This window comes from Battus philenor, unplaced genomic scaffold, assembly GCF_028537555.1.
Source record: "Battus philenor isolate CCGP_79_NKW_IND1 unplaced genomic scaffold, ilBatPhil1.0.hap1 SCAF_23, whole genome shotgun sequence".
Lineage (NCBI taxonomy): Eukaryota > Metazoa > Arthropoda > Insecta > Lepidoptera > Papilionidae > Battus > Battus philenor.
This window is the reverse complement of record NW_027181686.1, coordinates 4,900,055-5,158,809: the sequence shown is the minus strand read 5'-3', so window position 1 is coordinate 5,158,809 and position 258,755 is coordinate 4,900,055. Positions and strand designations below refer to the sequence as shown.

At 32.2% G+C, this 258,755-nt stretch overlaps 11 protein-coding genes and 1 pseudogene across 17 annotated transcripts; 7 read left to right on the top strand and 5 right to left on the bottom strand.

Annotated features, from left to right (window-relative positions):
* Positions 1–1,390: 1,390 nt before the first annotated feature.
* LOC137924364 (lysosomal acid glucosylceramidase-like) lies at positions 1,391–17,771 on the bottom strand. The gene is made up of 13 exons (XM_068767758.1): positions 17,638–17,771; positions 14,453–14,601; positions 13,374–13,428; positions 12,891–13,029; positions 10,148–10,304; positions 9,124–9,284; positions 8,028–8,151; positions 6,403–6,516; positions 4,961–5,108; positions 3,562–3,641; positions 3,222–3,472; positions 2,612–2,713; positions 1,391–1,511 (listed from the first exon to the last, which is right to left on the bottom strand). The coding sequence occupies exons 1-13, from the start codon at positions 17,696–17,698 to the stop codon at positions 1,391–1,393; spliced, it is 1,662 nt and encodes a 553-aa protein (XP_068623859.1). The 5' UTR covers positions 17,699–17,771.
* A 23,111-nt stretch (positions 17,772–40,882) lies between these two features.
* On the top strand, positions 40,883–50,573 carry Cdk1 (Cyclin-dependent kinase 1). Its single transcript, XM_068767387.1, has 7 exons — positions 40,883–41,234; positions 41,370–41,514; positions 42,532–42,666; positions 43,088–43,197; positions 44,416–44,529; positions 45,173–45,275; positions 46,987–50,573. Exons 1-7 carry the CDS (start codon positions 41,086–41,088, stop codon positions 47,191–47,193), a joined length of 963 nt encoding a protein of 320 aa, XP_068623488.1. The 5' UTR covers positions 40,883–41,085; the 3' UTR covers positions 47,194–50,573.
* Positions 50,574–50,648: 75 nt separating this feature from the next.
* Positions 50,649–72,611, bottom strand: LOC137924060 (zinc finger protein 16-like). Its single transcript, XM_068767375.1, has 14 exons — positions 72,295–72,611; positions 67,034–67,186; positions 65,910–66,080; positions 64,251–64,499; positions 62,928–63,203; positions 60,441–60,630; positions 59,295–59,472; positions 58,843–59,036; positions 57,644–57,951; positions 56,769–57,050; positions 55,749–55,826; positions 54,735–54,803; positions 54,143–54,226; positions 50,649–53,528 (listed from the first exon to the last, which is right to left on the bottom strand). Exons 1-14 carry the CDS (start codon positions 72,421–72,423, stop codon positions 53,409–53,411), a joined length of 2,481 nt encoding a protein of 826 aa, XP_068623476.1. The 5' UTR covers positions 72,424–72,611; the 3' UTR covers positions 50,649–53,408.
* On the top strand, positions 61,217–62,224 carry LOC137924328 (dnaJ homolog subfamily B member 13 pseudogene; annotated as a pseudogene).
* Positions 72,612–73,366: 755 nt separating the features above from the next.
* LOC137924212 (solute carrier family 35 member G1) lies at positions 73,367–75,546 on the top strand. Of its 2 annotated transcripts, none has more exons than XM_068767582.1 (2): positions 73,367–73,409; positions 73,624–75,546. In XM_068767582.1, the coding sequence occupies exon 2, from the start codon at positions 73,640–73,642 to the stop codon at positions 74,675–74,677; it is 1,038 nt and encodes a 345-aa protein (XP_068623683.1). In that variant the 5' UTR covers positions 73,367–73,409; positions 73,624–73,639; the 3' UTR covers positions 74,678–75,546. The 2 variants fall into 2 exon arrangements, with proteins under 2 accessions (XP_068623683.1, XP_068623682.1); XM_068767581.1 differs by having other exon boundaries at positions 73,394–73,461.
* A 1,154-nt stretch (positions 75,547–76,700) lies between these two features.
* Positions 76,701–78,825, top strand: MED21 (mediator complex subunit 21). The gene is made up of 3 exons (XM_068767629.1): positions 76,701–76,812; positions 76,889–77,167; positions 78,046–78,825. Exons 1-3 carry the CDS (start codon positions 76,771–76,773, stop codon positions 78,169–78,171), a joined length of 447 nt encoding a protein of 148 aa, XP_068623730.1. The 5' UTR covers positions 76,701–76,770; the 3' UTR covers positions 78,172–78,825.
* Positions 78,826–86,479: 7,654 nt separating this feature from the next.
* On the top strand, positions 86,480–187,765 carry LOC137924107 (uncharacterized). Of its 2 annotated transcripts, XM_068767432.1 has the most exons (4): positions 86,480–86,782; positions 144,545–144,610; positions 169,863–170,836; positions 186,009–187,765. In XM_068767432.1, exons 3-4 carry the CDS (start codon positions 169,870–169,872, stop codon positions 186,602–186,604), a joined length of 1,563 nt encoding a protein of 520 aa, XP_068623533.1. In that variant the 5' UTR covers positions 86,480–86,782; positions 144,545–144,610; positions 169,863–169,869; the 3' UTR covers positions 186,605–187,765. The 2 variants fall into 2 exon arrangements, with proteins under 2 accessions (XP_068623533.1, XP_068623532.1); XM_068767431.1 differs by lacking the exon at positions 144,545–144,610.
* Positions 187,766–189,727: 1,962 nt separating this feature from the next.
* On the top strand, positions 189,728–195,580 carry LOC137924434 (protein D2-like). The gene is made up of 5 exons (XM_068767839.1): positions 189,728–189,737; positions 190,239–190,320; positions 193,804–193,927; positions 194,317–194,530; positions 195,242–195,580. Exons 2-5 carry the CDS (start codon positions 190,243–190,245, stop codon positions 195,378–195,380), a joined length of 555 nt encoding a protein of 184 aa, XP_068623940.1. The 5' UTR covers positions 189,728–189,737; positions 190,239–190,242; the 3' UTR covers positions 195,381–195,580.
* A 1,437-nt stretch (positions 195,581–197,017) lies between these two features.
* Positions 197,018–209,538, bottom strand: LOC137923925 (protein D3-like). Of its 4 annotated transcripts, none has more exons than XM_068767167.1 (5): positions 209,429–209,538; positions 206,220–206,338; positions 199,555–199,678; positions 198,863–199,076; positions 197,025–197,428 (listed from the first exon to the last, which is right to left on the bottom strand). In XM_068767167.1, the coding sequence occupies exons 2-5, from the start codon at positions 206,328–206,330 to the stop codon at positions 197,290–197,292; spliced, it is 588 nt and encodes a 195-aa protein (XP_068623268.1). In that variant the 5' UTR covers positions 206,331–206,338; positions 209,429–209,538; the 3' UTR covers positions 197,025–197,289. The 4 variants fall into 4 exon arrangements, with proteins under 4 accessions (XP_068623267.1, XP_068623268.1, XP_068623269.1 ...); XM_068767168.1 differs by having other exon boundaries at positions 206,220–206,341; positions 209,429–209,535; XM_068767169.1 differs by having other exon boundaries at positions 197,026–197,428; positions 206,220–206,316; positions 209,429–209,535.
* A 1,578-nt stretch (positions 209,539–211,116) lies between these two features.
* On the top strand, positions 211,117–218,162 carry HDAC3 (histone deacetylase 3). 2 transcript variants are annotated; one of them, XR_011107585.1, is made up of 8 exons: positions 211,117–211,565; positions 211,736–211,924; positions 212,649–212,923; positions 213,440–213,627; positions 213,747–213,887; positions 214,213–214,331; positions 215,603–215,819; positions 217,619–218,162. XR_011107585.1 is itself a non-coding variant. In XM_068767407.1 (7 exons), the coding sequence occupies exons 1-7, from the start codon at positions 211,325–211,327 to the stop codon at positions 215,761–215,763; spliced, it is 1,314 nt and encodes a 437-aa protein (XP_068623508.1). In that variant the 5' UTR covers positions 211,117–211,324; the 3' UTR covers positions 215,764–216,497. The 2 variants fall into 2 exon arrangements, 1 of the variants encoding a protein (XP_068623508.1); XM_068767407.1 differs by lacking the exon at positions 217,619–218,162 and having other exon boundaries at positions 215,603–216,497.
* Positions 218,163–218,330: 168 nt separating this feature from the next.
* On the bottom strand, positions 218,331–220,598 carry LOC137924232 (uncharacterized). The gene is made up of 2 exons (XM_068767605.1): positions 220,301–220,598; positions 218,331–219,600 (listed from the first exon to the last, which is right to left on the bottom strand). The coding sequence occupies exons 1-2, from the start codon at positions 220,474–220,476 to the stop codon at positions 218,331–218,333; spliced, it is 1,446 nt and encodes a 481-aa protein (XP_068623706.1). The 5' UTR covers positions 220,477–220,598.
* A 1,242-nt stretch (positions 220,599–221,840) lies between these two features.
* Positions 221,841–222,656, bottom strand: LOC137924262 (3-oxoacyl-[acyl-carrier-protein] reductase FabG-like). The gene has a single exon (XM_068767644.1). It carries the CDS (start codon positions 222,620–222,622, stop codon positions 221,867–221,869), a length of 756 nt encoding a protein of 251 aa, XP_068623745.1. The 5' UTR covers positions 222,623–222,656; the 3' UTR covers positions 221,841–221,866.
* Between the last annotated feature and the right edge of the window lie 36,099 nt (positions 222,657–258,755).

Here is a 258,755-nt window from a genome sequence, read left to right as displayed (position 1 = left end):
TAAGAAGAAAGACTGATGTGTGAAATAAACTGTGTGGCGGTTCCATATCTTTCATTCTAACTAGACGGTTATTCGAAGGGAGCCGACTTCGCTCAACGCGTGCCGTTGGTCTGCGTGTCAACAGTTGTGCGATTAGTGTGTAGCGTCTAGTGCAGCACCATATTACTATATATAAAATGATTTCTTTGTATTATAAAATTTTACTAATAAAAGTCATAAAAATTTTGCTATTTTATGACTTTTATCAGTAACTAATACAATTAAATAATCTTTAGTTTTGAAAATACCTTTTATTCAATGTATTTTATTTTTAGAGAAGACTTCATTAAATATTCGCCCTAAACTCTAGGGAATAATGAAAAGTAATTAATGTAATATAATAAAGGAATTTTTCAAAATTTCAAATGTTTAATGAACCACAACTATTTAGTATTTAGAAATTATGCCGAAAAGGTATTAAAATATTTTAACAAACATTAGGGAAATGCCATTCAGAATAAAACACATTTTACTACCCTTGATAATTATACAAAATTTGGTGAATAATTATTTCTACTTATTACTTAAAACTATTTGAAATGCATGTGGAACGATAATATATTTTTTAAGTAAAATACAAAAAGGAAATGGAATCTCGGGTACAGCCACAAATAATTCTTTAAATAGCCGCGTGTGGCTATTGAGCCGCAAAGTAGCTTCTCCGTCACAGACAACATTAGGAATGCATCCGCGCACTTAATTTCGTTTTTCACCCCAATTTTCATACAGGTTCTTTTTTCCATTTTTTTGAATAGGTAAAAATCGAAGACGAACCAAAACACGTGCAAGCAAAGCAGCTGTCAACAAATAACTGAACTTTCAAAATGGCCGAACTTGTCAGCATTACTGAGAGACATATGTACCAACATTAAGCCACAAAAAATCGAAATTCGAATATACGTAACCCGCAAAAAATAAAAAATCCGCGATAGTTTTTGAAAACACCTCGTATACGATTTATACTACATATAGGCAGTGTTCGCGGCATGCTTTATATTGTATATAACTGGGATCGTTAATTAAACACGTACTCCACACATAACATACATACTTCTTATACGCTGCTAGTGTAATACACTATCTACTACACTATATTTGTGACGTTTTTCTTATTCTTTTAAGTCTCTTTTCCTAATTTTTAATTTGAATTGACAATGACTTGTACTTTACAAGTGGCGTAGTTAATCTATAAAGGATTGTGGAAGAAATAAATTAAATAATCCATAAAGCTCTTGTCGATCTAGAAAAATATTAAATAGACTAAAGAATAAAACAACGTTCGGAAAGTCAAGAAAAATTTAATCATCGATAAGTAAAAGTTGGATACAATCGATTTTTTTTTTTAAAATTCTCATTTGCACTCAAAAAAATTTTCGTCGTTCAAAAACTCCACTGTCGTAATTGAAGACGCTTCCAGTTGAACGACCGCTTCCTTGTCACCCATCTTGACAACGACTGTTTTTTCAGAACCTCTGTAAACAAAATGTATAGTATTTTCAAAAATTTCTTAATCAAACCGTCCTTATGTACAATGAAACATGGTCTCATAGACAACCTCATAGTCGCTCAATGAGCTATGTAGAGAACTATGCTTGGGATTTCTCTAACCGATCCAATTAGAAACATAGATACTTTGCAGTTATCTAAGTGTAGGTAACGGCTCTAGATGTTATTGTCGCCATTAATACTGGCATAAAAAAATTATAAATTTTAAATCACTTTTTTTCACACCCAAGTTGAAGTAGAGTGGTCATGCCAGAACAGATGGCGGTTGGGGCTTTAAGGTTCAGGAGTGGAATGCAGGACCGTTAAACGCAGAGTAAGATGTCCGATAACAATATTGAGTATATGATAGCGAATAGTAATCTTATACCTCAACGCCATTCTATCACAGAATCAGAAAAATTAAGGTTATTTTTCAAAAATCTGATAATCTGTATTATTATTAAATAATCGTCTTACCATCTGTGTGATTTGTATTAATCACGTTTAGTGCTTGTGTTTGTTTAATTTTTATTTTGCTTAATATTGTTTCGTCTAATGTTAAATATAGGAAAAATAACGGCAATACTGCACCAAAGGTGTAGCTTGACAAATTGCTTGGAAATGTTGCGTTCATATTGATTAGTTGAAGTGATTTCAACATCATCATTTCAGCCACAGGACGTCCCCTGCTGGACATAATCATCCCAATAGATTATGGGATCGGTCTGCATCCCATGTTTTCCTACGACCTTAATTATTGAAGCGGCCACACTTCACATTAAAGTAACAACATTGTAGATGGACCTCTTACTGCTCCCGCAGGTCCATCGTCTCCAAAACCTTAAGGCCCCAGCACCATCTGTTCTGCATGCTATGTAACTTGCCCATTGTCATGAACATACCAATCCGATGAGCAGTGTCGATAACATTCGTTCATCTACGGACCCCTCATTTCTGATTCGAAGTGATTAACTGACTTTAAAAATTAAGAATAAGTAAAGCAGGCCTAGTCTAACATTGAGCCCATGTGGAAAATAAGTGATGATCTAATTTCAACAGCTCTAGATTGTTCGTAGTCGATACTTACTGGTTATGAATAACAATAACAATTGTGTTATCAGGCGTAACGAAGGCAGCACTGTCGTAAGCCGGCGGATTCGTGTCTGTGTTGCTTTCATAGATATTCTCACTAAAAAACAAAGTAAGACAGAATACAAAGATTTAGGAATATAAATGCTGCTTAAACTTAGAACATCATGTATCGATAAATTTACATTAGAAACACGTGATTAGTTATAGGTGTAAAAGTTTTAAGGAGATGAACGTATATCTCAGTTGTCGGTAAAAAACTTGAATTAATTATGTAGTAATCTGAATTAAGAAAGGTTTTTTCTTAATATAATATGATTATGTTATTTATATACATTGTTACATAAAGTTGATAAACCTACAAGCTGTCAGCATATACATTAGCTAAAAGTCAATCAATCTAAGTCAATCTAGGAATTTCGTGTAGAAAATTATTCATGTATAACTTTATTTATGGGAATACCGCTTTAAGGACTCTTCATCTAGAGGCATTATCATCATAATTTCTGCCTTTGGACAAGCACTGCTGGACATAGGCATTCCAATGTCAATAGGATCTGAAGACTCTAGCTCTGTACAAGCAGAGATGTAATTTTAAATTCACTTACGAGCTCTCATAATCGCCATTTTCAGGAACAGGACAAACAGTTACGTTGGTCATTTCGATCCTGTACGAGTCCCGTTTCACGAATTTTGAGACGTGGCCCATTGCGAAGAACATCGGCTGCTTATAGAATTCCTTCTTCTTTGCGTCGACTATAATGGGTGAGTCTACAAAGTTCTTGGCCCAGTTCGGTCCGCCTTGCATATCTAAACACATATTCCAGTCTATCCAACCTGCTACGTCATTAAGTAAATCCTGAAAGTTCATTTTTAGTTAAATATTTAAATATTATACACGTCGGTGTGATTCCATGTGTCTAAAAATCCTTATTTACTTTAACTTACTTCAAGAATGTCAACTATGTATCTTTGAGCTCTTTTCCATGATCCCAAAATTACTTTTTCCCCTTTCGGGCTCGATGATCCTGTAAATTATTAAAATAAGTTTTTAATTTTAGTATATGAACAAGTAAACAAGTGATTACACTGGCTGTGAAATAATATTCTTTCAAAGTGCCAAACTTTTAACAGAGTCTATATTGTGATAATAGATAAAAGCGTTACTGGAGTTTCATCCACCACGTCTCAGCGCTTTCCGAAGTGATATTAATGCCAGATAGGCAGTGACAACCTTAGAATTATTAAGATTGATGTTAATAGAAGTATGCTCAGACGGTTATAATCTGTTTTGAAACTAACAGGACACAATACTAAATACTGATTGTGTGCATTTGAAAACTAATCGCCTTGTCGAAATCAAAGTTGGCTCGTGTATCAAAGAAGTCTCAATTCTTCGGTAACGGCCCGGGGGTTCGCGACCCCTAGAACGAAGCATTGTTGAAGTTTCTTCTGTAACTTTTTTTTTTGAATTAGGCAGCAGCAATCGAGGTTCGGTCGTTACGCGCGTCCTTCAGTTGGAATACTAAACGGGCATTCAAGGCTACAGAAGCTTTGTGACAGGTCACTCCATGGAATTCTCGCCTAAAAGATTTAAGAGCTCATCAACCTCCCATTCCATTAATACAGAAGAATGTAACGACTCGTACATATATGTTTTCCATTTCATACCTATTGAATTTGTAACTCTACGACGTTTATTTTAGACTCAAGAGCATAAACATTTCCCGAGATAAATTGGATTACACTATCATCTTAATTTTCTGTTATAGGACATCTACTTCTGGACCTATGTCCATATCTTTCCAACAAGACAGACAACTTTAACTATACAGTCTATTCATTATGTAAGTGAACGTACGACGTTGTGCCTGCGATCTGTGGTGGCCACTCTAAAATCTGAAGACCTCAAAGACTCTATAACCTGCATGCTACGTGACTTACCCACTGTTACTTGTAAATTCTCTGGATTATGTCAGTTATTTTCAAAGTTTAACGAATCTCTTTATTCCTAATTAGAACTCTTGAACATAACCCACTTCATGGTTCGTTAAGCGACTATGGCTCGAAGAAAGAGACTACGTTACAGTGCCGAAAGTCACCACTGACAGCACACATTGTCGTAGTACTGTGCGATATTGGAAGTGGAGTATAGTAATTTAATTTATTAAGATTATTTATTTACCGTGTTATGTTTCAAGGTAACGAAGCATTCTGCGTTACATAGGATTTTGTTGTTCAAAACCTTGGATGTCAATGCACTTTCAACTTACAATCTTGTCGATTGAGGGTTTTGCTTATTTGACATTTGATAAAAGAGTAACATGTAATAAAAAAATTAACGAACCTTCACAAGCTTCCGTAGAAATAATGAACTTATCAGGGTGATCTTTAATTGCTTCTTTCAGAAGCATAGGTGGTGTTATTTGGTCGAAATAGAAATGCACCCCAATTCCGTCTATGTACTTTTCTGCTTCAGGGACTTGTTCTATCAACTGCGAAAGAGAGTAATTTCCTTTTTTACATTCTAATATCATCATCATGTCAGCCGATAGACACCCATTGCAAGGCTTTTTGCATTCTCCAAATGTCGCCATAATAAACGATTTTGTGCTACTTGTATCCAGCGACATCTTTGACTACCTTGACTGTCTTTAGTCCACTTACTGGGAAGTTTACCCACGCCGCTTCTACCGTATCATGGTCACCACTCAATAGCCATTCAGTCCCAATGGCCGTGAGATTTAAAATTTAAATTCTGTTATAATTACCCATAATTATACATTTCTCAAGTAAGATCGACTGTGATAAGTACAGATAGTTCAATTGATCCTGGCACGAGCCATTTTATGTGCCTTAAGCTTGTACGGATTAAGTACCTGTGTGTGCATAACAGAATATCTTAAATTCATAAATTATATATTATATCAAGCACAAAAATGGAAAACTTTGTTTAGTAAATTTTTATAAACGTGATCAATGAAAATAGCCGATAGATGTCTAGTATAGGATATATGGTTAATAATGGTATAGGATGATTAGTATAGTTGTTTCGATGACTATATTTAACTTCAAATTATGTCTTAAAATACAATTATACGCAAATATAATTAATGACGACACCATCTGTGTTTGACAATTAACAATATTCGATGTAATTTTAAATGAATTTAAAAATGAAGTAAATATGAATGCCAAATATAAAAATAAGAGAACGCATTTGTACTTCAAATGACATGTGGACTGACAGTTTTTCCCCTTTGTAATGTTGATTGACATTTGCCTCTTTGTTTGTATCTAGTATAATTCCTCTATAGTTTGTACCATGATCACAATTTGTGTGATTTTAATTTTGACCCTGTCTGGCGAGTACAATATCATGCTACGCTTTCGATAAAATTTGCCAATTTATCTTTTAAGGTAACAGATGAAGTATTACATTAGATTTTGTATTAGAATTTGTTTTCTATGGCGAATGTATTTTTAATGGATAATAGGGCTAATTATTCCGATGTGCCGAAGCAAATGCTAGATACCATATACTGTAATGGGTTGGTTTGTATCATTAACAGTAATTTTCGTACCTAGTTCCTCACTTTACAAATTAAAAATATAAAATAACTTAAAAATATATTGTAAAGCAGTAACTTTAGAGCGCGGTAGATGGCGCTAGCGGTAGACTGACGCGCTATTGTTTGACGAGGGCGCAGGTAATCGAACATTGTTCGATTAAGCATAAATTAATTAATAAACATGATTCAACCAAGACCCGACATGTATAAGACTTACGATGTTAAACCACATGGGTACGGAGAAACGTTGATCATCCACGGCCAGTATCATTGTGTCATTAAATTTCGAATTACGTATTGTTGGACCCAAATTGTTTTTTATCCATTCGCCCTGTAACAAACACATATTGACTTAATCCTTGTGCACAAAAAAGTAAAGATTGTGTTCTTAATATAAATATTAAGTAACGAGTTATTTCTGTTGCAAGTTATTATTTTATTTTTGTTATAAAAACTTTATTTATTTGTAATGTTATGGGAGGTTTTTACATCATTATTTTCTATTTCAGAATCCATTTCTGAGATGACATTACAACAGATGTAAATAATACATAAAGATTGGGTAATCTATTTATGAAAAATTATTTTAAATTAGATCAAATAAGAACGGTAAATATAATTTTAAATTTACTCATATTTTTATTTCAGAATTGTTATAAAATAAAAATTAACCTCTTTTTTTCCTTGTAAACCAAAAAAATACGAATTAGCATGTGATCAAAACCATGTAAAACTACATTAGGATGAATATATTTATATTTAAAATAGATAAAATTATAAAATGTGATTATTTTAAATCAAAATCTAATTTTTGCAGTGTACGAATTCTATAAAAGTTATTTTTACTCGTTATCCTAACATTAAATAAACGATTGAAAGTATGTCCGGGATGCTTCTTTCGAATGAAAATTTCTTACTGCAGTAGACCAATAAACGTTGTCTGTGGACATTCAATATTTATCTTTACTGTTAATATTTTAGCGTTCCGACAAAAGAGATAATTCATTACGTAGCTTTATGGCTTAAGATAACAAACCGTTAAAAAACTACCGATCACAAACCTTCCAAGAATTGTACAAATAATCCATAAACTATAAAACATTAAAATTTAACTCGACCATTTGTTATCTATAACAGCATTTTAACACTGATTTTTCACACTTTTTCTGTAAATTATGCAGTGACAATCTGTAATGTTTTAATTTATTGTATGGTCACGGATATTCCACCAATTCCTTATATAAGTTCGAATAATATAGTTAATAGGTATAAAACATTGTGTGTATTATCTGTATTGATTTATTTCTGACAAAACATGACTTAAATCTCCTTCGTGATTTATGTATTAAGTCGAGGAAAAAGTGTTTCGCAAATAGTATATTATATATATATACTATTTGCGAAACTACTTGGAATAAATTATCTTTTGTCGTATTATTTATATCTGGTTGGTTTTGATATACATTAAAATGGTTAAGGTTACATAAAAAAAATTCTTTTTAATAAAATTAATGAATCTAATAAAGAAATTTGACAAATTATAAACTTTAACTCTAAAAAGAAAAAAATACATCAGAAGCCGCGAAAAATTAATGACGTTTATTGACCTTATGCAGTAAATTTTTATAGTTATTCATGACACGTAAGGCAGAAAAAAAATTATGAACACATAAAATAACGTAAAGAAAGGTTTTTAGCAATGTTTTTGCGCCTACTGATAGTAGAGAATGACTCTAAGCTTCAATTCTGTCAATTTGTAATTCGTATAACTAGAAAAAAGGTATTTAAACAAACAAACTATTTAACACATAACAACAACAAAAATTAAATATTTTCCAATACCATTGACTTAGTTGACCATCCAAGGTGCTGGAACTTGCCCAGCGGTAGCACGCCATCTAGCGGTTCATTAGTGGTAGTTATGCCCCACAATTTAATACCGTTCTCCATATATTGCTCTAAAAATCTGCAAAGCATTGTTTTTATAATTTTTATATTTAAAAATTTACGAAAATTTTTTGCAAAATTTATCAAAGTATTGAATTGCATTTAAAGCTGTTTAAACATTGTATTTTTTTTTAATTTATCGTCAAGCTAATTAAAGCTACTTATGTCATTTCAAAATTTTGATCTCAAAAAACATAGTAAAAAACCCGAAATATGCTAATAATATTAAAACAAATTTCAATTTCCTTACTAATTTTTTGGTTGAAAAAGAAATTTTAGTTCGTTTGTACTTAAAAGTATTTCAGATTATGCAGTTTGAAAATAGTGATTACCACGTTTATATGTTACAATAGGGCACTTTGAATATACACACCTACATTTAGGTCAGTTAAAATGAAAATTGTTGTGAACGAGTTATGAATTAAATTAAAGTTTAAATAAAATTTACATCATATCGCAAAAATATACAAAAATTGTAGATTTCCTGTTTAACTAAGAATATTTATCTAAGTTTATTGTAATAGAAAAAAAAAAGATTGTTACGCAGAATAAAATTAAATCATCAACATCATGAAAATTTCAGACATAGAACGTTCACAGCTGGTCATAGGCTGCCCATAGGTTTTTTTTGTCAAAAGGACCGGTTGGATAGGAGAAGGACGCTTGTCCACCTTGTAAATAGACATCCTACACTGCGCGTGCCAGTCCTTGGTCTCCGCTCCAGAACTTTAAGACCATAACGACTATTTGTTCTTGGTGCTATGTGGCCTGCTCACTTTACTGAGTCAATCCGCTATGCTATTTCAGCTACTTTAGCTCTTCGACGGATATCGTTATTTCTGATTCGATCTTGTAGAGAAATCCCGAGCATAGCTCTCTCTATAGTTCTCTCTTCAGGCCCAGAGTAATAAACAACGTTTCGCTGCCCGTCATCACTTGTTGTCACACGCATAGATTAAGATAGAATAGTAAGTTAAAATAATTAAATTACCTAAGAAAATATAAGGCGTATGTCTGCATATATTTTGGATTCAAACGGTTTAGTCCCCCTGCCTTGAAGTGGTCAATCATCCATACAGGCGGAGACCACACACTTCCAAGAACATACACCGGCGCTGTCGCCGCTTTCTCGCAAGCTTTTATCACCGGTATCTGTAAAATGTTAAATTATTACAAGTAATAATAATAATCATCATAATCATGTCAAACGGTAGATGCCAACTGCAAGGCGTAGACCTCCCTAGAAACTTTCAGTCCAGAGATCATCGGTTTTACGAGCATTGTGCTCCGCTCACTGCCATTTCAGAAGTGCAATTATTCGGGCTACGTCGGGAACCTTCGTTCTTCTTCGGATTTCCTCGTTTCTGATTCGCAAATCGAAGCGAACTGGGTGTCTACAGTTACACGTCACTCAATCTTGATCAGTGTTCATTTTGAATTGCTTTAATTTTGAATTGAACAAAAATGCATTTTTAGACCGGTATTATTCTACATGTCAGTCACAATTAAAAAGTCTTCGGGAACTAATTACTTATATAACATTACATTGATGGGAGAAATTCGATGAAATAAATAATTTTTTGAAATTTTTGGTGGGCCGCATTATATATTTAACGGGCAGCGCGTTAGTCAGGGGCGGCTTAACCTATAGTGCAGGGTATGCAATGCACACAGGCGCCGCCGTCTCCCTGAAACAACTAAGAGCATTGTCTTTGAATCTATCGCGGTTCGCCGCTTAGTTTACAACAGAGATGTACTACAGGCATAAAAACAATGAGTGTTATTCTGCCGTCATAAGAAGAAAGGCCATAACTAATACCATACTGTAAGCTATACCTACTGATAAAATACCTTGTTGGAATATAAAAAAAAACTTTCTTGTTACGACGGCTTAGTTATTAGCTATAGCCGCGGGGGGGGGGGGTAGGCCAAGGGGGCGCCAGGGATTCACTGCACACGGGCGCTACACAAGCTAGAGCCGCCCCTGGTGATTCATACAGAAGCTTATAGTTCACCTTATACTGGTAGTCCTCGCGCGTCAATGTGTAGTTAGTTAGCTCCGTGTCGTCGATTGGCAATTCATTGTAATAATATCGATGAGTAGAGAAATCACTACCTCCAATGGGCACACGCATCATGTTATATTCGATGCCACGTGAACTGAAGTATGAACTGAAACAACAGACATATATAATGGTGACAGTATGAACAAGGCGTTCACTTTTGGATGGAGACAGTCACTTAGAAGTTTGTTATACAATTTTGTAATGTTTATCTTCGCTCGAGGTAATACGTTTTCTTTGCCTTGTATATTGCTTGCGGTTATCTCAAAATCAGAACACTGAAATCCTGATTCAATTTGTAGATACACAAGGTGATAGGTTTTAGTTGTAAAAGTTTTGAACCGGTACATATTTAGCTTATTTGTTGTCAATGAATATAGGGTACATATTATCCAAAATCAATGGGTTTCAGAAATTATAAATATCATAATTATAATTTCAAAAAAAAAGTGTCTTCAAAGTTCAGATTACTACATAGTAAAATCAATTTCTGTTTACAGTCTGTACCTGCTTACTATGTAGTGCCAGAAAATATTTAACTGTCATATTATAAAATAAAAAAACAATGAGAAATATTTCAGTGTGATCACTATACAGAATGATTGAAAATAGGTGTAAAAGTTTTATGCTGACAAATGAGCTATTTATTCATGCCTTTAAAGATTTTATACGTCTTCTACTTTTCAGGCCTCCCCAAAAGATTCGCACAGTGACTGGTCTTGTACTGCCCGTGCCGCGACCTTAACTATGTCATCAATCCACCTAGTGTAGAGCCTGTTGACGCCGTATCTTGGTTTGTGATCGCCACACGAAAATCTTTCTGTCCCAATAGCCATTGGTTTAACGAGCAATGCGCCCCGCCCACTGGCACTTTAGATGAGCAATGCTCAGACCTACGTGACCTTGGTTCTCCTGCGGATCTCTTTCTGATTCGATCTCATAACATAGCACTTCGAACATAGCTCTCTACATTGCTCCCTGCATGACCTTGTGACATCTATATATTTATAATATAAATATATAAACAACCTAATATAAATATACGAGTATAAACTATAGTCTTGAATCTCTGTTTAGTAATGTTTTTATTTTTATTTGTTTTTTCATTGTTTGACTATAAATCATTATATGTTCTCAGTGAGATAGTTATAAGGTAACAACTGTAACTAATTTTATATTTCTAAGCTTCTAAGTTTGTACTTTCTTACTGCCTTTTGTTACTGTCTATCTCCAATAAAGTAAATAAAATAATAAGGCCTACCGTAAGCGACTACGTTTAGGATCCGTAAGTTATCACCGGCAACACACACTGGTCCAACACCTACATCGAGCTTCCCGAACGCTGCTCATCCGAGTTGGATTTAAATACAACTTTCACTTATATATAATTATACTGTATGTGCACACAAAATACTTAAATATTTTTGTGTGAACATATCAAATAATATGTGACGGGAGTTAATTTCTTCGTTTTTTGTCACTGACAAACTATGTATTTGCTATACGATTACAGATAACCGCGCTTAAGATGGCAGAACGCCGAGTTATTTACTCTAGATCTCTTCGCAGTACTAAAGCTCGAAATCTCCTTTAGAATCTTCAGCATGGATCGTTACATCGGCTGCTTTGTTTGGTTAGTCCGCCCTATAGATGTAAAAAAGCCGATTTAAAACGTTTAAAACCAAAAGTGGCGGTTTAAAACCCCAAATAAATCTTTTTAAACGGTTTAAAACTCGCCTACTAAAATATAAGAACAGTGTTTTTACACATCATTATCGACAATACTTGGTCTTGTGTTAGTTACCTATGCAGTTTATACCTATGTAGGTAAGTATATTACATATAAAGTACTATAATTATAAAGAAACAATATTACATACAATAAATTAAAATATGTACCTAAATCATAAAGAAATTGTATGATCATCATGTTATCGAGTGGACTGTGTAAGATTAGCCAGTTTTTTTTATTACTTTCAAGAAAAAGTCGGGTACCTAATAATCTAATTTTATAACAGCTCATTACAATTTAGTTATTTAGTAATGTTTGGCATATTTGGTACGAGTACCTTTATATTGAATCCAAATTTGTACATTTTTAACAATACTGGCAACACTGATATGTCCGCACGCAACACGCTATGTATGTGTGTGTGTGGTGTGGAGTAGGCGAGCTGACAACGTCGCATCTTGACGTCACTCCGCGTGAGAAGTGCAAGTGTGTGAGTTTGGTTTTAAACCGAATGAAACTGATTGATAAATCTTTTCAAAATAACCAATATAGTTAACTAGGTAATAGTTTTTCAACTTAGCTAGGTAATGTCTACGCTTGGAATAGATAATGTGTTTATATTTAAGAAAAACATAGTCGTCAACACTAAACGTTTAAAATCGAAAAAAATGGGTTTTTTCGGTTTTAAACGGTTTTTTTTTCGTTTTAAACCGATTGGTTTAATTCGTTTTAAACCGGCCTTACATCTATAGTCCGCCCCCACCTCGTCGCGTTTTCTTAAGACGCGGTACGTCTGTTTTGACTGTTCAGTAAAATATAACTTTTATCTTTCTTTCAAATTTTCTTTTTCAGTAATAGAATTATCCACAACGTTTATGGTTTACTAGTGGAGTTTTTGGATCTTTTGTTCCCTTACCTGGTATGATACAATAACAATATCAAAAAAGTATAATATATATTTACTCGATCATATACTGTTGCATCTTCGCTGGTAAACTTTTCAAATTGATCCCTGTTGCATCGGTAATGGCACCTCCGAAACCTTTTATCTTTTGATGTTTCTTTTTGGGATTTACATATAATGTTTCCACGCAGCTGTCATCTAAAATAACAATTGCAGAAACGTAAATAAGGGAAACGAAAATTACAAATTGCCATTTGGTTTACATTTAGTTCGGGCTTATATTTTAGATCATCATGAAATGTATCGAAATGATAAAATTAAAAGACAGTTAAAATAAATGTAGTAATGTCTTTTTATATAACATTAAACAACTGGTTCAAAATCGACCCTCGTGTCTTCGGTAAAAGTAGAAACTGAACTAAGATTGTTTAAGTTCTTCATTTTAATTTTTTCAATTTAGATATAAAATTCAAAACGTCTTACCTTCCATTTTAAATAGTTAATATCAAGTACCATTATATATTGTACAAATTTGTACTTACCTGGATAAGTAGGTGAATTGAATCTTCCGTGGCTTTTTTTAAATCGCGACCCCGCCTGAACAACGAATTTATCTTTTAGTGCATATTTTATTAAATTTAGAATTGTTATTCCATTTAATAACAGTTATTAAAATAAGTCGATAGACCATGCTTTGCTATTGATTGACTATAAAACACTAGTTTTTATGCCTACATTAAGGTCATTTAAATGTATGTAACATTGGAGAAATTTAAAAGACGAATCATCGCCACTGCTGATAAAACAGTTGACGACGGCAATCTCTCGATCTGAATTAAGGAAAAGGCTAGTACTTGTGCTAGAAACCGTGGCTGTCAGTGTAAAAAACATTTAAATTAATTATTATTTGATTTTAGATTTATTTTATTATTTTATTTTATTTAACTACCGGTTTTTTTGAATGCTATATAAAAGAAAAAGCAACGTCCGTCGTTGAAGACGATGGAAGAAGGTTTCCTGGGAACTAGAAATAATTTATGTAAATAATTTCAATACAGATAAGTAATTCTAGATTTTAAAGACTTTTTATAACATTTTAGAAATATACCAAAACGTGGAATTAATTTAACACTTTTTTAATTAAATTTTATTTTTATTATTATGTAAGCAATTGTGAAAACGCTTTTTTTTATGTAATTCTTATTTATATTTAAGCCACGCAATTAGTATTTATATCAATATTTCTTTACTTTTAAGGTCTTCAGGAATTTATCAAGATTCGGCCGTTATTTAAACCCTTTATTTTTCAGCTATTTTTTGCAGCGTTATTTTTCGATAACAACCGTTATTCTTCTCGTAAAAAAAGGTTCTTTTTAAAAAAACCTAACCTAAAAACTAAACCGAATAGCTTTGATATCTCTGAAACCATTGATTGTTGTATATGTTGTACCATATATTAATTGACAGAGAATAAACATAAATTCGCTTTTTAAAGATTTTATTACCTATTTCAAATCACCTGTATATTACTTTTAAAATAATTATGTACTTTTTAATCTGTATATTGCAGACAGATATCAAGTACATATAATATATTTAGACAAGAAATTATTACAAATACCTTTGAAGAGGTGTAAGCAACATAATGTTTTTTTCTTGGGAATTCCCGCATCACTTCATCGCAATATGTTGTGTTACAAACACACACTACAGACTGGCCCGGTATCGATTTCGCAGCACATGGCTTTTGCGATGAGATGCGTTTGCTTTCTGAAATTTAAAAGCATTAATTCAGAATAAATAGGAAAGTTTTGACAATGTACATGGCAGTAAACACAAAAATTATCAAAATAAATTGGCAGAGTGAAATTGAAAGTGATGGAAGAATTCATAATAACACTGTATAATTTATATCATTTTAATTCAGCGAACGGTTCACTTGGGCAAATAGCTGAGAGTATGTTATCTATGCAATGAATAGCTTAACTTACAATTGTGTAAACAAATTGTAAATTAACAATAAACTGTACATAAATCTAACGAAGGATGGGGTGTTTGGTTTTAGATCATCGTCGTACTTTTCCATTGAGTCAATATGTTATACCATAACATAATAATCTCGGATACCCACGAACGCGGATCTTATACAGTACGGACAATTTAAGTTGTCCATTTTAATAAGCCGGTAGGGCTCAAGACTCGAGCTCTACCTTAGCAAAATTGTATTTAGGTCTAATGTAATAAACATTGGCACTCTACAATCTCAAACCCGAGAAAGTCCAAATATCAAAAAACTTCTGTAACAAAAAATAAACCATGCCCACGTCAAATTAACGACACATAATCCATATATTTTTTAAATCAATTTCGTGATATCTGTTCAGGATTTATTGGCCAAAATTATCTACATTAAGCCGCTGTGCTACGAGGCTATCTTCATTAAAACTATGGTAGACTAAGCAATTCTAGTTTTGACAAAAGAACGAATAATATAATAATATTTATTCAGCAGTGGTAACCCAGCGGTAAAGAACTGAGACTTATGATCGTAGGTTACGGGTTCCCGTGATACAATCTTATATAATTCACACTTTGTGCATTAATTATAGGGATTACCACTGCTCACAAACAAGCTTACAGAGAATACGCAGCAGCGATTCGTACCAGCGCCGAAGTTAGCCGGCTTCCACTGCACACCCCGTGTATACCAGCGCTGCATTTAGATGGCATCCATTTGCCGTTACTTATATTTCAGTGTTATTGAATTGATTTCTCTATGGGTACAATCATGTTATTGAATACGCCTTTACTCAAAAACAATTCTTCAAAAGTAAATTATGTATTTGAAAACCAAAATTTTAAATATAAAAAGTATCACCGCAATAATACTACTACGGTTGACTGAAGACATTTTACTTTCAATTTATAAATTAGTGGGAATAAATCGAAGTAGATGGTGCGCTGTTTGCAATCCAAATGGTAAAGACGGGAATCTAAATATGAACGTAAAAATTGTAATGTGGGCTTATGTGTAGATTTCTATTTTAAGGTTTATCACAGCCAAATAAATTACTAAGAATTATCCAAACTCCCATTTTTAGTTAATATACCAGTAAATTTTTTAAGTATGTAAGTAACACTCAAATGAGAATATTTAAACATTAGTCTACCGCCATGCAATGTGCATACTTCGCGACGCGCTGCCCGGTTCAGTAGCGTCACTTCGGTGGATCGTACTGCGGTAAAGAAAGGGTTAAAACAAGACGAACTAATGTAATTGTTCAACCACTAAACTACAAGTACTACTACTACTACTAAGTGTGTACAAATATGATTTTTACTAAGGTAAATAAAGCAAGGAAAGCAATTAAGCTTAGAATAAATACATACACTACTTAAAAAAGGAAGAATTGAAGTAAACATTACTTGATTATTTCTAATGGAATAGAGTCCAGGGTGTATCTTGTTGTTTTATACGTCAAAAGAAAGAGGAGACAAACAGCTTTTCTAAATAATCTAAATCGTTTTTCAATAGCGTTTTTTTGTAAAGACGCGCTGAAAAACGATTGATTTTGTTATAAGAAAAGTGAAATCACTTTGATTCTACTGTGGGTTATGTGCTTAATTTAAAAATAATAAAAGAAGAATATATTGTAATCTTATGTTATGTTTTTTATGTAACAAATGCTCCAATAAAGATCAATTTTACAGAAAATCCTTTTTTTCACTGTAACTAAAAAACTAAAACATATCAGACCGCGTTGCCTATACTAAAAAAAAATTTTTATAGACTAACACTATCCACCTGCAAAATACACTCTTCTACATAATACTCTGTATGGTAGTTATATTTACGTATGTATAATTTATGTATATGTCGGGACTTTTAACTTGAGCGCCCACCTATGGAATCTAAAAGCTTCACCACCAACCAATCCTGTAATACAGTAGTATGTAGCGGCTTGAGCCAAAGCTCACGAGGTTGCCTTCGCGTTTCGCTACCATTATGAGATGTTGATGCTAAGTGCTATCAGCGCTAAGCACTCTTAGATCCGTGAATACTGCAAATGCGATTGAAGAATCAGTGTAGACAAGATCAGAATAAAAGTCATTGTTAACAAATAAGAATCAACGTAATCCCGACATATAAGTGACTTAAAGTATCCAGCTATTTAAGTACGTTTTTTTAGAAATTCGATAATAGATATAGCATTTATAGTTCATATATTATATTAAACGTTTTCTTAATAAACGGCGTAAGAATCAATTAGATACACCATCTTATGTACCAGCTTGAGCTGATACAAGAAGTATTATTTTATTTCAAAGGCTTAGGTGCACGCCATGCGTAATTATATTACTTAGTCACAGGTGTTAATGATTAATTTTTCCTATCTTTTCTAGAAAAAAATATCTTTAAAATTTTATTCCATGAAAACGATAGCGATATTTTTTCTTAATTAGGATCACCAGCGACAGCTACAAACAAAAACAAAATAAAACAAGAAACCGCGGAATGTAAGCACTTTCATCTTTGTACACGATGTACTTACGACATCCGATTTTAATTCGCGAATAAAATAAAGTTACAAAGCAAATATAATTTATAATAATAACTACACAATGTAATAAAATAAATATTAAGTAAAGGAATTCAATTAATAATTATTACCGTATATTTCAACATAAAAAAATGTAAAACAAAATTACAGGAATAAATAAATCAATCAATTGAAAAATTACTAATGTTATGAATTGAAATATTGTTTAAACCTCTTAGTCTAATTAAAAAAAAAGGGTACTCACCTATAGACTTACTAATAAACAGAACAGCAATAATAATCAATATAGTTCTGTACTTGTACATGTTCAATTTTTGTATACGTTATCATAAATTAGTATAATAACATTTATTCAAATTAAGCTTCAAGTACTAAATAACACCAATTATACTTTGCCTTTTCAATTGAAAAATGTTATAGAGGCCAGCCATTATATAGTAATTTTGTGTATTACTCATTAAAAGATAAAGCAAAATGTCTGGACGTATGTAAAAATTAACAAACTATTATTTCCTGCTTCTTGTTCCAATATTGTTTTATTGAGGAATCAAGAAAATTAAATGTAGATTACACATAGGTAAAGAAAACTATTATTTTTATTTATTTAAAAAGACCAGTGTAACTAAACAAATATCGTTTTATGGCTCTGGCAACAATATATTATTTTGATAACATCACTTTGTTTTTTTTTTCTGTTTTTTTTTGACATTTAATATATACATCAAAAGAAATATATGAAGAATATGTCGCGTCCGTAACCATATTTAAAGATATGCGAATGCCGCCTGGTCTTGCTACTAGTTTTAAAACTGTTTCTTATGTAAGATGTAAACAATAGCTCGCTAATATTTAGTTAAGTGTTATCAGCAAAACCATGACAAATTGACTGAAATAAATTTAGATTTTTGCGCGGATAATAGGTATCGTATCATCCAAGAAATACCATAGACTATTCTAGAAAAAAAATGTTTTTTTTTACCACACCATGTTCTTATTAAAGAAATACCAGCCCCGTCATAGCTTTACAACTGAATTAAAAAAAGAAAAAAAGATTTCAGTCAGAGGAGTCACGCTGTATAAGTAGAATATAGAAAAGTGAATTAGGTAATAATAATTAAATAAAACAATCCTATTAAAAGTATTTAAATATTTATTTATTATTATATTATATTTTAATATTACCAAGTCCTAAATTTCGATAACAATAATTTTATACAATTAAGGCGAACGTTTTACAAAAACTTTATTAAGAAAAATAAAAAAGAATGCCTTTGCTTAAGTGAAAATTATATATTCAAGACATTTATTTTCACGTCATTTATTCCTATGTTCCCAAGATGGGGCAGAGGGCGTCCACAGTACGTCGCCATCGCGAACTCCGGTTATGTACTGTTTCAGTTTCTTTAATCATTAAGTTTCGGGTAAGCGAGTGATTAGTCCACTATACCCTGCTGGTGGGGCTGCCACCTTGAAGCCTGGGGGCATGCAGGTAGTTGACACATGCATTCTGTTATTTTAAAACAGTTCAAAAATATAGTCCACCATTCCTTACACTGCTACTTGCTTAAAATATTATCAGAAGAATATTCAGGTTGTCCCATAGATGAACGAGCCAAGAAAATTAAATAAAAAATATGTCATATATTTTTAAAAGTAGGATATAAAAACAATTTTTAAAACATATGATCAGAAAAAAAGTACTATTTTTACTCAAAATGCTATTCGTGCATCTGTCATTTGGGTTACTAGTGGTTAAAATAAATGTTTTTTTTAATGGCAATAATTTTTCTTGACACAATAATTGTTTAATTAAATTTCTGGGGTAAAATCTCTTCTTGGCTTTTCACTCGATTTAAGCTTTACGTTGACTTTACCAAAACATGGTCAGGGTACACTATACAAAACATGCGTTTTTATTCACACGTCACTTTACTTGTATCGTGATCCGAGTAGCTTTCGTTTTCAGTATTACAGGATTGGAATTTGCATACACGGTGAGCGCCGTGTTCGAATTACTGAAAACATAATATTTCTATTAGTAATGTTTAGGCAAATAATTGTTAAATAATATAAGTTTTTATTTATATACTATATATATATAGTATATAAATAAAAACTTATATTAATGTAAATCAATAAAGCATGTTATTATATTAAATATTATTAGGGGGACCGGTATGTAATGTAGCTTTCTTAAGTTAAATTCACACGACTACATTTTTAACAAGTTTTTATCTCTAATCAATAATATATTCACCGTCGTTATCAAAAACCTTTAGCCATCATCGGTAAAAATCAATCGGTTTTTCTGTAAATTATGTCAACAGAAACGATATTACTTTCAGGTCCCCCTAATATTTAGACGGCGAACATTAATCAACAAAGGTATTATCTGGTGGGTTCTGCGGACAACTAGGTCCTAATATATAAACCGTGTTGAGTACTATATGGACATTCAGATTTGGGAAATCGACAGCTTAAAGCAATGTTGCAAAAGATACAAAATGTCATCCTTAAGAACATTGCCAGCACTCCATGGTTTACAAGAAACAACAAGACACATGGGTACCTAAATATATCAGTGGCCAAAGATACCAAGCGTTATAAGCAAAAACATATCAAATGGCAATCATAACCTCAATTAGCTCGCTTTTGGATTGCTTTACAACTTCATATATAGTTAAGGGACTGAAGAGAAACCACGTGCCATAATTAGAAAACAATTCAATGGTCTTCTGCTCTATTAAAACCCATGTGCATATTTAACATATCTGCTTAGTTTTGCGACGAATTGCAGATAAATCAAATAAAATCCATCATTATTTTTATAAAGCTGCCTAAAGAAGCGAAAGCTATAAAATGTACAAACATCGTCAAACAGTGGAATCATGGCAGACAATAAAAAAAAATTAAATTTCGAACCACAAACCATTTGCAATCTTCGTTATTGAATTCGACAGTTGTAATCGATTTGCCCTCCAGTTTCAAAGTGACCTCGTGCGCGTACAATTTAACACTTATTTTAGTCGCGTTCTCATTACTGCAATAAAGGATTAAGGATGAAATAATTAAGATTGAATTAAAAAAAAAACTAGTCAAAAAGCAATTAGTAGTTTTACATGCAAATGCAATTATTACAATTACGCGTGCAACGCAAAATATTGAAAATCTACATACATTCTGTCTAACGTAATTATATATGATACGACTGACATTCGGTCTTGTTCTTATTTTTAATTCGATTTTATAATTACCTTATTGTTATTTGTTTCTCTTTACATTTTACGTGCCTATATTAATTAAATTCTGTGCCACTCAAATGATTAAATAGCAGAGAACGTGTTCTCATTTTAAATTGGTGTACACAATCAATATTTTAAATGTAAATGAAACATATAAACTTTTTTTATGTTTTGCGCTTTTATAATATTAATTTAAATTTAGAGTATGGAAATGCTTCAATGATCACCATTGTAATATAGAAAATAGATTTATAGACACTTGACGCGTGACATAATTTTTATGTATGGATTGCCTTGAAAATCGATAAAAGAACCCGTCTAGTGGCCTCTTAACGTAAGTTACATAAGTAAGTCCTTTTGACTGCTTTCATTAAAAAAATAATTACTTATAACTTAATGACCAGCTACTTTACCCATCTGATTTTAAGTATAGAATCAGGAGAAAACAATACTAATTACCTAATGAGCAGATATCACTTACAATCAGACTACACCACTTATTACTCAATGAGCAGATATTACTTACAATCAGAACACTCTACTTATTACTTAATGAGCAGATATCAGTTACGACATTACAATCAAACGGAACACTTTACTTATTACTTCTCTAATGAGTCGATACCACATACAATCAGGTGACACACCAATCTTTTATTACCGTTGTCTCAATTTGATTGTTATATTAAAAGAAATAAAAATAATAATTACTCGTTATAAACCACAAATACTATCGTATTCCGCGGCGTCGAAAACGCTACATGGTCGATACATTTTGGTGAACACGAGCTTTTCACCGCGATCCTTCTAGAACCGCGTGGAATGAATTTCGAGAAATGTCCCATCGCGTAGAACATTGGCTGCTTTACGAACTCCCTCCGCCCTGCGTTCACGATTATTGGAGAGTCGACAAAATTGTTAACCCAATTCGGACCGCCGTTTTCATCTAGACAAAAATTCCAGTCTATCCATCCGATAACATTGTTATTTAGGTTCTAAAACAAATACGTATATAATAAATAAGCAGTACACGCAAGTTAGTGTCATAAAGCACATCAACATATGAGATAGGTAAACGATGTAAAGCTTGCAGCGATATACTACTACAGAAGACTAGAGAGGGAAAAAAATGAATAGATGTTTTTGGACGATTCCTATATCTTCCCCACCCCCTCCATCGAAGTCATCTCTCAAGAATTTACTCCATGAAACATCCACCTAAGAAAGATAAGAGCTTGGCGACCTCATATTTCGGTGAAATAATTACGTAATGTCCAAAGGCTTCTATGTTTTAGACTAAGCATCGGTTACATCAAATCACGTGAAAATGAAAATTAGAAAAAATTCTTTTTAAAAATGTTATGTTTGTTTATTGTTGTATTTATAATTATATATACGTGTTTATTATAAGTATATATAAATAAATGTAAGTACATATATATTTTTGTAAGTACACGTCGACAACCTTCTTTTACCTGTCCTTTCTTATTGCCTGGAAGAAATTGCTCCTTGTAATAAGACCTGCCGTTGCACTTTTTCTTTACTATTTATGCAACTATGTATATATTTTCTAACGTATATGATAAAAAGTAATAAAGACACTATATAACTTAAATTCCTTTGACTACTCGTACTACAGTACGGACGTACTTAAACATATCTTGGATCGCTATTATGTTACAAAGACTCCTGAGACCGTCGTATGGTAAATTCATGATATTCTGAAAAATTACGTCTCCGTTCAGCAACAATAAATAATTAAAGTTAAGGATATAGGTATTTACATACCTGAATAATATCTCTAATATAACTTTTAGCTCTTCCCCACGAACCTAGATCCACTTTGTTCTTTTCATAACTCTGAAAACCTGAAAATATTTTTTGAATTAATCTTTGAATTTTTTAAATATAATTTTTTATGTAACAAAGTAAAGAAGCGTCCAGAGCCCCAGGAATTATAATTAGGACCTGCACCGATTTCAGTTCTCTAAAACCACTAAAAATCCTGTATGGCTTTATCGTCAGGAGTCTCTCGGGATTCGTTTCGCAAGTTTAAAATCCGTACCATGGCTAATACCATGGCCAATACCAGGGCTATTATTCCCGCATCGAGTTTTCGCGCAAAATCTAACCACGCCGCATATTTAATTAATAAATATTTAAAATAGCTTTATCATGCCTAACACAATTATTTTGTTTATATATACTCGTATTTGTATTTTAATTATTATTTAGATATGTCTGTCTATAAATTATGTATGGTCTATAAACTCAAAATAATCATTTCCAATATTAGTTCTAAAGCACTTAATTACGTTCAAAGTCGATGAAACCTAATGCCAGGTATTATATTATCTTTTATTATTGTGATAAAAGTAGTATACCTTCGCAAGCCTCCGTTGAAATTACAAAGAGATTCGGATAGGACGTCTGAAACTGTTGTAGCACTTGTTCTGGAACGCTCGAGTCAAAATAGAAGTGTACAGCTATGCCGTCAATGTAGTCTAAAACTTTAGGATGATCTTTTACAATCTGGTGATAAAAAAAAAAATATTTTGTAAACTGGCACCAATAGCTAAATCTTATTAGTTAAAAACACACATTACTTAAAATTAAAGTCACGTTCACACTGACCAATTGAAAGATACTTTTGTACGCAATGGTAGATCTATGTATATATTTTATGTATGAAATAATTAAGACACCTTGCGGTAACACAGTGCACAAGACTAGCAAGGAAGGTCTATAATTGCTGACTGAGCAATGATGGAGTAGCACACCGGTAGAGGATTGTACCAAACCGAGGACTGGACTAATACCACACTGCGATCGCCAACCCACTTGCCAAGCGTGGCGATTATGATAGATCCCCCTATAGATAACTTTGTAGGAAGCCTACTTCTTGCAGGCATTGCTACAGCTTATTTAATCCCGAGAAGAATAAAATCATCACACATTCCTGCCCCCATAATCATAAAAATCATCGAACAAAATGGCAAACTATAGATAAATAAACATTCATACAAAATACAAAGGAATTACGTCCCCAATCAATTAAGTTAAAAAATACATACGTCGTAAAAATCGCAGGCAATGCTAAACCTCTGGTCGTCTAGCGCCAGGATCTTTGTGTCTTTGAATTTCGAACAGCGAATTGTCGGACCTAAGTTCTCCGCTATCCATTTACCCTGAAATTAAAAATAAAACTATATGAATTTCACTATCTAACGCATAATGTACAGAAGACAGACCCGCGTTCCTAAAATGTTTAGAGCAATATTCGGGAGACGTAATTAATAAGAATAAAAAGTAAAAATAGTACAGGTCCGGTAAGAAATTAAAGGAATAGCAGAAAAAGTAAAACACTAATGTGAAATAAATAGCAAAAATAAATAATTTAGAAAGTTATATAAATAAGCAAAAATTGTTTGTGATAAAATTTGTATATTAAAAATGGCATGTCAATTAATTAAGGATATTATATATTATAAATAATATTGTAATGCCCTGTCCCATATAAGACGAGAGGGAAGATCGAGTAAAAAATACCGCAGATAGTAAGTACTGCATATATCATATATAAATAAAGGTTAGAAAAAATTCATTAACACAAAAAAATTCGTTATATTTATGGTCAATTAAGAGTATGCAGTGAAATGTTCCGTATGGAAATCTATCGGTATATGTGTTAAACGTGTAGGTATTTTACAAGCGGTTGTTAGAAATGAAGGGTAATCTTAAAAAAAGGAGTGTACACCGCTTATTAAAACGAGTATTTGTGATGGAAGAACACTGTTCAAATACGTTGTGAAGCGTATATAGTTAAAATTATTTAAAAAAATGTATATCAAGTTTGATTTAGTAACTAGATGTTAAATTATTTACTTATTTATTTACTTTCTCTCGCCACCATTATGTCTTACCATCTGATGCGTAGTCCATCCAAGACAGCATGTAATCGGTAGATTGAGGGATCCGATGGAGGGCTCATTAGTTGTGGTCACCGCCCACATCGGAATTCCATGTGATTCATACTGTTCGAGGAATCTAGAAATATTGAAAAGTCGTGTTCATATTGTCCAACTCAAAAAGGCTCCAACAAATTCTTATTACGCATACTAAAAGTTTCCAACATAGCTTAACGAATTGCATGCTGAAGTGGTAATGGGCGATGGGTCGAAAGGTTCTCAAGGGGCAACAATAGGCAGACAAACAACATAATCAAGGTCGTGGTAAGGTCCTGGATGCAGGTAGCGCAAGGCGGGCTATCACGGCAATCTTCTGGGGAGGCCTATGCCTTGCAGTGGGCATCTATCGACTGACATGGATGAATGAATGCATATGTCGATGCCTCCTTTCTAGGACCATTATGCTTAGTAATTAAGTAGAACGTCAATGATCCAAAAGCTCGATAGCCACCTACTTCGAGAAAACTGTACGTTAAGCCAGGTTCTTCCGTCAGGAAAAAACAGTGTTAGCGGTTTTGGCAGCGATATACCAGGTCGTTGGTAGCAATATATGAGGTGAGCTATAAAAGAGTGAATTTATAGCTCATTTTTCAGCAAAAAAAATCGAGTTTTTAAACTTATTTCCAATCAACCTATATAAGGTTAACACATTGTAATACTCGTATATTACATGTATTTATTTTTTCTGCTGTAATGCGACAGACTTATTATTTTAATATTTATTGATTATTTACAAAACCATTCATTTTTGGATACTTTGTACCGTACGTAATTTGATAGCAAATAAGATATGCATTTACCCCCTTTATAGCTCATATACCTATAACCTATCATTCTGTACAAGATTTTTAAATTTAAACCTATAAAAAAATAATGCCATATGACAGAACTGCCTTAGTTTCACAGAATTACAATTAATAATATCAAAATAAAATTTCTTACTTCAAATGATAATCCGCATAAGTCTGAAAATATTCAGGTTTAAGGAAACCACACGTTGGGTTACGATCACTGTAGTATTTCATCCATTTTGGTGGTGACCAGGTCGAAGCAACAATGTGTATTGGTGTCTTGGAAACATTCATAATTTTCTTTATAGTCGGTATCTACAAAATATAATAGTTACGTTAAATCACAAACAAAAAGTTTTCAATGTATATTACATATTATATTTCGTTAGCATCCGGACCTCGATGAAGTTCCTGATTCACTAGTCTATATAGCAAGCTAATTATTAATCAACATAATTTTATTATTTTAATTACTCATCTATTACTTTTAAGTATTTTAAATGTTTTTTTATAGATTCCGGTTTATTCAAATGTATGTGTATATATTTATTACTTTTGTAAATACGATATTTACATCTGAAAATGTAATCAAAAAGCTACAAATCATAATTTAGATCTTCTATGTGAGAAGACTAAAACTGTCTAAAAACGCCTGTGGAGCCTTAGTCAAAGGCAAATATTTTACATAACTCAACAAAGCGGAAGTTCTTTTTAAAAAGTACAGTTGTTCAATCATTAAAATCTTTTGTTCTCCTATTTCTAGGCACATCGCAATTTCGTTTTTCATCAGAAAATTTAACTTCATTTCAAGTTTTTGTATGCTATTTACAGTTAAGTATGGATCAAAACAATGTTTCACGCTGTGATGAAGTATAACCATAGAAGAATCATCATTCTACTGCTTCTTAAGCCACACATAATTCTACTTTAACTACTTCTACTAATAATTAATTATCTTTAAAATTTGGTACATAAAAATTGTTGACAGTAATTTACAATTCGAAATGAAAAGCTAATTCGTTTACATTTATGAAGAGCCACAGATAATACTTTAAAGAACACCAAGCGGCTCGCAAGCTGCAGGTTGGCCACCCTTGATATATACGTATATGTCTCAAAGGCAGTCAATCTACTGATTTGATTAAAATTTATTTTTATATTATTACCGTCACATAAGTTATAAAACATTATCAATAAAAAATCCGTAAGATGTCACAGCTGGACAAAAACCTTCCCCATAGATTTTAAATAGGAACCGTTGGAACATCCTGCATGCGTTTCCCCGCTAACATAGGTCATTAGATATATAAATGTTTAATAAAAGCAGTCGAAATTATTTTGCTTTAAATTAATTATAGTACTCCGGAACTGCTTTACCACGCCTTAGGTATACACGTGCCGAGACGAAGTGAAGTATCAGCCACGCTCATGCTTCTTTTTCTTTCCCCACCTCGCTTCCCTAAGGCGCGGTACAACGGTTCCGGTAACACTATAACGAAAGACTTAACTATTGTCATCCTAAACTAGTTTTTATGGTAAATTAGTACAGTTTAGTATTAAATTTGCTTACATGTGTATTCTGTTAAAAATTAACTAAAGATTGAACAACAAATAAATATTCTCCCTCTATGTACATGTCTTTCTCGTTGCTCTCTTAAAAAATATCATATAAGAATTGAATAAGATCTTTTGTAAGGTAGAAACAACCAGATTTTTAGAAGATAATAGGTTTAGTCATAAACACCTTATAGTCCAAGTCTTCACAGGAGAGTGTGTAGTTTGTCAAATACATATCATCAACTGGCAACTCATTGTACGCATGCTCATGCATGGAGAAATCAGATCCTCCGATGGGTACACGCAGCATATTGTACTCAAGGCCTTCCTCACTGAAGTAGGACCTGAAATCATTTCTGATTTTAAACATAATCATCATAACCAAAAATGTAAGTATTTTGCATGGAATTGTGTTTGGTATTGTAAAACACTCATGTGTAATGTCGTTGAATTATCTTGTAACATATCCAAAAGTTTTTTAATAAACAAAACCTTGTTAAAAAATCCTATTATAGTCTGGAAGAGTTTTAAAGTAATAAACAAGACTTTGCAATGAATATCCACTACTGTATTAAGTATATTACAATGGTCCTTACAAAAAACAGTGTTTGTTGGGGCTCTTCTCAAATCAGAGCGCGTCCGCAGCCCGGGAGCTAAATTTTATGCAAGACTATCAAAATTGAATACTTCTGGCTTTCTTTATGATATATACAAGTAGTTGCTATAAATGATCCTATGCGTGTAATAATGCAATTAATAAATATTTGCCACATAATTAGCTGACTTTGAAATATAAAGTGTACAACTTGCAATAAAATAATACACTTAATTTTGTCACTCTCTTAACAAAAATGTATATATTAATAGATACATACAAATTTACTACTCAATCAAGCAGTGCTCGACTACCCCGCGTCAAACGACAGCGTGAAGCAATCTACTACTAGCGCCATCTATTAAAGCCGTTATTATTTCGTCACCGTCACAATATTGTACATGATATAACAAATTTCTATAATAAAGTAACTGTTCGATAATAAAATTGCCACACAAAATAATGCAAGAAATATTTACATTATCATAAACCCTTCTACATACCAGCTATAAACCACACCATACACCACAGCCTCACCAGCCAAGTACCAATCGGGTTTACTCCTACTGATGATGAAAGCATTTACTGCTATTTCACACATTTGCTATAATGCACACTTTGTTATCGTTGTACCGAAATTAAAATTCTGTCATGAAATAAAATGCTTAACATGTCAGGTTTGTAATTTGAATCTTGTTTATGTTTAGCTAAGTATCTAAAGCCTTAATTAACCTTAAAAAGACTAAGTATATTGTTATGCTATCTATTTAATTTTGTTACAGAACAATTATGTTATGATTTGAATATTTTAATGTTAAAACATTAAAATATTCAATATAGTTTTGTGTCTTGTGTCATTTAAGTTTTGGAATATTTATTTTATTTAAAACACAATAAATTCAATCCATTATAATATTGTTTACTTCAAAACCTACCTTTGTTTAGTAAATTCTTCATCCATATTTAGTTAAACATGCATACATTCAAAATTTATTAAAATTCTTTCGAGTTTAATACTTTTTAATTTTAGAGAAATAGTATATTAATGAAAAGCGTCATGTGTTAAATCAAAAAAAAAATGTAATTAACATCATAGAAAATTCTAGTTTTACTAAAGGACATAGTAATTGTGTGACTATCTGAAATAGCTGATGGATAACCAACCTTCTAAAACAGTTAACTAAAGCTACTAGCAAATTATGCCAAACACCTCAACAGACATTGCACCTCGAAAATGCATAAATGGATAAGGCTTTGTGTGAAAAATGTGTGATTTCTCTGAAAGTGACCACTATTTTGACACACGCCACACAAATCATCTGCCTTTTGTCAATAGACTGATTGTGTTTTTGTATAGAAGGAGCAAAAGTAATACAAGGATGCCATGTTTTCGCTGGATAGTTTATCATAGTCTACTTATGTAAGAAGTGCATGAATACTTTCTCAAGAGTATACTTGAATGGTTATGGGTTGTGACTAATCTTAGTAACAAAAAGATAAAAAAGGAGTTTTTCAAGTGATGGTATTAACATTTATATGTTTAAGAGCTACATTTTGACGCACAACACCACAATTTTTGTAACTCATGAGATAATTTTTATTAATAACAATAAGAAAGTGCAGTTATCACCTCATTTCCGAAATTTATATATATATATATATATATGCGTATGTATTTATGTATATATAGTCAAAATGTCTTATAAGAAGCGTTCAATATTGCTGGCCTTATTTAATTACCTGATTAAATTATCCTGTGCAGCTGGAGGTAGACTATGCAGATTGTATGCTGCAGATCCTGTGGCAGCTGCCCCAAATCCTTCTATAGTCTGATACTTGATACTGGGGTCCAAAGTATAGTGATACCTGGATTTTTTTTCTGAAATAAATATTAATCTACATTTAATTTATTTATAAGTTATAAGAAAACATTTTTATTATATTATAATACCTTCAATATTATTTTTTATATGAAAAAAGAATATTTGTTGTCAATGCAAGTGATATTAAATCGGTTTTTTTTAATTTTCAAAATTAAAAAACCAGGAAACAAAAATAGAAATTCTAATATTATCTTTTGTTTCATGATTTTTGTAATACATTGTGTAAAAATTTATTATTGCATGTCTAAAAATTGTAGTGGTATTCTATTTTATTTTTTCATGGTATAACACATATTAGATAAATCCAATATAACATTTTTTCGTGTATTTTACTCTTTTGCCTATGTGTTCATATTTTACAGGACTAATAAAATCATTTTTCTTGTTGCTTAATGTTGTCTGTAGTTTCCTACTTAGTAATAAAATAAAAACATAAACAGTAGATATGAAAACTTTACACAACTGGAGTAACTTTAATTTGTATGCCGTCTCAAAACGTCAAAAAAAAACAGAAAGTTTATATGTGTGTGAGTGAGTCAGATAAGACATTTTCAAAGTTTTTCAAGTTGGTGAGGTCTATTGGTCATATCACAGGTACTTTTGAAATACTGTTAAGTTCTCGTTTTTTTATATAAAAAATGCTACTTATTTGTGTTGAAATACCTACATAAGTGTATATTAATCAAAGTATTGCCCATTGCTGGCTACAACTATTTTTCATCTTTCCTGTAGAACTCATAAACCATTATGATTTGTCTTTTTCCTATGATTACAGCAAATCAAGCCATTTTTAGAGGTCTTCACATGATCGAAATCGTTAATCAGCCAAACCATATCGTATCGAATGGAACAAGTTATAATTGGACGGCGGAATGTGCCAAGTTAGGTAGGACATTCCATTTAAGCATTCCTATGTAAGTTTAGACCGGATTTAGAACATGGGGTCAAGCGTTTTAAGAAGTAGAATCACTTAATCGTGCCTTTTTTATTTTTTTTCCACCCTCTTGTATTTTCTCATCCCATGCTATCGCTTAGATATGGCTTGACGAGTAACTCCTAATACCGAAGCAAGCTGATCTTGCGTTTAACGTTGATTCTGATTGAGCAATTTTTTCAATTAAGCGTCTTCAAATATTTTTGGTTTTCCTTCACGCGGACGATCATCAACATCGAAATGACCGGCTTTGAAGCAACGGAACAAATCGCGGCAAATAGTTTCACTTAAGCACCATGTCCGTAAGTTTTTATCTCGCGATACGCCTCAGCCGCTGTTTTATTTGAATTAAATAAGATAAACAGCACTTGCCGCAAATGACAATTACTTGGCAGAAATTCAGACATTTTCACTCGGAGTATGAATAGATTCCACAATATAATATTATGACATTTTGAGTATATCAAAATCGACCAACAGTTACTGCCATCCAACAGCGAAAACTTAGTTGCACACTTTACATAAATTGTCTTATAAAAATGGCTAATATTAATTAGCTAATAGGGAATTCAATGGGAAAAATGAAAATTTAACGCTATTTTCGCCTCAATCTAGATTATTAGTTCATTATGGAATATCGATCTCTATTCAATTAGTTAAGGATTCCGAAGGGCAGCTTAATACACCGCACTCTGGCTTAAAATAAGCCTATTTAAAAGGACATTAGCACAAATATTTAAGTCCTTACAAGTCGTTGTAAAGCTTTATTATAACTGTTGGAGCACTATACAGTAAAGATAACGTTCTATAAAATTGAAGTCAGTCGGTCTTTGTCGTAAGTCTTACTCTTCTCTTCTGATGTGCCAAATCAACTGCCGGTATCTACACTCGGTAACACAACGCGCGATTCTCTTCCAAAAACGCTCCTATGCAGCTAAAAATTCTGAACATTTTTTACGTACGGTATTTGCAACAGGATGTTGACTGCACAACGCTCCTAAGGTTTTTACGGTATTTGCTACGGCTCGAGGGCTTTGACAGGGACCTCATTCTGAACCACTATTTCATTCAGATTACCGAAATGGGAGCTGGTTGTTCTATTAGGTCGGATAGACAGATGTTTCATAAAACTTCTTCTTGCTCTCTTTCTAACAGACGTTATCAGCAGGACGTAATTAATATATATATATATAACAACAACTATAACTTTTTTACTTCAATTGTGAAGCATTGCGTAAAAAATAATTTATATATTAATGATTTAACCTTATACAATAGACTTATGGAAAATTAATATTCTTCCTATAACATGTTGAATATAGTTACTGATTAAATTTATCACTTATTTATTTAAAAAAAAAAAACATATGTAGTTCTATTTTGGCTTTAGCCTGTTGTGTGTACTTTAATCAGCACGTGTGGAGTCTTTCTCCATCGTGGAGAATAGCTACAATGTCGCTATTCCTGGCATGTCGTAAAGGCGACTAATAGAACAATATAATAAACCATTCCAGTCCATCCGAATGGAAAAGTATGATAGATGCTTTAAAACTTAACCCGGTTGTAAAACAATCAACGCTGATCAAAGGGCTGCGGTCAGGAAATCCGACAATTCCGTCTCTATTCACATAGTGGCTACAGGCTAAATGGCCCTGAAAGCCTTAGAGTGGAAGGACGCGCGAACCCACCACTTAACAATTTAACAAAAAAGAACACTCTCAAAATACTCAGCTATAAAAATTACGAGGAGGAGGTAACCTATGAAGAGATAAATAAAAAAAACTTGAGTCGGCCTAAGACCTTAATATAGACCTCAATGTCATGCAATAAGCATTTAGCAAAGCGATACTAGAGAGCCCAAGAAAACTAACCCTAAGCTCAATGGGTATACGCCTATTACGCCCGTGCCGATTTTTTATGTGCAAGAAATAAACTAAACAGATTGAACTTAAAAATTTTTAAATCATTAAGCATTGTTAAATTTTTATTTTAAAATTTTAAAGTAATATCATTTTTAAAAAATAAAAATAATCAATGCCGAACCATACATTTTAAAAGGCAATGAAAAAAACTAACTGTCTCAAAATCTTTAGTTCCTTCTCAATTTAAACCTAGTTACATCACATCACATCTATCACGACATTTTACTCGCAATTAATATCTCTTAAATGTATAATATACTTTGTAATTATATATTAAACTTTGTAATATTACCGATATTAGTAAATAGATATTAAAAATTTCGAAAAGAAAATTTTTATTACTTTTCACTTACTTGATTTTTTGTTATGTAATTTCCCTTTTTTCTTTTTGAATCTCAAACCACCCTGTAATAAAATGTACCTTAATTTATTTTCGTTATAATTTCGCATATAATATCGCGCGCTATGTATCGCTCTGTTAATTGTAACTGATTAATAAAAATTAAAACACTCAACCTCAGAGGACGTGTAGGAGATGTAGCTATGTTTAGGCGGCTCATCTCGGGTGATAGTATCACAATATGTTTCATTGCAGACACAAACTACTGACTTGCCGCTGATTAATCTCTCTGCACAATATCTGTCTTTAGTAAGTGAACAAGCATACTCTGCAAGAAAACAACTGCTTTTATTTTATGCTATATTCAGATGCTATTTATTACAGCACAAAGCTGTCAGAATCTTGCTTAACAAACGGCCATATAACATGATTAAATATCACATTAACAAATTAATTATTTTAGCTAAAAGTACCAAAATTGTTTATGCAACATCATCAATTGAACATTTTGCGACAGAGAAAAAAATACTATTACTAAAAGTAACTTTTGACAATTGTAAAATAGATATTTTCATAATGACAAAATTAAATGAGATATATTTTTTATTACTTCAAAGCAAATTATGTAATAAACTTACCCAAACACAATATTTGCAAGACATACAGTAACAAGAAAACGTTTAAACTTTTCATATTCACATTAAAATCTATTTTTAATATAAGAAGTAATAGAAGAGAGAGATAACGAAGAAAAAATTTTAATACACTAGAAGGTACCAAAACCAATTTCGAATCAAAATAAAACACACAACACATTAATAAATGGATGTATGTGTCTTTGTATAACGAAACAATTGTTGTTAATGTAACTAATGTTAGTACCAATGTTTTTATACATTAGAAATTATTATTCCAACTCACACTGTAAGAATTTCGTGGAAAATATCACAATATTAGAAATAATAGAACTGTTTTGAAACCTGAATGCTTTATATCTTCTCTATACATGTCGTAACAATATGAATAGATGAAACAAAAACACATTTCTATTTGAAAATTATTTATTTTTATGATGAGTATAAAAAGTATATAATACTATTTTGTTAACTATTTACAAACTTACAATATATTTTGACTCTAATATAAGAATACTATTATGGATCTTTAACACAAATCATACTGCATTTGTACGATGTATTTTCTTTTAATACGTTGTCGACTGGTGTTTTACTATTTGCTAGTGGAGATACTATAGTATTTGAGGCACTTTGAAATAAGTCGTTTCTTTGATTAGTTTTAATTTTTGATGCGTTAGTGATATTTTGTAACCTTGCTCTTAATGCGTCTTTCATATTTGATATTACTGAGCTTTCATTATTTGATAAATTCGAATCTTGTGAAGATTCTAGAATTTGAGTCGCTAATGGGTTATTGTATAAATCTGATGGCTTTTGGTTTAGCGAAAATTGCTTTTTATTTATGCCTAACTGAACGTTATTTCTGTTCAAATCGTTATAAATATTTACATCAGCTCCATTAACTGCTTCTAGATTAGGTATTTTCGTATGTATTAATTCACTTGGCGCGTGATCTGTATCTAAGGTAGTTCCAAATCTAGGTTTTGATGTGTCTTTCAAATTGGGTCTAAGATCTAAATATTTATATTTTTCCTTTGTCCCCAGTGGAATTTTTGTAGGTTTATATAATACCGGTTTTTTAAACAAATTCGTTTTCACGACTGGTCTAACTGTTGTGGTAGAAAATGAGATTTTGATATTACTATTCTTAGGCGTTAACCCACTCTGTTTGCCGATTTTACGCACACCATCATTCGTATTCTCAAAAGGTAGCGAAATTTTCAACGGAGACATTTTATTATTCGTCGATGCTCGTTCCTGTAAATAAGAAAAATGTTTACTTTTGAATTAACATTCAGAGTTGTAAAATATCTTTTGTTATAAAAATAAACAATTAAGAAGTACAAACCTGGTTAACAGGAATATTGACCGATCGTAAATTAGCTTGATCTTGGAATCTTTGATGGATTGATGCAAGTCTATTATTGAGATCTAAATGCAATGCTTGTACTTTTTCATTTAAATCTTCGCGTCTTCTATTCATGCTTTCTAAAAGGTTTTTAGATTCTGGTCTTGCCTGCCTTAATAAAAGACTATCTTGTTTTGCTTTATTTAAATCTTGTACTTTTTTTAAATCTGGTTTAACCGCTTTATTCGATTGATATCTAATGTCATCTGCAATTGAGGTTATTATTTGCGGGCTAAATATTGCAATTTTGTCTATATTTGTTTTTGGAATATCTAATGTTTGTTTCATATTGTTCTGATTTTGAAAGAAATCTCGTAAATTAGCTAAATAAGGAGTTTCATTTAAAGATAACGGCTGTAATTTCGGCATTGCCACAGGTGTTGTTTTACTTGGTCCCAAAAATAACGGATCACTGCGGAGTTTTCCCAAATTATTTCGTAATGATCCTGGTTTATTAGGTTTTAAAGAAGTAGTCTTTGCTACCGCTGATTTAGGTCCAAACGCATTGGTATCCTGTTTTCTTACATAATTCATTTGTCGATTTTGTAACGGTCTTATGTTTGGCCTAAAGTTCATATTGGTAGAAACCACAGCATTATGATTTGTGCTGTCGATTAATGGATCAGAATTAGCTAACCGCAATTCTTTTTCATCTTGTTGACCGGCATCTATTATATTTGATATACCTTGTCTGATTTCTTCTAAACTAGGTATTTGTAAAGTTTTTAACAATGGACTGGCTATTTCTGTCGGTTCTAAAGAATGATTTAGAGGTTCCCGCTCTAAAGGAGCTTTTAAGCTATTGTCTATTATTGTTGGGCGTATAGCATTATACTTAAAGTTACTTGCTTGAGATGACATTTCACTTATAGGTGAAGCTTCTTTTGAAAAGTCATTCTCCATATTGGTATCAAAAGTATCTACATTGTCACACGTGTACCTAGAGTTTTCTAAATAAGACTTTTCTTGGTGATTCTTAGGATTGGACTTCACGCTATCATCACTATGTACGAAAGAAGTAGGATTATCACTTAACTGTGTTTCAGTTGAATCTAGGTTCAAATTGTCATTAGAGTCATTTCGAAACATTTCATTGTCTTCATTACTGTTAATAAAATCATTCTTATCTGTATTGCATTCACTGTCTAATAGATCTACAGCTTTTGACTTTGATGAATTTTCTTGTTCTAAAAGAGCATCTGAATATTCCTGTAAATCTTTGAATGTAATATCCTTTACATTTGGCCATTGAGATTCTGTAGAAATTTCCAAATTTTGATTACCCTCGGATTTCGATTTTGAACGTTCTCTTAAATCAGAGTCTGTATCTTTTAACTTTGACTTTATTGTATTTTTCAGATTCTCTAACCTATTTAAGACATCGTCCCTAAACGATATAAGCCCGTCATTATTACGTTGCAATAATGAGCCGTGACTATAATTTTCGTTCGCAGTATTTTTTATTAAACTATTGGGTACAGCATTGGCTCTCATAAGTTTTTCGTGGCTACAAACATCTTCATTATTATCACTAATGTCTGCATCGCTTTTAATAGTTTCTGTGACTTCCTGAGAAGACTTTTGCAATATATTACTACTCATTTCAGATATCGTGTCTTCCATATCGTCATCTTCTTCGCTAATATTTTCAGGTTCATTATTTTCTAAATCTGTATTTATGTTATCACGTGACGATGATTCCACGCTGTCTAATGTTGGACAATCATTTTGAAGTTTACTATTTTCAGTACTTGAATCACCATCGGAATATTTAGATTGAATTATTTTTTGAGTAAATTCGTCGACGTTGGAATCAGTATCACTCCTTTCTTCTTCATTTGATAGAATGTCATTTACTAATACGTCATCCGTATTAATTACGTTGTCAGTACTACCTTCCGATGATCTGAGAATTTGGCCATTATTTTCTGAGCCCGCAATTTTTAAGTCGGAAAATATATTGTTTTCCCTTAACAGACCTTTTTGATTGAACATCGTTTGAGGAGGTAGGAGTTCAACGTCTTTTAAATTTAGAATATTTTTAAAGAACGGGCTTTGTTTATCAAAAAATGTATCTAACGGAGAATTTAAATTGTTCTCCCGAGATATTAAATCTGAAAAACTGTCACTTTTGTAATTAAAATTACGTAAATAATTTGGGATTATTGCTGTGTTTAGGTTATTCTTTAAAAGATTTGTCCTTCGTATTTCGCTTAGATCGCGCAATTTATCCTTCAATGCTGCTAGTTTAAGTGTTGGGCTATGAACGGTTTGATCTTTGCGGTCTAAGTCATTGCAATTTTCCGGAGAAATCGTTTTAAGTTGGTACCCGAAATCATCCCTAGGATAAGAGTTATTAAACAATTGTTCATCAATCGTATTCGGTAAAGTATTCAAGAACAATGGGTTTATTTTTAACTTATTTCCTAAATTATTGTTCGTGTGAAACCTTTCTTGTATATTACTTGCGCTTTTATCCATGTCAAATGGTATTTGGTATGAAATGCCATTTGGTTTTCGTTTCACTAGTAGATATTCATTTGATAAACGTGGATCTGCAATACGTGCTCTACCTAAGAGGTTAGTCTTTCTTAATGGACTATGAACACATCTCGTTTCTTGTACATGCGATGCTTCTGGTATAGTATCATCGCTATCATATAAGTCATCACTTGGATTAAGTACGATGGTAACAGTTCTCCCAGAATTTCCTACTTCGCTGTCAAAGTCGGATTCAAGTTTGTGTGCACTTCTTGCAGCATCTCTTGCCAACGCATCTTGATATTCTTCATCGGTTACTTTCTGTAATGTTTCTAGAACAGAAGATGCAAGACCTACTTCAGGTTCAAGAAGTGGTTTAATATCTTGTTTTGGGCCCTGTTGTCTGCAAAAAAATAATGCTATATAATTAGAAGTAATCGTTAAACATAAAAAATTACAAATTATTGTATATTTCGTGTAACAAATTCAATTATGGAATATCAAAGATCATTTCTTATTTTGCTGTTTACGAGGAATTTATTTATATCGTTACAAACATATTTATTTCTTTTACGACAAATTAAAACTCTTTAGAATTAGCGCTGATTATATTAGCACAGAGTATTTAACTAAAATTAAGTATTTGGTGTAGAAAAAAACATAATTATTTAAAAAATATCTGTAACTTTTATAACTAAATTCCTTCATATGAATAATCCATTTTTATTCATGATTTACTACTTTTCAACTTGATGTTAATAACTTAGTTAAATAAATGTTTTCTTTACTTAATTCTTGTTAACGCTATTTACTTATCTTTATTATCATTTAAATTGAATGTATAAAATATACATATCGATTTTTAGCTTTGTTAATGTTCTATAAGTTCCACAAATACATGACATTGTATCTTAGGATAAAGCACGCAACTTTTTGTTAGATAATATTAATATTGTTTAGTAGTATGCCACTTTCTAGAATCAACAAAGGTGAATTGCTTACCTTTCTGAAGGATGGTCAGCTCGTAAGAAAAATGGACGAAATAGTGAAGAAGATCCCTGCGAATCGAGTCCTGGGAGCCTACACGAACAATCATCACTTGGTATTACAGATGATGAAGCCGTTTTAAAAGTTGATAAATCTGTATGATCGCTAGGATGAACACCGTTATTTAAAGGTTCCGGACACGGGCAACATTCTTGAAAATTACTCTGTCTAGTATCACGAACATTTTCATTTTCTTTAACTGGTTGAGATATAATCTGTAATGAACACAGAGTATGAACACGGTTAAAAACACTTTTTAATAACTACTGCAATTAAAACTTGATATATCAAAATTATCACGTTATAACTTTTACAACTTATCCTTTAAGCTTAATTTTATTACAATAGATAAAGTGGCACATCGTTGACACATGTTTTTTTTTAATAAAAATAAACAAACTAGGTCATGGTTATTCGTTGGTTCTTCTAACTTATTTTAATTATATACACAATTTATAGTAGTGCTGCTGCCATCGACACGCTAATATTACATAACGTAATTTTAAATAAATAAAAAAATAAAATTAATGATGAATTATTAAAATCCTAACTCATTTGTTTATCATAAAAAAAAATATAATGTTTTGACAGATATTTTCGCATGTTTTGGCTAAGGTCCAAGTAAATTGACTAACATAAAAAAACCTTTGTAAAAAATAGTTTCGCAATGGTTTCATTAAAAAAAATTAACTTACAGAATTCCGAAGCACAACGCAATAAGCTATAAAGATAACTTTTATTGACATCTTTCCCGTTAGCTTACATTGAGACACTATAAACAGCTCTGTGGTTTGTGATCCAGTCCCTATAGGCAATTCAAACACCGTTTATATCAACGTGATAAAATAGATAACAATTAATAAGAGAGCACGCACTTACTGACCGCTTGACACAGTACGTGACTTAATACATAGATTTAACCATTCGGATAAACCACGTCCATCTGCGATATAATATCTTTCCGATCATATGGTTGATAGAGATTTGATAGCAGCATCGCCTTATCATCATCATCGTAGCCGACAGATGGCTACTGCAAAGCATTGCCACGATCGGTGACTTCCCGCGACATTGACTATGTCGTGGCCTACGGGAGGCCTACCTCGGCTCGTGTTCACCTAGAACCTTTCGTATAATGTTCTAATAATTATAATAATAGTGTTTACATCACCTAATAATTTAACTATAAACTTAAAACCGAAAATTGCAATCGTTTAGCCGTGGTTCGGTATTATTGTGAACCCTTGAATCGTTTGATTCTTTAGGTATATAATTTGTGTAGAGGTTGTTACGGAAATGAAACACTATTGTGTAAAATAAGCCGCATGGCTAATCCACACGGAGTGCTTGTATTGACAAAATTACATAGCTATTTATATACACGTGGAAATAATATCATAAAGGGTTTTCGGAGTCATGCAGCCTATGAGTGGCTTATGGCGACGTTTATTGCGGCTGTGTTACTCGAAGTACGTCGTCTGTCAACAAGACGTTGTTGTCTCTTTGCTTAAAGTCTTTCGTCGCTCGGGACTCGCGGGTTAATTTTCAAACAGTTGTGGTGTAGCATCCAAGTGAGGCAAACGGCTTGGCGACTTTAGGTCGAATTTTTAATGAAACCATTTATTTAGGTTTTTTTAAATTACTAACTATTTTATGGTCAAGTATATACAATACACACCTATTTAAAGAATAATCATGCAATAAACTTAAACAGTTTATTAACTGAAAAACCTCTACAAATATCGGCCTGTGAATGAATTGCTCTTACTTGGATATTAAACATATATATGAAAGTAATGACAAAAAATAAACTGAGTTAATTGTAGAGCTTTTCTCAAACCAGGAAACGTTTCTACCCTCATAGCCATATATGATAACGTTGAAGGATGCTATTATAGGTATAAAGAAGTTAAGGAATAGGCAGAGATTAGACATTCTTTTCATAAACAAGCGATCAAAATAGATTAGAATATGAATAAACAACTAAAAGATCCGTGACACGAGAGCTCCCGTGTTTAAGTTAAAGTCCTTTAACGCTCTGTGCCCACAAATCGTGTAAAGGTGTATATACTAATAAGACAGGCACAAAATTTATGCTACTTAACTATTTGTCATTTTTTCATACTTAAAGAAGATTATTTTTAAAACAGTGAGTTGTAAAATCCATTTAATGTTAAAGTTTAATGTAATAAGTATATTTTTAGACATTAATTAATTTATACTTCAGTCATTTAAAAAATCATTGATAGCACGTATTTGTTGCATATTTAATCTTTTTATTTTATTTTTTATCAGAAAATGCAGCTAAATGTTTTTAATAGTTTTTAAACAATAAAAATTATCTAAGCAAAAAAATGTGTTTTGTAACAAAGTTGCAAGCCCTTAGTAGTACCCCTTAGTTATTCTTAGTGAGAAAATAAATAAAAAAACTTAAATTCGAAGACACCGAATGTAACAAAAATATATAAAAAATACTAAAGCGGTACAAGCGTTTTGCGCGTGTTAACTAGAGGGTTAACTTTTACTAAAAATAAATCTCAAGTGATATCCTCAGTAAAGAAGTGTATTTAATAATTTAAATATTAAAGTATTTGACAGTAGCTGATAAATTTGTTTATTAAATGGTAACATTGATATTATGTATCGTTCGAAAAATTTAAAAACTTTTCGTTTGAAAGTCGTTATAAGCTGTGATAGTGGCGTAAACGTTTTTTGCAATAAATGTTTACATTATTTGAAGAAAATCACAAAGAAATATCGTTAATTCATAAAAAAAATACAGTGCCTTAGTCTTTCTTAACGCAACACACATAGTTTCGGTAACTAGCCAAACGGGCTGTTTTACTCGTAAGTTATCTGAAATCAAGCAAAATTGCGTTATACAAGATGGAAGATTTTTTAAAGATTGAAAAAATAGGTGAAGGTACTTATGGTGTTGTGTATAAAGGAAAAAATAAAATAACGGGTCAGTTTGTGGCGATGAAAAAAATTCGACTGGAGTCAGAGGAAGAAGGTATACCGTCCACAGCTATCAGGTACCAAATCAAAATTAACACGTTTATTGGTTTCGTTATCCTTATTCTTATTTAACAAGACCAATCTTAGCTTTAATATAAGACTCACACTACCATAACCTAAAATTTAACATTATTCGTTTGTTTACATTTTAGAGAAATTTCTTTACTCAAGGAACTGAATCATCCGAATATAGTAAAATTAGAAGATGTTTTGATGGAAGAATCTCGCCTATATCTTATATTCGAGTTCCTATCAATGGATCTGAAAAAATATATGGATTCACTTGGTTCAGGGAAGGTAGGATGTTTAAAAATTTCATTTAATTTTATTATAAGGATAGTTATGTAAGTAGTTTTTGTATAAAGTAATTATAATAGAAAATTATTAATAATACTATATAAACATATAATACATATATTGAAGTACTATTGTAATTTCTACATTGCATAAACATGATTTGATTTTCTTTTTTAGGCATTTATTTCATCAATTACACAACTACACTTGTCTTATACATCGTAGTAGGACTTAAATTGCTTATTTGAGTCAAGTTGTGTAAATAACTCTTAGAAAAACAATATATAACATATGTCAAGTCCTTTGTATCATATTGCGAATAGACAGTTCTTACTGTTACTGCTAACAAGGCTTTTTGTAATGATACATATTTTATTGATACTGTTCACAAACAAGTTTCTAGATGATGGGCAGACAGCTCTGCATACCATAATAAAATAACAACATACTATGATTGCCACCTTTCTTGCCAAGTGTGGCAATTATTGTATATCCCTCCATAGATATCTATGGTGAAGATATATACCATATATACATATCTTTTTAAAGCCTCTTTTTGAGTGTTGTGTATTTATTTAATTATTTATAATTTTTGTCAAAATCTACCCATAGGTTAAATAACAATAAGACAAATGATCCATGTAAATAAGAAGGGTATTTAGTAGTTATCACAGATATTAAAAGGTACAGCATTAAGATATCTATACCATTTATATACAATTCTGTTGTTTTTTTATTATTTTTTAAAATGTGTATAAATGCTGACTTTCCAATTATTGTAAAAAGTAAAAATAAACAAGACAATGTTAAAAGTAGAAATAAATAAATGTATAAGGACTTAAATTTTCCATAAGTTTTTCTTGAAATCTATTTTTTCATGTCATTGTTACATCAATAAATAATCATTTTGGGAACAAAGATTGTCTTGATGAACAGTCTTGCACAGCTCACATCCAAAAGACAAAAGTAATAAATTGTATTTTCATTAAACTTTTAAGTTTATCTTTATTTTTACAGTTTATGGATCCGGCAGTAGTCAAGAGTTACCTATTCCAAATAAACAATGCCATTCTGTACTGCCACCAGCGTCGCATTCTTCACAGGGATCTCAAACCACAGAACTTACTCATTGATAAGACTGGTATTATAAAGGTAAGATTAATTATAATAATTATTAATAATAATTCTCCTTCCACTAAAGAATTTGCTAAAAGTTGGCTTTTATTAAGGGTATTAATAACAGTTACAAAAGAAATAAAAGTGAAGTACTTTCTGTCTTTTATTGAAACCTAACATTGCATTAGTATAATCATATATCTTAATTATATCATAGTTTAGTTAATCTACATGCAGGTTAAAATGGGCTAAAACTATTTTGAGTTGTGTAACTAGCAAAATTTAAAGGGCAGAAAGTAAACCTCCTGCCCCTTCTTTACTTTTCAATTTTATTAACACAACTAATTTTTATGGTGATAGGCATAGTAAAACTAACGTTTAATTCTTCTATGATGTTTAATGTACAAATGTAAGTTGAAATGTGGTATTATTCTTAGTAAATATTGTTAATTTTTAGGTAGCAGATTTTGGACTGGGGCGAGCATTTGGTGTGCCAGTTAGAGTGTACACACATGAAGTTGTCACTCTTTGGTACAGAGCACCCGAAGTACTACTAGGTAGTCAGAGGTCTGTATGAAATCTTTTGTTTATTCTGAATGTAATACATTTGATTAATATACTTTTCGACATAGTCCAGTGGATGGGCAAGTTGAAGACAGCAGGCAGGCCATGTAAAGTGCAGTAGGAATGACCACTTGGGCCCTTAACACTTTGTAGTCGGAAAACGAGTAAACTCGTCATACCCTCTTACAATAAAACGCGGGAGACGAGTTTACTCGTTTCGTTGCGCGAAGTGGTAAGACGCGGCAAACTTATAACCAAAAGGCTTTGAACGGATTTATTGCATTATCTATTGTCGTTATCACTTACTGCTATACTAGAGAGTGTATCACATTAAAAATGTTTTTGTAGACTAACCGTAGAACGCGGGGCACTTGTAAAAATGTGAACTTGTATGAACCAGCTGTTATAGGTCTACAGAACTATGACGGATATTCATTCATTCATTCGTGTCATAGACCTTCTCAAATATTGCCACGATGATCGGTCGCGTCCAGCGACTTACTTCAACCTTTGACTATGTGGTCAGTACACCTACTGGGGGGGGGGGGGGGCTAGCCACGCCTCGTCTACCGGCCCGTGGTTGACATCGAGGATCACTCGGCTCCAACGATCGTCGGTTGCACGAGTGACCCCCCCTTGAACACTTCAAACTATGTTGTTGTTAACTTTGGTTCTGCTGCAGATTAGTTATCGCCTACCCTTAATATTGAATTTCGTGAATAATGCCCGCTCTAGGTTTAGAGCCCTGGCACGAAGCCTCCGCATACGATGTGGTTAGTTTTTATGATGTCTAATAGCTGAAGCAATGATGTATGTTTTTGGTATATAAATCTAAAATAACCAAATTATTTGTAATGATGAATATACACAAAGATGCTGTTCTGGAAAAACGACGGACGACGGTGTTGACGGTGACAAGCTATGTAGTTGGTATAACCATTGCTTATGCTCGCATTTAGTAAAAAAAAAGCTTATAAAGGATCTGGCATACTTTACTGAAGTAAGTTGCTTTATGTTAGAGGAAATATTACTTTGCACATAAAAGAATTTCAGATCCAAAATTTATAAATTTTACACAAATATATATAATTTTTACATCCAAAAGCAATGTTTACTTGTAAAAAGGTACAGAAATTGATTCAAAAATGAGTAAATTTTACTAGCACCTTTATTACATAAAAAATATTATGTTTTTAAATTTTGTAATATTTATACTTTTAGATATTCATGTCCAATTGACATATGGTCTGTGGGGTGCATCTTCTCCGAGATGTCTTCCAAGAAGCCACTGTTCCAAGGTGACTCGGAAATAGATCAGCTGTTTCGCATTTTCAGGTAACACTTATGATTATGGACAGTAACTAGTTTTTAATGTATATCTTATTTGTACAAGTTTTATCTATCATTTATATTCTTTGCAAATTTATGTCATTCAATTTATTTATATTAAAGATTTGAGCACTATATTTGGCACCATGGCTCGACCTTGTTACTGCAAATACTATACATTAAATGAGACTGCAGAGGTCTTTAGTTGCATAGGCAGGGACAGTCCATAGAGTGACAAGGTTAAAAGGTTCCTGAGAAGGAACCTCAGCCTAGGTAGCCACCAGAATCACATTTAACATTCAAGCAAAGTAAAAAACGTAAAACCAAACATATACCAAAAAAATATAGCAAAAGGAAGTGCAAATGTTGTTCCATTTGTAGTTAACACTAATGACATTTGATGCTATTATGTTGAAAATGCAACTATTTGACTACCTCACACAAGATGGTATCGACCAGTGTTATAATAAATCAATGGATGACGCTTACAGCTTGATAACTTCCTACAGCCGAAATGATTTACATGTCAGTTTTCTAGTAGTGATATTACATTGATAAAAATTTTAAAATTATCTGGTGCGAGATTTGTTCCTCGCAATGTTCCTTTCAGATGACAATGTACAAATAAATAGAACTTGCTTCTGCTTAGAATGCTGCGTACGCCTACAGAGGAGATATGGCCAGGAGTCTCAACACTGCCAGACTACAAACCTACATTCCCAAACTGGAACACATTTAATCTCCATAACCATGTAAGTTCAATTTAAACTTTAATAATGTTCAAAAGATTCAATGCAAGATTCTTAAAGTGGTCCAGGTGGACTAAGAGTCCACTGTAGACTTAATGGGTGTCTACGAAAATAAACCTGCTTTCAATAGAAAATACCTAAAATTTTGGCTTGATTTTTTGAATATACATTGGTAGATAATATTTTAAAAAGCTACAGAAACTACTCTGTTATGGAGCAGTTTCCTGGTTCCAATATTGGTCTTGGTTGGGCATGGCATGGCTTATTTATGTTAATTTATTAACATTAACTTATTTCATGATGCTTCTAATACAGAATCTTTACGTTATAAAATTTTTGGTTCCCAAACTGTTGCTACTGAAGGGGCTACAGTTTAGCGGGAATTCCAGGCTCAAGCTTAACTAAGCCCTACAGAATCCCTTCATCCCCGCGTACGACGCTCAATTGCATAAGCCCAAAACGTAGGTGACGACAACAGTTAGGTTTAGCAAATAATCTTGCAACAATTGATCAGAGTGTGCAATGTAGTATTGTTACCTTTAATTGAATTAGACTCTAATTTGCTCACATTATTTAGTCCTAATGGAGATAAGTAGTTGCCCAGTGTACATCAGGAGGATGAGTAGTGCATTGGCTGAAGCAAAGCTGTCATATATTGATTCTTGGTTGGAGCTCTACCACAATGCAAATTTCCATAGATTAAATTTCTCATTTATTGTAGAGTTTAGAGGATATAATCGTTTTTTGAGAATGCTGTTGTAGGAGGTCTATCAAAACCAGCTAAATTTTAAAGTGATCTGTTGGAAAAAAGGATCAGAATTTGTTAATTTATGAATTACTTTTTTCTAGAAATCTTTGATATTACGAAATTTAAGAGCAAGCAGTAGGTAACCAATGAAATTAAACAATGTCACAATTTTTGTAATAATTGCCATACAAGAAGTAAACAGAAAATAATAAAAATAACTTTCATGTTATCATGAGTAAAGTTAATAATGACTTAAATCATCCATGAAAATATTAAAAAAAGTACAAAATCTCTCAAGCCATCCTCGAGCTTTTCACAAAAAATGTATTGGGCAATTCACTTTTATTTATATAGTAGATCGATTATGTAATTACATAATAATGATAAATACCCCAATGTATTTAAGAGGTAATTTAGGTGAAAACATATGTTTTACTTTTCTATCTTTTGTTTACCAATATTGTAACTATGGTAGAGCCTCAACTAGTCCACAATTATGAACTTTTATAACTGCAATTGCAGTGTTCACCTTACAAATTACTTTGTTAAATTCACCTTATACATAACTTTGTATTATTACATACATACATATTTGTATTATTACATGTGGATGATGTATGTGAAAACTGTACCATACTCTGCTTAGAAATTCGTACTTTTACCCACATTAGTAATATCTTATGTCTTGTATTCCAAACAGTTAGGGAAATGGGAGTGGCAGAATGCAGACCACATAGCATATAGAACAGACACTCACAGGGGCCTTAAGGTTCTAGAGTTACATGGACAGGCCAAAGCAGTATATGTCACCTATGGCCCTGCCTTTGGGCCGGTACACTGGCCACATATGTATGGCTGGCTGGACTGTGACAGCTAGGAACTTTGGGGCCAGTACAATTAATTTATGTAGGAGTAGGTTAAAATGGGTCTTAATCTAGTAAGTTTTATTTGTAATTTTTATTTTAGGTACAAAACCTGGACGAGGTGGGCATGGACCTCTTGCAAAAAATGTTGGTGTACGACCCCGTGAGGCGTATCTCTGCCAAGAATGCGCGCCGACACCGCTACTTCCGCGACGTGAAGGTGCCCGCTGGCCTCACCATGCACAACGCCTACATCCGCTACTCCCCCGAGAGTTCCAATGACACAGACAGCAGCGCGCAGAGCGTATAGCGAACGACGCATTCGAAGACCCTAAATCTCTATATCAGCATGCTACATATACTACTAGCTGTCCTCCGCCCGCTTTATGTGGCCTGCTTTGCCTTTTGTGGGTCATCATCATGTTAGTCGATAAACGACCACTGCATATGGTAAGGGCTTTCCTAAACATCGCCACAATGACCGGTCCTACACTACCCGTATTTAGCGACTTCCTGCCACCCAAAGGGATTCGACGGTACACCTAGTAGGGTGCCTACCCACGCCTCTTCTACCGGCATTTGGGTCTTACCTTTTATAGGTGTTATTTCATTAAATATATTTTTGGTAATTTTGTGGCGTCTCAAGAATATTATTCTTACTCAAACTCTTAAAACCAAACGAAAGCTATAGTTTAACATTTTTTAAATTATCATCCTCTTAACTCTCCTTACATGTGGAAACTTGTAATATCCGTTCTTAGATGAATGCAACTTTGCGAATGTCATATTCCTATCAAAATTTTAAATCTATGAACCTGAGGTAACGCTTTGCGTGGCCTGCACTTATTTTTCGTAATTTTCACCATGCCAATAATAATATACAGGGCAAGATAAAAAGCCTGTAATACTTATAGCTTGGAAAAAGCAATTTTTCATTAGCACCCCCTTAACTTGCATGTTTCTGTAGTTTACGGTTCCTCTTTGCAGGGCCCAATTTTATTCTTGGTATTTTCTAAAGTGCCAAATATTGTATTCTCATCCAAGATAAAACCTTAAAGAGCTTTAGTCTAAAAATAAGCATTTTATTTATAACAACTATCTTTGCATGTGTTGTTTTTTTATATTCATTTTTAATTGACCAGTTCTCGGCCAAACGAATATTTCCACCAAATTTCATGTCTTTCAAACCTAATGGTTCTGGAGATATTGTGATGAGTTAGGAAGGAAGAAATCTTTTAACACCTCGATGCTGTCATCATCCATCAGTCAATTTATAAATAGCCCAACAGGTGCTACAAATGTGTATAAGTTAGTCCGGATATAAAAAACTTTGTAGTATATTTATCGAACTTAATGTTTTTATTAACTCAACCTTATGTAGATAAACACTTAGAAAAGTTTTGCATAGTTTTTTATACAATAACTAATCACGTCATTGGACATGCCGTTGCGTTCAATAAATAGTATGCCTTGAATTCACTGTAAACACTAATTATGATATACTGAAGCAACGTACGTACTAGTGATTTCTTATTTTATCTTTTTGTCAGATATGGATACACTTAAACGGCTAATTTATTTAATAAAATTTTGCGTATTTAAATTTTAAATTGGAACTATTGACAAAACATATTAAGTAGGATCTTATTAATATGGCTGCCGAGATTTGTACATTAGCCTCTAATAAAAACATTAGTCGCGAAAACTGACCACAGGCTAGTTACGAAAAAAAGTTAACGAATAAACAAACGTGAGGTTGTATTTTCAAATGACGAAAGCAATTTTGAACTGGTTTGCCACAAGAATGTTTGCTTATTGTCAGATTATAAAGGGTAACAGTTATTAGGATAATTCCTTAATTAATAAGGTTTTAAGTTATTTTTTGTGTGATACTTTTTATTCAGACCCTATTCTTTGCATTAAAAATTATTTTTAATTATATTGCGAATAGTATTTTTATAGCAACTTGATTGAGTGTATTCCATCATAATATTTTGTAAGGATTATGCATGAAAATGCTTGCCTTGAAATTTAAAACAGGTCCAATGAATGTTACGATTTAGTGTTTTCTATTATTCAATTTTTGTGTACATAAATTTTACATGTGAACAAAGTTCACTAATTTTTAGGTGACGCTGGCGTCCCTGCATGAAAAGATGATACACTGCCTATACTTCAATACTTGAAAATCACTAATTTAACCTAATAAATACAGTAGTAATCTTCCTTATAATCAATACTTTCATATAACACATTATGTACAAAAGATTTACATTAAACTTTTCTCGGTAAAAGAAGTTTTACTCATTAATTAAGTAAACACGATGTTATTGAAGATATTATAGCGAATCCGAAACCTCTGTAGCGCGACTTAGGAAAGCTAAGCAATTTGAAACTTGAATGTAACCAAAAACTTTCTTAAAAATATTTAAGGTTTTCACTGTTTGTATTTATCCATGGTATTTACTTAGTAATCTTCACTATATGAAAAACATAAACATGGAACTAAAACATATTAAAGTAAATGCATGGTAAACTGCGTTTTTCGCAATTAAGTTATAGGGCTTTTTACTGTGTAAGTATTTTAATATAGAGCAAAGGAACCCTGACATGTCTAATTATTGGCAATATTAACTTTTGTAGATAATCAAAAAAAGTTTTTATCTATTCTAATTTTTTTACTGAATTGCAGACAATTTTGTACATTTTCTTAATGTTGTTATGCAACAAATCTTAAGCCAGTGAAATAGTCGTTAAACAAAAGCATTATAGCAAAGATATTGTAACGTAAAAATAAAATTGATCAATTAATACAACAAAAATCAAGATTTGACACCTGCCTTGCATGTAAAAATAATTTGTTTTCTTTGATATGATCAATTAATTGTTAATATCTATTCTTAGCAAATAAAATTGGGTACCAGAAACAGAATTCGCATTATGTTGGTCTATTATGGACGTTAGCTTATAGACATGTAGTATGTAAAAGATGTATGTAATAATTTTAAAGAGCTAGTTAATGATAGGCAAAACTAACACTGTAGGATGGTGAGTTGGACGAAAGGTGCGTGACTTCTGGCTAATCTGTTACATTGATAAGAATGAAATAATATACCAAACGGTTATAAAAAAATTTGGGACCCTTGGAGGACTATTTCTAAAATACATTACCTAAAATTTTTACTTTCAATGCACCCCTCCTCCTTTGTCATATTGTTACCATTCCACAAAAGGTGTAGCATTTGAGCAACTTATAATAAAAGATAAACATAGACAGTTTTTTTTATAATTTAAATGAATAAATATTAAAGATCAAGTTTAAAACAAATTATTTCTTTATGGCTCAGATGTCCATGTTTTTTAATGTACCAAGTATTCAAGAAGTATTGATAATAATTTAATTACTTGTGAAACAAAAAATCGGGGCAAAATTGTCATATTTTAGAAATTTCTCCCCCTGTCACATTCGGTTAGACTTGGAGATTCCCTTCCAGCCCCTTTATAATAAACATATTTTATGATCGATCCTACATATGTATATTAATATCTGGTTTTGGAATTGAGAGTTATGCCAGAAACTTAATAAAGAAACTGCATTTGATGATTTTAAATTCCCGAAGTTATTGTGTAGTTTAAGATACTTTAGTGATTTTTTTAGACTTATTTATATAATTAACTTTAAATAAAACATCTTTTATACTTGTTATTTTTATTTTCATCCAAATTTGAAAAATCAACTGAATCATAACTAGATATTTTATGTATGGTAACATTGTATATTTTAAAAACTCAAAATAAAAACAAACAAAAGAAGCACACTCAATAGATGTCTAAGACAATTTAGCAGATTTATCACAAGATAATATATATTCATCAAGATCTATGTTTTTAAATGTTAACTACATTTCTATTAACTCCAAAAGCTTAAAAATGTCATGGCCGTTATTAACATTGAATAATTACGAAATGGCGTAACAATATTAACATGCGCTAGTCCTAAAATCTAAATGAGAGTAAATACTAATAATGTTTAGAATTTCAAAATACTCTCAAACAGACAATAAAATATATGTTTCATTACATTTGTAGGGGCATCATTACGTCATCGTCAACAGAGCATCGGAAAGGGGAATTCCACAGAAATTAAGTATATAGCTAATATGTTAAAAACACAAAATCTTGGGCAAGTTTATTGTATGTTCCATTTGATTTGCCACATAAGAAACATAAGAGATATTCTATTACCTATGGTACTAAAAAGCATTATCTTTGTCTATTGCAATTACAACGCTAATTGAATACAATATGGGATAAAGGCAGGGCTCTACAAAACCAAAGGATGCTGATATTTGACGAAAGTTAATGTCAGTTTATTATCAATAATTCTTAGATATTGCTTTACACTTTATTGTTCAGTTACTGTTCGTAAAGAAAATTATATCCGAACAATTTATAAAACGTTAACTACATTCGTGTGCAAACAGGAAGCATTTTTTTTTTGAAATTGACAATTTATACTGACACTAATACGTGTTATGATTAAAAATATTCTATAATCAAGTAAACTTAGGAAACATAAGAGAAATATTGTAAATTTATTTCTATATGATCTAGTGTAATAGCCAATAAGATCCATGGCATCTGTTAAGCGAATTATTTGCATGTATTTAATCTTAAACATTATTGTACTTGACTCTAAAATTACTAAGGCAACGGTAATAAACTATTTTCTAAGCAAATACATCGTTTATGTACAAAACTTACACATTCTAACCTTTTACATTCCAAATTATATTCCAACTCTTGTTACTTGTAAAGTAATTGGAAAATTTAGATAAACAGAAACGTTATGAACGTTCAGGTTTCAGCTGCCATTTTGTAAATGTCACAGTTGACAATTCGATACCACAGATACCACATAATACCTGATACATGTAACAGATATTTACAAGTTCCAATCATCTTATTCAAAATTAGTGGAAAAAGCTTATGTCACGACCACAAACATAATAAAAACTGCGACAATATATAGAAAATAAAATACCAATCAGCCATTAATATAATTTCAACTACAAATACAATACCAATCACAACCTAGTCGAAAAGTAAAAATAAATGGTTGAACACAGTGGAAGAAACAATACAAGATCTGTGAAGAATTAAAACATAAAGAAACAAAGAATCTAATTTAAGTTTATACACATTTATTATAAATTACGTAATTAATTTTGATTTAAACATGAACACAGAGATTTTTCCAAAATAAGTATATGCAAGCAATTGGAATGCAAATGGTTGCATACAAACATATAATGAAATTTCTTCTAACGATGATTAACATACTAGCTATCGTCAAATAAAAAGTAATTACATTTAAACATTTTCAATATATGGGGGCTATATTTCTCTAAATGTAAGTGTACATATATATGGTGTTCCAATATCCTATTTTCAAACGTAATTCGTCAATTATCGGCAGTCTTGATTCTACATATGGCAGGTTGTGTTATTGGACATTGAATATCCGGACACATTTTAATTACATTGAAATACAATAAATTTTGGACATTTTGTAGATTGTGACTGTGATATTTGGTATAAAGAAACATGAAAATATATGCTAGTTTGGATACATAGTTGCTAAATATTTTTAATCAATAAAAATTATTAGGATTCACTTTTAATTAAGTAAAATTTAATATATGAAAAATATCTTATCTGTGGGAAAATATTCTATCATAGCACCTACTTGTGCGAGTGAGATGACAGACAGGTTTTTATGCAGGTATTGACTCCAACTTACAGAAGATGACTCCACAATTTACAATAATTACTTCAGATAAGTACGCATCCGAATATTCAGTCTCCATTTATAAAAACCTATATACAATTTTACACATATAAGATCACATTGTTAGACTACAATTGGTGTAATAAATTGTTTATCAAATAAATTGTGTTATCGCCACAAATTATTTTCTATACACAATTGAGTGTCACGTTATCATCTGGGCAACACATCTGCTTAAATTCTATATCAATATTAAATTTATAAATTCGTGTAGCACTAAATGTGGTTAAATATAAAGGAAAATTAAGAGTAAGTTTTACATTTGAAAAAATTTACATTACAATTCAATTATATTTATTACATTACTGTAGTTACGGAGTACTTTATAAATTGTGAATTATTAATCCACCTATGCAAAGTAAATATATTAAGAAAACCGTCTTCACATCGAAATTCCTAATGATATGTGACCATTAATCAATTTACATTGGCCCGCAGGGTCGTATGTCACTTTAATGCTTCCAACAGTGTTAACATTGAAAAACTAGGTATCATATAGCTGTCCCTTTTTATATTAATCACTATTAATTACCACTTGGTCATTTATGTAGCCTTTCAATTCGTGTGCTCTATCTCTCTCACACTCATTCTTTCTCTTTCTCTCTCTAGTCGATACACGAACTATGTTCGAAAACTAAGTGTGTACCGAAAAGTAGTTTTGATTAGCGCTTAGCTCAGTGGTGTATGGTATATAGTGCCGGGTGTGTTGGCGGTTGCTGAAGGATAATGCGGTGAGCTACTCCTCCCAAGTCCTGCTGTCCGAGTCCCGAGACGGCCACAGTCGCCGGTTGGAGCTAAAACATGACAATTAAATGAATGTATTTTAAGTCTCACCCTATTATTAATTAATTTAAATTAAAAAAATATTTTACTATAAATATTATGTATGGCTTGACTTATGTTAAGACGCTTTGTAACTCTCATATTCTTTGTTTTACAAAAGGAGGTCACGTTAATTCGAACTTTTACCAAATAAGTCTGTTCTGATATTCTTAATATATATAAGTAATCATCACTACATTTCATTCTAAGTTTTGGCTTTTTCAAAGATACATAGGTAAAGGTACATAACAATATATCTGCGCTAACACAGGTGATATATATGATTATAGTTCTACCTAATTGTAGAAATACAGTGTGAACAATAAAGTTTTATAACTATTCTGTTGGAAATATAGGCCACAACACCTACGTAGAAACCTACCTATGGGAGAAAGACTGACCACAAGTTATAAAAATATATCGAAAATTACAATTATTGCACATTGAGAATATTAAAAAAAAATTAAGGATTATATTACTATTAATTGGTAATGTTTTGTTTTATTTAAGTGTTATTAAATATAAAAAAAAAATTTAAAATGATATGAAATTCACTCATTAAAAATTTAAATTAAAAAATCCTTACCTGCAGTATATTAGGCAACATCGTCTGGCAGGTGGATGTCGCTACGTGCAACTGCTGTTGCTGAACCTGCTGAACTCCCACAGCCTGAAATGGAATATTTATATATAAAAAAACTACTATATGTAACAGATATGTACTATTGTGTTGAAAGTGTCTGGTACATCGAGATTTATGATTTAATTTACTTATTAGTGGCAGCCCGTGGCAGAGGACTTTTTCATTTACAGTCGCCATACACCTCTGCCCTAAAACGGAAGATAACATTTTAAAGTTTTTTTCTTCCTTAATTTCTGCGAATTTATTTTGGACTGTCGTAAATACTTCTAGTCATTGGCCGCTTGACGAATTTCTAAGTGTTGCCATATATTTTTCGATAGCGGCTACATGTACCATAAAATATTATAATGAAAATAAGTCTTACTCATATATAAACTTATTTTTTATAAGCACTCATTGTTTATTATTAAAATATAAATTTATAAATATAGTGTTCACATCATTTATTTTCTTAAGGATTGCTTAAGACAAATAATGTTTAAAAATACAAATTTTTATTCAGCATAAATTGTATCAATTACAATAAGGTACTCACATGTATTTGTATTGGTTGATGCGGAGGGTGTATTTGTATAGTCTGCACCTGAAGCTGCTGAGGTTGTTGCTGAAACCAATTACATGTTTATTTATTTAGCTCCACCAAACATAAAACCAAACACTACAAGTACCATGCAATAATAACAACAATAATCCGATTACAAAAAAAAGTGAATTAAAATATCAAGACATATGAAATGAAATTATAAATAAAAATAAGTATACAATGTTTAAAACCATAAATAAATAGATACATGTTCAATAAAACAAATCAATTATTTTTAATAAAAATTGTTTCAAAATACAAATAAATACGGAATAACTTTATTCAATTAGGTAACATTAAGTAAAAGATACCACCAGTTCTTTTAAATGAAATTTAACAATTTTTAATGCATACATTGTAATATCAATAATGTAAAAGAGACGACAAATTAAGTTTCACACACTTCGATCAACTAAAAACTCTTGGATGCTACAATTAGATTTATTTATTAATATACTTTTAATTTTAGATTTTAAACAAAGAAAAGGAAGATCTAAGATTTCCCTTGAAACTTTATTATACATGGGTGCCGAGACTTAAGAAGGGTTTGTTAAATTCTAGGACGAAATTTGGGCGTTACATTTTATTTTTATTTATTGTATTTTATCATGTATCTATCATATATACATATTTAAACAAAAAAAAATCATAATAAATTATAATAGTAATAAAAATTAATTTCTGGTGTGTTAAGTTTTTAATTCTTGTTTATTAATCGATGATTTATTTAGCTGTTGACTTTTATTTGGGATTAAACACTATGACTTATCGTAAACCAGTTTACATTAACTTTCCTTTTTAGTAAAAAGTTTTGTGTTGCAAAATTTAATAGCTTACATATAACAAATCAGAGTAGTGAGTACATTCGCACTTAATAAACCTCAGACCAATACATACTTATTACTACTATATTTCTTAAAATAAGTTTATTGTAATTATCATATTATTAATGTAACATATATTTACCGTGTTTACTTGCTGGTGCGTTTGCTGTAACTGCAAGGATTGCACTGAAGATATAACCGGATAAGTATGTTGGCCTCCCTGCAAGAACAATAAATATATCTCTTCTATAAGTTCGTACAAAAGATTGATTGATCTCCGTCGAGCCTTCGGACAAGTAGGCCTTAAAATAAATACGGATATACAGAACTTGACGACTAATGTCCAAGTTGTGCCTACTCATGTACTCAGAGGTGCTATGCTCGAAGTTGTAGACGAATATGTATATCTGGGACGAACACTCCCGCATGGTAAGTCAAACTTCAAGAAAGAGATCAATCGACAAATCTAACTCGGATGGGCAGTTTGGGAAGTTCCGAAATATCTTCTAGTCAAAAAAACCGCAATGTCTGAATGTCTTTGATCAATATGTGTTGCCAGTGATAACATACGGATCCAGGTCGTGGTGGCATACAATAGGCCTTATATGAACGTTCAAGGTCACCCAGAGAACAATGGGGGGAGAGATATGCTCAGAATTTCGCTGCAGGCGTAGCTCGAAGAACTGCTCGTGTGAAGTAGCAGTGGGCGGTGCACAGCTCGTCAAAGCTATTAGGGCCGAAAGGTTTTTGAGTTGCGACTAAGAGCCGATAGAAGCGGCGTGGGTAACCCAAGCTAAGGTCGTGTTAAGTCGCCTGATGTAGGCTGCGTAAGACAGGTCATTGTGGCGATTTTTGGGAGAGGTCTATGCTATGCAGTAGGCGTTCTACTTCTAAAATGGTGGCTAAGAGATTTCCCGATTGCACTCATCTTTTTCGTTTCCTAATCAATCAAATCTTAAGTGATTGTTGCATCAATTTTAAAATTCTATGTTTTTAAATGGCCAAATTTATCACCTGCACTTACGTTGGAAAGCATATAAGTATAGTTTTTATTGTACTATATAATCTATATTTTTTACTTTGGCGATTACACGATCAAAGGTTAGTTTGGTTAGTAGTAAAGAAACCGTCATATATATACATAAAAAGAATATAAAAGTACCTGGACTCCGGAGACGGCGATACCCTGTTGAACGTGTGGCACATGCTGTGCGTGCAGCGGCACGGCTAGCTGCGGCACGCCGCCCACCTGGACCACCTGCTGTTGTAGTTGTGGCGACTGCTGCATTTGTTGATTCTGCGCCTGATGGTGTTGATGTTGGTGATGCTGCTGTTGTTGCTGCTGCTGCTGTTGGTGCTGTTGTTGCTGTTGTTGTTGTTGTTGTTCTTGCTGCTGCTGGAGCTGCTGCTGCTGTTGCTGCTGCTGCTGCGGCTGTTGTTGCTGCTATTGTTTTGCGGAAAGAAGTAAACAATAAATATATGTTCAATCGAAAGTCGATTAAAATTACTTGGTGATTATTTTAATATTTATCGTTATTATTATATATTTTAGATAGACGAGGTTTTCTTATATGTGTATTAACTGTGTTGTTGCCTTAATTTTTACTTCATCAAAATTCTCAGAGCCTTTAGCTATTATGAACAAATTTGTTTTGCAGTAAAAAAAAAGTGTATTGATATCAGCTGCATTACCCCTTTAAAAGTGTAGCTCGCACACTGAAATATTCAAATCGTTTATTAGTTCAATTGTGAACTCATGTGTCCCGTCCAACGCCACTCTTTAAGCGATGGAATAACGCCTAAAGTATTTGTTGCTGCTACGCTTGAAACACAATCGCCTAAATACGAGTATTATCGTGACTTCCGACTGAAGCCACAAAACTAAAGTGACAATAGTAGTCTTGTTTTTTGACAGACGACGCAAGTAACGCCTCGCGATTGTCGGAAATTATTTTTAAAGCTACATGAGATGTTTCTTTTACTTCAGAGACTTGAATGATTTGATTTTGATAAAGATTATAGTGAAGAAATGCTTACCGGTAGATGCGTGAGCATGTGCTTTTTCAAGCTGTGTAGATACATGTAAGTTTTAACGCAGAGTCCGCACTTGAAGCGTTTCGTCGTGTTCGCGCTCTCAAGTTGACCTTGCATGACCTGCTCCTGTCCTTGCGCCTGGATCATCTCCACTTGTTCATCACCCAGGATGGCGACCTGTGTCTCCTTTTCACCCTCGTCTTTGCTAGAGTTTTGTGTCTCAGAACTGGCCTCCGAGTTCACAGATTCAGTGTCTTGTTTTCCTTCGTGCGTTTTCAAATGCTTCTTGTATGCGCTCGATTCTATGTACGCTGTGAGTAAATTAATTTATATTAGTTACATATGATTTAAAAAGTAAAAATTAAAACTTATATTTTTATAACAAATATAGGTTTTTCTTAGAACCTTCACATTTCAATGCTTTATTTGGCTGCCTGTACCAGCTATAAATCAATCTTAAATGTTTAATTTGGTGAAGTGTATCATCGATGGTTGACATATAAATGGTTCCTGGCAAGGTATAATATAAAACAAAATATTGTTCTTGGTATGAAATTTTCATTCGATTAGGCAATAAGAAAAAGACGAGAAAATAGGGCGGCATACGGAGGAAGGCATAAGGAAACTATTCATTGTTGAATATTATTGACGTGTTAGCGATGCCATTTGACATAAATAAAGAAATGATAAAGGATGTCCGACAGCAGTATTCGTATTTCAAATCTAAATTAAAAAAGAAAGTGATAAAGTAAAAAATTTTCACTGTAAAATCAAAAAAAAAGAATTGTGCGGATTTCATTTCTTAAAAATTATGTCGTCAAAATGCTGACCATCACGTCGAGTACACTTTTGGAATTTGGCCTAGATATTTCGTGTCCTTTGCTGCGAAAGTTATCCTAGGATAGCACTAACATCGCGAACGACATTTTCTTTTAGCGCTGAGATAGTAACTGAGTTCGCTTCGTAGACTTTACCCATCAGATACCCCCTCAAAAAGTACATGAGGGTAAGATACGATGAGCTGGATAGCCGGGGGAAATCACCAAAACGACTTGTCAACTGTTCAGGGAAAAATACGAAGAAGTAGTACCATGGTTCTTCTAGCCGTGTGGGGTGTTTTTTTTAAAAACTTTTCAAAATTTTTAAAACACTGGGTTTTTAATATGCTATGTGTACACAAACGTGTTCTAATGTATGCTGACCTTTGTCGCATATGTTGCATTGGTATTTGCGTTCGCCGGTGTGATAGCGACGGTGCACGGCCAGGTAGGAAGCAGAACTAAAACGCTGGGAACATTGCTCGCAACCAAACAGCTTCTCGCCGGTGTGCTTGCTGGAATGCACACGTAGTTCAGTACGCGTCGTGCAACCCTTGAAACACACAGGGCACAGGAACCTGCGACAAAAGCGTTGGCCTTAACACATTGAAGACTATGCAAAAATGTATATTTCTCTATAGGACACGCGGCTCAACAATTAGCTATATCTCATTGAAAATGAAAAAAAAAAAACTAAAATTACACGTTACTTATTACTAAATCAATATGAGTAATATACATATACATATAATTAAAAATGATGATCAAACAACGTTTAAAATATCAAGGAACTTTATTATACATATGTATATGTATATATTTGTATAATAACGTACCTCTTGTGTCCGGTGTGTGTGAGCATGTGGTTGTTCCTGGCTGAGGAGGTGGTGAAGCGAGCCGGGCACAGCTTGCAGCTGTACGGCTTCTCACCGGTGTGTGTGCGTCGGTGGTAGATAAGGGCAGACTGCTGCGCGAATTTACGCTCGCAGTACTGGCACTCGAACGGACGCTCACCTTTATAATCAACAATAACAACTTGTACCTGCTACACTTGAACTTTCATAGTTTCTCGTCAATTGCAAACCCGAAAATTCTGAACGGTGTGCTGCCGGTGATGATTTACGGATCTGAGACGTGGTTGCTTACAATGGGCCTTCTAAGGCTCAATGTCACCTAGAGAGAAATGGAGAGCTGTGCTCGGAGTTTAGATGCGAGATCGATTAAAAAAAAATTCCGCAGAAGAATAAAAGTCATCGACGTAACTCAAAGAATGTTAGTTTAAAGTGACTGTGGTCGAGATCGATGGCCGTTGGGGCCGAAATATTCTCGAATAACGTCCAAAACATATAGATGCAGCGTGGGTAGTCTAAAAAGATTAACCGACAACATAGTTAAGGTTGCAACAAGTTTGTGGATGCGAGCAGCGCAACACTGGTCAAAGTGCCAATATTTGGGATGTATTTGCCTGGCTTTGGCCCTTTATCGGTTGATATGATGATGATAATGAATCTCGACTAAAGACACATTTCTAGCATAGAAGTTTTTTTTTAATCGTATTAAACTAAGTGTAATACATAAAGTTCTAAGATAAATGTAACTTAAACATAAGCCAAAGGTTTTCTAAATTTACTGAAATTTATGTATTAAGCTCTACACGCGTCGAATACACGTCATCTCTAATAATTTTGTTTGGACCGAAATTTTACAGCTGTCAAAGTGGTATTTACAGATTCCGCATATTCGTGGCAGCAGGGTGCAGGGGACGTAGGCGTCACAGGCACTTTTTTCGGTAGTGAAGCAAGAGGTATAGACGTCACTATATACAACAATTTTACCGGATTGAGAAGCCACAGAGTACTTCCTTCGGCAGACGGTCTAAATAATGACTTGGCTAATGGGCCCTCACGAGAGGACTTCATCTCGTGCTGTTATAACACCAGTATAGCGTTCCGAAACAAAAGGGTCAATGATGATGAGGGTACCTGTATGCACTCTCATATGAGCGTTAAGCTTAGAGACTTCGTAGAAGCCTTTGTTGCAGACGGAGCAGATGTGGTTGCGTATCCCGCGGTGCTTCTTCATGTGTTGGCACAGTGTTGAGTGACGACGGAAAGTCTTGTTGCACTCTGAACACTTCAGAGGTTTCTCGCCCGTATGCAGTCTGAAGTGGACCTACAAAAACACTCCAATTTTACAATCATTTATAATACTATTTAAGTATTTGCTTAGAGTAATTATATATTTAGTTTACTATCCATCGTATTAAAATTATCAGCGAAAACCTTTAAAGCTTTTACCTCCACAACCAATCATATCATACCTAAATAGTATTTTAAAGGTTTTGTATTAAATTTCGTCCTATTTACACACGTGCCTACTTTTAACCATAGCACATAACTCTAGATTGAGAGACAGAGAATGCATATAAAGCATTAAAGATGATAAAAGAGTTTCATTTAAGAATTAGGAATGTCGTTACGTACGCGCATACGTGATTTGAAGTTATCTAACATATATTAGACCCCACAATTCATTATTAGGAAACCTTTGTCTTTTAATGAGAACTGCAAATGGTCTGAACGGAAAGTGCAGCGAGGGTCTTATACGCCCCACATGGCATGGACACATAATAAACATAAAATTGTCATATTTTAATAAAAAAAGTGTTGTTATAAAAGTCATGTAGCATTGAAAATGTCAAAATGACGTCTGTCTAGTAATTTTTTGTATATATTTATAATTATCGATAAAATATAATATGGGTTTCGATTACTATGCGATTTTGGGGATAAAACGTTCGTGCAAGCAACACGAGGTAAAGGCAGCGTACCGACGTCTGGCTCTCAAATACAACCCAGAAAAGTACGACGATGATGAAAACATGAAAAAAATATTCGCCCTCATAGCTGAAGCTTATGAGGTCCTTGTAGATCACAAGAGGAGGGAAGTGTACGATCAGTATGGTGAAGAGGGTCTGAAAAGAGGTGTTCCCGGTCCAACAGAGTACATCCAACCCTACACGTACCACGGTGACCCATTGAGAACGTTTCACGAGTTTTTTGGAACGACCAATCCTTATGCAGATTTGCTAGATTACTACGAGAATCCGCTACCAATATTTGATTCGCCTCTCGGCAAAGGATACAAGGAAAAAGATCCGACTATAATACGACCGCTCGCTTTATCTCTAGAGGAAATATACAAAGGCGGACTAAAGAAAATGAAAATCCAACGCTTGGTTTTCACAGACGAAACGTGCACCGAACTAAAGCTTAAAGAGAAAGTACTCTCTATACCAATCAAACCAGGCATGTACCCTAACACGCAAGTGAGATTCAAAGAAGAAGGCGACCAGGGCCCAACGAGGATTCCAGCAGATGTGGTCTTTCTCACGGAAGACCGTCCGCACGAGACCTACATACGGTCCGGGTTGAGCGATCTACTCACTGTCCGAACGATATCTTTACAAGAAGCTTTATGTGGGTTAACGATCACATTAATGACATTGGATGGGCGCGTTCTACGCGTCAAGATAACCGACGTAATCACGCCCACGTTCGAGAAGATAATCGAGTGTGAAGGGCTTCCGCTACTGGCCTGCCCCTCCAGAGCAAAAGGAAACTTGATCATACGATTCCAGATAGAATTCCCCGACTACTTGTCGAAAAGAAGTAAAAAATCCTTCGCGGAAGCCTTCAGAATAAAGGAGGAAGATGACAAGAAATTCGATAAGATAGAATGCGGCGCTTTGACCAAAATGAACTAATTATTAGTTAGACTGAGATATACATTTTGTTCTCCTTAATTTTAATACTTATTACGAAATTTTATTATTTCCTTTATAGTATAGTAATATATTACGCAGTCACTTATTCGTTTTATTTAAAGTTATAATGTTTTATTTAAAGTTGACATGATCCTATAATAGCAATAGATCATTGAGGTTCAGCACTCTAATTCATTTTTTAAGACCGGACTTCATTGTTGCCCAGCATTTGCAGATTACGTCTAGCTTAAGTATTCTAATATGGTAGCGATGTTCGAAGGCTCCCAGGGCAGCTTCGGCTCTGGTCACTACGTACTATTTTTTGACTTTATTGATTTGACGAGATTGGTAATCCACAGAGCTCTTAGATCACTTCGGCGAATGCTTCATTGAGCCTACCGTCCTTTTCACGGTTCCTCAGCTTGGATTAAACTCTTAAAAACAAGTCAAAAAACAAAAACTGTCCGTGAAATTACTTTCGTTTTAAAAAGGGGGCTTGGCTTCTGAGTTGTAATCTGATAAGTTTAGTTAAAAAAAATATGCCGGTTTCCACTTCATCATTTTTTGAGTAACAATGATGAAATAATTTATGCATTGTTCAAATTCATAGAGCCACCGTCATTTATACTCATAAATGTGTTGGAAAAATCGGGTACCCTAGGAAAAACTCCTAAAATATTCTCTTTCTTATCTTTAAACTCACCTTCAAATCTGTTGGGTTATAAAAGCTCTTGGAGCAAATCGAGCACACGTATGGCCTCTCTCCCCTGTGCCGTGCCAAATGCGACCTTAATGCATAGCCGCTAAAGAAGCGTTTATCGCAGACGGTGCACTGATGTGTCTTTTGTTCGAAGTGTGTTTGCCTGTGCCGGTAGAGTAGCGTCTTCGTCTGGAAGGTTCTCTGGCAGACCGAACACGTTGGCTGCTTTGGCGGTCGCTGCTCGTGAGTACGCATGTGCATTCGCAGCATACCTGGACCCTAAATGCAAAGAAATGGTCTCTATTAACCTAGTGATAAAAACAACACAATAATAGGAAGGCATTGGAAGTTGCTAAATTAATAAGGAGTTCAGAATACTTGCCTGTGACGTGGATATGGACAGACCTAGTCCAACAAGAAGCGGGGTAAGGGGTGCAGAGTAGTAACGTTACAAATATGGAACGTATGGGCAAGATGAAATATCAAAGACCGACTATGCCGATATCCTCTCTTGGACTAATGTAAGGGCCCAAAAAGATGCACGCGTGGAATCCTTTCGCCTTCGTTATGAAAAATATCAACTAACTTCACTTTAGTATACAGTGTTATTACATAAACACTTATTAGACCTATATAGAAAAATGTATCATCATTTCAAATTGCTAATCCGTCGGGTTTCTTAACAAGAATAGTCTGAAGATTTCCGACATTTTTTCCGTCACGTGTCGACCAAACCCCACAAATGTTTTTACTTATAAGTATCCTTGATAACTACTATACATTTAAAAAATATGTATCGTATCTCCAAAATTCTATTTACAGTCAGATTTTTTAATAATATTCTGTATATGTTAATAAATTTTCATGGACAAATGGGACCTGAAAATCCTAAACTATACGTCTTTGCAATGCCTTAAAGTAGAGTTATATTTCAATGAACCGTAAAGGATCGATTTATAGAAAATTCCTCGTTTGGTTTAGCCCATAGACTGCCACTGCATCCATCTTTCCTTCGCTGTCGGTTTATAAAGGCCTGCTAGAGAGCATAGGCCTCACCTAAAGATATCTATGGAAGTTACCATAATTGACGCGCTTGACAGGCGGGTTGGCGATCGCAGTATGGTATTATGATAAGCAGAGGACGCCTCTGCCCATCCTCTGGAAACTTGTTTGTGAACAATGACAATCCTATATAATCAATCCACAGTGTGAGTTATGTAAGATTTGTTTCGGATATCAAACCCTAGACCTAGAAAATTCCTGTAAGAGACTGTACGAAGTAAAAAATAAAATAAATGAAATGATAAATTCACTAAGCATTTTCACCTTGAAAGTTCTTTTACACAAGTGACACATGGGCGGTTTCTTGCAGTTGGCTTTGATCCAGTTTGCATGAGACCTCATGTGCAACTTCAGCCAACGACCGTGTTTAAACTCCTTGTGACACAGGTTGCAGACGTGGCGACCGGGGGACACGGATGACGTGACTTGGAACACCACTAGCTGCATGTAGTTGTCTTCGTCCATGTTTAACGGGTCGTCTTCTTTGGGAGTCTGGTTTTGTTCTGGCTCGACCTGAAACAAACGTAACGTGTTAGTATTCCGTGAACTCACTGTTCGATTATTTCATCATTGTCTCTTAAAAAGAGGAGCCGCGTACATATTTTCAAGATGAATAACAAAGACCCAAAAAGTCCGTTACATTACCTTTTCAATCATTAGTAAAGCACTTTAAACATGGCTTCTGCTCCAAAGTGTGAAATGATTTGTTGGTCACATAAAACAAAAATCGAGATGTGTTTCAGACCTAACGCAATGAATGTGATAATCAAATTTTTAACGACGCTACAGAAATGAGGTATTTATCGCTATTGATAAACCTAAATCCTTTAACGGGTTACTTAACTATTATATATTACGCTATATGGTTACTACCTCTACCGCGTACAATTTTCACTATGAATTTATTACAAAATATTTCGTTGATTATGTCGTAGTAGTTCATCACCTTAGTTATAGGGCACATTTATTTTCTGAGGAATAGGCACTTCTAGTAGCTGTAACTTTTAATGTACCCAGTGTAGAAAGCGTCATTTTCAAGCACGTTTAGGTGTAGATATTAAATATTATCGCGTGATTTTGAAACTTTCCTAGATTATATGTAGTAGTAAAAATGTATTTAAAGTGTATGTGTTGTGTGCGGTCAATAGGATTTATGGACGCTCGTATTATTGGCTAGGGATCGCTGTTTGTATAAAACTGATATTATGTTTTTACTTGTGTATATCTGCCTTCTAACTATAATCTGTTCCCGCAAGCTTCGTGTGGCTCGCACTGCCATTTTTTGTGTGTAATTTAACAAAATCCTTTAGGTAATCTATATCGTGCTAGAAAAAACATTCTGGCCACATATTATACCAATGTGAGATATATCAGAGCTCTTTGAAGGATAATTTACGGCATTTCGTATATTTTTAAAAACATTTTATAAATTAATGTACCAAATAATTAGTTCGTGGTATGTCGCGGGTTTGATTTTCGGGGTGGTCGTAAATATAATTCAAACTTAGTGCATTAATTATACAGAGTGCCACTGCTCACAATAAAGTTTCCAGAGGATGGGCAGCAATATGCAATCTCTGCGAATCATAGCACCACACTGCGATCGCCAACCCGCCAGCCAAGCGTGGCAATTATGGTGTAACCTTATACATATTGTCACGAAGGCAGGAAACGTCAATATAGCCGTCACCCACAAAATGTTTAGAAAAAGTTCTAGAAGTTGGTATGACTAAAATCTGAATCTAGAACTGTCTTTACGAATGTAAAATCACTAAATGTTAAAATATTGAACATCGCCAAAAAAATAAATAATGTATAATCAAAATATAGTATAATCAAAATTATATAAATAATATAGTATAATCAAAATTACAATATAGAGAATGATATCTTTACATAAACAGATTGTATAGAAGAGAATACCTTCTCAATCTCATAGTTGTCTTTTTGTATGACCTCTTGCGTAGAGACCTGTTCCTCCTCCGATGTCGTGAAGAATCCCTCCAGCATCTGATTGCTGTTGTTAACCATCGGCACCTCTATGTACTGGATAAACGGAGACTGTTCTTCACATGTAATGCTTATGCTGCTTTCCTGGAGGACACATTTAACAAATTGTGTTTTACGAAGTATAAATGTAGCAATGATTAACAATAATGAAAAAATACTCGCTAATCGTCATGTGGTTATTCTCTCTAAATCATTAAACAGCCATTCTCGTTTAAGGTTATGATGTCTGGGTTGTGCAAAAAATAATGCAATTAATATATTTAAAACTCTTATCATGTTATTCATTTCTTTATTAACGCTTTTGTACAAAATAGACAAAAAATAGAGGGAAAAAAAGGTAGAATTTATATAGTACAAGAGGCGATTTTAACGCTCGAGGCGATCAATACCAGAATTGTTTTTATTTATTTATATTTTTTTATTACTCACTACTTGATTCGCGAAGCCTAAATACATACAGATACATATATACAGTATGATCATTACAAGTGTAAAACTTTTAAAAGGGTCAATGTCTAGTTCAGTTACGGTTTAATATTAGATACACAGAGAAATAATACATAGCGTAATTGTAAAATAGCAAGTAAAAGTGAATTTTAAATTTGGATAATGATCTAGTATGGTTCTAGTATGTAGTAGCATATTAAAATTAATTGATTTTCACTGTGGCTCCCTGCAGACATTGTAATGGTAGAAGCCTGTCCCATTCTAATAAAAAATACTAACGAATTTAACATATTTCAGCGTGATCACTTTAAAGTATTTAAATTTACAACCAATCATCCCGTATATGTAAATTTGTATAAATATAATTAAGCCATAATCTTATGAAAACGGTTGTGTATGAAGAAAAAGACCTAATTTAGGATATTTCTCTGATTAAACAACTTTTGATATTATAATACCATCTTGAAAGTAATTTTATCATTATCATCAGGTCAGCCGATAGACAACCACTGCATGGCTCAGGCCTTCCCCAATAACTGCCACGAAGACCGGTCTCCTGGAATTTGCGTGTGGTGAAAATCATTTCATACTTCGTCCTTGCGAGCCTGCTCTGCCATTCGCTTGGCTTGCTCCCGCAGCGTGACGTCATTCCGTTCCACCATCTCTTTGAACGCATGGCATCTTGATATCTGGTGCACGCATTGCAGACACAGCTGTGCAGGCAAACCATCCCCAACAGCGACCTATGAAAAGACAAAAAAAATGTGGACAAGTTCTTTTTTGAACATTAGGTTACCTGATGGATACGGTGTATAGATTTTTAACCCTTTATAACCTGGAGTTTCAATATTGGTACCAATCTTTTAAACCGAATGTTCACATTACTATTAGTTTTTTTATAGGTTGGCTGTACGTATTTTACTGTTGTATAATATTTTTTCCAACGAAATTAAAAAAAAAATCTATTTTACCCTTCATCTAGACCCTCAAGCAAACACAGTAATATTAAAAAAAATCACTTTCGTAAATCAGGCTACTAAGGGTTAAGTCATAATAGAGAGATAGGTTCTGTTGTGCCTAGAACTCGCCGATATTTTGAGGAACGACCTCCGATTGCCAGCCTTCGTTAGAGCGATTATACAGAACGAGCGGTCATGGAGTTCTGGTTTAATCTTCTGCGAAAACGTAATGTAAGGAGTCTGCGGGGAGAAAGAACATTGGAGCACTTTACTCGTAGCTTGGACGTCGGAGGAGGTGATACCGGGCTATTCACCATTCCCTATAATAAGGCCTTGGGGTGATCTGCCAAAGATATGTCCTGGCCCTGAGGTGGCGTACGAGCTAAATCTTCCATGTTTGTGATAACGGGTGGGAGAGCTGAAGGTCTATCCTAAGGAGTTGAGGCACTTGGCCACTGCCGTTACAAATACGGTAGTATGCGGAGGCGTTCCCGTAGTTTTAAGAAAAGGCGTCGAACAAGACTGTTATTGGGGTTTAGCTGGTAAAAGTTCGGCATAACCCTTTCGTTGCCTCCTCAGCGGAGGAGATCCCATGCAGGGTTTCCCCGCGGGAGAAAAAAAGGGTTGGCTAGATTAAAGCCAACTTCGCCGCAAAATGAACATTGTCGCTTTTGTTACGCAGTAAATAACTCGGTACTTTTAAAAAAGTGTATATTTATTTGAAATTAGAATATACCCAGCATAACTTATGACTTGCGATTGATTGATGTTTTAAGGCTGACTTTTTGGCTCTCAGCTATTCTATATTTACGATTTGGATGTCGTTCATGACGAACAAAGCTGTATTCATTTGAGTGCATAAGAGCCCTTTTACAATAACAAAGGCTATATGACCTTTGAATACATAACTTGAAGGTAAATAAGGTAATAACTATAGAAATGTATAACACGGGTTGTTATGTTATTGCTAAGAAGAGGCGCCACGTGACCTTTTTGATGGGATTTATATAAACGAAAACCTGAGTTTACCATAAAAGCCAGTTGTCTTTTTTTTTGGCAAGCGAAGATATCTATTACTATCTTATGAAAATTGAATAAGGAATTAATTAAGCGTTTTTGTATGCTTATTATACGTAGCGTATCGAGAAGTTGTTTCGCGTAAAAGTTTTATTTTTACTCTACTAACGGCACAGGAATGTTTAAAAGCTCAATGCTTTCGGCAAAAACAGATTTTTTATGAAAATTTCATTAAATATTAAAGTAAAGCAGTGGCGACGTCATTATCCCATAGCACATTTTCCCATTGATCTGTAGTACAATTTTTATGTGTCTTTGCCCATTCTAGTCTATTTTTCTTGTATCAAATTGTTAATTTGGGCTTCTTAGCAGCAACATATCCTCTTACACCCACAGTTAGAAGTCGTCGTTTAACAGTTGTTACCTAGATGGGAGTTTCTCGCGTGCTATTCACTGTTGCAGTAATTTGTGGCGCTATTAAGCGACGATTCCGTTTAGTCAGAACTATGAACCTTTGCAAGAAATTCTCAGCCTTGCTGTAATTTGACGTTCACTGTATCTTTCCTCTCGAAGATTACAAATAGCACTTCGCTGTTCAAGCGTGATTTGATTTCGTTTTACCATTTTCAAAACAAAAAAAGTAGGAAAAGCCGTAGACAATAATTTCCGAATTCAGATAATGTTAATATCACAATTTGCGCGTGCCACTACTCAAGTGCGGCTAAACAAGACTCAAAAAAGTTGAACATAAAAAATAACACCGACAGCAATACTTCAAACCACAAAAGAATGCAACCGCAGTCCCAAGTCAAAAAACACCTGTCTCGTCAAAATTTAAGAAATTGGTAAAACATGTTTAATGAGAGCCGACGATCCTTTTGTTAATATGTAAACAATAGTAAAAAGCTGCAAAGATAACATTTAAAAATTTTACCGCCTGTAGCAGGTGTTGTTTCGTTTTGGCCAATAACAGATGTGCTTCCAAAACTTTTAGACGATAGTGAATATCTTGTTTTTGTTCCGACGTATTCTAAAATTGATTTGCAGGTAATACGGGTCAGATATAACTGTCATTTGACACTTGTGCACTTTAAGGTTAATAATAATTTAAAAAAATTGTCGCAAATTTAAATCTACAATAAAATAGACAACTGTTGGGCAAAAATCATTAGAGACTTTAAGCAATTATGGAATATAATAATACTCATTCATACTACAGTCAAAAAGTTATAAGGAAACAATGCAAAATATACACGTCTTGTTTTCGGGGACACGGTGTGATATGAACGTACGTTGTTTCGGAGCAGGGAACAATCTCGCCGCCCTGTACCCATGTCTGAACGCGCGTAAACAAAGTATTTTGTAAGGTAGTTAATTGACCTGTATTATCACCTGACCGAGAATACCGGAGAAGGGTGTTCTATAAAAATGTAGAAGTCAAAACTCAGGAAGTTATTCCTCTATAATTTATATTGTTCCGATTTAAAACAGAATTTATTTATTTATTTACTCCATCGTACATGTTAGAGAATATATACAATATTGCATCACAGTAAAGAGGCACGAGCCAAGTTCTTCCAGACAACCATAGTATGGAAAAGTAGAGTTATAAATAATCTGTAGTTAACGTGTACATATAGAAGAAACACATAAACATACAGACATATACATAGATATGTATATAGCATACATTTATCAACATATATTTATTATAAATAAAGTACAATAAAAAATTACAAATACAATTATAAATAAAACATCAAACTAACTTAGATCACGCTTGCTTCAGAAAGAATAGAGACATATTAAGAAAATAAATAAATTAAAGGATAAATAATTAATGTTCTAGTATTATATTTCTTAGCCATTTTCTTAAATTAATAAGTAATGACAATTGATTAAATATATATTTAAAATAAGTATATGCATATACAATCTATATGTTATGTGTGTAGGAAAGAGAAATTACATTGTAAACAAAGGCGTTTTGCCGTTAAAAGTAAAAGTTTGGCGATTGTAGTAAAATTAGCATAGAACAGTGGTAGCTCTGCGTAAGAGGACACTTGATCGAAGTTCGCGGGTACTATTACCGAGATAGAATGTAATATAATTCACCTTCTGTGCATTAATTATATACGATTGCTACTGCACACAAACAAGTTTCTAGAGGATGGGCAGCAGTGTCATCTACGTACCATAATTACATTATCCAGCCTAGGCGAGTTGGTGAATGCATTGTGGTATAATGGTATGGCCAAGCATGTCAATTATGATATATACCCCCATAAATATCTTTTGGGGAGCTCTATGCCTTACAGGAGGGCCTAGACTAAGGATTGAAACAACGACGACTAATTAGGAGGCATATTTTTTAATAACAAAGAATATATTTTATTTGTATTTTTCTTTCGATGTTGTTCATTTTTTACTAATACGGCCCGTGGATAACAATTGTTGACTATTCCTGACTGAGTCACATTTTTATATCCCATGACTATGTAACCCTGACGGTAAGTGATATTCTCTATCCATAAGTCATTATTCTGGTGTTTGAGTATTACGCCATCATTTTGTTAGCTGAGCTCGTATATTTCAACGGACATAAGTATCATATTTTTTAATCGTTAAATTTATATGTTTAAAAAAATGTGAAATTTATGTAAGTACATTTACTAATACCGATCACACCATTTGTTTGGACGATACCACAAAAAAAATTTCATTTTATACTTAGCTACGAATCAACACGTTTTTATTTAATACTTATAATATGTCAAATATGTTTTTAGATATTATAAATTCCGCTTTATTTTTTAATTTATTAACTAAATTCTTCATTTGTCTGACTGTACGCATATGTAAAAAAAGTTGCACAACATATCTTGGACCAATAATGGCCAAGCTTCTTGATAGTCCGAGCAATTTTTAACATTAAAATTTTTTGGCAGTCGCTATATAGAAATAATTTTTATTGAAATCATAGCTTAAAGCCAAAAACAAGTGTATTGAATTTTGACATTAAAAATTTAACTCATTTTACTTATTTTGACCATTCTTTAATTTGGTAAATAATTGGTGACATCATTTCTTAATAATTCATTTAGATGTTGGTTTTTTTTTATAATGATCGGCGGTGTTGGAATTGCATGGTTATTTTTTTTAAATTATAATAACATAAAAATGAGAAGGAAATTTGGATACATTTGTCGAAAGCCACAAACATTCAAGAATTTTTCGTTTATCGAAAAGTTTTCTAATGAGGTAAAGCACGAAAACCATATTTTTTAGATAATGGGATCAAACTATTTTTAATAGAAAAATCGATTCTTGGATGCAGGTAACATCTGAATGTACTATTAAAATTAGAACATGCTACGGATACCAAAAGTGAAGACGTACTGAACATTGGTAGTGCATTATACGAACGTAATATTAAAACATTTTCTTTTAAGCAATAAATTGCGTCTTATTGTTCAAGAAATACATTGTTATAATCATTTTATGTATATATACATATTAATGCAGTGATTTTTAAAATATAATAAGTGTAATTATTTTTAAATAATATACATACATCTTTAAATCATTTTTTTGTTTAAATATAATTTAATTTTGGCTAAATATTATTTTTCTTGTTCGTTTTAAACTTGTGAACATAATTGAAGAGACAAGGATAGACGCATATTTCTCAATTAAATTCCGAGAACACGCAGGGCCTCTGAATCCTAAAATTGGCCTGCCATCTGATGACTTCTAAACAAAGATGGTGCGATAGGAACTCGTCCGTCGTTGATGAACTGGATAAGCCTACTAACAAGTGCGAGAAGGACGACAGTAAATTTCCCAAAATATCAAAATTTTGTGTGACATCTCACCTGCACTTTGGATATTCCCATGAACATTGTCGCTGTAAGTTGTTCGAATAAAGGACGCATGTCCTTTTTTATTTGCAAACAAGCACGGCACACTTTTTCTAGATTCAGAGTTTTATTAACAGCAGCCATTTTGAGGTGCAGCTATAGACTTGTTTGCGTCCTTGTTATACAATGACACCTTGTTTTGTATCACAAATTATGTTTATAATATTATTACACTTTTTTTCACTAACATAATTTCTTTGGTAAAGATTTTGTCACTACAACATTGAATATAAACGATAAAATCACATAAATATGTCGGAAAACGCACGAACGTAGAGACGACTTGAAGTAAGTGAGATAGACATATGAAGGTACACGAGTATTGAGTAACGACGTCGGGTGGGGAGATCCATACATTAATCGCAATATAAAGTATTGGCGATGATAATTTAATAATATAATTTGATGAGTTGTTTAAATCGAATAAAGTTAATCTTAAAACATAATTATATTCCGATGTAAGAAAATAATACGTAGTTATTAACTGTCTATGTACAATTTGACAATGGATGCATTTTTCTCTTTCTCTTCAAGGTAATTGTTAAAGGAGTGAAAGAGATGGATAGAACAAATTTTGCTAGTTCTCTTATAAAATTTTGTTATATAGTGTATCTTTATTATTTTTTTTTTCAAGGGCATTTCAGGAGTATGGTTATCATATTAAAATATTAAAGTTATTTTTGTTCCATTATTCAAGCTATAATGAATTCTAGTACTGTTATGTCCCATTTAAATATTTATAGTATATTTAAAATCTTGCTCTATCTCTTTCTTTCTCTGACATTTTTATATTTAAAAAGAAGAGATAGATATAGATTATTCATTTTGTGAACAGTGACATCTGTTGTTTAAAAATATATGTCGTATAAACAAACAAAATGTTTATTATTTATATATATTACGTTTCAATGTTATTCCTAAATAATAAATTAATTGGATAGATAAAATAACTTTTGTAGTTGCTCACTATTCTAAAACTTCTAACACGTAATTGAAATTGCTAGTTATCTGTGGTCACATATACTGTGATACAATTTATTGTCATAGTCGAGCGGTACTTTTTCTTATTGGTGAGATTTTTAAACAAAAATTAATAAAAAATATAAAAGATTTATAAAAAAGGTTGGCTGATCAGTTTTATAAATTAAATTGGAAATTTATGCTATTGATTAATACGGATCGGACAAAGCTAAATTTTACTACAAAATTATTAATTTTATGCTACGAAATTATAAATAATTTTTAAGCGAAAATTTGCATTAAAAATAGTTTTTGCCGTTTCAGAATTAGCTGATTCAACATGCCTGAGCATTTAGAACTCCAACAGCTGGTGGACGTGTCAGCGGGCAGTGGAGATGAAACTCTACCGAACCTGATGGAAAACAAAAGGCCGCTCATCAAGAGGTGCCCTTATCTTGGATTGATATTAGCGACGCTGTCGTCCTTATTTTTCTCACTGTGCTCTGTTATAGTCAAAAGTCTAGTGAACGTAGATCCTACGCAACTCGCCATGTTTCGTTTCATAGGCGTTCTCTTACCAACTATTCCAATTGTAATATACACGGAACAACCAATTTTCCCCAAAGGGAAAAGAATTCTTCTTGCGCTTCGCTCTATTGTGGGAACGGTGGGACTTTTGCTAAGTTTTTACGCATTTCGACACATGCCATTAGCTGATGCATCAGTCATTGTGTTTTCGGTGCCAGTTTTTGTAGCGTTATTTGCTCGGGTATTCTTGAAGGAGCCATGTGGTATTTGGAATACTATATCAATAATATTAACGCTTATTGGTGTTGTACTAATTACACATCCCCCTATATTTTTCGGTAATGATAAACCTGACAGGAGTATTAACTATGGAAGTTTATTGGGTGCTATAGCAGCGTTTGTTTCTACAATATTCGGCGCTAATGCATATGTGCTTTTACGTGTTCTTAAAGGGCTGCACTTCTCTGTAATTATGACCAATTTTGGTGCTATAGCTATATGTCAAACACTATTCTATTCTATTATATTTGGCCTTTTATGTATGCCAAATTGTGGAATGGAAAGATTTCTTGTTGTTTGTCTTGCATTATTCAGTTATTTGGGGCAAATATTGCTAACAATGTCTTTGCAGATGGAACAAGCTGGACCTGTTGCTATTGCTCGTTCAGCAGACATTGTTTTTGCATTTCTATGGCAGATAATGTTTTTCAATGAGATTCCCAGTAAATATTCAATTTTCGGAGCTATACTGGTATTGAGTTCAGTTATGCTTGTAGGTCTTCGTAAGTGGGCACTTGGTTTACCTGAAGATTCACAGCTGAGAAAAAAGCTGGGTGTGTTAGCGCAATAAATGTTTAACTATCATAAAACATTAATTTTTCACAAATTGCCACTAATATTTATAGGGTATTAAATACCACTGTATTTCAAAGATTATTTAGATGAAATTTGACTAAAATGATAAATCAAAATGGTATGATACAAAATAAAACTAGTCACTTTTTTATCTCTAGTCATTATACAATGGTAAACAGTATTAATTTTTAATTGTTTATTATAATTTATGTACTCACTTTTCAATACTTAGTTATTCTGTACTTATTATTTATGTCTCCCTTTTTATATTTAAGTGTAACCTACACAATAACTAAAAATAATACTTACATAATAATATTTTCACCCTAAAAGACTGTTAATTAGGTCCACTCTTAACATTGTGTTGTGCTCATCTTGGCCTTCTTCACAAGCTTGCATATCTTGTTCCTCGTTGGCTTTAATTCTAGTTTTGTTATTCCATTTACAATTCTAAATTTTAATTATTAATAATATAAATTACACTCTTATATTGACATTGTTATATACAAAATGTTTGTTTATTTAATTATTACAGAGGTAACATTATACCATACTTTAATATAGATTGTTGCACAAGTTTACATATTTGATGTAGTATTTTTTTTTTCACCATACACTAAATACTTTGAATTAATTATTTGAGTAATTAAATATGTGCTTCATATTTTAGGTTTGTGTAAATATCAATTTGAAATTACTTTCAATCTCATCTAGTCATTAGAAAATTCTAGACGTAAGCTTATAAATAGTGTATATTTACAAATATATGTTTTCAATGTAATCAATAATCATTCATGTTAAGGAGATCAGTTTGGACATACTTTTAGTATTAATATTCTTACTTGGAATAAATTAAACTTCTTTTAAATTTGCATTGTCAATCTTTAAAGAGAAATATTTTGGTAGGAAATGTCTCTTGTAAATGAAAGTTACCGAAAATATTTTAGATCAGTAAATGGAGCGTAATCTAAAGTTTTCATTAGTCAATAATATTTATCACTATTTTCATAAATTAAAAATCTTAAAACAATATTTGATGCTTAAATGTTTTAAAAATTTCGTTTGTTATAAATTTTGAAGTGACAGATCTCTTAAAATGCTCTGTACATAATACATATAAATGTAAAACAATGGATTGTGATATTTTTACTTTTAATGTTATCAAAACTGTATACTGCTTATCGTAATAAAGAAAATTAATGTTATTTAGCTTTATTTTTATTCTTGTTACTATTTCGGGTATCGTCATATCTGTAGACCACAACATTATTTATTACATAGATAAACGGAAAAATTTATTTACTGATTTCTTTTTTTTACTTTTTAATCCATTTAATTAAAAATTTACCAGAAAATAATTATAAGGATCATTAAAGAGTTTTAAGTATTCATAAAAATCCAGTTTAAAATTGGTACAAGTTTGTGAGGGTTGCATTACAGCACTACATTTTACAAAAATACATTAAAATTGGCTTGCGATTTCTGTCGGATGTAGTGAAGAATCTATAAACTCTGGGTACATTTTAGTAAATTTTAATCTGGTCTACATTAAGGACAGATTATAAATTTATTTGAAACGTCTATGAAGTCATATTGATATTAAATCATTTTCCCAAGGATTCTGCTAACTAACGAAAGCTTTTTTTGCTTTTTCTCTGTTGATTTTAATGCTGTTAGCCATAAGGCTTTTTTTTACAGTTTCATCGGTATTGAGTTCACGGAGCGGAACGGTCCGTGAACTAGGATAATAACGATTGGAGCTATAATGAGATAATACAATTAGACCTTTAACATTAATGTGAGGGTAAAACTAAATTTATAGAAAAATGATTTTGTATGATAATGATACTAATAATGAGCTTTTCAACGAGATGTGAACTTCAAATAATTTATTAGTTTAATTAAAAAGCATTAAGTTCATAGAAAATTGTTAAAGCTGAGAACACCAATAATATTGACACTTTATTTAATAACACGAAACATGTTTCACAAGTGCAACACTGTCATCGTACGTCAAACTGTTACTGTCAATTTGTATATCTGTTTTAAATAAATCCACAAAATTAAGACGAAATCTATATTATAATCATGGCAGATCGCCTCACCCAGCTGCAAGATACGATTAATCAGGTAAATAAATGATTAAACAATACTTTCTTACAATATTGTATTGTGTTAATAAAACAGTTCGTAATCGTAATTTTAGCAAGCGGAGCATTTCTGCAATAGCATTGGTATACTACAACAGTTCTCAACACCAAGCAAATTTCCCGGTTTCGATCGCAGCGGTTCTCAAACTCCTCAGCAACAACAAAATCAAGAGGATTATGCTATGCTTTTCGCCACCTTAATCTCAAGATGTGCGAAAGACATCGACACCCTTATAGAATCCCTTCCCAGCGAAGAGAGTTCCACTGAACTTCAAGTACAAAGTTTAAGACGATTAGAAGCAGAAAATAAAGAAGCGGCGGAACAGTTAGAGGAGGTAAATGCATTATGGACTACATAGCACATTGAGTTATATTTGATTCAATTATGTTTTTGCTTGCCATGTTAGCCTAATGGTTAAGGACTGTACTTTACGCTTGTAGGTCGTGGGGTCCTTGAGTGGTAAAGAAAAACTTTGTTTTTATCCATATGCTAAGATCAATAACCTGAAAGACATTGATGTTAACCAGTTATGGCCCACACTCAGGTACCCCTAAACTGACAACTATTTTTTGCTCATTAGCCTTAATGAGCAAAATAAGTTTTATTACATAATTGTGAAAACAGAAAGCTAATAACAAACTTTTTTCACACATTAACTCGGTACAGAAAAATATTGGCCTGTCACAGTCTTGTATAAAAATAAATAACTCTGGAGTATATCTGAGAGATCATTTTAGTTAGTGATGTAATAGGGTAATAAAAAAATTTAATTTTTTTTTTATTAATAATGTTATTATGTCTTCATTGTTATGCTTTATGACACTCAATAGTTTTACTTGATTACACTTTTCAATTAAAATCAAATGTACAGATAAATTACTCTGTGGATTAATCTATAATAATGATCAAATAATAATGGTGGTTTCAAATATTTTCCTTGCTATTTTAAAACTTTTTGTTTGCATAAGAACTTTGCTCATCTCTTGACAAAAATATATGAAAGACAAGACTATTGGGTCCAACTGTTTTAATGTTATGCACATAGCACCATTTTCAGTGTTTTATTTTTATTTTCATAAACATATTTAAACTGTACTTATTGAATATGGCTGAAACATTTATTTTAAAGCACAACAGGCAAAATACATGCTTTACATTACATGGCTTTTGCCATTTTTTATTTATTTTTATTCTTTATCTTATATGTTTCAGGTTGTTCGTCAAGGTGAAATACTGTTGGAGAAAATTCAAGGAGCCCTCAGCGATATTGCACAAAGTCAATTGGATATGCAGAACCCAGCATTAATCCTAAATAAAGATGTAAAACCGCAATTATAGGATTTACAAAGATTTGGTGGTTATCACTGCCGGTGATCAAGCAAGACTGTTGTAGAGGCTACTCCTCTAATATGAACTTCTATATTTCCTCAATATAGTGTAGACAGTGCCTTTGATGTGATTAACAACTTATGTTCTCTTACTATATGATTTTCTCAAAATAAGGGCAGTTTAGTCTATAAAAGGAATATTGTATTTATATCTATAAATATTGTATTGTTAATCTGTAAACATGTAGTTACTTTAAAAGTGTATGAAGTAAACATGAGTGTGTATACACTAGTAATAATTAAAATATATATTAAAAGATTAACCATTTTATGATCATTTTGAATATTCTTCAACCTGAGCATCTGTTGGAAGTTGCCTATTAAATGTATCTTAATCTTTGATGCTGCAACTATAAATTCTGGAACTCATCTTGAACTAATTTCTGAGGTTTTTAAAATAAAAGGAGTTCCTCTGCTGCTATTTTTGGACTGGAGAAGATGTACTATTTAAGTAAACGTAACAAAAAGTGTTCAGTTTCTTAATTTTTGTTATATTCAAGATATCCTTAATTTAAATATACTCATGTTCTTAACAATTCCACACTTCTTTCTTTTTCATTCTACCCTGGCATTGATGACATAACTGATAGTTGTTACTACTAGAAAAAGGTACTTGTAATATTTCAACAGTTTAATGTTGTAAAATTACAAGGACCTTTATAGATATTTTATAGGTAAAAGATGTTTTTTTTTTTAATTTAAGCTGTAGTACATTATCAAAAATTGACATCAAAAATTTGTAAGATGTATCCCATTAAAATATGTTCTAAATGTAGTGTTCTGTATATTAAAAAAGGTATCAATGAATATTGAAATTAAATTTTATTAAAGTTTATTTGGTGTTTTATTTCATCCTACACTATTGCGTAATTGGCATTTATAGATTCCGCGGGTTCAAAGGGGAAAGGTGCAAAGGGCGTTTAGTTTCAAACCTTTGAGATATATATTACAATTATACTATATATTACAAATTCACTGGATTGGGAGGAAGGAGGAAAGATGTAGCCTCTCGTGAGAACTTCGGCTTGGGCAGTCACTTGGGTCGACAATACCCGTTTAGCATTACGGTTCAGTGGAAGAGAGAGTTCGACTTAGTCGGATGTTATTACCTGGCTACATCGTTACGTGACGGAAGAAACTTGACACTATAAATCCCTACAGATTTTGTACTGCCAAGTTTATTGCTTGTAGCATTCTTATAGAAAAGGTAAATTAATGTAACATAATTTCACTTTATACTAGATAATTGGAAATAGGTGTTAAATCTTTTGCTGTCAAACCAGCAATTGTTCATCGCTTTAATGCTTTTGCACATGTCTAAATATTCACATTATATATTGGTTGGACTACGGCAATTATTTCAATGATTTCTGGTTGGACGTGCTGTATCGTTGTTATAGTTATATGACTGATGCCGTGGTTCCGCTGGTCCGAGAACAAAGGAGAGTAAGTACTCCCAAAAGCAAGAATTTTTTACTTCTTAGTTAAGTGTGCTTTTTCGTTTGGCTACAACATATAATTGATATGGTAATTACATCAGTTTCCTGCCGCGACTCGCCTTTTCCTACGAAAATAAATAGGGCGATCAGGATACCACAGTTCCCAGTCCTACGACACAACAGCCCACAACCGGGGCTTTTGTTTTGTTTAATGTTGTTTCTGCTACACTTGATACTATATACAATCTCTCAATATTTATTAGTCCATACCGCTAAAACACTTCAGGGGGAAAGAGAATAATAGTTTTATTCACAATCGACACATTTCTTTCGAACGTTGTCACTACGAATCATTCTTACGCTGCTTGAGTGTGAGAATCTTTAGTGATATTGACGTAGGTGTATAAAAAGCCTTGTAGTTCAGTCAATATAAACATCCTGTAGCTAAAAGGGTTACTTCCACAATAATGTTACATTTCATGTAGGATAGAGGACCTCTGTTTACTTCTAAAGTTACTCTACTAAAATTGTATAGTCTTCATACGGTACACGTAATTAACAGCAAATTGTTTGGCTATTCAACAAATAAATATAAACTATTTGGGAAAATTAAAAAAGTTTATTACATTGTGTATTATCTCAAGCCTTGAAGTACTTAAAATTTTAAACCATAAATTTTAAATTAGGACAGAAAACCTCTCGTTTCCTAAGGTTCTCGATTTATAAAACATTAATATTACAAAAACGATTAATATCTTAATAATCGATATTGCAGCTCTTAACAACGTACTTGCGACACTAAATACGTAGTTGACATTATCCCACATAAATTTAAGATAAATGATGAATGTGATCACATTGATGAAAATGAAAATATGAGTATAACAGTTAGTGAATATATTTTAACTTCCAGTTGTTGTATAGTACTATGTCTTGCTGATGGTAGATTACCATAATGATTTTATTCGATTCAGTAGCTCTAAGTTTTCTAGACATGACATGGTCCCATTGACTTGTTTAGAGTACCAAAAATTAAGTATCAACTTATAAATGGTCTATAGATTTTTTAAAATAATCTCCTTGACGATATGCATTGTTGCATTTTATATACCTTAATGAAAAACAGTGGATCCACTTCTTTGGAGTCCTTTTCAAGGTATGTTTGGAAACTGCCACCGCTATTTCGACAACTCGAAACCGTATATTTTTTCGAAGTTTTTCTTTACTATTTTTGGGAATAAATAAAAGTTACACGATGTAAGATTGGTACTGCAAAGAGGCTGACCAAATAATCCCTCACCTACAATAGTACTCGTACTACTCAGAACACCAAGTTGACAGAGTTTGCAGACGCGATGTCTTGATTAAGGAGGAATTTGATGCGGGGACCTAATTTTCGAATTTTTCTTAAATCTAATGTTTTTGTTATACTATGTTGTTATCGTTATCTTGTTTTTGAGACCAAGCGTTGCATAATAGCCTAACCGAACAAAGAACTATGCGATCTTCTTTTTTCGTACGCTTCTTCCTGTCTTAGTGTTGGCGAGGTGTCCTTCGCTCAAAATGAAAATAAAGAGCACGCTTGAAGGCAATGTTTCTGTAATTTCGGGACAGGAGTAATTGGTTATTCCGTGGTCTTCAAGGTACTTCACCTGGGGTTTAAACAACAGTTTAGGGCGGAGTGCCCAAAGAGCTGGCATCGGTGGTACTGGCTCACGTGTGATCTCCAACAGAGAACAGGTTTTTAGAGCATTTTGACGTGGAAAATTTTCGTGCTCTACGGGGAAAGTCATAGCGTAGCCATTATGAGTGGCACAGTTTCTTAGTGAGGATGACTTCTTAGAGGAGAGATGACGTGCGTTTTGCATCAAGGATGGGGAGACCGGATATATTTAGGTCTTCGAACATCGGAGTTGCCAGATGTAGGCCACGGACGATGATCAAAAAATGTTTTTCTTCTCGTTCTTGAGGAAGGTGATTCCTCCCATAGCGTATTTACCTGGCATAAAGCTGATAATGGTTAAATGAGTATGCAAAATATTTAGAATTTGGTTCATAGTAATGTCTAAGTTGGCGCGAATTTACTCGTAGGTACATTCTTGTCAGACTTTATCATGTGCCGCACAACTTGAATATTAGTTAATAAGTCGCCGTTGAAGGACCTCCCTCGCGTGATTTATCTCTGAGATTAGAACGACTTTGTTTGATCTCTGTGTACACTAAACTATTAGGGTGACCGGAAAGTAATATCGTTTCTGCATATGCCGATATTTGATTGTCATTTGGTAGCTCATTACGTACTTGGAAGACGTAAACGAGATAGCAATAGATTGTTGATAACGAAGGTGAATATATTGTTGATTAGAAATAAAAGCTTGTTAAAAATGTAGTCGTGTGAATTTTACTTAATAAAGCGACATTACTTTCCGGTCCCCCTAATATATCATTCTTATTGTAGTTTTACACACCGGAAACTCTTTTTTATTTATTCTTGTACTTTTTTCATATTATGTTATATCGTATATGTATATGAATGCGCATTTTATAACATTTGAATTCAATCGGTGACCGCAACGTCAACCTTTAAGCGACCTTTAACGACCGCGCGGGTCAGTGTAATAGGCAAGTTTAAAAAAGGTTTCATCGTGACACTTGAAAGATATTATCCTCAGTCTGGCTGGGTTTAAAAAAACAATACTAAAATTATATCTCTTATATATCTGTGAATGCTATGTCTAAGCGAAGGGTGCTTGTAGTCTAGAGTACAAACGTTTCCATTTTTAAAAGGCCTTTTTTTAAATAACGCGTTTCATTAATAGCAATAAATATACATTGCATGGATATGCTGTTCAAGCTAAAAATATATTTTAGTTCTGCTCAGAGTGTGCATTGAAATTTTAACGTAAATTGAGTTTTGTGCAGTTAGATATAAAGAATTAAGAAGCAACTTGAGCATTAAAAAAATATCTTAAAACATACTTCATAGCAACGGCAAAATACAACAGTGGCTGTTTAAGACGTTCGTCAAAGTCATCAGCTGTACTAGACATGTCTGATGTATCTACTGACGACAGTATTTTCGGTGTAGTCCGCAATAAAAGTACACGCTTGTTATCAAGTAGTATTGAATAATTACAAAATTAATTTTTGTTCCTTTAATTTGTACGAAATTTGACCGTACACTATTTGTTTTGTCATAAAGTGTTATATCTTCGTTTTATGAATAGTTTTGTAATATGGAGTTCCTTACTATTTTTTCCACGGTTTTAAATATGTGCAGAAGTTTCTTATTTCATAAAATTTTTAAAGTTGTGGAATATATTTCCAAATCATGTGTAAATTACTTTATAATTATATATTTATAAATTATTGTATATGTCACATGTGTTTTTTACACAATTTTTCAGCAAGCTTTTGAAAAGAACGTATATACCGTTCAAAAAAAAAGTTGCATGTGTATATATCTACATGCTGCCGACTTGTTTCTTTTGTATCAGAGTCACATGGGTGTAATTTTGTGAAATCCATTCTTGTTAATTTTTGACATGACAAAAGAAAATTTCTGGCCAAGTTTTATTACCCATAAAAGCTATAGTTTGAAAATAAGTACTTTTATAAAAGGAAAGCACGAATTAACCCCTTGCGGGTGGAATTTCACAAAATCCAATTATACGTACGTTGCATATTGTTATATAGTGCCATTATCTTCATTCTTTCAGCTCATAGACATCCACTACAGGCATAGACCTCCCCCAAAGATATCTATGGAGGAATATATCATAATCACCACGCTTAGTAGACGGGTTAGCGATAGCAGTGTGGTACCATGGTACGCAGAGAACGCTATTTCCAAAACTTTGGAAACTTGTTCGCTGTATAATTAATGCACAGAATGTATCCCAGAAATCGGACCTGCGATCTACAAGCGTAAGCCGCAGTCTTCTACCGCTGTAATAACACTGTTCATTATGTATTTTTTTTTATTTATTGTCACCATACATCACTACCCTAAAATGGCAGAGACCTTGTACTACCTCATTTACAGTCTTTTTGTCTTAATTTCCTACTACTCGTATATCAAATTACTTACTCTTATCATTGTTTTATGTAAATCTTTGTTTTAATGTCATAATAATTCATGCGTGTCATCTATTAGTCTAAAAGATGAACATGATTATATAACTTGTTTGTTTTTTTATTTCACGTATCTGTTTTTAATTAATTTACTTCTAATTGAGTCTGTTTCTGTTATCCCATTTTATATTAAATTAAAATTAGGTTTACATTTTATAATAGGAATTTCTTATCTATTTTTGTTATACTATTTCTTATTTTCCTATTTATATAATACAAACTTCTACAGCAACACCTGATGATCCTGTAGCAGCAGCGCCATAGTCCAGCCAGGGAGCCTCCTTTAAACTTTCCTGGCCAGTAAATCCTTCATCGCCTGGTCTTTGAAAGTGAGGAGGTTCTAATTAAGTAGTGTATGTTTATAGATACATGTGTAATTTACTTATATACATACTATCCTGTTTAAGCATGTGTTTAAGTACGTAGATAATAAGAGTATTTATCGTATATACAGGATAATCTTTACAGGTGTTAAAGTATTAAAGAGGAGAATGTATAGCTCATTTCCTGTCAATTATCGTATGGTATACTCTATCCAGTAATCAATAGTTTCAGAAATAATAAACGTCGTAATGATAATACAATCACGAAGAAGCGTTTTCAAAATTCGGATTACGATATAATAAGATTGATTATTGTTTACTATCTGTCCCTGCACACTATGTACCGCCAGAAGTTATTGCCCAGTCGCATAACAATACAAAAAAAATGTAACTTATTTCAAACAGTTCATTTACATAGGACGATTTGAAAAAGGAATAAAAGCTCTAAAGTTTTATGCTAACTAAGTAGCTACACATTAACCTCTTTAAATCTTTTGCACATATAATTAATCACACTGTATAAAGAACTAGCTGTTTTAAGCCCGCTTCTTGAACTAAATGAACGCTCGCACTTCCCCCTGCAGGTGGAATTTCGTTAAGTTTTAGCTTGTTTCTACTCGGCTAAAGGAATATTACTTCTCTTAATTTACAGTCCCAATGCCTTATGGTTTCTGGTAGATTGTGAAAAGTCAGTGCACATGGACATGTCTCCTATTATATAGTATACATATTTATATACATATATATGTATATATGCACGTATATGTGCATATAGATGTATGTATATGAGCCTTACGCCTACACCGAAAATCGTCCAAACTAACAGATTAATTACCTTTAATTGTCGGTGTATAATGTTTCACCTAGTGTAGCGATAAGAAATACAGCAAATGTGTGCCTCCCGGAGAAGGCAGAACTTGATATATATCTGACACACTCGAGACTAGTATCCGACACAGGACAGCGGGTCATCCGGAAAACAAACTAGTGACCACTATCGACACCAGTTACTTGTCTAGAAAATAAGGGTGAAAACGCACTGTGCGATTTAATAATAATATATATTTATTGTACACAATAATTACAGTAATTTATCTCTGGAAGTCTAAGAAAAACTACACTAAATATGAACAAACATACAAATATAAACATTGCCTAGTTGTTTCGAATGGAACGTATCCGTGTATGTGTTATAAGCGACGGGCGTTGGATTGGTTAGTATGCGTTTTATGTTCTATGTCGCCATATTGTCCTGTTTTTAGTAATATTTGTTTGTGCCTTCGTCTCAAAAGAGTGTTTTATGTTTATACATATGTTAGAAATATTACATTTACCATAGTTATAATTTCAACGATTGTCATTAGAAATAATCGTAGCATTAATATTCCAAAACCGAATTCTATGAACATACTTCTTAATTATTTTATTTTAGCAGCTATGAAAGTGAAAGTCATTAAATCGTATTAACTTTGCAATAACTTTAATAAAAATGTTGGCGCTTCATATTCTGAAGATTCACTCGAACAGGAATAATTGATGCCTACTTTTATTTAGGTTCTAATATAGGTAATCATTTAAGAATAATTTTCAATGCATTCTTTTTTCAAAATGGTTTAACTATTTTTAATAATTTATTTTGTACCCATTACACTTTTTTTGCTTGTTTCCCTTATAACTGACGACCGTGGCTAAATATGTTACTTTCCGTAATATTTTTTCCCTGCTTTTCTGCTTTCTAAAAGTTTTATGGTGCCGTGGAGGTGGTTTTGCACGATTTTAATGCTATTATTCAACTAAAAGCTACAAGTGTTCCAAACGCGCCCTAATCTACGAAGAGCCCAAAACCAACTCGGACATGTGCTTGCTGTACAAGAAATCCAGGTTTTTAAGTTAGTAGTAATAAATAAAATAGTAGCACAACAAATAGTAGGTTTAATTGCACATAAACACACACTCACGTACAATGTATATACGTATCTCAGCGGGCTGGTTTTCGCTACCAAGTGGCACCGCGCTTATTTTGCGTTGGGATATAAATTATATTAAACTATCTCTGCACCGCCCAAATGGTTAAATAGCAGAAAATGCCTTTGGCATTAAGTTCGCCTTTATACAATGAATAAGGAGTGTATTTTTTTAATATGGATAATAAATACAGAAGTTACCACATCGTTAATATTGAGGTTATTCTTATTATAATATTTTAAAAGAAAAATTTTTTTACTATGTAGAGAATTTTCATTTGATTTCCTTTAGACGCACCTTCAAGTCGGCCATGTGTAAACACCGGCTCGCGGCCCCAAACCAAACACAGGCAGCCTCTCGCTTCGCTCATTCGTACCGTCTCGACTCACCTGCAGTTGATAACCGGCCGCAGTGCTACGAACATGCCGCGCGCAAGCGAACGACGCACTTGTTAATTCGACAGCATATTCAAATCGAAACAGATAATTACCGCACATCCAAACCTTGAAAAAAAACAAAAGGAAAGTTTATTAGTGTTTGTACTCTATTATATGACTGGGTGATTTTATGTGATTGTGACGTTTAAACGTTGTATTTGTCCTGTTTACTTGTGTAATTTTATTTAATAGAAGTTGGAGTAAATGTGAAAACTGGAGATCGGGAAGAGCGAAAGGGCTCTCCCTTCGCGATATTGCGAAAGGTAAGATATGATTATTTATTGCATTAGAGTTAATATTTTATAATATACCATAGCTAAATTTTAGATTATTCGTCAACAAAAATCTTTTATACGTATTTCAAATTACCTGTTTAAAGTCAACAATAAAATATTTGTTCCGTCTGTACAAAGTCTACAGGGAAGATAATATTAAAAAATATTTTAATATATAATAATCCGCATATAGAATACGTTTTTCTTTATAATATTATCATTGTGCTTTTTTGTTAAACCTTTGATATATATAAATTAATATATTAGAAGGGTAAAGGTTGTTGACAATAAAGGTAAATATATTGTTGATTAGATATAAAAACTTGTTAAAAATGTAGTCGTATGAAAAAAAGAAGAAAGTCACTTAAGAAAGCAACATTACTTTCCGATCCCCCTAATATACACATATACACGCACAGACAACATATTACATAAAATTTATAAATTGAATTAACAAACAATATTCTACATGATTATAGCTTCGAATCTTTTTGTAAATATAACACCCGGACACAACCGATGTTCCTCTATTTAAAATTCCAAGCGGGTGTATTAAAGATTTAATATTGTATAAAGTATAGATGAAATGATTGTTATTTTTAAGCCATAATTACCGGTCGTCGTTAAACATATAAGCGGGTTTCAATAATTGTTAACAAGTTTCTGTGTTTAGTTTGCAGTATTATATTAAGTAGTTGTATAAATAGATATTCATCAATATTAGCTTTGTTCTTAAAATATACATTTTATAGAGGAATTAAATACTTTTTCAAGTTTAAACTACTTTCATTTTTATCGTTAATTTAGATTTTTATTAGAATTTAGACTACTCTTATTTTTATGATAATTGGCAGGTTAGCGTTCATTAATTTTTTTTAATATGTAGATAGCAGAATTTTGCATTTATGACAGATTAAGTATGTATTATTTTTCTGTTTTTGAAAATTTTTAAATGGTGTTCTTGTAGTTATGTTCGCTTATTATTATGTATTTAAATTAGTTATAAGTTTTTCTTAAAAACTAAATAAACAATTAACGTGTCTTTATTTGTTGGTTTTACTTGACTTCATATTAAATTTTACTGGTTAGATTTCTGCGTTCTAATGTCTGAGACTGGCAAAAAAAACTTTTTGTTATTATTTTATGAGTGTAGATACTAATACATAACTTTTACGTGCGACGGATTAAAGATATTTTATATCTATTTTTTTGCATTAAATTTACAGAATTTACCTAGAAAATTGGTATCTCTTAGTGAATTAAGCGAAAACGACGCAAAGTTTTGTACTCTATCTTTGTTTATTAAAAGAGACTTCTTTACGAAGTGACTACGTCACGCCCATAAGTCGAACATACAATATGGTGTTTACTTCGTTATTAGATATATCTTTTAGTAAATCTTTAATTATTAATATTTTATTTTGCCATGCCCTGAAAGCAGTTTCAATGCTTTCATGATTGCCTACAATATTATACAAACTATAACGTTATATTATATCGAAGAGTCTATTTGATGGGATATTTTTCTTTTCCCGTTACTATTAATGTGCCATGTAATAGATAGGAACTCTCTAGTTTCTAAGACAAAGTTTGGCCAACTTTAGGTTCCATAGGTAACACGATATAACAATGTACGCTATTAGAATTTAATAACACAGTAAAAACTAACAATAATATTGTTGATAAATAATATTAAGTTCACCAAAAAAGTTCGCAGTTTACGCGGGCACTTTTGACTTAATGTTTGTTAGTATAGTTTAGTTCTACCACCATTTTGTAATATTTATCAATAATATTCTATATTTCTGTTAAAACTTAAATTATAAGTCAAAAAAGAGCCTAATAGCATAATTTGTCAGACGCATTATGATTTGTGAGTAATGGTAGCCAAACGGTAGACAGATATGCGATCGTAAGTCGCGGTTTCAATCCCCGGCATAAGGTCTCGTATAATTACAAGTTTATTCGTTAATTATATACGTTTGCCACTGTTCACAGACAAGTTTATAGGATGGACAGCAGCTTCCTTTTCGTACCTGCGATTATGGTATATCCCCCAGATATCTTTAGGTTTTACCTTGCAGAGGGCGTTTATGGGCTCAAACGATGATTGTAATTTATGTCTTAGCTTCATTCTTAATTGACTTGTGTGTAATAACCACAGCGACCTGACATAAGGCGTCATGCGCCATTAGCAACATCATCAGTATTGGCAATAATTGCAAATCAATCATAAAGTTATAATTAGGTAATTTCGAAACATATTAAATTATTGTAAATAATTCTAAATAGTTTTTTCATGACTAATTAATAGAGTTTAGTAACATTTATATATTTCATATAGTAAATTAAAATTCGCGGAGAGCTAATTAAGACTGATTCCAACCGGTTATGTTTCAATCCATATAAGAGTGCATCCAACAATTTACGTTTTTACGATTCAGTATCTAAGATTGTCATTTAAAAGCGGTTAAAAGTAAATTAAAAGGTAAAGAAAAGTACGTAATTAAGGCTTTCAAAATAAATTATTACGTATTGAAAATATGTTTTAGCAACCCATGTAGTATAGGAATATCTGTTATTTATTTATTTGTTTTAAATAGATGTACAAACATCAAAACGTAATAAACTATAACATTAATTTAGTTAGCTTTTTACATTATGTTTGTTTTTTTATTTAGATAACCCTGGCCATAATTTTGCTAGCTTATATTTATAAATGGTTAAAACAGAAAAACAATATTAAAAGGCTCTCTTAATAAAAATGTGATAAGACATAAACGAGACATGTTTAGATAACTCAAGGCAAGATTTTTTACTTTCATTACAGTGATGTTATAAAAAATATCTATATTATTATAATCTGTATAGTTAAATTTTTTCATATTAATTTATTTATTAAAAATAATGCAACTATGCAAGATCTTAATAACTCAAGTACTTTAAGATTTTATGTAGAACAAAATATAATTATTCGCATAATAATTTTCCTTTTTTACTGAGCCGTATCTAAAAAATAACGCTTCACGTGAAACCTGATATTACGTCTTTGACAAATGTGATAAAAAAAAACTCGTCTCGATGAATTCGTGAAAGTGTTGACCTCAGCGAACTGGCTCCATGCTAGACGTAGTCGTGAGTCGGCGCCCACTCGGTACGCATATCAACTTTGTACCAGTCCAACATTATTTACATACTTGCTGATAGAAAAATTAAAATCATCATTAAATGAGACGATAGACTCCTTTTGTAAGGTATACCCCAAAGATAGCCACAATGACTGATCTTGCGCTGCCTGTATTCAAGGAGTTCCCGCGACTTGTCTGTCCACAGAAAACGATAATAGATAATTATAAATCTTTACAACTTGTACAAGTTTGTCCTGGCGTCGTACGTTATCATGTTAATGCACTGGTTTCAGGATTATTGGTTATTGGTGTACATATCAAACATGGTTGAGTTTAATTTAAAAAGAGCAACTGTCAAGTTTCTGGTCGGTTCATTACAACAGATCAGCATTCTGAGCTTCCACCGGCTAACTCATGGGTTGATAAAAATAATCGATGATACAAAGGTCTACTACTGATAAAAGATATTTTAAATAAGTCGATTTTAAAAATGTTAATGAACAACACTGCTATTACTGTATACCGTCAGAAAGTTGGCCGACAAACATATTACCGAATTGATAATTTAAGAACATGTTATAAATAATGTAACATTAATGCAACTGATTAATTTCTATATAATTTAACAATCGTAAAACAAATATTACTTAACCTAACATTTGTCATGTCCTCTAACAAGGCTATTTGACCTCTTGTGACGGCAAAATGTCACTTTGAAATTAGAGATGAAATGTGTTTGAAAATTATGTTCGGGCACGCAAATGTTATAACGTATTTATACTTGTATTACTTTAAACTAAATTCATAAGTTTAAAAGCATTCCATTACTTAACAAATTGTCTTATGGAGTACGAAAGCTATATTGAGCATATTATAAGATAATAATTTTTGAGATTGACTATTTTTTTTCGCAAACACGTCATTTAAAAAAATATGTACATTATAAAAACTTTATGTTTATGATACCGTCATCCAAAATTTTTTATAGTTCTTTTTTTAAATCTTTTAAATGGCCTTCCCATATTTATGTTCCTATGTTGAAAACAAAAAAAAAACACATATACATAAATACATATTTAAGTTAGAATAAATAAAACCATTGTTATTACAATACTAGTAATATATTAAAACATGTATATTTACATAAATATATAATAATCATAATTAAAACTTTTGTTATCCTCGTGGACGTCCCAACATGGCAAATTTCTGCGACGTCTGTTCCGTCTTCACATAAGTGAGAATTCTAGGTTTTCTTTTGGTTTGTTTGTCGTAGTAATTACCATATATTAGAGGTCGTGGCCAGACGATGCTCTGTTGATGCCCACGTGTGCGATATTGAGATGATGTACTTAAATCGAGACGCTATTTTAAAATGCCTTGACCTTTACCGATATGACAATTAAATATAAAAAGGTAAATATATGTTCATTTAGTTTTTAAGTTGTTTCGTTTTTTATTAATCTTATTGGCATTTTTGAGATAGCGCAGTTTATTTTTATTGTAAAAAAAATTAAAGTTGTAGATACATTTATTACGTTATTAATTACATTACAAAACTTTGTTATTTTGTTACTATAAAACATGGCGGGATTATTACTTTTTTTAAATGTAACTGATTGTAATGGTTAATGTTTATAACTGTTGTTTTTTAACACAATTCTCATGCAGCACTATTTCGTCTATTGATTTACAATTTTTTTAACTATGGTTAAATGCATGGTACAGAATTAAAAAAATTACTTTTGTTTTTAAAATATTTCAAAATTCTTAAGAATTTAAAAAATAATCTTCCTGTCAGTGACGCTATAACTTGAGGACGATTTTATCGATTTCATTCATTTTTTAATAATAATTTTATTACTATATAAAATGTTTTTATAGAAAAATAGAATCAATAAATAAAATGAACACTCTGAAACATGTTACTTTTATTAAATTTTCATATTGGAATGCGACTGATTGACCAATGACTTCTGTTAGTATATCGGGAAATCTAGCAATAATAAAAGATTATTATTGCGAATAATTTGTGTAATGAAAGAAATTAAGAATATATATTCCTCAATTTTCAAGGCTTTTGCGTATTTATTTTTCAAGGCGTGCGTTTAATACCCACGGGCGCTTTACGGCTTACGTCAAAGCCGTCATAAAGGCTGATAGAACGCCGTTATCGCTCTCCTATCGGCGGCACTCTGCTAAATTTCCATGCAATAAAACTTTCACATAACCTTAGATTACGGGGTTTGTTTAAATACGACTAAAGGCCATGTTCTTATAATACGCAAGCCCTTTTATGGGATTGTCATTTATTTTTCTTATAGTTCTATATTAGACCCTATTATTTTTATGATTTTCTTTTAATTTCCAAAAGGAGAATATCCCTAGATAAATGAATATAATTTACATAATCCTCTGGATTGTCAAGTTGTGACAGCAGGCAGGACACGTAGCGTACAGAACGAAAGACCGTTGGGGTCTTAAAGTTCTGGAGTCGACTGTCCACTTCGCAGAAAGGTTGGCTGCCTACGAATTAGACAGTCGGCGGCCTACACGCTGGCTACTGGCCGTAATGGAAGTTTTTCAGGGAGACATATGTTCAGTAGATATCCTAGAGCTGAATAGAAAAAAATCGTATTAAATAATGTTAAATGACAAGCTCTGCTTATGATTTCAGAATTATATTACAATATTATTTTTGTCCCAACATTACGACAAAATCAATGTTACGTTACAAATTTTAAAAAATATGGAAATGTATATAAGAATATAGCAGGCATAACCACGAATAAATACTAGTTACATAATAAACAAAGATCAGAAGGACTATCTACCATTTCGATTTTACCATCCATTTTGTTTTAATAGCGCCATTTTGTATTCACCTTGACATTTAAGAATATCCGAGTAGGGTGTGAATCCTTAGGTAACACGCGGGCTTTGACAATATCGTAAATTTTGTCGCAATATTATTTTATTAATAAACGTACGAAAACAGGTTAAATGAGGAATTTTATAAGCAACACATTAATAACAATTGACCAGACAGAATCGATCGTTTTTTATACTTTTATTAGTTTTTTATTATTTTATTTAAAACGTTTTTTTAAGTCACAACTAAAAATGTTGTAATCGGTTTAAGATAATACTAATTCCAATAATATAACATTAGACAACTAAATTTTTGTACATGTCGTTATTATCAAATCAATGTAGCACTGACAAAAGAGGCAATTTTTCGTTAATCGGGCGTAAATAACGCCATATTTGTTTTTGGTTTCGAGTGGAAGAAATGTTTTATAATATATTATCTTGTTTTCCAAGTTTAGTTCCCTTAATTATTAATCAATATTATTATTTTAGCAACTTTTTATCACTACGAAAAAAAGAAAATCATCGTTTATCGCCAGCGATCGGCTAACTTCTTTTTATCGAAGAAAAAAAGACAAGATGACGCTCTTGGCATATTTTTAAAGCCATCGATTGACCATATAATGCGTAAAGTCTCATAGTAGTTACATAAAAATTTGGTCTAATCATATTAGTTAAACATTAGTAATCTTCGAGATTCGCAAAGCAAATGTAATTTTAATTCGTATTAAATTCTTTTGAATATCCGTTAACTCATTTTTGCTTTAAGTGATATAAAGTAAGCACTGCTGCAAAGATAATGGCGCTATAAAAATAATAGTAAAGTCGTTTTGCGCCACACTTTACAATATTAAAGTAGCAATGTCATATCGCGTGGCAAACGTCGACTACGAAAACGATCGACTAATGTCGCATGCGACATTTTTGTTCTACTATGTAAAATTCATTTTATTTTCAATTTATTGATAATAGTACTATGTGTGGAATAATTTTTAATTCACAATCACGGATTTATGTTGTTAGCTAGGCGCCATTTACAGATTCACTGGATTTAAGATGACACTGCGCGAAAAACGCTTAGACGAAGCCATGGTCCATAAAATTACACATATCATCTGATGTAGAGGTCGCTCGCTAGAGCAGTTACTATGGATTGATGAAGCGAAAGGGCTCTCATGAGTGGACCTTGGTTTGGGTTGTGGTTGGTAGAGGTTGTTCGAGAGACAAACCGCAACCAGATCGGTGTCAAATTTAGTACTTACTTTATAAACCCTAATCGAAATTCAAATAAATCGAGAGCATATTTACAGTGTTAGCAATCATTAAAATTTTGCTGTAAAATATTTTAGACGGAAGTCTATGAAGAGAATTTGAAGTGATTGTAAACGAGGATATTCTTACAAGTGTAAGAATTGGTCACACAATAAAGACACTCAAATAAAAAAAAATACAAAAAATATTACTGAAGACTACATTGAAACAGGATATGACTAAATAAGTGTTAATAATTAATATAAATATTATATTAATGTTCGTCGTTCTAAAAGCGTACTGCAACAGAGAAAGAAGAAAAAGTTTAATTGTCAAATAGTTTTTTTTTTTAATTTTTAATAAAAATGTGGACACCGTATTAGTAATTTAAATTAATAATCTCCCTTACAGTTTTTTTTTTTAATCTCTATTGTTTCAAATACTTTATTATCATAGAAGTCAAAATTTAAACAATGTATTTCGCTATCAAATTGTATTAAACTAAGTGTCAATTCTGTTATAATATTATAATGCTGCTTATGATTTAAAGAGCAGTGGTAGCTCTGTGGTAGAAGACTGATCAATCATACAATCTCGATACAATGTAATATAACTTATATTTTGTGCATTAATTGTGTAGGATTGTCACTCCTCACATACAAGTTTCCAGAAGATTGGCAGCAGCGTTTTCTGCGTAGAATAATACCACACCCATAATTATCTTTTGGGGAATGTCTGTGCCTTGAAGTGGGTGTCTATGAGCTAAAACGATATTGTATAATATATTTATGTATATATTTATTATTGTACATAAAAATATTTAATATCGATATCATAACATCGTGATTCATTAGTCTAAAATAATGACTGTTTAATTTTATTAGATAAACTCTCACGTTTTTAACATCTACAAGGCAATAATAATTTATTCATGGCGTTTACCTCGGTAAAACATACACTTGAGTCTTGTAATTATATTCATCAATTCTATGTTTCGTTCCGATTGTGCAATAGACATGTAATATGTACTTCCCAAAAATAAATGGTTTCAAAAATAATTAATTAACGTTAAAATTTATTGAGAAAAGGCGTTTTCAAAATTCTGATGACTATATTTAAAAATTAAGTCTTGGATAACCTGTCGTGTGAAATATAAGTGAAACATTCAAAGTGATCACTTTATATAGAATAATTGGATATAGGTGTAAAAGCATAAAACCTTTTTTCTTACAGAATAATCTTTATGTTATATATTTACTTCTTAAAAGCTTTAACATATATAACCTATCGCTCTCTATAACTCTATAGTTATTTAGTGATACCAACTTCTAATTTAACATTGTATTTAGGCAAGTCAAAGATCGCAGAAATTACCTCATAACACTCAAGAAAAGTTTTATTCTATTCTAATAATCACAATAAAGAGTTGATCTTTAGGAAACTTCTTTTGTGTGCAGTGGCAAGTCGCAAGTCTCAGAACTTACCCTTTGGCTACCACTGCATTCTTTTTTTACGAGTTTAGTTATGTTATAAAAATAAACTAGAATATATAAATTCTTCTTAAACACAAGCAATCTTTTGTATAAATATTCATTAAAAAAAAATTGTTTTTTCGAACTACTCCCCCATTTCGTGCGGTAAACGATTCCACAATATAACGGAAGGCACTTAAAGGGAGTGTTCGTTGGAGCTATCAAAACTTTGTTTACTGGTATTATTAAAAGGAATAATATCCTTTGCGTAGCAGTGTATAATTTACTTCGAGAATATGCTGGAATTTATACTATTTAAACACGAATAACGACTTAATTTTTTAAATTATCTAACATTTTATTATTGATACGATTGATAAATATGATAAGTTGTAGAGGTGGAAAAGAGATGAGCACAGTAATTGTCTGTTTGTGAGTTAAGATTAAACTTAATTATAAAACAGATGTTATTTATTATATTCTAAAAATACCATTAGACCAATTTTTTTAAAATCCTGCAAATCATAGGCAATTTTAACGAGTCTTTTACACAAAATTGTTCTCGTATATCAATTATTAATAATGAAATTATAAGCTTTCGTTGGGTTTTATTACTTTTAGCCAGTACCACTCAGCGGTAGAGGCCTTAGACTTGCGAGCGAAGTCCGCGGGTTCGATCCTCGGGATACAAATCTTATTACATACACACTTATTTACACTGCTCACAAATAAGTTTCCTGAGGATTGGCATCACCGTGTTCTGCGTACCATAATACCAGAGCGATCGCCAACCTGTCTGTCAAGTGTAGCGATTGTATTATATCTCCCATAGATATTTTTGGGGAACGCTTATGCATTGTAGTAATAGTATATGGACAAAAACGATGACGGCGAAAAAGCCTTCGTATACTTGTAATGGTGTTTATTTCATTTTTTGTTTTTAACTTTTCTTTTTTTCACTTTCTCTTTAAGAATCATCAACCGCAAATTAGTCAATTCTGTCTCACACTATAAGTTAAACGAAGCCGCTATTAACGGATGTTGCGAAACATGTAAACTAGTAAATTCTATTTCTTTGATTTTTATTTTATAGCTGAACGTAGGATAGGAAAACAGCTTTCATTTGGCGTATTTAACTTATTTATTTCTACGTATAAAATCCATTTGATTTAAATTGTAATTTCTATGGTAAGTTGTAAGTTTGTACATATTTTTTCTAAAGCGAATTTATTAACGATAACAACATACTATTGTAATTAAAATTTGATTGATTCATTCATTCATAGTCTATGCCTTCCCTAAAGAATGTTGCCAGAGATGACATACGGTTTTGAGACGTGGTAGCTTACGCTAGGCCTTATATGTACGCTCAAGGTTACCCAGAGAGCAATGGAGAAGGTTATGCTCGGAGCTTCGCTGCGGGATTGAATAAAAAATTAAGAGATCCGCAGAAAGACTACGGTCACTGACATTGCTCGAATATTTGCCCGAAGTTTTTCTGTTTGTCTGAAGTCTGAAGTTTTTCAAATGACGACCATGGTACATAGACGTGGTGCAGGTAGTTCCCTACTACGTGGATCCACTGCATAAACAAGGTTGCTGGACGCAGGTAGCACAAGACCAATTATCCTGATGATCTTAAAGGGTAGTAGGTTTTAGTCTAATTAGAGAAGTAAGATTTAAATAAAATACAAAATTCTCGTGTCACAGTGTGTATGATTGAACTCCTCCGAAACGGCTTGACCGATTTTCGTGCCAGGGTGGAGAATGGGACAACACGTATTTTTCATCCCCCTATATGTTAAGAGTGGTCCACCCCTAAATTTATTTTTTATTTTTTTAGACACATTTTGTACGGTACAGCATACAATATACAGCGACCAACCCTTATTTCTTATTTGTAAATTCAAAACTTTAATTTTTTTGCAAAACAACGTTTGCGAGATCAGCTAGTTGTATATAAAGTTTTTAAATATTTTTTTAAATCATAAACCATTATAAAACTATTATACTATTGTTCTCTTGACTTATGAATTTGTTATTTTATTTATTCATAAATATTATTTGACATAATGGTGGTGGTGTAAATATTTAATTATAGAATTATAATTAAAAACATTAAACAGCCGAAATTATTTTTGTATAAACTTTTTTTTATATGGAATGTATGCAAATGAACGCTACCACGTTTAAGTTTTTGGCCGTTTTTTTGCTAGTAGTTACCCAACATAATTACAGTATTTGATGCAGCTTGTCGGTGTTATTGTCTGCGGACGTTGATTATAAACGGAAGCCGCGTAACGTAACGTGGTTAATGGATTGTAATCAGTTAAAAACTGTTGTAGGAGGCGGTAAGCGTTTGCATAAACAAGATCCACGCGTATCATCTTTTAGATTTATTAATGCTACATTATAATTGATTTTATTCGCGATTCATTATCATCATGTCGGCTGATAGATGCTTACTGCAAGGCATGGGAATCCCCCAAGTTGGGCACGATTACAAATTTTGCGAAAAGTTACCGGAAATCGGTAGATTTCCGGTAACTTTTCGCGACTATTAAGTGTCGAGTATCGTGGCCGTCACTCGAGAATATTTTAGCCCAAAGGTCGTCAGTTAGACAAGTAAAGTGCCTCGCCCACTACCACACTAAACGAGCACTTCTTTGAGATATGAAGGTAAACTTGGTATTTTTGTGGATTTCGTCATTTCTTATTTGATATTACATTGAAGCTAAAAGCATATCTCTTTCCAGTAATGTCTAGTTATTCGTGATTAGCATGACATAATCACCTATTTAACTCCGATAATAATAATTAACGTGATTGGGCGCTCTAAGTTACCCAAGAATCGGAATACTAAACCAAGCGATATCGAGTGACCGCTAAAGTATATTCTCCCTACTAATACTTTTAGAGGGCTTTTGTGCGTGGATATACCATTGAGTGTTCGTCTAGAATGCTGATATCACTTAAATTATTTTTACTTTACCATCTTTTCATTGTGAATTCAGCGGGGACATCTATTTATTTATTTTATTGAAACAGTACATCGTACAGTTTTTCTTAAGTTGAAATTATATAAATATCATGGTCATATCAACTGCTAGACGCCCACTGCCAGCCTATTTATATATTATATATAGCAAATCAAATAGTTATATATGTGCATACATAATATACATCATCTGTTTGAGGAAACTCTGAACTTAGTACGAGTTAATTTGTAATTTTTTGTGTTTTAACTATAGAAAAAATAGTCTTGTATGTATAAATTAACATACATCATGTTCTTCCTTAAAAACAGTAACGTTGAATACTGATTATCATTTTAATTACATTTTTTGAATGCAAAAAAAAATGTTCGGATAATACTAACGTAACCATTTTTTAATTTTTTAATCGACACAATAATGCTAGTATTAGTTTGTTCTATGTAATCTCTTCTACTAAGATTACGTTATAAATAGTAGATTCAAACATATCTTCATTTTTCGCGTACCCATTGTAACACTGGACTATTTGTAATCATATTTTTGCCATCCAATTTAAGTATTAATATTTAATTCGGTGAATATTATTCTATTTTTAAAATGATTTTTGTACATCCACCTGAGTTTGAGTATTTCTACGTCGAGGTATCTTTTAATTTGGATGATATTAAAACATGAAAAAAAAAACAAAGTCCTGGGACATCGTCGGATAGATAAAGATCCCTAAAGATTTTTGGGAAATCTCCCGAAATGGTGATCATGATATACAGAGTGATTTTTATATCTTGAAAGCTTTTACACCTATAACCAATCATACTGTATAAAATGATCACTCTATAATAAGTTAGATCATTTTTTTTATTGAAATGCTACAGGTCGTAGATAGCAAAAATAATTATTTTAATACTAAACTTTGTCTCACTATATGATCATTACGATATTTTTAGACACCATTGATTTCGGGATAGTGTTTACTTTACAAGCTTATTATACGTATAAAGTTTTTACTACTATAAACATATTCTAAGCTTAGATGACAATTTATTTTGAGAACATCCTGACAGTTTTAGTAGTAATTTTAATAGTTCGTCTATTAAAATTATCTGTTGCATTTTCGGTACAAAGCATAGATCGATAAATATAATTACAATGTATGTTTGACAAGCCAATAACTTCTGATAGTACAAAGTCTGCTGGGACAGATAGTAGTTAAGAACGTCCATCGACGAGGAGTTGAGTAGTTGGATACACGACCAACGAGTTTATACTGAAAATCTATTAGAGGCCTATACAGCAATAGATATCCTACGACTCAGATATTGACGTTAATGACTAGTACTACTAATTAGTAATGTTGCCATAACTAGACATTTTATTCCAAATTTTGTCAACTAGTTAATTAGATTTAAAAGAAGTATATTTAATTAAATTTCTTTCAATTACAAGTTTTTAAGTTTAATAAAAACAGCTAGATCGTATTTATTTTTACGTTAATATCAAGTTATCGAATTGCAAGTGGTTATTTTTTTGTAAGAAATATTTGGGTCAAAAGCGCGACTTAAAAGTTAACAAGGTTGGGCGGTTGGCGGTCGGGTTTCACTTTCGATTCCATCGCAGTGCCACTACGATGCGGTCAACGGCTCTCTTTCAACGATGGTTTGAAGATCTGTTCAAGTTTTGAGAATATTATAAACATACAGAATGATTGGTCACAGAAGTAAAAGATTTAAAGGGTTGATTGTAAAGCTCATTGTTAAGTTGATTAAAAAATCGTATACTAGATGGTAAAAAGTTGTTGATAACGAAGGTGAATGAATTCTTGATTAGAAATAAAAACTTGTTAAAAATGTAGTTGTGGGAATTTAATTTAAGAAAGCGACATTACTTCCCGGTCCCTGTATATGGTCTGAAATAATTACAGAGTGGACTATCCACTCTGTAATTATTTCAGAAATCATAAATAACATAATGACAGCAAGAAAAAGTATTTTCAAAATTCGGATTACTACATGTTAAAATTATTGTTTATTATCTCTCCCTGCAGACTTGGTACTACTAGAAGTTATAGGCTTGTCGCATTCCAATAAAAAAGTTTATGAATATAACATTTTTTAGACTGATCACTTTATACTGTGTGATTAACATTTAAGATACTCTCTATTGGATATGGACCTCCGCCATTAATTTCTAAGAAGATCTGTAAGAAACGGCCGGAGTCCTGCGAGCTCCGACGACCTTAAAAAGGTCATCTGTCTATCTTTTGAGTGGATATCCTACCCTACGCTTCCCGGTTCGCAGTCTCTTCTTCAAAACTTTCGCGCCAAAGGCTGTATATATACGAGTATATATATAAACTTATGTGTACAAATTAATCGAATTAATAAATTATTGTCGATGCAACGACATCTCTAATTCTAAGCGTGGCTATTTTGGCATGGCTCGTCTGGTTTGTTCGTGACAAAAATTTTAATTTGTTAAACAAAGTCTAGCCCAACGTAGATCATGTTACCTTGATACGTAAGAAGACTCATCTAATTAAATAAGCCGTTTCACGTACAACGTTGTCCTCTAAATCTGATAATCAAAATTTTTTCGCGACTGTAAAATAAAACATCCTTTTTTTACTCCGTCTTTAACTATCCAATAACTCCGTCTTTTCCTCTACGAGTATTTTCATGTCTTAAAGCCTTTTACTTTTCTGACAGCTTAAAAAAACTCTTCTAGAGTATTTAGTATTAGTGTTCGGCCTGTCCATTATTACGTAGGACTAAATCATATTGATCATTTTTTGTTTTTTTATTTCATTTAAGATAAAAGTAACCTAAAATTTTGTTCATATTATGTATAAATCGAAATGTGACTTACATTTGACCTTCCCAAATGTCGACTGCACAAAATACCATTAACAGTAAAAAAATGTCTGACATCACCAGTTTTTTTTTTTTAAATCAATCTCTTGCTTTTTCTTTTAGTCTAATATGAGTGTGTTAAAAATGAAACAAAAATGGAAATATTCGCAAATAAAAAAGTACATTATGTTTTAATAATGCATCTTATAAAAAATGTGTGATGATGTTTTTATGTTTGATTTTATGCGTTACTTTTATTTTTATACTACATAAACGACTAACTAAATTTGTAGTCCATCAAAAAAAATACTATTGTCTGTCAGATTATAAGTACACTTAATATTAATGTAATAAATATAAAGGATTTATAAGTAATAGAAAACACAGATAAACTTCTTGAATACTAGAAAAGATAATAATCATTTAGTTTTGGTATGGAAATATAAATAATTATTCGGTTAAGATGCTTACGTTCATCAACATTTCTGCCGTTACTTGTTCTCGTTAGCTCGGGGGCTTTAATAGCTTCAGCGGAGTTGAGATCTCGGAGCGGGAGGGTCCGTGAACTTAAAGTCAGCAGCAAGATGTCCACAGCTGGACGTAGTTCTTCTCAATAGATTTCCAGTTGGAAGCGACACATATCCGAATTTAAGAAGGCAAGGCCTTGCGGGTGGATCTACTAACCTGCACTTGTTAGCAGGCTATATGATTTGCGCACAGCCACTTTAACTTGCCAATTCGTTGGCTACATAGGTCACTTTCTTCGAATTCGTAGAGAAATCCCCAGTACAGCTCTCCCCATGGCTAGTTGAGCGAATATGACCTTGACGATAGGATCTGTAATGATAGAACTTTTATGATGAACACTGTTTCGGCAAATTTTTAAACCAATTGTTAAATTTTTTAAATTATTTTCTTATTAAATAAAAATCGCGAACTAAAAATGTGAAATATAAAATCGACGAATCGAATCAAATTTCGGAACAGGTAAAAAAGAAATTGTTTAAACAAAGTCGTCAAGTAACGACCTCTCTACAAACATATTTAATATTTTACGACTTACGTACTCTCTTAAGTAGCTCAGAAAGCATATTACAAGTTATCTCCTTCATAATAAACAAAACTTTCTTTACATTTTTATTGTTTCATTTTTCTTGCATCCTTGGTTAATAAAATCATAAAATATTTGAATTTATTACTATAAAACACAGGTTCCCAATATTTTACATACAGCCCCTTTACATGAAAAAAAATCAACAAACTCAACTGCTTAAATTAATAATCATATAATTGTAAGCCTATATAAAAAGGTATAACATTTTTCTTTAGGCTTAGAATTATTACTGACAGTCCTAAGGCGATTCAATTACTTTACTTACTTCTTTTGAGAGGTCTATGTTCAACAGTGAACGTCCTACGGTTGAAAAAATAATGATGATTTCATAGAGTCCGCGTGAATGAATTCTAAAAATTTATTCAATTTATTATAACTGTTGAGGAATGCCGAAGATTTAAAAAAGATATTTATACAGAGTAAAAATATAGTCCAGTGCTTTTTATAAATAGATACATAGGTGCATACAGATTTCCTAGGTATACATACATATTTATGTTGCGAGAATCGAACCTGCATCACTACGTGCTTTGGGCGTGGCTACGTAACTTCCCAATAATTGCGTCAGTGCAATAAAACTTGAAATAGTTTAATGTAGATTGATTACATCATATTCAAGTGGACACGATTTGCGAGGTCGCATTCAAAGGCAAATTAAAGGCCTATTTTGCATGCATTTTAATATCAATATCCAGTTTTTGATTCTTTTGGGGGCTAACCAATAACTAACTGTAAATATAACTTATATTTTTATATATAATTTAATTCTGCTCCACAGTGTTTACTTGTAAACATCCTGTTCATAATTTTAGAAACGACATCACTGGCCCGAAGTAACCAGTTATTCTAAGCATAACTTCCCAACACTACTTATTACAACCACTTCCGGTTCCGCCTAACTATCGATAAATGGAATAATTTAAGACTCGTTGACTCTTGTTAAACGAGCGACACTATGTACAGATAGTACATGTTGTTTGAATGTCACTAATTAAACCGGCGAAGTGACACTTCCGTTCACTGTTCAAGGATTGTATGGGTTTGATTTATTAGAATCTCGATCTATTTTAAAAATAAATAAATTTTTTAAATCAAGAATATATTACTTCTTTTTATTTTAAATTGTTTGCTGGACATGGATTCAAGATTCTGGTCGTTACTTCAAAAAATAGTAATGTGTATGAAAACATATTAAGTCGATCAAAAAGTCGTAAATGTTTGTGTAAACAAATAATAAAATATTTTTGGCAATATTATTTTTACCTGACTGATTTTGATGACATTAAGAAGTTTAGGATCAAGCTTTTTTTAAAATTTTTAACAAAATGAGTAAATCTGTTGAAAAAATTAAATAAATTTTAAAATTTTATTACAATACAATACTCCGCGATCTGTAATTTTTTTATCTTTTATAATATACCAATAAAAATCACTAATATCAGTAAAAGTACAATAAAGTTGCTTCAATTCGATAAATTTCATGTTAATGCGATAATGCACCTCACTGGTCGATTGATATTCTGAAAAGTTAACTGTTAGGTAAATCATTTATTTCTTAAGGTGACACGTGAAGAGAAAGTTGTATATATTTGAATGGTCAATAAAGGAAATAAATAACCTTAAATCCTAAAAACTTTTATTAATAAAACTTTGTTTTTATACTTGTGAATTTAGTTTTTATAATAGTATAATCAGGTATGGTGTCGTGTTAAATATGTCCATATGTAATGTCACTAAAAACTAGAGACAATTTAAACGAAAAAAATAATAAAGACAATTTTGTCTTCATATAAAAATGATGATAAAAAATGTAGTGTAGAAGGTTTACAATATAAAAGTAAGTCGATTCTTGCGTTCAAATTATGACAATAAATCTCTTTGACCTTTACGTCCATAGGGCCTATTCCCATGATATTGCACATATAGCTAACCATAACAAAACCCGACCGTATGAATGAAACGACATAGCGTGCTCCAACAACATATCATCCGAACGCGACCGTGAAATTTGGAGCGAAAATCTAGATTTTTACCATAAAACTTGTGTTAATGACCGTTATTTACCCCACAATATGGGAAATTACGAAGCCATCATTGTTAGTAATTCGCAATGGTAATAAAATAATGGATTTGTTGTCCGATGGCAATTTTCTTTGATATAAGTAGATTAGTGTAACGAAAAAGTCACATTGTCACTATGGTAGAATTCTAACATGTTTTACATTTAAAGTCTATTTATGTGAACTGATTTTGTAAGTTTTGAAGGCTAGGTGAAACATTCAGGCACATTGGACATTTGAAGTAAGACTTTACACTGGTCTCAGTATGACGTCCACTGTTGAACTTATGTTCATGTCTTAGTGAGGGGCCCATGCTTCTTAGACAAATGCTTAAGATTTCCGATAGGATTGGTTAAGAGCGGCCTGCATCCAGCGTCTGTCGACGATATGATTGCATGTCCGAAGCTGCGCTTGCTGGCTCTTAAAGGCTACCTGTTCTGCGCGCTTTGTAGCCTGACTGAGGTAACTTTCCTTAATGCAGTAGTAGCGCCATTCATTTCCATGCTTTACAATAAAAAATCACATTGTAATAGGTTTTTTAATCAACTTTATAAATTTGTTAAATGAAAATTAAGAGATTCAGAGAAACAGTAAAAAAGTTAAAGATCTACAACTTTAAATTGGTTCAAATTGTACTCGTCAGGAACGTGACCTTTTCGATTTATTAATAAAATAGAATTGACCGAGAAATTTTAAAACCAAACGGATAGTCTATGGTTTACGTTCGTTGAAGTATTTAACTCTAACATTCCTTGCGCTGAAAGGGCAAAGGTGCATTTTACGTACAGAATAGCTTCGATGTAATGGTACTTGTTATGTTGTATACTTAACCATATTGTTTCTAGAAGATACCGTCTCTATGTTTAACGTCGTGTGTGGTATAATGAGATTTCTTGTCTGCTATTATACATGTTTACAGTTATTTTATTACACGTAATAGTTTTTTAAGGGATAAGAACACGTAATAATTGAAAACTGGGTAACGGACCTGTGGCGCTATGAAATAAATTGAGGCTCTTTATATGTTTATTACCTTAGACGTCATATATTATAATTAAAGTAAATTTCGTTCTAATTCATATACGTGTTTTGGTAGTAATCTTTACAATAAGGGGTACTTTTTTTAAAACTAAAGGAAATATTTAGTAGACTTTGCATAAGTCAGTTTTTTATTTATTTAAAAACTTTTCACTGCAAATATATTATTACTATACTTGGTAAATTAAATAATAAATACTTTTTGAAAAATAACGTGTCATGAAGCAGTCCCAAAAGGTTTATTTTAGGATTTACAGCTCAGAATGTTTTATTTAGATTACTATTTTTTTTTTACTTTTATAACCATTTTGACCGCTGCGTAACCGTGGTTAAACTTGACGTACAGTTTATTACCGAATTGTTGATTAGTTTAGTGCACGATGTTTCTAGTAGCCGGTTGACTTGTTTTATTTATTATCGCTATGAAATAAATATTTAATTTTCTTATTTCTTAAATACTGTAATATCTTAAAGAATGATTCAATATTTAATACTTTATTTACGTCTTTCATGTAATACTTTACTTACGAATTAATGTAAATTTTATCAATGTGAATGTTTATAGTAATGTTCAATATTCGTTCATACAAAAGATTTAATTGTATTAATATTAAGCAAACTTTTCATAAATCCCATATATAATAAGTATGTAAATGTAATATAAATATTAAATATATGTTTACAATGTCCATCATTAATGAATATATCAATGAATGTGCATGCGCTCGATAATTTATCTGCTGACGTGTGCGCGGGCGACCTCTGCGCGCCTTTTGCAAAATGGCGACGATTTAATGGCGACGATATGTTTGAGGTTATTGAGCTGTCGGTGTTTTGTGTTAAAAGGTTATTTTTTTTATATTTCCAATTGTCATTCATGTAGAAATATTCTTAATTTGAATACACACGAAAGTTTTAAGAAAAACAATATTCCTTTTTATATTTCCTTCCAACTGCGTTTTCCTTAAAAGTTTGAACCTTCTTTTTATTTAAAATTGGTATTAAAATATACCTACCCGATAATAGATTGTGAAGAAATACAGTATTATGCGGGCATTTTCGAATACACAGATATTATGTAAATCAAAGTCAAGTCAAAATCGAGTGAACAGATTTATATGAATTGGTTGCCCCTTAAAAATATTTCTAACGTATTTAAAAAAATTATGCTATTCAAAAAAGGAATTAATTTTATGCACTCTGTTTGTTTATTTATTAGTTTACTATTTTTGACTACGTACGACTATATTAAATATTAATAAATAAACATTAATTTAAGAATCGTGTTATGTCATGTTCTTTCCATTATTACAACAATAAATCCTCATTTCTTACCTTGCTTTACTTAAAGTTACCATGAGTAAACTTTATTTACGAATTTTTGTCTCATTATCGTATTATTTTTTGTTACAGCGCTTTTATTCAAATCATGTTCTCAAAATTATTACTAATCTAAATTTTACGCAGCAAATAAAACGAGGTGTAATTTTTTTTACATAATTTTCTAGGGTTAATATCTGATTCCGGCTTGACGTTGATTTATGGAATAACCTTTTTTTGCTCCTGCTTGTTATCAGCCAATAGACGTCTACTGTTAGTTATTGGTCTCCACTAAAGATTGCCTCGTTGACCGGCTCTGCGCTACTCCCATCCTGCAACTGTTAGCTTTTTGCTTAGCATGTATCTATTGTATTATAACAATTTCTAAGTATATATAAAAAAATGAAATTTAAAATTAATTTTTTGTTACCCAAAAGACACTACATAGACTCAGGATGCTTTGAATATTTTTTTAATTTTTTTTTAATTTGAATACCAGATATTTCTTTATGACGAAATAATAACTTGCTAATTTATTTTGTACTGATCTATATTAACAATGAATGTTCGTAATATGTATGCACCGCACAAAACATGCGCAGTTCCATTTAAAGATCAAGGTCTAAGTTCTAACAGAACAGTTTTAGACTCATTGAACATCGTATCCGAATTTCGAAACACGAAATAGGATAATCATTAAAAGGTAAACTAGCAAATTTATTATTAAAAGGCTTTGTGTAGCTTACAAAAGGGTAACCGCAATTTGAACTATACAATTACTCGCCAATGATGCCTAAATGTATGACCGGAAGTGGCTTGACCAAAAACGCAACGACGCAACATCCATGGGAAACAGACGACACGCCCTTGAATTTGTAGAATCATCGATTGGCACATGGTTTTTTTATAATAGAAAAGTATATTCGTTAAAGTTCGCTTAATATGTTCAATGGAAAAAACAATAATGAAATAATAGTATATATATATCATAGGCTTACTATAAAGTGTAGACACGAATATCTAGGTATTTACTGATCACTTTCTGCCACCTGGGGCTATAAGGTTCAGAAGTAGAGACATAGAGGACATAGAGGCCGTTTCTGATTCTATTGAAAATCTACAAGGGAAGCCTATGTCCAACACAAGATGTCTTACGACTGAATGCGAACGTAATCTACATTCGCATATATCATCTTCACCATTCAAGCGAGTTATTACTTAAATACACTTCATAGATACACATACATGTTGTACCAAGTTTACAAATGTTTATTAAATTTTTAGAAAAATTGAAGGTTTTAATTTAAGTCTAATGAAGTATCGAATGCGACGAACTAATATATATTTAATGTACCTTTCAATACTGGTTTAATCTTACCACACGGCTAAAAAAAGTCGCGTGTCGACACGGGAATGTATCGAATGATTGCGTCAAATAATAATCGACGATGTACCGAATAATCAGTAACAGGTGAATAAACACGAAGTACTAAACAATGCATGATAATGTATTATAAAAAGTGTTTAAATATTCCCAGGCCTTTGAATTAGGATGCTATAGGAAGTGAATGAGGTTCTTAATTGTTTTTTTTATTTATTATTTACAGTCACCTCGGACTTTTTATTACTAGATGTTATTGGTCTGTCGCATTTTAATAGAAAAAATAAATAAATTATAAATATTTCAAAGTGATCACTTTAATTAAAATATTAAATAAATTGAACGGCTGTATCAAATTTAAAACATGAACTGTCAAACGCGCGAAGTTCAAAGTTCCTGATCCGTCACTTATACGAAACTTGTTATACGTTTTTTTTTCTTTCAGCATCAAGGTTATTTAATTTTATTTTTATTTAATTTTATTCTTGGCGACGTAAACACTGCCTAAAATTTATTAAACATTATAATTATTTACAAATACATTCACGAGTATACGGAATTGATAGATTTGTAACTACAGAAGTTAGTAATTAAAAAAAAATTAGACGAAAGTTTAGTTTAGTAAGTAATGAAGAAACTTCTGTTATGTATGAATGCGTAACCGCATTTGTTACGACATTATTACACTTAGATTAACGCGAATCGTAAATTGTCACATTTATTACAATTGCTATGTTAGCCAACACCCAACGTATATACGATTCAATATATCTTTTAACATGAAAAAGCCAAGCGATGTCGTAAATAAGAAAAAAATATTACAGAATATTTTTCATTGCGACGTTAGCGTTTGCGACTTAGAAAACATTCGTACATATGTATTGTATAATATTGTTCGTCATGTATCTTTACGATGTTCACATGTCGCTGTGAAATTTCACGAATGGTTTGAGACATAACTAGCACTGCTCGTGTATTACAATATGGAATACCGAAGAGTATATATCTACATAAATGATCAAATTAACGACGAACCCCACTACTACTTAGTCGTTGAGATATCTGGCCAGCTCTGTTGAAACTATGGTAATATGCAAAACGTTTTTTTAGTTTAAATAACAAGCGTTAAATAAATATCGAAGGTTTTTGCCACCAAAACTCAGGCATTACGGAAATCATATATTGCTCAATAAGAGGAAAAAAAAGGTCCCAATATTTCAAACAAAATTCTAAATTATGACTTAGTGTCACAGATCAATGTAACAAAGTATTCTAAATAGAGGGATATTAAAAAAAAGGTTGAATGTAAAGCCGGTATAATTATTTAACGGTATACAGTATGCAAAAATAAAAGATTTCAGAAATAATAAATAGATAATATACTAAGAAAAAGTGTTTTGAAATTTCGGATTAGCCTATGTTAACATTAATTATTGCTTATTGTATATCTTTGCAGAATTCACAAGTTATAGGTCCAAGGCACTCAAATAGAAAATACTAAAAACAGACGATTGGAAATAAATTAAAATCCTTAAAACTTTTTAATAGACTACTGAGATATGTATTCATAGCTTGTGCAACTATAATTAATCAGCTTGTTAGCTCAATATTAAGACAATTTCTGCTATATCTCTTAATAGAAATGATAGCTTCCAGTTACTGTGTTTTATACAAGGAAAGGACGTTCAATTATCATTAACGGGATAGTACATTTATTCTGCCACTTCCGCATAGAGGTAACGTAATTGTCTATGGCAGCATAGATCTCTTAACACGTGTCCGGATATGATTAAAGATTAAAGTAGTCGGTAATAACTGATCAGGTTTGATATCTGAGGTAGGTATCTACTTTTGTGTAAATTACATAACATAAATGTCCATAGGGACCTTAAGATTTCAGACCACAGACAGGCAAGCACAGCGTAAAATGACCACCTACATCGTGAACGAAAAAAGCTAGATATTGACCGCTTCCAATCGGTTTTATTGCAAATCAAGGGAGGCTTGAAGAGAACATACGGCTGGTGTTGATGATGACACTAATTAGCTTAAATCAATTATGTTATAACTTGAAGTTTTTTTACGTCAATAATCACGTACATATGTGCACAAAATAGTGAAACAAAATACGATGTATATCATAGAAGTATGGAAAAAAAGGCATTATGATGTACTTCCACAGTATCGTTATTTGCAAATTATAAATAATGAACAGGATAATTTTTTTTCCTTAATTACACTGGTTAGTTGCAAAACAATGTTTTGTTCTAACGTTATCTCTACTGCGTTTTGTTATTGCAACTGGTAATTTATTTGTACGGTGCGTGTTTTCAGCGCACAACATAACGGTTTACAATGTAAATTTTATATCGCATATACTTTAACGTAAATATAAATATGTTATTTAACATGTATATAATTTTTTAAATATTTTTAATGCTAAATACATTGTCCAAACGCCCAATCAAAATCCACTCCAGTCGCTAATACTCAAATCATATATAGTAAACATTTCTTAATTTTCTATTATTATGTCAAAATAAATGTCATCTAAAATGGAATTTTTTATAATATTTTGACATTATGATCAAAAATTGTAACGTTAATGCCTTCTGTATTCACTCACTCAGTTTTTGCCATTGAAAATAAATTAATTTTAGTATTGTTCATACAGAATTAATGATTGCTTAATATTTAAAAAAAAACATGTAAAAATTTTACATTTTAGTATAAATGGTTATTAAGTTATATTTTTTGTTTACTTCCCCAATACAGTGGCGATTAAACATGTTAATATTTTTGATGACATTTTTGTCAAGAAGCCATCAGCATTTTAGCTGTAGGATGTCCACTGTTGGGCATAGTCGTCCCCAAATTTATCAAATAGGGTTGGTACCATTTATTCATAGCCTTTTGAGGACATTAAAGGGGTCTGTGCATCTTATCGCAGTCTACTGTAAACGCAAAAAACCCCAGTGGCCATGCGGTTGTCTTATACGCAATGTGGCCTGACCATTGCTACTTCAACTTACCAATGTTTCTATGTTTGGCCACATAAAAAGCGTAATGAAAAATAAATAGGGTATGACATAACTAATTTCATATCTCAGGTTGATTAGTGCAGGTGTTCTGTTACGTTGAATATCGTAATTTAATATCTTCTTATGACGTCATAATCTGGCAGGCATATCGTTTTGTACCAAGCTGCCTTTTATGTCTCTTCAATCACCGCTACGTAAAAACAACGTTTTAAACTCTAAACCAGTTTTATGTCTCTGTTTGTTTTGTCCCATCTCTTTAGTTACTAAACAGAACGCAATGATATTCATAACTTGAGTTGTTTCAGACATTTGCATACCGGTTTTACATTTAGAGTTAGGATTAGCTTGAACATCACGCGTGGCCGCGCTTTGCGACAGAGCTCCGCGACCCTAAAACTTGGCAAATGTTTGCTCGTCATTTGTCCGCAAACAAAATTTATTGCACATGTGAAGCAACGTTCCACGCGACTGGCCCGCGCACATGGAAGACCAAATGGTACGGTTACGTAAGTACAAACCGATGTAACAGGGACAGCGAAAGTACGGACCGAAAAAAAAAACTGTTGCTCACAGTGAAGAAGCCGAGTAGCTTCAATGAATATTATATAACGGAGATTTAGCTCGGATACCACCTATGTAATGATTTTGGTGTCGGTTTTTAGTAATTACTTAAAGAATCTCACATACTAGTACTTACGTAACCTAACAACACGTAATATACGATATAAAATATAATTGGTCAGTTAACTAAATAGAATAAATATACTTAGTAATTATGTATTAATAATTATAGATTTGATACGGTATAAATAACTTATATCATAAAAGTATAGGTTATTTGAAAGTGACAAAAACTCCGAAGGATTCCATCATCGTGTCGGCCGGTATGTAGTTTTTAGACGTAAAAAAGATTAAACATCGTAGAATAATTTATTATTTTAGGTGTCGAGTGTATAATGGAAGGGTCACGCATACGTAAGGGGAGAATTGTTTTCACGCGACTTGACAACCCCGTATAAATTCCCAAGCATATGGCGTGCATAAGCTCTTATAACCGTTTGCTATCAGACGTTGCTAACGTTTATTTTCAAACTAATCACCTCTTATAAATAGTGATTACTTTTTTATATAACACATTATGAGCTAGTCGCTATTCATTCTGCATAAAAAATAGCATGTTATAACGATGCAGATAATAGTTTACTCTTTAATAGCTTTTAAAAACTAATACTACATCCATCCATCAATGTTTTATTTAAAGCAACCGAATCTTAATTTTTAATACAAAAGAAAGCTAGTTTTGAATACACTTTTTTTTTAAATACGCTTAAATTATAGCCATCGCTCCTTTACCACTAGGTACACGATTGCCCACAGTAGAAAGTATAGAATATAAATTAAAAATTATTTCTCTACATGGATGGTTACCATATTTTATTATAAACACTAGGAATATATTTGATATTTAACGTGTCTTTAGGTTACTTCGTCGTTTCAGCCCATAGATGCCCACTGCAAGGCATAGTCCTCTTCAAAAATTATCTATGGCGGAATATACCATAATGGCCTCACTTGGCATGCGGGTTGGAAACCCCTGTGTCGTATTATGGTACGCAAAGGACGCTGCTATCCATCATCCGGAAATTTGTTTGTAAGCAGCGGCAATGCTATATAATGAATGTAAGAAAAGGACTAATAAATAGCTACTTCCGCTATGTAGCAGTAGTCGTGCAATAAAATGCACCGCCCGCCAGCCCGCTGATAAATGCGCATGCGGCGAACAATGCGAATTACACCACTACCATCGTTAAACCACTCGACACGTGTTTCATCCCTCCACGGGGCATCATCAGGAGTAATTTTACACCGATTAGTGCTCCGAGTGAGCCGACACCGAGTCCTCTAATTGATAATAATTGAGATTTAGATATATTATTAATGCACATAAAGTATGACTTATTTAAGATTGTATCCCGAGAATCAAACTCGCAACCTACGATCGCAAATCGCAGTCCTATACTGCTCGGCTACCACTGCTCGCTAAATTATTTAATTAAATTTGTTAAATTATTTATTGATTGTATATATAGTGAAAAAAACTCAATGTTATAGTTCTAAAATACGTTTTTGCAGCCTTAATGCAATTAGTAACTTCTTTGTAACCTACTATTTACTCTTCCATAATAAACTCCTTGGAATAGTCATAAAATAAATAAAAAAAAATTGCGAAAGCTACTGAAGGCGCGTCGCGGGAAAACGTGGGGGTGGCCTATGCCTTCCAGTTTGCGTCATATGGGTGACACGATGATAATAATGACCACTAAACTAAAAATCTACATGATAAAGCTTGGCAATGTTTTTCTTTAACTGTTGTGTTATTGGCGTTACTACAAAAGTTTTTTTTTTAATTTATCTAAGTGTAATCAAAATTATTTACGACAAAAAAAAATTATTGCACATATTAAAAATAAATTCTAACAAGCTATTATTACAAATAGAGAAACATAATTCTTTTGTACAGCTATATTTAGTGTTACCGTTTTAACGAAGTTTTGTTCCGTTAATCATAAACGTCAATTTTATAAAATTTTGAATATTGAACTCCGTACAGTATTATTCTATTACCGATGCTACAAATACTGTTTGGAAAGCTAAAGGTGTGCTAAGCCAATTTACAAGATGGCCGTTAACAGTTACGACTGTAAAGAGAAGTCAATTAAGAGATGTTTTTATGTCCGCAGTGCTTACTTACCTACATTTTACGTTTCAGCTAGCACGGGGGATTAGGAATAATTAGATATAATAATTAAATGATTGCAAGAAGCATATTACATATAATAGTAACAATCTACTTACTATTGTCTACCGCGCATCCATAAATATACATATATATATGTATATATATATTTATATATTTGAAACACTGCTAATAGAATGTGATGAACCTATGATTAGTAAATTCTAATATTAAGAGAAAGTATTTCAATTTTTTACAGTAAAAAGCTGCGGAGTGTATACACATACAGATATATGTATATATATACATTTATATGTGTGTGTATATATACTCGTATGTATACGAGTATATATCAGTCACATTCAAATTTATTACATTTCCTATTAATATTAGAATTTAATACTCATAGGTTTATCACATTTTATTATTAGTGTTTCAAATGTTTTCCACTACTGGGCATAGGCCTCTTCTATAGATTTAAAATATGACCGGTTGGAAGCGACAACTTCCAGTGTCTTCCGTCCTTAACAATATGATCCGTTCGCGACGTCTTATGCTGCGCTTGCTGGCAAAATAAACATATTATTGCTGCCTCGTTACTATACAGATTAAAAATAAAAAATCTTACAGATAGATTGAAAATATTTTAATTTGAATATTACTCAATGATGTATATAAAACAACACGTTAATAGCATCTCATAAATGGGTAGAGGCCGGTAGTAGCATTTGGTAGAAATCAGTGGATATAAAAAATGTTTGCCTATAATTATATACCTTCATGCGTCATAGCTATTTAAGGTAACACGCGTAATTGATATTTACAAAATACAAGTAATGTCTTATTTTATTATTGATATTTTGAAAATGTTAGTTTAACTTTTGTGTGTTAATTTTAGTGTTAATTTTTCTTTATATATAATAATGATAAACTATACGTATTACCTATTAATATTCCGGTACTCAAACATGTGACAAATACATACCTGATTTCTGCTGTTTTGAACATTGTTTTTGGTAATGCAAATACTGATTCGCGACTTGGTGAGCAATGGAGAGGGCTATGCTCGAAGCTTCATTGTGAGATCGAATAAAAAATAAGGAGATACGCGGAGGCAACAAGGTCATTGAGGTTGCTCGAAAAATTCCACGTTTGAAGTGGCAGTAGGCAGGGTACATTGCTCATGCAAGCGACGACGGTTGGAGCCGAAAAGTTTGTCACCACGAGCTGAGACGGGGGCAAATGCAGCGTCGGTTGAAGTCCGGCTAGGTGGACCGAGGTCTTAGTCAAGGTCACAGGTGGTCGCTGGATACAAGCAGCGTAAAATAAAAGAGAGTCCTATAGCCATTGGGTGTCTATCGGGTGACATGGTGATGATGATGATAATCATGATATAAGTAATATGTACATACCCTAAGCCTAAACATTTTAGAGATTACAGCATAGATATGTCATGAATTCGCAACGTTTACAATGATCACTTGTTCAATACTCTGCAAGAAGCTACCTGTTTTTGAAGTTTACAAATCGAAACAAAAATGCTGATTTATTTACTAAAATAAGATAAACCGCAACGCAAAGCTTCGAGCGAAAGCTCGTGTGAACCAGCCCTAATCAGTTGAAGGCGCGCTGAAAGTAGTCACGTCTTGTATTAGACGCTCGAGTTGTTAGCCGATAACTTTCCATTACCGCGAATTCCTGATCGCCTGGTACTTGATTTGATTTAGTAAAGGAGATCGGAATACCTGTTTAGTTTTCTATCGGCGGCATGCATCCGTCCACACTTGCAAACAAATAATTTTACAATAATTTTAAAAATTAAACAGATTCAAAGCGATAAAAGATAAATAAACAATATTACTAAGCAAACTTTTTTAAATTAACAGAACGAAAATTAAAATGAATAACCAATAGTATAATTTGTCTAGCTGTAAGTCATGATACATTAAACATAAAATATAATATTTCATTTAAATTTAGAATATCAAATTTTTATATAAACATTTTGATTTCTTTTTTTTTTGCGGCAATCATCGCAACTTCAGTGATTTTACAATGGAGTGCGGTGATAAAGAAAACTGAATGGCTGTAATATCATCATCATATCAGCTGCTAGGCGCCCACTACAAAACTCAGCCCTACTCCACGATGATACAAGCGACTTCATTCCACCTGCATAGTGGGGTGCATATCCACGGCCCATCTACAGGCTTATAGTCGGATTTTGTATAATGGCATTACCAAAAGCAACGTTTTAAACATCCTATCCGCTAGGTATTTGTCACATATTTGTATAGGCTGCTATTAATAGGTACTCCTTTATTTGTAATAGAAAAAAATCGGGAAAATAAAATTGTTTTACTTATAACAATATTTATGACAGGATTAAGTAACTATACACTATTACTTTTTTGAAATTTCTTATAAAACTTTTATCAACATCATGTTACCCATGCACGTATATACGAAATATTTCAACATAAGTAATAGCAGTAAAAACTTGTTAAAAATAAATCATAAAAAGGCGTATCGTGGTTACAGTAAACATCGCATTGTGCTGACGAACGATGTAACGCATCCATTGTATTGCTGTATTTGTGCAATGATTGATACTAAAGTGAAATTTGATTGCATACATCGTCAGCGTCGTCAGGTTTCGAAGCTGCTTTGTGAGGTATAATGTGTTATTCTTAGTTGCAACATTTCCATGTGAAATGAGACATCTTCCCTTCAAGTAAAGGAAATAAAAAAGAAGGTTTAGCGTTTGGCTTACAATTACGACTTATAATTGCTATACTACGATCTGCATCACAGCCTAACACGAACTACAGAGCTAGCTTTCAGAATTTCAGTGACACAGTTAATTGATTATGGCCCATGGTTATTACCCGCAATCGGTTTTAAAGGTATTTGGGGAAAAAATTAAAATAAATGAATTTGATAATGCAAATAGAAATATAAATGCAAAAATACAATTTTTGTCTTCAGCTGATAAGTTCAAGTTAGAAATATAAAACCTATTGGTAGAATATAAGTAAATAATTACCTAACGGGTAAAACAGATGTAAAAAGTATACTCGCAAATTAAGTGTAGAGATTGAATAAATCAGAATTTAGTCTTCTTTCAATTTACAAGTTTTTACTTTGCATAGACATGAATTTACAAACTAAATCAATTTTAACTTTAAATTCATATAAATTACCCATATTTTTTTCTGCAAAAATTTAAGTTTAATTTACGTTACGTGTTATACTGTAATTAAAGGTTATCTTTTTTAATGATTGACCATGAGCGTTTGTACCTAAGACTCGACCATATTGAGCTAGCAAATCCTTGTATGAACGATATGTACGCTTTCAAAATAGGATCCCAGATGATGTGCAGATACCCTCAATTACTAGATTATAAAATAAATATCCGAAAGTTTGTACCCTAAGAGTTATGACACTGTGAATGTCTTCATAGAAGATAGCATATCTTAGGAATGAGTTGTTCACCTCCTGCCTATTTCAATGTTTATGAAATATGTAATTTTTCATTTTCTACTTTCTAATTAACAATTTCTAATTCTCTCGTTAAGTTTGTTCTTTTTAGATTCGATTCATTTAACTTTCGAACAGATGGTCGAGAGACCCATTGTATGTTGAAAAAGGACATTTTTAAATGTAGGAACGAATTTTTTAAATGTAGTAATTTTCACCAGATATGAGTTTATTTTTGACTTTATGTTTTATTTAATTTATTTTTACTATTATAAAACAAAGTATCAGTGTATAATTTTGTTTTAACGATTACGGAGTCCATTATTTTATCTACGACAGATATAGCCATGCGAATATATTGGTATAACCATACGTTGTGTCAAAGGAAAATCGGGTTAGTCGGCCACGGGAAGTTCATTGGTTTCTTGGCGCGATAGGCTGCGGTTGGGCTTGTAATTGCTTCAAAACAAATCACTACAGATTGCATCTATGATTGCGAATTAGTATTCATTAAACTAGAATATAAAATAGAATTATTATAACTTTTTTATTTTAATTTAGAATTGTTGAGTTTAAGACCTATTGCAATATTTTTTTTTACATAAAGCTGTTGTTAAATGCAAAAAAAAGTTTTCGTAAAGAAAGGCGTGCGTTGAAGAGTGAGAACTACAGGAAATTATTATACAAAATAATTACTATTAAGCACTCCGTTTTGCGTGTGAAAAGTAAAGGGTATTAGCTCTTTGTATTTGTACAAACTGCGAGCCGAATAACAACTGTCGTGACGCACGTCCATCTGTTTAAATATAATATTAACTTCACTTGAATATTATTTGAAAATGGCATACATTATTTGTTTTTTTCGGCAATATAAATTGGTCAATAATATAGCGGTATGCTTATGCTATCAGCTATTCGCTTTTTCAGATCTCGTTTGATAAATATGACTAGTTAAATAAGTATCGTATAAAAAGATTGCTATGTGTCGTAGCATTATACGATGAACTGTAAACGCTAAAAATATGCTATGCGCTCGAGAAATTTCACTTATTTTACATAAGAAGGTTCAATGTATTAAACTTATTTTTAAAGATATCATGCCTTTAGAACTGGCTGTTTTAACAGTTATTTTGAAACACAGCTAAATACAAATATTAGCTGTGCCCATGTGAGCAAGATCTCTTATACGAGTTATCCATGGTATTTACCACATTATTTTAATACTATTGGTTATTAACTTTAAGATGTCTTTTTTGTGACGATGAACGTTTTTCGGTTGGTGAACGATATGAGAGTGTGTGCAAAAAATATAGTTGACATAGCCCAGCAAATTAGCAAGTTAAAATGGCAGTAGGCTAGCTATATAACGCGCAGAATACAGTCATTGGGGCTTTAAGGTTATGGAGTTGCGACCACGGTTGGGTAAGTGAAGCGTAGGACATCCACCCACAAGTTAAACAGACAGAGAATTTTGAAAATCAACGACCAACATCCATTAGCCATAAACGCCAAAATAATAATTAAACATTTCTTTTTTAAACTTGCCATTTATATTATTTTTGTTATTTCATTATATTCATTACTATTACTGTAATAACAATTTATAAATGTCTAAAATATTGCGTCGTCCACCTACAAGATGGACAGACGACTGTGTTTATGTTGTCTGTCCATCTTGTGTGTGGACGCCGTTATCGGAAGATGCCCAATACAGGCCGCTTTCAATCAATCCTTTAGGAAATCTATTAGATAAGCCTATATCCAGTAGCGGACGTTGTGCTGTTGAAATGATGACGGTGATGATGCCATAACTACTTCTATCATCACTGACATTACTATCTTGTTGATTTAGCGCTGACAGAAGTGAAAGAACTAAAACATAGAGGTTCCAATGTTTTAGTTGTTATTAGAAAAAAAACATACGTGTATTCGGCGATATCATGCCTGGTATTATTGTGATTGATGGCAAGGATGTATGATCTGATTTTGTAATTAACCTTCTATTGACCCAATACGAAATATGAAGGTCCATTTGTCTTGGCATTTTTAATGCCATCTCAGTATAGGCGTCGATCGGCTGACTTGACATCGATAATGAAGCAAGTTAAAAAGACTATTATTAGAAATAGTTTACTGCAAAACACATATGAACGCATATGAACATTGTTCGAGTCTCTAATTTGAACGGAGCTTCATATGTATTGAAAAATGTAATTAATTTGATAGAAAAAGTAATGATAAGGGCCCGTGCTTAGGCTCCCGAAAGACCCTTGAGTTTAAATAATACATAAATAAATCAATAGCGTTTTTAAGTTTACATGGTATTTTACATTTCAAATTATGTTAGAAATGTTAATTGATAAGTCCTTAAGGTTTGTATCGATATAAGTAATTTTTTTTTAATTATTGATCCCTCGGCTAAAAGTCTCCTCTAGATCCTCTAGGTTTGTCCGTATCCAGATTGTGTCAACAGTTGTGACAATGTCATTCACTCGGATTCATATTCGGATTGTCGAATATTCTCTTTCCTATTTACCCTTTCCAGTCTCTTGTGGGTGATGTCTACCTTTTATTTGTTATTGGACTAATGTGGTATGTCCGTTGCCATTTAAAACTTAATGCTTGGGTTAGAACATCGGGAAGTCAGTCGAATTTGTAAATGCTACCATGGTCACTTCATTTGATAATTACAAAAATACCTATCAAATAAAATTATGAAATTCTGTGATGCATCGGATCTATCTCTCGAAGAGTGATAACCTTTATTTATTTCTTTTTTATATGCACACCAACAGCAAAACATAATATAAGTTTACATTATTTTTAGTTAATAAAGTACAAAATGAAATGTTATATTGTAAGTATACACAGCCATGGCTATAGTTCTGCTAGCTTATATCTGAATGCTTTGTTATACTAACATTCTTATTGTTAAACGATTATACACATGTTACACGTCTATATATATTTGATAGGATAACGTATCATTGATACAAATATTGTTATTTAATTGTCCCAGCAATGAGCCGACCAGTGAGACGGGCAGGTCGCGGTCGTGGCGCGTTGGTAACTTTACATAATGTTTATTCATCGCCCCCTTTGTATTTTAATGAACAAACTAAATCCGTATGACCGCTAATCACGCAATCCGGAATGCGGGCCAAGCGTACGTTTGTAGAAAACTCTTTTGTTATTCTTATTTATACAAATTTAATTATCTTTACAACCAACGTGTCCATTTTTTACTTTTCTACAGAGCCATGGTGACAGCTATGGTTTCAATTACTCAAGGCAAGTGATTCTCAACGTGGAGCCCACGTCCTTCAAGCACGTAATTTGATTGTTAAGGGGGACAATTCAAAAGTGGATTTGACACGAGTTCAACCCTTTAGATAAAATAGGGGGCCGTAAGAATTTTAGAAAGGCTAAGGTGGAGCATGACGTACAAAAAGTTGAAAAATAGTGCCCAAGGCGAAAAAATCAGAAATAGGAAGACGAAGACGACTGTAAGCGACATAACTTAGAAGCTAGTTGAAGTGACTTGTTAGGCCACATAGTACGCAGATACGTCCTGGAGTTTTGTGGATAACAACGTATAGGTACTATCGTCTTTATTTCAGCTGTAGGAAATTTAGTGCTAAACATAAGTCCACTTCATAGATTTCCAAAATAATTGACGATCTTAACAAGAGCATCTGTCCACTTTGTGGACGTCCCATGTTGCAAGTCCGTAGTTTCTAGATTTATTCATATTGGTGATAGCTGAATAGTTGATTGCTTATAATATTTTTGTTATATATTGTTGTAGTTTTCTGTGTTTCGTTGTAAAGAAAAGCATAGTAAGATTTTACAATCAAAAACAGTTGGTCACGAAAAATTAGCTCATGTAGTTAGTTGCGGGTAAGCCTAAGCCAATGTTTGCACTGCAGCGCACGACCGCATTCCTCGCGGCTGCGGCCAGTGCGTTCCCTTTGCCCCACACTGCAACCTGTACCGAGAAACGAGCGTTATTTGAAACGTGTAATTGCTCGTAGTTAACGTAACGTTTCATATTGAAATGCTTTTTGATAATCGTTTATTATTTTTACTCCAATATTACTCGTGAAATGAAATTATACATTTAGGATTACATTGCAGTTTTTTTGTTTACCAATGATTCATATTATTTGTAGTAAAGTCTCGTGTAAGATAGAGATGATAATATTAATAGGGTAATTTCAAATGCGTTATAGTGTTCGGAAAACGCTGGTTACAGGTCGCTTCCAAACTAATTAATAGGAAATTCTATGGGGAAGGCTTATATATAGCTTTCGACGTCCTATTTTTGAAATGATGGTTAATTTAAAATTTGTCTATATTACTGTTTACATACATACAACCAACCATCTCTTAAACGTTTTGATTTAATTTTTATATTACACTACATTAGATTTAATAGGAATTAGGAAAATAATACCATAAGACTTCAATATACTGTTTAGGTTAGGTTAGTTGCTGTGCGTATGTTGAACCAAGAATAATAAATAAAAAATTCAAGGGACATTTTCATCTTCTTCAATTTATCTGTAGAACATCCACAGCTGGACACAAGTCTCCTTATCCCGAGCATAGTTGCGGTAACAGGCTCGACAATGATGCCCGATGTCAGACCACGTTAAGGGTACTTCGGAATTACTATGACGTAGAAATCCTTACTCCTTCCCGTATTGAAGGGTGCAGAACCGGTAATATCAGATAAAAATAAACTAGAAATTTGAAACTATTTTGTTTAATCTGTATCCGCTTGTAAATATATACTAAGATTGCAAAAATGACGAAATCAAACCAATGAAGTGATCCCGCTATGGAAACTACGCATATAAATTTTGAGTTATATTAAAATACAAAATTTTTCGTAGTACTAATAAAAAAAATAATCTCAGTTAACGTGTTCTTAAGTTATTCTAACGGTTGTATGATGTAAATCGATCGTCGACAGGAAATTTACAAAGTTATTCTCTGAATATTGCGCTGTTCTCTGTTTTCTGTTATCTGTCATTAGGAGGCGATGGATTGATCTAACTGATGAGGAGATGATGAGGAAATTGCGTTAGCAAACGTCGACTGTGATCAGGCTCTCTGACCATTTCTGGAAACTTTATTACGTCATCTGTGCTGATCTTGGGCGGTTATTACTTAGGCTACTGTGGTGTCGAGCGTCGTATGGGATTAATCAGGCTGGCGCTACGGCCCCGTGGTCGCTGTCCGTCCACTTTTTCGGTGAAGTTGTTGGTCTTTCCCGGTTTTACTCTAATACTGTGTAAAAGTTATTTCTTCTGGTCTTTAAAACCATTGAAACTTAAAAGGGTAGTAAAAGATACTTTTTGTTTTTAAAATAGAATTTTTTTAACTTATGGTAGCTTTCCTTGTAGTATTAAGTTATATAATATTATACCGGAGCACAATTTGATTCTAGTTTGTATGGTAATCTTCTTTCATTTCTTTTTTGATGTACAAATCCAATTTGGAATCCATTATCCAATGTGGAAATGAATAACAAGTAATAAAATAAAATAAATATGACAAGCCATAACCTTTCGCAACGCGTGCTAACAGCCACTTTGAAATAAAAGATATTTTTATAACTAAAAAGTCTCGCAATAAAATTATAAAACCGCATAACACAAAGCCTATCGATCTATAAAGGAGAAATTTGAATCATTATCAAAAATTAAGAGTGTATCCCGAAATATATTGTATTAAAGTTGAAGAAGCGTGTTGTTTTTTTATTGTTAAAAATTTAAGTCTTCTACATCACAAATAACTTTATATAACCAACTAAATCGCAACGACATAAACCTGATTCTTTTAGTAATCAGTCAACCACTTGCTCGTTATAAACATAAACGTATATATTTCTTCAACACCACACAATAAAACATTTAGGAAAGATATAAGTTTGTAATTAGGACTAATTTATTAGTCGTTTGGTGATTGTATTTTCAGCGTTTTAAGATTCTAATTGTTTTGAAATTTATTATAATCGATTATTTAAACATAGCTTTATATAAAAACTGAACTTTTATTATAATATATGTAAAGCTATGCTCTCAAAGATCGAAACGGGAATCGAGTGATTTGTAAACGATTGAAAGTAGCCGTCATAGCTCAGCGGATTGTCTAGCCGATGTGGCAGTAGGTAGACCACATAGCGCGCACAACAGATGACCGCCAGGATCTGAAGTGGGGATCAAGGAAAAGTTAATGCAACGTTGAACGTCCAGCCATTATGAGCATTGTTTTGGTTTTTGGAAGACGCTAAGGATGCAGGATGTTTCTAACTGGAACTATTGTTATTCTGTTGCTAGATTGATAATAACGATATCTAGAGCATGTAATACAAAATATTATTTTGTACTATTTATTATATGTATATTATTATTGTTTCAGGTACGTCTATGTGAACTAATACGTTAATCGATGATTAAAGGAAATTATGAAAAGTAAGTACTTTTTTGTAATAAATGAGATCTTCATTTTTTGACCGTGTCACCATAGAAGCGATGTATACGAACTCAGATTTCCAATTCATTGTACTGAGTTCTCACATGGTGAAAGCATGGGACTGGTTCTCAGAATATAGAAATGTTGGATGCTGCGCACGCGCAATTTTAGCTAAGACCATTTTCTCGCAAGAGATAATATTTCTTAATTCTCGGCACTGATTATTAATGATCCAGTTCATCATAATTTTGCAATGTTCAGTACATAAATATTCATTAAATTATTAATTAATATATATTTGGTAATGGATGTGCATATTAAATAATGTTAACGTGTTTTACGTTGGGAAATAATCTTCATCTGTACATCAATAAAAAATAATGACTTTTTTACATCACGTCACTCACTAGGGCTCAGAGATAAAAATTGAATTGTACTATTAAAAAATTAAAATATGTAAATATAATTTTTTTACTAATTTATAATTTATTTACTACTATTTTTATACAAAAGTAATTACTTTGGAGATGGAGAAAATGAAGGTGGTGGCTTTGTGGTAAACTGCACCTTCAATAAAACGCAATATCAAGCAGTGTTCTTATATTTAACTGACTTCGTAAAACGAATACAATTAACAACTAATTCGGTCATCGGTGCATCGTTATACACACTAACAGACAAATTGTAATAAGTTATTTTAATTCAAACCTTACAGTAATCAATTAACAAGTCAATACAATGACTCTTTTTTGTAAGAACAAATAGTCATTATAGTTATTTTAGCATAACATATTTCGGGCCTATATTAAAAATTATATATATATCAACAAATAAGGTAATGGTATCGTCCTTAAACAGTATGTGTTTTAGACAATTTTTTTGGTTCCACATTTGGCCATGCCAATGTGGATTATGACCTATGCTGCTTCAGAGAAATATTAAACTTAATAAGACTGGTAATAGAAATGAGAATTGAAATCTGTACCTTGAAGATTGTTTATCGATGCATTTATGTCACAAAATTTGATCTTTTTAATGACGATGTTAATAATCTCTTTTTACATGTAATATTAATCTATAGGTTGTGACATTTAGCGAATAATATCAAATTGGCATCATGTGGAATGTATTATTTGAATATCTACATATAATTATAAAATCCGGTTCAGTAAATCACGCGTGGGTTAAAAACCAAAGATATAGAAAATTTGTTTAAATGTATATCTACTCGTTGAGGAAACAAGAATACATTTGAATAAATTATATCAGTTGCAGGCGTTATTGATAACAAATAGCTAAAATAATAGCAGAATACAGATAGGTTCGATGTATTTTCATTATCTCGTATTTACAACACGTACAGTCGATCGAGCAGTCATAGCCCAGCTGTTAAAGCCTTAGATTTCTGATAGTATCTCCCGGGATCGTTTCTCGTGATACAACGTCACACATTGTACATTAATTATATAAGGCTGCAATTGCTCACAAATAATTTCCTCGAGGATGGAAGCTGCGTCTATGGTATATCTCCCTATAGAAATGTTTAGGAGAGATAAAATCAGACGGCGTATTAAAGATCAAAACGCAAGTTAAGCAGGAGATAATCTGTATTTCTTAGAGCTCGGCTTAGCGAGTAATCTTTTTGGAAGATGCGACGTCCTGTCCGAGAACAACGAAACGAATTACGAATTATAAACGAATTGAAAACTAGTGGGACACCGAACGACGATTGCTTTAGTTAACTTAAGATCCGAGGATATCGGTCCTCACGAGGGTTTTAGCTTAGACTACGAGAGAATCGTTCTCCATTAGATATAGTTAAGTTTGACACATGTATTGTAACATATCAATAATATTATGTTTTAAAAAAAGAATTCTCGGAGTAATGAAACTTAACTAACTAATTTATACGTTGTAATAACGTTTGTGATGTCATCACGTTTTTTAAAAATACTACTGTAGTATAGGATGAGTGGGATGACGGCCCTCTACCGCTCTTACATTGTGAAGGTTCCTTGGAGGCGTATCAAGCTTTAACTTATCTGATCCGCAAAGCTCAAGAATGAATTGATGAGCTGGCTTCTTCAATTCCCGAGAATTATAACCCAAGTTATTTCAAGGTCAGAGTGAATAGTTAGATTAGTCCGCGTGATTTGTCTTCGACCATATAGTCGCTTTCCATGAGGCGAGTTGGTGGTAAAACGCGGACAAGAAAGCTTAAAAAAAGTCTTATATGTGTTTACTACATGAATTAGTTACTATATACATACGTATATAGTTAACACATGTAACTGCAACCGTTTATAATGCCACGGTTTCCAAGTTTTGTGGCAACAGTGTTGTGCGTATTGTAAAGGAGCTAATAAATAAATATATATAATTATTATTTTGACGTTACCAGTAACACTAAAAAAGTTTGCCTTTGTCATAATTAGAGTCCAAATTTGATCTGCGTGCGTTTGAGAATGTGATTAGTTTACTAATGGGTTAATGCGTTTAGCAATGGAGGCTATATCACCACTTAAAGATGGTTCGTCATTGTTAGCCTATTATGATAAAAAATTTGCAATTCATGACTGCTATAACATGCGATATAAAATGCTATTCACATAAATTCCATCTTAGAATACACTTCAAGTTAGAAAAACCAATCCTTGTGAGTTAATTTACTGTTAGATATTATAACTATTTAAGTTAGCAATGCTGAATTTTTCAGTCGCATATAAGTGGTGCAAACTTGAAAAAACTCTGGAAGGGTAGATCTTCCTATCAGGTCCGAATCAATCAAAGCCACAGTGGCTGAAATAATGCACATCGCCGAAGAACGGCACAAATGACGTAACATATTTCGCCACAAACTTCTCAAGGAGGGTGTTGATATTCAGTAGTGACGGAAATGACATAGACAGGAGGAGCTACATCATCAATAACTAAGAGAAACCATTCCTGAATTTGTTTGTTTCTTTTTGTACATTCTATTGTAAAGTCCAATTGTGCAGAGGAAAATTACAATTATTAAAAATCGATTAGCAAGTCTCGTAACGAACAATGCATCGATATTAACCTATTTTTTTCTTTGATAACACTTGATTGCTTTAGACTATTGTGAATTTTAGTATTCACAATCAAGTATACTTTATTATTCGTAGTTTCCGTAGTTTCTCATACGATTTATTGCACGTGGTATTTTCTGAATAAAATATATTTTAGCACTGCCAAACGACCATACTTCGTGCCTACTCCAATACCATTTGCAGGCTTTATGCTTGAAGTTATTTACTGGTGTAAGCAGTCAAACTAGCTAAGGTCAACTAAGAGGTCGATCGTCGAATCCAACTCACCTTAGTAGCGTTCGTAAATTGCGAAGCATTTTTTCATCGAAAATTCCTCAGTGCCTTAATACGAAAGTCTCCGAACGACTTACGGTGACTTACAGCACTGAAACGATCTCCCTCACCCTGGATCTCATTGATGGTACGGCTGTGCCTGGGATTTCTCTACGAGATCAAAGTTAGTAACAACAAATGTTATTGACATAGCCCAGCACATTGGCAAGTGGAAGTGACAGTGACCAGGGTATAGCCTGCAGAATTGATGGTCGCTGGAACCTTATGATTCTGGAGTGTAGACCTTGGACCTTTAAGCGTAGAGTAGGACTTCCACCCACAAGGAGGATAGCCGAACTTATATCTATTAGTAAGCTTTATATTCACTTTATGGTATAATTAAAAAGTAGTTCTATTTTTTCCACAACTGTCGTATTTTCTCTGTATTTGGAATTGAAGGACGATGTAAGTTATTTGACTATCGCGAATCGTAAGTGACATCTCAAGGCGATGACCGCACACACTGGCTGCGCAAGATTTGTCTCGCAAGCTCGGTCATTAACAGCACTTCTATGTAAATTATATCGCTCCGATACCATACATGTCGACACATATAATTATTTTGTTTTGAAATCTATATAAATTAAAATGAATCGCCATATGTGTTGCTAAGCGTAAAACTCGAGAACATTTGGCTATTTTTTTTATAATTTCGTTGAGACATGTGTAAAGTTGTTGTGATGAGAAAACGTAGAAAAATTGCGAGGAAATATTGAAGTAATACTTTTCTCATCCCTTAAATACTACAGAGTCAATAAAATATAGGCGTCAAACACTTGTTAGAATGTAAACAAAAAAAATATCTTGTAAGAATGTATTATACAATGAAAATATATTCAAATTTAGTATTGCAGAGGCAGAAAACATTCTTGTAAGTAACGATTTGTCACTGACATTTAATCTTTTAATAAAGACGTTGTCATATCAGCCTAACGTTTGGCAGGCTGGTTGGCGATCGCAATGTGGTACGTAGACGACGGTGCTGCCCATCCTCTGGAAACTTGTTTGTAAGTAGGGGCAATCCTATATTATCAATGGACCAAGTGTGAATTATATATCTAGTTCACGGACCCTTCCGCTCCTTGAACTCAGTACCGATGAAGCTGTAAAAGCCTTAGGGTTAACAGCAATAACATATTCAGAAACAATACTGAATTAAATAAAATTGTATCACGAGCATCGAAGTCGCGACTTACAATCGGAAGTCTCATTCCTTAGCTGCCACATATTCATGAATTTTCTTATGTTTTGATATGCGATGGGCATACAATTTTTTTAGCAAGAAATCTGTCGAAGAAGGCGAATGTTTTTAACATTTATTTGTAATTTTATTTAAACACAGTCTTAAAATATTAAATTTAATTACTCTTACATAAAATGTTGTTTAGGAATTAATGGTAGTTCTCTTTTAAGCACAGGTACATGAGTTATATGACTTCAAGTAACGTATTTATAATATTTTACTCGTTGCTTTTCAATTGATAAATTGATCTGTTGGTTTCCGTGAGACTTTCGCTATATGCGCTCTCTTCCGTTTATACGACATAAGATAGATGTGCTGATTTGTTTAAATGCTATTTCCTATTGTTGCTAGCTAAAAATAGCTAAAATTCATGTATTCGCTTATTTCCTATTTTCGATCATTTCTATATTTTTGTTATTTATCCATTTTCAAATTAGCTTTTGACGAGACAATGCTAGTCTGAACTTACCTGAATTGAAGTTTTTCGATACGAACTTAATCATTACGCATAAAACATATACTACGTATTTTTTATGTTATGTACTTTAACAACCTTTTTTTTTTCAATAATTAATTAATATGATTGGGATACATGATCAAAACTTTCTTTACAAACTTCAAGGTGTATGTGGGACATGAATTAATCAAATGTACGAAAAGAAATCTCCTTCGATACGAACAGCCTTCGTCTTATATGCATGAGTTGCGTAAAAACGATAAAAAGTTTTGTTAGCCAAATTGATGGATGCGAACGCATCAAAACATCGATAAGCGTTTTCCAATTTATAAAATTGAATATATACATTACTTATATGCAACTTTATATACGTTTTTATAGTATGCAGACAAACGAAGTAATATATTTGTATGAGTTGAAATATTTCAAATATGAACATTTGATTGCTTCCTTGGCCGCGTTGTAAGCGTTATCTATTCCGATGTAAAACTATTTATTTTATTACATACTCTAATAACTCTTGGTAATAATATGTCCTATATATCAAAGTCATAAAAATAAATAATTGAAATAATAAAAAATTACAAACTACGTACCTTTTTATGTTATTGACATCGTATAGTACATTTTTCTACAAAATGATCGGTTAAAATTGGATCTAATATTTATTTTAGGTACAAGCTATAAAAATGCTTTTTTTAATTCAGACGTCCGTTAGGTTACTTATAATGACATAAGGACGGGTAAAATAATTTAACAGTTGGTTTTATAGAATTAGATATAACATGACAGCTTGCAAAAATTTTTTACGGATGAAAGTTTTGAAAATATGATTAAAAATTAACCTGAACGATTTTCCTTGATGAAGGTCGTCTACGGGAATTGTATGTCGAGATTATTATGTTGCGGTTTGAAAGGTTTGGAGCATTTATTACAGCACAATCTATGGTCCGTTGCACGTCTAATACAAATTTATATATATACATAACTCTCAAAATCTAAAAAATGAAATTTGTCATTTAAGTGAGGGCAGATTCCTGCCCTGCTCATCCTTATTATTTTTTATTAGTTGATCGAACTGGCCTTTCGTCACTTTTTTATAAAAAAAAAGATAAATAGCGCTCTTCTTCTAAACGGACTGACCGAGTAAGAAGAGTATCTATTGCGATGAAATAAACACTGTAAAGAGCATATATATAGATCCGGAAATGAATGTGCGTAGGCTGACTTTGTTGATTATGGTGATATGTAGAATATGAAAGAAGTTAAAGTTGGTAAACAAGGGTGTACGACCAATGTGTAGCCAGTGATGACTCTGGCAGTGAAGTAAGAACAGTCGCTTAACGGTTAAGAAGCCGTGGACAGGCCACATAGAGTGCACCTTAGAATCAAGCAGCCATCTATATATATATAGCAGCCATATAGATGGCTGCTTGATTGTAAAGTTTGCAACTTTAGACATCTATCCACTTGGTGGGCAGATGCTCCTGTTAAGGTAGTTTGAATACACTGGATGACGGTCGCTAATATCTAGTTCTTTAGACATTAGAAATCAATATATACCACCTATCCCGGCCAAAAGGTACTTGAGTGGGGACCACGTGGCCGTAGGCGCCCCGCTAGGTGAACCGACGACATAGTACAGGTCGCGGGAAGTCGCTGAATCTGGGCAGCGTGAGACCGGTCTTCGTGACGACTCTGGGGGAGGCCTTTGCCTTGCAGTGGGCGTCTATTGGCTGAAAAGAAGAAGAAGGTGATTAAAACGATGATCATGACTAGTTCGATGTTGGTAGTCAATGTCTGAAATATTTATGAAAGAAGATATGGAAAGAGACGTGTTAAAAAGAAAAGGTGAACGTGGTTTAGAATTTGAAAATAATACAGTATCAGTATTTAAAGTTATGTTTATAAAAAAGTTATGATATAAAATGATTTAACACGGAGTTAGCTTTTATCGCTGAAGTCAATAAAATCTCATTGATAAAGTTTCTAGAATATTCGAAATAGTGTAAGTCTAGCCATGAGCCGGTATCGGAATAAACCCAATGACACACTTGTCGCTCGGCGCAGCGACAGATTGTACGGACAGGTTCCCTCAAGACGTACAATGAGAGAAAGTGTCGCTTATTGCATGCTTATTATTTATGTGTTTTTGTTTCATACATATAAAAGCTAAAATTTATACTGTACTAAATTTTAGTGGGAGAGACAGTTGGATGGATTTACTTTGGTATTACAATATTTTTTTTAAAAACCCTTAACTTTGACTATTTACAGGTATAAAAGCTTGAAATGAACGAAAGTATTGATCATTTGCCGTCAATTAAGACATGGTAAACTGATGGACATTTTGAAAAACAATAGTTTCAGAATTTAAAAAATACGTATTTTTTAAATTCTGAAACTATACATACTAACAGCAATACTAACAGCAATATAGTTAGAACAAGCGTTGTTAAAATTCAGATTACTACATACTAAAATTAATCATTGTTCACGATTTGTTCCAGCAGATTTTGTACTGAAAAAATCTATTGATCTTTCCCATTCCAAAAGAAAAATATGAATTAATGTACTATTTCAAATTGTTCACTTTAACCTGTAAATGGAAATAGACGTAAAAGTTTTGAAGTTTTTTCCTAATGAGCTTTACACTTACTCTTTTAAATCTTTTACACCTACAACTAATCACCCTGTATTTAAATTTATGCTTTAAAGGTTTTTTTAATGCGTAGGAATTTTTTATTGTAATACTGTAAAAATGTGTAGCTTTCTCTGTTAGCGATGGTGTCCGATACGATGGTACTGTCAGTAAGAAGTACCCAATGCAAGAGGCTGTTAAATAGCAGACTCCGTTACTGTGTTCCGATTTTAAATACAAAGAGTCTGGGTCTTATATGTGTATGGTTTGGGTTACGGTAAATTAAATTCTGTTATTTTTCCACCATTTTTTTTAAATTGAGTCTGAATTGAGTTGTTACTATTTGCTATGATAAAAAGATTATTCACTAATTAATTGTAAACAAACAAAAATAGCAAACACTACAATACAACTTTCAAATAAGCTAAAATTCTCATTTACGATCAAATAAGTATGTATCACAGTAAGTAATATAAATAATATAATTTTTCAATATTTAGCCAACTGGAAGAAAATCTATTGTCGTAAATAAGGCCCTTATCACTACATTTTTGTTTCATATATTTTTGAGATTTATTTCGTGTGAATGTAAATAAATTCGAACAAATAAATTACTACATTAATCTACTAATACTTTTTATTTTTATTTAAGCCACCTGAAATTGTCTGCCGCAAATGGCATAGCGCTTTTGGGTATGGTAAATACTTTTTTCATTGAACTTTAATTTCCTTTCATTTACTATTTATACATTGCTAATTATCTACTCTTACTTATCTTTAAACTCCTAATATTTGGGTATATATATTGAATAAAATCATCTCCGAATCGTCTATTTGTATAGAACGTATACATACGAGGTCGTCGACCCCGAGCTAACTTCCAAATAAGCTCTTGTATTTCGTTAGAGCGCTCGCAAATGTCGGATTTGACCATAAGTGACGGCGGACGTGCGACGGTGGAGTTGTCGAGTTCGCATTCACGTCATTCTCGGAGCGAAAATTACGAAACCTCTTGTTTGGTCGCCTCGAAAAATTCTTGTTAGTGTAACAATAATATCGAAATATTTAAGCAGTGTGCTTTCAATCTTATATATTTGAATTATATTTCGATTATTATGTTATTTAACTTGGTCATAATTTTTATACGCACAACTTGTCCCATAAATCAACGCCAATAACTTCAGAGCGTGCCGAGTTACACGAATTAACTCCCCTATTTAGTTTTTTTAACAGGACATTACATTCAGTTGTAATAACTTCAACCCACATTAAGCGTATTGCTACAATTTTTATTGTACGACCAGCATAGGAATACATCAATCTGCGAAGTTATTTCCAGCTAGCTATATCTTGGGAGTCTTCAGTTGAAGAGAGTATCCTTCTAGGCAAGCACGTACCATCGTTGACCTGCGCGAGACAGAGGTCTAAAGCTTCGCCTATAAACATTAAAAAAAAATTAAGCATAAAAATCTATAGCTTGATAAAGAATTTCTAATTAGTTTTCTGTTTAACACATGCGTATATGGTTTAAAAAAAAATACTATTTTATTTAAAAATCAGTTAATGAAAAATGATTTTTTATATCTTGTTTACAGAAGGCTCTCTCAAGTGGAAATGAAGTTGTTGTCATAATAATAGCAAGAACATATAAAGATGTCTAAAATTCGTTTACTGTTATGAGCAGCAATATTTTAAAAATACTTGATATACATTTTTAATTTTAATATTTCTACCTGTACTCGACCTATCACTTGATTTTGCCTTGAATTAGATAGATTTTCTCATGTAACTTAAGAATTAAGTAACACTTATGTATGTATATTCCGAGAAGGGAACCAAATAAAAAAATCATAGTAACAACTTCTTGTCAGATCAAAATGTTTCGTTCATTTTGTGACGCCGGTACTTAGAAACTAACCAACAAAATTCATTAATAATCGTTTAACCGTCATAATCGTCGAACTAAAAAAAGAATTGTTAATAAAGAATTTTTTTTACAATCAAGCTATTTTACAATACGATGACACCAAGACACTATCCCTCCCACACACACATGCACACAAAAATATATGTATACATATATATATGTATAAATATGTATACACAAAAATATATTCTAATCACTTGTTAACATCGTAGAACAATATCTCGACTGTTACTATTGATTGACTGACATACGATCTAGTAAATAGCGTTGCGCAACGGAAGCCTGAAACTTCCGCTTTCGTGAAAGGCAAGCTAATTTAACGCTTCTAGTTCGTTATAATTTGTTAATAGTTTAATTTATTAATGGTGTTTTAAAAACCTCATTTGTTTCGCAAGAAGTAAATCAACATTAAAACGTTAGAAACAATTTTAGCCAAAAATATGATAATTTGCTACGGATTAAAATAAAATAAAAATAATCAAGGATTAGATATTAAAATTACATTAAAAAAATTTGATATTAAAAAGATTATCCAAGAATCACGAGGATATTTTCATGAACATAAATTTAGAATACAGAACTTAGATTGAAACACTTTCGAATGATGTACTGTGTAAAACTGGGGAATAAGCTTGATAATAATTTTAGGTAATAAATAAAAAAAACTGATAATTTATTACCATCGGTGTATAAAATGGCAGGTAAACCGGGCGTCGAATGTTAAAGATCGCCAATTTAACAATGTTTTTCAACATTCCTAGATTTAATAAATTAAAACTGTTAATTATCTAAAAACGCTGTCTTTATTATTATTTATTTATACCGTAAATTTCTTAATTATTGTATAAAAAGGCGCCAAATTTGGTTTTGCTCGGGGCGCACAAAACCAACCATAACTTTTTACTTATAGAGTCCAAATTGAAAAACAGGGTTAACAATGAGCATTGCTTTTCGCCTGATTTGTAAAAAAATGTGAGAAAACTGAAATCAGAATGAACTATATTTAGACAGTCTAAAATCTTTGTATTATACAAGTAATAAACTTTGAGAATTAGTAGCAATGACAGTTGTTTTTTTTTTTTTTAAAAAAACTAGCATCATGTTGTTTACGAAAAATCAAAGACAGTTTTCGTAACTGCCTTAATTTTTACTATCTTTGAAGTTTAACTATCTTTGATATAAAAATACTTAATTGCTGTAAAACACGTGCAATCTTTTTGTATTGATATTTTTTGTTATTATTAGATTGTAAAGGAAATTCCTCATTTGTTTATTGTTTCGTATGCCATGTCAATAATGGATTGCAATGTTTTTGTTCGTTTCAACCTGTTTATTTACGTAATTAATGCGAACGGACAAACAGGTTTAACAAGAATTTATGTATTTATTTATTTGTATAGACGACGGTAATTCAACTATGAGCCAATTACAAGTCTTCTTGGACATTTCGCAAGGCAGACTGAAGGAAGATTGACGCTTTTGAAATATGGTGCGCGTGAAGTATGCTACGTATACCGTGGACTGCCAACAGAACGACCCAAATCTGTTCACTATCAACTTCGTATAAAGAGCCGGTTCTTTATCATCTACTACCAGCGGATTCAAGCCTACTTCGACTACATAGTTCAAAGGCAACCAGAGAGTCTGGATAAGCTGGTTGTCGTAAAAAAGTAGGGGGAAAGACCTCAAGAGGGTGATGCCCAATCCGATGGGCAGACTCTGAGCAGGTTGTGACGGGAGAATAACGGAAGCACTCATAAAAGCAGGTCAAAGAGACCTGTGGAGGCAACTCGCCGAATTCTCGACCAAGGCTTTCCAGGAAGAGCGCGACCTACAACAAGGAAGATGAAAGACCAAAATGAAAATTAAGACGTATCTTCACTAAGAGCATTGTATAAGGTTACTAATAGGATAAAGTAAATATAATCGGTCGAATAAAATAAGGTTACACACCTTCGAATAAACAGTATTTAATTGATTTTATCAAAACTTTTAACATTCCCATCAGGTTTATTTTTTTATTATTATTATCATCTCATATTTATTTTTTTTTAGTCGGTTTTTCTCTTTTATTGCTTGGGGTTAAGCATTAATAACCCGGAGGATACCTGATGGTAAATTACAGCGCTATACGAAGTGAAGGAGCCTTATTTATCCAGCAATATCAAATATTAGTACTTATATCAATAACGATAGCCTTCTCACCTGAAAATTATAAGTATCTGGCTGCGGGCAGGGCAGGAACGGTCATTGTGACGATCTTCAGAGCAGGCCAGTGCCTTGTAGGGAGCTTCTATCAGCTCAAATAATGATAATAATGATGATGGTGATAAATTATTTATTACAACATTACTTGTGTTTACATGAAAGTTTATTAAGGAATAATGTGAGTGTTTTTACAGTTTAAAGGAAATTCTTTAACTAAGAATAGTATTTTCTGCTTCCTTTGTGAAAATTTTATTTTTTTTCTTTGCGTTATTTATTTTCATGACATGACATGTTCACAAGTGTGCTATATACAACATGCTATTGTTATATAAAGCTAAAAGCGTTTTATTTCTAAAAATTTTCAGCACTATTATTCACGCCTCCCTATATTTGTTTCTCGTTGCCGCGTTATAATGGGATTTCTATAGCTATTGAATTCAAGCACGCCACGTTATTTTCGTCAATAAAGTCAGAGCTGCAAGTCTTTGAATAAATTATGTCATTGAAGCATGTGTCACTTTTATTTTTATAGTCCATAAACAGTTGCATGCTTCGTGATATATAAATTTTATATACGATTTAAATGTTTTTACGACACATTTTTTAACTTTTGACTAAGTAATATTTTGCGACGAACAAAAATTTGTGATTTTATAGAAACTATATGATGTATATACATATGTATACATATACATCGTGTATACACTGTGCAAATCGTATTAACTTAACCGTGCACAGTTAAAATAATCAGGAATTCCCATGCTACATCATCATTATTCTGGATATACGACTTTCTTATTTCCAAACAGACCGGTAACATATATTTTTTTAATCATGATCATTGTTTCAGTCGAAGGAAGTACTCTTTTGTACGTAAACCTTCCCCATTTATTACAAAATAAAGCGGTACCAAGTATTAAGTACCGGTACCTTCGTTTTCCGACAGCCTTAAGCGGAATTGACAGTAGTGGAATTATTTGCTAGTTCTGGAAAGAAAGAAGTGGTCGTATTGATATTTTTTTTTTGTTTAATGCTAAGTCGGAGACAGCAACGTATTAGGAACGTGGAAGAAAACGCGCGTCAGTAGCATGTAAACTTTTTACATTGAGCGGTTCCTGAAACGGGTATAGGAAACAATAGCGAAAAATTTTTATTAACCAATCAACACGCGATGTCGAGATACACCGACCTACATTCAACGCCGCCACTACAAATGCGTGATCTATAATGGCGTAAAGAAAATGATTTATAACGTTATTATAGCTGCTAATGATGTCAAATACCGTTTAGTTATCTTTAAGTCAATGCTGGTATTTTAAATGACGCATCTTCGATAATTTCTAATATAACTTATAATTAAACATTGTTTTTATTGTTCTAATGGGAAGTGCTTTGTTGATACGACATCCTATCTCGACGGACCAAAATCAATTATGATTAATTACTATTTTTCGAAGACAGAAACTAAATCTTATTTTAGTGTAATCATAATGCTTTAAGTTAGACAATTATCAATCAAGATTTGGCAAGTATCTCTACTGAGATGTTATGCTTGGGATTTCTATTCGAGATTGAATCAAGAATGAGAAAATGCGGAGACGAAAGTAGGTAACTAATGTATATATTTATTTATTTTATTATTTTATTTATTTTATAGGTGGTAATTGAGCAGGTTGCTGGAGCCCTAAGTTTCTGGAGTGGAGCTATCGGACTAGTAAGCGTAGTGCAGGCCGCTTCCAACGAATTCTTTTTTACATTTATACAAGTCCTTTGGCTAAAATGATGGATACGATTTATTAAAAAAACTTGGATTCTTACACTAAAAAACTTACCGGTTCTTTAAAGTAATTTACCTACAATCTTATTCACTGCTGTCCAAGTGGCTAAAGCAAATTCTGCGGGTTTGAAGAGGCAGGGCGCAAATGACACTTAGCCTAAAACTTCTGCTAAGGTAGTGAAGTGGGAAGGCACCCTGATGAGCCTTGGCTTAGGTCTCTATATACTACTGATTTACTTAATTGGTGTAATCCATAGTAACCTACTAAGATATAAAAAATTCGCCGTATCACGACGCGATCGTTTCACTGGTAGTGGAAGTCGAGCTTAAAGTTCCGGGGAACAAGCAAGCACGCGCCAGCTTGTGGGATCCGACGCCTCCGGGTGTATCGCGGCAAATCTACATCCTTTCACTTTCACCGGGAAATAGTCCATTGTTTTTATGTCCGACAAAGATTGAAACGTTATTGAAAATTTTGGTTTTTTATGGCAATTCACAAAAGGAGACGAACACATAAAATAATTTTTGCATATAAAAAGTAACATTTTTAATTTTAATAATTTCAAAACTATTTATTCTAAAATTTATTTATTAGGAGGACCGGAAAGTAATGTGGCTTTCTTAAGATAAATTCACACAACTACCTTTTTATCAAGTTTTTATTTCTGAACAGTATTATATTCACCATCGTTATCAACAACCTTTTGCCATCTAGTATACAAATTTTCAATGACGGAGCAATAAAAATCAATCGGTTTTTTGTGAAATATGTCGACAGAAACGACATTACTCTCCGATCCCCTTAATATTATTCTTTGTTTCATAAACTAATTAGAAGAGCAATAGCTTCACCTGGTAGCAAGAGATCTCTTACTATCAGGTAAAGCTTGTGTATACACGGTCCAGCCCGACATGGTGATATCATAGAAACATTCGTGCATCGTTGAATATGCCTTGTGTTGTTTCCAATCTTGGAATTATAATCTACGTTCCGGTGTACATTGGCGGATTACACCGCTAGGAATTTTTTGTAATAAGATACTGTTGTATTATTCGACGTAAAATAAAATTTGTTTGTCGCAGCGGTAATTTTATTCTCGAATTGTGCAGTTGGTAATCGAAACTGACTTTCGTTTACAAGTTAATACCTTCATCTATTACACTACCGAATAATAATTATAAGAAAATAATTAACTTGAAATTAAATAACGTTACAAATACTTGAATCGCAATCAATTTTGTGTTTTGGGAATGAAGTGGACGTCCATAGGTAAAAATTACGGTGCCCTAAAACTAACAATCTGCGCAGAATGATCGTAAGATCTTATAGAGTTTGTTATATTTGGTTTCAGATACAATGACATTAATTATAGAATTCAAGGAAGCACACAGCTTCACCATTTATCCGTGGTAGAAATCGATGTTCTATTTTAAGGTATACAAAATGTACTATAGTGTCCTGTGTTATAAAATTAAAAAACAAGCCGCGAAATGTCCCTTTATGGTTTTATCGAGTAATATTCGCGTAATTGTTAAAATTATGAATAATTCAATGTTGACGTATCATAGGTTTCAATGGACGCGCGCCAAACGCTTACCGTCTGACCCGATAGCGCTCGATTTCCAAGTTTTTGCCCATCGCTCGCGGCTGTTCGTAGAAATGAAAGCCGCCGTACTGCCGCGCAAATTGCATCCAACCCTTCATTTCCGTCCAACACGGAACTGCAGGTGGCTGTGGGTCGTTCGGGCCCCATTACTCACCTATGTGTTAGTAGAAATTGAAATCGTTTACATCTCTCATTTGTCAAACGATAACAAGAAATCTTGTTTAATAATGAACTGTTATTAACGATTTTCCTACGTAACACGTTGTCAGCTATAAATAGCATGTAAATAGTAGACATAGATGTTAAATACTTATAAAACTTTAGGATGAGATGGCAAACACCAAACTAAATTAGGAAATTACTTGTACAGTTTCTCATAAAAAAGTATTCAATTATATCATATAGCGGTAAAAATCACATTCTATCAACTTCACAATGATTGCCCACTAATTTAGTTAATCATATTCTATTTATTTTAAAGTTTTTTACATAATAATCTTAAGATTTCACTTAGTTTGTTTTATTTGAACTGCGAATGTTAATTAGCAGTATTTAAGCGAAATACGATACGACAGCTGTGCTCGCCGCGGTTATCATATGTCATATTTAATTATAAAATTATCGTTATTTTGAGTCGGCTGTGAAAAACTTTCTTTCGATTAACTAATAATATTCTAGAATGCATACTCCACTACTCTCTTTTTCCTTAATAGTATTGTTTATCACCGAAGGTTTTCTTCATCTTGAAAATCCTCGATAGAATCGACGACGATCTGTTTACATGCTATCTAGTTTGCCGTTTTCCTCAAGGAAATAGAAATAAGGAGAGTCATTTACAGACTTGATCAAACTAGCTTGTAGGTGTTCGTTCAAGTGGTCTTTTACGATCTACTACCTCAATGATCAATAGTTTGCCGAAGTTATCTAGTTACTTATGATATGGCAAAAGTAACCTAACGAGTTATGCATAAGCTATATATCCCAATTCAAGGATTTTTTTATTGGCCTCAGTTAGTGGGGATCTCCCGTACAATCCGCTGTCTTAAGTACTCAGGGACAATATATTCTCAATACATTTTTCACTGATTTTTTTTTATATTCATCCTCATCTTTACACTTCACATTATCTATCTTTTTTCGTTACTTTCTTTTTCATACTTTATTTTATATATATATATATATATATATATATATATATATATATATATATATAAATAAATTAGTTAAAATTACATAAACTGGTCCTTCGAACCGGATAATTAGTAGCGACTTGTGGATAAAAAAGGACCAAAGGATGCTACAAATGTATGAAAACGACTGGGAACATAAAAATAAAATAAACTGCGATGTAATTATTTTAAATTTGATCTTATGTCTCAGCACAATATGGTAAGGAGTAATAGCAACTTCCAGATTTGTAAGGCATTTATTTAGATGAAGGCAAAGCCTACTCATATCTTATGAATAAAATCTCATGTACATCACACTCGAGAAGCTTGGTGTTAAGTAGAAAGCAAACGTGCGTGTGTGGGTAAGTCGCCGGTGGTCGGGCATTATGCTATATTGGTAATACATAGAAACCTGTCGGAATTGTCCCGCGTGTTTATAGCGAATGCTCTTTTGACTCGCGCGTCATTTAGCAAGATATAATTTGAAATGCTAACGCGATTGAAGCTAGCTGCGAAACTAATGTTGAGTTCGATCGACTAACTTCACATTAACGACATCCTGTAAAAACGAAAGCTTCCAATTCTTCTTTGTTTTTTTTTTAATAACATATTACGTGTGATAAGTTATTCATAAATATGTAACAGTAAAAAAAACGTTTTAATAACTTTATACGTGGAATGACATAAATCAACATCACGACAAAATTTATTAAATTCGTACATCCTTCGGACCAAGCTCTCCGTCGCTTAAGGAGCCACGGACAAGGCTATTCTCGGGACTTCTCTACGAGGTCGAATGAGGACATCCGTAGACGAACGAAAACAACCTACATTTTTAAGCGGATTGACAAAATGTAATGCCAGTGAGCAGTTCACGGAGCGCGCAGAATAGATAGCAGCTGAAATCTGGTTACGGAGTGGAGATCACAGACCAGCAAGCGAAGCTCAAGATGGCCGCCTACAATGCTGATAGACGACCTTATTTAACTTTGTCGGAAAACCCTGGTCTTATTGGAAATCCATGGGGGAGTTATATGTCCACGTGTAGACGAATTGGGTCCGACCTATTTGATATAAGAGATCTGAAATAAATAGCTTCACAGAGTACATGCCACTCTCGTCGGTAAAAATGGCTTAGCTTTTTTTTTCCTGATAAAAGACTAAAGCGTTGCGGTTTCTTCCGCCACTTCCATCGCTAACGCTTCCTGGTGTAATAGTAAACTTAGCTGAAGTTTTCCATATAATTCGACAAAAGCAAACTATTGTCTTGGTACCCTCTTTCTTTGCGCCGTTTATTCATAGAACGTCCGCGACAGCAACTCTGAAGCTTTTGGGTATCTCAATCCGGTTAAGTAATTAATACGATTCGTGTCCAAGTTTATAAGGGAGCCATAGAGCACTGTGTTATGTTTAGTACTATGATAGCTCCAATACAGTGAAGCTGTAAATGAGAACGGCGAAATAGCATTGCAATAGTGCTTAAAAAATAGCAGAACGTAAATAGCAGATTTAAAAACCTTTTGCTTTCTTAATCCATCTCGCTAGATTTGATACAGACAGGTACATTCCCATCGCAGTCTCGCCCGAACTGAACCGGTCACTTGTTCGTTCAATGTGAAAGTTATCAATAATTAAGTCGTTATATAAACATACGCTTCGGGGCGACGTCTCGACCGACCAGTTCGGATGAAACAAAACCAGTAACAAAAAGTTCAAGGACCTTCTTAGATACAATTTGGAATTCGAATCTTCCCGAAACGAACAACGATTTAAATTTTATTTTTGACATTTATAAATGTAATTAGGAACATATTTAGTTTAAGAAATTAGGATATTTGAATGTTTAATTCATATTTAGGGTTTTTATAACTTTCTAAAATCAGGTCGGGTTGATTTTATAGTCTTAATAATAACCTAAATAATTTTTTTTTCACTTACTACCAAAAGTTTAAACATTTTAAAAATAATATATATAAACTAGTAAATTGCGTTGTGGATAATAAAATAATATGAGACTATAAATATAACATTTCACTTCCGTTATTTCCTACTTGAGTACGTCCGGAAGCGACAATAATGTGAAGTCATTCACTAAGCTATGCTCATATTAGTTATGAGAATCTAGAAATCATATTTAATTTCATCTATAGAACCATACGTGTTTATACATCTAACTTTTATGTACAATAAATTATATTTATATATAATGTAGCCTCAATATTATATATACATGTATATATTTATTACAGATAAAACTTGTTAGTTAAAGCAATATAGCAGGTTTCTGTTTAAAATAAATGTAAATAATTTTGACACGATACGCTTATATTTTTAGTTATAACGTCACCGGCTAATAAAGTAGATTTTCAATTACTTTCATGTAAAAAAATTGTGTTAACGAATAATAAAGTTGAATAAGGAAGACGTTGGATGCAGGTTGCTTTTAACTGCTTTCATTCTATTAGAAATTCATTAGGGAGGCTTTTGTCTAGCAGTGAACGGAACGGAGAACCTACGGCTGAAATGATAATGATGAAGATGAAGAATAATGAAACATTGCATTAAATATCCAATAGTTTTGTTAACAATTACAAATAAGCAATTAATATACATAATGAAACGATTATTAAAGCTTTCACCCTAGTATATACTATTCCCACAAATTTAATTAGTAAATAGTTACTTCACAAACTATTGAAAAATAAAATCTAGGTTATTTCACAACAAACACTATTTTTGGGTAATTGTATTCTTATAGTGCAAATTGTAACTTTTTGAATCTAATTTATACAATACAATAGCAAAAAAAAACTAAATCTGTGAATGCAAATAAGTCACGATAAATACGTGGAAAGTAAACAAAAGCGTGCAGACCTAATGTTTTGCGGGCATTGCTCAGGAAGGCTTACGACATTTCTAGCAAGGAGAATTTCTCTTTACAATTGATCTCAGCGGTATTACATCGGCGGACGCAATATTTTATTGAATTCGTTACGGAACGGCCAGTGACGGATTGTCTTCCCTGACGCTTCCGCCCGTTCTGTTTTTGCATCTACATATCGACGTTTTCAAACTATATTTGCTATGTGTAAAAGATATAACATTGACAAATTGAACAAAAAATTCTCAATAATTTTTTTAAAGTATATAATCTTCACCGTTCCAACTGTAGGAGTAAAATCTTAATGATTTAAATAGGACCAGGTGGATTTCGTTTGAATCCAGCGACGACCCTAACATGATCGAAGGTCCACCTAAGGAATGGACGTCATCGCTGCGCTTGGCGGTCCACTGTCTCCACTCACTTGTTTGTCTCATCAACTTGTCAAACCGCTGAGATATATTCAACTAATCATAAATATTAGTATAATACATGTCATAGACAAAATATTGTAATTTATCGAAAAGTGCACGCAGTATATTGATTTGACAAGTCGGTATGTATTTATTATCTACTGCTGTTAACCAGTTTTCACAACGCGTTTTTTTTTTGAGAAATACACGCTGCGAATATTTATATCCTTTTTTTATACAATTCGAAAAAATCTAGTTTTTTAAAAATAATTTACATGTCTAATATAATTCAGTAGAACTAACCGTCCATGAAAAAATAACTATATATTTTGAGCACTCGCGACGTCGTCATGGTTGTTGTTTCAGCACATAAACGCCCTCTGCGAGGCATAGGCCTCCCGCATAGATATCTATGAGAGATACACAAATCGCAGTGTTATATTATGGTGCACAAAGAACGTTGCTGCCCATTCTCTGGAAACTTATTTGCGAGCAGAGTCAATCCTATATAATTAATGCACAAAGTATGAATTGTATAACATTTTATTCAGAAAATCGAACCCGCGACCCACGATAACAATATTCAGTCCCCCACCGCGGGGCTACCACTGCTTAACGAACGGGCTCGTACATTAACATAACCAGAAGGATCATCAGAATTCGTATGAGTAATATTAGCCATGGTCAATCGTATGTACATATCCATCTTATATATATATATATATATATATATATATGTACACACACACACACACATATATATATACAGCATTTAAGTTATATGTTTAAAAAAATGACATATATTTTTTACTTTTTTTAGGTAATTGCGTCCAAATGCAACATCACCGGTGTTAATTAACGTGAATTATAACTTCTCTACGTAAAGGTAATCAAAAGTATTATTAAGGTTAAACATTTAATGATATGTTGTATTTATTTACTTTAAAACTAATTTTTTTTTCATTTCTTAATACTTATGTTTCAATTTTGCATCTATCAATTAGCAGACGTATTTGTCATTCTTATATAGAATGATTGATTACAGGCGGAAAAGCTTTAAAGTTGAATTAATTCCATCTATCGATCCTATCAGTAAATAAATAGCGGTTTCATCTTGGATTTTACAATTCAAGCCCTTGGTTATACAGTGTGATTGATTGTAAGTGTAAAAGCATTAAAAGGCTAAATACGTAGCTCATATATAAACATGAGGATATAAAGTTTGTGCACCGATTTCGAACCACCTTTTATTAAAGGGTAATTTTTTCCCCTTCTAAAATATGTTACATTAATTCATTATTTTCTCTTAGAATGCGATAGGCCAAAAACTTCTAACAGTACAAAGTCTGCACGGACGAATAATAAATAAACTATCCATTTTAATAAGAATAATTTGAATTTTCATATTATTTTATAAATAGTAATCTGAACTTTTTAAATATTTTTTATACTATTTATATTATCATTACATTATTTATTATTCCTGAATCATTGATTTTTTATATGTTGTACCGTTAAACCAAAGTACATGTTTAAGCAATCACCTGTATATATTTTCTTTATTTATATCTGCAATTATATAATCTTAAAAACATAGTTGCTATGTAGATAGCGCGATGTTTAAAATTCCGTGTGAAATGACTTAGCAAATCAGATCGAGAGCAATAGTAACTTACGAGTATATTTCCGTATGGTCACGCCAGTACGCTTGCTGTGTAACGAATTCGAATCATGAAATACCAAATACGGTAATGTTTACTAAAAAACTGCTTTCAAGTAGGACATTTTAAACGTTAATAAGTAATTAAATAATCAATATACTAATATCAATATTTGTTTCAATATAATTTTTAAATGTGTTTTATCAATAAAACATCCTCCACGGTTTAAGAACATTTGGTGGTGCAGTATCTTCTGCCATAGTTTTAGAGTGGACTATATTATCTCGTTTAGGATTGATAGAGATATGCTTCATAAAGGTCAAATACGTTATGTTGTTTTATCCGTCGAAAGAACCAAGATTGACGTCAGCGAAAATACAGAGTATATAAACAAAATATGATGCTGTCAGAGATATAAAAAAGAAAAAGCCCTCCATAAAATAAGTTTTCATTTTACACACAAATAAAAAAATGTTCGAAGTCATCTTTGTCGACATCGCTAATATAATTTCATTGATCACAACATATATCCACTGAAACACGGTTTCGAAGAATTGCTTCCTATATTCGACTATCAGTGTAACAATGTCTTCTGTGATCTAAAAGACATCTCGGCCTTGTGCCGCCGGAGCGACGTAATTTTTAAACCTGGAAGTAACGTATTTGTTCACCGTCAATTAATTCTTAATAAAGAGTCAAGTATTTATTAAATATGCTACATATGTGTGTAAATTAGAATAATTAATTTTTAAAGATTGCCTGATTTTATAACGTAGTCACGGCTGTTTATTAAGTTGCATAGAGGAAACCAGATTCATAGCATAATTATACCAAGATGTAAACGATTGATGCAAGATGATCATGTAAAAACTATAATGTTTAATCATTAACTAAATTTTATAGGAAATACCATATTTACACTATGCATTACATTTAAGCTACAATAACGCTAAATTACATTTTGACTAACATATTATTTTTGCGTCATAATCATAATCTTATATGTAAAGTAGCGACAAACACATGATAAATACAAGAAAAAAAATCGTAACACCTAAATTTCATCTCCTCTGAAAATTCCACAAGATGTATAAGAGCTTCCTTTTCTTAGTTTTAAATCTAAAATTAAAAATTGATTACTAAGTAAATCTTATAGTAGTATCCAAGAGTTTCTAGTTGATTGAAATGAGGAGAACTTGGTTTGTGGACTCATTTACGTTATTGATATTATAACGTCTTATGAAAAATTATTAAATTTTATTTAAATGAACAACTGTTAAGTTTCTGGTCGGCTCTTGTCAACAGATCGGCATTCCGAGTCGGTGGTAGCTTATTACTTATAATGTTAAAATAATCGACAAATCAAAAGCGCAAGTAAATGACTAAAAACTTGTGACTCACCGAATTTTGTAGAAAATTAATATAAGAATGATACGCGCAGGTGTTGTTTTTTCATCATCGTCATTATCCTTACAAACGCAGAAAGTCCACTGCTGGGCATAGGTTGTGTAGTTTGCATTGTCTGTCGCGTGCGCATTTACGAGCGGGCTGGCGGGCGGTGCACTTTCATGCACGACAACCACTGCATGTGCGGAGGTGGCTAGATATTGGTCCTTTCTTAATTACCAATAAGACCAGCTAGAAGCGGTGTGCGTAGCATCTTTCGTCTAATTTCACAAAGTCGTCTGTCCATCTTGTGATGTTCTACGCAACATTTGCCGGGTCTCCTCTCCGGAATATTAAGGCCTTATTAGGCATCTGTTTTGCACGCTTTATGTCCTGTCTACTGTCCTTCAAATTTGCCAATCCGCCTGGATATATCGGTCAATTTCGTTCGCCTCCGAATCACATTATTCCTGATTTGACCCCGAAATATTATCAGTATTTACTTATGCATATTTCTGCATAATATCGCATAACTAAGTTACGCTTAAGTTATTCAATAAAAGGTTAAAAAAAGACTTTAAAGCAAGACGAAAACTTGATGGTGCTTTTATTTATTTAAGATCAAAAGGTCAAAAAAGCATTTTAATCTTCCCATAACAAAGTATCAATGGCTAATAAACAGTGAAAGTGCAGCCCAAAAAAAAAAAACAATAAACATCATTTCGAATAAAATCTTCATTGCGAAACATCAGCCGCTTACCGATTTTTTACTCGACCCTAGTGCGTGACTTTTCTGACCGCTTATCGTCACGTCCCATTCGATTATCACAATCGATACAATTATATCGATTTGGATTTCCGAACGCACGTCTCTATTGTCGTTTATTGTACTACAAGCTGTACCCGGCAACGCCTTGACGCTATCTGATTGAAGGGGAAAAATAAGAATAATTTTTTTGTTATTGTAAATACGTAATTCTACAAACTTCTGTTGTGATTAAGGATCAGCCGCTTTTTCTAATAAGAGGCTTAAATTTCTATAGTGAAAAAGGGTAAATCCTGTAACAAATATACAAACAGTCGGTAATTCCAATGGAGGACGACAAGGAAATATTCCTTTATAAACAGACGTACATTTGTATTTTCTATATATAGGGAATAAAGTTTGTTACGATTACTGTAAGCAGTTACACAAGTCATCGTGCTTCGTATTACGGTCAACATAATGCAATTTGAAACCAAGGGATTATTATATTGAGTTTCGTTTGAATTGTGTTTGTGCAATGATGCTTTTATAAAAAAAATATTTAAAATATTATTTCATAATTTCTTTGCAATTTTTTATCGCGGTTAAAGTAATAAATTATTTTTAAATTTTATAAATCAAATTTGTTAATACAATGCTAATGGTATTTAAGAGACTAACCCATAAACAACAAGAAAACACGTTAATTAAAATTTAAATTCCTTAAAAAAATAGCAGCATGTCCTATGACCTTTTTTAATTTAGGTAATAAAATTAACTGATTAAAAAAAAAGGTAAAAACATTTAACTGTCATATCACTAGTCGCATAAACGGGAAGAATCTTTGCTTCATGTGCATTAAAAATAATTACTTTCAAAGAATTTAAGCAAAGCCACGAAGAGTCCGTCATATTAATAAAATATGTAAGATGTGTTCACCACCATGTCGCTACGTGGTCGCCACGACCTTGACTGCATGATGGACGTGCGACGCACAATGCAGTGTCATCCATTCTGTTTTATTAAGATTACGCCATTGTCTCCTTTGGTTTCTTTTACGGCGTCTATTTACTGTGACTTCAATTCTAAGACTGCTCGTCTCCTGTCACCATAACTTCTGTTATGGATTCAACAATGGTTTCAATTAATCATATTCAATGAACTCCATCCGTTACGTCGCATTTGAGATGACGTTTAATATAATAGTTAAGCATAATGAACCTATTGATTATTATATATTCAAATGATTTATATCTATGTTTACAATTGGTGCTCGGACTTTATATGAAACCATTCAGACAGCTTGGTATTAAAGCACGTCTAGCTGGACTTACTCGCAGAATTTTAAATACACCTCACATTATGCATATTATAATAATTTTGCAAAAATTAATCTTAAGCGGAAAAATAATTGATAGAACGATACACTAGATATTTTCTGCAAAGACACCATAAGACCTGAATGCGGTGACATGTTGAGACAACACCTTAAAAACATTGGACCGTGAAAATCACGATTCTCGAATGTCATTGATCGAATGATAGTAATGGCATTTTTATTTTACATGAACAAAAAAAGTTTATATCGCAATCAATTTTTTTATTTTTTCCAGGTGGATGTGATTAATTACACTTTCTTAATAATTATTGATTGCAAATCTTCAATATTTTCCACTTCGTTATTTGACACGTTTTATTTTAATTAAAAACAATAAAAATACTTTTAATGCCGCGTTGCCGTTTTTTATCTAGCGCTATTTTAAATATTGCCTTGTTATAAATATATATGACAAAATGGAAGACTGAACAACTTCATAAACAAACTTTAAACTGAAACAAGTTGTAATGCAATTTTATTGAAATATTTTTTTTAAAGTTCTTTATGTATAGAAATAAATAATTGACACATAATTGAGGCTCACATGAAAACATTTTTTTTAAATTATAAAAGTTTTTTTTAAATACCTTATTAAATAAGGTGTGGGGTAGACGACGTTGTTAGGGATGGCGAAAAAGATACAGAGCGCTTCCAAACGATATTCGAAATCTTTGTGTGACGCCATTAATGATGATAAAATGTTATCTAATTTTACAAAGTAAACTATTAATAATCTTGAAAAAATTGCGTACTGCTTCAAATACAAAAACATTCTAACTTTAAGTAAAAGAAATTTTCTTACAGGCCTTAATTTTTTCGAGATTATTTCTTATTTTAAAAAAAGTAGTAAAATGATGCCTGAGTCATTAAAGGAATTAATATTAAAATAAGTATTTTACTTTCATTTGCGATTATTTTTATAATAAACAAAACATTGTGGTCGACTATGTTTTCATTGCATCTGTCCGAAGTTTTTTTAGGTTAAGTAATTAAGTGGATTTTCCTCACACTAATGGAGTAGTAATTACGTTAATTCATCACGCAAAAGGTATTAACGAAATTCATTTTACGTGAGAGGTCAAAAGGACCCCAGCCTTGAAATTTTACTTTGTAACTAAGACAAAAAGGTACGTGATTTGGTTAATTATGTTAGAAGAACAATTAATGTATGTTGAAAGTTTTTATAAGTTTTATTTTGACCTTTGGGTTAATAGAGTTTACGAAATGTACCTTTTAAGGTTGTTTTTAATTTTTTCTACCTTAGGGGTATAAAAAATATATAGTAATCATTCTAAAGATCAAAAACCGACGAACTGTTACATTAAATAAAAAAAGTAAACTAAATCCTGGGTACATTAATTTTAGGAGATATCACTATTACATTTTTCTGAACTTAAAATAATTACCTTCATTAAAAATATTAGCTGTTCCCTGTCTTTATTAAACCCCCCTACATATGATCCGTTCTTGGTTGATCTCTATTCGGCGAAAGAGATATTCCTACCCAATATGAAGTCTGTAAGCTTAATTTTTCCTAAGATATCGTGACCAGTCAGTACATTGGTGGAAATCTGTCACATATGTAGATAATACATAACACAAAATTCTTTTAGGTGAACATAAATTGTCTTTAGTTTTCAATAAGGTAAAAAACATTGTTACGACGTTATTTGTTGCTTCATCAATTGGCATGTGTTCCAAATTTGAACGCTTGGCATTTTGCCAACGTTGACCGTTTATTGTTTTTACAAGTTCAATTTGTATTTTAATGCGACTAGCAACTTTGATATTTGCAACATTAATTTTAAAGACGCGAAACAATTACATTGCAAGCAATGTAATTGACCGTATTGAATTTAATTTGTACGATGACGAAATTTCATATTAACTTTTAATGTATAAGAAAATACAACTTAAACAATATACGTGCGTACATGCGGATTGTAAATAGGTAATAAAGGCTTTAAAGGCGTAAATGTATAGCTCATTTGTTGTCAATTAATGTATGGTACTTTTCAAACATTCAGTGATATCAAATAACATAATGACAATTAAGGAAAAATATTAAATACAACAATTTATTAATGAAATTTGCTGACAAATGAGGCTTTGACAACATTCACTCCTCTAAGTCTTTCGCAGCTGTTGTATGATTAGATCATATGTATAAAGTGAATACTGAAAAATTTTACATTATTTTCTCTATTAAAATGCCACATTAATAATTTCTGGCCGTACAAAGTTTGCAGGAATACATAGTAAACAATAGTTAATATTGTAATCCAGATATCAAATCGTCTTACTTTATTTACTTATCTACTATACTACTATTATCATTAATTTATTCATTATTTCTAAAATCATTGATTGATGTACCACGCATTGATTGACAGACATTAAGCTATATATTCATCCCTTTAAAGCTTTTACACCTATAACCAATCATCCTGTATGTAAGAGATTTCCACTAATGTACTCATCACAATGTCTCTGAAAATATAACAATTTAAAACACTCGAAAAAATTTGGTATAGTAAGAGATTTAAGGGAACGTGCAATAAAAATGCATTTTTGTAATAATAGCTCTAATTAGTATTATAAATCGGCCCGAATACGATACTGATATTTATTTAAATACTCGTAGGCGGTTAGATAATACAATCTAATATTTCTTTACGTAGTAGTTGAAAATATGAACAAAAATAACTGCTAAAATAGCAATTATTGCCAAAGCAATGCTGGTAGAAATAATTAGCATACGTATATATATTGTTTTACTTTCCAAGAATACTATGTTGTTTAACTATCGTAATAATCGTAGACTAGCAAAGCAATAAGCATATTTCAATATATTTATTGGAATTTTTCTTCGAGTGAGTTAATAACTGTAGATAAAATAGTTAATAAGCTATTTGTGCAAATTTCAGACAAATATTCATTTTTCATAAAATATATTTTCTGTTGAAGTTATTGTGTAAGTTGCGAAGAATATAAGGAAATGGTTGTGTAAAGAGCTGCGAGTACCGAAATAAAGACGGTACGTTTTCACTGAAGCCGTTACACTCCCATCGGAAGATCGGAGCGGGGTCAAGCGAAAGCGTCCCTAACTTTAACTATCAAATGCATATTACATAACGCCTGTGCGCATCCTCGGCCCATTTGCTTGCAAAAACGACGTAATATCTGCATTAGATGCAGCGAGCGTGGGACCACACGCTTTGATCATTTACCTACACCTAACCACTTCCTATTTGCAATGTGCGAAAGAAACGAACGCACAATAAAAGGGGTTTTATATTTACGTAGCAAATGAGTACATAACTAATCGTAACTTTTTGTGACAAATATCTTGACAGTTTGGAAGTATATAGTCGGCTGATAAATATAGTAACTGGCACAAAATAAATAACATATAATATAAAAATAAATCCGAATATATTGGATACCTTTCTTAATCGTTTTTTTACATTGTTATATTAATATTATTTTATTAATTTCCCGACCGAGTAGCAATAATTAATTTATAACGTTGTGATCGCTAGCCAACGTTGATTTTCATTCTCAAAAATTTAAATATCACTCGAAGATTTGTTTAAAACACCATTAATTAGTACAATGAAGCTCTAAACTTTGACATCAAGAATGTATATGCTGAATCAACACCACGTATTAAATGTACTTGGACAACTATTAAAAACTTTTATCTTTAAAAATTACTACTACAAATAATATTTAGGTGAGTGGTCTTAATTACTTACTTTGTTATTTAGTTTAATATCTATTAGAGATAAGCTATATCTCAACAGTGGTGACTTTTTAAAATTGATGGCAAATCATAGATTAGAAACTTGTTTAATAATTCTATTATATTCATTTAAGTTTTTAACAAGTCAATAAAAGTACTGCTATTGTGTAAAAATAGCAGATAGTTGCTATAATTATTTTCGCATAATATTTAACACGTATTCTTAAGTAAAATTTCATAATGTTCTAATTATCATATCAGTCGATAGGCGCCAGCTGTAAGGCATCTTTGTTACGGCTCATAGACGTCCACTGCAAGGCATAGACAAGACCTCCCTCAAAGATATTTATGGGGGATATACCGTAATCGCCACGTTTGACAGGCAGATTAGAGATCGCAGTTTGGTATTTTGATACGCAGAGGACGCTGCTGCCTATCCTTTGGAAACTTTAACGTCAGCAGTGGGAATCATGTGTTATTAATGCACAGAGATTGTATCCTGGGAATGGAACAAGCGACCTACGAATGCAAGTCTTACACCACTACCGCTTGACTACTGCTCAATTGAAAGGCGTAATCTTCTCTCAAGGATAGTCACGATGCCCGGTTTTGCACTGCCTTCGTCCAGCGACTTTTTGCCACTACAACTATGTTTTGGTTTTACCTAGTGGGTGGCCTAACCATGCCGCGACTACAGGCTTGTGGTATTGCGTTGCATGGGTGATGTCCCCCGCGCTCTGCCACTTTAAACGTGCAATTCCTTGAGTCACGTTGTAAAACTATAGATTCTAATAAACACAATGGAACAAATGAGAACTAATAATCAAAAGGACAGCATGACGGTTTACTCTGATGTATACATTGGCTATTCTCACGCGAGCATGTAGCGGTGTATAGTTTATCGATGTATTAGCATTGTGTTTGTAGTCATTTGTACTTTACAACTCACGATTTCAGAATTTAGCACTACGACGAAATGTCGTTTCGTTGTAAAAACATTAAGCCGGTAAACCCGTAGGCTTTGTTCGATACATCTGCATTCGTGAGAGGAATATTAAATTCCTTATTAACAGATGCGAAACTAGATTTTGAAAGACAGGTTTTTTGTCAAGACGTATCGATTGTAAATATTTGTAAGGTCAACTTATGTTGCGATAAAAATTTTAAAAGAACTTTTAATTTGCTACCGCAATAATTTACGAATTGGTCAACAGTTCAAAGTCAATTACATATATAGTCTATATTTGATATCATAGATTTTACGAGCAGTCTTGTGAATAATACTTTTTTAACCATTGCTAGGAGCATATTTTCATCATATATATTACTACATAGATTTTTAAAAGGACCGGTTGGTTTGCATTCAGCGTCTTGTGACGACCTTAACAAGGCCGTCTGTCCACCTTGTGGGTGGGTGTCACCTACGCATTTCTTATGTAATTCTAAATTTAAAAAAAAACATTTCATTTATATTCTTTTTAATTTGGTGGGAACTAGCTTTATTGGCCAGTTAGTTTTATATCATTGTGTATTTCTATGTAATCTTATAATTTCAACTGGGCTGGCAGGCCAAAGAACGGTTGGCCCCTGGGGCCTTAAGGTTCTGAAATGGAAACCATGGCCCATACAGAATGCTGGTCGCTTCCAACCGGTCGTATTGATAAATTATGGAGGAGGTTGATGACGTTTTTGTAAATTTTGTTAAAAATCATTTTTTTATTTTATTTATGTAATAACAATGATTTTATTGCTGTCGTATTAAATTGCATATTTAAATTAACTATTACATTATATTAGTGTCTAGTGTAAAGTATCAAAGAATGAGTTGTTTAGAGGTAACATTTTTAATGTGTATTCTTTACAAAAGATAGAATGAGCTTTATGGTTTACTGAATAAAGTTCATATTCAAATACATGTGATTTAAACCATAACAAGGATGATATGTAGCTGCTATAATATGTTATTTGCATAAGTTTTTCAGTTTTAATACAATATCTCAAAGTTGTAAAAACTTTTCATGTACTACAAATTTGTAGTCCTCAGTCACGCCAGGCATAATTAATGTATCAACAACCCTTTTGCAGGTGGAAATATTAAAATATTCTTAGCTGAATTTTACACGGCACAAGAAATATTTCTTCGTAAATTTCAAGTCTCTAAACCTAATGGTTCCGGAGATATCATGATGGGTATATACGTAGATGATTTATATACATAGATATAAGTTGACGCCGATGGTTATAAATATATTTAACCATAAAAGTAGTTCAATAAAATAAAAATACAAGTTAAATATTATGACAAATATGCTCGCTGACTTCTTTCCTCTCAGGTCTGAGTCATTTTATCCGAACAGGTGATAGACTCAACTTAAAGGCAATTAAAGATTTAATCCGTCGTACGTTAAAAATAATCTGTGAATTTAAATATATCAATGTAAACAACAAGTAATTGTTTAATTAGTTACTATAATATATAATGAACAAACATGTAAACGATTATCTAAAATAACAGACCGCTAAAGCTATAATTAAAACGCTTAGCGAAGCGCTAATAGCATCATAAACAACTGGGGGGCTTCGGGTTTCGTCGTAAATAATCGGTGCGCATCGGTGCATCGGAGCCCGTGGGAGAGGCACGCTCTCACGCCGCTTCCTGCTGGCCTGCTACCATTGTACCGTGAAATTTATTAACTTTTGAGTCAAGTAAGCTTCTGATAACCGAGTGTTATTTAGATGCAAGTAATGATTGAGATAGAAACGAAAAAACAAACATCCGTATAACCAAACATTGACCGTTTATAACTTAAAAGCTAGAGATTCTCCGAGAGATGTTTTAATCAAATTAGTGGTATGGTTCTTGCTTCTGAATACATTCTTAGTAAAATATCATTGCTGTGCCACAATTTAAATACTTATTTAAAAAATAGAGACAGACATGATAAATACAAATAAAAATAAACTCATAACTTATAAATATTGTCCTCGGATAAGAGCGTCCACGAGATATCATAGACCTTCCTTTACCTAGTTTGAAATCTAAAATTAAAAGAATGATATTAAATGAGAATGATTTTAGTATTCAAGAGTTCTTAGTTGATCGATATGTGTAAACCTGGGTTATTCACTGATTTATATGGTTGATATTATAATGTATATGTCAAACATTGTTCAATTTCATTTAAAAAAGCAAGCTTTGTGTTTCTGATCGGGTCTCCTCAGCAGATCAGCTTTCCAAGCCGGTGGTAATAAAAGTACGTGTACATAAATGTGTATAAATGCATGCAAGCCTCCCCAGTAAGTACTGGGGAGGCTTGCATGCTTTTGCAGTGGGCGTTTATGGACTGAAACCACTACTATTACGAGGTTTCATCTACACATTGGTGTACAACTACTTCGTACATTGTGCGTGACGATTATTCTACTTGTTCTCTATTTATTTATATACTATGGTTGTCTATGAGAAAATACCTGGAGTTATGAGACTATCTATTTAATTTTTAACAAATGATAACCATGTTTTATTTTACATGTATAATAAAATGTATCAAATCAAAATGTTTCAAGCTACAGTGCTCTCATCTTAAAATATAACCCAAAACTAAAGACACCACCAGTGAGTGCTACGAAAAGGCGCTGTTTGTTATATATAAAGTGTAACTTAGAACAGGTTCATTTGCGACTTAGAAGAAAATAGGTGTAAATTTAGAAATCAAAATAGTTGCTGTGTAAATTCGTGGAGACTTTGGCGGTAGACGACGCATGCGCAAACATTTATCACACACTATTACTTTCTCGACGCGATACGAAGTAAAAGTAGAAGAACGCGCCGCTCGATAGCTACGGCCGCCTATCACACCGACGAGTAACAAAATTATTAAGAACAAATAAAAATTAAATAAATAAAAATTAATGACTTTAAATTTAAAAACTTAAATAACCTAATAAACAAAGGCATTTTATTTAAATTTATATTACAAAAAATAAAGACAAATTAGTTGAACTAAAGATATAGACCAAATATTTAAGCTACTTAATAATAATTAACAAAGTTATGCCATGGTTAGAAATAATTAACAACGTATTGATATTTTAATAACTATCCATCTTACTCCAATAGAAATAATAAATTAATGTAACATATTTCACAGCGATTATTTTATACCGACGTAAAGACTATTACGCCTAAAAATATTTACCATGTGTATTTATCTCAAGAGACTTGATAAAAATTTTTTGTTAAATCTGTATGAGGAACACATCAAAAACAGTTTAATTAAACGTTACTAAGTAAAAAGTAAAATTAGGGACGAAAGGTTATCGACTGGGGGCTATGAATCGGTACACGCGGAGTGGGCTCCTCACTACGTAGACCGACGATGTAGTTAAGATTTCAGGAAATCGCTGGATCCGGGCAGCAATACCGGTCGTAGTGGCGATCAGAGGAGGCCTATACTTTGTAGTGATAAGATGATGATGATGAAAAAAAAACACGTAATATTAATTCCGTTTACCCTATTGACACCTGTTGAATTAGAGACATGTTTTATATCCGAAGTGAATTAATTAAGTTTATTCGTCAATCAAATTACACTACGGTATAACAGCGGTCTCATTGAGCCGCGTTAATAATACACGAGCTCCTGCGCAACTGTGTGTAACGTCTTAAAACGAGATTTGCTCATTATATCTTTGAATTATTATGAAACGACCGTGCCGTCGGAATTGAGACACTTTCTAGAAATTTCTATTCTTTTTCCTATTCGCCAACTGTGATACCCGACGGACTAATCTGTAATCAATGTAGTGTACTTTTAGACTAATGGTTACACAATGTGAATTACGTTCGCGAGGTCGTGAGTTTGACTCCCGGTAGATGCACGGATATTTGTAATCACCGTCTGAGGTGTTTGAGTGATAAGATGATGAAGAGTGCGATTGAGATGTCTGAAGACGATGTGACGAGATCTGAGACAATGATTCTTTGATAGTATGTGTTGCCATTAACGACTAAAGGATCAAAAACAAGACCGAAGCGAAACGCCTGAAATGGCATTGAGCGGTGCATAACGTTAGTGCAACCATCGGTCGTTTTAACCGAATGGTTTTCGAGTGGCAACCGCGAGCCGGTATGCTCGGCGTGTATAAGCCTCCAAATGCTGGGTTAATGACATAGTCAATTTCAAGAGAAGTCGTTGGAAGCGGGTGGCACAAGACCGTCGTTCCGCAAGGACGTTCACTGATGGACATAGGCCTCCCGTGTAGATAATGGCACTTTCGGGAAGCGGCTTATATAATTTTGGCCACATCGCCAACATACAACCAGACTTCTTTGACAAACTACTGACTGTATAGAAAGTAGACGATGGAAGACCATGCAGACGATCACCTTCCCGCTGGTCTGATCCAGTCAAGTTAATAACTGGACTTGCTACTACTTCCACCTTGGTGAAAGCAATAATAATATAGCATGACGGCTGATGACCGCTGGGACCTTAAGGTTATGGAATGGAGAACACAGATCATACATATCGTAAGATGTCAATAAGTTAAATAAAGAAAGAGGCCTGTATATACCAGTGGACGTCCTATAATTGAAATAATGATGACTATAAGATACATTAAATAACGGATCACGACTGACCGATGAAGTTAGAAGGAGCCAACGATTCTCAGCAGTGAAGAAAAGAACCAGAAAGGGAGAGAGCTGTTTAATGATTCTATCTATGCACCAGTCAAGGTTAACTGCTAGATAATGCCTACGGAATTTTGTCCGCCTTCATACGTTTTGTGTATGAAATTTAAATAAATAAATAAAATTAATAATTAATTAGTTAAGTGATATATAGTTTCGCATAGAGTTCTAGAACAGAGTAGAACAGAATTATTATAATTGTCCCCTCGTCGTGTTAAAACAGATAAGACAGAGTACAAATACATTTTAATATACATTATCGCTACATTATCAAGTTATCGTTCGAGCCATGTGTATAAATGAATGCGAGAAGAAATTATAATTAAAAACTGAGCTTTATAACTCGTATACACTTAACCCGGATTTCTTAATGACCTTAAATGCTTGGTTTGTTTTTAAATAAGTAATTTTCACTTGCTTATTGTGCGTTTTCTAATGTTGGCTGTGAACTAAATGTTTAAATATAATATAAGAATTTGAATATTTAGAAATTTATCACTACATCCACTACCAAGAGTAGGGGAAATGAATTTTTTATCTAAACTTATCTAAAGAGCATGCCCTATAAATCAACACCAAACGTTGGTTCTCCTGGCTGAAATATATATATATATATAAATATTTTTTTTTTTTTGGTATGTGGACGATTGGTGTATTGATAATTTTGGTTACATAGTTTGAAAAAAGTGCTATATTCTCGCAAAATGAGGTCGTTATCGTATATCATAATCGTATAATTTTCAATCTATTTCTATACAAGGGTAACCCTTGTATACACAATAACAAAAGGATATCACACATTGTATACAATTTATATACCTATGATTATATAGCTATATTAATATGTGAAAAAAAATAATTATTTTATTGGACAACTTGACACTGTATATGACTTTTATTTGTATATTACTGTATATTGCTTTTAACTGGTGGTAAAAAATATGTATCTCATTTCTAAAATAATTTTCAACGGAAACAAGTCTAATCTTAATAGATCAGGTCAACTCTGATGACTAGTAAACTTTATACAAAATGATAAGAAAAAAAGTTATTGATTATATATAATCAAATGTTTTTTTTATTTTAAATTATGTGATACTCATCAAGATACGACGTCCACTGCTGGGCTTCCGACGGCCTTAACTAGTTCATCCGAGGTCTCTACTCCAGAAGCTTAAGCCTCAATGGCTATCTATTTTGGTCACTATGTGTGGCTTCCGCACTGACACTTCAGCTTGTAGCTGAACACTATTGGTTATTTTGTTCGTCTTTGGATCTCATTTATAATTTACATTTCTAATTAAATCTAATTATGTAAATATAAAATTATGAAATGTTTGCCTCTCTTTCTAATATACGACTTTATAAAATAACACAAATTTAACCTTCTCTTCAAATGTTTCCAACATCGTAAGTAAATTACATAGCCGACATGGTTGTTTCTTATACGAATGATTATGTTTGTCATCCATACAATGGCAGCATTGTGTGTTGTTCCCATGTAGATATCTCCAAAGCATCCAGAGACAGTTGAGAAAGTCGCCACGCCAAGATTTTAGGTCCAGATACTCCCATTATTCTGTGAAAGGTTGCGAACAATTAGCTTCAAAACACATACTCGGTGTGAAATGTGGGTAATTGTGTAATTAACAATACTGTTTCATATAAACTAATTAATACACAACGCACGTAAAAATAAAGTTTCGTAATATTTTTATAAATTTGATGGTAAATAACAACAAAAGTCGTTAATTTTGTTATATATTTGGGGGACCGGAAAGTAATGTCGTTTCTGTCGACATATTTTACAGAAAAACCGATTGATTTTTTCTGCTCCGGCATTGTAAATTTGTATACTAGATAGCAAAAGGTTGCTGATAACGAAGAAGTATATATTTTTAATTAGAAATAAAAACTGGTTAAAAATGTAGACGTGTGAATTTAACTTTAGAAAGTGACATTACTTTCCGGTTCCGCTAATACAGTACAATACAATTCAATAAGCCTTTATTAATAAACATGTGTTACATAATGTTATGCTAGACATATTCCGGACTAGTATATTCCTCCCCCCGCCCCCCAGATCTCGCCACATCTCATGATCATGCGCTTCCCATATCCCTCCTGATGTTGCTTTTAGTCATCTTCTCATTTTTATCTGTTTGTTTACCTTCACTCGGGTACTATTCTATTACGTCTTTGGCCCACTTCCTTTTCATAATAGTATGTCTAGCTTATTAATTTTATTACAATAAAATATTGTTCAATTATTCGAACTTCGCTGTTATTTTACTATAATTTACACACGACTTATTATGAGTTTTTTTTAAACTTACCTCTTAAACAGGCTAACCTTTTGCTAACACAATAATTTACACAATGCTTGTCCATTACTGTTTAGTAATATCTTTGACAATGACATGACATGACACCAAAGACTTGAAATTCATTATAATCACGACACCTTGCATGAGATTAAATAAATTTTAAGCCTTTTTTAAAATATTTAATTTACTAAAAACATTATGGATATTTAATAGACATTCAACATTAATTTTTAATGTTTTAAGCGTTTGTTAATTTAATCTTATAATCTTGATATAAACGTACGTATTTTTTTTACCTCAAACAATTTTGTCTGTAAAAAAGCGCAGTATTGTTATTGTAAATATGTGTTTGTTTTGTGACTTTTTATATGTTGTTTACTATAGCCCATTAGAAAAGTAATTCATGTATTGATATCTTTTCTCGTTTAGCTATCCATTTTGTGAATAATTTCTGCCCTGCCGTGAATTTTCTTTCTAACTATAATTATTTATTTGATGCTCCTTGTCGTATACGAAAGAAAAACATAGACACATAGTAAATAAAAGAGTACATTGCGCGTTTAATACTCAAGGCTATTTATTATAGGCAACAATATATTTTAGATAGATTTTAATTTAATATTTTTAAACACTTTCCTTAAAGAAGATTGCTGTTTAGTGTCTATAATTGAAAACTTGAGGTTTCCACTTACGTACGAGCACTTGTTTTCGTATTTAATATATGTTTTTATAAAGTTGTAAATTGTAAATTTTAAATTTTGTTACCACCTATAAAGGATCACATAACACCTTTGTTAATTCGGCCGCTTTTAATGTATTTTTAACTTATGTGTACTGCTGGTGTACATAAATAAATAAATCATAGTTTGTAAATGGAACAAGCGCTTCTATTATTAAATCCACTTCTATAATTAGAAGCAGTAAATACTGCGCTATATATCTATCTATCTCCAACACCATAAAACAATATAGTTATATGTCACTTGGCGATATGTATTAATAAAATCCTTTAAAGTCTATAATGATTCAAGCATGCTCTATGAAGCATAAGTGTTGTACATACGATATAAAGGCAGTACGACCCGTGTCAAGGATAACATACAGACTGATTAAATAATGACGTGTATGGCGAGCTTTATTATCTCGGAAGACAGTTTTTTCGAAAAGGACAACTGCTATTTCCCCTTTCGTCATGCCATTGACCTAGTGCATAATAATTAGGCTATAAAAACAGTTTTAAAGGTTATGTGTCATCCCTTTGCTTTTATAATTATTATCGTGTAAGGTGGTTTTAAAAAAATTAAAAAATTTCACCATCAACAATGGTTTTCACTTATTTGGAAAAGCACGCCTGGAGAATGCATTAAAGTGGTTCAAATAACTATTTTAAAAATAACAAATTTAGATGCACCTTTTCACCTTGTGTACAACATTCACAATATTTATAATATACAACAGCTAGTAAAACTGAAAATTTATTAATTATATACATAAACTATATAATACGACACAAAAAACTATTATTTTACATAATATTAATATAAGATTTAATTTTGATAAAATTTCAGAACCTATAGATGATAATAAATGACTCGTAAATCGAATAAATGTAAAAATGTAAATTTTGTTGGCGATGTATAATAAATGAAATAAAATAATTGATTAAATACGTTCAAGTCTAATAAATTGTGTGTGTAAGTAGAAATAAATCTGTATCTGTCTGTAATCCAATCGCCGTAAATTATTATTTATATTCCGGAGAATATTTTTGAAAAAATGCGCCTATGTCTAGTATTATATAAAAGTCTTAATGGATGTTAAACTATGGTTTTTAAAAATGAAAAGATCAAAATAAATTTAAAAATCGTATTATTTATTTTCATTACATTTAATTAAATAAATATATGGTTAGAAACTTTTCACGTTTTCCGCGTTACGAAATAATATTATGATTGATAAGTTGTAATTTTAAATTATGGACCAACTTAAACTAAAAGTATTCTTTTGAATACTAAAGGTCGTGCCGAACGTGTAAGCGCTGTGGAGGTAATCATGTTTTTGTTTTGGCGGTCATCGCAGCTTCGCCATGTCATCGTTACCTATTGTTGTGCGACACTCATTGATATCCATGCGTTTGGACTTTATGTCGTATGTTCTTTAATTTGGTAATTAAAATATATACATGTCTTTTTTAAAACGGTTACGAGCTTCAATCTACCGCTCATGAATTGTGACGAATCACCTGAATTTCGGTACTAGAATGTTGTTGGGATGTTTACTTTTGGAAGCAGTGACCATAATACATAATAGATAAAATGTGTGCCTTATGCCCCGAATCGAACCCTGCTACTTACACTGCAATCCTACCTATTCCTTCATCATCGCCGTCATCGTTTCTGCCTATAAACGCCCATTTAATGGCATAGGCCTTCCCTAAATATATCTATGGAGATATCATGAACGTCAAGTTTGGCAGGCGAGTTAGCGATCGCAGTGTGGTATTATGGTATGAAGAAAACGCTGCTGCCCTCTGCTGCACTTAAACGTACCATGTAGATTTTTAATGGTACCCATTTTTATACAATTTGTTATAATTAAAATTATTTATAATAAATATAATATTATTGAGTATTTTTATTTCTGTAAGGCAGCCCATGAATTAGTAAAGTAAATATTAGTCAAATTCTTTAAAAAACCATTAGGTATATTTTAAAAAAAAATTATTGACTCGAAAAGTAATTCTTTTTGCTTTTAAAAATTATACCACCTAACTAACAACCATTGCGATTTGCACTATGATACCGCGAGATCGCCGACATTCGTTCGCAATTTTTTTCTCTCTGTCGACGTGGCTTATTTGGTTCTGGATAGATCTGGTTTTCTGGGTCGCCACGGGATGTCACTTCATTTGGAAATCAGCTTTTCTGGAAAAAATTCTTTGACCATCGGCAGGGACTCATAGGATGTGTGACAAGTAGTTCCGCCTAATAAAAATGATTGTAATCATATCACATGGTTTATATGGCTACAGCTAGTACACTCCAGTACCATCGGTGCCAAGAACTCGTTCTTCGCGTTTGCTCGGTTTGTGACATTTAAATATTAACGAATTCTTGGCCCACCCTACATCTTTATTTTCTTTTGAGATGTTCATTTGTATCTGTGGTGATGTTATTTTAAAAATCTTTAAAATTTAATCTTAGTATCGCTCAATTGATTAAAAGGACATCTTTCAAATTAGGTTCGCCGTTATACTTATGTATAAATAAATAAATAAATAATGAAAATAAAGATTTTGGTCTACAGAGAAGTATAGGAAACTAAATCACTAGCAATCTTGATCTAAAGGTATAACACAAATGCCTGTTTTCTTTCGTTGATTATGACAAGGGAAAACATGATTCTCGCTAGTACTTCCTTTTAAAGTGCCGGCCATTCCGCTGTTTCCTAATAAGATAACTCAACTCCAATAACCGTCGGCTTCACAGACGGTATTCACTTAACAATAGAAATCATTCAATTAAGCCATCGGCCACTTCTACGAACTTTCTATTTGTTCAGTCTCAAAGCGGGGCGTATAATTATGTGAAAAAGCATTGTCACCAGTGAAAACAAGGCGGCGCAATGTATGAGAAACCACAGCGATCGTCTCGGAGATTATTATAAAGACCACTAAAACTATTTCCTTGTGTGTTTATGTTAATATTTCAATTAATTTACCTTATCTTAATTATCCTGTTGTATGATTTCAATCTCATTGCAACGTGGAAATATGCTTTTATGGTAAAAAATGATAAATGACTATATATTATAAGTGGATTCTCAAAATAAATGGGACATGTATAGCTTGACAAGACTTATAAAACAATTGTTGCGATATTATTATCTATCATTTCACAAGTCAATGTAAAGAATATATGTATATATCGTTATATAGATTCGAACATCTTTGCACCATTGTCATACTAGCTGGCAGCTCACTTGCTTGGACCTGGTCTACCATTTAATTTGTCGCAGATACTCCACGGCAGTCACAAATTATTCAAAAGGGCATAACTTCATGACAAACCTTCTCAAAGTTTTAATTTACTATCCCACTTTCATATTGTAAAAATTATTTAAAATGAAATAAAATTAGAAATTAATTTTAGAGGGGCCAGAAAGTAAAGTCGCTTTTATAAGTTAAATTCACACGACGCCTTTTTTTAACAAATTTTTATTTCTGATCAAAAATATATTCACCTTCGTTATCAACAACCTTTTGCCATCTAGAATACAAATTTTCAATGCTGGAGCGGTATAAATCAATAGGTTTTTCTGTAAAATATGTCGACAGAAACGACATTACTTTCCAGTCCCTCTAATAAATAATCAATATAATCGATGTAAATCAGTTTTCAAAGTATAGGTTTATTTACAATTTTTGTAATTTATATAAAGAATGGTTGGTTATAGGTGTAAAAGCCTTAAATATGTTAATAAATAGCATATTTGTAACTAAAAATCTTTCAAACATTTACACATATTTTCAACCTATCTGTGTAAAGTGATCACTATAAAATATTTATTTTTTCAATTGGAATGCGACAGACTAACTTCTAGGAATACAAAATCTGAGATACAAGTAGTAAATTATAATTAATTATAATACGTAGTAATCCGAGTTTTGAATTATTTTTCTTACTTTATTATCATTACATTATTTATTATTTCTGTGAATATTAATTTTTGAATAGGTACCATAAATTAATTAACAACAAATAAGCTATACTTTCTCCTTCTTAAATATTTTACACCTATTATCGATCTGTATATAGGTTATAAAAAATGTGTTTCTTAGAGATATTGAGATCACAGTGTCGGTACAAATAAAAATAAATACGGCAAAAGGCAAGAGATTTTATTATCTATTGACCAGTCTCATCATAATATGATTTAATAATCTTTATTTTCTTTTTTTTTTCTTTTATATAACTTTTCTGTAACTTATTCAATTACATACGCATTGAGAAATTTGCACAATAACATAACGTAAGCTTCAATAGGCCATTCATCCGCATTTCAAATGCTAACCCAGTTGCCGGCAGCTTGTCGGAAGAGCACCGGCTCTTATGTAAATATTGTTCTATTGACTCATTTAAAATATGTGATATAAGTTACAAGGTCGAGTGATTTTTAAATACAAATTTGCTAATCAATTAGTTCGTACTGTCATCCAAATGAAATAAATAAATGAAACGTATCGCAAAGTCAATACTTTAATCATTGATTTTAAGTTTGTAACACATTAATATGTTAAGTTATATATATAACTAAGTTTTCTTTCGTGTACACTAAGACTAAACATAATGCGGTTATATTTAATGATGCACATAAAAAGAGATATTTCAATTTATTCTTCGCTGTATATGAGAAAAGAAGAGTATTGTGAGTGTTGTCGATTTCCGCAAATTTTCAATTTTATCCGCGCTTAAACAAATGCATAAGCAAAAATAATTAACGGAAGAGATTGAGCCGTTCTTCATTTTTGGGCTTGGAATCGCGTCTTGTTATACAATATATATATTATATATATAATAATATATAATATAATAATATATACAATATATATATATAATATATTCATTTGAAATTTATTTTTAATGCAGGTATATTTACTCTAATCTTATTTGTTTATTATTATTAATATTAATACCTTACGTGTACATAAAACAGTAGTAATATCATTACGAAGACTGTGTTCCGGACAATTTTTTTAGTTTTCGTTTATTTTTCCTAACTTTTTTGTATTCAATATCGTAAAAGATGCTGATAATCAGTGCCTAGATTTTGTATTTTAGCCGACAGAGACCTATTTCATAGATTTCCAATAGGACCCGTAGAAAGCAGTCTGCATGCAGAATCTTCCGAGGATCTTAATAAAGTCCTCAATTCACCTTATGGGTGAATGTTTTAAACTACACTCGCAGGTCTGTACTCTCCAGAACCTGAAGGCCCCAGCGGACATTCTGTGCGCGACACACATAATATTAAAAAAAAAGAAATTATCATTATTCAAGTAGGCATTTTCTTGTCGATTATTTTAACCTTATATGTATTAAGCTACCACTGTCTCGGAACGCTCACCTGCCGAGAAGAGCCGACCAGAAACTCAACAGTTGTTGCTCTTTTAAATAAAATTAAAAAAAAATTGAAGTGTACATTATAATATTAATCATGTAAATGAGTCAACAAATTAAGTTCCTCATATTTATGTTAACTAAACTCTTGAGTGCTATTATAATATTTATTTAATAAATTAATTTTAAACTTAAAACTAAGAAAAGTAGTGTATGACATCTTGTGGAATTTTATTATATATACGTACACTCACCCGTTGAGGATTAGTTAACTTTTTGAAGATGAAATATATATAGGCTTTACAAGTTTATCCATATTTCTTGTGTTTATTATGAGGCTTTCACTATTTTTCATAAAGTATCTAAAATGATGGCGCCTAATTAATACCTTATTAAAAATGTATTGCGAGTCAACCGTAATTTCTTCTTCAGATACTCCCTACTTCACCATTCCAATCCCCTGGGGAAAATTAGCTTCTTTCATTCGTTTACAGATCAACTCATTCCTAAACAGATCTCGTAGACAATTCGAGTATAGCCCTCATCATTGTTCTAGTATTATAAAAAACACTTGAATTTGAGTAAATAAACCCTTTCGGGCAATACTGGAAGCTACATATGGATCTTAATATTGGTTCGTTAAAGTTTTAAAAATTCTCCGGTAGTCTAAAGCATGATCGAGCGGTATAACATAATAGATCCTATCCGATATTCCCGGAACGTTACACCACAAGCAACGATATTAACCCATTACTCATCACCAGGAAACCACCGCTTCTTATCTCGGCCTTCTCACGGTTACGACAAATCTATTGTCTTAATAAACATTCTTATATTACGTGTATATGGAAGCAACGAGCTTTCTCTTGAGCAATGATTCATTTTAATTGCAAGCTCTTAAGAAATCCAGCCTTTGTGAAACCCGGGCATATGACGCGTTTATTTTTTTGGAAGCCATACTGTAAATAGAACCAGTGAAAGTGACTTATTAAGTTTTCACTTTCGATTTGACAAGCAATAAGGCTTCATTGACAAGCTTACAACCGCTCAACAAGCAATAGGACTATGACGGGTATTTCTCTATGAGATTAAATCAGGAATAAAGAAATACGTAGACGGACAAAAGTAATTCACAAAGCAATAGGCTAGTGATTGTCTGCAGAACTAGTGGCTACTAGAGTTTTAAAGTTTTGAAGTGAAACCGGCAAGTGCAACGTTACAATGTTCAAACACAGGATGGACAGACAATTTTCATCAGATGATCGTTACAAGCTACTTCGTATCTGTCTTATTTAAAATCTATGTAGAGGCCTTTGTTCAGTAGTGTTCATCTTAAAGTTGTAAAGATGATTATGATGAAGGCAATTTATAATGAAGTAATAGATGATTATCGTTATGTTCTTTCGATAAGAATGACGTGTTAACAAGTGTTCATACATAATCTGGGACAATGTGACGCCCAACCGGGTCTGTGTTGTAAGTCCGGAAGTCTCGTCAGTCTATAGAAATCGGCACACGTTGAAGCTTACTCATTAGTGTTACTCATATTACTAATCGGTGGTCGAAGTAGGTATTGTAGCACTACATAACTTATGGAAACTAATCTTTTAATATTACTAATGTAATTTACTAATTATAGTATAAATATAAAAACAATAAGCGTTTCATTAAGCGGTGTTACGGAAAAAGTGTTTTCGCAAATATTATGTGTAAACTTGTAATAAAATCTCTTCGGCTGTCATCCAAATCTGGTGTCATTATATGTTATGTAACAGCCAAGGTTCCCGAGGCAACCCCTAATTATGCTACGAAAACAAATTCCAAACTAAGTTCCATCTGCACTCTGCCCCATCAAGCCTACAAAATCTAAAATTGCCAGTAAAGCAACAGTAACCTTCATCGATGTTTATACGTAATAGTGATTTTACAACGACCAAGTTAGCTTACTATGTTGAATTTAATTCTTAAAAAAATTAAGAGAAGAAAAAGCGTTTCTAAGTCGGATAGGCTAGTTAATAATTATTCTCGAAAAGAGGAAAACAGTAAAAATAGAACCATACGCTTGTGTTTGTTTGCTTATTGTTTTCAAAAAATTTAAGAACAGCGTCCATGGATTGGATTCCTTCGTTTTCAGACTAAGGCTTCAACATAATCGGCCAAATAAATGACTGAGTACTTGACAATTACTTGTATGGCAATATGGGTCATATTGTACTGTACTGTAACAAAACATATTAAAAAAATAAAGGTTAAGGTAAACCGATTTTACGATAAAAAGCTTGTATGTTTAAAACGAAAAGAAAAACTCAAGATATGTTAAAATAATTCAAAAACCTCTACTGCATTCCGTTTTGTGATTCCATTAATATTTCGTGCGGTCTACATCAAATGAAAGTGAGTGAAAGTGTAAGCTCGTCTAATTAAAATAAAATAGCCTTTAATGTGGGTCAATCCTTTGCTTCCATTTTTATGGTCGTTATTTGATATCCTTCAGTTGAATAGCATTAAGAAAAATAATATGATTTTGTTTAATCAAATTCAAATTTCGAATCTAAATATTAAATTCATTTGATTATTTAACCTCATTGTCGTCTTGTAAGCTTTTGCAAAAATAAGGTACAAAAGATAGGAAAATAGATCAAAAATCATGATTGTAATTTTTTGTCTATTCTCTATCATTTAAAAAAAGTTGTGATTTTTTAATTACACTTAACCGCTATAATTATATAAAAAAAATATTTAAAAGAATAATAACATTTATCAATAACATCAATTGTAATGTATAAGTTCGATAAGTGGAAGCTTTATTCTTACTTATATATCCATTAAGAGTTTTTAAATTGAATTATTACTATCATTGATTCCCGAAAAAAGAACAAACTCCAATTATATGAAATTAGAAAACTGAAACGCGTATTTTTTGAAGGGCTTACTTCAACTAGTCAATATGAATATGGTTTCTTAAGTTAATTGGTTAACTGTCGTAACTATACTGAGTGACAACTGTGAGTCACTATTTTCTTAACTCACTTCTTAATGTCCTATGATTATTGTACTTATAAAAATATTTTCTTGTCATCAGGTCCATAATGACGGTGAAAAAGGCGACCCGTTCGGGCGGGTACGCCGCTGTCGTCTCCAGGCAGAAGCTGCACAATGCCAACCATCAGTTTGACATGATGGCCCTTACCAAACCCACTTCACTCCACTCTTACAACATCGTTGTGGGCTTCAACGAAAAAGATCAACTTCAACTACTCACGAAGGAAGACGCGAAAGAAGATGATAAACAGAAAATAATAAAAGACTACAGTGAATTTATTGTAAACAAATACGAAAACATCTCCATAGACGACATATCGAATTGTGTGAACATCGAAAACTATCCCAATTGCGAGAGAACTCTAGTCTTCTATGTAAATAAAAACATCAATACCGAAGCCATCGCAGTGAGGTTTGAAAACGAGCAGGATTTTAAAAGAATATATTTCACGTATAAATATTTCAAAATGCGCAACCGGCTGACAAAAAATCCTAACAATTATACCAGTAATGACAACTTATTCTCTAAGAAGAGGACAAATGAATTAATAAAAACAAGAAAGAACAGCGTCGAAGACTACAACTATGATAAAATACGAACGGATTTCGAAGTACTACATGCAAATGAGTGCAATGGAATTACTCATATATCAGTACAACAAAAGGGTTCCAACCGATTCGACCAACCGCTTAGCTTGATTGGTTTCAAAACCGATGTCGGAGACACTGGAGAGATTGATAGCATTATTTATACGGACATTGATATTCCGGCTAAACCCGAGAGGAAAAGATTTTTTCACAAAAAACCTAAAGCTCCATCACCTCCTTTACTTCCGAGTAGAGACACTCCTAAAGTTCTCAAAGGCGAATTCGTTAGAGTGAATGTAGAAAGGGCACCAGATGTAATACCAAAAGATAACAAGCAAAACAGAATACCGGATATTCTTATGTTCAGAGACAATAAACCCAAAAGAACAAGCCCGACCAGTACTCTATGGACAGCGAGCAATAAACGTGAGTTATCTAACTCTTCTAACTTTTTATCTTTTGTTATTAGCACTTTCTGTTTTTAATTTGTCGACTATAATCATTTTGTAGTGTTGTAACACATTTAGTTATCAATGATCTCATATGAAAAGCAATTTAAAATGAAAACCAAATGTTAGATAATTAATAAACTTTTTCCTTATAAGCAGTTATGGAACTACGCCAGAAATACTGTAAGAAACTTATTACATCAAAGACGTCTAATAAAAAAGAATTAAATAAAGGAAATTGTCATACAGATATTGCTTTGATTACAATATTTATTCAAATAATTTAGTTCCAAATTACAATCTAAACAGTTGCAAGGCTTTAATTGGAATAAGATATTTTGCGAATTCCGTTATATCTATCTATACAGAATGTCTTTGTTATGATTGAAGGTTTTCGTAAACTGATTTCGTCGACCCCACCGAATAAACTCGTATTATGCTATTGCAGGCTTGTTCCATTTCTGTCAAATTCGGCATCTACAGGTAGTATTAAGCCTTGTGATAATTTAAAAAATTCATATGTAAAATAAAGGAGATTTTTTATCCCGGTTTATTCCACTATTAATGTTTCCACGAAAAAAAAAACAGTAATCATCTTTAACAAAAACAGTTTAATGAAGCTCAAACTGTAAATCACAATTATGATATTATTCGGAAAGAAAATTCTCGAAAGTAGAGAAATGTTCCAATAATAGGTATTACTGGAAATTTTACGAACTTTTGTACTTTTTTATGAATATATTTAATGTAAAGTCTTATTCCATAACATATTTTAAAGAATCGATCACAAACTTGGCCAATGTGACTCGAAAAAACTGTAAAAACTGTTACGGTGAAGCAGTTGGCAGAAATTTACACATGTATATTATCGTATTGCAACCTGACGGTAAATATGCACGTAAAGTTTTTTGAGAGCACGTTGTTATTCGCACGAATAACAACGTGCTCTCAAAAAACTTTTAAATTTAATTCCAGTTAGATCTATTTTCCGTAATAGCTCAGATTATTTCCAAATATATCCTTAAACAGAAGTTAAATACTCCATGTTTTTAAGATTTTGCAGAAAAAAATAGCTTTGATTTGGAACGTACTCAAGAAATTCATGTTTTTGTTTCTCCTGTAAAATTTGCTTTTTGCGATTACGGGTTTGTTCGGAGCTGAGGACGATATGGCATTATTTACTTATGATACATTCTCTTCTGTGACAACAGATAAAGAGTACTTCTCACTTGCACTCACGGTGATTACTTTAGAAGGCACTTTGTTCACAAAAAGCAATTGCAGATATTCATTGTTCATAAGTTTATCAAGTTAAAAAAATCATTGCAATAAAATGTACATTCATAATTGAACGACACACAACAGTCACACGACAGTCTCATGAGGCTAATAAAAATACGAGAGAAAATTAAATGTAAATAAAAAAAAAACATATTTTTGTTCAAAATAAATTAATTATGAAACCAATTGTATCGCACTAGCGTTGCATACATTGATGGTTACTTTTTTCTCGCAAAACTTTCTAAATGGCCTATTACAACATCGCTACAAAGAATAATGAGAAAACCAGTATATAAAATTGTGACATGTTGTAATGTTACGAATATTCTCTCTAAGAAGCGGATTGTATCCCAACAGTGGGAAGAATACAAGGCGAACACAACTTGTAGCAAAAAGGCGTATATTACACTCGTGCGTTAGTAGTCGACGTGACGAATGACTTTGCATTCCATTAGCGCGCATTATCACCAAGCCGGGGTTATTTGATCAGTTGCTTTTCTATGCTTCCACGTGACAAACGTTCGTGTAAAACAGTTTAACATAATTTAAATATTTTCACACTTCATGGAAACCACCCCTAACCCTTTATGCTAAAAAAAATATTTATATGATGTCTTCTGCTGGTCATGCTCCTATGTAGATGTCATACAAGCAAAATAATCGGTCATTGAAAGCATTGATTCTATTATAGGATTTGACCAAGGTTCCACTTTCTGTGAAATTTAGCTCTTTAGGTGGCATTCGTTTCGTGACTACACAAATGATCACAATAAACATTCTTTAGTCGATAATAATAGAAATAATTTAATGTGACTTATGGACAACTTTTACGATCTAGTCAATGATTTAACTTCAGACATATAGTGACCAATTCCACGGTGTTTTATATAGGAGTATAAATGCTACCATATTTCTGAAAGACGTTAAAAGTTCATTGAACCCTTTGTTTTACACATTCCTAGCATGTAAACGAAATATTTCGCTTCGACGTTAGGTTGGGTGAAAAATAGTTTACTTTCTTGGGCATTTCGGTCCAAATCTAAGTATAGCTTGGGTGTCTTCAATAGGAAGCGAATTGGCTATTACTAAGATCGTGTTTTTAACTACAAAGTCGCATAAAATTTATTTTTATATAATGTAGTCAAAAATAAACAAAAAAGGTGAGCAGAGATGGCCGTCAGAATATTGCTATAAAATATGACATAAGATACTGCTGAAGACATATTTACAAAGAAAATATTGTTTTCGGTTCATATTCTATATAAATAAATTTTACTTTCTAGTTTTAATGGTTCATGTTATTACCATCACTCAGCGAGGTGATTAATGGCCCCCGAGACGAGAGCGCAGCTGGGCTGACACACCAGATTCATTTAGTATTCCAATTAATTATCGAAGTACATAAAAAAAGCCTCCAGGCGTTAACGCCTGTAAGTCAAGTCTTTTTTTTTTTGGCCATCTGATTCCAGAACTCGAAATACAGTTTCAGGAAAGGTGGTTAAATTATCTAACTATAAACAAACAATAACCAAACTACCAAAGTATGCGAATAAATTCATAAGTTTTCGCGAACTTTATAACTGTTGTAAGTAAAATTTCGTAAAAAAAGACAGGTTAACTTGGTAGAATCAATATTCTATTTATATTTCAAGCCTCCAAACCATAAGGTTCTAGAGAGATCGTGATGAGTCAATTTATCGGTAATTTTTTTTTATAAGTTTCACTTTGAAATTTTTATAATTGAAATTGAAAGTTTATTTTTACGCCAAAACATTACACATTACCCGCGTGACACTTCTGTATGGTGACAGTATTCTATTTTTAAACAGTTGTGTACGAATGTCCACTTAAAATGCAACAAAGCCAAGGTCGCGGATGAAGTCGCCGCACCGCTGTTTGCGTAACACCGGTCGTTCACTCGCTTCCGAAACGCCGTCGCTAGATCTATCAGCTTATCGACTTATACACCTGTCAGATTATCGATGTTTATTACAATTTTAATTCTATTCAGTTATCTGTCACCTCACTAATTTGTTTTGTCAGACATTACTTTATAACAATACTAAAATAGCTGACCCGACCCGACTGTTTTGACTGGATGTCTTTTTTTAAATATTTATCATTGTCATCCATATTCCCATTAGATTTTCAATTAGAAGGATTGAAAACGACCTGCATTTAGTTTAATTCCGACGACATTATTACTGGCAGGCGTGTTAGCGATCGAACCCACAATTTATCACAAGTCTTAGTGTTCTATCGCTGGGCTACCACTGTTGTTTGTTATATATTTTTACTTCAATGAATTGAAAGATTATCTATAAGATATGATAACAATACAGAGTTTAATTTCCAACTGCTTACATCCAAGAAACTCAAACTCATTACACTACATCAGTTTCAAAGTGCCAGTTTTACATTGTAATCGATTCCTCGTTGCTATAAAATAGGCAGAATTTAATTTAAGAAACGGGCGATAATATTTTTCAGTAGCGATCGTTACGAGCTTTCGCAATCCATGCCTTTTCACTGTTTAATAGTTGTTTCGTTCTGCTATATCGCGCTAGGGTAACCACTTATTACATTATATAAATAAACTTAGTCCTTGTCCATGAAAAGAACGATTAATGTAGGTAAGCTCTATGTAAAATAAAAAAGGGTATGTAGACTGACCTGTTATTAAGAATGACATAAAGATTTTCTAAGAGAAATTGGAGAATAAAATCAAGCATGCATATAATTATTAATTATCCAATTACACAAATAAACACTAAATTGTTAATATTAAATACTTAATACTTTTGATTTTTGGTATTATGGACTGTCCTGAATAATACATTTATGTGGTCACACTTATATTTCGTGTTAAGTGGTTCGTCTCAGCAGAGTTACGCGCGCATGCTTCTTGTTCAATTATTCACTTAACAGATGCTATATGCGTTTGATATACGATTAGTTAGTTATGATTGACTGGCATTGTTTCACTTTCCAATTTTTCTTTTATCGGATTCGTGAGCATATTCACAAATACTTACAAAACGCTTTTTTGTCATATTGATGTTAACTTCTTAGGTAAACTGTCCTAATTACCGTAGATATTGTAGATTACCTAATTGAATTTTACCAACCTAGACAAAAGCGTTGTTGGAGTTTTTGATTTCTTTCTTGGTAGTAATGTTAGCTAGTAAATATAAACCGAAAAAGTCGGTTTGGCTATCTCTTGCATCAAAGATCTCACGCCGAAGTCCCCTCTCGGAGGCCCTTGCGCCTGCCCGTTTTATGGAGCACCCGCCTAAGCGATGTGAGCATGGCGGCCTCCTATCTCAAAATGAAGTACAAACAACTATTACGTTAATTTTTGTCACAGTATTATTGTCAAAAAATGAAGGTCAAAATCCAGTTCACTGAACAATAAACACTTTATATATCATCATTTTTATATCGAAATTTCCTAATTTCGCTCTTTGTATTTCGATCGCGTAACAAGATACCCACGCAGAAACTGCTATATGGACTTTACTTACCGAATATAGTTATTTATACATCAGAACGGATTTTTGTCCTGTATGAAATAAGTGAATTTCTAATAAAAATTATTTTATGACGAGTTTCCATTAACGTTCATAATTTAATCAGTCTTAATTCAACCGAGCGCTTACCTTCATATGATAATCCGTGCTACTATAGCGTAAGCCTATTGACCACTAGCGCCATCTACCAGTCGCTTTCGTAGTAACAGATTTTAGGCGTATAAATTAAATATATTTTCCCAATTAATTCACACATAACAATTATCCATATAGAAAATAAAATGAAGAAATATAACGACAATTTCTTTTTTTTAGTTTTTTCGGTATTTCATGAATAAAAGCAAAGAAAACATTAATAAAGGAAATAATTTTTAGACCACATTTATAACAGATTTCATTAATAAGCTAACTTTGTGTTATAAGTAATCAACAATATACATATATAACTATTTCCAACACATATCGCTTGATGATTTTTTTTGTTAACCTGATTCAATAGGTGAGAATAAAAGATTGTGTGTAATAAGACCATCCTTTGTACTTAATTCCGTCTAACATGACTTTTTGCAAGTCCGGTCGATGTTAAACATCAAAATAAAGAGTAAATAACAATTAAGAATTATAGTTAAGAAAAGTGAGAGTTTGAATACGATTTAGCAGAGCTAAGTCTGATTTCACGGCTGTTCTGTGTATTAGTATATTCAACAGTATTCTCCTCACATAAGATATTAGTTAATTTGTTTGGCTTTCTCCATCCCACGGCGTTTATCATATGTATATATTTCTTTTAATATCAACTTCGCTAGAGTGAATATTGATTCAAATTTAAAATGCAGTTAAGTATTTATCTTTATACTATTGTGAAAATATGCTTGCTGTCTAATAATAAATATTGACGTAAAATTTAGAATTTATCAAACTAGGCCTCCGGCTATCTTTCTTTTATTGCATAGTTTGTAAAGATTTTTTGGTAGGTGATCTCTAGATGCGGTCTCGAATATTCTCTCTCATACTTCTCATCATAAAAAGGAATTAGAACAAAACTTAAAAATTTGTTTTAAAGACTTTTTTTTCTAGAAATAATAATAGACACCAAGTCAGACCGGCTATAAAATTAATTCTAATTTTCCTTGATCACACCTCAATTTAAAACCGGGTTTACAGATTTAAATCTTCTTTTTTAAAACTTAAAATTAATAAAATCAAAATATAACGACTATTGAAACTACGCATTTAACAGATCGCTATGAACTTCGAGTGTTTGACAGTTCTCTTTGAGGTTTGTATTGATTATTTATAGCTAAGGGACAACGTTGTTCACGTTGTCCCTTGTATTGTCACGTGTTTGTTAAGTCAGGTAGACATAATTTAAAATAAAGTTTGACAGATGTCTACTTCGGCCACACGTTCGTTTTTTGCCAAATCTGTTCAGATAATCTATTCACAGATTGTGATTTTTAAGGCTGGAATAACGTTATTAGATATGTATTAAATTGCATTATCGACGCGGACGGATAACAGCTAAATTTTATGAGTTTCGATGGCTGTGTGTAATTTTATAAAAAAGTAAAACTTAGTACCATATATATGTTGAAACAATATTTTGGTTTAAAAAAGGTTTTATTAGAAAAAGACCACTAAATATTTATGTATCTAGAAAAATATGTATTTGCCTTTTTTTTAAAAAAAAAAAAACTAGAAACCCTTCACATATCGTCATAATGTTTACAGTTCATTCAACTGTAGATCGATGGGCTTAGCACGTAGTATTGCATTTACCTAGAACGCCGCGTCCACAGAAATACACAAAGCACAGCAATAGCCAGTGACACACGTAGCTCAAGCAGATTGCGTCGACGCATTGGACTCCTGCAAATACCAAATAGGTATTGCGAATGAGACGAAGTGACATCCTCGAAACGATCTTGCGAAATAACTGCTGTGAAATACCATAGAGTAGACTCATACCAGAGAATTTAATAATCATTGTTTTAATTTTCTTACACGAGAAAATATACCTAAGTGATTTTAAATCATTCTTTTCTGTCTTTAGAATTAATAGTAAATGTTTAAATTATAAATTATTACGCTATCTTAATATAAAATATTTTTTTCTTTTAAATTACCCATATGTAAATATAGCTTTTGCATATTACAAACATTTCAGTCTTCAAATCCTATGTAATGTATGCAAAGTGTGAATTTTATATAAAACTCTATCCCGTGAATCGAACTCGCGGCCTATAATCGCAAGTCTCAACACTCTACCACTGGGCTACCATAGCTCAAGTCATCGCCTTTACTATCTATCATATAAAATTGCTGCGCAGTGTTGAAAAATTACTATACGATGGGGAAATTTTTCCGATTATCGTTATAAATGTGATATTATTTCGTCTAAGGAATCTTTACTGGGCTCTCTGTCTTCTACTTACGAATTTACGTAATGAGAGTAGTATATTCGTCCCCCCAATAATACCCATACTTATCTAAAATATATTATATCGCCACTATTGATAAATGGTGAATAAAAACTTAATATAAAACCGACATAACGGAAACGTTTACCAACCAAATTAAAAACTACTTGTATGTCAATCCACACTTGGCCGCCGAAGTAGATTAAGGACCCTTTTTTAGTACAAGATTTTGTCGAATATTAAACGGTTAACAAGATATAAAATTTTCCGAAATTGATATTTGAAGACAGCGAATACGTCAAATAATTACATTTGCTATTTGCGATAAAGTTTCATCAATATTACGTTTTGTTTGCAGTCAACGTCGCGCAGTTAGGGTGACCATATAGACAGATGAGGATTTTTTATTAAACTTAATATTTAAAGACATTTTTTTTTGTTAATAACAGGCCGTCAACAAATTTTAAAATATTATGTCTATGTATAAAATAGAAATAAAACACTGGAAACGTTGCAATTTGGATAACAAGCAACATGCGCCATCTTTAAAAATGTAATTAATAACACAAAAGTTTGTTAAGTATAATTAATTGTTAATAAATATAATAAAACTTAAATAAACTACTTAACGTAATAATAAAACATTTATAATTTTCTGTAAATTTGTTATATTTAAATTTGTCTGTGAATTATCTGATTTAATGTGTGAAATTTAATTCTTTAAACCGTAAGACCAACCGTAAGACGTAGGAGATAGGCCTCTCTCACAATTTTCCAAAAAGTCCTATTAAAAACGGACTATATACACCGTTTTCCGATAACCTTAACAAAGTCACTTTATTTCAATCACCCTGTAGACATGTATTATAGACATAAGACTGAACGTTTCATTGTTTTAGTAATTTCACTGGCTATGAAATGGAACAAACTGTTACTTACTAAGATATATTTTGCCTAGAATTTAGATAGCCTCGGCGATCACTTTATAAAATAATTGAATTCTTTGATTATCGACTCAATGTCCTCGTTTATGTGAACTGCATGGTGTCCCTACACGGCCTAAAAGCTCAAGTTTGACTCGTACACAATTAAGCAATATTTTTATTTAAACATCAACCGCTTAAGTTGGTCGAACAAGGACACGTCGTCGATGATATTAAATACTATTTGTTCTTTACGAATGGATTATATGATTGCTTGACTAGTATGTCCACTTCTAAGTCGACAATTTATTTGTTAAGTTATTTCCTATATATTGTAATGACTAGCTGTATGCTTTATAATATATGAAACCAGTGTTTACAAACTACAAGGTTTGCTTTTAAATACTACGTAATAGTATTTAAGTGAAGTAAAGGGATTATTTTTGTTAGCGTAATAAAATCAAAATGGAGATTGAGGTAAAGTAGTTTAGAGGTCAGAAAATTAATTAAAAGTTACTAAAAGAGAAAAAGAAAGAACACTATTTATTTTTATGTATTTGCATTAATTGAATACATGTATTGAAATGTACAATAACAATTATAGTGTTTTGTCTCCTAAGATTGTCAAAACATTACAATTTCCTATTGAGTAAAATGATTTTATCATTAACAGGTTACCTACAATGGATTATATTTACAAATAATCAAATATCAATCATACAGATCAAGTTAACTTGTACGTTTATATAACACCTAAAGTGAATCGCCATAGACACCACCAAACCAATAATTATTTTTACTTCTGGTTAAAAACAATAAATGCGTGATCTCAATACTTCGTGTTGGGACACCAAACCGCAAATTACTGTTTGCGACACTGGTTGCACCACCTTTGGCTACTCGTTAACTTAATGTTCAACTATTCGTCATGTTTTTAAAAATAATAATTGCTTTATTATTCATTTAAATTGTTAATTGATTACAATTACGTTTTATACATTCTCACTTACGCTAAACTTTGTCAATTATCAAGAGAACTGTAGTTAATACTATTAATTAACTGTTTATACGTGTAACCGACAGCCTTTGGTACTCGAAGGTTCTCGGGTGGCATCCATTAGCTGAGTATACGCCGTGCAGTTAGGACACCCACTTAGAGGACTTGCAAGCATGCACATGATGCCTTACTTCACTGGTAATATCAATTATTACCAATTATATCAATAGCTACAGCGCACATATTAAAAAATAATAAATACCTGGATATGGGAAGTACAACACATCGTGGCGATTTTTGAGAAAGGCCTATGCCTTGCAGCGGCATCCGAAGTATCTTTCTTCATTACTGAAGATCACTTCCCTCTTGAAACTTCTCGATGGGATTCATGACAAGTTCTTTTCATACCATCATATAGTTTACGTACGAATCAGTAGTTTTTTTATCCTTTTTAAGCAAAGCTTTTGATCTCTGCCTCGCTTAATTTTAAGCAATGACGATATTTACGATGGTTGACGCTTGCCGAGAAGAAGCCTATTCGCTCTTGCCTATTAGTAATTGTTTGGAAACAATGTCGCTTTCAAAATATTAGCAAAACACTAGTGCAGGTAGAAGGAATTTCAGTAGTGTACGAATGTTGTGAAACCTTACGTCTTGTTGTCTGATGGAAGAAAGGAGATGGGAGAGTTATTTTTTGTAATTCCGCTGTAAACTGTCCAAAACGCAGTCTGTAGAAAATCGTTAAACTAGCAACTTTTTACCGATGCTCCAAGCTTTAAAGATCATGAAACTATCGTTACCAATGGCCGCTTGGTGCTCTTGGCACGTATCTGTATGAAGTCCAAAGATTCGACCTGGTACTTCGTCGATGCTTCCTACAAATGGCTACAGTATTATATACACATAACCAGACATATGAAAAATACAGACTAAAATAGCCTAAATAAATCTATACCTAGCATAAAATAGTGCGGAACCAGTATACCCAGCTATTTTGCAACTAACTTAGAATTGGACTCAATAGACTTAGTTTGCCAAAGTAAACTTATTGTCATCTGTGATCGAAGATGGACTTGGTATTGAGTCCTGGTGTCCATGGATTTTTGTTCGCGTGATATCAGGATACAATCCTCTTTATAACAACAATATTTCAAGAGTCAAGGTAACTGACTTCCAAGTTACCTTCTTGTTAATTTCGTCACTCAATGGTATATCAAAATGGTTATATAAATCATGTACCTATTACAAAACAAGTGTGAAGGTTAGTTATATTGGATGTTAATAAATAATAGCCAATGAAAAAAAAAATGGCTACATGATAACAAATTTTTGTCTTTGTTATTTTTAGAACTTATTTTAGTTTATACAGCCTTTAAATACAATATGGTACTTGCGATCCATATAAAAATGGTTTTAGAAATAATAAATATAATAATGCTAACATATGAAAAAATTTTTAAAATTCAGATCAGATACAATATTGTAGTTTACATATCAGTAAAGGCTTTAAAGTTATTTTCTAATAAACGAGCAATATATTTACTCCTTCAAAGCTATTATACTTATTACCAATCAAGCTGTATCAATGATTAAAGTAAATGATTATCCGATGAAGTTAGGTCGATAGGTGCTATATTTATGTAAGTCATGAGATTTCTTGAAGAGCTCAAATTTATAGAAAAATAGTAGAATGACAAGTCAAGACGTTTGATGCAGATTGCTCCATACCGGTCTTATATGAAATCTATAGAGGACGCCTGTGTCCGGCAATGAGCGTCTTATGCCTAAAATGATGTTGATAATGGCGTCCTTCTACTTAAAGCTACGAGGCATCGGAAAGTTCAAATGGTCTCTCGTAGCACAGAAAAATCTTTTTCTGTATAAACCTTGAAAACATAAATATTCATTATAAATAATGACAACGTTGACAAGAATAAAATTTATAAAAACGAAGTTATATAACAGATAGATAACGTACGGATGAAAAATATTTCTCTTTATATTATCTCTTAACGTTAATTAATTTGAATAATTTTATGTTTTATTTTCTCAAAAATGAATAATGATTAAAAACTGCTATAATAATAGCAGGTCACTGTCTTAACGGTAAATAATTAAATAGCTACATTCGCCAACAAGATATTTTCGTAAAACTTGTGATATGTTGTAAATCTGTATTAGCTTCACTGTGTCATCTGATAGATACCCTGCAGAGCATAGCCCTCTGCCAAAGACCAGTCTTGCGCATTCAGAAGCTTCCCGCGATCTTGACTAAATCGTCCATCCACCTAATGTCGGACATACCCATGCCGTGCCTAACTGCTTTTTTTATTACGATCTATATTCCACACACATTAGCGACCGTGCATTTATTTGTACAGTTACGTTTAACATTTCCGATTTTTTATTTCACGTTTTTGAATGTTACAGTGTTTACTGTCTTACTAACTAAAACTATTTACTAACTTGAATTGTAAAGTTTTTAAAACTAAGTTGTAGTCAACTAATTGCCATAATATATTTTTTTAATCATTGCCGTCTTGTTTGTTTATAACGACGCTCTAACAATGTCCAGTTTTTAAAATTACGGTTCGTGCGACCACTTCCTATTATCTCTACTACATATGGCGTCTACTTGCTCGTGGTTGCCAATTGAGAGCCTCAACTTCCACTTCAGATATACAATTTTTTGAACTTCGTTGATATGATGTCATGTGATGAATAAATTTCTGTTATAAAGATAAAAAATAAAATATTTATTCTTTAACATTCTTAACAAGTGAATTTTGTGTGCTGTTAATAGTAATATGTATGCATCTGCAATAAAATAGTATATAAATTTCTCATAAGCCTATTCCATCCTTTAGAGTCTATATAATAAGTTAATATATAGACCCAACTGAAATAGCACGTGAGCAAAAGCGTGCTACGTTTCTCCTGTAAAGGAAGAGGTATGAGGTCATAAAGTATTACATGTAAGAGGAAGCGATAGGTAAAATGAAACGCGCGAGAACCGACCCGCCCTTCACGCGCGGATTATATCGCGTTTGTATTCGATTACCCAGCGCATGTTGCCCGTCTAGAAACACTATATCGATATTACACCGACCCGGCGGAAAATACGCATCGACCTTGCGTCTACGCGAATGCATTCAACAAGGACTCGACATAAATCGAAACACCGCTAACTGTAAAGTTACCATCAAAATATATAACGAGCAATGGTTTATGCATAATATTCGTCCATATTATTTTTTATGATATATTTTGTATTATTTAATAATATATACGTTCTAATAAATAATAGTAAAATTCGCTGAATGTGGGTGGCGCAAGACGGGTCATTGTGACGTTCTTTAGGCCTTACGATGGGACTCTATCGGTTGAAATGGTGATAATGATGATGATATTTTTGTAAAAACGTCCTATCTAAGATTTCGAAATATGAAAAGGAATCTCGCTATAGAATCCTTCATTTTGAAATAACATAACAGTTCGAATTACTACCAGTAATCTTTCTTGATATTAAACTAAAACAAAATCTGTTGTATACCCTTTAACGGCTCAAATAGACCTAAATTGGTTGAAATTTAAAGACATTTGTAATGTTAATAGAAAAAATCAAATAACCTTAGAAACTAACGTGAGTTCATCAAAATGTTCTCATTTGTTTACTATGTACTGTAAATCAACACGGGATACACAAAGTATTGATTAAATAGTCAAAAAAATGAAATACGTAGGGAGGTTTTCCAGAAAAATAATGAATCAGCTTATGTTAATATGTATACATTACCGAAGGCTCGCGAGCCCTGAAACCTATGATGGATAAATATATTTTTTTCACAAAAAATGATTGGTAAATTATGTTAATATTAAAAATGTTTAAAATGCACACGTTGATATAACGACAAAGATGTTACGTAGAATTCGATATCGTAATATTCGCTGTATGTCAACATGTGCCTTTGTATAAAAATAATGCACGATAACCCGCGTAAACCGTAAACAATCGTTGTGTTTATGTAACCAGTTGATACAAAAGTTAAGGTCATTAGCAACAACAGATAGGTCGGAGGTCGGTTGTGAAAGAAGACGCCAAGAACTATATGAAGCACGTAGGTATTGAGATATAACCCGAGGCTAAATAACTACAGGTCTCACCGTACTCTTTCGTATTTATCTTTCATATCTAAACGAAGATACGTTTTATTGTATCCATAAGCAAAACTCATTTTGTTTCTATACCTTTTAAGGTCTTCGTTCGTATCTAAACATATTCATTTATTATTAATTTATAAACTATTGCTTAGTAATGACAGCTATGTGCACAATTATAGGTGTAAGTTTTAAAATTTTATACGTATAACTGCAAATATAATTTACACCTATCACCATTTATTTAACAGCTTATCAAGATATCTCGGAGACCATAATATTTAAAATGGGGAAAAATATTCCTGTCGCCAGGGTTTATTTAGTGTTATGATTTTACGCAATTTCGTTCGCAATGGTGGTTGATTGTTCATTAAATTCACGAAGAAGGCAGAGGATAGCTAGTCATAAAGTCTAATTGTGTATATCCTAATTTAAATTAAAAATAGTAAAATAGCTTAAAAGTAATAACGTTAACAAATAAATTAAGCATTATTACCTTCCTTCCGAAGACTTCAGACAGTCACGTACAATGCAAGATCCGTACAACGATGACCTGTGGAGAAGGTCATAAAATTTTCCTGTCGCTGTTGCATAAATCCTTGCTACCAAAGTTACTATATCATAGGTATGACAGTCAGGTATCGCTTGATAAATGATTTCATATGCACAGCGTCGCGGAAATATGTACGTGTTTGGAATTTTTGTCACTGTAATATCACATCTGATGTAACAGACATACATCAAAATGTATATTAGTGTTGAAGTACATATTTATGATGAAATTATATTTATTTTTTAATGCTATACTATTAATTGTACACGTTAAAAAAGAAATATATAGATTTATAAATGGATTTTGCTACAGAAAAATCGGATTATCATTTGAAACCTTTACCGATAACTTTCTTCAAAAGAAACATATTAAAATTTAAATTAATAATATTAGTTATCAACTTTATTTTTCTTTCTAGTAAATTAAAAGATTAATATTTATTAGTGAAATGGCAACAATTTTCACTCAAAGTCTATGTTGATAATGGATTAGTATTCAAAACAATTTAAAGATAATCCAAATTTATTTATTATTAAAACTGTAGCGTTCAAATTAGAACGTTCCATGTTACTACACTGGCCTCTGCAGTCATCAATACTTTTAAATATATATTGGTTGTTTGAATTTGCATCCGAACGCCAATTTAAATTCGAACGTCATCATTATTGTCAATAGTCGCTGTAATTAATATACACCAGATAGATCACAACTAGTTATCAGTTTTCTCTTTAATAGAGAAGGGTAGATATAGTTGCCCGAGTGTGTTCCCATTACAAAATGCGATTATTGACAACCCCTACGTGATTTTAACACGCAACCTCCTTCTTTTTCAAAAAACAACCAATGACATCGTAACCACCACATTGAAAAATAATTTTCTTTCAAAAAACGTAATTTATATTTTCGTACAGTATAATGTTCAACTGGTGTTCCACGCTTAAATATTGACTGGCTGACTGTACCACAGATGGTGCACATTTATATAGATAAAAATAATCTAAAGACAAATATTATTAAAATTGTACAATTATCTTAAAATATATCTATCTTACGAGCTGTGCGCAAATTCAAACACAAAGCTTTATTTTTTCATTAAAGTCGGTCGCTAAATTCTTAAATCAAAGAGATATAAGGCTACTGATAAAAACTGGCCATTTCTTTGCTCGCCAAAGCGATTGTCATATGCCGATCTGGTCCCTCACGCGTGGTCATGGTCGATGTAACAATTAAAAACCAAATTAGAATATCTCTTGCAAACCTTATATTTATGATTCTTTTTTATTTCAGTGAGCACCGGCTATGAATCAGATCGAGAAGAATGGAGGAGCAGCCGCTCGCAGTTCTCTACCACCGCATTCGACAGCCTTGCGCGCCCTACCAAAATGGCGATGGCTTTAACTCTAAAGAAACCGCAGAGACTGGATCCAGCACCGCAGTATTATCGCCTCACCAGCGAGCCAAAGCCCAAACTCACACCCCTTCCATTCCGTCCAAACAGTTTCCTGCAGAGAGCGCCACGTTTACCGCGACCTACCACGGAAATAAAAAGAAACTTGAGTACGGACCATCGAAAATATACTTCATTACAAAGTCTAGAATTACCCAAGAAATTGATAGAGCCCAAGAAAAACGATCCTAAGAAAAATTACTCGAATCTTTCAAATAGGATAACGGGTTTGACTAACAAGTTGAGAGACTTAGGCGCCGCGAGCAACACGATTGGGAGGTTCAAAGCACAGTCGCATGGTGACGTCACGAATCTAAAGCCAGTATTAAAGAGCAACGCTCAGGACGGCGCGAAACGCTCCGTCATCAGAACATGCAGCGCTGAACCGCCAAAGAAAGTTACTTTCAGCGCCTTCGCCACTGTCCAGGTGGTCTGAATTCCATTCCTAAATTAAACCCTAATTATTTTATTATTTAAGTTTATTTTCTAATAACAGCGTAGTCTTCGTATGGTTAAACTGATGCTTAATGCTGGGTATTAATCAATAATATTACTTAAGATTTTGTGGTTTAAAAAAATTAAATATGTAAGAATGAAAGTGGGCCGGGATTCGTGTATATATTATGTATAATAAATCTTTTAAAGTAGCTTTTACAAGAGCCCTTTTAGTTTCGAATTATTAATCATAAGCCATTTAATAGGAACGCTTTGATTTATCTTTTCTTTATCTATTTATCTAAGTTTATCTATTTCTTTACCTTCTATATCTTCCCTCTCTTTCAATTTGCACTAAAATGAATTATATTTCTTTTTCAAAGCGACTTACCTTATATTAATATTATATATTATTGGCAATGTCGCTGATTCATTTCTAAGCACTAAGACATCACTTTCTGCATTCTTTCTGCATTCTCTACAAGCACAGAATTATTTTTAAAACCAACAATCCGGGCAGCTCTTTTAGTTAATGTAAATTTATTTATATCATAAAGAGTCAAAAAGTAATTAATAAAAAAATCTTTACACACAAAAGCTGATTTTGCGTTACCATATTAAAATTTCTGTTATTTTGATTCTGATCTGACAGTAGAGAACTTTTGCTTGTATACCAGATTCGATGCAAAGCCTACGATGTCATTGAATAAATATGAAATGCCACCAATCTTTGCAAGATTGCTGTCGGTCAGTTTCAGGCGATGATAGAAATTAAATAGGAATATTATATTGTTATTTATTTATTCTATATGAATATTTATCATGAACAATAACAAAAACAAGTGATTTATTATTTTATACAAAATATTTATTTTTATTTATTATACTGTCTTTCCTAACATCTAATATTTTAAAAAAAATATATTATTCAAGTTTTATTTCTAAATTATATCTAAATATACGCTTAACTAATTTCGACACTGGCAAGTAACAGTAGTCACAGATAAGAAAAAGTTAAACGTTAATATTTTATTAAGAAAAAACTGTTTTTAAATATCTTCAATTTAAATTGTTATATTCAATTGCGTTATTTATATTTTTGCGTTCTATAAGACAAATAAAACGTTATATATTTTAAGAAAAGATGAATAAAATGCTTATACTTAAGGAAAAGTCATAATTATTGTCATTTATTATGTCATAGTATTTCATTGTAATTTACTTGTTTGTTAGTTTAAAAATAATAATAAACTGTTTGTAATTACGTGTAGCTTAATATTAATATGATTTATTGTGTTGTTAAATGTTTATTTGCAATCTAAATATGTTTGAAAATCGATAATAAAATGTTTGTTAATCATTATTATTTTTTTATTATTAGTATTATTAAGTAATTCTCTAATAGAGACTATTAAAATAATTTTCACGGGCTAAAAAATTAAATGATGTTCCCTCTTCGACACCCAATAACTGTATTCGACATCATTTAAATATTATTTTACCCTCGACCCTCTTTAAACCAGAAAACAATATTGAGTCTGTGGCGTAAAAATATACGCACTGTGATAACTATCAAGGACTCCCTATCAACAAACAACCAAGTTTAAGTTTAGAAATAAAATAGGAAAAGGAATTTCTACTATCATAATAATTACAATACACTTAAGTAGTAATTTCTTACTATTCTTTTTAACCGATAATAAAAAAATAGTTACTGTAAATAATAGTTACAAATGAGCACCGTAATATAATAAAAGGATAAAACATTTATTCATGTCGGATAAAAAGTAGTACGTTTTTTTAAACTGCTCGATGTTAGCCCTTCCGATATTACTAATTTATTACGCTAACAGAGTAACATCTTCACTGAATAATACGACGGCTCTTCTCTTGTACGTCTTTATTTATACCCACCACTTACTTGTATAAGTTAACTGCGAATAATTACTTTTTAATAATCATCTTCTTCAGTTTTCAACCGATAAACCCCGACTGTATGACATATGCATCCCCAAAAAATCTCTAAGATGACCGGTGTCGCGCTGCCTCCCTCCAACGACATCTCGCCCGTAACTTTGTCGTCGGTCTGCTTGGTGGGGAACCTACCCGTCGGCTATCGGCTCTTGGTTTATGTTTACAAAATATACCTTATAATAATTATTTCTTTAACAACTACACGATTTAACAACGCGGTCATGTTAACATACACAAAAGTAACCTAATACAAAAAAAGTATAATTAAAGTGGTATTAATAATCTTGTACTTGCATGTCATCGTCATAATTATTATTACAACCGCAAAGGGACCATAGCTGGACATCTCTTCCATTAATTTCCAGTAAGAGCGGTTGGAAGCGCCCTGAATCTTTCGATCATATATAGGACGACCGATAGCATCAATAAGTTCGCGAAAAGTCGCTGGATGCGGATAAGACCGGTCGAAATGGTGATGACGATGATAAGTAATAAAAAAAGTGACAACCTTAAATCTAAATTTTTTGTTAAGCTGGTTCAAACTAAACACAAAAATTAATTACACAAACAGTTATTGACAATTATTATATATATATATAGTTACAGATAATTATTATAGGTGATATTTATAATTAAACGAAATTAACATTAGTTCAAATAATCGAAAAAAGAAAAAAAAATAGCAACAACAAAGTTACCAGCGATATTGCTATTTAGAATTAAACGGTGCAGTATACAGTGTGAAAGAAGGATTTAACAAGAGTGTGAACATTGTAACAGTAATACAAAATTAATTTTGTTATAATAATTTTATACAATACTTTAAAATGCGATATTCCACATTTGTATGTTAATCGTTTACTATTTTTACTTCTACATTTTTATCCTGAAAAAATAATTCGTATTAGTACACCGATAGTATATTCATTAACGTAAAAGTAAATTTAGATTAATATTGTAACAGCGTAAACGTATCTCGTAATTTAAAATATTTTTTTTAGATATCTGCTGTGGCTTTTGAATAAATGTTAAGACCACATGATAACCTGGGCAAACCTGTAGTTTCGATTACATATTTTTGCGAGCGTTTGTTATCGTGGCCGAACTCAGCCGACTGTTCAGTACCTTCTCGGTGGCCGTGTGAAATAAACGTCGTACAGGTAAGAACTAATTTAAAAAAAAAAGTTTAATTTATACGGTAGAATTTGAAAACAGAATGTTTTATAATTTTCTTTGCGCCTTTTTTAATTAATAAAAAATCATAATTAAAATGATTTTGGTCAAATTATAAAAATATATGTGTATGTATAAATATAAAACAAAAATAATATTTAAAACAAATGTTTATTTCCGTGTCATATAAATAAATTTGAACCACTGTATTTAGACTGTGTTGAAGAAAGCTAATTTAATTATGTATTGAATTAGAAACTAATAATGGCAATTATTATCATAATTATTATTAATTTACTAAAAGCAAGCAACGAAAAGCGTCTAAATGAATAAAAAGTCCAATATCTTATCAGGCGACAAGTTCAAGGCCAGAGAACTCTTAAATATTCATTCCTAAAACTTGCATCGAACGCAGACAACTACATAATTATTATAGAATTACAACAGGTTTTCAATTTATTGCTAATATATTGATGTTTTTGCAATAGCAAAATGTCAGTGGTAAACGCATTCGAGACCAGCAAAATCGTTCCAGATGTCATCCCAACTGCGCCCACAGCCGAAATTGGAGTAAGACATTTGTTTTAAAATAAAGATTTATAATTATATTATTTTATTAAACACATTTCATAAACACGAGATGACGACACAAGTTAAATTTTTTGGCGAAAGATGAGTTGAAAGATGGTGAGATGAAGATACGAATTTAACGATACTAAAGATAATATGTATGTGTCTGTATGTTAAAGAAAAATATCATTTAATGGCCACTCATCTAATATTATGCCCTCTTGATAAAGCAATTAAAAACAAATTTCGGAAAATGCGATGTCTTTAAATTACTTTCAATCAATGCAATAATGGAAGTTTAATATCAAAATATATAATAAATTAATATGCATTAAAAAAAACATTCTTAGTTTCAAGTACCCATTCTAAATTCATTGTAGAAACAGGATTAGAATATTATTACTACTAATATTGCTATTACGTCACTGTAACTATTATCATTACTACTACTTCTATTAGTTGCTACTGATATTTTACTACTACTAATCTTTTACTACTACTACGCTTTTACTAATATAACTATTGATGCTTTTTATTGGAAAACTAATGGCAGTCCGTCATGCAGGCAGTTATTTTGTCTAATCTTGAATTAGTGATATTTCAGCATTAATAAAAGTATTTTTTTTATTTTAATTAAGAGTCGTGATTATTCGAAATTCTTTAGAATATTTTGTCAAAATAAAAAAAAAACATTAGTTTGCACATGTGATATCTTTCCTATACGAATATATTTAAAATGAATAAAATCTTGATGTTCTTTAAGCTAGGTTCTATTCAATACCCGTAATGGTATATTTCGCATACAAAGCATAATAGAAATGATAGACCAAAGGAAGTACAAATTGGCTAAACAATTTTATTGCTAACATCTGTCATCAGAAGAATCTTTAGTGATATTTATGTATGTGAACTATAGATGTAAGGCCGGTTTAAAACGAATTGAACCAATCGGTTTAAAACGAAAAAAACCGTTTAAAACCGAAAAAACCCATTTTTTTCGATTTTAAACGTTTAGTGTTGACGACTTTGTTTTTCTTAAATATAAACACATTATCTATTCCAAGCGTAGACATTACCTAGCTAAGTTGAAAAACTATTACCTAGTTAACTATTTTGGTTATTTTGAAAAGATTTATCAATCAGTTTCATTCGGTTTAAAACCAAACTCACACACTTGCACTTCTCACGCGGAGAGACGTCAAGATGCAACGTTGCCAGCTCGCCTACTCCACACCACACACACACACATACATAGCGTGTTGCGTGCGGACATGTCAGTGTTGCCAGTATTGTAAAAAAATGTACAAATTTGGATTCAATATAAAGGAACTCGTACCAAATATGCCCAAACATTACAAAATAACTAAAATGTAATGAGCTGTTACAAAATTAGATTATTAGGTACCCGACTTTTTCTTGAAAGTAATAAAAAAACTGTCTATCTTACACAGTCCACTCGACAACATGATGATCATACAGTCAAGAAAGTCATGAAAATTTATGAGGCGCCACTATCTTTGTAAAACTGACTGACATTTCTGTCCTAAAATTAAATATGGCAACACTTTATTTCTTTTCATGACTTTCTTGACAGACTGTAACTGGCCTGCCTACCTACCTTGTGACGTTATCAGGGTAAAGGGACTTTATTGTCATATATTGTCACATATTTTAATTCATTGTATGTAATATTGTTTCTTTATAATTATAGTACTTTATATGAAATATATTTACCTACATAGGTATAAATTGCATAGGTAACTAACACAAGACCAAGTATTGTCGATAATGATGTGTAAAAAAACTGTTCTTATATTTTAGTAGGCGAGTTTTAAACCGTTTAAAAAGATTTATTTGGGGTTTTAAACCGCCACTTTTGGTTTTAAACGTTTTAAATCGGCTTTTTTACATCTATAATGTGAACTATATACTATGTATTTTTAAATCCACGTCGTTACCAATGCAATGTGCTATTGTTTAGTCAAAATAAACTTCATTATCTTATAATATTAAAGTTTCTATATTTTATCATAGTGTTAGGTACAAAAACTTAATAAGGTATTGTTAGGCAAATGTTGAAACTTTTTTAATCTGTGTATTTTTGTCTGCCCATTTTTATTTTTTTTACTCCAAACACTTGTTTTTTTATTAACAGATATATTCAATCATCGGTATAATTTTGGATAAGAAATAGCTGATAAATCTTCCGCGTGCTTTTTTAATACTTATCGTTAATAACGTTCTGACTTAACTAATACGTAATCAATCAATTAGACTTAAAATCTTTTAAATTTAACGATTAAATTCCTTTTTGCATGATAACAGATAATGATAAAAATACAATTAACTTCAGTTGTGTGAAATAATCATGTTACTATTATTGGTTTTCACAGACATCTTTGATTAAATTAACAATTGATCCCACATGTCATCAATGAATTTATGATATTTTAAAATACTTTTAATAAAACAAAACAATAACTAAAATATTCAAACATAAACAACTTTTAAAAAAAGAATCTAAAATGGCGTCTGATATTAATACGACCGGGTCAATTTTATTGCGTCTTATGCAATCACGTTGCCAGTGTGTGAAACAAAATTTAATTAATTTGACGATGCAAATAAATTATATAGTCGCAGCTATAAATGTAGAATAAATTTACAGAAATAAAATTTCTAATGATTTTTCTTGAAAGGCCTTGATCTTGGTCTCGTGATCATAAAAAGTCAAGGTCTTTCAAGTTGGAACCTCTAAGGCATTTCTCTATGTGGATAACTAGTAGTGTGCAAGCATTACTAGCTTTCAGTATAAGTAACAATACAAGTAGTGGAATTAATGTTAATATATAGACGATGTAATAACACCATTGTTTCGAGGTAACGACGGCAACTGTGTACATTGTATAGTTAAAGAGCTATGTAACTTGGTATGTAGCGAAATCCCTATACAACTCGAAAGTAAGGATTTGTGTATGAATGAAAAAGTGAAATAATTTTTGGTGCCATTGATATTAGACCCAAAGAGAAAAAGAATCTGTTTGTTAATAATTCTAAAAACTTATTTATACATTATGACCGTGCAATATAATTATATTTTCGTATTTAATTTCTTAAACTTTCTTTTCACCATAGAAGCATTTTGTATCAAACAATTATAATTTTGTTTCAACTTATATATTTTCGTAGTGTAGTTTACCGGCAATATAATATTACTTCTGGAAGGGAACCGTGAATCATAATTAAACCTTTAGAAAGCAGTAACTCTTTTTTATTAAAACTAATTTTATTAAAACTACGCAGTAAACAAAATTACCAATCGACCACAAATTTGGCATCCAACAAACCGAAATGCACATATATTAATGTTTATTCATTTGACAATTAGACATATGATTAAAAAGGCTGAGGTTAAAAAGGTTATATAACTAATATTTTAATGAAAGTGCTTTAAACAAAATTAATCAAATTATTTTGTTTTAGTTGAAATACCCCAGTGGCGTTGAGGCGAAATTGGGCAATGAATTGGCTCCAACAGTGGTAAAGGACCAACCTAACGTCACATTCGACGCCGACCCCAGCGCTTATTACACTTTGGTCTTCACTGGTAATTTATTTTCACAGATTTCCTAACACCTAAATCTATGAATTATGCTTTGTTGAATTGGTAGTTGGCAGGACGTGTACTCGTGCAGAGCAGAAGGACGCTGGGACCCTACGATTCTGGAGTGGAGGCCACGATGACGTCCATTGCTGGACTTATTTCAATATGACAAATACATAGGAAAAGCTTGTGCTTTTCCTATATATTTGTTATACAACTGGATGGATGCTATTTACTTTTTTTATTTTCGTGATAATTTTTTTCTTATTTTAAACGTCTTTTTTGGATGCGTGCATTCCCTTTTTTTCCTATTGTTTTACTATCGTGTCATTTTTGTATATTGTTCGTTATTATAAACTTTTCTTAAAAACTAATGGTAAATGTTATTGCAGACCCTGATAACTATGATGGGCCAGAACCGGTATACCGCGAGTGGCATCACTGGCTGGTCGGCAACATTCCCGGCAACAACGTGGCCGCCGGCGAGGTACTGTCCGGATATATCGGATCGGGACCCCCAGAAGGAACTGGCATCCACCGCTATGTATACATCTTGTACAAGCAGCCCGGAAAAATCAACTTTGACGAGAAGAGATTGAGCAACAAGTAAGTCGAATCTCCTCATGTTTGTATCATTTCAAAAGAAATTTAGATACCACTTGAACCTGCACGACTGGGCCCTAAATAATTGGCTTGTTGACAAACAGCTGAAGTACAAAAGGTCACTTATGTGTCATCCGACTGTGGGAACTTTTTATGATAATATTCCCTCAGGTGTTTAAATAGCCATGGAACTTTAACTAACCAAACTAAACCGAGCTGAACCAACTTTGTGCTATTTTATCTTATAATATCTAAAAATTTCAAAAAAAATCGCAAGTGGTGTAATTATTTTTTTTAATTTGTAATATATCGAATATCTTCATTAAATTTACTTCTCTCTACATTCATTTTGACAGAAAAAAAAAACAAAATAATACGAACGCAATTTTACTAATTTATTCCTTTTTCAATGAAATCTTTTTAATGCCATCAAAATCAGCCAGGTACAAATAATATAGCCGGAGAGATTCTATGTATTTTTTGGGAAGACTTTTCTCGCCCTTATCCATAAGAGATATCCACCTGAATACTTATTCTTGGCAATATATCTTTAACCATTAAGCTTAGAGACTTGAAATTTGGTAGAAATATTCCTTTGCAAGCAAGAAGGTTTGAGGGGGCGTTTCGTTAAGCTCGCGAAATGGATGGAGGACAATTAGTTTATAACATTACGAATTACGTTCTCGTAATTATTTAATTTTCATTTATCAACAGATCGGTGGATGGCCGTGCGGCATTCTCCACAAAGAAGTTTGCTGAGAAATACAACCTTGGCGCGCCTGTAGCTGGCAACTTCTACCGCGCGCAGTTCGACGACTACGTACCTTTGCTCTACAAGAGCCTAGGCGCTTAGATCTTATTAAAATGTCTACGTTAAAAAAAAGATCTCTGACAAACGTTCAGATATGGTCAAGATTACTTATCGCTCCAGTCATACGCTTGCAACACTTATATATGTTTTAAATTCAATATTACCCTGTCTATAAATATCAGCAAAAATGCATTAACGTACATTGAGATTTGAAAAGATCGACCTTTATTAAAGAAAAGGCAATGTTAATTGCATTTGTTTATTTTTAACTTTTGATAATTTACCAACAAGCTACGATACACACGCCTAGCTATATTATAGTAACAGAATAAATATTATATGAATTGTTTTTAATAAAAGAAAAATATGTTATGGATAATTCTATTTTATTCACCTATCCCATGATATTATTGATTTCCAATATCAGCTTACAAAACACCATTAAGAACACTACTTAGCAGAAATCGAGTAAGGAATGGATTTTTCACTAAAAATAATAGAACGAAGGAGTTATCTGCAGGGTAATGATGATCCTCGACTATGTACTTCCAAGTAGCTTGAAATAGAAAAGCTTTGTATGTATTAGTGCACGAAAGTGAGATGGGGAGGTAGCGATTGACAAAACGCACATGAGATTTTTGAGAACACGTCCTTGGCTGGACATTCATCTAACTCCTCCGTCTTGGGCATCACTTCAGAAAGTGACAAGAACTTGTGCGTTCGTTAATAAAATACTATCTAGTGGCCAGATCCGAACTTCCTGCGGGTACCCACGAATTTTAGTACCTAATGCGAGGGTTAGATTAAGCCCCATCCGCGCCGTCTCAAGCCCGAGGAATCTGTAAATATCTAATGGATTGAGGCGTTATTTTGCGGAAATCCATCCTAAGTAAGAAAAGGACCAATATATAGCGAATTACACAACTACCACCGTTAAATCACTAGTGATTTCTTTTCTTACTGAATCTGTAAATACCAATAGGATATTTGACTTATGATGGATAAATCTTTACTTTTACTCTGCTTCACTAGATCAAATCAGAAATGAGAAATTCCGCAGAGAAAAACCAAGGTCACAAATTTAGTGGCAGTAGGCGGGGCACATTGCTCATGCAATCGACGGCCGTTTGGATCGAAAGGTAGGAGAAAAGCGAGACGACCGAATAAACGCGACATTTGTAGGCCTTCAACAGGTAGGCCGACGATATGGTCAAGATCGTGGGAAGTCGCTGAATATGGGCAGCACAACACCGGTCGTCGTAGCGATCTTTGGCAGAGGCCTATACCTTGCAGTGCGCGCTTATCGGTCGACGTGATCATGACTCTTTTTAGTTACTTTTATATTTTCAGTCCACGGTTATGCCTTGGCGGGCAGCACAGTTCAAGAATAATTTATAATACTCGTTTAGTAATTTATGAGAACTATTTAAATAGCGTAATTGTAAAGAATATTGAATAAGTACTTGGTAGGACTTAACACTGCCTACATTGACATGACACTTAACATTAACACAGATTATGCGTAGAAGAAAAGATCACAAGAAAACTTTCTGCGAAACCTTCGAATCTCTCAAACTATGTTATAAAAATTATTTTAAAGATTTATTATGTATTACATCATGATTAAAGTTAAATAAAACTAACTGCTTAATGTATAACTTTATTATTCATGATTACTGAAGAAAACTGTTTCACTTACAATATAAAGTAAATAAAAGGGGAATCAAAAACAAACTGATTATATCAGCTGTTAAAAAATGCAATATCTTTTACATACACCCTAAATACATCACTGCTCTACTGGGATAGTAGTTTACGATTTATGATTTTACAAGCCTATAAGCTTTATATAGCAACACGGATTATACTGGAAGTTTCTAACTTTTTCAGCCTTCGATTGCCAATATACTTTTTTTATCAAATAACTATGTATTTCGGCTTATCGTGGGATTTAGTTGCCAAGCTGCTTGTACAATAACGGCACGTAATCGTCGTATTCTGCCTGGTAGAAGTTTCCGGAAATTGGGTCCCCGAGCTTATATTTGCTTGCGAATTTCGCAATCGAGAAGTTGGCACGGCCATCACCCGAACTGAAACATAAAAATATAGATGTATTTCATCATCATGAGGAGTAATTTCTGGACATTCATGGAGGGTACGGTGCTGGACGCTGACGATTCCCCGAGCAGGTTTAAGGAAGCCTTCATGCAATGTATTATCATCTACCTCCACCGATCAAACTCTTCTTGCTACCCAAGTGAATTAATTGTAAATGATCCTTTCAATTCTTCTTCTAACGTTAACGCTTTCGGAATTAGCAGTAATAGTTACCGACCAAAGTAAGAAAAGGACCAATATTTAGTTACTTCCGCACTTGCAGTCATAGTCGTGCAACAAAGTGCACCGCCCGCCAGCGCGCTGATAAATGCGCATGCGGCAAACAATGAAACATCAAAAAATCATCCTTTTCTTACTTAGGATGGACTTTCGCAAAATAACGCCTGATTCCATTAAATAGTTACCGACCAAGTCAAGGTTCAATACTCTCGGGTGCTCTTAAATCGGAATATTAAACGGTATTATCGACTAATGAAAACAAAGTCGAGGTCGTCTCTCGTCGAAGTGGGTTTTTGAGCCTGATCATTCCATGGAGCCTACGCATAATCTTAGACCTTTGCGGTCTTACAATACGGTGAAACTGTATATGTATGTAGCGGCCCAAGCCGCGACTCCCCAAGGAGCTTAGCTATCTTAAAGAAATTTTAGGATAAGCGCCTTCTACGCCCCTCTTCTTCAAACCAGCCAATTTGTAAATGCTACTTAGACAACGGTGTAAGCTTGGTAAAAAAAGCCGATTAGCCGGTTATAGAGATTTTGCTGATATATCTCACGCTGCTATCTCCACCGCATAAAAATTATTATTAATTTATCCTTATTAATTTCGTTAACTAGGATATAGTTTGATGCCTCAAGGAACAAGGGATAGCCGTTGGACGGATATTCACCGAGAGTGCAAACGTGTAAGGCAGTTGAGATACGGTTTTTGCATTGAATTGAGACGCGACTGGGAACTAGAAACAATAACTACGCTGTACACTATTAAATTTAACAGCTAACAACAATTAACACTAAAGTCAAGTCAATTTTTTTAATTGGGACTGTGATAAAAAACAAGGTAAAACATAAAACATATTTTTTCGTAACGATTTCGAATACTAACCTCTAATTTGATTTGTTTCAAAGACCTTCACGCATCTAACAATTTTATACTATAGTATTAGCGATACCGCTGTACTGCGCCTAAGGAAACACGCGGCGAGACGGGTGTATGAACCGCACAATTCCGACAGTCACCACTAGGTAGACCGACGACATAGTTAAGGTTGCAGGAAGTCGCTGAATATGGTTAGCGCAAGGCTGGTTAGCGTGGCGTACCTTTAGGGGAGACTTATGATTTGCAGTGGGCGTTTATCGGCTGAAAAGAAGAATGCAATTCAAAATTTCCTCAATGATTTTAAACTTACGTGTTGGGCAGTCGCGGTTCGTCGAAGGTAAGTTTACCGGGCTGCTTGTACACGAGGAAGACGTATCGGTGCAGGCCAGTGCCGGGTGGAGGTCCGGAGCCCACGTACGCGGAGAGCACCTCGCCCTTCCCGACGTTACTGGCTGGCACGTTGCCGACCAGCCAATGGTGCCATTCGCGGAACGTTGGCTCTTTACGGGACGGCGCGTCGGGGTCTAAAGTAAAACATCGTCTACCGATAGAGTCTTATTACGGTGTCATTTGCTGACCATATCAAACTAGGAGGGACCTTTGGCGCAGCAATTCAGTAGCCGTAGGCTTAGTTACATATAGTACAACATATACTCACAGTACAATCAAAGTATACTGCACATATTGACCCTTTATAGCAATATTAACGAATTATCACAAATATTTTTTAAAATTACACTTAAATCCCAGATCCCAATCTTTAAGTTTAATTGAAAAAAAATATTAATGTGCAGTCTGATGGTGAATATAACTACTTTTTTTATAAAACGTTATTGCCAAACAGAATATTTGTTTTTTTTTTACACATTATTATCAAAGCTGTTAAGCATCATTAAAATTTTATGTTCACAAAAAGAATATTATTATACCATTTGTAATACTTAAAGTATAAATGTTTCCAAATGATATCTCGTCAACGACTTGAAACCTATTGCAGCTCACCAGTCATGGCCACCGTGTACAACGCATCCGACTCGGCATCCCATGTCAACGTCGGCTCATCCTTCACCTGTGTGGGTGTCAACTCGTTGCCCAGGTTCACCTCCACGCCGCTCGGGTAAACCACCTGGAGACAAAACAATTTATATAATGACCCACTAAATAGGCGGAATTATTTTATTTAGGTTAAATTGTGATCAGACATCTAGAAATCTATATCTGTTTTTTTACACCCAATGTAATGGCGGATTTAATTAAAGGCATTACTTACCAGTCAACCTAGATTTGGTACGGATATAAGAAATACGCAGGCATATAAATGTCATACAAAAATAATATAAAACGCACGAAATACTACGTATTATATATAATAGTTATATGTGTAAAAACTCGTAAAGAGGTTTCCTTCCGGACCTTCACGTCTGCAGGGTTTTTAATCCAATTTACAATCATCTGAGTAAAATGATAACTATAAAACTCTAACTGAAAACGACAGGCCCAATAACAACATCTGGTAATAAAATGTCTGCAGAGACATTAGATTATAGATATAGATAGACAGAGATTACGGTCCACGGGAATCGGCAATCGTCAAGCGAGGATTACTCGTTGGTGGGGTCATCACTTGACGCGGGCGAAATTAACACGACCGCCGGTGTGATCTGTTTGACCAAATGGTTATGAATGCATTGAACTACCACTCCCTCCGAGGACCTAATGTGGGAAGAAATGCGCGGGAAATTTATTTAGATTCCGCTTTAAGACAGGCGAGAAGCGAAGAGTGCTAATCTACCTTGTAAGCAAATACTTAAACCAATTATTGTCAAGATTTTCTCGAAGGTTTCTTTACCATCTGATGTCTTAATCATTCAATTCACCGCAAATCATTTTAATAGGATAATGCTGTAAATAATCTCCTTCCTTATTACTAGGTGTTTTTCATTACTGTTTCCGATGCATTTAGATGCACCTGGCAAAAAGATGTAGACATCCTCCATACTGTAATCCAAAACTACTTCCAACTTGATTGTTAAGTAACTTGTATCACAGAGATAGACATATGTGGTCTTAAAACATTTTTTGTAGACATATTGCCTAAACGAATTATAATTTCGCACTCAAAGAGGGCAAACGTTTTTTACATCTCATAAATATTTTAGAAACCGTTATGTCAATCTAGTATAAAAGTGTTACGATATTAAAATAGTGAGAACAATATAGAAATTATTTATTAGATACATACACATCAGTCGTACTGATATTATTCATTGTGATAAAAGTCACATTAAAAAAAATATTGGTTCCCTATAAAGCGGTTTTTATGAATTTTCTATCCTAAGCATATTTATCGTTTCCTGAACGCAGGCACTAGTATATTTTTGCCATTTGATACGGGTGTTTCTTCTTCCAACTGCAAATCACGCGACAGCCTTTAATTGTGTAGAATTAAGCGTAGTTAAGTGCTTGATATTCACAAGTGAAAAAGATAAGATAAGAAATATAGAAAAGATAAAATTAACCATTACCATATTATATACAATATTTCTTAAATTTATCTTGTAGTATTTGCCTAAATGCAGCAACCCGTTACATGCGATTTCGCCGTAGGTCCGGCAAATGGAACGGAGCCAAGGTTTTTGCAAAGGGTCATGTGGTTATGTCTTTTGGGTTCGAATCGGGAACAGCCTCTGAGTAGGTGTGGAAATATATGTACTGATTTTAAAACAGTGCAGGTACCAAATGATTATAATATGATCAGCTGTTTCAATTTTTTTTCTTTTCTTTATAACTTTTAGTACTATATAACGCTTTTACGCCAAGAAAGTATTTAAATGGTAACTCACTCTTCAAGACAAACTGTGTCTAGTGTAGTGTTTTCTCAAGCCGTAACTTTTATTGTAGTTTAGAATGTCAAGGTAAAATAAATATACCATCCCCGGGCAAAGGGCATGTTGGGGAATTCCGGAGTGATGATACAAATCTTTATCATACATTTAAATAATTTTTCATTTCGATCATGTATTCAAATGTATCTCAAGATTTTACTTCATTGGTTATATGTCAAACATTTGACTTTCGTGTCGCCTGATGATAAGCGATGACGAGGTCTACGATGGTACATGCCTGCCTGGACTCGAGTTATAGTTAACAAAATTTTTTGTTGTTAACTGACTCTTGACATGGTAATCAATTTTTCTATGAATGATAAGTCTAGAGTAATATAATGGATGACCAGAATAATATGCAATAACCCTTGTTACACAAGTCGTAATTTGATGATACGTGTCGGATGTAATGACCGCACTGACGAGGTATTGTCCAATTACCCATCGTGACAAGTTTACAGAGTTGATGTGCCTAATGAACAACGCAACCTTCCAGTACAATGTATAATTTACAATAAACAACAATCAAAGTCCTGTAATAGGTCTTGTTAGTAGGTATGATTGTTCCATAGGCTTCGTCCGCGCCATGCCATGTGCGGCTGAATGGTTGTGTTTATGTAAGTTATCTCTTAGCGGTTTATAGAATCGGTGTCAGTAGTTAGAATGCATTTTTAAAATACGTTTCATTGATGACAATGTTAACAGTGCAGTTCAATATGGAGAGCCAAAAGAAACATTTACACCATGTTTCATTGATAATTTTGAATTAATTATATAAAAAAATTGTTACGTATACGGTTACATTTTTCCGTGCAATCTGTAAATTATTTACAATTCAATGTTACATATCGTTTCTATCGCAATCTGATATAAGAATTATCTAATTTTCTCTTCACGTAAATCTTCCTCTCAATGCTAAAATTGCGTCACGTATATGACTACTTTTGAAATATTTAAAATTCCTGATACTATTAACTATTTCATATTTTTATTTAATACTTTGACTAAGATTGACTGGACATTAAGGAATTAATATTTCACGCTACCAAAAAAAAATTAAACAAATTAAAAGGGTAATTTCGATAATAAGTTAGGTTCAGTGAGTATGAAGTGTCCTCTGGAGCAAAATGTTATTGACTGCGTTTTTTTTATTAATTCTAATTTGTCGCTGTTTGATATGGTTCGTTTTTTTCCCAGCTGCGAGTCACGCGATAGCCTTTAATATTTAAATTTTAAGTTAAATAAAATATTTACGTTTTGTAGTACGAGGGTGAATCAAAAAATTCTTGGAATCAATATTAAAAAATGCAAAGATTTAAATAATAATATTTTATTTTTCTACATAATCTCACTCCAATGCAATGCATTTAAAATAACGCGTTTCTAACTTCCTTATTCCTTGTGAAAAAAAATATTTTCTTGACTCTCGAAAAAGTCCTCTACGGCAGCTATAACCGCGTCATTATCGTGAAATTTTGTTCCACGAATTTCCTCTTTTAATTTTGGAAATAAGTGAAAATCACTTGGGGCTAAGTCCGGAGAATATGGTGGGTGGTCAAGGAGATTGAAGCCAGCACAGCGGATTGCGTTGTGCGCAACTTCCGATCGATGAGCAGGAGCGTTATCTTGAAGGAACAACACGCCCAACGACAGTTTTCCACGACGTTTTTCTTTAATCGCTTCACGCACTTTCGGGATTAAATTTGCATAATAGGGTCCAGTAATCGTCTGGGCTTTTGGCATATAATCAATAAAAAGGATTCCTTCACTATCCCAGAACACAGACGCCATAACTTTGCCAGCGGTAGGAGCAACTCGAAATTTCTTAATGGATGGAGAGGATGGTCGTTTCCAAGACATGCTTTGTCTTTTAGTTTCAGGATCAAAATGGTGGACCCACGTTTCATCCATTGTGACAAGACGACGGCAAAAATTATCCGAATCACGCTGGAACATTTCGAGATTACGCTTGGAAATTTCCAAACGTCGCTTTTTGTTTTCGTCGGTTAACATTCGTGGCACCCATCTTGCAGACACTTTTTTGAACCCCAGTGAATCAATTAAAATGGATTGAACGCTACCAAAAGATATCTTTAGGATCTCAGCTATATGTTTTATAGTCATTCTTCTGTCTTCCAAAACCAGATTCTCAACCTTTTTGACATTTTCTTCTGTAACGGAGGTTGAAGGCCGCCCAGAACGCGGGTCATCTTTACAGCTTGATCTACCTCTTTTAAATTCAGCCACCCAGTACGCAACCGTAGAATAGGGTACAGCATCACCCCCTAATGTCTGCTGAATGTCCAAAAAAATTTCCTTCGTAGACATTTTTTTCAAACTGAGATATTTTATCACCGCACGTAACTCACTTTTATCCATAATCTTTTTAGCAACTCGTTGCACAAAAAAAATTATTACATAGGAACGAACTGACAAAAACAAGTGACAGTCTGCATAAATATAGTGTGATAGACACTCTTTACTTTGAATATCGAACTTGATCCAAAAAGATTTCATATATATGCACTTCTAAGAACTTTTTGATTCACCCTGGTATGGTTCTACATTTATATATTACAGTTAATAAATGAAAGTAATTTTTATATTTATAATTGCTTATTGCTATTTGCTATATGAGTGTAGCGGAGCGGTGAAGGCCTGAGACGATCGTAGGTTGCGAGTTTGATTCTCTGAATAAAATCTCATGTAATTCACACTTGTGCAATAATTATTTAAGATTCCTGCACTGCTCACAAAAAGTTTCCAGAGGATGGACAGCAACGTCCTCTGCGTACCATAATACCACACTACGACTGTCAACCAACATGCCAAGCGTGGCTGTTATGTTATATATCACCCTATAGATATATTTGGAAGAAGACCTCACAGTGAGCGTGTACAGGCTAGACGACTATTTCATGTATTATTCTCCAAATTCTTATTTTTTGTAGCAAATCTTACTATAATTTTTTTTTGGATTTTGATTATTTTGCGTAAAATATACAATTTTCATTAAAGATCAAAAATTTTTTTTCTGCGTCTAATGAGAATAACAATAGCTCATTATCAATTCCACGCATTAGAATTACAAATCCTTGGCACATTAGAAAAAGTATTCCAAATTTAAGTAAAATAATTACTGTCTCGTCTAAATAAAAAATAACTAAGTTTCCACTCAAAAAGCGAAACGCCATACGAACTAAGTGACCTCTATATTCTGCGTACTTCCAGAGTTTCGAATACACGGTTACTTTTATTGCGCGCTTTCATTTACGCAATTCCATCTCCCTCATATAACAATCGTTTCCCATAACGAAGAGAAACATTTTCGGCGGAGTTACTGTACCAATTATATTAGGACAATAGTCCAATTTAATTGGTACATTACAAAACTTACTTTAACGTATTCGCTAAAGTAAAATTTCGATATAAAACCGGTTTTTATATCTAAAGCGCTCCAATAATTTTTAATGTTTTATTATACGTCAAACAAAATGTATTTTAGCATTAAGTTAATATACAGGATGTTTGGTTATAGATTTGAAAGCGTTTAGACCCATAACCAATCACCTGTATAATAAAAATATAAATACTTGTTAATTTCTTTATTAGCCTTCTTTCTGTCGTCTCTACTTTTACCTATGAAGCCATTACCTATAAATAATCACCCTGTACATTTAGATATAAGCAAACGCTTTAAGATATTTGTAATAACATTAAAGCAAATAGATAAACAACTTTGAATATAGTCAGATAAATTAACTAACTTTTTTTGTCTTGGATAAATGCTTAAATTAAATCCATATTTTTCCGTTCGCCGGGCCAAATACGAATCTACGCTAACTCATCTAATTATTTATAATCATCATCACCTCAGCCTTAGAAGGTTCACTGTTAGACATAGCCCTTCCTTCCCTTCCCCCGCCCCTCCGTAATAGAACCGGTTGAAAGCGGTCTGCGTCCAGGGTCTTATGACATTAATGTGTCTTTGTGGGTGGACGTTTTACGCTGCGATTGCCAGTGCGTGGTCACCACTTCAACTTGCTAATATTTCCAATGCAGTAAATACATGTTGTGAACAATTTTTCTTAGCTTGGCCTAACGGAAAAGTTCCTTTCTATAGTAAATAAGTGTAAGCTTTCACGTTTAACTTTCTTTCAGTATAGATAACGAAGAAGGTCAGGCCAAACTTTAGCTAGAACAGACATTATTATTGGATTTTATAAATACATAATTATTTCATAGAAAGTCTATTGGACATAGACCTTTCCAATAGATTTGTAATAAGACCGGTTGGTAGCAATCTGCATCCGTTATACCTCGATTTCGGCTATTACTCAACACATGTTTATTAAACCCAATTTTTATGATATTATCATCGAAAGGAATATATGCGGCTAAAATATATACATATGTTTTATCAACAATAACACACTTCCTAACTGTATATTACAACGACAAGCACAGATGCAGTGATGATTTATTTTGTTTATTTTAAATGGTAACTGAACTTATTCGTAAAATAAAAGAAAGGAAACTATTTAACTGTGTGAAATTTGTGAAGCGGCTATAGACGTGTCTCTCATTTCAAATATGACAATATTTTATTTAGGTTTATTCAATTTTAGACTTGACAATATATTGATATGGCCTTTTCAAAAGATCATCTTTCCAACTTATGGACGTTCTACGATGCGTTAGCGATCCGTGTTCTAATACTCCAGACTCTACTAGGCCAGCAACCATCTATTACATAAAATATATTTAAATCAAACAACTCACCTTTAGCAGCGAGGTTGGGGCCACTGGAACAACATCCGGCACCACTTCGAGCTCGGCAAAGGACTTCGCGATGGTCGACATCCCTCTTGCAAGCACCCTAAAATTGACCATAGTGCTGTCTGCTAATAACAAAACAATCGCATATCTCAACATTTCTCCCATCTTATTACGAAAGGCGATAGAAAGTGAGAAAGTGTACGACCGGTCCGGCTGCGAGTCGGCCAGCGAGTGCAATAAGCGCGCACCGTAGGTCTGATTAAATAGTGAAGCTCTCATTTGCGTTCATACTTTGAATGCAATTTTAAGAATAGTGTTGTACTTAACCGTAATAAAATTTTGTTATTAGGACTTGTTCTCGAGATAATGCTACTGAATTAAATTTATATCCGGATTTTTTTCGAACTTCAACAAAGCAAATCAAACCTCGTCAAATAATAAAAAAGGAGTTATTTGTCAATCGTATATAATATAAAGAAATGAAGAATTAGAATATGAAGTTTTTAGTATCAATCCATACGCAGTAAGGCGCAGATACATGAACGATTTCTTTGGTTCTCCAATTTATATGTGGGTGCATACACATGTATATATGTTTACATGTATCTTTCTGATTTTGTTGCACATCCTATATATGCTACAAAGTTTATTGACTAACTTTCTTTTATGTAGGATTATGATCCTTTTGCAAGTACTCACAATATAAAAAAAATACTAAAGACGGAAACTTGTAATTAACCCCGAATTGCCTCTTTTAGTGTAAGTAGTTTTTAAGTTTCTTCAAGTATTATGTTATTTAAACATAATTTGCTCTGAGTTTCCTTCACTTCATTTTCTCAGGTCCGAAGTATTTAACATCCGAACAAAGATGATTATGTGACAACTACCAAGTTAAGTAACTTAAAGCCAAAAGGAGATGTAATTAATAGTATGTTAAATAATTTTTAATTAAAAAAAATCATGATGCTAGCAGTAAAATAAAAATACTAATAGAGTTAATAAGCTATACAAACATTACATTAAATAAATTAAAACAAAAATTAAAAAATATCTCCTCAATCAATGAAATTGTTAGCTGCCATTTTGTGCCAATAATTTTAAAACTACATTAGAAAATTTACTAAAATAAATATTAATTTAAGAAATAAATTAAAAACAGTTCCCCTAGTTTTATAAACTATTAGTTGTGTATTATCATTTATTTATTCCAAAAGCCAATCTTTAAAGAAAGAACAGACACATTTATAACACATGAATACCTTTTCAAAACAACTTATATTTATTCCTCTGCACCTTAGTTGACATGAGATGTTTTAAAAAAAATTATGCAAACATTTGATTTCTCTTTTGTGTCTGTGGTTATATCAAGACTGCTATCAAAACAAACAAAATGTTGGATTTTTTGTTTGATAATTCATACTTTAAAAAAATGCACACACTATCAGCTTATGAAAACACAACCTTTGTTAAATACTTGAGAACTTGTATAAACATTGCATTAACATTTTCTAGTGGGTAGATATTGCAAGAGGTATTCTAGGAAAGTACTGTAAAACAACAAAAACAAAAAGTATCATTAAACCGGTTGAAAAAAATACAAAATATCAATTAAATATTTAAAATTCCTATTATGACATGAATATCATTATGTAATGTGACCTTGGATGAAATGCATATAAATTTTGGTTTTTTATTTTTATATTTAAATTTTATATGCCAAATATGTACCTAAATAATTTGTAATATATTTATTTAAGGTAAAATATTATTTGTTTTATTTGTACTATAACTTCACTACCTCAATAATTCCCAAAGACAATGATAATTGTACAAAATTTAAATGACATTTGGAAGGACATACCTGAAGAAGAACAATTGAAGAAATGTATTTAAAACAATATTGTTGTTAACTTATCATTATAAAATGACAGTTTGGAAAGGTTGTGATACAATAACAACCAATTACCAATAATGACTCTTCTGTTATCTTACTGTTCACAGTGCATGTGTAATTTTATAAAGGATCCTTCATTATTAATATGCTTCTAGAATCATATTAAATATATATATTACTATAACACTAAAATGTTTTTCAAGGTATTTTGTAAAAAAAAAATCTAAAAATCAAAAAACTTTAACCTTGTATAGTTACCAAAGAGACAAATAGATTTTTTAGTAAATTAATAAAAAGAAGTTTATACATTATTGTTTCAGCCCATAGATGTCTACTGCAAGACATAAGCCTCTACCAAAGACATCTATAGGAGGATATACCATAATTGCCACACTTAGCAGATAGGTTGGTAATTGCAATATGGTATTATGGTAGGCAGAGAATGATGATGCCTCATATTTGCGAGCAGTGAATATTCTATGTAATTAAGGTACAAAGTTTGAATTACATAAGATTGTATTTTAGGAATCTAACCAAAAACCTACAATTACAAATGTCAGTCCTTACTGGTCTGCCACTGCTCACATATAAAATATTATATATACACTGTGTGTACATGAATTATTCAACACTGGTATTTGATGGAATGCAATAGTTGCTTGGTATTATACAAATAAACATGTTTAGTCTATTAACTGTAGGTGTCATTTTATAAATAAATTTAAAAAATTAACAGAAGTTGTCAAAAAACACAGCTGTATACATTTAAGATTGTAACTACCCACTTTTATTTTATTGAAGAATACATACTTCTGTCCATATAATAAAATTATTATTCGTAATGAGTCTAAAAATTTAGTAACTTATAACTATGTTCTCACTGCCTACGTAATGAATTACATATCTTTAAAATGATTCCCATAATTCTTACAGCAGAAGTTAAACTTGCTGACATAAAAGTGGTAAGATAGTGTCTTCGTGTTTATACACAAAACAATTATTTCTTGTTTAATTAAAGATATGATTCAATTTATATGTTGATTTTTCTGCCGGTATTTTGACATATCTATCATTAAATTTATGATACCGCCTCAATGAATTCTGCGCGGTTATTATATTAGCATGAGATTATTTGAATTAACTACATGACGCATGAAATGCAATTTTGAACTTGTTACGTAATTAAAATAAATTGCAGCCGGTAAAACTAGCGTATGGCGCTATATTTTTATACTGCGTATTCTTGTGTATTATAAAGCTCTGACAAGAGTCTAGTTGGTTTAATATATATTGATTTCTTAGTTTCGATTTATCTTACCTGAATATTATTTATTCTTAAGTTACTCAGGAATATTTTACACAAAATAACAATAGAAAACGATGGACTATACTAATAAATTACCGGGTAACTTGCATATAGGTTATTTATATTTTTCAGAACCATAGACTGCGAATACGTGGACAACAAATTATTTAGAAAAAAATTAAATGATTTGTTATTTTATAAAAAATCTTTTCAAAGAACTTTCTTCTGACGCCTATTTAAAATTTATCGAGTCTAAACAAATTTTCAGCACACATATTCCGATCTTCATCAGATCTTTCCTCAACGGCCTTTTTGATCACGGTTTGCGTCTTTCTTGCGCTTTAAAGTATATTACTCTAATATGTTGATATTTAATTATAAAAAGCGATATAAAGTCATGCTGTGTAAAATCAAGGTTATATGGCAGATGACCCAAAAGTTTCCATCCGGGAATTTCTTCGATTTGTGCGGAGAGCATACTTCTTGATCATATCTGCAAATTATACGTTCTCCTTTTATATAATTAGCTATATTGTTGCTTGTAATCAATCTATAGGCGGTGTGGCGAATAGCCACATAGGTACTCAAGTAAATATTGTTTAATATTTATAGCGGCAACTTTTAATAAGTCAGAAACGGGGGTGACAACCGAAAGGACATATAAAATATAAATAACATAGAGAACTGTAAAACAGAAACAAGTAATAAATACAAATTGTACACAGTAAGAAGGTTAAATTTCTCCAAGAGTGACGCTCACAAATAAACACTCAAAAAAGCTAAAGCTATTCGCCTCACAAGTAAAAGGATGAGTAGAAGTAGTCTAGTGGCAGTATTGGTCCTTCAGATGCATAAAAGCTAATAAAGGGAAACACTTGATCAGAATTCAAATAAGACTTGATTTCGAAAAAGAAATCGTTATTGTAAAAATATTATTATCAACATGGACTTATTTAGATAGATATTTGAGATTAAAGTAGAAATAAATAATGAGAATTAAGAATTCATGTTACTTTACGAAGGGTATCAGCCCTTTATGGCCGTTATGTTCCGCCGGACTGGCGTTGATGCTCGACATAGCGGTGCATCTTTTTTCTTTACTTTAGTGCCGACTTCATCGCGCTTTTCTTAGACAGGGTAGAGGCGTTCCATTGCCACTATATCACGAGAATGATGTGTTAGTCTCATACCCGATTAGCAGGCGAAGGTTAATTATCGCCCACGCGATGCCGTAGAATATGAGAGCCAAGATTGATTGAGATTTTGTATTCACATACGTACAAAAAGTATTTATAATTTACACAACCCTAACACATCGGCAGCGACTACATCAGTGATGACGTTCAGTTCAAATCGGCTTTTAATTTCTAAACCCCCAAGAATGATTTTACTTAAATGTAGTGTGGACATAGTGATTAGTAATACGGAGTATAAACGCTGCAGTCTTTTTCGGGATATATATTTTTTCTCGCAGTAAATAATTACTGCCACTTTCAATACTTACAAAGGTATAACCTATTCAAATATTTGTGATATTTTATTACAGCACAATGAACAGCTTTTGAAAAAGTTGTCAAAATTGTAGAAATATTTAAAGTGTTGATTATTAATCGGTAATACATTTGAGAGACAACACTTTTTCGGTCTGTCAAATTGTGTTCAAATGCGCTTTATTTTGGTGCAGTTTGGTTGTAGTTAAATTTATGTGTATTACTAGAACATTAAAATACAATAATAAAAAATTGATGAATTAGCAAAATGTTTAAAAGTAATGAATTAGAATAATTAATAATAGAAATGAATGTTGAATCATGTTAGGTGATATTCAATTGACGAAGCGTTTAATAATCATTGCCTTAGTTCTTGGTGTTATTTTAATTTTGAAAGAATACGTTTTTGTTTTTGAATATGAGTCAGCCACGGGTAGCGTATTTTTATAACGCAGATGTCGGGAATTTCCATTATGGTCCCGGTCATCCCATGAAGCCTCATAGGCTTGCGGTGACGCATAGTCTTGTACTGAATTACGGTCTTCATAAAAAGATGCAGATATACAAACCTTACCGTGCTAATGCTCACGACATGTGCCGTTTTCACAGCGAGGATTATATAGAATTCCTGCAAAATGTAACACCTCAAAATATCCAAAGTATGTGATAATTTTAAGTAGGTTCTTTGCATATCTTTGTTTCACTATTCCTTTCAAATTTGTATTCTTGAATACATATGAAGTAAATGATCATGTTGTTACTTGAGATAAACTGTTAATTATTTCATCTCTTATGCAACTTAAAAACTAATTGTTTTTATTCTTTTAAGGTTATTCAAAAGATTTGTTACATTACAACGTGGGTGATGATTGTCCAGTCTTTGAAGGTCTATTTGATTTTTGCTCCATGTACACGGGGGCATCATTGGAGGGAGCTATGAAGCTTAACAATAATGTTTGTGATATAGCTATCAATTGGTCGGGTGGGTTACATCATGCAAAGAAATTTGAACCCTCCGGTAAGAAAGAAGGCAATCTATATTTTTTTTAAATTCCAGCAGACCTATTGCACAATGTGGCCAATGTTGCTTGGTTTCAGAAATTAGTTTGTAGTTACATACATTACAAAATTCCAATAGAAAAATGAAATGTATCAAATTTGGCCATTATGACACAACCAGCCCATAACATTAAAGTCCTGCGTAGACTTATGTATTGCAACTACTAAGCATGTATATGTATTGTGCTTGTCTTCACAAGACTTATGATGGAGTGTGTTATAAGAATTTTTAATAATAAGTAATTTTCTTACGTGGAAATTAAGCGTGGTGAAAATTGTATAGGTTTCTTCCCCTCATTTTGCAAATCTGAACTTAGTACATCTCACTGTATTATTTGGACTACAAGATGTTATTTTATAAATAGAAGTATACACTCAAATTATAGACAGTTGTCTAATTAACTTTTGTGTATATTTTATAACTAACTTTTAAGTATGTCATATAGGCATTAAATATAGTACAATAACAATAAAAAGATATGATATGATGAGAATGTATATAATTACTCTTATATTTTATATCTTTACCTAAGGTGCAGTATAGCCGTTTGGGTAGCACAATAGTACAAAGCAAATATAAAGAATAAATAAAAATAATAACATTATCAATATAAAAGCATCTTTAAATAGTTGTTGTAACCCTATATTATTAATCCTAAAAGAAATATTACAATACTTTTCAGGATTCTGCTATGTAAATGATATTGTTATAGCTATATTGGAATTATTAAAATATCACCCTCGAGTATTATATATTGATATTGATGTCCATCATGGTGATGGGGTACAGGAAGCATTTTACTTGACTGACAGAGTGATGACAGTTAGCTTTCACAAGTATGGAAATTATTTCTTTCCTGGAACTGGAGATATGTATGAGATTGGAGCGGAAAGTGGAAGGTATTTCTCAGTAAATGTTCCACTGAAGGAGGGTATTGATGATCAGAGTTATGTTCAAGTAAGTAGTATCATTTGCTAATGGTTGCATATTTTTATCTTTTCTTACCTATCTCTGTATCTTACTTTGCTGTATATATACACAATTCGTGCTGGACGCTGTTAGCCTTTCTAGCTTTTACAGCTTCTTCAGACTCTGGGCTTGCAGATCTGAAATCTGTAGGCTAATAAATTAAAAAATCTTACTGTGACTACAACAATTTTATTTTAACTTTTTTTCTTGTTTAATTGAATGAGTTTCTCTTCTGTATATGATAGACAAAATTTGTCACTAAAATGGTCTGATTTTCGATGGAAATAGCGATTTGTGTTAAACAAACCTATTCCTTTTTTGAAAAGCAATTACTTTCATATTTTCCTATTTTGTTTATGTTCTGAGGCAGTACCTGCTCTATCATACAATAAAAACTTGACATTGATTGAGGAGAAGGTTTACAGTAAACATATATTTAAATACATTTACTAACCAACCCATTATTTACTCCTTTCAAATAAAAAATGTGTTGTTTATTTTCAGGTCTTCAAACCTGTGATATCCAATGTAATGGAGTTTTACCGGCCCACTGCAATAGTTCTGCAATGTGGTGCAGATTCCCTAGCAGGTGACCGTCTTGGATGTTTTTCCCTGTCCACAAGGGGACACGGGGAATGTGTTAAGTTTGTCAAAAACCTTAATGTACCTACATTAGTTGTAGGTGGGGGAGGGTAAATATATTATTTTTATTTTTCTAATATAATTTGATGCTTAAAATATCTAGCAAATTCTTTAATATAACTCTTAGTTATATGTATTAACCATAAAGAAACTTGTTTAATTATTTCAGATATACATTGAGAAATGTAGCAAGGTGTTGGACTTATGAGACCTCCTTGTTAGTTGATGAGAATATTTCAAATGAACTACCATATACAGAATATCTAGAATTTTTCGCACCTGACTTCCAATTGCATCCTGAAATCAGCAGGTACCCCAATAGGAATAATTAATCTTTTATATTTTACTGAGTATCTCACATATATTAAATTTACCATTGCAGTAAGAGACAAAATAAATGAAATAATTTATTTATTGTCTTAGTTGTCATTGTCTTTAACCTATAATTTATTTTAAATAAACAATCACATAATTTTATCTATCTAAATTTTTAATGAAAATATTTCAAAAAAATCATGTTCTATATATTTGTGTCTGTTTAAAGTTTAAATAAAAGTAATAAATTAAGATAATTATACTTACATTGTTAAGGGTTGAAGTCAGGAATTAATCTAATTAAAAATATCTAATTTTAGGCCTGAGAGCACGACAAATGCAAATAGTAAACAATATCTAGAAGCTATAACTAAGCATGTATATGACAACCTAAAGATGTGTCAGCATTCACCTGCTGTACAGATGACACATATTCCAGGTATAATATGATTTTAAACATTTTTCATAAGTTTAGGTGCGCTATGACTATCCTTGTCATCATATCAACCAATAGATGCTCATTGCAAGGCATAGGCCTCCCCCAAAGATTGCCAAATTGACCGGTCTTGAGCTGCCCACATCAAGCGATTTCCCATGACCTTAATTCTGTTTTATAAATTGTATGAACTATAGCGTAATACCAAATATATCAAAAAGTACACAAAAAATATTGTTAATTTAATTAGTTTTAAATGCTAAGGATTGATTTTTTCAGCCATTTTTATATCAAGTTAAGGTAATTAAAATAAAAACTGGTTGATAGCAACATTTTCTGTATTAAAAGATATATCCATAATGTGTTGTATTTACATTACATAGCCAGGTGTCTGGGTACAGACACATTTAAAATATTAAGGACCTTGAGTGTGGTGTAGTAAGTGATAATTGTGATTATGACTCTGGAACATTACCCATCATACAAATAATCACATAATCTTTTAGCCAATACACACAAAAATGTTAGTATACTATTCACCATTACTTAAAAGTTACAAATATAACTAATACTATATCATAATTTTTAGTGCTATAATGTAGTAATAATATAGCATAGGATGATTGTTCATAGGTGTAAAACCTTTAAAAGTGTGAATGTATGGATTATTTGTCAGCAAAGTCTTTTACATCTATTTACAGTCACCTTGTATAAAGTGATCACTCTGAAGTATGTTACATTAATTTAAAGGAATTCAACAAGCCAAAAACATTTGGCAGTACAAAGTCAACAGAGACAGATATTTAATAAAATTTAATGTTTGTGTGTGTTCGTTACATAATTTATTTGGAAAAAAATTCAGTGCTAATTTACATTTTCTTCTCTAAATATACTCTTTCTGTCAGAAATACCCTAAATGAAAATAAATGAGCAAAATCATTGCTCAGAATTGTTGTCATCTAAATATCCGTTTATAGGATAATATTTTTCTGTTCACTTATTTTTAATATTATTGCATATAGTATTTAATTAAATACCATATGCAGTTCAATAGTTTATAGTATGTAGTTCAATAGTTTTGCTAATTTTGTTAAAAAACCTGATTCTTTTTATAAGAAATTAATTAGAGATTTCTCAGGGTTGAAATTTTTGTATAGCCAGTTTCTCATGGTGCCTTGTGAATACTCTATGGATTTTAGCTATTTTTTAATTTATTATGATTGTTGTGAGCATAAATGAAACAGTTTATAATGTAACATATTTTGTATTTTTAGGTGATTTCTTCCCAGATGAGTACAAGATCAAGGATGAACCAGATCCAGATGTACGGGTGAGTCAGGAAGAAGCTGATAAGATGGTTGAGCCGAAGAATGAGTTTTATGAAGATGAAAAGGATAATGAGAAGGAAACTGTGGTGGAGCCAAAGGAACCATAGCATACGACCGATTTGACTGATCCCCTAATTATTTGACACGGAAAGGGGTACAAGAGGTACAGAAAATATTTCATGTAACCTCTTTCATTTAATACACTAAAAGGGTAACACTAATTTTAAGCAATACAATAATAAAAGAAAACTTTATCGACAGAAATAGATTAATAAATTTAAAAGATATTTTATTGCTAAACAGTTATGGATGTGGCTAATGAGTGCCGGGATTCAAATTTGTATTATTTTTGAAAGAACAGTCTCCATAATCAACCAGTACATAAATATCATATACATGTATAACCATATATGCAATTTTTGTTCAGGGGAAAATTTATTGTTTTTAGAAAATAGTCATTGATTGTACATTAGCTTTAAGTAGATTGCACGATGTATATATAAAAAGAATTCAATTTTCTTACCTCTACAGCAGTTAGTAGTAAATAAAACAATTTTAGTATTTAAATAAATATATTTACATACTGGGTGATTAGCAAGAGGTCTAAAAGTTTTAAAAGGGTGAATGTATTTGCTGTCAAGTAATGAATAGTCCACTTTATCCAAGAATCGATGGTTTCGGAAATAATAATTAAAGTAATGAGAATTAAGAAAATCATTTGCAAAATTAGTATTGCTATGTAGCAAAAATTGTTTCTAATTTACCTCTGCAAACTTTGTGCTGTTAATAGAAAAAAAAAAAGAATGTAACATATTTAAGTGTGATCACTTTATACTGGCTTACATGATTTTCATGTAAGCCAGTAGCTTACATGAAAATCACTTTGGTATCAAATTAATTTCCGGATACAAATGCAAGAGACATTTAAACAGGCAGGTATCGTTCTAGGTAGAATTTGAAAATAGATTCTTTAGGTTTTCTATCAATTAATAACTCAGAAGCTACATCCATAATTCCTAGTCTAAAAAATAACTTTGGTCAAAATGCATCAACATATCGCTCTAAAAGCAATGCTGGTTACATTTATTAGATTAAGACAATGTTACTGCCAATAAAGAATTAAACTATTTTTATATGCTAAATGCTATGCTATTTAAAATTTAGTGTTAGATGAAACGCCTACAATGTCAATGTTGATGTGTTTTATAAACACATTAAATGATCAGTCAAATCGCCTTTGTATTATAATTTATTTATTATAATTAATATTTCAATAAGATTAGTGATAATAATTAAATCAATGATTAATAGCATAAATGACATTATTGTGTAAATATTGAAATATATTTAATGATTATTCCATAAATTCAATTGTTTGAAATTATGCTTGTTAGGTTTTAGGTACAAATGACACTTTTGAACTATATAATTTATGGAATTTTATTCCTTTCTGTGAAGATAACATGGTGTACATTAATATCCTCTAGTTCCTAAAAATATGTAGTTTGTATAAACCTTGGAAGAAGTGAGCATGTGAACTTTTAAAATGTCCATATATTCTGTTAATAACAGGTGTAAAGTTTTAAAAATGTCAGTTTTAAGTTAAGGCTGTTATGATGTATCAGCTGGTTTTTTAGATATTTGACTTTAGTTCATTCACATTTAGAATGTAGTGAGTCATTGTCTTGTGGTCTAGCTGTTTAAAGTGTTTCTACTAGTCACTGTGCACTTGACTTTACAATTAAGAACAAATGTGAATGGACTAATTAATGCTTCCAAGCTTTTAAATTTATAACTTAAGAAATAAGAAAATGATATAACAAGTATATAAACATGGAAATATAACAAATTTTATGCTAATTATTTCACCAATGTTATAAATAAATTGTGAATTATTTTGTCAATTCTCTCTATGGGATTATGTTGATAATATTTGGCAAAACTTTTTGCATTTATTTTCAGGCTCTATAAATTGATACTGAAACATGGTTTCTCACTTTGATCCTCATTGGTAAACTCAGTCACTCAACTAGCCATATAGAGTTTTCTAGATTTTTCTTCAAAATGGAATCAAGAATAAGAGGATTTAAAGGCATAAATATAATAACCGACATATCTGGACTGGCATATTAAAGTGGCAATAGACTGGCTTCAGCATGCGAAACGGATGGTCTCTGGTCCTTTAAGATTCTGGTGTGAATATCACAGACCAGCAAGCATAGCAAAGGATGTTTTCTGGTGACTTTAACAAGATTAATAATGCTGAATGCTGGCCATTTTGGACCGGTCCTTTTGGTAATCTATGAGAGAGGCCTATGTCCAGTAGTGGACAACCTATGGCTGAAATGTTTAGGTATTTTTATTTTTTTTATTTATAGATTTTCACATTTATAAATCCTAATTTGTCTTATATTTTATTCTAAATTGTGGTGGTACATGATTTTTTATTGTAAGTAATTATACTTTTTTATTATAAATAATGTTTCATGAAAAAATACAATTTTCATTAAATACAATTTGTATGAAAAGTGTTTTGATATTATTCATAGTTTTGTTGCTATTATTATAAACCATGCACAAGATAAACATGACAAAATAAACATCAAATGAAAGACATATGAGAAATAACTATATATTTATACTTCAGTAAAATTAAATAAATACAAAGCATTGGCTAATAACCGCCTAGCTTCACATCTAAATTATTTTCACAGATGTATTTCTGAACGTCACTCATGTCTTCATTAAAATCTACAGTAAACATCTGCAGATGATCACAATGTTGTATAACTTGTTTGACTACCTCCTTTGACACTTCTAAAGTGCAATCCAACCATAAACAAGTTAAGTTTTTTAATTTACTCTTTTCTATTAACTGCAAGAGAGTGTCGTCTATATTCATTTTTGTCTGATACTTTAAAACAAGTTTCTGTAAATTTTGAGTACATTCAAGAAAGAATGTCAATATATTATTTATATTGTAATTAGCATTACCTATTGTAAGATTTTTGAGGTTACTAAAGATTTTATCTGGTTTTCTAAAATATTTAGGTGTAACTAAAAATTTTGATTGAGTCATAAGACATAAGGTGTTAAGATTTGTACAGTTTACACCTATAGATACTAGTGCTTCTAATGTTAAAGATTGTTCAATTTCCCATAGAGAGAAATGTGTCAAATAATGACCTTTGACAGCCAAAAGTCGTTGCATAGATTCCGAGTAGGAGAAGAAAGACAAATCAAGCCTTGTTAATCTCAAATCACTTACAGAAAGCTGATCCATGATAGCATCTTTGTTATGTGCTGACAAATGAGTAACAGACAGTTCTTTTAAATAAGGACAGATTTTTATCAATTTCTTAATTCCATCTGCTGAAGCAAAATGACAATTGAGTTTCCTCAAACTTAAAGGACCAATGTCAACAACGGTGGTAATTAATGTTGCGCCAATGTCGCAAGATTCAATTCTCAACTCTTCTAAATAAGGAAGTTCGCTAACTAACATTATGATGCCTGCTTGAGAAACACATCGTCCTACTCGACTGGCTCTTTCATTACGAGGTGGATCCATTGCTAGTATGCGTAATTGTTTAAGATTAGCTATAGAATACAGACCAGCATCTGAAACATTCCTGATTAATACAGAAGCATTAATGAGTGACTTACATATGTCAACTTTAGAAACTATGTTGATTTCTTCAAGTAAAAGGCAGTTTGTGCCGACGATTTGGAGTATTTCATCTGTACAGACAAATTTAAGATCCAGAACTACTAAGCGTGTGAAATTTGGGAGGTTTTGTATCCAAAAATGTTGTGGTATACCATTATCTAGGTCGCATTTGCGGAAGACTGTCATGTTAGGATGAGTGAGGACATGGAGCTGAACTCGAGGGTCTCCACGGTATTGACAACATGTTCTCTCTAAACAAAGGATATCAAATAACCTGAAAATAGAAAGAAAATATATTATAAATCTGTTTTCAATATAGCAATAAATTTAAAAACTTAAGGTTTATTTCACCTCCATAACTATCATTATGTATTTATAATCCATCACTATACCGACCAAGTAAACATTGATATTTATTGATAGTGATAATATTTGATTTTAAGTAAGACAAAGAAATGTATTGCTGCAAAATCAATTAAATAACAAATTTTGAAACAAGATTGTGATAATTATAAATATATTGGAAATCAGAAAATCAAATCATAATGCAAATAGATATTTAAGTACAGAGTATCCCATATTGGGAAACAGAAATTTCATATTTAGTCGTCATATTATCAAAACATGACTATCTCACTAAATTTTATTTAACACTTTTAAGTCATGTTTGAAAAAAATACAAAACTACCTCACTTTTAATTTTGAATAAAGCTTCCAAGTGTGTACATACAAACCAATACACAGTTAATGGGTGGTTTTCTAAAGTAATACTAAAGAAAGAGAGAATTTAAAAATTTTGTTTATATTATCCTAAAGCATTATGAAATTTTTTAAAAATAAAATATTTAAACAGTTTTCACTATCTAAGGCATCTAATAATAACAATAATTTCAAGACACATAATGATAAAGCTTTATATTGTACGTAAAAACATTAAAATGATAGGTAAGTTTAGGTAGTAAATTGATACAGACCTTGCAGGTAGCATAGTCATCAGGTGGCATTTTAAAGCAAATGCCTTCTGTTCGCAATCCCCAAATTTATTCTCTGGATAACTTTTTTCGATAACATAACAAGCGGAATTAATTAAACTAATGCAAGTCTTAACACAGATTTTAAACAGGCTGTTAGGCTGTTTTCGAGGCGACATTTTGGAATAAATTAAAAAATGATTAAAAGTTTAGTCAGTGTTTAATCTACTAACGGAATTTATTTTAATAAAGTTTAACAAGACTAAAAGCAGATTTCGTAATAATAACTGAAAAACTTGATTACATTTATTATCATTTCTATTGTTGACAATTTATTGACAGTGAATCTATACTTATAGTATTAACAAAAACAATAACAAGAATTTTTTTAAATTAGGCAAAAACGTTTTGGACGTACAGCCAACAAAATTTAAACAAATGTCTTGTAACAACTACTGAAAAAATAATAACTGACTCGGCGTAATTTATTGCGCATTCACATTATTGCTTATTCACATATAGCTGAATACTATTTTTTTTGTATTACATATAGGTCCTTTGTCCAATACTACGCTGGTTTAATACGTTGGACTACTGTAGTACAGTGGCGTACCTAGGGGGGGCGGTGGGTGCGGTCCGCACCGGGCGGCACTTACCATGGGGCGATATTTTTTATATTTACTTGTAGTTGTAAAAAGCAACTTATTCATTACATATTTATTTTCTTTCTTGAATATTAAATGAAAATTCTGTTCCCAACATTGTAATTTTGTTTAGAATTTTTTTAACAATTTCAATCAGTGTGGCTAGTTGCGAAAGAACTTTCTCAAAATTGAAGTTGATAAAAAATTATCTTCGTTCTACAATGAGTCAATTAAGACTACAAAATCTTGCAATATTGTCAATAGAAAAAGAAATTACAAATAATATAAATTTTGAGAGCATTATACACGATTTTTCTAGTATGAAAGCTAGAAGCTATTATATAAATATGTCTACGAGTGCATACAAATATGTCTAAAAAATTTACATTGTGTATTAATTAATATTGATTAAATAACTTAATAATTTATTTATGTGTATTAATTTATAAAAACCACTATTTGATTGACTTATAATAAAAAGGGCGGCAAACTGGAGATCGCCCCGTGCGGCAAAAGTTCTTGGTACGCCACTGCTGTAGTAACAATGTGTTAATCGTATATGTTGCATTTAATTGCTGTATGCTATAACGGCGTAAAACGGTGTATGGATGGCGTGACGTCATACGGCGGTAGCAGATGTAGTAAGAGGAATTCAGGACTCGTAGAATTGAGGAGAACTACGCAAAGAGGAATAATTTATTGGTCGATGTAAGTTTCGGTTTTCAGATATCCTCGCCTAAGATGATACGTTTTAAAATATAGCCAAAGCTATTTGTGCCAAGGTTGGCGATCTTTAAATATGGTAAAATAAATATCGTAATGCTGACGGTCATTACCACAGTCTGTCGAAATGAAACAAATAACTGTAATTTAAAAATCTTTATTTTTAAAACCCAAAATTTTAATTGAAATGTATACAATAATTTTACTTGCTTATAAGACAACCGTTGTCACTGATGTAGTTGGAACCCGTAATGCCTTTTGCTTTATCACTAGCTAAAAACAAAATTAGGTCAGCAATCTCTATAGATTCCGACACACGTTTTAACGCCGTTGGAATTTTGCGGGTGGCCAAAATATTTTCTATGCCAGCATTTTCTTGAAAATCAGTTGTCACTGGGCCTGGACTTATTGTGTTTACACGTATTCCGAATTCGGATAACTCCAACGCCGAGCAACGCGAAAACTGATCAAGTGCAGCCTTAGATACGCAATAAGAAATAAACGGTGGCAGAATTGGAGTTGTTGATCCAGCAATACTAGATATGTTGATGATATTTCCCTTTGTTTTAATAAGATGCGGTGCAGCAAGAGCAGTTAGATTCATTGCAGCTCTTACATTCGTTGGCATAATTTGATCAAAACTTCCCAGTAGGTTTCCATCAAGAATACTTCCTAGCCTCGCCAATCCTGCATTGTTCACTAAAACGTCCAGTTTCTTAAATACTTTGATTGTATCATTGATAGCTGCTTTTGCCTCTTCGTCTTTTGATATATCAGCTTTGATAACATGTATGTTCTTACTGTACACTTTGCACTGTTCGTAAACGTTTTTCAGCTTCGTTTCGTTTCGTCCGTTGATAACGACACTTCCTCCTTGCTTAGCAAATTCTATAGCCGCAGCTGCTCCGATTCCAGAGCTTGCTCCGCTGATAAAAATAACTTTGTCTTTAAAACTCATTGCAAGAAATTTTCTACCGGCTTCAATGTTTATAGACGACTTTGCGAAAACAAAAATGAACCACGGTTTTAATGTTATATAGTTACTAAATTGTTATCATTGATATCATGAGGAGTGGTTATTTCCTTATGAGGTATTCTTAACAAGTACTTGTCAATAATTGCTTTGTCATTGTTATGCACAACAGACTAGTTTCAGATTGTATTTAATATCCGTTATTAAAGATGAATCCAATCCATATTCCAGTTTTAGAGAGATATTAGACAAGGAGATGTTTTCTCTGCGAAACTATAAACCGCTGCACTGGAAGATGTCTTTAAACTCATGGACTCAAGCGACATCAACATAAACGGCGAGTACATCACTAACCTTTGGATTGACCATGATATAGACACAATAGCTTAGACCATGGAAGACCTGGGTACAACGGTCGATGATCTCAGTAGGCGTCCGTATAAGTAGGCCTTAAAATATATATGAACGAGAAGAAGCCCATTCAAGTAGTTGTCAGAGGAGCTACACTCGAAGTTGTAGACAATTATATATACCACAGACAAACCGTTCCGCTTGGTAAGACCAATTTCGAGAAAGAGCTCACTCAACGAATCCATCTTGGAAGGGAGTGTTAGGAAAGCTCCGAAACATCTCGTCCAAAGTATCGAAATCTCTGAAGACGGTCTTTTGCCACCAGCGTGTCTTGCCGGTGATAACTAATGGATCCGAGACGTTGTCACTTACGGTGGGCTTTATAAGAAGGTTGAAGGTTACTCAGAGAGCAGTGGGAAGAGCTATGTTCGGAGTGTCGTTGCGAGATCTTATCAAAAATGAGGAGGATTGAAGAAAGACTTGCTCGTTTTAATTGGCATCGAGCGTAGCACAACGCGCGTCAACCGATGGCCGTTGGGGCCGAAAGATTTTCGAGTGGTGACCACGAGTCGGTAGATGGGGCATGGGTAGGACTAGGACTAGGTGGACTGACAACATGGATGAGATTGCGGGAAGTCTCTGAATGCGGACAATGCAGGACCGGTCATCGTGGCGATCTTTAGGGGTGTCTAGACGCCTTGAAAGAAGAAAAAGAAGAAGGTTGAACATAAAGTGTCATTTTTCTTTGATGCCTTTGTTTTTTATATCCTAAAAAAAGATTAGATTTATTTTTATTTTCTACAACCTAAAACATTGTCGGGAGAGAGGTCTGAAGTATCACTCTACAAACGCAATAGCTATTTAATTCCATTAGTAGACAACTTCTATAAGAACATATAGCGTTTTTGCACCTCAATCGTGTATGCGATTGTAATTAAGGTAACTTTATTAATGGGAACGTTGTCTAAATTAAGGTTTGCCGAGCTGTAGGTAGGGAGCCGGAATATAAATGCGTTTAATTTCTATTAGAATTCAAGGACGTATTGTTTTTTTTTTCTATTAATATATTCCATTTAGGTAGAGGTCTAGAATACCTTTATACCTTTTTAGAGTAGAATAGATATGTCCAACTCTGAGAAAAAGATCAACCGTGAAATCCTGGGCTCTCTGGGCAGCTTTCGGAAAACTGCTAAACATCCGTGGTCTTTTTTTATTGTGGCCTCGTGTCGTGAGAGAACCGGAACATTATTTTCATGATATTTCTTGACACTTATTTTAATTTTTGTACCCACCTTTCTTCGCAATTTCTTTCATATATCAATCTATCTTTCGTTACAGTATCAGACATATTTAATACATTTCAAGAATCCTGCCTTCCTTCGCCACAATAATTAATGTGTTGCACGTGCGTAATTTTTCGTGTCTATTAATTTTTATAGTTTATCACATAAATATAACTGTTATTTTGCAGCTTTATCTATTGTATTTGCTATTTATTTGTTTTACACATTAATTCAATATATTTCACGTCAATTAATTCTACATATCTATCTCTTAGCTATTATTACATAACGTTTACCGGACCCTGTTTGTTTTTATGATTTATTTTTCTCCTAATTCTTTCCCTAATAAACTTCTTACAGTACTCACAGAAATATTGAACGACTTGTTCGCATATTATTCCGGCAATAATATCTCTGTCTATTTTCCTATTTGGCTGGTGAGCCGAAACTGGCAATCCATTCTAGGTACTTCAAACACGGAACAACTGGCTATTACGTGCACCATAGTGTGGGTCGGTTTCTTACTTTGGGTCTCATTGTCAAGCATACAGTTGCTCAATGAGCCATAGAGAGAGCTATGTAAGGGATTTTTGTACAAGATCGAATCCAGAGACAACAGGAGCTAGCGGAATGGCACGTTGAAATAACAATAGGCAGGCCGCACAGAATTGATCTGGTCCTGAAAATGTATGTGAGAGGCCTAACGTTTTAATCACAATTTTTAATAACACGAATTAAAATTGTATTCACCTATTGAATTAAAATTGTATTACTTACAATGATTATTATTGCAAAATATAAATAAAAAAGTAGGTAATGAATGGTAAATAAATAAACATGTATAGAAATGTTTAGAAGACATTCGAGTTCAAATAAAAACCTTTTTAAAACTTTCACAATAATACCTCTCAATCATTCCGATGAACATATACCTATCATCATCAGTATTTTTTCTGCTCTTCCATGTATTGGATGGAAGCGGCCTTTTTCTAGAGTCTTCCGATAAACTTAACAAACTCGTCTATCGATCTTATTGGTAAAAGTCGCTGCAGTTGTCGGTCCCTGGTCCTTTCTTATGGTACAAAATTCAGGTACTACTTGATTTGAATTACAACAAATATTGTGTTGATAATATATATTTATCTTCATATATTTACCATAATGCTAATGCACAAGCAAGCATTTTAAGCATTCTTTACCAATCAATGGTGCAGAAATAAGGCAAGTATGTAGAAGTGATAGAAAAATAATATAAAACAAATTAAATACTAAATATACGTGACAAATGTTATCTTGTATAGTATAATTACTGATAAACACATAATATTCATGTGTTTGTTAGTTGTATTTGATACAACGAGAAAGTATGCGGTAATAGTGACATTTATTTTTTAAAGTACGTCCACCACTTCAATCAAACAACCTGCGTTTATTTATATCTGTTTTAAATTGGATCTAATCTGTAGTGCTTATTTATAAAGTACATTGATAACATTCGCAATAAAATTAACTATTTCACTTAATTTTTTTGTAAATAAATAATTGCTGTTGCGTAGCGTTAATAATATATTTTAATAAATTTAACGGGTTTTATTTTGTATTTATCAAGCGGTGGCTTTATATGTTATAATGGTCTTGTAGTGCGTGTATTGTAAATTCGTAATCCACCGCGGCTAAAGTTTAAAAATATTTTTAATTTCTGCTCCTAGGTTGTATTGTTTTTTTTTTTTATTTAACGTATCCATTTGTTGGGATTCAAATACTCTATTTAAAAAATTTCATGATCAATCTGTAATAACTGTTACCACTGTGTATTTTATTATTTAAAAACCTCTAGATTTGTATAAAATGCGAAATAAAAGTATCTGAAGATTTATATAAATTTACGTTATATGTATTTAAGTTTATGCAGTGAAAACAAAAGAGATATTGCTTTTATATTCCAAAATAACAGATCGCAATGATTAAATCTATTAGCAAGTACTATGCCTTATTTATATTATTGTGATTTTATCCAGAAATCGCGACAGATAATAAAGATCAGATAAGAATTGTCCCTGTTGTAATCAAATTAATTACGGTACATTTAGGGAAACGTAACATTCATTAGCGGACTATGTAATTAGCTAGATTGCAAAATTGGTTTTTGGGTTTTGTAACAGACCGAGGCCGGCGCGGCGCTCATTTGGCTAGTGCCACTATTCGCACATAATGGGACGGCGTTCATGTCTTACATAAATACAAAACAGTGTATGTTATATACAGTTGCCACTGCTTAATCTACGGCGGTAAAGGAAAACATCGCTTGGAAATAGATCCCAGGGGTATATATACTAATAATATACACGTAATATTATAATTAACATTTTACATATAGGGTATATATGTATAGATAGCATTGGCATGTATACAAGCCATGAAAAAAACCATGGCAATCACGAATGGGTAGATCTGTAGAACAGATGGCCGCTGGTGTCTGGACCATAGACCGGTAAGCGAAGTGTAAGACGTCCACTTTCATTGTGGATAGACGACCTTGTTAAGGTTTTTAAAAACGCTGGTTGCACGCTTCTTCCAACAGAACCTTTTGGATATCTATGGGATCTATTGCATACGTGTATAATGTGTATATCATACTACCTTAAAAATATCTAATAATATTGTTTTTGACTTCTTTTATTAATTTTACATACTAAATATCTTTTTTATTTATTATTGTTTACTGTACACGTTAGGATACATTTAAATCGTTTCACAATAATAAACAAAAAGTACAAAGTGCGGTCTTATCACAAAAGGCAATTATTTACAGACAGCCATAGTATGGGAAAGGTAGAAGTACAGTACCCGGCTATAAATATTGCACATCGACCTTTGGAAAGAGATAGTCGGCTAATTTCGCCGTCGTAGAACGTTAACTCTTTCGCACGAAATACAAACAGTCCGGTATATATTAGGAGCTGTTGAAACAAGTATCATTTGCTTCTTTTGATAAATAAAAACATCAAACTGATTTCGATCGCACTTGTCTCCGAAAGAATAAAGAAACAAAGAAAGAAAAAGAAACGAATTAACAAAAAAATATCCTGCAATTAGATTTGTAGTTTAATGATTATTATAAATTCTTTCATTTTCAACACGTTATTATTAATATCTTTACTTATGACTAATTTCTAGTACTTGTTTTTATTGTCTTTGGGTGGCCTCCTCTAACTTCTGCCTCTTCTGTCTCTTTTCTTTCTTCTTCTTTGGCTTGTGTCAACCAGTATATCTCTGCTGTGTCGGTTATGTCATAAGCCTATTGTCTAGTCTTGTCTTTCCACCTTTCTTTTTCCTGCATCCCTTTCAATTTCTTGCTTAAATAGTCCATTGGCTGTCAGTGTAACGAGACGTGGGTTCGGCCGTTCGGCGCATCAGTTATTTTAGTTTTTTACCTTATTACTATTTTGTAGCATATACTTTAATAATTTGAAAATAAGTAATTCTTGTAAGATCTAGATGTCTATAATCTAGTCAAATATAATAATATAATTAATAATAAATTCCTGTAATTTAATAGTAATATTTTTTTAGTCAAATGTAGTATTAATTCTCCGATTATAGGCAGCACGACAAATGGTTACACATTTTTAATATTAACATTATTGAAAGACATATTAAAAAAATATTTTACTTGAAAGTAAATAAGAGAAGTAAAAAATATATTTCGTATTTTTAAGTCTTTTTTACTTAAACTGATGATCTTTTGTACTTAACTCTAACAGGTCATTTTTGTGGAATTATTACACGTATAGAGTCTATACTATGTGTAGTATATTCTAAACTGCCCATTCCTTTATTTCTATCATCTCTGTTCAAAGGTGTCCTATGAAGTTAGCATTGAGCGGTAGTAGCGGCTTTTGTATTATCATTGTGTTAGTTATAAACTTTTATTTGTGTTATTTATTCTGCATTATTTTTCTTACTTATCAGATATATTTTTTTAACGGTGTACAAGTATAATTAATAAAGGTATTACATGACAGTCGTTGACGTTTCAGCTCATAGACGCCACTGCAAGTCATATGCCTCCCGCAAAGATATCTATGGCAGCTGTTTTGATCGCATTATGGTGTCATGGTATGCAGAGGACGCTGATGGTCATTCTTTGGATTATATTGCTGTGGCTAAAAAATAAGGTGCTTTAATGGTTCTCAATAGTTTTCTAAAAAAACTTTCCAGTGTATCATATATACATAATACATTATGTTACTAAACTGTGTTATAATTATATATAAATATAATATACATATTATATATAAAAATAACGGAGAATTAACTCTAAGAGATCAAATCCTAGTAAGAAGATTATTTTATTTCATTCAGAAACCAACAGCGGTCAGTACTACTACAGTTGTAAAAATAATATGGTGCTGGCAAGTTTATTTAATATTGAAAATAAAGTAAACTAATACTTTACTATTTTCTACTTTAAAGGTTTTTTTCAATTACGTCGACAACGATCAGTTCGAATATAGTTTACGTGATTGGAATTTGTATGGAACGACGCTAATCGCAGACTAACTTAGCTTTACTTATACAAAAAGGGAGACCCGAGACTTTTTTTTTTCAATAAAAACTTAGTGTTCTATTGTAATAAATTTAGATATCTTTTACACGTGGTTTCAACACAACGGTGCAATAAATCATCATCACCGTCATTATTGTTTCAGCCGTGGGATAAAATAATACGAATTACGTGGAAAAGTAGATATTTTAAATTATATTTTTGGTTCTTTTCTTCATGTATGTATGTTGTCATTGCGTCAGCCGATAGACGCTCACTGCGAGGCATAGGTGTCCAACACAGATCGCTAAAATGTCCGCTCTTGCGCCGTCTGCATCCAGTCATTTCGTTTACCTACACGGTTCGTGGTTACCATTTGAGAAGTATTCAGCCCTAGCAATCATTTATTACACGAACTATGCATGGCCCGCTAACTTCCATTTCAACTGAAAAATTCTTCAAACTACGTCAGTAACCTTTGTCCTTCTGTGGAACTGCGTCCATAGACGTCTCAATTGTTCTCTGTGCGACCTTAAGAATTCTAACAACGCACATCGTATGTTGTTTGTTGTGGTCTCCTATAACTAGAGAACACGTCGTAATGTAAATTATAAAAATGTTGTTTCATTCTACGAGGTATGACAAAATAACATGACTATTTTTTTTAGTTATTGAGAAATTATTGATTCGTCGAATTATTTAGGAGCAGTAAGCCTCTAAATAATCCATACTAACCAAGGATACCTATCGCAGTCTAGAACATAAATAGATAAATAGAACAAATTTCAAAGTGACATCACAGCGACGATTACTTCGAAAATAAGTTTTCTATTTCGTACACAGCAAGATTGTAATGTGATATACCTATTTCCATTAAATGTTTGTCAGTTAAATTTGTTTTAATTTACACGCTGGTTTGTATACAAGAAAATAGTGTCAATATATAGTCAATAGTGAAGAAAATGCATAAAAAAATTCTATGGAAAATTACGCGAAATGGCCGAGTCTTTCTCCAGTTTTTTTCGCAGCTATGCATTTAGCGGTTATTTTTTTAATATTAAAAAAGATAGCTTTCACTTAAGTTTTTTGACTTGGTTTATATTTTTTTCCTTCAATTCAAATTCAAAATATTTTTATTCAATCAGGCACTTACATATACTCTTGAACAGTCGATTATTAACATTACATTATAGTAGTAAGCTATTGCCGTTTCGGAATGCCGATTTGTTGAGTAAAGCCGGCTAGAAATTCAACAGATGCTTTTTTAAAACGAAATTAACTAATTTTTGATGTGCATATTATTATAAAAATACTTAACAATTACAAGTTTTGTTAGATTTATTTATTAATATACTTTTAATTTTTGATTTAAAACTAAGAGAAGGAAGGTCTAAGAGATCTTGTGTAAGTTTATGTATATATACTTTATTATTACACTCAGACAGATGGTAGTAATAATAATTCCTTTTAAGTTTTTGAAGACGCAATTTAAGTGTTACGACTTTATTTTTATTTATTGTGTTTATCGTGAGTCTGTTACTATTTTATACAAAAAGATTTTAAACTTTGGCGCATATAAGGTATATATAAGGCATATAAGAATAACAATTTATTTATCATTACATATAACATTATATTTCAGGGAATATTGAGGTTTAAGTTATAAATAGCTTGCACAATTCTTTTAAGTAAGTGCAGAATTATTCGTAGATGAGTATTGTACGTAAGGATTCTTAATTTTATGTTAGCAGAGATATCTTTATTCCTTAAATATTATATACTTCTTTCTTTTCTTATTTTTTCTTTTCCACAATGCGGGGTGTTGAAGCCTCAATCATGCAGTTATCTTACCTTTTAAGAAAGAAACATTATATACTTTTTTGTTTTTGTACTAATTGCCATCCCTGTAATAAATACAGGTATTTTCTAACCCGTGTAAAGGTTTTCTATCAATAACCACCGAAAGAGATAAAAACAGTAATCTGTATATTGTTATTAAATTTAAAAACACCATCTGATTATTGTTATTACAATTATTACGTTTTTACATGCACAATAAAGGAAAAAGTAAATAAAAAAATATATAAACAAATTGGCTGTTGACAGTTTTAAGTATCGATTGATTATAAAAAACAAAATTAGAAATATATCTGTCTTATTCATCTTATTCAATTTACTATACAAATTCAAGCTCTAGATAAACAGTTCTACACATCTTTCTCTTATGGATTTATTTTTATAAAAGATTCGTTTTTTAAGTTAAGTACCACATACACCGAAACTCACAATACAAAACTTCAGTAATGGTATCTTGACGTGTGCGAAATAAATCATACGAACGTGAGAGTACTGCCAACTGTTTACTTGCTATCTTTTTATTTGATAATAGCGGAACGTCTATTTAGACGTGGAAGTACCAACTACACTCCTCTGACTCCAAATAATTGCAATAACAATGTACTGTGAGTATTGGTTTCGATATGCACTCTAAATAGGTAAACATACAAACAATGATTGAATTCTCATATTCTTGATTAATAGTCACTTTATACAAATGTGATGAAAAGGAGAAAATTCATTTTGTTAACATGTAATAGATCTGTTTCTAAATTCAGTGTATGCAGATACTAATGCGCCTATTTCTGTCCTGTATTAATTGAAATTGAATCCATTAAATTGATTAAACTGATATAATATAGTTTAGGTCGACATTAAATGGTAAAAAACAATATTAAATCGATTAGGTATAGGTGAATAAATCAGATCATGGCTGTTGTAAAGTAATATGCATATATTAGATTGACATTAATCATAACTTCATTAAATTTTTTCAGAAAATTAAATTTGATCATCGTTTTTATAATGTAATATGGATCTAATATTGAATGGATTAGATCGATATTAATCATTACGTCATTCAAATAGATATCTTGCTGGATGCTGCATATCTTTGTATCTTATACTGTGTATTTTTCTGTCGTTTATTTTAAAACGACGATCGATATTAGATCAATATTTAATCGATAAAATTGTAACTAAATCGATTTAATTTGTATTAAATGGATTAGATCGATATTAAATGTATAAGAACGACATAACATCGAATAGATATCTTTATATTTAAAGTGTTATACATAGTCCAAAACATAGACAATATCTATCGAAAATCATAATTTCTCATTATTATTTCATCATAAAGACATATTTACGAAAATTTATCGTCCACATATAATATACCAACGACGATTTCATATGAGACAATTTATAAAATTATGAAACATTATAAAAAATGCTATGGAAATCTGCGCTAAAATTGTGGCTTAGTATTTCGTACGAGAATTATTTACATTTTGCTAAGATAAGCTTCTAAGACGTGTGAAATGCAGTCATATATATTTTCGTATGACTTTAGCAGAGTTCTGTTTTGTTTATCTGGTACTGTTGTATTCACGTCCGTATCATTTATTTTATAGTACCGTGAAATGTTACTTTTAAAATTGTGGGGAACATTGTACAATACAGTTGTTATAATACTGAACAATATGTTTACATTTTCTTTAATTATCATCAGCATCTTTTCAGCTATAGGACGTTCTCCGTTGGACATAGTGCTTCTTTATAAATTTGCAATTTAACCGTAGAATAGTGGCCGGCATACAGCGTATTCTTACGCTCAAAATAATTCGTTGTCTACCTTGTAAGAGAATATCCTATGCTGCTCTTGCCGGTTCAAAGTTTTCATTCCTTAAGATCCCAGCCGCCATTTATTCTATGCATTATGGAGACTTATTTTACGATTTTCAGAATTGTTTACCGATACAAAATTCTTGTTCTTTCTTATTTACAGTATATGTTGTCAATATTCGTTTAATAAAACCGTGATCTCCATAGGAACGTTCACTTTGGATCGTTAATCGATCTCTAAGCGTGTTAAGCCGTTGAAACTCCATTACTGCTTCTTTCTATTTCCGTAGCAATTCCGTAGCACATTAAACCGGATATTTTGATCTAGTTAGATTAGTTCATAATTTCGTTGCTAATATTTCAAATATCTTAACCGTCTTCATAAACATTTACACAATTTTATTTCTGAACCTTACTCCAACGACGTTAATGTGAACACGGCTTTCTTATTTATTATAAAATTAAATAATTCGTCAAGTACGGCACCCCACCTTATGGTGTACACAAAGGTAATACAAAGGTAAGACCAGATGAACAAAGAAAAGTTGGCAGAACTTATAAACGGAGAGATGCTGATGTGACAAAATTGATGTGAAAAGGACGGATGAAATTAGCTAAGGACTAACTGAATAGAAAATTGTAGAAGGCTGCCTTTACCCATGAAGAAGTCGTCCATATATATAAGATTAGATTATAAGTAATATTGACTACACACTAATAACTTATATGCAAATTGTAACACGTTAAAAAAAAAGGATAAATTAATTAATTAACTAATTATTTAAATGTGTGACAAATCTGAGTTGCAATATTAAATTGTATTTATTTTATTTTCACGCGAAAATAAACACATTACAAATGTACCAATAAACCTGGCTTTAAAATAATAGCAAAATATTTTTGCTTATTGCAGCAAATATAAACACATTAGTAAGCAATTTAACGATATATATATACATAAATAATATTGACTATCTCCATTAAGTTAATATTAACACATATAGTCAACTACATGCTACGTAAAGGAATTGCGAGACATTAGCATAACAATAAGTGGTATGTCGCTTACTGTAATTGGACTCCAATTTGCTCGGGATATGTCGATTGGAGTTAATCTATTTGTGCTATGTACTAACGTATACTATTACCAGATAATTTATTTTTATCCGCTGAATGTTGTGAACACTTACAGAAAATTAGACGGACGGTGACCGCGAGGCTGTAGCCCCATGCGCTAGTCTGATCCGGTCCGGTAAAGCAATACACACCGCTGAAGATCTGCAAAGATGGCGTAACATATTTCGCAATAAACTTTTCAAAAAGGGTCAAGTTTCATAGAGGTGGAGACGACACAAGGAGGAGAGGTGTTGCAGGCTGATAGTTGGGGAATTTTTTTTTTATTTTAGCAGACTTCACGCTGGCTTCTTAACGCTTTTTTTAAGATTACTTCGGATACAAGGATATCTGACGTAATTTGGTTTAGAGTTTTCTGTAAATTTTAATCGAAAACCTAACTTTTCTGATCAGGTGATTGAGCTTGATATGGTGGAGGTTTTTTTTACCAATACGCCATTCGTTCAGTTAACCGACTTTGTTAAAATATAATCGTATTTTTTTCGGAAAATTTGTTATTTGACAGTTGCTTTGTAACGTGATATATCAAAATTTAACATTACTTCCAGGATTGCAGGTTTTGTATCAGCTTCGATACCAATTACATTTCCATAATGAAAAGTGACAGTAGTTATAATAAAACATATAATTTAAAGGCTTTAAATATTTTCTTGTTTTCTTGTTTATCGTATTTTCCAAATTTTAACGTTTTGAATTATTTTGAGAAGTTGGTAGATACTAGCGATATTTGGAAAAGGTTTATCATAAACGTAAGCTTCAACGAACGAATCCATTGGGGCAAACGGTTTTTAATGTTTTATTGCATATCAATATGTAGCTTTACAAATACATTGTTTACTTTAATAAAAGTTAATCATCCTTTTTCCGTCATTTTTATTTAGCGTTAACAGTGATTTTGTTAGTGCCCTCAGAGAGAGGATTTTGTGCCTCAATATAACTGGCGGATTCCGTGTGAAATGTAATTGTTAAAATTATTACCGATTTTTGTCCTTTGGTGAATTTTTTCAGGGACGTTATATTTTTTGACGATTATTTTTTTTTAATTTTCACATTTCTTAAACCTTATTTGGAAATATAAGACTTTTTTATGACATATCGGTGATAACATTCAACAACATTATCATCATGTCAGTAGATCGACACCCACTGTATGGTTCTCTTTTGAAGTTGTTGCTTGATTGGTTTTGCGCTGCACTAGACACGACTTCCCGCAACCTTACCGTGTTTTATCTCGATTAAAATATTAATACAACAAGAAATAACACTTGTTATAACTAATTATTACCCTATAGTATTGGGTAAACAAGTAGTTTTAACATGTCTGTAAGTTTTACTACCTAATACATCAACATTTACAACCATATTTATCTAGTTGTGTTAATGTCTAATCTGCTGTATTTATTCTGAATATGTATTAATAAAAAACATTTGTATTAATGGTTAAATAATTAATATTTTATATTCTATGTAAAGTATATTTATTAACTTATGCGTAGCTAAAACAAAAGTAATATTTTCTCTGTATTTATTAGATAAACGTATGTTTACTTGTCCTATTTCTTTCCTATAAAATAACATTCAAATAGCGGAAGTAATAGCGGCAGATACAACGTTTGCGGACACCCAATTAGACGTTACAATGATTTGGGTTGTAAAAATACTATTCGCCTTTTATTTTACTACAAATAGATAAATATATTGAAACATTTTGGTTTTATTATGCGAAAGACAATTTTTTATTATAAACAATCTGTAACAATATGTATCCCATTTCGTGTAAAAATATATGAAAGATATATTTCTTAGCGCTCTAATATATATTCAATATTGTCTCATTATGTATTCAACAGTATAAGACATATTCTTTTAATAAAATTTCAGCTGAGTTGACAAATTTTGAATAACTTGAGTGGCTCTTCGGACGCTTGGGGCTTTAATGTATAGCGGAGTTTTTATATTTATTACATTAGTCTTCTATTTATTTCTTAAACATGGTAATTATAATTAGAAATGCAGTGATTGCAGTGATTGTAAAAAGAAAAATTTAAGTGAAATAGGTTTCACTATGGTAAGCCTACCAATATTCAAATAAACGTTACACAATATTTATTATAAAAATTAAATTAAAAATACCTATGATAATTCTTGAATCATGTAAACTTAGGTTCGATGGGGGTCGGTAAAGGTAAACTAACGTAATACGTAGAGGCCTTCCTTGAACTCACTACGCAGGTCGTCAGTCTAGTCAGCTTCAAAATTTCTATCCTTATCCTAAATCCCAGCGTAACATGAGGTATGCGTATTTTGTGGACCGCCCATTGCCATTTTCAATTTTTAACCCGCTGCGCTATGCCGGTAACTTTTTTTATTACGTATCCCCTCATTCTTGATTTGATCTCGTTGAGAAATCTCGAGTGTAACCCTTTCCATGATCCTTTCAGCAACTGCAAGTTTTCCTATAATATCTAAAGTTAGAGTTGAACACATTAAAGTGCCTTTATTCACCACCGCCACCACACGTTGGTCGTACACCATTAGATAGTAATTAGTTTTTCAGAAAAAAAAAAACCAGTAGTAAATCCTTTCATGCTCCCTTTTATATAAATGAGAAAATTCTCACATAATAGTTCCTAGTTGCTCATTAACCCATCAATTACGAGTTAATGACATATCCTCTTTATTACAATCGCCGAATGGCACGGTTATATAGGACCAGTATTAGATTCGGGAAATTACATCTTATTTAAAGATGCATAGAGTTCTTAATCAAATATAATAAAAGTGAGGATAACTTTAACATTTTATTGTTCGCAAGACTACTGCGATGAATTTTACAGGCGTTCTAACAAATTGTCAAATGCATAGATGAATAATAGTTCTTTTTAATATGACGTCATTAAAAAGCTTAAACTAAAATATAAGACCATTAGTAAGTGGATTAGAAAGTGTGGCCTTAAGTTATGTTAATTTGTTATTTTAACTGAAAAGCAATATGCGCTTGTTATTGAAATTGACAGCGTAAAAGTATATTTCAACAATAATCATATTTCTAAATACGCCTTAGCCCTTTGGATTAGGATGATGAATTTCGACACGGGTAAATTCATTTTCCGGTCTCGTTTCCTGAATTAAATTACCAAAACGGAAAATGGATATTTTACGACCAGAAGAAAATAATGTATACCAGTTACAAGTCGGAATAGAAATAGGAACCGTCATTTTAAATTAGTTTCTTCAACTAATATCGCCTAGAAAATGTTAACATCCGATAATGTATTTGATTTTTTTTACGATCGATCTTGACGATTCTTTTTGACCCATATTTAATTATAAGAATGAAATACCGATTACCAGTTCAGTAATTGGACTAAAAAAGATAAATTTTCTTTATGTGTTTGCATTCTCAATTTCAAAATAGATGTTTTTTTTGGCAAAAATTTGGCTCCTGTTTGTGTCGATAATGATTATAATTAATATTTTATTCTTCATATTTTATTTTTGAAGCAAAGTCTCAGAGACAAGGTAAATATATATAAATAATAAAAGTAATAATAATAAATAATAGTAAAGACTTACCTTCACAAACAAAAACCACCTCTTTCCTCGATCAATCTCCTACTTACTCGCTTCTCCTTCGCAATGCATCCATTTTTCCTGCCGGCTGACCTTAATCATGAATTTCCCGCAATTTTCATAAGGTCTAGACTCCATCTTTCGGCCTACTTCTTGTTCTTTTTTTGTAAAAAAGAATCCAGTTGGTAGTAATTTGTCACCACCTATCGCCAAATATATTATAATTAACTTTATTCAACTTTTAATAACTTCAATAATGATTTATATTACTCTGAACATTTTTTTATTAATGATACAATTGTACAACGTACATTTTCCACGATCTTTCTTGTAATGTTAAACTGATCACGAATATCGAATGTCAAATGTCTTTAGGCACAGAGATCAGAAGAAATTGTCAAAATAGAATTAAATGCGTAAAGAAAAATCATTTAAAAGGTCTCCTGTCTTTCAAACGCGATATATCCATTATTTAAACGATGTTTTTGTACCAGAAAAGAAAGTTACAATGAAATGGAATGGATACATCCTATATGATAATTGCTGTGTGTCCGTTTTTAAAAGAAAACGCAATTTTTCCTTGTGTGTAGATTACTTCCGCTCGAGGCGATTAAATTTTGCACAATGAATGACGTTAAACAAAAACGTGTCAGTGTTTCTTTCAGATTTTTAGACATTTTTTACTGGTCTGATTTTTCGAATGTAATTTATATTTTTTTTATTTCACTAATAAATCACTGGTACTCACATTTTTAATTCCCTTTATTATACACGCTAAAAAGTATGTACTTAGTTGCATAATAGTGAAAAGAAAATTCCAACGGGCGGTTTTATAACACGAGACAATTTCTTCCAAACAACCATAGTATGAAAACAGTAGAGGGATAAATAATAGGGTAGGTAATGTAGACACACATACACAAAAATTTACATATATACAAACATTCATATGTGTATAGCATACAATAATTCATATATACTTAAAATAAATACAGTAGAATACATAAGTATAAATACAATAATCAAAAATATTCGAAAACTTATATTGTGACACATAAAGTATCTATCAGTATTTTGTATATGCAAACGAAAGAGTAAAAAGTCATTTACAATAAATAAATATTATATCACCGTAGAAAACCAGTGTCGGAAATTACATTTAAGTATTATCTTCGTTATAATTTGAACCGTAGCACATCCGCAGCTGAACATAGGCCTCCCCCACAGAATTCCAATAAGGAAACGATTCACACTTTAATCCAGATAAAATAAGATATATTAATAGGTATATCATAATAAGTCTTATAAAAATAAATGTTTCTTACAGAATAAAAATGTTTTAAAGTATGTGAAAATGTATGGCATGCGGAAAGAAAAAAGAATAACAAAAAGAAACAAAGACATTGTTTAAGCCTCACTTACGGTACGGGTCTTGTTATTAGCAAAAGTGGTTGCGGACACTCAAGAGCCGCCTTCTTAGAACGCTATTAGCTCAGTTCTTTGAAATAAACATCCTTAACGTTTGTTCGGGTGAAATTTCCAAAGTAAACTCAACGTCTCCACTTGCGAGACGTTTCACTCTTTATATTCACGTCTATTTAATCGGGTACGCAAAGAACGAAGTTTTAAGCTGAAAAAAAACCTTCTCAAACTTCTGTTAATGGTGTATCAAAGTTCAAATTCTTCTTCAAAGATGTATGTAAATATATGATGACTGGTGATTTATGTCAAAGTCAACGTATGGGTGATTTGCTGTCAGTTAATGTATGTATGGTTCTCTCTATCCAAAAATAAATGATTGTAGAAGTAATAAATAACTTATTGATAATATAGTCAGAAAAAGTGTTTTAGAAATTCGGATTATATATTATACATATATTAAAACTATATATTATACATTATATTTATATTATACATTAAAATTATTTATTACTTTCAACGTGGCTCTACACGTCGTACTGTTAGTTAATCATTAGCCTGTTGCAATGAACAAAAAAATAATATTATACAAAATGATTGTAATTAAGAGGTGAAGCTTTAAAGTTTTTTGCTGATAACCAATATATTACGCACTTGAAAGTTTTAATACGTATAATCTATCACCGTGTATTACATTATTTAAGGGTTTGGCTATAATGAAATAGTTCCCTTTGCTAATAAACAATGTTATATAAGTGTATTATAGTGACGAGGTAAATTATACACGCCAGCCACTGCCAATTGTTACCAAACTATGTCCAACAGTATCATGCTACAGCTGAAATTACGAAACACAAACCTACAAAAACGATGTTTAAGTTACGAAAACAACAACCACTAATATTGGTAATTTCATTATTCCTTTATGGCGTAGAAAGGTGAATGGCAAAAAAGAGAAAAAGAAAATTAGGTGCTAGAGAAGAAAGTTGCAGGTATCTTGGACTGAAAGCCGTAAAAGTGTATCTATTCTCTAAGACCCCATGCCATGCGCATTCGAATTTTGACATTTCTTAACTATTTTATGCGAAAAAATAAGATGCTACAGAGAGACTTGTTGTTTAAGGTTAGAAGAACTTAAGTTCGAGAGAATATTTCATTTTCACATGGATCAATCAATTAAAAGCCCTCGGATTAAGTTTACTTAAATTTGAAGTGCTGTCTTATTGCGTAAAGCATTTTCTAGATTTATTCGGTAGAATTTCTTTATTGTTTAAAATTTCGAACACGATATTTTCGTCTGCCTTTATGGCTTTTCCGAAAAATGAAGCTTACATTCAAGATGTTCATTAGGTGAAAAATTCAATTAAGATTTTATGGCAAATAAGTCTCTTTGCGTGTAGGTTAAACTTTAATATTTATCGTGCAGGATTTTGTAATTCAAATTCTTTGGTTACATTGTTAAATGCATAATGCATATCTTACAATCACGTTAGTTCTCTATAATAATTTTTTTGGTCATTTAGACAACAACGTAAAAGATTACGGCATAGAACATAACAAAATGTGATGAAAAGTTGAACCTTTCTAAAAGTCACACAGTCGTGACAAACCACCAAAAGTTTCGTAAGTATATTCAATTAAAAATCCTTTATCTTAGCCATTTTACTGAAAAACAAATAATTAAATACAAATCCTTTAACATTTCAAATCATTTATTATAAGCTATTCAAATATGTAAGCTATTAATATTAAGCATTTACATCATGTTTTTCAGTCATAAGACAAAAATATGACGTAAAGGTTTAAGAACATTTTTGTGAACTGGTTTAATAAATAACATTCCGTCATTCATTAGACAAGTTGGTGTTACTCTAACGAACTCCTTCTGTTTACAAAGTTAATTACTTCCCGTTCTATAGGATTGTGATGAAGGCGGGTGGTTTGTGGACACATGTTAATTGTCTATGAAGTAAATGAACTAAAGATTTGTTGGCGTAAGTAATGACTAATAACAACCGTCTTTTGTTTAAACGTTGAAATTGATTTTCAACAATGTGAATTAAAGAAAGTCACATGAGTCGAAGTAGCGTCCATATTTCAAGGCATTGATACTCTTAAACAAAGAAATAAATGAAGTACAATCAATTTGAATAAATTAATTCTATTTTTAAATAACATAGTAAAGATCAAAGACATGCTTAGTGTTTCATTGGAGATGAGCTTATTGACTTTAAGCATAACATTTGTATGGCGTATGTATAGCATAACATTTGTAAATGGGTCACTTCCAATACAGCCACTTCCTATTCAAAAGGACCGACATCTATTCACGATGCTTCAGCGTGTTAGACCACTAGGCGGTTGCCTTAATTTTCCGATGTAAGAAGTTGAACGAAGAAACCTGTAAAGGTATCAGTAATCGCTGTAAAAGCTTTAAACAAGTGAATGTACAGCTCGTTTGCATTCAATTAATGTTTTGTATAAATTTAAATTTATAAATGACTGGATTAAGAAATAATAAATAATGTAATGAAAATAAAGTAAGAAAAAACGTTTTAAATATTCAAGTTACTAAATATTAAAATTAATTGTCGTTTACCTATCTTCGCAGACATTGTACTGCCAGAAGAATCTGGCTTAAATTGTTAGCAAAAGTAAATTAATGTAACATATTTCAGAGTGAACAGTTTAAAAAACGGTAATTGGAAATTGGTGTAAAAACTTTACAGCTTTTGTTGATAAATGAGTTATGAATAAAAAGGCCTGTTAAGCTTATACACTTACAACCAAGGACTAAAATTGTTGAATCCACGATGCAACTGCTACTTATTGATAAATAGGATCGCTGGATGGGATATATAAGACATGAATAGTTTCTCGTAGCGAGCATAGTAAACAAATAATTAATTAGAGCGTCTCGTTTAAACTGAAACACGAGCGGAAGTTTGCACAATTGGCAAGCGATAATTAAGAAGTGATGCTACTTTGTAGATGGTACATTCCTAAATTAATTATATGCAATAATTATACACTAAACTTGTCGAATACCATTTTTAATTAACAAAAAAAATTCCAAAGCTTTTCAATTTTATGTAACAAGTATTGTTTTCCAAAAAAGGGCGGCTTAGTTATTAAAAAAATTAAGAGTCAATTTGATTTTGTATTTAAAAGAACTTTTTTTCTATGTAGCTGTATATAGAGAAAAACCTTTTTGTAAGGATACAACCTAATTTAATTCCATCAATGCAATGTAAAAATAACTCCACGTATATATACATTTACATATTATTTATGCATTTGTATATTTTATTATTAATGTATGCAATAAAATCACGACAGCGAGTGAACAAAGAGTTCTACGAACTGTTGTACTCGCAGTAAGAAAAGAATCCTTTACTAACGTGTGAAAGCGAAGACAAACTTTCGTCTTGCCGGAGCAGGCGTCGAGTATATAACGGTATTTCCTTACACTAAAATCCAATACGTGGTCTCGATTTTCTTTCACCGAACTCGATGGATTTTCTTACACGCTCTTTTATGTTCCATGTAATAAAAATTCAGTAAAAGATCTGTTAGATATCTGGTGGCCCAAAATAAAGATAATAGCACATAAGTAGTCTTCATTATGACTCGTTATTTCGCATTTACAAAATTATACGAATGAATCCTCAGGAAGTCTGTGGTTAAACAATTTAATCGAGCTTTTTATAACATTTCAATGCATTGCATTTTTTCGTATGAATTAAGTTGAATTACAATATCTAAAATATATATATTAGTACATACTAGCTACTATAGTATATACTACACATATGAAAGAGAAAGAGGGGTGTATCATTAGATTTGTAGGCCATGCGTAAGTTTTTATTATTTAAGACTACAGAAGTGCTATGATTATTATTATATTATAATATATATTAAGGTTAGAAATGATTTATTTAACGCGAAAGTGTATGTTACCTAACAAAAAGAAGAAAGTTTATGGTAACTTATATTTATGCATGATATATATATCACATCAGTATATATATCTCTTCGCTCCTTGAGCAATCATCTATATAGATATCTATATACTCACTCTTCCTTCGCAATACAATCTATTCTTCGCTGGAACGCGCTCCGCACTCCGGATCGTTGCGCAAATAAAGCGAAAGTTCAAAAAAGTCAAAATTTCTCAAAAAAGTCGACAATAGTTGTATAGTTTTAGTTATAAATTCTTTACTTATTTGTTGTCGTTTTATTTTTCAAATTTACAAAAAATATTTACAAGAATTATGTAGTTTTAATATGCTTCAAAAATTTTAACCCATAAACATTTTTTCCAACTATATTTAACCCATATAAACCAAAATTAACGTCGAGATTAATGCCATTAAAAGTTATCAATTTTTGAAAAATGTTGTCAAATGAAAAAGTTTGGTAAGACCGTGACAAGTCTAAGAAAAGTGTAAGAAAATTTATTGAAAAGTATAATTCATATTTAATGCACAAAAATGTTATCATGCAAAACAAACAGTAATCAAATTATTATTCATAATTGCTGAGTAATAATATCATACCAAATATAATTGTTAAGATAATCCGTTATTTGAATTATTAGTGCATTAATAACTTGACCTCCCGGTATACTACTAATCGGATAAAAAAAATTATGGTCTTTTCTGTATGGCTTTGCACTGTAAGATTTGTTTTGTTATTTCCCGTTGAAGTCTTCCCGTGTGCTTTCTCCATAAAAGTATAATAAGATTACAGAGGTCATAATAAAAGGAGGAATAAACTCGAAGTGCATTTTTATGACGAGATGATTCGTTTTTAAATCTCATCGTATAAGTAATAAAGAGTAGAGTTCAATATACGGTAAGATTGATATTAAAAAAATAAAATATACAGAGACACAAAAAATAGTTTAAATATAACTTTTTTGTAAAAAAATATTTGAAAATATATGGCGTAGACATGCTACGACTGCCGTAGCAGTGCTGCGTGTAAATGTTATCAGTACGTGTTTATTATTTCAAAAAGTCTTGTAAGTATAACATACAATTGTGATGAAACGTGCGTTTGTGAGTGACATCTTTAAATGCTTCTCTGTAAAAAAATTAGGCAAAAAAAATTCTTTAAAGAAAAAAACACGAAAAGGTCACAGAAAAATTAACAGTTTGTCGTGGGCTCAGTGACCCACTTAATCAGTGAGTTTAGTTTGTCTACTTCAAAGATGTAATGTAGGATGACAAGAGAGAGAGAAAGTTATATCTTTTCTATGAAGAACAGCATAGACTTCAATTTTTGATTTCTCAAATCTGAGATACATGTACTCAGATAGATGAAAAAAGTAAGACATAGATGAAAAAGAACGGAGCCGTGTATTCGATTTTCCAATATTTATCGAAGATTAATATACGTCGATGATAAGAGATTTTTGTAATTTTGATATTTAACGAAATCGAACAAATTATTTTTGTTAGAATCTTTCCTCATTTATTTAATGTACAGATGTATTTAATGTAAAACGAGCAGCGTTTGAATCAATTCCCATAAATTAAAATTTTGGATACATACTTGGTTTAATAATAACAATAAATAATTTTTTTTATTTTCAAAATAAAGAAGGTTCGAAATTTAATAAATCGATTAATTTATTAAAACGTTATTAAAATACGGAGTTGTGTTAGTAGTGTCTTTGTTATCTGAAAATTTCATTTCAATATTATACGACGACGGATACTTAGATCAGAAACAAAAAATTAAGTCTGCACCCCGCGGATTGGCATGTTGACAATGGGTAGGTCACAAAGGGTCCAGAATAGTTATCTGCTGGGGATTTAAGGTTCTGGAGTAGACACCTTGCGGAAACCTTAAACCAGTAAGCGAAGAAAGTCCATCTAGAAGACAGACAACCTTGTCAAGGTCCTCAAAAGATGCTGGATGCAGGCCGCTTCCATCCAATATTATTAAATCTATGACGAAGGAATATGTTCATCAGTGAAAGTTATACAATTGAAATAATAATAATGATGGACTAAACAACGACTCGTATGGAATATTTTTATAATTAATCTTTCACAAATTCAGAATATTATACAAGCCTATACTGTATAAAATCCGCTATTAAATCTTATAGAAGGATTGCAATTTTTTGTAAACTATATGTTGGCCGGACGACACGACCACGTATATAGCCCTTTTCTGATCTACTTAAAGTTTTTTAACAAGTGCATCATGTTATACACGCAATTCTGTAAACACTCCTTTTAAAACGTTTTATATGCAAAAATCAATGAGTAATCTTAAAAAAATTAAATCATAAGGAGAAATGATAATCAAAATTGAGGAAAAAGTTTGCATATAAACGTCAAATAAGAAATTTGAAATACGAATAACCTTAGAGAGGGATAACGATCTCGTAATATATCTGTCTCGTTAATATTCCGTATGAACCACGAACCAACTTCATCTTTTGAAGTTCCCTTTAATTTATGGATACAACTCTGAAATGAATTAACATTTAAGTTACAGTTAGATATTTATGGCCCTATTTTAAGTTAGCGGGAAGTAAAGGAATTAAAACATTAGGCTGTGTATAATATAGAATGGGGTATTGAAATTTCATAAATTAAAAAAATATTTAACGTTATAAATATTATAATTGACTTTTAAAGTTACATTGTACATAATTTGTTTAATTAAAACTACGCGTCGTCGTAACCGTGATGAAAATTCGCGAACTGTTAAAAATTTGTTTATTGTAGAGTTGACAAATATTTTTTAAGCACTTGTTTGTTAAAAAAAATAGTCAAGGATTAATAAGTTACTTATTTGTATAAAGACGGACCGAATTTTCTTATCGGCGAAAACATCGTTATTGCGGTAATCGAACATAAGAAGCGATGTTAGTTATCTGGGGAAATTTCTCTGACATTATAAATCACACGATAAGGTTCGTTTACATTGTATTTGTATTTTAATGGATTATCTGAAAATGAAAATTTTGTCACAGAAAATCACGATCGACAACTTCAAACAAAACTTTAAGACGCTCGTATTAAAATTTTACAACAGCTGTTTCAATTATGAAATCCAATCTCTAAATTATCAAGGCAAATTATTCCGAACTAACAACGTTTAATCAATTTTGTAAACATGGGCCCGATATCGGAAAATCCATGTAATTAGACAAACGGCACGGCTGACGTAAGTTATTTGCTGAAGGAACATCGCTTTTAAAATGTTTGTTAAAAAGAACACTTAAGCGACCGATTCTATTATTCGACAGTTTGATTCGGCTCTTAAATGTAGTACGTAAAAATACAAGTGACTGTCTGATAGTGGTGGTGACTTTACCAGCAGTCAAGCGTTATATTAAAGGTTTCCAACCGTGGGCTGTATCATCCCTTAGGCATTAAAGTTTTTTAAAGAGGCGAACCGTTAATTTGAAAACAGGTTGTGGGTGTAATAAAATCCTACTATTTTCTTGAAAAAAATATCTTATTTAGCCCTTCATAATTTTGTTAGACTGAGAACGAGGGGGAAACCCCCTCGGGTTTAAATATGAAATGCTAAGGTACGGTTTCTCCATTTGAATTCATTCCTACAGTAGAGCGGTGTTTCTAGCCTTTAAAAATCACGCTGTTAACTGAATAAATTAATATATAAGTGTCACAAACATGTAACGGAGGTAAGTAGTAACATCCTTGTAAGCAGTGGATAAAAGGTTATAGAGGTTCCAGAGGCAACGATGCGGCAGATCACCCGGCTCGCAGAGGCTCCAGCAAGGTCGTTTACTGCCCAGAGCCCCTCATCCCACTATAAATCGGTAAGGCCAGATATCTTGTATTGGTGCATACTAGGAGTCAAAACAGTGAGGTAGGTAACATAGGTTAGGCATAAGAATTGAGTTATACATCCACTTCTTTAAAGCTTTTACATCTATATCCAATCACCCTGTATAGATATGAATATGCTTTAGTATATAAGTACATAAAGTAACTAGCTTAATGGAGTGTAATCTACACTCCATTAAGCTAGTTATTTTCTTGTACGTAAGGAATTTCTCCGTGTTTATTCGCTAAATATGAAAACATTTTTTCAAATTGCTACCTAGTTGATAACATCTCCAATATTTTACCAATCGGACACATTCCACTCAAAAGCACTAGACTGTCCAACGAGTTCTTACAGATTAATTAACCTGCGTACACGTACGAGTTATACTAGTGAAATTTTACTTTTAATTTGTTTTTCACTTGTGTACATTCACTTTCATTAGACAAGTTAAAATTACACGTTTATTTCGTCATGTCATTTTTTCGCCGTCGTTTCCGTACAGTTACAAAAAATATTAGAGATCCGAAAAGAAATTGGAAATATCCTAAGATTTATCGACAGGCTATTCCGAAGTTCCAGAGTAATCATTTTGTCATCAGTTAAATTATTTTTATGGGCAAACTCTTTTTTGATTGCCAGAAGAAAAGCAAATTTCAGTTCAGGGAATAATTTAAACATGATTCTTATGTTATATATATGTCTAAATATTTTATATTGGTCTAATATTTATTGAAGATATTATTGGATTATAACTTTAAAAATAAATACTCGTAAATCATTTTACTGTATAATAATTTTATATATTATAAATAACATTACATCGAGTAATGAATTTTGAATTAATAAAATAGACGCGGTGCGGACTGGTCCTCCACTAGTGAGACCGGTGGCGATCCTAGGAGAAAGCTTAGGCTTTCCCCAAAAATGAAGAAGGCTTAGGCCTTACAGTGGGAATCTAACGGAATGTATACATATATACCAGTAAGTATAAACAAGATGTACAAAAGATTTGTTTTAACATTATTTTATAACTTTTCAATATTCATTCACGGTGATAATTATTTGCTTCAGCTAATATTGTGTAAGACTTTCGAGTTAAACTTTAAAGTTTATTAAAATTTAAACTCGGCATATATATATAAATCGGATTATATATATGCATGTATATATAAATCTATGTGTATGTGTACAAGTAAATTACGTTTTCTCATTGCAAACTACGGGGAGGCTTCGAGCTGACAAGATGATCCGCTCACATTTATTTGAGAAATTATAAATATGAAAACCATTGTGATAATTACAAAGAATACAAAAAAATGAAACAAAAGTCCTTTAAATGACTTTAGTTGTTGACTTTTGACTTTAATTAAGAAATAAAATATTCTTATAAATATGTTGGCAAATTGAAATATCAATGGGCGGGCCACGTAGCAGGCAGGGCCTTAACATTTTGGAGTGGAGACCCCACACACACGCACGCGCTTCGTGTGTCGATGACCTCGTTGAGGTCAGAAGAAACAGGAAACAACTTGCTGCCAACCAGTCTTTTTAAAAAGTCTGAGATCTTTTTGGTAAAATGGTGGGGACTTATGTCCAGCAGTGGACATAGTATGGCTGAAGTAATAATGAGGATGATGATAATATACATACATAAATCCAAATTGTATTATAATAAAATTACAAAACTAATCATTGTGATTTACAATCACTAATTTAAGTTTAACTTACTGTTAAAGGGCTTATACTATCATTTTATGAATCATCACAACCTTGTAATAAAACGCGCAGTAATTTAATGTTTATTACACGTTCCCTAACAATAATTAATTATTATCATTTACATATTATTATTGACATGTTCGAAAATTACTGTTCAATATTAAATTGACATAAAACGGGCCATTTAATATTTACTATCAAAATGTATATTTTATTGAAAAGAAAATATTTCAACAGGTTTTGTATTAAGCCCGAAGCGCAATTTGAAATTCAACAACTGCTAAAAGTGCGCGGTATAGATTTTCCATTCGAATTTTCGGAAGCGTCAATTTTGCGAACGGTTTAATTTTTTAGCAGATTGCACAACCTTCAACTTTCAGTAGCTTTATATAGAAACATGTTCTTTATATTCAATCATACAAAATAACTTAAAATATGATTGATATTTTACAGGAACAACTTCTTAATAATATAGACTCTTAGTAATTGCTACAATTACACGACAAAGAAATATATTTCTCAATTCATTAATTGCTAAAGAGAATGTTCGCTACAAATTAAAAAGTATATGCGCGAGTGCGTTTAGAAACATCTACAAACATAAACAGCGCTTCCATACCGTTCGGAATTCAATACAACTCGTAATATAATTATTCAGTTTCATTCATTTTTCGCATAATATTTGCGTAATAAAAACTGTCTATTTGACACTTATTTATGTTAACTCTTAACGTTAACATTTAGAGACGTTAAACCTTTCAGAGAAAATGTGTAATTTTTAATTTTAGAACTGGGATGATAAAATCGTTTTCCGCATTTCCATTCTCATCATTTCATTTGAGGGATATCTTTAGCTGGATATGTTCATCCATTCTTCCTCATAGCTGGAGGACTATGAATGAGGACAAGATTGTAGCAATTATATTATTCTGCTAAAATCCGTGCTCATAAATCGGAACACATTAATGTTTACGTTCTGTTGTTCATCGTTTAGCGTCTAAGTGTAAAAACTTACAAATAATTATTTGTATAGATGTTATTGTATTCGTAATAATCTTAAATTCAGACAAATTTAGATAGACGTAGAAATTTGTTTGTTTAATGTTATTATCACAGGTAAAATTTAATTTTTATTTAGCTAAACTAATAACGAAATAGGTAATTAATAAAAGACACGCATGTTCCGCATTTTTTTTTAAATTTCAAAAAATATTTTTCAAAAGAATGTTTTACTCAAATGTATGTTTTCAATGATGATTCTACCTTAGGAATTTTCTTATACGGGACAATAACAGATGTTTGGATGGTGGTTATAAAAGGAAGTACTTCCTCGCTACACTCGTCGATCGCAAATCCGGCTGCTGCATTGCGTATCATATGTTTATTCATTTATTTAAATTTTTATACCAATAGGATCATTTAAAGCGATAATTTGTGTACCTACTGCCATAAAATATGCGTAATTCATTAACACGGGCGGTTGTTTGGTGCAGTGCAAAACAAATGAGAGAGTTCATATATCTTTAAGAAACGATTAAAGTAAACCCAATCAAGTTTTACACTAGTGAAATAATTTTCTCAAGAAGTTTCATTCTATACATTGTATTATTCTGAAAATTTCCATTACGTTCAGAATGTATAAAAGGGTTTTCTTATTCAGATTCGTTTTTCAATTCGAAATCAATTTCAAGCGTGACCTTTTTCTCACTTTGTTAAGAGCTCCATTAACAATCTATTAGAAAGAATGGAGTAGATATCGGAAGAATATTTCGTTAAAGTTATATATATGTAGTAATGATATTCTAGCATATTTAGACAATCAAAAATTGGACTGTTTGATGATCTTATCGCCACATCACTTCCCACATTTTTGTATGATTGTATCAACACAAACATTCGCCGTATCGAATATTTGCAATGCTATGGTTGCTTACAAAAGAAATGCAGAGTTTCAGACAAGAGTAAAGAACATTGACATAAAGAAGTCAAGTTTTAAATTCATAGACTATATAAATAAATTTTTCTGTGCACTTTTTATGTGCACTTATATTATATTGTAACTACAATAAAAATAATAAGTGGGGATTGCTGAGTGCAGCCCTGTGTCGGGTATGGATGGTCCTGCGCTGCGGTCGGATCTGTGCGCACTTGCATCCCTAGACGGCCAAAGGTTCCAGCGCTAAACGTATGTCGCCCGCGTCACGACTGTAATACTTTTTGATTGTTATTTTTCTGTATTTAATTGTTTGGCTCGACTAATAAAACTTGTATATCACTTGTGGAGATCTTTAGGTTCATTCCATATAGGAAAAACATATAAGAAAATTATCTCCATAAATACATTTAAAAGTAAATGTTATAAGATGTTACTATTCGTTGATTTCTTTCTCTCTCTCTATCTATCTATCTATCTATATATATATATATATATATATATATATATATGTATGTATATATATATATATATTATCTCTCTCTATATATATTATATATATACATTATATACACATTTATGGATAAAATGCTAAAATCTTTCTACTGAAAGCAAAATAATCTAAAGCATTCTTTATAATGAATAATTATTAAATCGAGAAATATTTATGAGATCTTAATGCTGGGGCTATTTTGATGAGGAAATATTACATAAAGCCGCAATAAAAATATAAGAACTTCTTGCTATGGAAAACCTAAATCTAAACCAGAAAGAATAGCATCTTATACATAGCAATATTTAACGGGACATTTGTTTTTCTTTGGCTATCAGAAATTTGTCTTATCATCGTATGAATAATGCTGAAAATTTACAATTAAAATTGCTTTGTTAAATAAAACATACTATAGCAGTAGTAAATAAAAGCGTATCATATGTGTGTGGATAGACGATGCTGGATGCAAGCTACACCTAACCAGTCCTAATTGAAATCTTAGTAGGAGGCCTGTGTCCAGCTGATGTACAGGTGAAATGAGGATAATGAAAATAATTCTGGTCCAGAAAAAAATTTATCCCAAGTTAATATTAATTATCAAAAGTTTTAAAATGTCATTGTTCTTAAAAGAAAAACACCATCTATTTTTATTCCTTGTAATACAATTATTGCTGTTAATTAAAACAGAATTTATCTTGTATTCCTATAAATCTATATCTCACATAATGACTGCGAGAATAAGAAGTAGCAATAATGGATTTTGAATAGCTCAGCGCTTTTTAACAAGAAAGGAACGATTAACCAAGTCCGGACCACTTAAATGATTCTTTGATGTTTTAAGTTTTTCTCTTTTTCGAATTATAATGCAATCGAGTATTCGCAGAATACCAATTGAATAGATTAAGTTAATTCATATTTTTGCTTTGATTAATTATAAAATGGTGATTGGTAAAAGATGTAAAAACGTTGAACGGGTTGAATGATCACTTGTCAGTAAAAAGCTATAAAGCTTTTAAAACTATTACCAATTAACATCATCACCAACTGATAGATGCCTATAGGCTTCCAAGTTCCATCCAAAGATCGCTACTATGACAGGTCTTGGGTCGTCTTTGGTCTACCAAGTAGAGGACTTACCCGCGCCGCGTCTGTTGGTTCATATTTCAAATCACCCTGAAAAGTAATTAGTCTGGAATATGCTACAGTAATTTTAGTTTCCGTTTTGGAATTTGACAGGCCAATAATTTCTGGCAGTATAGAGTCTGTAAGGACATGTAGTAAACTGGTATTAGTTTTAATGTATAGTTATTAAAATTATGAAAACAATTTTTGTTACTATATAACCTACCTATTTTATTTATTCATTTTGAAAGTTTTAGTTTTAGGAAGAGTACATCACATATTAATAAGGAGAAAATGAGCATTCATCTCTTTAAACATTTTACACCTATAAGCAATCAAACTACATAAACCACGTATTTTTGTTTGAAAATTAGTTAATTCTAGACACTTGCTTTTTGAAATGTCTAGAATTACCTCGCAAGAAATAGTAAAGGACGTATACATGCCTTATTTATTCCATAATAATGCTGACGGTTTTACGTTATCTATTCAGAACTAATTTTTAATGTTACGTTAACCTATTTAGCTGATGAGCTTTTGCTGCATTAGGAATAGCGGGAGTCGGTTGTCTCTAAATTATTTTAAGCCTAATATCAACCATACTATTGGGCCATAAACCTCTAGTAAGAGAAATTATGGGGACCATTGACATATGTTATACAACAACCATTTATTATAACATCTCTTTTTATTTTACTCTATTACTTACAGAATGATTCGTTTGAAACGTTTTGCTTCGAGATTAAATCAGAAACAAGGAGATCAGCAGAAGGACAAAGGTCACCGACGTAACTGGCAGTGAGCAGGGCATATCGCTCGTGCAATTGTTGGCCATTGGGGCCGAAAGTTTCTCAAGTGGCGATCATTAGCCGGTAGACGTGACGTGGCGACCATTAGCCAGTAGACGTGACCTGGCGACCATTAGCCGGTAGACGTGACGTGGTAAAACCTCTCCTAGGTTGAAGGACGAAATAGTTCAGATCGCTGTGATTAATGATTTAGGTATACCTAATGCAACATATACGCACTGGGCTTGCGTTGTGGAATTCAGACCAATTGAAAACCTTTTCTTATTCCTTCGACTAGGATATGTATAAAACTAGTGTAGTTGTCACAGTAGGAGCTGCAAATATCAAATAACTATTAACCTGCTGGTTATGACTGAAGCCACGCTTTTAGCGTAGTCGACTCCCTTTGAACAACTGTTTTGTTTGACATGCGATTTGATACCAGGAACGTCGCGATAGCAATTACCGCGCTTCGAGGATCGCTGAACGCAACTAGACGCTGCGTTTTGACAAACATCGCCACATCAAACGGAGTGCCATTCGATACGCCGTGCGACTGTCGGAACCCTTTAGGATATTAATTCCGCGAGTGTATAAATACTTATGTAATTTTCTCAATAAGAGCATTCCTTCTAGAACGCCCGTTTGGTTTATTTCCCATAACATTATTTCATTTTACTTACCGAGTAAGATTTTCCTAAATCAGTAATGAATGGAGAGTATTTGAAAGCTCAAATAATTTTTTTTGTGTTCCTTATTTCATCTGCGATCAGACTATAAGCGGATTTGTTGAGTGATTATAGCTTTGAAAGGGGTCTCCCCGGCGGGAGACACTCCTAGTTCACCATCGAGTGTCTAGTCTCTGGATGTCATGGCGTGATAGCGACAATTGCAGACATTGCAATTGCTCAAATAAATGATAGCGACAATTGCAGACATTGCAATTGCTCAAATAAATGATAGCGACAATTGCAGCAGCGATAATTTCAGAAAAGATTACAAATTCAACCGCCAATTTAAGTTATGATTCAAACGAGATATTATATTTTAAAACAATAAGTATTTATATCAGTTCTCAATGTAAAATTATAAAGAGACTTCAATTCGATTGCATCTCAGCACTGTGAACAATATACGGTAAAAATTATAATACAAAACTGCCTAACTTAATATTGATAATATTATATGTCCTTTTCGGACACATAATATAATTTATTTGTATCCTTTGAGACTTAAAAGATAAGTTATCTTGTTATACTCTTAGATACTTTACTTTGACATCTTAATAACTTAGTTGGATCTTAACCCTCTTTTATGTTAAATAAATTAAACTAATTTTCAACTTTTAAACTTACCAGTAGTGTTTTTGCCGTGGGTTTGCTTAGTTTTAATTAATTAAGTTGAGCAGAAGGGTTAGTTGTTTTAATTGTTGGTGTCTTTGAATAGTAATTCGCAATTTCAACTGGGTGGCTTTTTTATTAACTTCCACGTAAAGGTAACTTAGTTTGCGTTAAATTGCGTTACTTTGACCAATAATATTGGTTATAAAAAGTATGTTTAGATAAGAAAAGTCTAAAAATATTCTCATCATCTTCATATCTACCGATAGAAACCCACTACAGAGCCAAAATAAAGATCGTCACAACGACTGGCCGTACGCTACTCGCGTTCAGCGACTTACCAACCTACCAACGCTGTCTTTTTTGAATGGCCTTAGATGTGTTTAGGCTTTGTCATCGAAATTGAGTCCGCGACATCGGGGGATCCGCGGGTAACATCGAAGACGTACGCACGAAGAGTTACTATATCCGTGTAGGTATACAGTGTATTAAATGAAGTGTAGTGTAAGTTAGGCGAAGCGAGAACTACTTTGCGGTCGGGAGCGATACTCTCTTGACCGCCCTCACTTGAACGCGGGCTGACGTTGTGGCTTTTCTTATAATGTGTTAATGTGGAAATTTAATTGAGTTTTTCATCAAGAATAATGTCTAAGTCTCTTATCTGTGAAAAGTAAACCTCATTACATATACAATAATTATAGGTTTTGGCAGTTTAACGTGTTAACGCTAATTTTGTTATTACAATAATAAAGTGTTATTCTATGTAAATCAGATTGTAGCTTAGGACAGTCTGCGGCAGTCTCGAGTTGTAGAAATATTTTTTTTCGTCGGTTTACAAAAGATGCTTTGAATATTGAAAGCAATTACTATGTCAAAAAGGTAAATGTTGTAAAGTTGAGGCGATAACAGAGATCCTTAGGGTACGTCCGATGTGACATTAATAAAACCCGATCTAATAGCCACCGAACGAAGTTCCCCTTAATGCTTACTGCATAGTTTTGTGATAAGAATGTAATGGTTCACTCTATCGAATGCCTATTCAAAATCTGTACATATTACAGCCATCATAAATCATACTATGTTGATAGTTAAATTTGTAAGATTTGTATTGACGGAATGCGCTTTTAGAAATCCACGCTATGATGGCATAAACCGCTGTGTACTTACGAGCTATTATCAATACTATAAAATAAAAATCCTTAGTTAAAAAAATTACTCATATTTCGTGCTTTTTCAAAGCTAATAATAAACAAAGTATTAATATCGATTTTCCAGACGAGTAGTGCACAGTGAATAACAACAAGACAAATTACCCTTCTCGTATCAACTTCTGGAAATCCCTCAATCTCTTTTTGCAATTTATATACACGGAGGGTTCAATATTCCGAATTAACGTATCAAGTCCTTCCATTTACTCGAGTTCTTATCCATTCAGTTTATTGAATCGAATGAATATCTGTTATTAAATTTGAAAGCTTCTTAGATCGTATTAATATTGTTTATATTATATTTGGTTCCGTAACAATATTTGGAGATAATAAATTATTAAACATCGAATTTTATTTTAAATTTAATTCTGTTAATAACACGCTTTTGTACTATTATATTTTTTAGTTATGCTCTTGGTTGGCTGGTAGATTTCGAGAAAGTGGCTCTATCTAGAAATAATAGAAGAGATAAAGAATGAAAAAAGAGAAAGAGACGAGGTGAGAGAGCGGAGGAGCCAGAGCGTGAAAAAGGGGACAAAATGAAGAGAAGGAGAGGCGTGGAGAAAGAGGCAGAAATTGAGCAGCGATTTTTAAGGCTTTGTTCTATAAGAAGCATATATTTTATATAAATTTATACTGTTATACTATTGCCAACTTTCGAGTGCAATATTAAGGTGTATTTGAAAAGCTTATAATTAAAATACATTTACGGAACGTTCTTATGACCATAAAGAGAAAAAGTTAATTTTGTGCTCTAATAAATATTATGGAACTTTATATTAACGTTGTCATGAAAGTAGCTATTAATTTTATAGGTAACAAACGAGTAAATGACACATCCTGTGGTTAATGTAGTTACGGGCCATTCACAAATACATTAAATGATATTTTTAATTACAAAATATGAATGCGTACCTACAGTTTTTTTGTTATTTTACTGAACCTGGGCAAACACGCATGAAAATACGTAACGAATGTTGTTTATCTTTGGAATCGCAGTTTAAAAGTGCAGGGCAGTCATTCTGTACACGTTGACAATAATTTTTTTAACGGTATCAGTAATAAGTTAATAATAATTATTACTGTTTATTTATCTTTTGATAAACGTGAATAATGAAAAGTAATTTAACAAATTCGTACATGAAAAAAATTTAGTTACTATTAACATACTATTTATTTAGTAATTTTTTTTATTATGAAAATGGATAGAGGGGAAATAAAAATATTTTCTACGTTTAAGTAGTTTACATTATTTATTCTGATATTGCGTTGCCTCCATTAGGTTTATTACACACACATAAGCTGTATACATACATACGTATTTTTTAAACATTTGATCGAAGCCAGTAGGAAAGTCCGTAGCTGATTAGAAAGACGGCCATAAATTACAGTCACCCAATCGAAATCAGCTACGTGAGTGAAATACCTGGAAACCTATGTGACGTTTGTTCCATTATCTATTTGTCCATTTTATGGCTAAAGTTAGAACTATACGTGACTGCAATTGAATGGCGAAGAACACGCGCATTGTAATAATAAATAAGAAACGTAATAATTAGTCAATATTTGTAAATAAAACCATTGATAAGAAAGGGAGAAAAATTTTCACATGTTTATTTGTGGATGCCGTACCTTGAATAAGCTCTTGCTATACAAAACAGTGTTTAAATAGATTTGCTAATATAAATAATAAAAAGAATATCAGTAACTTATAAAAATACAACGTATGTTAAATAAAAAAATAAGAATTCGTTCGATAGTTTGAACGAAAGTTTTAACGTATTGGGAAATTTCTTTAAACGAGAAACACTATGTCATAGATATTATTACATTATGATGTGGTACATATGTTGAAAAAATCACTTTATGATACTTGGACAGTAAATAAACTGTCTGTTACTTTGTGAACAAAGACTTTTTTCTGTTTTCAAGTTAACTTAAATATTTATGAGTGTTAAATAAATATATTTTAATTAACATATTTGTAAATTAAAAACGAAACACCATTTAACGTTGACTTTCAATCCGTTTTCTTGATTTCAATTTTTTAAATTTTTTAAATAGATTATAACATCACACATAATCACTATTTATTTTCTACAACTTCTTGTTATTGTGTTGAGTAAAAAAAATTTTACTAAATCACATAACTACGTTTATTATGGTTAAAGACAAAATCTCTCTGTTTAAATTTATTGACGAATAATATGTTTCGCGTGGAAACTATTAGGTATTTTGACAGTTTTTATGTTATTAAATTCAATTATAACTTAAAAACTGTCAAATTATAATATTGTTAATAAATTGTCTTGTATAAAACTTGTTGGAGGAGAAATTAAAATTGAGTTGTGGATTTGTTCACTTGTTTAAGCTCTATATTCTATTGGAGTAATATAACTTTTTTTAATGATTTGTTCTATTTTTATATATTGTATATCAAGTTTGTAGTAGTATTTTCTAGGTAACATAGATGCGGCGTACTTTCGCCCCCCACTCCCCCTTCTGGCTGGTCTGACAGGTTATGAAGATCGTACATAGGCCTATGCCTGGCAGAAGGCGTCTATTGGCTTAATGACGATAAAAAGTATACAAAAATCAAGTTTATAAAATCTTCTTTGGTTTATTTTCCTTTCACTGAACCACTGAAATAAATTACTTGCACATTAAGTTGTGATAGTTCTGAAGTAATGTTATTTGATTCACATTCTGAGAATTATGTTCAATTGTATATAATTTTTCTGGTTAAACATATATATGGTTTTTTAATTAACCTTATGAATTTTTTTTGTTTGTACATCTAGAATTAAGGAATATATATATAAAAGCGATGTCGCCTAAATACAAAGTTTTGAAATTCGTCAGTATGGCGTAGCTTTCGTCTTGCACGAATACTGAAACTCTGTCTATAACTCTGGGACATTTTCCAATTTAATCTGCTGTTCATACTTTTTGAGAGTCATTTATTGTACGACGAATCAATGTTTCCTTAAAGTAAAACCAAACAGCACTGGATGATTTCTGAGAAATAAAGTTGGTGATGTTTGCATGCAAGTTATTAACTTAGCAACAGTTCAGTTCAAAATCCACTCTGGGAGCCTTTGCGCATAATCACTCAAACGAGCTTTTGTCTCATTACTTTCTTACAAAGCACGCGTTAAAGAACTCTCTAAACAATAAACACGGCACCCTAGGATCAAAATGTGCCGTAAACATGCATGACCTTGAAGTTATTTATAGATTTTTGGCCGCCGGTAGCCGTTGGATACGAGTAGCACTAAAATGGTTTTAGTGGCGATGTTTGGAGGAAGCCCATGACTCGCAGTGGGCGTTTATTGGTTGACGTAATAACGATATTAGGGGATCAAGCAAGTAGTAGTACTATTCACACAGAGAAATAAAAGAAGAGTTCGTGTCGTCCATCTTTATTTATCTTCGTTTACAATAAATTATTCCTAATCTATGATTGGAGTTGAAAATAGTTTAATATTTGTCACACTATCTCACTAACTACGTGCACATCATTACAATGTAGTACCGTGGTATCTAAATTAATTATTAAATATATCTATGATAAAATTTATAACAATTAAATATGATCTTGTGCTAACATTAAAATGAATAGGATTATAATTTTTCTTACCAATTCTAGTGTTAGAATTAAATGTATGTACATGGCCTTTTATATCTGATGTTATATTTCA

What these genes read in the sequence shown, in the direction of transcription:
- LOC137924232 (XM_068767605.1), bottom strand. Translation starts at nt 220,476, where the DNA reads ATGTCGCCTCGAAAACAGCCTAACAGCCTGTTTAAAATCTGTGTTAAG. An exon ending in ATGACTATGCTACCTGCAAG is followed by an intron (nt 219,601 to 220,300) that starts GTCTGTATCAAT and finishes TTCTATTTTCAG; the next exon opens with GTTATTTGATATCCTTTGTT.
- LOC137924434 (XM_068767839.1), top strand. Translation starts at nt 190,243, where the DNA reads ATGTCAGTGGTAAACGCATTCGAGACCAGCAAAATCGTTCCAGATGTC. An exon ending in CGCCCACAGCCGAAATTGGA is followed by an intron (nt 190,321 to 193,803) that starts GTAAGACATTTG and finishes ATTTTGTTTTAG; the next exon opens with TTGAAATACCCCAGTGGCGT. An exon ending in GAGAAGAGATTGAGCAACAA is followed by an intron (nt 194,531 to 195,241) that starts GTAAGTCGAATC and finishes ATTTATCAACAG; the next exon opens with ATCGGTGGATGGCCGTGCGG.
- Cdk1 (XM_068767387.1), top strand. Translation starts at nt 41,086, where the DNA reads ATGGAAGATTTTTTAAAGATTGAAAAAATAGGTGAAGGTACTTATGGT. An exon ending in ATACCGTCCACAGCTATCAG is followed by an intron (nt 41,235 to 41,369) that starts GTACCAAATCAA and finishes TTTACATTTTAG; the next exon opens with AGAAATTTCTTTACTCAAGG. An exon ending in GTACTACTAGGTAGTCAGAG is followed by an intron (nt 43,198 to 44,415) that starts GTCTGTATGAAA and finishes TTATACTTTTAG; the next exon opens with ATATTCATGTCCAATTGACA.
- LOC137924107 (XM_068767431.1), top strand. Translation starts at nt 169,870, where the DNA reads ATGACGGTGAAAAAGGCGACCCGTTCGGGCGGGTACGCCGCTGTCGTC. An exon ending in ATGGACAGCGAGCAATAAAC is followed by an intron (nt 170,837 to 186,008) that starts GTGAGTTATCTA and finishes TTTTTATTTCAG; the next exon opens with TGAGCACCGGCTATGAATCA.
- LOC137924060 (XM_068767375.1), bottom strand. Translation starts at nt 72,423, where the DNA reads ATGGCTGCTGTTAATAAAACTCTGAATCTAGAAAAAGTGTGCCGTGCT. An exon ending in TGTGTAAAAGAACTTTCAAG is followed by an intron (nt 63,204 to 64,250) that starts GTGAAAATGCTT and finishes CTTTGCATTTAG; the next exon opens with GGTCCAGGTATGCTGCGAAT. An exon ending in ATAACCCAACAGATTTGAAG is followed by an intron (nt 60,631 to 62,927) that starts GTGAGTTTAAAG and finishes GTGTTTTTGTAG; the next exon opens with GTCCACTTCAGACTGCATAC.
- HDAC3 (XM_068767407.1), top strand. Translation starts at nt 211,325, where the DNA reads ATGAGTCAGCCACGGGTAGCGTATTTTTATAACGCAGATGTCGGGAAT. An exon ending in TTAGTTGTAGGTGGGGGAGG is followed by an intron (nt 213,628 to 213,746) that starts GTAAATATATTA and finishes TAATTATTTCAG; the next exon opens with ATATACATTGAGAAATGTAG. An exon ending in ACAGATGACACATATTCCAG is followed by an intron (nt 214,332 to 215,602) that starts GTATAATATGAT and finishes TTGTATTTTTAG; the next exon opens with GTGATTTCTTCCCAGATGAG.
- MED21 (XM_068767629.1), top strand. Translation starts at nt 76,771, where the DNA reads ATGGCAGATCGCCTCACCCAGCTGCAAGATACGATTAATCAG. An exon ending in TGCAAGATACGATTAATCAG is followed by an intron (nt 76,813 to 76,888) that starts GTAAATAAATGA and finishes TCGTAATTTTAG; the next exon opens with CAAGCGGAGCATTTCTGCAA. An exon ending in CGGCGGAACAGTTAGAGGAG is followed by an intron (nt 77,168 to 78,045) that starts GTAAATGCATTA and finishes TATATGTTTCAG; the next exon opens with GTTGTTCGTCAAGGTGAAAT.
- LOC137924262 (XM_068767644.1), bottom strand. Translation starts at nt 222,622, where the DNA reads ATGAGTTTTAAAGACAAAGTTATTTTTATCAGCGGAGCAAGCTCTGGA.
- LOC137923925 (XM_068767166.1), bottom strand. Translation starts at nt 206,495, where the DNA reads ATGAGAGCTTCACTATTTAATCAGACCTACGGTGCGCGCTTATTGCAC. An exon ending in GTACACGGTGGCCATGACTG is followed by an intron (nt 199,077 to 199,554) that starts GTGAGCTGCAAT and finishes GTTTTACTTTAG; the next exon opens with ACCCCGACGCGCCGTCCCGT. An exon ending in GAACCGCGACTGCCCAACAC is followed by an intron (nt 197,429 to 198,862) that starts GTAAGTTTAAAA and finishes TTTATGTTTCAG; the next exon opens with TTCGGGTGATGGCCGTGCCA.
- LOC137924212 (XM_068767582.1), top strand. Translation starts at nt 73,640, where the DNA reads ATGCCTGAGCATTTAGAACTCCAACAGCTGGTGGACGTGTCAGCGGGC.
- LOC137924364 (XM_068767758.1), bottom strand. Translation starts at nt 17,698, where the DNA reads ATGTACAAGTACAGAACTATATTGATTATTATTGCTGTTCTGTTTATT. An exon ending in TACGCCTTATATTTTCTTAG is followed by an intron (nt 8,152 to 9,123) that starts GTAATTTAATTA and finishes AATGCTTTGCAG; the next exon opens with ATTTTTAGAGCAATATATGG. An exon ending in TACCCATGTGGTTTAACATC is followed by an intron (nt 5,109 to 6,402) that starts GTAAGTCTTATA and finishes TCTCTTTCGCAG; the next exon opens with TTGATAGAACAAGTCCCTGA.